At 45.2% G+C, this 225,888-nt stretch overlaps 2 protein-coding genes and 1 long non-coding RNA gene across 5 annotated transcripts; 2 read left to right on the forward strand and 1 right to left on the reverse strand.

Moving 5' to 3' along the window:
- Positions 1–71,098: 71,098 nt before the first annotated feature.
- On the forward strand, positions 71,099–74,527 carry LOC308462731. Its single transcript, XR_013979277.1, has 2 exons — positions 71,099–71,432; positions 72,961–74,527. It is a non-coding gene; the product is annotated as an uncharacterized lncRNA (long non-coding RNA).
- A 13,392-nt stretch (positions 74,528–87,919) lies between these two features.
- CD276 (CD276 molecule) lies at positions 87,920–133,823 on the reverse strand. Of its 2 annotated transcripts, none has more exons than XM_080980522.1 (8): positions 133,610–133,823; positions 117,768–117,892; positions 111,299–111,649; positions 108,863–109,159; positions 97,038–97,178; positions 95,564–95,598; positions 91,738–91,773; positions 87,920–91,103 (listed from the first exon to the last, which is right to left on the reverse strand). In XM_080980522.1, the coding sequence occupies exons 2-7, from the start codon at positions 117,814–117,816 to the stop codon at positions 91,759–91,761; spliced, it is 888 nt and encodes a 295-aa protein (XP_080836648.1). In that variant the 5' UTR covers positions 117,817–117,892; positions 133,610–133,823; the 3' UTR covers positions 87,920–91,103; positions 91,738–91,758. The 2 variants fall into 2 exon arrangements, with proteins under 2 accessions (XP_080836648.1, XP_080836647.1); XM_080980521.1 differs by having other exon boundaries at positions 95,564–95,602; positions 133,610–133,820.
- Positions 133,824–145,574: 11,751 nt separating this feature from the next.
- NPTN (neuroplastin) lies at positions 145,575–191,799 on the forward strand. 2 transcript variants are annotated; one of them, XM_080980500.1, is made up of 9 exons: positions 145,575–145,972; positions 158,604–158,951; positions 167,272–167,443; positions 169,271–169,365; positions 174,051–174,184; positions 175,552–175,825; positions 187,239–187,260; positions 189,573–189,645; positions 190,785–191,799. In XM_080980500.1, exons 1-8 carry the CDS (start codon positions 145,876–145,878, stop codon positions 189,631–189,633), a joined length of 1,203 nt encoding a protein of 400 aa, XP_080836626.1. In that variant the 5' UTR covers positions 145,575–145,875; the 3' UTR covers positions 189,634–189,645; positions 190,785–191,799. The 2 variants fall into 2 exon arrangements, with proteins under 2 accessions (XP_080836626.1, XP_080836627.1); XM_080980501.1 differs by lacking the exon at positions 158,604–158,951 and having other exon boundaries at positions 145,582–145,972.
- The last annotated feature ends 34,089 nt before the right edge of the window (positions 191,800–225,888 follow it).

Below are 225,888 nucleotides of genomic sequence, written 5' to 3' on the forward strand. Positions count from 1 at the left end.
ACCCAGTGCTTTTTTTCTGGGAGGATGCAAGAGTACGCACACCCCTAAACATTTTGTGAATCTTTGTACTTTTGTCCATTTACTGTATTTATTTTTCCCGATTTGAACTATAAAATGGTGGTTTTCTTGAGTACCCCTAAACATTTTTTTAAAAGAAAAAAAGCACTGCGTACATCACCTTGAGCTCCTTGGAGAAAAAGCTGGGATATCAATGTAATAAATAAAGACTGCCTCATTCCCTCCAGAGCTTCTCATGTGTAAAGATCAGTAGGTGGACCTCTGTTGGCGATTCCACTTCCCTCTGAAGTGCAGGGAATAGAGGCCTTTTTCTGAGGCATCCCCCAAATTGTGAAAATCCCTCCCCTCGGAGACGCACCTACAATCTTTGTCATACAGCTTTCACCATGTGCCAAATGTGCAAATCTTTACCCTGGCCTTTGACACCTGATAGATACTGATATAGGTATAGATGAATGTAAATTGAGAAGTTAATGCGCATAAGAAGCTGATATTGTAGACATTGCCCATTCCCAGGGCCGGCTCAAAATGTTTTGTCAGGAGTCAGAAAATGCAACCCCACATGCTGCTGCCTCCTTGTCCTCAGCCCACCCTCCTCCTCCTCCTCCTCCTCCTCCTCCACTACATGCTCACCACCCAACCACCCAGGGTGGCAGGGTAGGAGGCCAGACAAGAGCTGGCAGCAGTTAGTACACAGCAGTTGGCATGCTGCAGAGGAGGAGAAGGAGGAGGCAGTGAGCAGCATGCTTCTTGAAGGCCAGATGTGCCCCCCATCCCTCAGGCAACTGCCTCTCCTTGCCTCATTGGTGGGCCAACCCTGCCCACATTTCACTGAGAATGTGCACATTTTCCTGGTCAATATACGTCATCTCCAAAAGGCTTTGGGGAAATGCGCGTAGCTCAACTTCCTTTTGTACGTTCTCCTGAGATGCACATTCCCCAAGACGCAATGTCTGGAGAATGTCCAAAATGCAGTCAAACCCAGGTCTCTGCCATCACCCTAGCCTGAGTCTAATGATTCCATTGTGCTGATTCTATCTGCCCATCCACTAGGCACTGCACTTAGAAGGCTGGTGTTCCTGTCCAGAGTCCCTCTTCCAGCCCAGGCACTCACCCCATGCAGATCATTCCTATGCATTTGTGCCAGTCCTGTTATGGGACCATTCGTAAGGTTCCTCCTTGGGTGAAGGGCTGACCTCTTCCCCATCACATGGCTTAATGCACACTATGACCATATTTTGGGCAGCACTGAACAATAATCTCAGCATGGGCTGGAGCTTTCAGAAGAACAGTCATGGTCCCTAAAAGGTCAACTGATGGTGATTATGCTGCATTAAGAAAGGATCAGCCTCATAGAGTGCAGAATCGACGAGCGTCACATCACCCCCATGGCATAAACCCAATTATTGTAAGAAGCAAAGCCTTTGTTCCACTAATAAGCATTGAGCACTTTCCATCCCTTGTCCCAGGAGAAAGAAAGGACCATTGTATTTTTTGCAGTGGTTTGTGGTTTCGCCTCAAAAAGAAAATAAACACACAAAAATCTTCAGCCATCCAGTTGGGGGCCAGCTTGCATTTTCCTTCTATTTTTAATCCACAAACTGATTTTATTTTTTTAAAGTGGGTTAAATTTTTTTTGCTATCCCTAACAAATCGGGGAGAAGGGGAGAGAGAGAGGAAATGGAACCATTACAAACAAGAGAGTGAGGGAACACGTGAGAAAACTTCGCTTTTTTATTTAAAAAATAATGAAATAAAATCAAAATACAGCAATGTTTCTTGGCAGGCTTTGGTATGCAGGGATTGATTTGAGGCTGTGGGGAGTGATTCTGGGCTGTTAAACTAATTTTAAAGCACTAGAAGCTTACACAGACTGCTGCATCTCTCTTAATGCTAGAATTCAGGACCTTCCAGTGCAGCTGAATTTTGAAAAATTCGGGGCAGACTAAATAATGTAGCTCCTGCATTGCAGGAGGTTGGACTAGATGACCCGAAGGATATTTTCTAACTCTGCAATTCTATTATTCTACTTCTTCACACAGCACATAACTAAACTGTGGAACTCACTTCAGCAAGACTTAGGTCACAAGCTTGGATAGCTATAAAAGATTAGACAAATGACCAAAGCTATCAATGGAGTCACAAGTGAGCAGAATGCTGTGGGTGCTCAGGCTGACATCTGGTTGGTCACGATGAGAACAGGATACATTCCTAGATGTAGGGATTAGGAAAATTAATTGAGGACAAGGTTATCAATGGCTACTAGCCTTGATGGCTAAATGCCGAATTCCAGTTGTTATCCAGCAACAGCAAGAAAGGCCCATTGCTTTGGTCACTTGCTTGTTGTGAACATAACAGACCAGGGATGAGGAACATTTGGAGGTTCACAGGTTCCCCGTCTCTGTAATAGAGGCAGGATGCAGGAGCTGGTGGTTCTTCAGCTTGATCCATAAGGGTTTCTCTTCAGCCCTTCCATAATGACTCCTGTTTTGTGCTCGAGTGAGTGAGATGGAGAACAAGCATTTGGGTATATTGGCACCTTCCAGCAACAAACTACAGCCCACACTTTAGGCAGTTCCACACACATACAGAACAGGGTTCCTGATTATTCCATGATCGGGCCATTTGCACAATGGAAATTTGTGTTTCAGCTTCTCTTCCATCTCCTCTCTATCACGTGAGCAAATAAAGCTTGGGAGATGCCTTCAAAGCAATGAGATGACCAAGGCCAGGACTACAGAGCCACCCACCATTTTATGCTGGTCTATGACACGGGAGGCGCTGTGTGTTAAACCACAGAGCCTAGGACTTGCCGATCAGAAGGTCGGCGGTTCGAATCCCTGTGACAGGGTGAGCTCCCATTCCTTGGTCCCTGCTCCTGCTAACCTAGCAGTTCGAAAGCATGAAGTGCAAGTAGATAAATAGGTACCGCTCCAGCAGGAAGGTAAACAACGTTTCCGTGCGCTGCTCTGGTTCGCCAGAAGCAGCTTAGTCATGCTGGCCACATGACCAGGAAGCTGTACTCCGGCTCCTTCGGCCAGTAAAGCGAGATGAGCACCGCAACCCCAGAGTCGTCCGTGACTAGACCTAACGGTCAGGGGTCCCTTTACCTTTACTTTATGACTGTAATAAAGATTTGTATTGTATTGAGATCTTGAGACTACAGAGCCACAACCAAGAGCAGTGGCCATACATGTCCTCCTTCATCCTCTCTCCCCTATTATGTTTAGTACAGCAAAATGGGGGTAGACCCACCCACTTTGGACTCTAGCCTTGCCCACTGCTGACTTTGGCCCCACCTAGAGCTGACATGCAGCCATTCATCCTGAGCCCCCCTCGAGTCATCCTAAACTTTGGAGCGGGCAGAAGAGAGAACCCACTCATGTCCTCTCCTCATATAAAGGAGAGAGGCCCTCTCTCATGTCCTCTCTTGTAGACATGAGGGGAGGAGGGATGGTGGTGACAATTAATAATGGCTAACTCATCCTGAGCCGGCCCTACTATTAGACAAAGTGAAGGGGCGGGTCTGAAAACTCCCATTTTTTCTCTTTCTGACATTCCTTTCTCTCTTGTGTGCACATCCATCTTCTTCCCCACCAAACAGGCGATCAGGAGGTGGGGGGGGGGGGGAATCATGAACAGATCAGTCTTCCTACCTGAGCAATCAACTTGAAGACTGTTTTTGAAGATGGGCTCTGTACCCACCACCGAAGTGAGAGGGTGGATGGGGAAAGTTGGAAGGACAAAGGGAACTGATTTGAAAAGCAAGAACAGGAATGTGTGAGAATATGATGGAGAAAAGGGGAGAGCAGCAAAGAGATGAGAAAGACAGTCAGAAGACTGGGCAGGGAGAAGAAGCCAAGGAGTGGAATTAAGGACAAAAAATGAGAGGATGGAGATGAGAAAGAAGGACCAGCTTACCACCTGTAAGAGCTTTTTCACTGATCAATCAGCTGTGGGCATTTCCTGTGCAGAAGCTTTTGCAAATGACAGACATGTTCTGTCAGCAGGAACAATCTCAACTGAGACTGGTGTGAGGAACCTTTTCCTGCCTGAGACTTGCCTTCCCACATGGGCCACATTTTAGTGGGTGGGGCCAGGGGCAAAATTGGCCAGAGCAATGGTTGTAAATTAGACCATTGTACAATAGATCATGAAGCTGAGGCTCCAGTACTTTGGCCACCTCATGAGAAGAGAAGACTCCCTGGAAAAGACCCTGATGTTGGGAAAGGTTGAGGGCACAAGGAGAAGGGGACAACAGAGGATGAGATGGTTGAACAGTGTTCTCGAAGCTACTAACATGAGTTTGACCAAACTGCAGGAGGCAGTGGAAGACAGGAGTGCCTGGCATGCTCTGGTCCATGGGATCATGAAGAGTCGGACACGACTAAACGACTAAACAACAACAATAGAGTGGTCTACACACACACACACACACACACACACACACACACCTATCCTTCATTCAGGCAAGATCTCAAGGAAGATGCAAAGCAGGGTCAGTGAGGACTATGGCCTGGGGAGAAAGGGTATGGCTTCAGAAGAGTCCCACAAGACAGTCGGAGAGGACTACAGCAGAGGACATTTGGATCATAGGTCAGATATTTGATCCCCGTAAGGGACAGCTTCATATTCCTGCATTGCAAGGGATTGAATTAGATGATCCTCAGGGTCCTTCCAAACTCTTAGGTTCTTTGAAATATCTATGAGAGTCCCTACCCCTGCCTGAAATCTACACAAAGGCTCTGTGGATCTCCAAATCTCTGGTCTACATGCAGGGCAGCTGTGGAGTAAGCTGAGCTCTAGTTGCCTTTCTTGTGATGTTTTGCCTCCCATATTCTCTTCGGCATTTCTGTCTCAGAGGGAAGCAGCTCTCTGCAAACTCCCTTTTGTATTTTTACAAAGAAGACTGACGGCTTTTCCTTTATGGTTCCTTTCCAGCCTAGAACATTAATCACTCAGCCGCCCTTTGAACATTTTAAAACTGAATAAATCAGATAGTCTTCATCAAGGTTTGAATTCAAAGCCTTTAATATCAAACTGTATGCACATAAACATACACACACATCTCTTTCTTTTCTGACATTTCCACACTGTAAAAAGAATGAATATGTTCAGAGCACAGGAAAGTAAGGGGGGAAAGCCAAACTATTGCTCTTGTCTATCATTTCCATACTCCAAGCCTGGACCTTCCAGGATCAAATCAGAAGCTTGGGTGGCTTTTGTAATTCCAGGACTGTCCCTGAAAAGTCGCGACCCTTGGAGGGTATGTAATATGCAAGTGAATCCCTTCCACAAAATAGTGACAAGCTATGTTGTGATGCAGCTGGAATGCCTGCAACTGTATATGGCAGGGGCGGGGACCTACAACTCTCTAGATGTTGCTGGACTCCAGCTCACATCAGCCCCAGTTAGCATGGATGATGGTGAGTGACGATGGGAGCTGGAGTCCCCAATGTGAGCCTGTGCCACACTTGGGAAGCTGCACAAAGCACAGAGAAGGGAAGGCGTGCAAGGTGTGCAAACCAAGTGTGCCCTAGATTTCTCTTCACCCTCATTCTGGGCATAGCATTTGGGGATGTTTAGGGAGGCAGGAGAGGATATATTATTTTATGATATCCTTCCTAACATGTGTCAGCAAGTTCTATAACTTAGCAGAGTTGTTAAACAATCCCCCTTTTAAATTACCCAGCAGTTAGCTAGTTGCAGGCTCGTCTGAGCCTCACTATTTAGGATTCCTGGTAAAATCCCTTTTTATATCTCTCCTAAAAGAATAGACATGACCATCTGATTAAAGTTAACATAAAACTAGTTTACTTACAATCATCCAGTTTGCAATAAGATCCTTGAAGGCAGACTTAATTTACAGAACAACATATAACTATGTGAACTATCCCATAAGGGTAATAGTCTCAAATGACTGTGACTCAGCAGTCACTTCTCCTAACTCTTAAAGGTAAAGGGACCCCTGACCATTAGGTCCAGTCGTGGCCGACTCTGGGGTTGCGGCGCTCATCTCGCTTTATTGGCCGAGGGAGCCTGCGTACAGCTTCTGGGTCATGTGGCCAGCATGACTAAGCCGCTTCTGGCAAACCAGAGCAGCGCACGGAAATGGCGTTTACCTTCCCACCAGAGCGGTACCTATTTATCTACTTGCACTTTGACGTGTTTTCAAACTGCTAGGTTGGCAGGAACTGGGACCGAGCAACGGGAGCTCACCCTGTTGCAGGGATTCGAACCGCCAACCTTCTGATCAGCAAGTCCTAGGCTCTGTGGTTTCACCCACAGCGCCACCTGCGTCCCTCTCTCCTAACTCTTAGGAATACAGAAATGGAGAACAAGATGAGCAGAACATGGAGGCCGTGTGCTCCTCTGTCCAAGAACAGGCCACACCCACATTAAGTCACATGCACAGGAAGTCTGTCCCAGCTCGGGAGGAACCAGCAAGTTTTCTCCTGAGTGATACAAAGCATTCCCCAGCATGTGCATTGTAGGAATGTTGTATTTGCCTGCAGTACATTTTTATGTCCCGCATGGTACACTCTCATTTTGTATAGAGTGAAGTCTAGGTCAGTGGAGCATTCAAGTCTGAGGAAGGGAAGAAGAGCAGGCACGAGGCCTTTGCACAAGTTACAATATGAAAACCAAGCCAGAGATTTTTTTTCCCCATATGCGTATTTTCACTTCTTATGGTTGTTAAGTCTTTATCGCTACAAACCGCTTTGGTTTTTCAAGGCATAGTAGAATATAAATATCCCCCCCCCCAAAAAAAATGCTAAAGAAATAAATATGATGAAATGCCCCTGAGCATCTTCGAGCAAACTCAACCGAACCCAAGAAGAGATGGAGAGAAAAAGAGTCCTCTTATTCTCTGCACTTTGAGGAGGTCTGGAAGGAATCAAGTGAAGCAAAGCTGAGTTGACAAGCAGAGTCGGATGAGGAGGGGTTGAGGCTGCAGGTTCTTTCTTGTTTGTTTTTTCCCCCCTTACCCAGACTCCAAACAAACAACATGTCAAATAGCCATCTCTAGGCAGGCAGGCCTGTCAACGAAACAAATTGGTGGAGATAGATTCTTCCTTGCCCAGCACTTAGCCAAGAAGCTTTTGACAGCAGTATCTGACTGATCAAAAACTGTCAATGGAAACACGGAGAGACCTCATAGCTGCTTTCTGCCTGCCTAGAGCAGAAGGGAACAGGATGGGGGACAGGCTGAAAGAGGACTTGTGGAGAGTTGTGTTAATGAGGAGGAAATGTCCCAGTCCATCCCCATCACATCAAATGTTGAACAAAAATTGACCCATTTTGGTTTAAGGAAATCTGCCAGCGATTGCACGGCAAATGACCATTGCATAGGGTTTTTGGATGTGTGTGTGTGCCGTATGTGCTCAATACAAACATTGCCCAGCTATAGGGGTGGAAGGAGAGGATTTCAATTCAGACAGTATTTAAATGCAACCCTACCCAATTCTCTCTGTCTCGAACAATGCGCAAACCAGAACACAGATATCCTTTGAAATCCACGCTTCTCTGAATTTTGAGAGGCAGTTCTCCACCTAAGTCATGTGTACAAAAATGCATATGTTAGGAGGAAGTGTGTAGAACAATGCATGCATTAGTGAAAGTAACATTTAAAAAATGAATCATACTAAGGGGAATTGCTTTGTGTGTTAGGCAAAATTGCATGCAAAAACGAGTATATTAGGAGAATGAATTTTCATAAGGATTTTTAAAATAGGTCATTATGAAAATTCATCAGCTTTTTCGTGCAAATTTCTCCAAATTGTAGCATGCACGTTTGCCTAATATAAGCATTTCAGCAAAGCAATTTCCCCTATTTTTTGTCATTTTGTTTATTTATTTATTTTTATATTTATTACATAAAATGTATACACCGCTTGAGTGTAAAAAAACCATACCTCAAAGCGGTTCACAAAAGACAAAGCAGTTAAACAAAAAAAAAATCACAATCATACTTTTTACAAAAGTTAAAATACTAAAGCAGATTAAAATTGCCTCAATTTTCTAAGCATCTGAGTGTTGTTGTTGTTGTTTAGTCATTTAGTCGTGTCCGACCCTTCGTGACCCCATGGACCACAGCACGCCAGGCACTCCTGTCTTCCACTGCCTCCCGCAGCTTGGTCAAACTCATGTTTGTAGCTTTGAGAACACTGTCCAACCATCTCGTCCTCTGTCGTCCCCTTCTCCTTGTGCTCTCCGTCTTTCCCAACATCAGGGTCTTTTCCAAGGAGTCTTCTCTTCTCATGAGGTGGACAAAGTATTGGAGCCTCAGCTTCAGGATCTGTCCTTCCAGTGAGCACTCAGGGCTGATTTCCTTAAGAATGGAGAGTTTGGATCTTCTTGCAGTCCATGGGACTCTCAAGAGTCTCCTCCAGCGCCAGAATTCAAAAGCATCCATTCTTCGGCTATCAGCCTTCTTTATGGTCCAGCTCTCACTTCCATACATCACTACTGGGAAAACCATAGCTTTAACTATACGGTAGCATCTGAGTAGGCTTGTCTAAACAGGAATGTTTTTAGCAAGCACTCAAAAGTGTACAGTGAAGGCAGTTGCTTGGTCTCAATAGGCAGGGAGTTCCAAAGTGTAGGAGCTGCCATGTTAACATTTGCATTTTATAAAGGCTTTACCACAGAATATATCTGGTAGCCAATGTTAGTCCTACTCAGAGCTGATGCATCAAAAATAACAGACCCAACTTAGATCAATTAATCTCAGTGGGTCTACCATGTATATAGCTTAGTTGAATACAGCCCTAAGCAATTTTTGTGCACATTAATTGGGTGGAGAACCGCATTGCAGAATTCAGAGAAGCGTAGAAGAGGGAGATTTCCCTTTAAATGAAAACTGGATTGAATTACTCTCCTTCCACCCAACCCGAATTCACCACCTGCAAATCATAAGGGCAAATGCTAAATAGCCATTGGCACTCAACACATGAGTTCATTATTAGAGGGACTGACACACTATGGAGTATTAAGGCAAGTAGATAGCAAGTCATTTTCCCCAGTCGGGTCTGAGCAACAGCTATAGACGCTGCCTATACCAAGCTCACAACAGATTGAATTTGCTCCCACTGTTTATAGCGTAATCGCCTGACATGGCTCTGTTGACCCTTTCTGTTCATGAAAGAAAAAGGGCTTGAGGAAAACAGGACATTTTAAGGGAATTTCCAAATACAAAACCAGTTTATCCATTTTATGGAGTGATTAACAAACAGTGATAAAAGAATATGCAGCTTCACTTCAGCCCCAAACTCCCCTCCTTTGATTAGACCCAGACACAGAAAGGTAAGGGGGAAGCAGATGCTTTTGTTTATTGTTCCAAAGAAGAAAGCTTATTTCCTAACATCCACATGAAAACCTAGGGCAGCTGCTACATCCCTGAGACTGCCTGAATTTTATCTTGAAAGCAGAAATAAAACTTTCACAGTGTGCAGGTGCAGCTCTGGAGGAAGTTAGGGCTGGTGGCAAAATTAAATCAAGCCTTTAATCTGATGCTGGGCTGATACACACCTATAAACCTATAACTGTGAGGCATTTGCAGATTTCAGCAAAGTGCTGCTTTGTACTGAGAAAAGTATGAATGGCACAAACCTCCTTATCTGCATCAGTTAAAGAGTTAAACCTGATAATACATAATGGGGTTGGGGGAGAATCCTGCAGTTGACCGTGAAGCTGAAGTAACCATGAGGAACCCTATCAAATTAGGATCTTGCAGTCCAATCACCTCCTAGTGCACTGCCTACAAGAATCTTCTGTTTTGCTAAGTTATGTTTCTTTACTTCCACTCTCTACCTCACAAGGAACTGGGAATTGGGGGGGGGGGGTATTCAATTCCCGTCATGATTTAATGAGAAGCTACCTGGTTCACGCTTCTCAGAACAACGCAAGAATCAAAACCCAGCTATCCTTCAATATTATCTGAATATTGTGGTGCAGTTATTCAACCAAATAATATGTGCAAAAAATGCACATATGGTGTGCATTTAAAATGCATATATTGGTGAAAATGGCATGCACAAAGGCATTATATAAGGGGGGCTGCAAACGAAAATGTGTTTGTCAGGAGACATTCGCACTAAAATGCTGGTGAATTTTCATGAGGATACTTTTTTAAAATATTGCTGTGGAAATGTGGAGAACTGAAATTAAGAGTGGAAAAATGAGAAATCAAGAGAAACCAAAATAGACAGATTCATCTCGCCTAAGATACATTTCTTTACATCCACTCTCTGCCTCACCAAGGGCCAATATTTTCTGATTCAAAATAGGGAGAGGGGCATATTTAGCCCCTGCAAGTCCCTCTATTCAGCCTTTGGGTTCTCTTGAGGCCACCTTTGCCTCTCCCAAGTGATGCTTCTCCCCCCTGACTTCTCCCCCCACTTCTCAAGTGCTTTTGGGAACATGTCATTGAACTGTGAACATGCCTCTTGCATGCCAGGATAGAGAGACAGGTGTATATGTAAAAACTCTGACTTTTGCCTGGCTGGAATGTAACTCACTGTGTAATGATAAGAGTCATGTGCGTTGCTCCGCCCACTTTTGCCACTGGTCCCGCCCCCACTGCTATGTGACCCCCAGAAGCTTTCCCTTGACAATGTGCCACTCAGACTGAAGAAGTGTTCTCCCTCCCTGTTCTGGTCTCCGATATGAAAAAGGTGTGGGAGGGGCATAGCTGTCAACGTTTCCCTTTTTTAAAGGGAAATTCCCTTATTCCGAATAGGATTCCTCGCAAGAAAAGGGAAAAGTTGACAGCTATGGGGAGGGGGGAAGCAAGGAGACAGGTCTTTCCCCTGTGCCTTTTTCTAAACAAGACCCCCTGCCCCATCTATTATTTGCTCTGGAAAAGAAGCTGTTATTTGTGGCCTATTCAGGGAGCAGGCGGTGAATCTGATTAACATCATGGAGAGGTCAATACGGAGCTCAATAGATCCATTTCATTCTCATCCAAATTGATTTACAAGCTCAGAGGGCTGCTGAGGGGATCTTTTTTAAAAACAAAAATCTATTCTCATTGACTACCTTACAGTCAAATGCTATGCATGCTTTACTCCCATCAGGTCCTACAGAATATGATGGTGCTTATTTCTAGGTATGTGTATTTGCTGCTGTTATTGTTATAGTTGTTGTAATATTTGTTTTTCTGGTCCATTAGGTAAAGGTAAAGGACACCTGTTGTTTTTGTCCATCGAGTTTTCTTGACAGAGATACTGGAGTGGCTTGCCGGTTCTTGCTCCAGGTGAATCACGTTTAGTCAAAACTCTCCACTATGACCTGTCCGTCTTGGGTGGCCCTGCACGGCATAGCTCATAGCTTCTCTGAGTTATTCAAGCCCCTTCACCACGACAAGGCAGTGATGGTGCTGGAGGAGACTCTTGAGAGTCCCATGGACTGCCAGAAGATCAAACCTATCCATTCTTAAGGAAATCAGCCCTGAGTGCTCACTGGAAGGACAGATCCTGAAGCTGAGGCTCCAATACTTTGGCCACCTCATGAGAAGAGAAGACTCCCTGGAAAAGACCCTGATGTTGGGAAAGGTTGAGGGCACAAGGAGAAGGGGACGACAGAGGACAAGATGGTTGGACAGTGTTCTCGAAGCAACCAGCATGAGTTTGACCATGGATTCCAATGGATTCTGGAGGACACTGGAAGGTTGTTCTGCTCATAGGAGCCAACTCCCAGGGGCCAAGGGGTCTTTGCCCCCCTCCCCAATAAAATATTTGAGGGGGCCTCGCCTTCCAAGTTGATGGGCATTGCCATTCAAATGGTATCTATGCACCGCATCATGTGATTTATTATGAAGGGCAGGGCTTACACGCACCCTACCTATATTTTATTCAGGTTGGCACCCCTGGTCCTGCTAGTCAGGCTGCTGCTCTGGTTGAAGTCCTAAACACTCTGTGGAATATAGAGATGGCTTAGATGATTGGTATGATTGGTCACACCCAAGGGCTCTCCGTCTCTCAGAATAACTTGGGCAGCTCCCTGGCAAACATCTCAGCTTGGGGCAATGAAGCAAAGAGGGATGATGCCTTGGCTAAAAATGGAGAAAGACTCCTACTGAATCCAACCACAGGTGGATTAAGGGCTACGCAGCTGATTCCGCCACACTGAGTGCTGAGCCAAGGGGACGTTGCAACTATGATGTAGTGAATTGAGCAGAACAGGTGAGAGTGAGGGGGGCTGAATTTTGGCCTCACACAGGGTGCCGCTGAAAGTTGAATAGCCAAAATGTCCTCCCCCCTCCTTCTCCCCCCCCCCCCGGATCTCACCAAGCACACATTAGAGCTCATCACTGATCTTATTCTGCAGCAATGATGGTGACTCTTCTGGGTGCTATGCAGCAAGCAGGGCTATGGAAAGAGAGGGCAGCTCCAAGGCTATTTTTCAGAGCAGTAGCAATTACATCATCTGCCGGAGCACTAGGGTGGCCAATGAGCTCTCGCTCCTCTGGCGAGTGAATTAGGCAGTGACAGGTCTTTCAAGTTTTTCTGTTAGATTCAGGTAGATAGCTGTGTTGGTCTGACACAATTGGAAGAAATTAAAAAATTAAAAGAAATGTCCAGTAGCGCCTTAGAGACCAACTAAGTTTGTTCTGGGTATAAGCTTTTATGTGCATGCACACTTCTTCAGATACACTTCTTCACTACTTCTTCAGTTTTGCTGTTGTTCGTGAGAGATTAGCACAGAGGAAGTCCTTTCGATTACTGTCTGCAGATCCTAAAATTGGCATTGTGGCAAGTGCTGCTGCTCTTTGGCTGTGTGTGCATGTGAGAGCTCTGTAAATATATCATATAGACCGAGCTGGTAAAGCCTGCTTCTTTTTAAATACTGGAGGGCCACAGATTAACCACCCCTGCTGCAGGTAATGATGGAAGCCTCAGGCAGCAATCCCTGGTCTGAGGGATATTCCAACCATGTCCTTGGAAGGGTAGCACAAGTGTGTGTCTACCTTCATCTGTGAAATGTCCTGGAGTGTGCACATGCAACACTCTCACACATGCATGATTCCTCCTGCTACTGGAGACAGCCAGACATATATCGACAACAGAAATTGTTTTCCATACATTTGAGAGGAGCCAACATCCCTCCCTTGGGTTATGTACCCTAGCCTTGTGGGAGCTTCCCTTGCCTTGATCACTCAGGTTAATATTGTTTGTACTGCCTCTGTTTCCTGGATTTATTGCAGAGCATGGGATAAACCTCACGCTGCTGTAAATTTGTTCTTAATAGAAATGTGGGGAAAGGATGCCGGAGGAACTATTATCCTTGCACACTTGTTCATCCCCTGCCCTCTGGGAAGAAGTCAGGCATAAATCAAGGCTCAGAGACTCCCTTTCCAACATCTGTTTGTTCTCTGTTCCTTCCTTGTTCCAAGGTGAATCAGAGGGAGAGGCTGATCCTTGAGGCTGAGCTGTGGGTATTTACATACAGAAGGTAAAAGCCTTGCTCAGATCGTCATTCGCACAGGGATGTGGGGCAAATTCATTTTGTTGGTAGTGCGATGCAAATTTCCCAAATTCTCACTTCCTGGACCAACATGCAAACCAAAACACAACTCTCCACAGAAACTCGCACTTCTCCAAATTGTGTGATGCACTCTGCCAGCCAAAGAATCCATGCAAAAATATGCATATTTGTGAAAATAACAGGCACAAAATGGATTCTGCTACTAGAAAATGGCTCGTAAAAATCCTTTTACTAGGGGAAATGGTGTCCCGAAAAATACATGTGTGGCGTGGGGGTTACAATGCCGGACTCAATCTGGGAACTAAACCCTAACCCTAACCAAACCTAAACCTAACCTCTACCCACCCCAACCCCAAACAACTCTAACCATAACCCTAACCAACCCTAACCCACCCAAACTCTAACCCTAACCCTAATCCCAACCCCAACTTCAGCCCTAACCCTAATCCTAACCCTAACCCTAACCCTAACCCTAACCCAACCCTAACCCTAACCAACCCCAATCAGCCCTAACCCTAACCCCAACCCCAACCCCAACCCAAGATGATGCACAGAGTTATCTTGCTCCTTGTTTAATCCCCACAACAATCTTGTGAGGTAGGTTTGGCCAAGAAGTGGTGTCTGTCCCAAGGTCTCCTGGTGAGCTAAATGGCAAAGTCGGGATTCGAACCCTGGTCTCCCAAGTCCTGGTCTGGCACTCTAACCACTACACCACACTAACTCTACAGTTGTGAATTTCCCCAGCATACATCCACACAATGAAATGTATATAAACATCTCATCATCTGTGCACAAGGGTTGGAACTATTCCCTGCGTGTACATGACCTCTATGTAGGAAAAGCATCATATGTGAAAGAGCCTTTCTGTAAGGACAGAGAGAGTCCAGTCCCCTCCATCCCTTTGATACTGCCCAGCATTCATAGGCCCTAACTACACAAGATCTTTGCAGAGTGGAGCTGGTGTTTTTAAATGTAAATTGTGTTGGAGTTGGGTAGGGATAATTAACAGAAACAGAGGAGCCATGGTGTGAAGAATTCAACCCTGCTGCAGTCTTAAAGAAACCCCCTTTTCTTAAGATACTGCTTGCTTTGGGGTATATCCTGCTTTCCCACTAAGGTGGCCTACACTATTCTCACCTACATGATCTATACTCACAACAACCCTGCGAGGTGGGTCAAGCTGATTGGCTGGGATATGATCCCAGATTTCCCCAGTCCTAGTCCTCCGTTCTGACCATCTCTGCTGCTTTTCTGCCTGGCTGACTTACAGCATCAGCTGCTGTGGCTCAGCACCCTGGCTTCTGCTACAGAAGGAGCCGCAGGCTGCCCTTAAACAGATCCATTAAAGAGGCCTTTGGAACGGACTGTAAAGCACTTATTTATTAACTCACAGCATTGGCAAAAATCATTCAGGGGCTGAGGGACAGAATGCACAAAGGAGCCCCTGAAGCTGCCTGGAGAGAGAGAGCTGCAACCGCCGACTTGAGGACACCTTCCGATTCTCCCGGCTGGTGGGAAATTGAGCCTCACTGAGTTCCCTCTGCTGCCCTTTTCCCATTTAATTACTGTTTGTTCAGCAGCACAGCACAGCCGCAGCCACATCACAATTGTGCCGTGTTTCTTCCTCCATCACCGTATCGATCTCCCAGCGACACAAGGAAGGCGGTTTTATGAAGTTAGGCTCAAAATCTACATGGCTGTGTGATCACCCTGCAAATAATTGAATCTGGCTTCCATCACGTAATCTGTTGCATCTTGCAAAACTCCGAGACTCGCTCGGCTTTTCTTTAAAATTGGAGGAGAGAGAGGGTTTTTAGCTTCTTATATAAACAACTTCCTTAAAAATTAAAAAAGCAATATCCGCTTAAAGGCTCAGAAAACATGTGATTTTTTAAAATTATTATTATCTGGCTTTCGTGTTTATTCAGTCAATCCCACTCTGCCTCCAAGAAGATCAGGGCAGCCTATTTTGTGCTTCCCCCACAAACATCCTATCTACAGAATTGCCCTATGAAGTACCGTATTTTTCGCTCCATAAGACACACTTTTTTCTTCCTAAAAAGTAACGGGAAATGTCTGGGCATCTTATGGAGTGAGTGCATGGTCCCTGGAGCCGAATTGCCCAGGGGCAAAAAGCAGATCATGCTTTTTTTTTTTTTTTTTTTTTTTTTTTGAAAGAGGGAAGTGGGTGTTGAAACAATCTGCTGATCGGGGAGAGAGATAAAGGACGCTAGAGATAAACGAGGTTGCCTGGGAGGGGGCCGCAATGGCGCAAAAACATGGTTACAAAGCACGGATCCACATGGATCCTCAGAATTTTTGCATTGGGTCACCCCAAACTCACCGTCAAATCACATGTCTGTGGCCACAGCATGAACCACAAAAATCATACATCCACTGTTTCGTTCAGAATATTTTTTTTCTTGTTTTCCTCCTCTAAAAACTAGGTGTGTCTTATGGTCAGGTGCATCTTATGGAGCGAAAAATATGGTAGGTTGCAGTGCTCAAAAAAGTCAGGGAACACTGTGGGCCCCAAGCCTCGTCCATGACTCTCCCCTCTCCCTATTTAGCCAAATCTCATAGTCCTCTGGTAGCATTCTAAAGACAGAAACTAAGGGATCCATAACAGAGGAGGTCAGTTCAGAAGCATGCTCTTTTTCAAGCAGCAGAACATAGACTGGTACCTCCACTAATCAGCTGTTGCATGGAGGCATCAGGCATCATGCAAGAAGGAGTGTCAGGTCTCCTATCTTCTCCCAGGAAGACACAGTTGCGTGTCGAGACCCCGCAGCCAGGTTAATGTTATTGGGCAAATTTTGGCCACAACATTATTGATTACAGAATGTGAGCGGTATTGGCTTAGGCATTGAATGGACCCAACTATATCTGACTCCTGCCCGTTGTGCAGGGAGTCCAGTAAGGGTAAGCCACCAGAAGGGGGAGCCCCGTCGATGCAGACCAACTCGAGCTCCCCGTGGTGTTCCTGTCGGGGTCGTGTCATGGCCCTAGCCCCGCCCCAGGCTTCGGACAACATCCACACCCCCGGATTCCTTTAACGGAATACCCTTAAGCTTGGAGGAGCAGGCGATGGCCACACCTCCCCTCCCCCATCATAAGGTCAAACAATGCCTAACCGCAACCCTAACAAAGTTGTGACGATTGCTACGAAGTAGGCAAAACCAAATGGCCTGTGCCAATTTGCCAAGTGGAAAAATTCCTGCCAGGCCCCTCAATGGCGACCAACCAAGGTCCATAGCAAGGCCAATGACTAAAACCTGCAAAGTAGGGAGGGAGGGAGAGTGATTGAGGAAGTAAGCCAAAGAGGAAGCCCTCCAGCTTGCGCCCCTGCTCAAATGGTCCTGGCCATGCCCCATGTGGCCAGGATCCCTCGGGTAACGTGGGACTACGTCCCCCGCCCCCAGAGGAGAGTGGGTGGCCACGCGGTCCACCGCAACTCCTCCCCACGGAGAAGTGGAGTGGATCTGCAAGTCAGGTAGGTCTCAGCTTTCCCACCTGAGGCCTGACTCTCCTTCCTGCCTGGTGCCCCACCCCCTGGGCCACCCAACTCTGGGCAACCCAACCCAACCTGGGTGTAAGTGAAGACCTCAGCCTAAGGCACGCCAGCTGACACAGCCATGGGGGAAGCTGCACCAACTGGCTTGGCCTTGGAAAAAGCCACGTTGACTGGCACAGCCTTGGGAGAAGATGCTGCAGGAGAAGCTGGCACAGCTGGCGTGACCTCTGCCACTGCCAGCACCACAGACATAGCTTCCAGAAGTGCTGTGATGGACAGAGGAAGAAGAGTGGCCACTTGTAGGGCCAAGGTATTGCATTTTATATGTCAGATTCAGACACCTGTGTGGAAGCCATAATAACAACAGCAACCATAATGGTGGGGGCACTAGTTTGCTGCCCCTGATCCTAGGCCTAAATAGCTTCCATCATTTGTATCTTCTCATTCGTGGGCACTTTCACACATGGCAACCCCCAATATAAGGCATCAGAGAAAAATACAATTAAGGCAAAGATGATTTGAGGACAAGCAAGCAAAGAATGTTAAAGTTAGATGAAGCAGGATCTTTAACTCTGACAAGTGGTCCCCAGTTTGGCTTTCTGTCTTGTCCAAAAGATGTGTGGTGGTAATTAAGGTTGCCTTGCTTACGAGCAGCTCTGGATACCCCAGCTGGATTAGTTGGATGCTTGAAATGAATAATTAGGGCTGCCTTGGCTGCTTGGCTTTGTCATACGCATCTGTTCATTCTACAGGGTGCTTTATTTGTACAATTTAAGCAATCCAGACCTGGGCTCACTTGTGGTCATTTGACTTCAATTAGGTGTTTGTGGCGGGGCAGAGGGAATCCAGCAGTTGGCTAAATCCTCTTTTCTGCCTTCTTTCTCTGAGTCTATTATTTGTCTATGGAGCCTTTCTGCAAAGGGCACTTTGACCCTATAGAGAAACGTGGACTGCATATTTAAATCTGTTTCTTAGGAGAAATTTGCACTAAAATGCTGATGGATTTTTATGAGAATATTTTTGAGAAACAAACAAAACTCAGACCACCGGAAAATGTGTAGAACTGCCTTTTAGATTGACAAAATGAGAAACTGGGAGAACCGAAATTGACAGATCCATCCCTCTCTACTTATGGTCTCTGCCCTCAACATTTGTTGGGGAGCCCAGTTTCAGACAGTCCAACTAGGGATGGATGGATCACCCTCCTTTCAGATGAAAAAGAATAAAGTCAAGGGACTAAATAAACAGCATGTATTTCAATAAAATAGATATGAAAAGCTTTAAGAACTTTACAATCATTAAGTCCATTGCCTGTGGCCAACAGACTATATGGTAATAACCAAAGAAATCTTATTTGGCTTTGAGACACTGAAATGCAGACACCAGGTGGTGTTGAATGCTAGTTCAACTTAGAGAAGACCCATTGAAGTTAATGGGCATAACTAACTAAGGTTCATTTGATTTAATTGGGTCTCCTCTGAGTAGAGCAGCCCACTGTGTGTAAATATCACATTGCAATGGGCGGAAATGACCTTGATGTGTTTTAAGTTGCTAATAGACATAGCCCTAGTGTACTCTTCAGTGCCATATAATTAGAAAAGAACATCTCCTTGTGTATTGTCCGACACACACAAATTTATATCATGCATCATTTTCTTTTAAAAACCGCAACAAACCCCAGTAATCTGAGATGCTCCTTTTAAATCTTTCATATCTATTTTCTAGAACTACATGAGATTTATTTAGTACATTGACATTACTTATTATTTTGCATCCGTTGATTGGACAGGGAATATATTCTCTGTGCTTGGTTTTTGACTCAGCCCATATCAGTTTTGCAGAGGTCCCTTCATAAATCTATTCCATCCCATTGCAGCACTAATCTGTGGATTTTGAATGCAGAGCTCATCCCAAAATACATATTTAAATACGTATGTTATTTCAAGGCATGCATTTTGAATGCACACGGTATGTTCTTCGAGCCCATAACTGTATCGCAAAATTCAGAGAAGTGTCAAATCTGGCGGATAATTACATTCCAATCTGCACATTAGTCCAGGAAGGCTGGAGCAAGACAGCACCCACTGGAATCAGCAGAAATATAATTCCTCCAGCATCCCTTGCTCAAACTGCCCCCTATAGGACACTAGAAGGTTCACCCTACTTTCTGATTTGTGTCCATGGGAAGTACTGTTTCCATGCCAAAAACGGGTCACTCTCTTATTAAAATTCTATTAGCATTGCCTTTCCTCAGGGTTCTGGTGCCTTCTCAGAATCCCTAGAAGACACATGTGCCAGTGAGCGGAGCGCATGAACACTAAGGCACCAACCGGCATATGCCTGGCTACCTCACACACTGTTATATATTTTTAACCCATTGCATGGTGAGTTCCCACCTCCCCCCAAGGAAATAAAGACACAGGACACCAGAATTTAAGGTTAATGGGTCAAATTAGGCCACAACATTATTGATTACAGGAATTGATGGGAATTGGTTTAGGCATTGGTCCTATCAGTTAGCCGGCTTCAGCCTGCTTGGTTGAAGACCGTCAAGGGTTAACCATCAGTAGGGTGAGTCCTGCTGATGCACATCAACTAGGACCTCCCCCGGAGTCACTGATTGGGGGCGTGCTGTAGGCCCACACCTCCATAGGCTTAGGACAAGGCGACGCCCCCCGGAATCCTTTCCTGGACTACCCTTCGATTTTAGGGGGGAAGGTGATGGCGCTTCCTCCCCCCCCTTTCCATCTGCATAACAATACCCCTACCAGTGCCTAACCACCACTCGAGCCAAGCTCGCCGCCAATACCCTCAAACCTGTAACCAATCCCTAATCCCTGATGCGGCAAGGAAAAGAGGGCGGACCTCGGCCACGCTGGCCCTAAATAGGGCAGGGCCACGCCCCCCCGTACCAGCCGATTGGCTGGTTGGGGGGAATGAAGTATCCAAGGATTCCCCTACTATAGCAGGGGCTGTGCCCAGCCTCCGCGTGCGTGGGGAGGGGCTTGAAGCCCACAACCCCACCTCCTCTCTAGTTCGGAAGTGGCTTTAACATTGCACTTTTCATCCATTAACATTCACAGACATTTTTAAAAATGGACCTCTGTAATTCAAACACACACTAGAACCATCCCAGTAAAACATTAAGCTATATACATCCATAATTAAAATATGCAATAAAACAAGCCCATTAATGCCTCACAGTAATTAAAACAGGAGGCTTAGATTGAGAGATCAAGGGTCTGCCTGTGTAAACAGGTATGTCTTCAATAGTTGGTAGAATACAGGAGATTCTGGGGGCATTTTCAAGGTCCCATGCTCAGTTTCTATAGACCAGTGTCACAGACTGAGCAGGCTTAGTGCCCCACATGAACAGCACATGCTTCCTAGAGTGAGCACTAGAAATCTTAGCCCCGGCCCTGCCATTTGGCAGAAGGAGGCAGCTGCCTCAGACAGCTAATTTTGGGTGTCCAGAAAGGGATACAGGTTGAGTTTCAAAATGTATTCTTATTGCATTTCCCTCCGTCAGCAGCAGGGGAAACAGGAACCTTTCTGGGAGTTTGTGTGCATGTAAGGGAGTTGTAAGGGAATTGTAAGCAAGTAAGGGATGCGGGTGGCGCTGTGGGTTAAACCACAGAGCCTAGGACTTGCTGATCAGAAGGTCGACGGTTCGAATCCCTACGACGGGGTGAGCTCCCCGTCCCTGCTCCTGCCAACCAAGCAGTTCGTAAGCACGTCAAAGTGCAAGTAGATAAATAGGTACCGCTCCAGTGGGAAGGTAAACGGTGTTTCTGTGTGCTGCTCTGGCTTGTCAGAAGCGACTTAGTCATGCTGGCCACATGACCTGGAAGCTGTACGCCGGCTGCCTTGGCCAGTAAAGCAAGATGAGTGACGCAACCCCAGAGTCAGTCACGACTGGACCTAATGGTACCTTTACCTCTACCTTTAAGGGAGTTGTGTGCATCAGCAGCACTGACTAAACACCAGAAAAAACTTTCTGACAGTAAGAGCTGTGGAATGGTCTCTTTGGGGAGGTTTTTAAGCAGTGGCTGGATGGCCATCTGTCATGGATGCTTTAGCTGAGGTTCCTGCATTGCACGGGGTTGGTCTAAATGGCCTTTGGGGTTCCTCTCAACTCTACAATTCTATGATTCTCCTCCTCCTCGTCTCTCTCCTCCTTCAATATGGTACACTCTAGAGATGTCATGCCCCAAATCTGCTCCATAGATGGAGGCAGGTTTGGCAGAAGGCCACTTGTGAGCTTTATGGTTTGCCTCCGTTTGGATAAAACGTGGTTCTCAGCTGGGTCACAGCACCGGTCTCCAGGCTCCTGTTGTAGTATGACAACCCGCTGAACCATGCAGCCTCTGTCAAAGGCCACTGGTTGGTATTTTCTGTCAGCAAAAAAGAGAAATGAAGCGGAGGTGGGATTGGGGGGAGAGGCCGAGGCACAAATCCAGCAGCCTCCAAATGCACCCCCAGCGCCTTCAGAGAGCTTATCCCAAGTGCACGGGGTCATCTTAAAAGGACGGCATTCTGCATCCCATCAAACTGATGAGGCCCAGAGACAATGTTTAACTCAGCAAAGGGCAAAATAGATTCTTTTGTATTGTGGTTAAATCCAGAACTTCTTATCATCTAAGAGATTTTTTAAAAAATCCCATCATTTAATTATTTTTCTTATTAATTTTTGTTTTTTAAAAAATAATATAAAAAAACCTCATTCATTTCAAAACTGGTGGATTGATGCCCACAGCATAATGTCGGGTATTACTTTTCTTACTGCTGCTGGCTTCCAATTGTGAAAATTAATATTTAAATTGATTTAAGGCTCCCTCCTCCTTTAATCTATTTTCTTCTGCCTTCTAATTTCACTGCTTTCATTTCGGTTTGTGTTCTGTACATTATTTTCTCTCTTTCTCTCCCCCCCCCCCCACTTTTGTATTATTGTTGTTAATAAGGACATCACATTCCTGGCAGTCATTTGCTCAGCTTGAATGGATTCACTTCAAGTTTCGCCGGGGGTGGGGGTGGGCGGGTGGCGGACTGTTCTTTTTAATGATAAATGGAATAAACAGACCAAACTGAGGGAACAACCCAAACCCGTGATCAGCAGATGAGGGATGAGGGGAGTTCAGAAAAGGTGGATCTCAGATGGAACTAACTGAAGTCTCCCATCCCAGCTCAGCCAAGGGCAGAGTAAGTTCCCAAAAGGGGCATTCTGTGGGCAGGGGTGCCAACTTGAGTAAAACATTGGGGACGGGCAGGTAAGCCCTGACCCCCACACCGTATTTTTCGCTCTATAAGACGCACCAGACCACAAGACGCACCTAGTTTTTGGAGGAGGAAAACAAGAAAAAGAATATTCTGAATCTCAGAAGCCAGAACAGCAAGAGGCATAGCTGCGCAGTGAAAGCAGCAATCCCTCTTGCTGTTCTGGCTTCTGGGATAGCTGCATAGCCTGCATTCGCTCACCCATTTCCCCTTACTTTTTAGGAGGGAAAAAGTGAGTCTTATAGAGCAAAAAATACGGTAAGTGATCGCATGACACAGCACACATACTGTATTTGAATGGCATTTCCTATCAACTTTGGGAGCCTTTGGCCCCCTCAAATATTTCATCAGGGGCCTGAAGGAACCTTGGTCCCAGTGCCAGATTTATGTATAAGTTAAACAAGCTATAGCTTAGGTCTCCACTCTCTTGAGGGCCCCCCAAAAATCTAAAGGGAAAAAAAACTGGATGTACATTTCCAAAATATAAGATAAAAAACAAATAAAATATAACCCACATACAGCAACAGTGTTTCGTGTTGTGTAGGTTCCTATGATGTAAGTCATGGGCCTCGCCTGCTAGCCTGCTCCCTAAAATATCACTGGTTTGCTTATTTCTATATATAGGGTGCCTACATTCTGCATGGACTGGTTGAATGGCAACATGTGCAAATGGCTTTGGATACATATTAGGTCCATAAATTACCATATAGCATATATTCAACACAAAGAACAGAGACAATTTGTTGTTGACAAAGGACAGCTGGACATATAAAGGGCTCCATCAAACCTAAATTCAGCCCTCTTGGTCCCTAGGAGTTGTGGTGGTGCAAGGACAAAACTCAATTTTAAAGGCTAGTTTTCCCTCTGCAAGGCTTAGACCAGCCAGCAGCGACCCAATTCCTGAAAGGGGTGAAAGGAAAGGGACTCAAAATGTAGAACATCCTTTTCTGGAAGAGGCGTGGGTAACTTTCTTGGAGAGTGAGGGTGCCTCCCAATGACCTATTTGTTTGCATAAAAGTTTTCATGGAGGTTAGAGTATACCCTAATGTTTAATTAAACATTTGTTCTGATTTGCTTGTGGGGCAGTTATATGACAATGGCCATTCATCCTGAACTCATCCTGGTTTGTTTGCTGAGTGTTTATACGCCGTGTCCCAAATCATTTGTTCACCCCAAACTTTTAATGCATTTCCCTATCATTTTCCAAATCTCACAAAGCCTGGCAATTATTATTTTTTAAGTGATTTTGCTGCACAAGGGTGATGGAGCACTTGGATCCTCTTAAAACGCGCAGACCCAAATTCAGGTGCGTATCCGTTCCACAAAAGACCGATAGTCTGGTAGGGGGAGAGAAAGAGAGAGGAAATGAAACAGAATTAATTTTCCCTGGTTGATTAGGACTAAGCTTAGTAGAGCATTCCATGGCAAAATGGAAAATCTCGTACCAATACTCACATTGGTGGCAGGCTTTAACCTGTTGGTAAAATTTAGGGCTCACTTTTTAATTGATATGATTGTAGGACCAACGGCTGTGACCCTCCTTAAAATGAATGGCAACTCAGTAGGGAATCTTGACCCAACCATTGAAGACCAATGCTACTGATATATATGTTGCTCATGATGGTATTGATTGATTGCATTTATAACCTGCCTTTTTCTCTTAAGGAGCTCAAGGTGGATTGCAGGGTTCCCCTCCTCATTTAATCCACACAACAACCGTGTGAAGTAGGCTAGGCTGAGAGATTGTAACTGGCCCAAGGTCACCCGGTGGCCTTCGTGGCCAAGTGGTGATTCTAACCCTGCTCTCCCAGGTCATAGACCAACACTCTAACCACTACACCACACTATCAGAAGACTGATAACGACCACACTATGAACACAGGGCACACTGCTGGACAAATGAAGGTAGTTTATAGAAAGAGTTTGCAATGATTCCATAGTCCATGTAGCTGGTGGACATTTCAGATGTCTTCATGGCCAGCTGAGGACCTCCTGGAGGTGTTTCTTAGGTCTCCTGGTGTCAAAAAGAAGGTACAAATGGGTCTCTTAACAGCCTAGACATAATTTAGTAATTTGACTATATCCAACCTAGATCTAATGGGCTTAAGTCAAGGCAGAGGTTTTGGTTGAACATCAAGAGGAACTTCTTGATGGTAACAGCAGTTGAACACCATGACCTAGAGGGGTGGTTGGTGGTTGGAGGTCTTCAAGCAGAAACTGGACCACCATCTGTTGGGGGTGCTGTACCTCTGGACAATACACAAGGAGATGTTCTTTTCTAATTATATGGCACTGAAGAGTACACTAGGGCTATGTCTTTTAGCAACTTAAAACACATCAAGGTCATTTCTGCCCATTGCAATGTGATATTTACACACAGTGGGCTGCTCTACTCAGAGGAGACCCAATTAAATCAAATGAACCTTAGTTAGTTATGCCCATTAACTTCAATGGGTCTTCTCTAAGTTGAACTAGCATTCAACACCACCTGGTGTCTGCATTTCAGTGTCTCAAAGCCAAATAAGATTTCTTTGGTTATTACCATATAGTCTGTTGGCCACAGGCAATGGACTTAAGGATTGTAAAGTTCTTAAAGCTTTTCATATCTATTTTATTGAAATACATGCTGTTTATTTAGTCCCTTGACTTTATTCTTTTTCATCTGAAAGGAGGGTGATCCATCCATCCCTAGTTGGAGTGTCTGAAACTGGGCTCCCCAACAAATGTTGAGGGCAGAGACCATAAGTAGAGAGGGATGGATCTGTCAATTTCGGTTCTCCCAGTTTCTCATTTTGTCAGTCTAAAAGGCAGTTCTACACATTTTGCAGTGGTCTGAGTTTTGTTTGTTTCTCAAAAATATTCTCATAAAAATCCATCAGCATTTTAGTGCAAATTTCTCCTAAGAAACAGATTTAAATATGCAGTTTTGGCTAATGTACACATTTCTGAAAGCAAACCCCCCCATATAATGCATTTTTGTATCTTATTTTCACCATTCACATTTTTTACATGCGCACATATTATATGCACACCGGCTGCTTGAAGAACTGCATTGCAAAATTCAGGTAAGCACAAATTTCAAAGATATTGTTTCAGAAAGTACAAATTGGATAGATTTTACTTTAAATGCATACTGAATCGTGTTCCTCCTCCATCCCTAGACATAATTCATTTTTTCATGCAGAAGACCTTTGGTTCAATACTTGGCGCTTCTTCTTTAAATGATCTCATGTTAAGTGAGACCCCTGTATTTGAGACGCCAAAGAACTGCTGTCCGTCAGCAAATGGTCTTGGTAGAAAACAACTTCATTTGCTTCTGCCAGTGGTTCCTTCCTTAACAAATAAATGTAAGGTGAAAACAGTTCCCTTCTGATAAAGAGTTTGAACATTCAGAGTGTAGCAGGCCGGTAGAGCGTTGGGCTTAAGCCAAGGAAGTACATGTTCAAATTCCTACTGTGACTAAAGGGAGATGTGTATATGAATATGTATATGTATTTTGTATATGATAATGGAGAGGTCGGGAACCCTTTTCTGTTTGAGGGCCACATTCCCTCTTGGAGAACCTTCTGAGGGCCACATGCCAATATCCAGGCAAGCAAGAGGCATTATCACCATGGAAGAGCACACTGGTGCACACTTCAGGCAGCAGCAGAGGAAGGCCAGTGAAGGCTGTGTCCTCGGAAATAGTTGTGGCCTAAGGAGGACTCCCAAGAAATGGATCCAGCGGTTTGGAGGGTCCCATTCAGCCCATGGGACTGAGGTTGCTCACCCTTGTAAGGATGCAACACACACACACACACACACCCTTGCAGCTCTTAATGGCTGACAAAGTACTCTTTTCCCCATTTGCACACTAGCCACGGGAATAAATTCCTCTCTACCTTTTTGTCTCTGCCATCCCAGCTTCTTCTCTCTTGCACCCTTTTCTGTTAGTCAGATCCACCCACCGTCTCCTCTTTTCCTTCCCCGAAATGAACAAACATGCACACACCTTTCGCCAAGTACGCAGTTCTCCCTTCTGCACCTGTTCATATTCCTCTCGCATTTTCCCTTCAGGCTTTTCTGATGATTAAAAACCCGAAGCTTTGTGTGGATCAATAGCAGAAAAGCAAAAAGCCAAAGAGAGGGGGGGCAGATACACAAAACATGGCTTACTGAACTGCTGGTGGGAAAGGAGAAACCGTGATGTGGTGAGTGGAATTGGAGGGCGGGAGCGAGAGGTTTGTTCAGTTGTTTTTCTGTTTCAATAGCAAAAGGGAAAACGGGGCAAGTTAGACGTTGAAATTCTGGAGGCAGCTATGAGAAGGGAGGGAGGGCAGGAGGGAGGGAGAGACTGTTTTGTTCTGCATGGTTTGGGATTATGATTCTCAGTGTTAAATGAAGGAGAAAGAGCTTATGAGGCTTCCAAATGCTGTAGGGGAAAGTAAAGTCACTCCAGTACTGGCCCACCCATAGGGCAAAGGGGATAAACGTCCTGGGAGTAGGAGTCTTGAGGGAGAGGGAGCAGCCAATATCACTTCTGCAAGCAGCGAAAGCACGACTGTGGAATGGGCAGAAAGCGGGAGAAAGATGGAAATGGAAATTATAACATGCCGATCGAAGAAGAAGGACCTTTTCTTGATTTTAAGCAAACCAGATAAATGTGCTCACTACTTGTGTGCATACACAGGTTGGAATACAAGTTTCCTTCCACGCTTCTCCCCATTTTGCAATGCTGTTCTCAATGCACATATTTTTTGCAAACCGATGGTGGCGTTTTCGTTTTGTCGCTTTACGATCCAGTGGCATTTAAATTTTGTTAAATAAATAAAATATGGGAAATTGCATATTTTAGGAGAAAATCCGTATTGTTTAAATGAAATTTTTGGGTGCACTTTTTATTTTTTTAAAAAAAAAAATGGCAGGAAATGGCCTTACAGTTGCAAAACGACACAAAATTTGCCAAACTAAATTGACAATGAACAAAAATGGACTAAGCAAAATTAATTTATTGTATCCCACCTTATTGCATTTGTAACCCCCTTTCCTCCAGAGAGGTAATGATAATGAAATGGTTCTTCCCCCTTCAGTGGCGTAGGAAGGAGGTTGGGGGGGGCGCCACGGGTGTCATCACTGAGGGGGGTGACAAAAAAATAACTCCCCCACCCACCTCACGCCCCTTCCTACGCCACGGCAAGAGCACTCTCCCCTCGAGTGATTTCCAGAAACCAGAAGCATTACTGCAGGCAGAGCACAGCCTTTATGCCTAATAGCCTTCAACAGCCCTCTCCTCCAGGAATCTGCCTCTCCGTCTTCCTCGTCTGCTCGCTTTGGCACAGTAAGTCTCCGCGGAGAAAAGCCACTTCCCTCTGCAGGAACTGGGACAGTCCCTGCACTGCCAGCTGGGCAAAGAGCGAGGCGCCCCCTGGAGGCCAGGAGGGGTGGTGGGGATCTTCCTGCCAGGTTTCAGCTGCCTGGAAGGTTTCCAAGGCTTGATCGGGTTGAAATGGGCTGAGGCTGCTTGGGACAGGTTTCCATGAGGGCTGCTTTTCTGGTATTATCAGGGGCAGTGTGGGAGTGAGTTAATACTTTTTGCTGGGTCTGGGTTGCTCTGGGTTTTATGACTGCATGGTGGAAGCCACCTTTGGAGGTTCGTTGCCCTAAAAAGCGGCTTTTGAATCTCTGCAATAAGCCAGAAACTTACCATCCGGCCCCATTTCTTCCCCTCTCAATAATAATAATAATAATAATAATAATAATAATAATAATAATAATTTATTTATACCCCACCCTTCCCGGTTCAAAAACTGGGCTCAGGGCGGCTAACAACAAATTTAAAACACTTTAAACACTTAATTATAAAAGCAGCATAAAATACGGTATAAAAACGTGAATAACAATAAAATTCAAGAATCAAAAATCAATCAGATAATCCCCAGGGCTAGCTGGCTGAATTGGGCCAGCAAGGAGGCCAGGGGAGAATTAGCTGTGGGGTCTCAGAGCGGGTAATCTTCATAAAAGGGGAGGGGGAGGGAAGGGAAAGGAAATAAAAGATCAGGCTGAATTCAAATTAAAGGCCAGGATGAATAGCTCTGTCTTACAGGCCCGATGGAAGGAAGTTAAATCCTGCAGGGCCCTAGTCTCATGGGACAGAGCATTCCACCAGGGCAGAGCGATCACTGAAAAGGCCCTGGCCCTGGTGGAGGATAGTCTGACTTCCTTACAGCCCAGGACCTCTAAACTATGGTTATTCATGGACCTTAAGGTCCTCTGCGGGGCAGACCAGGAGAGGCGGCCCCGTAGATACGAGGGCCATAAGCAGGCTGCATTCCTCTCGCCACCACCAGCATACATCCAGCCGCTGGCTCCTATGGTAGGGAACAATGGGGGAAGGGCTTTGGGAATTGAGGGGGAAGAGTTTGGAGATCCACACTTAGGTGAGCATGAAGGCAGAGGCGTAGCTAGGTCAGGTGGGGGGCACTGGGCGTCACACCGTGGGGCCTGCAGCGTCTCTCCTGAGGCTGCAGAGAGGCTCCACACAGTGCATCCTGCCTTGGCTCGGTCCGCCCCCAGCTGCAGGCCACGCACGCCGCCACAGGAACCCAAGCAGCTAGCTACGCCACTGTCCCCCTTCCCCTTGGGCCCTGTGAGGTAGGTTACGCTAAGAGACAGTGGCTGGCCCAAGATCTCCCAGTGAGCTTCATGGCTGAGTGTGGATTTGAACCCTGGTCTCCTGGGTCATTGTCTGGCACTCTATCCACTGCTCCACACTGCCCTTGAGGAGGGTGTGGAGAATAGTCATTAAGAAGTGTGGCCTGGGAAGGAGGCATGGCCTTGGGAGAGTCCTGAGAGCCAGATAGCGAGCCCTGGAAGGGTGCATTTGACCCCTGGACCTCAGATCCCCCATCCCTGAGTTAGGAGAACTCTCTTTTACCCTTTTTGAGACCTGTCACCCCTAGGAATCAAACTACGTTATGGATTTGCCTCCCAAAGCCCATTGACTGATGATGATGAGAGAGCCGTTCCATGGTGGGTTCATCCTGCCACCGCCAACTAAGACAAAGAGAAAACTGTGGGATGGCATTTCATTTGAAAGCAGCTTTAAAGTAGACCCAAAGAGGTTGAAGCAGGGTGAAGCAGAGGGAACTTGAGGGTGATTCATCCTGACCTACTTTCCCAAGCAGCTCTTCCAGTGCAAGACTTGGAGAGGATTTGTGGGCTGGTATTTTTAGCTAACTCCAGTGTCAGGCTTTGACTTGCTTACTCAAGGATTTATTTATTTTTTTTGCAAGAGGAAAGATAAAATGAGACATGGAGCAAAGATGATTTAGCAAAGCCTAGTGAACCTCTCTCTTCCATTCATGGTCCTCTCATTCCATAAGTGAAGGTCTTTAGCAGTTCCTTGTACTGCCCGGCCAGGTTGTGTGGACACAGTCACTCACGTCCAAAGTTATTGTCTCAGTAGGCCTGGTGGCTCACAAGGACACCTTCCTATCAGCCCCAAGGATGTGGGTTAAAAGTCCAGTAGAAGTACAGGAAACTCCATTATACTAAGTAAGACTATTGCTGTATACACCCTCTAGCAGCAAATACTCAAGGTTACAGACAAGAAACTTTCCCAGCCCTATCAGGAAATACCAACAAATGCACATGGGGATTTCTGCATGTAAAGCATTTGTTCTGCCACTAAGCTGCTATTCTTCCCCGCTGATAGAGATGGTTATCATCATTGCCAGAAGGATAGGGCAACCAGGCTGCCCATTGCTAAAGTGATAGTTTATTATTTATTAATTTTACTGATCACGTTTTCCAAGGTAACTCAAAGTGGCTTACACTATACAGTGGTACCTCAAGTTACAAATGCCTCAGGTTACAAACGCTTCAGGTTATAAATGCTGCTAACCTGGAAGAGTTACCTCGAGTTGAGAACTTTGCCCCAGGATGAGAATGGAAATCATGTGCCGGTGGCGCAGTGGCAGCAAGAGGCCCCATTAGCAAAAGCACACCTCTAGTTAAGAACAGTTTCAGGTCAAGAACGGACCTCCGGAACGAATTAAGTTTGTAAATAGAGGTACCACTGTATAAGCAAACAAGTGAAAATGTTAAAACTAGCATGAAAGAAAAACAAATAAAAATCTAAAAAAGACAATCCTATTTTGAAACATCTCACCCAGGCAAGGAGGCCACAGGTAATGAAGAGCCAAAGGCCTGGCGAGAAACAAACATTTTTGCCTGGTGCCTAAAGATATACAGTGGTACCTCGGGTTACAGACGCTTCAGGTTACAGATGCTTCAGGTTACAGACTCCGCTACTGCAGAAAAGGTCCTTTCTCATGTTGCCACCCTCCAGACCACTCGTGGAGGAGGCACAAAAAGAAGGGCTTCAGATGATAAGTGGAGGGTCCCGATTAGTACTTATAGGGAGAGGCGATCCTTGAGGCATTGTGGTCCTGAGCACTTTGAACCGAGCCCACAAACTAATTGGCAGCCAGTGCAGTTGGGCCAGGATTGGCATCATATGCTCAAACCATCTTGTCCCCGATGAGCAACCTGGCCACCGAATTCTGCATCAGCTGAAGTTTCCAAACCATCTTCAGAGGCAGCCCCACATATAATGTGTTGCAGTAATTTAATCTAGAGGTTACCAGAACGTAGACCATAGTAGTTAGGCTCTCCCTGTCCAGATAGGGGTGCAGCTAGGTCACCAGCCGAAGCTAAGGGAAGGCGCTCCATGCTACTGAAGCCACCTGAGCCTCAAGCAACAGCAAAGGATCCAGGAGTACCCCCAAGCTGTGTACCTGGGAATGTTACCCCCATCAAAAGCAGGCAACCTCCCAGCCAACTGGTCTAGGGAACTGCCCACTAGCAGTGTCTCAGTCTCATCTGGATTGAGATTTAGTTTGTTGGCTGTCATTCAGTCGATTACCAAGTCAAGACAGCGATATCCACTGCCACAGCTGCAGATGTAAAGGAGAAGCAGAGTTGTGTGTCGTCAGCATATTGCTGACAAGGTACTCCAAACCTCCAGATGACTCCACTTGGTGATTTCAAGTAGATGTTAAACGGCATAGGGGATAAAATCGAACCCTGAGGAACCCCACATTGAAGACTCCATGGGGCCAAAGAACACTCCCCAAGCATCACCCTCTGGAAACGACCATTCAAGCAGGACCAGAACCACCTCAAAGTGTCAGGCGGCAGAGGATCCAACCCCCACAGCAGGTTGCCAGGAGCAGATAAGACAAGGAAAAGTGCTTGCCATCTGCTTTTTATTCAATATTTACAGAGAGATGCTTGTGAATGGAGCCTCTTGAAATAATGGCATTGTCCTGAGTGATTTTCCACTCCCACTTCCTCATGAGTCATTGCTATGGGTGCTGAAAAGCCTTTGAGCTCTTTGCTCTCCTACTTTCAATGCTCACCAGGTTCTGGGAGGTGGAGGGCCTGAAATGCTTTCTAAAGAAACTGTGTCCCTCAGCTGTCTCTCCCCTGGTGCTTCCTCTTCCCCCTCCTCCTGTCCCATTATTTCCCTGCTTTCCCCCTCATCTGCCTCTGAGCTGTGATCTCCCTCAAACCCCTGTTGTAATTCTGAACTGTCTTCTTCTTCTTCTCTGGAAGGGTCAGACTGGGGAGGCAGTCTCCACCATTCCTCCTTTGCCCAGTCCCTGACACAAAAGTGGTGCCAGCCTCTCCTAACTCAAACAGCCACTCTAGAAGGATACCATGGTCAATGGTATATTAGAGAACCCTCTTTTAAAAAGTCTTTAGCTACTGACCTGTGTGGAACCTGCTAACCAAGACTCAGCAGGTAACAAACTGCCCACAGTTTCATGCAGAAGGAAAATAAAATTGTCTTCAACACGTGTGCTTGAAAGGAGCAGGAAGAGAAATGCTATACAGTACTGCAATGGTGAAGAACGTCGGGCACAGAGAATGACTGTGGCCTTCCAAGCCTGTCTAGGTGACCCTCCCCTCTTCCCAGGCCATGCCTGGCCCTGTTTCACAATCCTGAAAGTGTTTGCCTGGCTGGAATGGGTCATTGAACTCTGGTCGTATTTGCTGGGTTGCAGATGAAGAGGTGTGTGGGATTGTGTGTGGAATTGTAAAGGTAAAGGGACCCCTGACTATTAGGTCTAGTCACGGACGACTCTGGGGTTGCAGCGCTCATCTCGCTTTACTGGCCGAGGGAGCCGGCATACAACTTCCAGGTCATGTGGCCAGCATGACTAAGCCGCTTCTGGCGAAACCAGAGCAGCGCACAGAAATGCCGTTTACCTTCCCGCCGGAGTGGTACCTATTTATCTACTTGCACTTCATGCTTTAGAACTGCTAGGTTGGCAGGAGCAGGGACTGAGCAATGGGAGCTCACCCCGTCACGGAGATTTGAACCGCCGACCTTCTGATCAGCAAGCCCTAGGCTCTGTGGTTAACCGACAGCACCACCCGCATCCTATGTGGGATTGTACAAAGGTAAAATTCACACCCATTGCTCTGCCTACTTTTGCATCTGCCCCCCCACTGGCATGTGGCCCTCAGAGGGGGTTGTCCCAAAGGGCATAAGATCCTTGAGCTGAAAAATATTTTCCCACGGCAGCTGCCCTGCTTTGTTTCCCTTCGTTTTTCAAATGAACGCTCAGAGAACACACTTCTGAGCTGCCTTTTCCTGCTTGCCTCTTGTTGAGTTTCTTGCAGAGGCTGCCCGCTCATTGGCGAACGAGGTTGTGCTGCAAAAGCACACTCGCAGCCCACCAACCCCCCCATACTGCTGTCTGAAACCAGAATATATAAGTTGACCACCTCTAAGCTAGATGGACAGCCACAATCGCCATCTTTTATTTATTTATCGGTTTGCTTCACTTTTTTATAGCCAACCCTTCTGACCTCCATGATCCTCGAGGCTTACGAAGGGGAAAATAAAACAGCCACGATGAGATCCGAAAATCACAAACCAAGAAACAAGACAAATAGAGGCAGCAATGGAAGCAGAATAATAACTGTGCTTCTCCTCTAAAAGGCCCGGGTAAATATTGATCTGCCAAAGAACTGCAACCAATCTCCCCCTCCCCCATGTTGACAGCTTGGGGCTGCAATCCTAAAGGCACTGACTAGGAAGTAAGTCCTTTTGGACACTGTAAGACTCCCTAATGAGTCAACATGCACTGGATAGCCACAGGATGGCTGTTTGCTACCAGAGACAGGTGAGTCAAAAGTGCCTCCACTTCCCAGGGGACTTTGGCTATTCTAGCTTCCTATCAGTCTATGATTCCCCTACTGAATGTATAGACTCATATATGGGTGTCAAATGAAGCGATTGTGCTTCATGTTCTGTGGGTAGGCTTTTCGGATTCTAGGCTTTCATCCTGAGATGGCTGAAGATCCATTCATGGCTGTCTGCAAATCTGGATCCAGGACCAGTCCTAGCATTTGGCAGATTGATGCGACCACCTCAGGCAGCTCATTTTCTGTGCCTTGAACAGGACAGCAATTTTCTTAGTTGTTTGATTCATTATTCTTGTATTTTTACTCACAAGGATTTGGGAGTGATGGATTTTAGGCTTTTCTGCCACAGGTAGGGATGGGCAAATATAATAATAATAATAATTAATATTTATACCCCGCCCATCTGGCTGGGTTTCCCCAGCCACTCTGGGTGGCTTCCAACAGAATATTAAAATACAATTGTCATTAAACATTAAAAGCTTCCCTAAACAGGGCTGCCTTCAGATGTCTTCTAAAAGTCTGGTAGTTGTTTTTCTCTTTGACATCTGGTGGGAGGGTGTTCCACAGGGTGGGTGCCACTACCGAGAAGGCCCTCTGCCTGGTTCCCTGTAACTTGGCTTCTCGCAGCGAGGGAACCTCCAGAAGGCCCTCGGCGCTGGACCTCAGTGTCTGGGCAGAACGATGGGGGTGGAGACGCTCCTTCAGGTATACTGGACCTGTTGAACTAAAACTGCCTTGGCTGATGCAAGTTGGAGTTCAGTCATCTCTTGAGAGCACCACATGGGTGACGGTGGCCTTTGGCTGTCTCATTGGCATGGGAGAAGCAGATCAGGAGGGAAAGAAGGACACCCCCTGCTCTGTCTCCTGAATCAGACAAATGCCCCCAAGCTGTACCATCGCAAAGGTTGACGCGCCTTCCCCTTTTCCTGGCTCTGATAAATGGCACCCGTCATCGGCATCCAAACTTGCCCTACTATCGAGACAGCCCTGATATTTACACCTCCGCCTTTGGATGAGTCAAGGAAACACAATTGTCAAGGACCTTTCTCATGGGAACAGATCGCTTGTGCAACGGACACCTGCCCCGCCCCGCCAGGCCCTCTCACTGCAGCTGGTGATACAACCTTTATAAATATACTCCTGGTGGTTCCTTCCAATGTCGTTTCTGCTGACCTTTAAAGAACAATCTCGTGAAGTGCATGCAATCCCTACAGGGCCCTTTCAACTGCTTTCGAAAAACCGACCACTAGACAACTGGATAATTCAAATTAGAGTGAGCATTTCGTGCTCTGCACACTCACCCTTTCTGTACTTGGGACCCCTTTTGAGGTCGTAGAATCATAGAATTGGAAGGGACCCTGAGGATCATCTAGTCCAACCCCCCTACAACGCAGGAATATGGAGCTGTCCTGTATGGGAATCGAACTTGCAAGCCTGGCATTCTCAGCACCATGCTCTAACCAGCTGAGCTATCCAGCCCCTGGGGACTTTTTTAAAACCCACATTAATTGCATTCATGAAAATCAGTGCCAAATGCAGCTTGGCCCTGAGACTCCCTTTTCAATAGGAGGATACAGGCCTTCAGGCTACAAAATAATAATGAAAACGCTTCTGAGAATATGTAGAATGCCGTTCTTTCACTACAGTGTACTAATAGCCAGCCAGACACATCTCCATCAGTAATTTTTATTTTGTTTTGTTTTTTAATTAAACTGATTGTTTTTTAATTAAACTGGGAATGGAGGCAGCTGTCATAATACTACACTTCCCACCCCTCTGTGTCTGTATGATGCTACTATCTCAAGGGCATTTTAGGCTGACGGTGCATTTCATGTGAGAGCAGCTGAGCAGTTGAGAGAGGGAGCGGTCAGGGCCTTTTCAGTTGTAACCCCATGCCTGTGGGAGTTTGTTCCAGCTGAAATATGTAGCACCCCATTATTACACGCCTGCATTGCAGGGGTTGGACTAGATGACCGCTGGTGTCCTTTCCAACTCAACAATTCTATGATTGCAGCCAGCCAAGCAAGCTCTAAAGTACTACTTGTTCACAACTGCCTTCTCTTGAATTAGGAACTGCTTGGGCTGTCAGCTGTGTTTTATGATTATTTACTTGATTTTATGCTCCTTCTTGGGCTAAATGCTGTTTGCGATTAGTTTTAATTTTTGAATCTCGTATCTTATCCATTGCGTCTACCGTATTTTTCTGTGTATAAGATGCCCCCATGTATAAGATGACCCATAATTTTTGGGACTCAAAATTAAGAAAATACACTGTGCACTATCTTTGTATAAGAAGACCCCTTATTTTAAACTTCAGAAATTTAGGAAAAAATATAGTCTTGCGCACGGAAAAATACGATATATTGTTTCCAACTAGCATATATTTTTATAGCATATAAAGGTAAAGGGACCCCAACAATTAAGTCCAGTCACGAACAACTCTGGGGTTGCGGCGCTCATCTCTCTTTACTGGCCGAGGGAGCCGGTTTACAGCTTCCGGGTCATGTAGCCAGCATGACTAAGCCCCTTCTGGCGAACCAAAGCAGTGCACAGAAACACTGTTTACCTTCCCGCCGAAGTGGTACCTATTTATCTCCTTGCACTTTGACGTGCTTTCGAACTGCTAGGTTGGCAGGAGCAGGGGCCGAGCAATGGGAGCTCACACCGTTGCGGGGATTCGAACTGCCGACCTTCTGATCAGCAAGCCCAAGAGGCTCAGTGGTTTAACCCACAGCGCCACCCGCATCTCCTTTATAGCCTATAGCAGCATATAAATGTTTTAAATTAATGCATTAAATTGGGTTAAATTTATATCCAGCAAGACAACATCTTGGGGCAGCCCTCCTTGAGACTGCTGTTGTCCTACCTCACAAGGTATTTGTAGAGGCAACATTGGCAAGAATGCCAAAGAATTCTGCAAAGTAAAAACACTTTATGAATAATTGCTGGCGACAATAGATAGGGGATTTAACTTTCAGGGGGTTTTGTTTTGGTTTTTTACAGCTCACTCCCAATTTCACATCTCTTCCCACGATGACACGCCTGTCTAGCTGCACATCTCATCCGGCTAGCCTCTCCTTAGTGTTAATGGAGCTTAGATGCAGGCAGTGAAGTAAGTCTAAACCCTGGAGACTCAAACACATTCTCCCTCATAAGTACAGCCATTCTTCACATTTGTTCATTCTCACAGTTAATGATGCTCTGCGCGACACAAAATTCCAGAGGACAAGATGGGGTGAAGAATCACCCCCAATGTATCGGGCATCAATCTTTAATCCCAAACGTGATTCTCCTTACTTTCCTTCCTGCTCCCCCTTGTCTCAACTTTAAGTCTTGCCATGTCTTTAAGTTCTGAAGCTAAGAAGGAGGTGTTTCTGCCAATTATTGGGAGGAAACAAATCGTTGTGGTCTTTTCATTTATTTAAAATATTTCCACTCCACTTTTCCATCACCTGAGGCATCATACACACGAATGCCAAAATAATACAAGAATAAACTATAAAAGCAGATTTAAAATGCAACAGATTGAGATGAAAATAAAGCCATCAAGAGACAAAAATCAAGTCCAAAGCAAAGGCATTAAAAAGAAGGGGGGGGGGGAGAAAATTTAACATTTGTGGCTTTGTTTGGTAGCCAAAGATTATTTCTTCTAGCCTGCTGGAAAAATATTAAATAGGTATCTGGGCACACAGAGGATGTTTTTCTATTTCCACTGAGCATGCACAACTTTCAGTGAAAAAGAAAAACTTATGGGGGCAGATGGCGTGACTTCCACACATCACGCGCCAGAAATAGAAGACTGTAAGAGTCAATGTGTTGTTGTGGATACAGTGTCAGACTAGGACCTGGGAAACCAGGGTTCAGATATCCATTCAACCATGAAGCTCACAGTCACTGCCTCTCAGCCTAACCTACCTCACAGGGTTATTGTGGGGATCAGATTAGGTGGGGGAGAACAAAGCGTGCCCCCTTGAGCTCCTAGGAGAACAGGTAGGATATAAATGCAATAATAAATATAATGTATAAAAACATTAAAAAACTCTCAAACGTAATGAATCATTGTCAAAAGAATCAGTCTTATCTCAAGAAAATTCATCAATACCTTAGTGCAAATATCTCCTAAAATACATGTTTTTGAAAGTAGCTTTGCTTGACAATATACACATTTTTTGCAAGTGAGTTCCCCTAATATAATACATTTTTATGCACACTTTCCTCTAATCAATGCAGTTTTCATAGACGAACTGCGAACTGCATTGCAAAATTGAGAGAAGGGTGAATTTCAAATGACAGTTTTGTTTTGGTTCTGGTATTGGTGCAAGAAGTGTGGGTTAGGTAGTTTCTCAGCAAAATGCAAACAGAATTTCTTCCCCATCCCTACCACTGAATACCAGCTGCATGGGAGAAACAGGAGCAGAGGGCTATCGCCTCCATGCCCTGCTGTTAGGCTTTCCATTGGCATCTATCTGGTTGGCTACAATGGAAGACAGGATACTAGACTAGCAAGGTCTGATCTGGAAGTGCTCATCTTGTGTTCTTACGTCTCTGTTTGGCTCCTGGCAGAGGGAGCAAAAGGATGCTCATGAATCCCTGCTTAAAATGTTGCCTTAGGTAATGCTGCTAAGGTACACCTGAACTTCCTGTTGGCCTCATCTTTCTGCATTAGAGCTTTAGTGGTCAGCGTGGGTGAGGGAGAGAATCTTAATCTGTGAGCACAAACAGTGATCAGGACAGCTGAGAGATAAGGACATCCTTGTTTATATCTGAGTCTATTTTTGGTTCCAGGGCGTCTTCAAATATGACCTTTCCTTCGAACAATGGTAATCCCTTTTGTATATTAAGTGATGCTATCTAACGCTTCCTTCAACATCTCGAACGAGCCTTTCCATTTTATTAATATGCAAATGCATTTAAAGTTAATGAATCATTGTAAAGGCAGGTGATAAAGCAACTACAAACCGTTAATTAGCTGGACACCTTAATCCATAGGACTTTCTACGTATGGATCTTTGCAAGGTAATTGTTTGTATCAACTTCAGTTCATCCGGTGGAGCAAAAAAACAAATATTAGATCCTAGCCCTGCTGCAGAGCACTTGAGAATTAATTGCACTGGAAAATGCTCCCTTCTCAGCTCATTACCTATATGCTGTCCTGTCAGTCGTGCTTGATGCATTCTCTCCAGGCTGTAAAATGAAATCTTTTAGTGGAGCGCGTGCACTATGAAAATAAGAATTATGAAACATATACTGACCACACAGAAATGCACAGCCCTCCCAAGGGAAGTGTGTGTTTTCTTGTCTGAGTTCCTAAATCTGAGTAAGGGCCAAGGTAAGGGCCGGCCTCAAGAGTCAGCAGGGGTAGGCATCTGCTGAGGGCCCACACTCCAAAAGTGGAGCCTACTGTGGAATTGGTCCTCCTGTTCACCATTGCAACCTGTTGGCTTGTTCACCCACCTCTTCCTGTGGCCAATGCAACACTGGTGGTGAGAAAGAGGAACTGCGGGTGTCGCCGTTTGCTTGCTCATTGGTTCTCTGCCTGGCAAGCAAGCCCATGAGGAGGAAGAGGAGCAGTACTTGGGGATCAGAGCAGTGGGTTTTCTAGGAGAGGGAGACATTGGGAGGGTCTTGCCAAGGAGCTTCCGAAACATGGGACCAGCACTTGCTCGGGCGATGGAATGGTCACTTTTGGGGGGATTGGCAAGTGGGAGGGGGCACTTTTCCCAAATCCCTGTGGTCTAAGTCCAATGCTCAAAGTCAGGGATGGGGAACGTTTTTGTGATGGCCTGGGACTCGGGCTCGGACTCGGAGCCAGAGGAGTCTCAGTCTGCACTGGATCCTTTGCCTCAGGCGGCATCTGAATCTAGTCTGGGGCCTGATTCTGAAAAGCCCCAGTCTGCACAGCTTCCCCTACAACAAGCACCAGCTGGGCCGAGTCAGGGGCCTGAGCCTGCCCTGGCTCCAGATGCAGGGATTACCTTGTTGCCTCCAGCTGGGCAATCACTTACAGCTACTCCACTACTGGTTGGGTCAGGAGAGGCAGAGGTGGCCTCTGGGTCTAGTAACCCACCGACATCTCCCGAGCTGCAGAGACTCAGGTCTGAGAGAAGGGGAGACCCAAGTACTCACAGGAGGAGTGCCCGCCTTCGGGCGAGACAGGGAGGTGAGTCACTGGGGGATCAGGACCGACCGTTACCCCGACAGAGATAAAAGGCTGCTGGACCCCGCCCCAGGTTGCGGGAGTAACATTGCTGTTTGCCAGAACCGCCTGTGATCCTGTGTCTGACCTTGCCTGGTTTCCTGCCTCGTGTCCTGCCTTGGCCCTGTCAGACTGACTCCTCATGGAACCCTTGGATTCGGGAGCAGACCTGGACTGTGGTTCTCGGGTTACCCCGGGCCCAGCAGTTTTTCAACTTGAGGGCCACATGGGGAACCTTCCATGGGCTACATGGCCATAATGCGTAGGGCAACAGATACAAATCTTATCCTTATATGGTAGGCCTCACTCCAGCCATGCCAAAGTCAGGGGCTTCTACATGTGCATCTCTCTAGTCAAGCAAGCAAGAGGCATTATTAAGAAGTAGGTCAGTGTCAGGGACTGGACTGAAGAGGAGGGCTGGCGATTGCCCCCTCCTTCTCCTCTGCTTCCCTCGGAGGAGGGGGAGTGAGGGGATTGGCGCCCCCCTCCAGTAGTTTCAAGAGAAGAGGTTGGCAGGATTAAATTACAGCAGAACTCGGAGTTGCCAAGTCATGAGATGTTAGGAGAAAGAGGGGAAGAACTGCCAGCAGAGGCATCCTTAGAAAGCATAGAAGCACCACCATCCCCGTGTACTCGCTGCTCAGTTAGAATTCAAGAGCAAAGGACTCATCAACATTTGACTCCTGAGCCCCCCCCCCATAGAGTCAAGGGCTGTTGCTGGGGAAAGAAGGGGAGGAGCTCAGAGTGAGCAACGTCCCTATGGACTGGATTCTTTGTCTTGCACCACGATGACTGAATAAAACCATAAATGCGAACTTTCTTGTTTCTTCCTTGATCCTTGATGCTACTGGGGGAGGAGAGAATTCCCCAAGCCTAACGGTCAGGGACACATTGTAAAAAGGAACTGGAGGAGGCTGCGGAGCAGGCCAGAAAGAAGAGGAGGGGTGGTCTGGAGTGAGTCCCAAGGGCCAAGGAGAGAGGGCTGGAGGGAAACATTGGAGGGAAACATTTGGCCCCAGGACCTGAGGTTAGCCATACTTGCTCTAAAGCATGGGTAGGTAAAGTAAGGCCTGGGGGCTGGACCCAGCCCAATCACCTTCTAAATCTGGCCCATGGACAGTCCAGGAATCAGCGTGTTTTTACATGAGTAAATGTGTGCTTTTATTTAAAATGCATCTCTGGGTTATTTGTGGGGCATAGGAATTCATTCATATTTTTTTTCAAAATATAGTCCAGCCCCCCCACAAGGTCTGAGGGACAGTGGACTGGCCCCCTGCTGAAAAAGTTTGCTGACCCCTGCTCTAAAGGCTGCACCACACCAGCTCTCAAAGGTGAGCAAGTGTAATAGCTGTGTTGTTCATAATTGTTGGGTTTTAGTTGGCTTGGATATAGACTAAGGCGACTGAACTTAGCTAGCATACCAGAGTTGGGGGAAACAATGGCAAGCAACCCAGAGTTTGGAGTCCCCCAGAGGGTTGCGTGCAAAGGCCCCCCTCTGGCCTGTTAATGCCTCTGTGGTGGGGGTGCCAATCTCTGCTCATCATCTCCCCCATTTTGAGGCAAAAGGCTCATCCACCTTCCCTCCCTTGAGAATGCGTGAGTTTAATTAGAATTGTAGAATCATAGAGCTGTAGAGTTGGAAAGGACCCCAAGGAATCACAGCTAAAGAATTCCAGACAGACAGCCATCCAACCTCTGTTTAAAAACCTCCAGTGAAGGGGAGGCCACCATCTTCCGAGGGAGTCCTTTCTACTGTCAAACATCTCTTACTGTCTGAAAGTTCTTCTTAATGTTTAGCCAGAACCTCCTGTCTTGCAATTTGAATCCATCTGTTCCGGTCCTACCCTCTGGAGCGGCAGAAAACAAGCTTGCTCCATCTTCTGTGAGACAGATTATTAAATCAGAGAGTTCTAATGTAAGACAAGCTCTCTCTGTTCTTCGCTGCTCTCCCGGCCGCAGCCAAACCTTAAAACTTGCTTTGCATGGAAATGAGGCCTTATTGCCCTGACGTCCATCAATTACCTGCCTGCTCTTTGGATTCCTCTTGGTTTAATTGGGAGGTAAATTACAGTGTACTCCTGACAGCTCTTGCTGAAAGTGAGTTGTGAGCATGTACACACACCCAGAAAGAGGCAGGCAGGTGACGGGCTTAACATTATTCTTCCAGTTCGCTTCATTCTGTAGATCCTTCCCATTTGATCCTGACAAAGAGCTGCTGCCAACTGGCTGGAATGAAATGCTGGCCGGCAGCTGACAGGAGGCTGGCACACATGAGTAGCATGCGCACACTGGTGCTTTAAAGTCCTGAAGCCCAAAGCTATGGTCTAGGTAATTTGGCCACCCCAGAGCTGAAGGAGCCTCTAGATCAGCCTTTCTCAACCTTGGGTCCCCAGATGTTTTTGGCCTACAACTCCCATGATCCCTAGCTAGTAGGACCAGAGGTCAGGGATGATGGGAGTTGTAGTCCAACAACAAGAAAATTCTGCCCGAGGTCTCCTGGCTGGGGCTGATGAGAATTTAAGTTCAACAACATCTGGAGGGTATATCCTTGGTGTAAGGACTGCCCTGAGTAGGAACGAGAGAGCAGGAAAGGGAAACGGGCTCAGGCTCAATGAAAAGCCTCCTTTCCCACACTGGATTCCATCTTTCCCGTTTCTCTGCATGTGGCAAACACCTCCTAAATGCCGACCGCTGTGCAAAACTACACACAGTGATCAGGACGAGACATTAAAAAAGAACCAAGTCGCTTCTTTCTAACTAGATGTTCTTTCACTTCACACGTCCTTTTAAACCCATATTTATAAAATAACAAGGCGGCTGTTCAAAGCATATGTTTGATTGAATTAGGCTACTCATCTGGTGCCTTTGAAAGGCTGGCTGCTGATGAAATATTTATTTCATTTTCCTCATTTCCCCCCTTACAGCTCCCCCAAACTGTCCCCCCTCCCACTCGCCGAGAACTGTTTTCAAAAACTGCCGACGTGGAGCAAAGAGAATGATGCATTTTTAAGGGGGCGGGGGGGATGCTATTATAACCAGAGCTACAGAATCATTTGGGGGCATGAATATTCTTCAAGGCACAGAGCACCTAGAGTCCTTTTAAATATTTCTAACTTTCACTCTCTCTGCTACCCCATGGTGCTACATTAGCAACACGGATATCTCATCAGCAAAAATGTAGCTTCCTCTGGGGGAGAGGAAAGCTGTTGATTGGCGCCTCTCTCTCTCTCTCTCTCTCTCTCTCTCTCTCTCTCTCTCTCTCTAAAGCAAAATTCGAATACATAGTTAAAGGATACCTTTAATAGGACAACCAAAGCTCACAGTGTGATATGTGAACTTCCTGACCACTCAAGACTGTTTCCCAAGTTGATGCTCAAAACATATTTTTTTTAAGTTACACTAGCTTGTCTGCAGGAGTTGCTGAAAGGAGGCATCCCTCCAAGTGCTGTAAGGACTCCACTCCAGATTTATGTGGAGTTTACTCCTCTGCCTTTTCTTCTCCAGAAGATGCAGCACAAGGCAGTGGGTAAGGATTTTTGCTCGGGTTTACTCCCACAGCTTTTCTCAAGAATCAGTAGAGCTGCAAGGCAGCAGAGGTTTAGGATCAGAGTTTTCCTTCTCCTAGACAGAAGCCAGTGTGGTGTAGTGGTTAAGAGCAGTAGACTCGTAATCTGGTGAACCGGGTTTGCGTCTCCGCTCCTCCACATGCAGCTGCTGGGTGACCTTGGGCTAGTCACACTTCTTTGAAATCTCTCAGCCCCACTCACCTCACAGAGTGTTTGTTGTGGGGAAGGAAGGGAAAGGAGAATGTTAGCCGGGTAGTGATAAAGCGGGATATCAAATCCAAACTCCTCTTCTTCTTCCCTTCCCATGTTTCCCTGTACAGCATGTGTAGAAATTGCCTTGGACCCACTATTGGTCTCATCTACAGTGGTGCCTCGCAAGACGAAATTAATTCGTTCCGCGAGTTTTGTCGTCTTGCAATTTTTTTCGTCTTGCGAAGCACGGTGTCGGGAAAGTTTTGGAAAAGCTTCAAAAATCACCAAAGTCTTTAAAAACTTCAAAAAAGGCTACCACACCACGTTCTATGAGTTGCTCCTCGAAGTCAAGTCGCAACTGTATTAACGGTGTTAAGAAAAAGGAAACAAACTTGCAAACGTTTCCGTCTTGCGAAGCAAGCCCATAGGGAAAATCGTCTTGCGAAGCAGCTCAAAAAACAAAAAACCCTTTCGTCTAGCGAGTCTTTTGTCTTGCGAGGCATTCGTCTTGCGAGGTACCACTGTACTCAATCCATCAGATCCTGTCTTCATATGTGGGGGAAGATACATCAGATGCTCCCTTTATTATTTGATGTGTACCAGGGCTCAGCTCCAGTCTACAAAAACAATTTTCAAGTCTGGCTTCGAATAATCTTTGTCTCAAACTAATCGCTGGTTGCTCACTTCAATTTCCTCATCGAGGGATAAAGCATCGCCCGTTGTGGCTCTTGCCTGACAACCCTTTGATAAAATGGTGGTGCAGAGCCTGTGGTCCTCCAGGCTCCATCATCCACAGTCAGCACGGACAGTAGGTGGGGATGATGGGAGCTGTAGTCACGTGACATCCAAAGAGACAGAGGTTTCAGCATCTTTGCCATTAATGGAAAGAGGAAGGGGTGAGGAAATGAGTGCAAGCGACCTTGTCTCCCCGTTGTGATGATATTATTTGCCACTCTCTTGCTCGGCAATAATCAAATCCCCTCGTGATGAAGTGCTCTGCCTCCAGCCATGTAAGTTTATCCACTCCACAATTGTATTACAGTCTCATAAAGCAGAAGGGCAATAATATTACTGCTTAATTAAAAAGCTCATCCTTCAGGCGCAAGTGCCTTGCCTGGGGAGCAGAGGGATGGCGACGCTTCTAGCAAGTCACCGTCCCTGTTTTGTCCCATTTTTAAGAGAGATGTTGGGGGCTCCCTTAAAAAAAGTAGTGGGAGCTACTTGACTTTTCCACAGTTGCCACCCACAGGCTTGATGTTTTCGTTGAGCTATCTACAATGACCCCAAGGTCCCATTCTTGCTCAGGCCAGTTCAGACCCCATGAGCATGTGTGTGAAATTAAGATATTTTTGCCCCAACATGAATCACTTTACACTTGTTTACGTTGGATAGCATTTGCCATTTCACTGCACATGCACTCGGTTTGGAGAGGTCCTTTTGGAGCTCTTCACGATCTATTTCTGTTTTAATTACCCTGAATAATTTAATGCCAAATCTTGGTGGACTCCACCTTCTACATCCCTCTAAACTTGCTCAGAAGTCTTTGGTGAGGTACTTTGTCCAAGTTCACTATGGAACTTGGAAAGTCCAAGTTCACTATGTCAATCCAATCATCTCTATCTACAGTATATGCTTGTTGACACTCTCAAAGAACTCTAATAGGTTTGTGAGACAGAATTTGACCTTGCAGAAGCCACTTCATTAAGGCTTATTCTTCTATATGCTTGGTTATTTTATCTAACAATACTTTCCACCAATTTTCCTGAGACCCAACATAAAGCCAACTGGTCTGTAATTTCCAGGGTTCCCCAATTTAAAAAAATGGTGTTACATTGGTTACTTACCAATCCACAGGGATGGAGGCTGATCTGAGGGACAAGCTACATATTTTTGTTAGAAGGCCAGCAATTTCACATCAGAGTCCTTTGAGAACTCTCAGGTGGACGCCATCTGGACATGGCAGCTTGTCAGTATTTATTTTGCCTCTCAGGCCTAGAACTTAAATCTCTCATCACCATTATCTGCCTCAGTTCTTTAGACTCACCTCCTGCAAAAGTTAGTTCGGACACTGGGATCTGCCCTGTATCTTCCATTGTGTAGACAGCTGCAAAGAACTCATTCAGCTTCTCTGCATTCCCATTATCCTCCATTAGCACTCCTTTGACTCTCTTGTCATCCAAGGTGTCCAACCATCTTCCTAGGCCAGAGGTTTTCAACCTTTTTGAGTCCATGGCTCCCTTGAACAACTACATTCTTTCTGCGGCACCCCTGTGGGGCTCAGGAGCCCAGCTATGTCACCCCCTGCCTGCAGAGCTGGCAGCCTCTCACACTTTTTCAAACACCCTCCTTTGGGAGGTGTTCCCTCAGCCTCCTCTCCTCCCCCCTCTCCTTATTGTATCCAGGGCCACAGCAATAAACAGCTGCACAAGTCTTTGGGAGGCAGAGATGCAAGAGGGCATCAGAGGATGGAGGGAAGGAAAGAGGGGCAGAGGCCAGTATGGCCCGTGGCAACCCCTGGCTACCATTCAAGACACCCCAGGGTGCCACGGCACACTGTTTGAAAACCACTGCCCTAGACTGTTTCCTGCTTTATCTTCTCGTTGATCTTTTGTTCAGCCCACACTTTTTAGTGCATTTCTCCCAGCACAAAAGTCAGGTTTTTTTCAATTTTAAAAAGTGGATTTATTGCAATTAAATCCAGTCTACTTCCACAAACCTAAATTATGCAAGATACTCTTGCGTGCAAAATTCCTCCTGATGAGACCCCAGTGATCTATCATTTTCACTTTCCAGAAGCATCTAGACCAGCCTTTCTCAACCCTGGGTCCCCAGATGTTTTTGGCCTACAACTCCCATGATCCCTAGCTAACAGGACCAGTGGTCAGGGATGATGGGAGTTGTAGTCCAACAACATCTGGGGGCCCAAGGTTGAGAAACGCTGATCTAGACCATTGGTTCCCAACCTTTTTTGGCCATGCCCCACCTAAGTATCTCTAAAATCCTGATTCTTATTATTCAAAAAATGAACTATTCACGTGGAGGAAGCCTAAAAGGCCATTAATTGTTAATAACCCATTCTCAAATTGCCCTCCTTAAAAATCAAATTGCCCCCCTGTGGGGCGTGTACCTCACGTTGGAAACCACGGATCTAGACATATAGTGGAGGCTGGTCCATTAGGGTGAATGGGAAAATGCCATACCCAACCTCAATGATCCCTCAGCCAACCGCCACCTGCCAGTCTTCTTAGAATCAGGCCAATGAGTAGTATTGGATATCAGGTTCCTTCTCCTTAGTGTTCCCCTGATAGAACTCAGCAGGGCGAAGGAAGATTGGGTGGGGGGGACTAGACTTAGTTGGTTCTGCCTGTCCTTGGCTCTGGCTCCCCCCCCCCCCAATTTGGGTTCTCTGCCTTCCACCCCACCAATCTAAATTAAACTCCCTATGCAAATGTTATGTGAATATGTGCCATAGGTCTTCACTCTCAGCCTTTTAAGTACGGTACTTGGCCACGAATGCTTGCTTGCTTTCCTTTCTTTTCCTTTTCCTTTTCCCCTTTAATAGCCCAAGTGTCTCCTAAAACCTTAAACCCGATTGCCTCCGTATTCTCTATGCACAATCTTTGGCAGCCTGGTGTTTGCATTTATCTGATTACCAACCAGCACATTCTGATCTTCTCATCTCATCAGCTACTCCTCTATGAACAAATGAGTTTTAAAATATTGCTCTGTATTAATTCCACCCGATGTAATCCCTGGGTTTAAAATAGTGCCGTAATAAAAGAGGGGAAAGAGAGGAGAAGAGGCATGTAGCAATTTGCCTGAACATGCACAACAGTGTGAATAATTCACAGCACCGATGCATGATTGTTCTTTTGTACCTATTTAGTATGGGAATGCCGAGATCAATTTTTAAACACCCTCCAGCCCTGCTGTTTGTTGGCACTGCCCCCCACATCTTGTGCCAACCTACAAAGGGTCAAATCATTCAGGAGCCCTTTAACCACCTTGATGAAAATGCCAAAGGACTGCGCTAAAATAATAACAGCTTTCACCAGCATTTCCCAATCTGGTGCCCTTGGGGTATTTTGAACTGCAGCTCCCATCAGCCCTGATCGTTCACCATGCTGGCTGGGCCTGATGGAAGTCGGAGTCCAGAAGTCCTGAGAGCACCATGTTATGAAAGGGTTCTTTTTCCAAACTCCAGGCAAGGGGCAGGAAGCAAGGAGCAAGGCATGTGAGTCCCATGAAACTAAGGTCCCATCCACACCTCACATTTGAAGCACCTTTAAAGCACAGGGCTTCCTGGGAACTGTAGCTTGTGAAGGATGTTGGTAACTGTAGCTGTGTAAAGGGTAAACTACAGTTCCCAGGATTGTTTGGGAGAAGCCATGTGACAAGACAGAAGCACTGTTTTTGGGAGACAGGAGGCAGGTGGATGCGGAGGACTCCCTGGTCCTGAATGGGGTAACTGTGCCCCTGAAGAACCAGGTGCGCAGTCTGGGAGTCATTTTGGACTCACAGCTGTCCATGGAGGCACAGGTCAATTCTGTGTCCAGGGCAACTGTTTACCAGCTCCACCTGGTACGCAGGCTGAGACCCTACCTGCCCGCAGACTGTCTTGCCAGAGTGGTGCATGCTCTGCTTATCTCCCACTTGGACTACTGCAATCCGCTCTATGTGGGGCTACCTTTGAAGGTGACCCGGAAACTACAACTAACCCAGAATGTGGCAGCTAGACTGGTGACTGGGAGTGGCCGCCGAGACCACATAACACCGGTCTTGAAAGACCTACATTGCCTCCCAGTACGTTTCTGAGCACAATTCAAAGTGTTGGTGCTGACCTTGAAAGCCCTAAATGGCCTCAGTCCAGTATACCTGAAGGAGCGTCTCCACTCCCATCATTCTACCCAGACACTGAGGTCAGTGCCGAGGGCCTTCTGGCGGTTCCCTCACTGCAAGAAGCCAAGTTACAGGGAACCAGGCAGAGGGCCTTCTCTGTAGTGGTGCCCGCCCTGTGGAACACCCTCCCACCAGATGTCAAAGAGAACAACAACTACCAGACGTTTAGAAGACATCTGAAGGCAGCCCTGTTTAGGGAAGCTTTTAATGTTTGATGCATTACTGTATCATTTTGTTAGAAGCTGCCCAGAGTGGCTGGGGAAGCCCAGCCATATGGGCGGGGTATAAATAAATTATTATTATTATTATTATTATTATTATTATTATTATTATTATTATTGTCAAGGCTGCCTCAAGTCTCAGCTCACAAAAGACCAACGCCTATCTCTTCTTATATACAAAAGTGTTTATTGCAGTTCATTGTTTGCTTCACATCCGAGGCGCGCAGCCCTACGTCTGCTAGGCTTAGACCGCTGAAGTCCCCTCTGAATCCGTCCCTCCCCTGCACCAATTTAAGAGGCTTGCGCTGCTCCACCTCTTTCTCTCTTTCCTTTTCCGCAGGGTCTTTCTGCCCGCTGGGGTTTCGCCCCTCCTGGATTCCTCTGACGCGGAATCAGACTGCTCTTGCCCCCTCCTGCGGGCTTTGGGACCTGGCCCCTCCTCCGGGCTCCCTGTACTTCCGCGCGCCTCTACATTTGAACTTGGCGCGCGCGCCCAACCTCTAACCTTCCTTTTAACAGCTACACTACTCCCTTCACTACTCCCCTCCCCTTCCGGGAGGGTGGCTTGCTCCGACCTCCCTCCTTTCTCTACTGCCGGAGCCGGCTTCCCTGATACACTGGAACCTCCACCCCCTTCGCTGCACTCTGGCGGGGAGGCTGGTCCTGACGCCCAGCTGCCACTTTGGGATCCCCCGCTGGCCCCCTGCTCCTGACACGTTCCCCCTGGGGCTCCCCTGGCCTTGACCACCAGTGCCCCCTTCTGGGAATCCTCTGATTCACTGGAAAGACTCATGGAATCTCTTGAGTCATTGTCATCCTCTTCCTCGCTGTCCTGGGATTCATCCCCATCGCTCTCCATCTCCTGCCTACCCTGTGCCTCTGTCCCTGAACCCCTGACAATTATTATTATTATTATTATTATTAAATGGGTAGTGTGGATGGGACCCTTCCAAACCTAATTGCATAACTGTGAGAAGACCAATTGTGAGAAGGAGACTGACTCTTCACTGGCCTATTTGAAATGGCCTCCTGTCACGGAAGGCCTTGTACCTTCTTAGCAAATGTGCCATCCTAGACATGGAGCCCTTGAAACTCGTGGAAGCACTGATGATGACACAGCCAAGGCATGTGGAAGCATCCATATTACAAGCAAGAGGAAGCATGTCATTCTGTATAAGCTGATTGCTTCCAATGTGCATTAAATGAAATTTTTAACATAGATCATGGTGTGGTGTTTTGGCCAAATTTGGTCCCCTCTGTCGGAGGCTGGCTATAGGTGATGGAGTTGGGGGGCCAACATCATCTAGAGGGACATAGACAGGAGCTATGGTAATGGGGGAGGGCTTGCTGGCTGGAGATTAGGCAGCTCACAGGTGGCTTCGAAATAGCTCAGAAACACACTGGGGTATTCTCCTGATTTTTGTGGCAATAACTCGGCTGATTTCTGAGCCAAGCCAACAGGAGCTGGGGAAGAGCAGCGGGAGCTCTCTCATCTCTTATTAAAACATTCCTGAAGCACATTCCTTTATGCAATTTTGGGAAATTTTATCTTTGAAAAGTACTTTTCCTTACCACCTGCTTAAAAAAACCACACCATATTATTACTGGGGCTGCAAGGTTTAAATTAATGAACTGATGCAATTAGTCAACTAAAGTTTTAATGGCACATTAAAATCCACCCACCCCACCCCTGACGGAGTTGGCAATAGAGAACTTTCCAGATGATCAGCTTCCAGCAGAATAAATGGGTAGGTATTACTCATCAGTAGCACAAGGATGCCTTCCTTCAAGGTAGCACGTAGGCTGTGGGTGTACCTCAGTTCCCCCCCCCACTCCAACCACAGGTTCCAGTTGCTTGGAAAATGCCAGTCTGCCATCACCCAGGACTAGGCAAGAGCAGATCTCTGTTCTGTGGGTTTGATCTGCCCTCCATGTGACTCCTCCTGCATTCCAGTTAAAGCAACTTTCCTAAAATAAATTCCAGAGACTTGGGTCTTTCCAATTTCAGTGGCATCCTACGTGAAGCCAAAATTCAGCGTCCGTCCCCCCCCCTCACCTCTTGCCTTCCATTCTGTGCATGCACTGTGTCATAGTTGTGGTGTCCTGCAGCAGCAGCAGCACCCCCTCTCAGCTCAGCACCCAGCGCAGGAAAACTGGCCACACTGCCCTAATTCTGCCTCTGGCCAAAGCAGGAGCAGTCTGCTGCAGCTCTTCATCATTTGTGTGGCAACATAGCTGCCATGAAATTTTCAGGATGCTTCAAACAGCACCCAGTGCCAAAGCAGGTACATGATTGCAGCATAAAAGGTAAAGGGTAAAGGGACCCCTGACCATTAGGTCCAGTCGCGGACGACTCTGGGGTTGCGGTGTTCATCTCGCTTTACTGACCGAGAGAGCCGGAGTACAGCTTCCAGGTCATGTGGCCAGCATCACTAAGCCGCTTCTGGCAAACCAGAGCAGCGCATGGAAACGCCATTTACCTTCCCACCAGAGCGGTACCTATTTATCTACTTGCACTTTGACATGCTTTCGAACTGCTAGGTCGGCAGGAGCTGGGACCGAGCAACGGGAGCTCACCCCGCCGTGGGGATTCAAACCGCCAACCTGATCGACAAGCCCTAGGCTCTGTGGTTTAACCCACAGTGCTGCATAGTATATCTTTAATTTGAGGTGGGTAAAGATATGTAAGCATACAATTACGGCCGTGGTCACATGCAAGAGTGGCTTGTGTCCATTAGGACAGGTAGGCTGGAAATTAGGGAGGCCAACAGTAAATATAGCCAGAGCCAATGACAGGCAAAGGCACCCCCTGATTGGCCATAAGCATAGGTGCCAACTCGAGGGGGCCAGACTCCCATGGGCCCCCAGATAATCTTCTGGGGGCTCAGCCCCCTCAATATTTTCTCTTTCCCCCCCACACACACCTCCACTGGGAAGGAGGGAGGCCAAGAGGTGAGTTAGTCTGGTGAAGAGCTGTGGGTGTCTGCCCCTCCTACTGCAACAAGCTCCCCTCCCCATTTGTCTCCCAGAACCAGAAGAGGCATGAAAAGGGCAAAGGGAGAGGTTGGCTTCACATAGGCACAGTCTCTGATTACTTGGGGAAAACCCTGGAGAGGAGGGGACTTAGATGGCTGTGGGGAGGCAGGGACTTTCAGTCTCAGCAACTGATGCATGGGGCATAGCTGTCAACCGTCCCTTATTTGGCGGGAAACTCCCTTATCCCAGCGCCGTGTCCCGCTGCTGTCCCTTATTGATGATGTCTCTTAAATTTCCCAGGTTTCAAAGGAAGCAGTTCCTCTCCCTCCCTCCCTGCCGGCCAGGGAGGAGGGAGGCTCCAACTGTGTTGCTTGGCTGCCCGGCCCGCCCTCCTCCGGCCTCCTCTCACCAGCCTCAGCCCCCGGGAGCCCCTCCCGCTGGGACCGAGGAGCCTTGAGAGGAGAGCGAGGATATCCATAGAGAAAGCAGTTCAGAGAGAGGAGGAGGAGGCAAAGGAGGAGGCGCGACAGGTGTTCCAAGGGCTAACCATAGAGGGGGGAAGGGGAGGAAGGACTGCAAGTGCTTCTCCCATAGATTTGTAGTGGTAGACTAGCATAGATGGTCTGATCTGCGGGTTTACTTCGGGCACTATTCCCCCCCCCTTCCTCCTGCCCTGCCTGATGGAACTGAGAGCTGCAGATGGAGCACGAGAGAAAAGATACAGAACTGCCTGGAAGACACAAGAATTGCCTACCCGAGAAGAATGGCAGAGAAAAGTGATAGACTATATGGAACTGGCTGAGATGACCGGCAGAATTCGAGATCAAGAAGAAGGGTCGATGGAAGAAGATTGGAAAAAATTTAAAATATATCTTCAGAAATATTGTAATATAAAAGAATGTTAGAAAAGGTTGGAGAAGAGTATTAGACCGTATTGGCAGACAGAGTATAATGGAATAAGTAAATATGAAGTGTAAAATAAAGATAGAGGAGAATTAAATACTTTCGAATGTTAAAATAAGTAAATGAAAAGAAGGTTAGAAGGATTTGCTGGAGATACGATTCAATTTAGAATACAAAGCAGAGAAGTGAGAGGAAGTCACGGAAATAAGTAAATGGGAAAACGGTTTTAATGGTTTAATTTGATTTTTTGTTACTTTTTTATTGTGATTTTTTGTCTTTTGTATTTTTCTTTGTACTGTGTGTTTTTTTTTTTGTAGGATGTATGTGATTTGTTTTTCTTTTTTTACTTTTTTCTTTTTCTGTAATCTTAAAATTGGAATAAATATTCTTTAAAAAAAAAAAGAAAAGATACAGAACTGCAGCAACATCTTCGTAGCTTGGACTTCGTTTTGTGCGAAAAGTGGTTGCTGCTTGTAGTTATTTAATTGCAGTGTTTCATCAGCTGGTGTCTTGAGCAGCACCTCTGGAAACGAAGGACTAAAAATCGGCGCTGCTCTCCCAAATTATCTGGTCCCTTTTAACTTCGTATTTCAGCTGGTTGACTAAAATCCCTTATTTTGGCTGCTGGTCCCTTATTTTCGAGGCTGCTGGTCCCTTATTTCTAAATCTACAAGTTGACAGCTATGGCATGGGGCAAGACCTACCAGGGATGAGCTGCTGGGCTCATTAGGCCTGACACTGCGCCAAGTCTGTGCAGACCATGTTCTTGCTAATAAAGAGTTAATTCCAACTTGCACGGTGTAATTTACTGTCAGCTCACTTTTGACACTTGGTGGCCTTGGGCTGATTACTGCCTAACCGACTTCACCAGGTTGCTGTGGGGATTAGTGAATAGGGGGAGAACCATGTGCCCCTTGGAGAAATGGTGGGATATAAATGCAATAAATAAACATTGCATTGCTGCTCCTTTCCAAGAGAGAGGAGGAGAACACTGAGGAGCGTGAAGAGTTACTTTACATGCTCAGTTTGAATAGGACTGATGGCAATAAAACTAATTAGGGTAGTGCCAAGCTGACTGTGGCTGCCCTCCACTCCTAATCTATCATTAAGAAGCTCATTTTTCAAAGGAACCCAGTGGGAGGAATAAAACAATATAGTGAGTGTGTGTGTGTGTGGCAGGAGGGCTTGAACAAACACCAACCGTGTTGTGGAATGAAATGTATAAGTTAATAAAGGGGCTACCAGCACCTAGCGGGCATCCCTTATTGATCGGTGGTGCATTGTAGAATACACAGAGCCATTACGCTCCATCCATCAACATGGCCTTCCGGGACCAAGAAACTCTACTAAAGAGAGAAAATACCGACGAATGTGCTTTTGCAGCTCCGATTACGGCCCATAACATTGTCTGGCTTCTTTGAGCAGCTGCAACTCCATCTTCTCTCACACTTTCTACCTGATCAGGGGTGGGGATTCAGTTCAGGAGCCACATTCCTGCCTGAGCAACCTGCTGAGAGGGACATGCCAGTGATGGGCAGAGCCAGAGGTGGGTGGAGCAAGGAATGCAAATTTTACCTTTGTACAGTAGCCATATATATACGCGCACACACACCACTATCCTCCATCCAGATAAGGAAGAGGCATGGTCAGGTCTGCGGTAGTAGCTGGCTTCCTATGTTGGCAGGGCATTGGACTAGATCAGGCATGGCCAAACTCAGCCCTCCAGATGTTTTGTGACTACAATTCCCATCATCCCTGACCACTGGTCCTGTTAGGTAGGGATGATGGGAGTTGTAGTCCCGAAAACATCTGGAGGGCCAAGTTTGGCCATGGCTGGACTAGATGATCCTTGAGGTCCCTTCTGACTCAACAATGTTATTTCCCATGAAACCCCTAAGACAGCCTGTCCCCAGTTGTGGTGGAGGTTGCTGCTCTCTCACCAATGTTGAAGTAAGATCCATATGCCAATCTAGACATGAATAAGAAAAGGTACTCAGGAAGCTGCCTTATTCCATATCACACCACTGGCCCAACCAGCTGGGGATTCTTTACAGTCTACACTGATTGGCAGTGATTTCAAGCAAATGAGCCCTCCCAGCCCAGAGATGTTAGCGATTGAACCTGGGACTTTCTGCATGCTGAGCTATGGCCCTTTCCCAAGTATAATTCCCCACATGTTGTTGTTTAGTCGTTTAGTCATGTCCGACTCTTCGTGACCCCCTGGACCAGAGCACGCCAGGCACTCCTGTCTTCCACTGCCTCCTGCAGTTTGGTCCAACTCATGCTGGTAGCTTCGAGAACTCTGTCCAACCATCTCGTCCTCTGTCGTCCCCTTCTCCTTGTGCCCTCCATCTTTCCCAACATCAGGGTCTTTTCCAGGGAGTCTTCTCTTCTCATGAGGTGGCCAAAGTATTGGAGCCTCAGCTTCAGGATCTGTCCTTCCAGTGAGCACTCAGGGCTGATTTCCTTAAGAATGGATACGTTTGATCTTCTTGCAGTCCATGGGACTCTCAAGAGTCTCCTCCAGCACCATAATTCAAAAGCATCAATTCTTTGGCGATCAGCCTTCTTTATGGTCCAGCTCTCACTTCCATACATCACTACTGGGAAAACCATGGCTTTAACTATACGGACCTTTGTTGGCAAGGTAATGTCTTTGCTTTTTAAGATGCTGTCTAGGTTTGTCATCCCCACATAGTTGGATTCTGTATGTGGGATGGAGGCTGCAAAAGGTCGTGGGCCGACCCAGCCTGGAGAGCCAGCCTCTTTGGGCACATGCCAGCTTAGAATGATTATGGTGCACTGCGGCCCACAACTTGTGGCTGAGCTATTAATGCAACCCTGGGGGGATCCATTTGTTTACCTATCAAAGCTGTTACCTGATGACCATAAGCCAAATGGCATAAGAGGAAGGGCCATGGCTGAGTGGGAGAACATCTGCTTTGAATGCAGAAGGTCCTAGATTCAGTCTCCAGCATTTCCAGGCAGGACTAGGAGAAGTCCCAGGTTGAAATCTTGGACAGCTTCTGCCAGGCAGTGTAGACAATATTGAGGTAGATGGAGCAATTTTCTGACTCTTAATAATAGCTTCCTATATTCCTATGTGCTGAAAATATATTAACAGCATCTGAATTGCTCCTGTGCTGCTGATAAAGGAGATTTCATTTGGCATCTTAGATGACTTGCAGTCAGTGAGTTAACAAAAGCAGAGGGGGGGAGGCCACCCTAGGATCCAGTCAATTAAAAAGAACTTAATAATGGCCTTTGGACTGTATAGAAAATTATCTTCTTTTAATTATTTAATTAGCCTGGGGGATACTTAATGAGCGTTGCAAATGCTCCTTTGTAATGTGCCACTTACAGCAAGCCCAGGACACAGGTGAATGAGCATAATGTACACAAGATTCCGGCTTCATTATTAATGCTTCCAAATATGTTTTGCTGCCAAGCTTGTGCTGCCGCCTAATGATGTGGCTGTTTGACTGTTGGGGTCTGCAAACGGCGAGATGATGAAACGCTGATCGTGGTAAGCAGAGGACAGGAGAAATGGGAAGGTGCAGAGGCAAAAAGATGTTAGTTTTGAGGGTGGCTGTGCCATTTGCTCATTCAAACGTTCATTCATTTATCAAAGTATTTCTACGCTGGCGTATCATAAGATTGCAGGGCAGTCTACAACATCAAAATATAAAACACCAATTTTAAAAAAAGAACCTGACACTAACACAAAAACCTTGCCCAAACACTATGCAATAGAACAAAAGATCATTACTCCCCCACCCCATCTATTCTCCTCTTCAACCTCTCCCCTCTCTTTTCCTCCAACTGCACAATGGTCTCTGACAATGGTTTCTCATGCCAAGTGTAAACGAAGTGTGAAAAAGACTCAATGAATTGTAATTGGAGACACTATATGGACTTTTCCTTGTTTATTTTGTAACACACAAAAATATTTCATAAAAACGAATCTAAAAATAAAAAGACAGATAATCATTAAGGCGAGTGACTCATGAAAAATCAAAATTAAAGAGCGGCAGAGAAAGTTTTCAAAAGATGCCTGAAAGTCAAAAGTGAGGCTGCCTGCCGCATCTCTGCTGGAAGAGTGTTCCACAGCACGGGACCAGCAACTCTAAATGCCCAGCTTCTGGTGAAGCCTGTTGGGCCTTGGTAACACAGGGGACCAATGACAGCACTTCTTCAGATGGTCTCAGTGATCAAGCTGGGATGTAAGGGCTCAGGCAGTCCTTATCAACACCTTGAACCTAGTCTAGTAGCATCATTCAAATGCCTGCATCAGGATGTTGTGCCCCTGTCAAGAGACCTTCCAGGCAACAAAGCTGGCACCTTCCCATGAGACCTCCATTGACTCAATCTGTCCTTCCCCAGCAAGAGTGCCCAGCAGCAAAGGTGGTGTGGTGTAGTGGCTAGTGTTTGGGGCTAGGACCTGGGAACCCAGGGTTCAAATCCCCACTCTGCAGAGGACCTCACTGAGAGATCTTGGGCCAGTCGCTGTCTCCCAGCCTAAACTACCTTGCAAGGATAAAATGGGAAGAGCTAGATTCGAGTGGACCATCTTGAACTCCTAGGAGGCAAGCCGAGGGGTTTATCATCAAGAACATTTCACAGATAAAGTAGGAACGTAACACCCCCATCTTACCAAGGTCTACACCCTAAGCTCCCCATCACAACCTCTCTTTCACGTGGCTGGAATCTGCTTAATGTTAGGGGTGTTGAGATGAACCCTCTCCCTTCTCACTGAATGTATGTTGGACGATTCTGAAATAAAAGGTTCCTGGCCATAACAACAAACATCTCCTTTGCTCAAAAGACAGATGTGTCATCTAACGAAACAAGGTGATCTTGGCAGCTGAAGGACAATTGTGCATTTGACACCCTCTTAGCTGGCAAGCAGGTGTTAACCACAGGAGCACCTGTCATTTGTTTCAAGAACATCTCTTTGGCTGCTCTCACCAAGCACATTTTTTCCCTTCCTCTAATCCAATATAAACCATCTTGTTCCAGACCGTGACTCTCCCCTTCTCCCTTGTTGGCTTGTAAATCAGATGTTCAGCTCCTCCGGATCATTAAATACTCTAATACACTGTGTCTTTTGAGGCCGTGTTTGCTTTAGCACATTGTTTTCTTCTCCAGCATATGCCGGCAATATCCCCTCCTCGCTTCTGCATTGTTCATTGCATTACAAATGTTCAAACTTTCTTGCTTTCCATTTTTTAAGAGCATATATCCTTCCCTTCCCTTCCTTCCTGCCTTCAAATTCTGAGAATGTTACATGTACTACTATCAAGGACCAATACTCATTCCTAATAGAATCCAGTGGGTTCAGGCCAGTCTTTTATTCAAATACAACATTCAAAGTGACAATGTGGTGTAGTGGTTAGAGTCAGTGGTGGCTGGTGCCTAGTGAGACTGGTGGGGCAGAAGGCAGAGAGACCAGCGGTAAGTCATGTCAGTGCCAATGACAGGCACTGTCATTGGACCAATTGTAAGCCAGAAGGAAGGCAGGTTCCGGTGGGGCAGTGCCCCATTTGCCAAAACAGACCAGCCTCTACTGGTTAGAGCACTGGACCATGATCTGGGAGATCAGAGTTGAAATCCTCACTCAGCCATGAAGCTCACTGGGTCATTTTTCTACTCTTAAATTCAACGCTCCACATTTTGAAGCAATTTGTGATTACAGAGATATTGTCAGGGACTGGGCAGAGAAGGAATGATGGAGACCGTCTCCTTATCCTGACCCTTCTAGGGAGGAGGAAGAGGAAAACAGTATAGATTTACAACAGGGGGTTGAGGGAGGTAGCAGCTCAGAGGCAGATGAGGGGAAAAGCTGGGAAATCATGGGAGAGCCAGTGCAACACCCAGCTGACACGTTGTCATTAGAAAGCTTCTCAGACCCTCCATCTCCCAGAACCCGGCAAGCCTTAAAAATAGGAGAGCAAAGAGCTCAAAGACTGAGGGCATGTAGCAACACCCGTAGAAGTGATGAATGAGGAAGTGGGAGAGACGGGGGTGGAAATTCACTCGGGACAACGCCATTATCCAAGAGGCTGGGTTCTATAGCTTCTCTCCGTAAAGACTTGTAATAAATGTAGGGGTTACTCGTGCGCAAGTTGGTGCCACTCCTGGTTAGTTTGCCTTGTTAAACCTTTTCTGTCTGGACAGCCCTACACTTCGTGCCTGCTCAGTCGCTAGCAGAATCCGTCAGTGGGCGTTTCTTAAACCTTTTCCAGCATAAAAGTTGTTTGACTCCAAGTCTCCTCCTACTCTCCCTGCGCGGAAGTCTTCTGCGCAGGGAGGGCGTGGGTAGCGGAGGACCCGTGCTCTCCTCGCTGATCTCCGGCGAGGAGTCCTGGAGCCCCCTCGCCGACTCCCCCATCTGCCCCCCTTTATCCCTGGTGTTACGCTGATTTCCTTCCCCAGCTGGTGAGCCGCCTCTCCCCCTGCTGGTCCCTTCTCCAGCATCGCTTGAGAGCCTCGCCTCCGCCTCTGGCTCCGATGTCAGTTCCCTGACAAGACTGAAATAAAAAAGGACGGTAAGAAACTTTTCTTGTCTTTATACTTTCCTGGGCAACCAGCTGGGAGCCGCTGACAGCATCCTGACATATATATATATATCCTCATGGAGAATCATCAGCATTTTTGTGCAAATTTATCCTAATAAACGCATTCTTATATGTAGTTTTGACTAATGTACACACATTTTGAAGCCTCTCCAGGAAGGAAAGGTGTCGCTGTAAAACAGGGCCTCCAAACTGCATCCCAGCAAGGTGGCCCAGAAGGTCGGGGGTGCTGAATAAATTTGAATGGATTTAGAATGTTAGGTGTGCTCTGGTTCACAGGTGATTGTGTGTGTGTGTGTGTGTGTGTGTGTGTGTGTGTGTATTAAAAAAAAATACTTGCTTTGGTCATAAATCACTTTAGGACTTTCTGGGAAAAACCTAAATCCTAAAACTATGCTGCACGAAACATCCCTCTGACACCTCAGGCCACCTCATGGTAGGGCTAGTTCCAAACAGATGAGCTTGATCTGGGAAAGTACATATCCAAAAGCAGACTACAAGATATAGATTCAGAAACCATTAAAAGCCCCAGAATTCTTGCCATGACTGAGAACATCTTCAGCATCAATACTGTTTGGAGAAATGCTTAAGCAATTAAATTTTCTTGCAAATGCAGCAGGCCTTTCCAGCTTTCCTTTCTTTCTTTAAACAAAGTCCCAAATGACGCTTGAAGGATGATACGCTAATGTACAATATGGTCCCAGAAAGCACACCTGTGGCACATTGAATAAAAAACAGCCTCTTTCTCATTAGACAAATCTCCTGGAATTAAGCCGGATAAAGACTCTTGGACAGAGTTTCTGGCTGATCCAACTCACAAAAGATTTCCTATCTGTTAAATGGAACTGATTTATTCATTATGTGCCGGAAGCCAATTTTTACCGCCTCGGTTTGCAAAAAACAAAAACAAAAAAAAACCTTCAAGCTGAATTTGCAAAGGGCAACATGACATCTGGGGAGAAGGACTCCTTGAGACGAGCAGTACTATTTGGAACGGAATTGATGTATTTAAACAGTTTTTTGAAAAACGACTCATTTAATGGTGGGTGTTCCCAATAGCTGAAGTAGCAAGAAAATAAGCATCTTGGGGAGCCTGGGTCCTCTGTCCCATCCAGGGAAGGCTCCTGTCCCCTTGCTGAAGAGCTAGAAATCAAATCACTTTGGGGTGCCACATCCACCTGACCACAGTGGAGCCTTTCTGATCCCCCACTGCCTTGGCCACGAAGCAGAAATGTTGGAATCTAAATTCTAAGGGATATATCAACTCTCACTAGAAAAAAAATTAAGATTTCACATTTACAGTGCTGCATAAAGGTGTTATTGTTCCAGTACAGTTTGGAGCCAGAATGCGTAAAAGATCATCTCTGTTATCACAGCGTTCTGCAGGAAAGGCCATCCTGTCTGTTTCATCATGTGGGATGTAACATTACAAAAGCTGTCAAATACAACATTTCCTGTTTGCCCAGAGTGGACACACAGGGGAATGTTGCTCCAGCCAGGAGAACTTCTTGTCACACCTGGTCTCGCAGTGGTGTCCAAACTTTTTTCAAAGAGGGTCAGATCTGATGAAGTAAAGGGCCATGAGGGCTGACCAAAGGGCCAACTGAAGTTATTTTTAGGACTGAAGTTGTCAAGCTTTTTTTTAGGATTGAAGTTGTTGAGGGGTTTTTTAGGATTTTACCCCAGGAAATAAACTGCCACAAGGGTCAGATTAAACCAACCGGCGGGCCAGATTATACCCCCAAAACGGACTTTAGACAGGCCTAGCTCTGGAGCCTCCTCCCCCTGTATGTGACCAGATAGATAGATTTAATTTAATTTCTATACCGCTTTATAGTTTTAAGAAGAATCATAAAGCGGTTTACAGCATATGAAATCAATAAAACATAAGACAATCTGAAGAAAGTCAAATACAGAGTATACGGTCAAAGCAACATAACACAAAAATAAAATATTATCTTAAAGATTTCAAAATAAAACATTACAAAGGAGGTCAACTACATAATACATATTTAACGTAGTAGGGCTGGTGAGTGTGGGTCCAGCCCCCTAGGCCAGGTGGAAAGGGCCTTGCAGGGGGCGGCCTTCACGCCCCACAGCCGGGCGATGTTCCTCCGGCCTCATGAGGAGCCTCTTCAGTGGGGCTGGTGAATCTGATAGGCGTGACCCTGTGAGACGCCATTAAAGGGCTGGTCACACACAGGGCCAGGCAGAGGCCTGCCTGGGCCAGGTAGATAATGTGCCCCCCCCTTTTTTTTATCCTGGGGATAACTGAAGTCTTATAAATAAGTAAGTATATAAATAATTTTCACAAAAGTTATGCTGACAAATAATTTTATTTCAAGGCTTGAACCGTATCTGCATATAAAGACAAAATGATTGTGAATATGCTGACTGAGGCCCCCTTTGGAATCGGAGGCCCGGGCCAAGTGTCCCATATGCCCCCCCCCTCTGTCTGGGCCTGGTCACACCACCATCTCTCTCTTGATACTCTTCCTCTTGATGCTTTTTTGCTCTCAGCCAGCAGCGCATGGGCTCATTCCTCACAAGAGGATGAACCCACACTTTGCTCTGTATCTGTACAGTGGTGCCTCGCAAGACGAAATTAATTCGTTCTGCGAGTTTTTTCATCTTGCGAGTTTTTTCGTCTTGCGAAGCACAGTTTCAATTTTTTCAAAAAAATCTTCAAAAACCTCAGAAAAGGCTACCACACCGCGTGCTATGAGTTGCTCCCCGAAATTTGTTATGTGCCAGGTCCAGAAAATGTTAGGGCGGACGCTCTCTCACGCAAACCTGAATATTTGGAAGGGGAGGGGGCACCTGAAGAGAGACATGTCATCCCAGAGGACCGCTGGGTGTGTGGGGCGGCATTGGTGGGGCAAAGAGAACTGGTAGAGGAAACAGAGAATGATGAATACGCCCAGAATAAGCTCAGAGGTCTTAGGGGTGAGGGAGAGGAACCAGGGGGTTTCGAGGAAAGAAATGGAGCTTTGTATTACAAAGGGGCACTGTATATCCCTGAAGGAGACTTAAGGGGGAGGGTACTCAAGCAGTTGCACGACAGCCCCACGGCGGGGCATTTTGGACAACACAAAACCATGTGGTTGGTCACCAGGGAATTTTGGTGGCCTAAGGTGAGGGAAGATGTACGGGAGTATGTAAGAGGGTGCGAGCAATGCCAGCGAGCCAAAGGGGAGAGGCGGGCGCCGGCGGGGCTATTAGAACCCTTAACAACCCCAGAACGACCTTGGGAGGCAGTGTCGATAGATTTTATGACTGATCTGCCGAAGTCCAAGGGGAAAACAGCCATCATGGTGGTGGTAGACCTACTAACAAAGATGTGCCACTTTGTAGCCTGCTCGCATGCAGTCACGGCGGAAGAGACAGCGAAGTTATTTGTAGAACACATTTTTAGGTTGCACGGAGTGCCATTGAGGGTGGTCTCAGACCGAGGAAAACAATTTACTTCCAGGTTCTGGAGGAAGCTCATGAGCTTACTGCAGGTGGAGGTCAACTTTTCGACTGCCCGGCACCCTGAAACCAACGGGCAGGCGGAAAGAGCAAACGGTGTCCTCCAGCAATACCTGAGGTGTTATGTCAATGACAGAGAGAATGACTGGGTAGAAAAGTTGGCGCTGGCGGAATTTGCCTACAACAATGCCGAGAATGTGTCCACAGGGATGAGCCCCTTCTTGGCTAATTATGGGTGTCATCCCAGGGCTTTCCCAGGGGGAGAAGGGGAGAGATGGAGCGTCCCGGCAGCCGAGCATTTTGTAGAAGAAATGGAAGCAATCCATCGTCAGCTCCAACTCAACTTAGAAAGGGCGAAGGAAGAATACAAGAGGCAGGCAGACAAGAACCGAAGGGAAGGTGAAACCATAAGGGTGGGAGATAGGGTGTGGCTGTCAACCCAAGGGTTGCCATTCAAAGGAGGTTGTAAGAAATTAAGACCCAGGAGATTGGGTCCCTTTGAGGTCATTCAACAGGTCAACCCAGTGGCTTTCAGGCTCCGGTTACCCAACCACATGAAACTGCACCCAGTATTTCACAGGTCGTTACTGTCACCGTATGAGGGGGGACGAGAAGGGATGGCCACTCGGGGACCGGTCATAGAAGAAAGGGAATGCAGCAGCCATGTGGCAGAAATCCTCGACGCCAGGTGGAAGGGGGATCAGGTGGAGTATTTGGTAGCGTGGGAAGGAGAACCGGAGTCAGAAAACACTTGGGTAATGGCAGAAGATATCAATGACGAGGTATTGATAGAAACGTTCCATCAAAGGTTCCCAAGGAAACCTCAGCCTGTGGAGAGGTTCCGGAGGGAATACTTTGGGACCACCGATGAGGAGGAGGAGTTGGGAGGATTCCCGGACTCGGAAGGGGAAGGGGAGATGGTGTGCTGGTCCCGGGGGGGGAAGGTACTAATACCGTAGCCGAAGTTCAGTCCAGAGTCACTAGCAGGGTAGACAATCACTAGATGAGACGCGAGGTCCGAAACAGGGAGCCGGGCGGGGGAGCAGGAACGCTGGTAGGGCAGCAGCAGGAAGCCAGGCGGGTAACAGGAACACTGGTAGAGCAGAAGCAGGGAGCCAGGCAGGGAACAGGAACACTGGTGGGTCAGCAGCGGGCAGCTGGGCGAGGAACAGGAACACCGGAGAGTCAGGAGCAGGAAGCCGGGCGTGGAACAGGCACACTGGGAGTGCAGATCTAGGTCTGGGTAAAGCAGGTACTCCACAACGACGTTGCTCCCGCAACCTGGGACCGGGCTGCCTGACCTTTATCTTCTTCTAAGGCCGGGGGCGGTCCCGGCCCCCAGGAGCCCCGCCCCTCCTGGCCCCAAGGCGAGCACTCCTCCTGGGAGAGACCAGTTCCCTTCGCCTCTCTGCCCTAAGCCTCTGCAGTTCAGGAGAGGCCGAAGGGTTACTGGGCCCCGGGGGAGGCTCACCTGTAGCCACTGAGTCCTCCAGCACCTCTGGGGCCAGAATGGTCTCACCTGGTGCCTGCCCCTGAGGATCTGGCACAGGTGCAGGCTCCTCAGCATCTAGGCCTTGCCCCAGTTCAGCCGGCCCTGGAGGCGGGGACTCCTGTGCCGGCTGGGATTCCTCCGGTTCACTCTCAGACTCGGAATCCCAGGCCATCACAGATGGACTCTGAGGAGGAGGAGTACTTCGAGACCAGGAACCGCAACAGGTGGAGAGAAGTGTTCGAGACATTGGAAGATGAAGGAAGTTCATTCCGGGGTTTTGCCTCCTCACCGCCCGTAGAGGAGGGGGCGGGAGGGGGTGAAGGGGGCCCTGGAGGGGAGGTGGATGTCAGGGAACTGCCATCGGAAGGAAGGGAGGTGAAAGGGCTCACACAGGTTGGGAGAGACTCAGCAGCTGAAGACGGAACCAGTAGGGGGAGAGGAGGTGAGCTGAGGGAAAGTGAGCTGGAGGGATGGCTCAGAGACACTTCCAGCGAAAACAGTGGGGAGGTTTCAGGACCTCCTGTAGGGACACCCACTCCTCGCCGGAAACTGTCACGCAGAGAGTCCAGAAGACGTGTTTCCGTTAAGGAGCTTTTATGTTGGAAGCGATTCCGAAAGCAACCACTGTCGGAATCTGCCAGCGACTGACGGAGCCATGTTTAAGGGGCTCCGTTACAGACAGAGGTTTGCAAACTTGACCAAACTCTGAGGGACTTGGATTTTACACACAAGCAGCTCATCGTCCCATCACAAAGCCCATAGGGAAATTCGTCTCGCGAAGCAACTCAAAAAACGAAAAACTCTTTCGTCTTGCGAGTTTCTCGTCTTGAGAGGCATTCGTCTTGCGAGGTACCACTGTAACTACAAGCTAAAGCCTGCCTTCAGGACCACACTGTGGACTGAATGTGAGTAAAGCTTATCATTATCCTGGTATGCCCCACAGAGGAACCTACGGTCTGCAAATAAAAACATCCTGAAGGTCCCAGGCCACAGAGAGGTTAGGCTGGCCTCAACTAGAGCCAGGGCTTTCTCGCCTGCTGCTCCAATCTGGTGGAACGCTCTGTCACAAGAGACTAGGGCACTGCGGGACCTGACATCTTTCCGCAGGGCCTACAAGACAGAGTTGTTCCACCAGGCCTTTGGTTAGGGCGCAGCCTGACCCCCTCCTCTGGCAACCGGCACAGAATTTTGCTTAACGGTTGCCATCAATTTGATTTTAATTAATTTTTATTATGAAATGTTTTTAACATGTTGGATTATTTGATTGTTTGATTATTTGATTGTTGTTAGCCGCCCTGAGCCCGGCTTCGGCTGGGGAGGGAGGGATATAAATAAAATTTATTATTATTATTATTATTATTATTATTATTATTATTATTATTATTAAAAGAAGATTACTGTGTCGTTATTCTTTTAAAAAGGAACAAAGGGGGATTTACCAGGAACAAATCCCATCTGGGCAAACCAGAATGGGTTGCTTAACTCAAGTGATTCTGAGGAATCCAATCAACTAGCTTCCTTCTATGTACATGGGAATGTGCTCTGCTACAAGCTCACTAGCGTGAGGAAGGATAATATTAATCAATATATCCTCTCCTATTGTCCTCAACATTCCCACACATCATCCCATCAGGAGATCCATTGTGCACTGGGGCTGCATTCAGACAACACTTTGTTCCATTTCCCCAATGTTTCCTTACGTGATCATCTCCCCTAAGCACATGTGTCATGGCACTTTCCCCTAAATTAAGTGTTGCACAAGCCCTATCGTGACGAAAACCACCAGGTTAAAAACTGCAGCCCTACCATGTAAAAAACATTGTCAGCCACCATAGCCCTGTCTTACTGTACGTCAGACAGGCTCCTTCTCCCTTGCCTTTCTGACATCCGCTAGAGAATTTCCTCTTGTTGAAAAATAAGCCTTCTAAAAATGTTATCCCATTCGGTATCTGCCTAGGATTTGAATGGATTTTTATGCATGTGTTGTTGCTGCTGTAAACTGATTTTTGAAAATCAGGTGTTTATATTGTATTTGTATATGGAACTGTTTTATGTATCAGTTGTATCCTATGCTAGTGTTGCTAAGAGTAGACCCATTGAAATTAATGAACCTTCAATGGGTAAGTAAGACTACCATTGGATACAATCCCAAGTTATTATATTGTCAGCTGCTTTGGGATGTCTTGTGGGAAGTAATTCCTAAAGGAAATAATAATAATAATTATTATTATCCTCCTCACCACAAGCCTACCAACTCTTCACGGCTATTTGTGGGTGGTGCCACACTGAGAGACGGTGTGGTGTAGTGGTTAGAGTGTTGGCCTAGGACCTGGGAGACCAGGGTTCATAATCTCCACTTGGCTACTGAAGCTCATTGGGTGACATTGGGTAGTCACTGCCTAACAGCCTAATCATAATAATAATTTTATTATTTATATCCCACCCGTCTGGCTGGGTTTTCCCAGCCACTCTGTGTGCTTCCAGCATATATAAAAACATAATAGGATGTCAGACATTAAAAATTTCCCAATACAGGTGGCTGCCTTCAGATGCCTAACATTCCTCTTGAGCTCTTTGGAAGAAAAGGTGGACTATGAATACGATAAATAAAATATAAATAAATAGCTCCACATTCAATCTGCAGCATATTTTAAAGAATATTTATTCATTTGTTTGTTTATTGCACAATCCTTTCTGAAGTTCTCATTTGTGCACTGGCTAATAGGGTGGGGGGAACACACCCCGAAATCTGCATAATCGCTCTAGAGTTTTAGATGTTCTCCAGTGGAATGATACCTCATTAAGATTCTTGTTGGTGCCTTGTTGCATTTTTATTAAGGACTTTGATATTTCAGCACTTAAGCACTCTAATATTTTTATGGCTACTCCACAGGAAGTATTGATTTGCTGCTTGGTAACCTTGGCTGGCTTTGTGATGTGCCTGGGCAAGCAGATCAACAAATGGGGCAAAGGAATGAGTGCCTCTGCAGAATCATCAAATTGCAGAGTTGGAAGGGACCACGAGGGTCATCTAGTCCAACTCCCAGCACGTGGGTGGTGTGCACGGGAGATAATGAACTTGAGCTTCTTACCGGGGGCAAGGGAATCTCCAGATCTACCATTTAAGGTTTGCCCACATGTCTGATTTCTAAAACAGAAATATGCTATGGTTACACGAGTCCTAATTCTCCAAGTGCATAAATTTCAGGTGGGCAGTGGTCGCCTGGCTTGGTTTCCTATGGAATGAGGTTACTGGAGCTTTCTGACATTTTACAAAAGTTGTATTTATTTACAAACAGTCACAGGAACATCAAAAGCCGCCTCAAACTGAGTCTGACTCTGATCCGTCAAGCTCAGTATTGTCTACATTAACTGGGGACATTCCCATTCCTGCCTGGAGATGCCTGGAAGTGAACCTTATTCCTGCCCCTGAGCCACAATCCCTTTTTAGTGGCAGACCTTGGAGTCTCAAATTTCAGTGGTCCCCTTGCAACACATACTTTTGGTACCACTCCACCTCTTGTGATCCATTCTAAATCACAGTTGCAAAGCCCCAAGTGGCACCACCAAGGCTTCGCACCCAGTGCAACAGAACTGGCTGTGCTTCCCTAAATGTGCCTCTGACAGCAGGCAGCCCCAAACTCTTACCAGCTCCAGCTACGCTTTCTGATCCTCAGCCTGCACCACTCTCAAACTACAGGCTGCTTGTGTTTTTGCCAAGGACATGCTGGACACATTTGTCTGCTGGGAGGATGGCAAAGCCTTGGTTCCCAAAGAGTTCCCTCCATCCAGAACAGGAGCGGAGAACCTCAGGCCAGACACAGCCCCCCAGGCCTCCCTCTCTCTGGACCTCAGAACTCTTCCCAGGCCACAGCCCCTTTCCTCAGAACCACACCACTCACTGGCCCTCCTTCTCCCCCAGCTGTTTCTCCCTGGTGGTTGGAAAGTGTCCACCAGGGATGCATCTCACTTGTCTGGACAGGGCATAGTCAGACCCTCCAACATTTCTCCAATCAAAATAAGGTAAAGGTAAAGGTAAAGGGACCCCCGACCATTAGGTCCAGTCGTGGCCAACTCTGGGGTTGTGGCACTCATCTCGCTTTAGTGGCCGAGGGAGCCGGCGTACAGCTTCCGGGTCATGTGGCCAGCATGACTAAGCCGCTTCTGGCGAACCAGAGCAGCGCACGGAAACACCGTTTACCTTCCCGCTGGAGCGGTACCTATTTATCTACTTGCACTTTGACGTGCTTTCGAACTGCTAGGTTGGCAGGAGCTGGGACCGAGCAATGGGAGCTCACCCCGTCGCGGGGATTCAAACCGCCGACCTTCTGATCGGCAAGTCCTAGGCTCTGTGGTTTAACCCACAGTGCCACCCATATCCCTCAATCAAAATAGGGACATCCAAAAGAAAAGTGGGACATTTTAGGATCAAATCAGAAACCAGGATGGCTTCTGTAAATCAGGGACTGTCCGTAGAAAATAGGGACACTTGGAGGGTCTGGATAGACAGGGCTTTGTGAGTGTGGGTGAAAACTAGCCTAATGTACAAAGGTCAAATTTACATTCATTAATCATTTGCCTCAGTCACTGCTATCTAATGGTTTGTGGTCTCCAAAAGGTTGCCCAGAATGGAGTCAGGTGGAGAGGCCCAGAGTTTCACTATTCCTGGTGTAGTGGATCATGAAGTCAGAAGACCCTTCACTCTGCCATTTCTTGAAACCCCATTTGCTTTCCAACACAGAACCAGGTTGCAGCTTCTCTGTTCCCTTCTCTTCAGCTCAAAATCAGATCTGGGTGTGAGCATTCACTGTATGTAGGCTGAGAATTCAGAGAAAGCACCACCTTATTTACTCATTCTTCCTCATCACAGGGGTGGATTTAGGCCTGTGCAAGAGATGTGCAGGAACTGGGCGCTGAGCTGAGGGGGCACCTTCTCAAAGCCCGGTAAACAAGGTGCTAAAAGCAGGTAAACTCAAGTTCCAGAGGGCACAAAACACTACAACTTGATTTTTGTGGGCGTCATTGTGTTTAAACACAAACTACAGTGTTGTGTTTAAAAGTCTGGTTTTGTACATTTTTCAGATGAAGCCAAATTTCTTCCCCCATGAATTGGGATGCAGGGTGCCAATTAACAGTTCACCTCAGGTGCCAAAATGTCTTGGGCTGGCCATGTTCCAAAGTGTTACTAATTGCGATTATGAAGGCAAAGTATTGCAACCATGGCTAGTAGCCATTGTTTGCGTTCTCCTTCATTGTCTGATCCTCCTTTAAAACCATCCAAGTTGTTAATATACGTACTGTGGTGTCCAGACCGGACTAGGATCCAGGTGTCCAGGGTTCAAGGCCTCCCTGGCTATGAAGCTCCCTGGGTGACATTGGACCAGGTTTTGGGCTCTCAGCCTAGCCTACCTCACAGGGTTATTGTGAGGATAATTTGGAGAAACGAATTGCATCTTGTATACCACTTTGAGTTTCTCAGAGAAAAGATGGAGTTTTCATGTAATAAAGCACCAAAAGAGGCCTCTAGGTGCACAAACATGTTTTAAAAAGATGCCTAGAGGTGGCAAATGTGGGTGAGCACACAGACAAAGAGAAAAGGTGGTTCCATAATACAATGAAACCCCCACAAAAAATAAATAAATTAAGAAGATTCAGCCCACTGGAACTTAAAATACACCGTGACCAAATGATGGACCACTAGCTAGCCAACATCTGGGCAAACAGGTGAGTTTTAAGGAGGTTCCAGAAACTGGACCACAGTCCTGGCCTGCCTTATTTTCTCAATTATCCAGAGGGATGCAAAGCTGGGAGGACTTGGGGAAACTCTTAAGGGGAGCCTAGATCCAGCTGCCTGAGCCTTCTGCTTGGGGGTAAATGCAGGGCTGGGCCAGACGCTTGGCAGCTTCCTGAAGTTGCCCAGTGGTGCCATGGGCCTGGCAGAGAGAGCGTTCCTGGAGCCCGGAGCCCATTGGCTCCAGTCCTTGGCCAGGCTCTGACCTCACAACCAGCTGTGGAATCCTGGGGAATGTTTTGTTTCCTAGGAGGCCAGGTGAGTTGTTTAAAAGGATCCCTGGGTCAGTTGAAAGCCAGTTGGATCAGTTAGCAGCCCATAAAGGAGCGATCCTTCTTTTGTGGTCTTGAAAGCCTTTTGTGGTCTTTCTGGCTCTGAAGATCTTTTTCATAATGTGTTGCTGGTGGCGTAGAAGGTAAAGTCATGGGAAAGGGGGGAGGCATCCTGAAGATTTGTGCCCCCACCACATGCCTAGTTTTTAAAGATGCTCCTTGGTTATTTGACCTTTCTAACTCCCATGCTGTGTTACATGAGCCAGCAATTTTCCCAGGGAGTTTTCTGATGAATTTTCTGAGTTTCCTTTTTTGTCACCATCCAAATTGCAATAGAATTGCAACAGTTGGAGTCCTGTAGCAACATCTGGAGGGAACTAGGTTTGGGGAGGCTTGATGGAGAAAACATCAGAGTAATTTAGCATCGTAACACTGGGTGACTGGCCAGGGGTTTATCCTGGCTCTGATCAGGAGTAGCCAGAATCAGCCACTCGCTGTCCAATGTGGAAAGTGGAGCAGAGGACCTTGTTAGTCATCTGCAGGAGAGCAGCCCTGGGGATCAGCTCTGCACTCTTTGCAAAATAAGAAGTAACTGGGAGCGCCTTTTGTCTGTTTAAAAAGTTGTAGTGACTTGGCACAGAGTTAGTTACGTGTGGTTTTTAAAATTTTATTTATAAATTTTCATTTATATTACAACAGTAGTTCAACTATAATTCTAACATTTCGAACCTCGACTTCCTTCTTTCTGTGGTTCCTTATATTTATTTTCACATTTTCTGCATACTCCAAATTATCTTAACTCATTCTTTTAATCATCTATTCTCATATAAATTTTTGAAACTGTAGGTTTTTGCAATAATCCCGCCAATGTCTTAATCTGTTTACAGTTCATTTGTAAATATTCAATAACCCATTTCCATTCCATTATAAAATGTTTAGTGTCTTATTCTTCTTATTCTTTAGTTTCTTATTCTTCCGGTAAGCTTTGCCATTTCTGTATAATCCATTAGTTTTGCCTGGGGAAGGGGGCCCAGTTGACGGGAGGGGTTGGTGGGTGGTGGGTGTCCTCCCTGAGGTTTCCCTGCCTGGGTATTTGGGGCTGGAGAACAGGGCCAGAGTGGGCATCAGTTGGGATGGTTTGGTCCACAGAGGACAGTTGGCTTGTGCCATCTCAGCCACCCAGGGAGCTCATGGGCACTAAAGGAGGCAAGACTAGGAAGCGTCCTGGGCAGCAGCTGCCTGTTTGCAAAGAGCCTGGTGGCATCTCAAAGGCTGACCCTTTTAACATGGAGGTTCCCTGTCTCTCAGCAGAGGTGCAGCAGCCAGACAAGCAAACCATCAAGGACCTCATGTCCCGGATCTCAAAGAACCTCGAGAGGCTGAAGGTGAGGAGCCTGGGTGCGAGAGGGTGTCCTAGCAGGCCAGAGAAATAAGGGTGGGGGCAGCCCCTTGGTATGCCAGACCTATTTCCTCCTCTGAACACTTTCCAACATCTGCACATGGCTATGAGAGGCAGGGCAATGAGTTGAATCTTGTGTCTAAATCCAGAGCCTGAGAGGATGCATTGGGGGGAGCTTTTTATGTGTGTGTGTTGGAGGGGGAGGATCAAAGCCAAAAGGATGAGTGACAGTAGGCATGGAGGGGCAGGGTCTCCAGCCTTGCCAATCCCTTAGCCCCTCTTTGTTCACACAGACTGAGAAAACTAAAGAGGTTTTCACTTTGAGCTCCATTGCCACACCCCTCAAACACCCTTGTCATGCACCCCACTATTTCTCAGTGCTCACCTGCATTGCAGGACCACCCCCTGTGCTCACCTGGAGTCACGGGCAAGGGAGAGGGGGCTAGTCCAAACCTGAGGGGGCCACGTATGCCTCTGGAGCAAGAAGCAGCTGAAAGACCCAGTGGTGGAGGAGAGAACCAGAGGAGGGGTCTTTGAGAGACCCCACAATCCCCCTATACTGACACCACACTCCACTTGAGGGTCTTTGCCTGGTTGGACCCCATACCTGGGATAAGAGGCTATCTGGGGAGGAGGGGTTGGGTGACTTTTGACCTGACAGGACTGTAGCCAACAGGGCAAAGGTGGGAGCCGCATCCATGGCTGCCTCATCTTTGGGCCCTGGCCCCTTCCACAGTCAGCAAGTGCTCCCTAGGAAGTTTCCCATGGGGCCATGGGGCCCTCATGCTGGAAGAGAGCCCGTTCTGGGAAGCTCCACAGCAGTAGCATAGGAAGAGGGCGGGGAGGCACCCTGGGCAGCACTGGGGCTGCAGGGCACCCTCCAGGAGTCGGGCCCAGAACTGCCTGAAAACGCAGCACAGGGTTCACCGCGAGATGCAGGTGGTGCACAGCCTGGGCAGGCAGCATCCACCCACCGCTTCCCTCCCAGCCTCAGTTGCTACCCAGCGGTGCCTGAAGAAGCAGTTCTGGACGCAACTGGCATGTGCCACCCAGCAGGGTGCCCCAGCCACTGCATCCCTCCCAGCCGCGAGTGGGCCCAGCGCTGCTGGGAAAAGTATCACAGGGCACACCACCAGGAGGGCACCCGGAAGGGACATCCAGCAGGGATGTGACTGGCATGCATGGGCCTGCATGTTTCCCTCCCCAGTCCTGAGCGCCTTCCCAGTGGCACACCCCACAATGCTTTTTCCAGCAGCTCTGGGCTGACATACACCAGTTGCGTCCCTCCCAGGAGGGAGGCATTCACTTGTGCTGTGTGCCCCACCCACTTGGGATGCTCCACCCCCATGGGGTGTGTGCACGCATGTGCACTCCCCACCCGCCCTTGGCACCAGCAGGGGTTGCTATGCCAGTGCTCCTCCGCTGGGTGATGTGAACGGACACCCCCCCTTGCGGCGGCTGCCCTCCTTCTCAGAGGCCCCTAACCCCTCCCCTCTGAGCTCCCCTTTTTACAGGAGATCTTGAGATCAGCAACTGATGAATATTCTTCCGAGTCTGACGTGGCTCTTCGGCAAAGCTCAAGCGCTCTGGTCTGAAGATGTGGCATTCAGAAGTTGACTATGATAGTTTGTTTCCAGCCCCTTTAATCCCCATTTGCCTGGAGTTCAAGTAGGCATCTAAATACGCAACCGCCAGTGGAATATGAGAGCCCGCTGGTTCTGGCTGCTGGGAATATAGATGACCTTGAAATCAAAGAACTGGGACCATCGGATCTGGCGCTGATTCAGCTTCTTGGCTGACTGGAGATGTTCTAGGTTCCGAAGGTCTGTCCGAACTTCAACTGGATAACTGGCCCCCTCTAACAAATGATGTCACATCTCAAAGGCCACTTCAACAGCCAATAGTTCCTTGTCTCAAATGCCATAATTCTGCTCTGCCGGTTGAAGTTTTCGGGAGCAGTACCCACAGGGGTAGAACGTTGAAGGCTGTGGGTCGGCCTGCAGTAGCAGCGCCCCTACCGCAGCATCCAAGGCATCACTTTCCACCACAAACAGCAGTGCCAGGTCTGGTTGCCGAAGGATAGGCTGAGAAGCAAACACAGCCTTCAAGGCGTCTAATGCCTTCTGAGCTGCACCGTCCCAGACAAACACAGCCTTTTTCCAAAGGAGGGTGGTAGAGGTACTGTCACCTGAGCGAAGTGCAGGGTGAACGAAGAATAGTAGTTCGCATATCCCAGCAGGCGCTGCACCTCCTTGGGGTTATGGGGAGGCTGCCAGGACAAAATAGTCTCCACCTTGCCAGGGTCCATGGCAATGCCATCGGCCGAAATGCGATTGCCCAGGAAGTCGACGGTGGGCTTGCCAAACTTGCACTCAGAGAGCTTGGTGAACAGGCAGTGCTCTTGTAATCTCTGCAGCATGGTGCGTACATGCTGCTCACAGTCAGTGGCCGAAGAGGTTTTGCAGGTCCGCTGTGCACTCTGTGTGGGCTAGTTCATTTAGAACCGGGTCTGAAAGCCCTTCTTGAAACTGGTCCACTAGAGCTGCCTGATTCCAGGCCAAGTCCTGTGCCAGCAGCTGAAATTCACTGGCATACTTCCCCACCAACCGATTCCCCTGTTTCAGCTCCCTGATCAGGCGGTTGGCAGTCTGGGTCCTCACAGGGACTGTGTACATGGCTTGGAGCTGTTGGCTGAAGGTGTCAAAATCGGCTAGCAGTGGACTCTCTTGTTACAGCAAGACCCCATCTTTGACGGTCATGTGGCTGCCATACGTCCCCAGCCTCCACAGTAGAGACACAAGTCCTATATGTTCGCATAGTCCTATATTTATGGGTAGATAACCTTCTTTAGGTATTTTGTTATAAAAACATTTTATTTGAACATTTATAGTGTTTTTATTCATAAAAGAGAGTTTATAGGCCTTAATTAATAACATTATTACATGGGGGTGGGTTTATTTTTTGTTCTTGCTGTTCTCATGTATTTTGTGCTTTTATGTTGCATTTTTATGTCATCAACGCCCTGTGATCTGTGGATTAAGGGCAGTATATACCTTTAATAAATACATTTAATAATAACAACTTCCACAAGGTGTGTGTCTCTGCTTTGCCCCCTGCTGTTTGATGGCTGAGGTGTGGACAAGCCCTTTTGCACAGCCCAGCCTGCTACTTACACTGTTTTTCCTATAGAGGCTGCTGTTTCCTAAGGGGATTTAAATTTCAAAGGGCAACTGCCATTTTTCTGTAGCGCTTTCTTTCGGGGTATGGGGCTGTGTTTGTACTTCTATATACTTGTAAGTATGCACTTATCCCCCTGCATTATATTCATGACAAGAGGATGACACAGCCCTCCACAAAGGGTTAATGCATGCCTGTCTTTAATCCTTCTATGGCTTGGATTGCTGTAAACAGCTTCCAAGAATGAATGTGTGTGAGAGAGACAAAGCAGTACAGAAATAATTTCATGAATGAATGGAGTGGCTCTCTCTTTTTCTCTCCCTTTCACCCCAGAGTGTGCCTGGAAGACCCTGAGGCCAGGCAGCTCCTTCCGACTCCCTCCCCTTCCCAGGTCCCCCCGCCATGAGAGAAGGGGGCAGCTTCCCCCAGGAGCACCCCCCCCAACAGAAGGAGCAGCACTCGTGTCACCCCAAATAGAAAGGGCAGCCTCCAAACCCTCCTCACACCAAGAGAAGGAGCAGCCTGCTTCCCAATTCCTCCAACCCAAGATAGGGGGCAGCCCCCACCCTCCCAAACCCCCCTTGTCCCAAGAGTGGCGCAGCAGCAGCCCAGCAGGTCTGTGAGCACTTAGAAAAGGATGCTGTGATTCCTAAGACCCAGAATGGGTTTCTCAAAGGCAAGTCATGCCAGACAAATCTCATTTCTTTTGTTGTACAAGCTTGGTGGATCAGGGGAATGCTGTGGACATAGTATATCTTGATTTCAGGGCCTTGAGCATGGATTATTCCTTCACATTAAGTTCAGACAGATGAAGTTTTCCTCACCATTTATATACATGATGGAAAAAGCTTCATTAGTTCCAAATTTTCATACACCAAAAGCAGGGCTTCTAGAAAAAAGAGCCCGCCCCCCCCCCAACTCACATTCTCTTGTTGACGCAAAAGAATTGCAATCTCTCCAGGACATTTAATCCATTTTACTTTTGGAAGCACAACATTTTTAAAATAAAAATGTGCTTGGACTCGTCACATCGCCTTCTCTACAAAAAGCAGCCACAGGAGCCCCAACCCAAATCAGGGCTGAGGTGCAGCAGGAGATGGATTGAACTCTTTCTGCTCTGTGCTGCTCTCCCAATTTAGATCATAGCTGCCTTTGGGTAAATGGAAATATGTGGCCAGTTTGTGTTTCTGAATCATGTGCTTAAAGTCACATCTCATTTGACACATGTGCATCCTCAAACAGATGTATCGTGCTGAAGACCATAATTATAACCTTTTAACAGGTTATAACCAGTCTCGGGAAGAACGCTTTCCTGACCATGGCTGACAAGTCCCCCTGCAACGCAGGAATCTTTTTGCCTCTCTGAAATGTAGCCTAGTGTACAAAGGTAAGAGACACACGCATTGCTCTGCCCACTTCTGCCTCTGGCCCCATGCACCACTGGGATGTGGCCCCTGAAAGGTTCCCCTTGTGGCCCTCAAGATGAACAAGGTTCTCTACCCCTAAATTATACATGATCCCACAACATCCATAATTGGGGACATTTTGAGGGGAGGGGAGTCATGTTGGTGGGAATATGCAAAAGGTTTTGGAAATGAATTCAAGTTAGCAAAGCTTGCCCAAGAGCTTTTCTTTCCCTGTCTGAATTTCCCTCAGTTCTAGTTGGAATTCTCTTATCCAACTGATGGACTGATTCTGCCACCTGCCTGTCAGCAGGCCCTGCTTGCTGTGCAGGAGAGGCCCAGACAGAGCCTTGATGCTCTTGCACAAATGGCCTCATCCAGATTTGCAATGGTGAGCATTCAAAATGAACCACCCCGTGCAAATTTACTGTTGAATTTCAAGTCCTCCAACAGGCAAGAATGCAGTAGCCCCACCCTAAAAGTATCAAACATCCAATTACGAAAAAATTGTAATGAACAGTGCCCCATAATCTTTTTACCTGCTCAAACTGAAATCTCGCACTCCTTAGTTAAGAAAATGGCATGCAGTGGCACCACAGAGGGGGGTAGTGGGAGGGAGGGGAATGGATGGAGTACGCATGCGCATGCCTAAACGGCCTCGGCCCAATATACCTGAAGGAGCGTCTCCACCCCCATCGTTCTGCCCGGACACTGAGGTCCAGCGCCGAGGGCCTTCTGTCGGTTCCCTCACTGTGAGAAGCAAAGCTACAGGGAACCAGGCAGAGGGTCTTCTTGGTAGTGGCGCCCGCCCTGTGGAACACCCACCCACCAGATGTCAAAGAGATAAACAACTACCTGACATTTAGAAGACATCTGAAGGCAGCCTTGTTCAGGGAAGTTTTTAATGTTTGATGTATTACAGTATTTTAATATTTTTTTGGAAGCAGCCCAGAGTGGCTGGGGAAGCCCAGCCAGATGGGCGGGGTATAAATAATAAATTATTATTATATTATTATCTGCGTCTGCAATGGAAGTTTGCAGCTAAGTCGCAAGATACCAGGGCCCTGCGGGATCTGACATCTTTCCGCAGGGCCTGCAAGATGGGAGCTGTTCTGCCAGGTCTTTGGTCCGGGCCTAGTCTGAACCCCTCCTTTCTTTCTATGCGACCCTGTATGTAAGTGGCCTCCTTGACTCTATCGGCCCATATGGGACCAGCACGGGTAGCCGGGCCTGGTGAACATTTAATATTACTTACCCCTACGGGTGTGATTCGTGGACTCCCGCTTAATTTTATTCTGATTTTAAATGTGATTTTGAATTATATCTTAACCAATTGTTTGATTTTGTGCTTTTATTTTTTTTTTTTCAAATGATATTTATTAAGATTTTCAAAAATACAGAAAGTAAGAATTAAAATACATTCAAAGCCTTATTTTCATACATCCACTTTCCGGGACTCCCCCCTTCCCCCACCCCTACCATATTCCTCTTTCATATTGTTGGCTCCACAAGCTCTCAATTCTAATTGAAACTTAATTTGTTTAGACCATTATCCGAATTTAAAATTTATACACTCTTCATCAATACCCTTAATAAAAGACAAAAATTCTCTCCCAGGGCCCACCCCATTTTCATTCCACAATTTCCCTTTTTTTAATAATAAGGACACCCCACACAATAGAAATATCAGAAATAAGAAATAAAAAGTATAATAGATAAAAAAGAGCCAGTTCAAAAAAAAAAAAAGAAGTTAACAAGCCTTTGGATTTTAGTTCTCCCCCCCCTGTCCCCGGTTTAATTTCCCCCTGACCACCAAACCATGTTATCCGCCTGGAATTCTTAAAGTCCATAAATCACCTATTTCCCCCAACTCCTTGCTGGCTTTTTCTTTTTATAATTATTTTTTTTTTTAAAAAAACACTTAACTTCAGATCTTTAATAAAACTCCCCCCATTGTTCTTTCCAAATTGTAGTCCAATTTCCTCTTGTTCCGCTGCTAAAACGTTCTAATTCAGAAGCTTAGTAACTCTGCAGGGATTATTGTTATTCAGGAACAAAAACTTGCGTTCAGTCCCTTCCTTTCTTCAATAGAAAATTCTATTGTCTCCTTTAGCTAAACACCCTGTAGACAAAATATTATTTCCGTTTTGCAGCTTTCCCAGAAGATAACCAGTCCTGTAAAATTCCAATGGTATTTTTCCACTTACGACCATCTTTGTAATGTCCCGAAACTCCTCTAGGGGGATTGTTGTAACTTTGTTTTCTCTAGTCCAAAAGTCCGATTGTTATCCATGTTTTCGCCATTTTGTATCCAAGTTTTAACAAGTTATAGCAAATTGTAACAAATTTAACCAGCAAGGTTCTCATAATAAAATCCTCTCTGCTTTCCGACTTTGACAGCTACTTTGACAGCTGTCAAAATCTCCGACTCTTTTCACCAGGCTCTCTCTTCAATCACCCCGGTTCCCAGGGGGGGGGGTTACGTTTCTTCTCCCTCAATTCTTCCTCCAGCACAGTTCTTATAGTTCCCCATCGTGGAATTTTTAGTTTTTATCAGCAGTACAAATCTTTTTGGACCTTGGTTGCCCCGTCCTTGTTTTGGAAGGTTTACAGTAGGGGGGGGGACTGACTTCCTTTTTGGATCCCCCCCCGCTCGCGTCCAATTCGAAAAAAAAATTCTTTTTTTTCCCTCCTTTTGAACCCGGTTTCCAAATTACTCACGGGTTGTTGTTAAGAAGTCCGAATTTTCAATGGAAGAAGTCAGCGCTCTCCGCCGGATGGCATGCGGCTGCGCTCGGCAGGGATAGCAGAGGACTCAAAGCACCACGCTTCTCCCCGGCACCCGATCCGTAGCCTTTAAAAAGGCTCCTTCACGAGTCGGGAGGGCGCTAACGGTGCCAGCCGAGTCTCCATGTCCACGGCCCTCGTGGCCGTGGTTTTTAAGGGTCCCCGCATCGCCGGTGCGGTAGGACCCAGCCCCTGCCGAGCAGACTCCCTCCGGAGCTCGGAGGGAGTCCGCCATTCGGCGATGGCGCCAACCCGGAAGTCTCGATTTTGTGCTTTTAATGTATCATATATTTGGTGTTAGATGCCCTGAGCCCACGGTATTGGCCAGGGAGGGTGGGATATAAATAAAAATTATTATTATTATTAAGACTGCACTGGTTGTTGAAATTTTGCACCCCTAACAATTCTGCGCCTGGGGCACAGATGCCCCTGGTGGTATGCGGATCGTGGATATTTTGTGTTGAAACTGCATCACCATCCATGGTTACTACCTGACATTTAGAAGACATCTGAAGGCAGCCTTGTTCAGGGAAGTTTTTAATGTGTGATATTTTAATGTATTTTTAATCTTTGTTGGAAGCCGCCCAGAGTGGCTGGGGAAACCCAGCAAGATGGGCAGGGTACAAATAATAAATTATTATTATTATTATTATTATTATTATTATTATTATTACAGTGGTACCTCGCAAGACGAATGCCTCGCAAGACAAAAAACTCGCTAGACGAAAGGGTTTTTTGTTTTTTGAGCTGCTTCGCAAGACGATTTTCCCTATGGGCTTGCTTCGCAAGACGGAAACGTCTTGCAAGTTTGTTTCCCTTTTCTTAACACCGTTAATACAGTTGCGACTTGACTTCGAGGAGCAACTCATAGAACGTGGTGTGGTAGCCTTTTTTTGAGGTTTTAAAGACTTTGGTGATTTTTGAAGCTTTTCCAAAACTTTCCCGACACCGTGCTTCGCAAGACGGAAAAAATCGCAAGACGACAAAATAATAATAATAATAATAATAATAATAATAATAATAATAATAATAATTGTCAGGGCTGCCTCAAGTCTCAGCTCACAAAAGACCAACGCCTTTCTTTTCTTATATACAAAAGTGTTTATTGCAGTTCATTGTTTGCTTCAGATCCGAGGCGCGCAGCCCTACGTCTGCTAGGCTTAGACTGCTGAAGTCCCTTCTGAATCTGTCCCTGCCCTGCACCAGTTTAAGAGGCTTGCGCTGCTCCACCTCTTTCTCTCTTTCCTTTTCCGCAGGGTCTTTCTGCCCGCTGGGGTTTCGCCCCTCCTGGATTCCTCCGACGCGGAATCAGACTGCTCTTGCCCCCTCCTGCGGGCTTTGGGACCTGGCCCCTCCTCCGGGCTCCCTGTACTTCCGCGCGCCTCTACATTTGAACTTGGCGCGCGCCCCCAACCTCTAACTTTCCTTTTGACAGCTACGCTACTCCCTTCACTACTCCCCTCCCCTTCCGGGAGGGTGGCTTGCTCCGACCTCCCTCCTTTCTCTACTGCCGGAGCCGCCTCCCCTGATACACTGGAACCTCCACCCCCTTCGCTGCACTCTGGCGGGGAGGCTGGTCCTGACGCCCAGCTCCCACTTTGGGATCCCCCGCTGGCCCCCTGCTCCTGACAAGTCCCCCCTGGGGCTCCCCTGGCCTTGACCACCGGCGCCCCCTTCTGGGAATCCTCTGATTCGCTGGAAAGACTCATGGAATCTCTAGAGTCATTGTCATCCTCTTCCTCGCTGTCCTGGGATTCATCCCCATCGCTCTCCATCTCCTGCCTACCCTGTGCCTCTGTCCCTGAACCCCTGACATCCATCCCCCCTTGAAGCCCCCCTTCCCCCCTCCCGCTGCTCGGGCGCAGGTTCCGGGAGCTCCGTTGTAGCGGGGGTAGACGCTGGATACAGTTCATCGACGTCGATCTCCTCTGCTTCCAGTTCAGTGTATGCGTGCTCGAAACCGGGGTCCTCCCCCAACACATCCAAACCCTTCCCTCCCCCTGTTACTTCAGGCGATGCTGCTTGCCAAGGCCCCCTTCGCCACCCCACTTCTGGTTGATCGTCCCACCAATAAGAGCGGTCCGTGTCCACCCCCGAGCACGATCCCCTTGGAGGGCTCGATTCCGGCGTGGTCTCCTCTGCGGAGGAGAACCCCCGGAAGGTGCTGCCTGAAAGTGTGGGCGTAAAAAGCCAGTCGTCAAAATACTCCTCTGGCATGGGCCTGTGTGGGAAGAGTGCATGGAACTCGTCTTTAAGAAGAGGTTCCTCCAGAGCATAATCTGGCACCCAACTGTTGGCGCTGGCCGGGGTACCTTCCCTGGCAAGGAGGTATTCCACTCCCTCCTCCCCCCATCTCGAGTCCAGAATTTCCGTGACCTCGTTGAGTGTCGGGGTCCTCGGTGACTCCCCCCCCCGGTGACTCTCTACGTGGGTCTGGTGCCGTCCCTGGCTCCTGAAATCTGTGTGGGGCCTTGTAGGGTGTAAGCACCGACCTATGAAAGACCGGGTGCATTCGGGAACCTTCTGGGAGGGTCAACCGAAAAGCTACGGGATTGATCCTGCCCTCAACTTGGTATGACCCTAACTGTTTGTGTCCTAGCTTCTTCTTAGCTAACGACTTGGCCGGCACCGCCTGGGCTGCTAACCATACCCAGTCCCCCACCTGGATGTCCTCTCCTGCCCTCCTGTGCCTGTCTGCCTGCACTTTGTAGGCGTGTTTAGCTAGTTCCAAGTGCCGTCGTAGCTCCTCGTGGACCTCCTGCAATTCTGCTGCTAAATGCTCAGCTCCCTGCGACTCCCCCTGCGTCGTTGTCTCCAACGCCGGGAAGGTTCTGGGATGTCGCCCATTGTTGGCGAAGAACGGTGTCACCCCCGTTGATGCGTGCTTCGTGTTGTTGTAGGCAAACTCGGCCATCGGCAAGTAGTCCACCCAAGTTGCAGGCTTTTGATTGGCGTAACATCGCAGGTACTGCTGCATGATGGCGTTGACCCTCTCCGCTTGGCCGTTGGTTTGCGGGTGTCTCGCCGACGCTAAGTTGATCTTGACATTCAGGATGCCCAGGAGCTTCTGCCAAAAACTGGAAATGAATTGGCGACCCCGGTCGGACAGGATGGACCGCGGTAAGCCGTGCACCCGGAACACGTGGTCTATGAACAGCTTGGCGGTCTGTTCCGCTGTTGCCACCTTCGCGCAAGGAATGAAGTGCGCCATCTTGGTGAACAGGTCTACAACCACAAGCACCGCCGTCTTGCCCCGCGAACTGGGCAGATCAGTAACAAAGTCCAGCGCCACCCGTTCCCACGGCTGTAGTGGCGTCTCCAGTGGTTCCAGCAATCCCGCTGGCTTCTTGTGCACTGGCTTGGACCTCTGACAAATGTCACACCTGGCGACGTAATCCGCGACCTCTCCCCGCATCTGGGGCCACCAAAAGTCTCTGGCTACTAAGTCCGCCGTCTTTTCTTTGCCGAAGTGACCCGCGCTGGGTGCGTCGTGTAACTGCTGTAAAACCTTCGCGCGGAGATCGTCTCCGGGCACGTAGAGAGCACCTTTGCGGGTCAGCAGACCGTCGCGTATCTGGAATTCGCCGTCCTTTGCTGTCCCTCTTCGCACCTCCTCCATCTTGGATTGTGCGAAAGGATCCGTCTGTAGCGCGCGTCGTACCGCGTCCAGGTCCACGGCGGCGGAAGCGCACGCCCACACTTGCGGTGCGAAAATGTGCCTGGCTGCCACTGGTGCCGCTTCCTCGAGATACTGCGGTTTCCTGGAGAGCGCATCCGCTATGACGTTGTTGTCTCCCGGGATATACTCTATCCGGAAATCGAAATCCGCAAAGAATTCCGCCCATCTCATGTGCCTCTGGCTCTGGAGCTTCGCTGTGCGCCAATACTCTAGGTTCTTGTGGTCCGTGCGGACCTGCACGGTGTGCTTGGCTCCGATAAGGAAGTGCCGCCACGCCTTGAAAGCCGCGTGGATGGCCAACAACTCCCTGTCCCAGATGGTGTAGTTCTGTTCCGACTTGCTGAGCTTCCGGGAATAGAAAGCGCAGGGCCTCCAGTTCCCTTGCAGATCTTCCTGCAAGAGGACGGCCCCCACTGCTCTGTCAGATGCGTCATTCTCAACCCTCATGGGCCTGCCGGGATTCACGTGTAGCAGCTGGTCTTCGGACGCGAAGAGACTCTTAAGTCTCCTGAAGGACTGCTCCGCCTGGTCCGTCCAGGTGAACTTTTTCTTCTTGGAACTGAGGGTGTCCGTGATAGCTGCCGTCTCTTTCATGAAACCCCTGATGAACTTGCGGTAAAAGTTGGCGAAACCGACGAACCTCTGGACCTCCTTCCGATTGCGCGGACTATTCCAGTCCAACACCGCGCGGACTTTGGCGCTGTCCATGGCTAGTCCCTTGTCGGACAGCCGGTAGCCCAGGAAATCCACCTCCGTCACGTCGAACTGGCACTTCTCCAGTTTGGCGTAGAGCCTGTGCTCCCGTAGCCTCTGCAGGACCTCCTTTACGTCTCTCTCGTGAGTCTCCTGCGATTCTGAGAAGATCAGAATGTCGTCGAGGAAGCATACGCACTTCTTGTAGAGGAGTCCTGCTAGCACGTGGTGCATGAATGCTTGGAAACAGTGGGAGCCATTTTGGAGACCAAACGGCATAACTCTGTATTCATAGGTGCCCAGCGGCGTGAACATGGCCGTCTTCCACTCGTCACCTTCCCTCATGCGTATTAGATTGTATGCTCCGCGTAGATCCAACTTGGTGAAGATCCTCCCCTTCCTCACCGTCGCGAGCAGGTCGTCAATCTTGGGCATGGGGAAGGCCTTGGGCTTTGTCATCGAGGTGATGGCCCTATAGTCCACAATGAGCCTTTTTTGGGGCGTGTCCTTCTTCTTCACGAAAAACACAGGACTGCCCCCCACGGCCTTAGATTCTCGGATGAATCCCCGCTTCAAATTGTGATCTATGAACTCCCGGAGTTCCTGCATTTCATCTTCAGACATGGAATACAGCTTCGCAGTCGGCAGCGTTGCCCGTGGTAAGAGGTCAATTGCACAGTCGTAGGGCCGGTGGGGTGGTAATTGGTCAGCTTCCTTTTCACAGAAGACCTCCAAAAACCCCTTGTACTTGTGGGGCACTGCCTGCACCATGCCTAGATGCAACTGCTGCCCTTCCTCCTGGCCCTCCTCCTCCTGGCCTGTCTGGATGCAATGTTGTGCGCAGTAGGACGAACCAAAGGTGAGCTGCCGCTGGTACCACGCTAATGATGGGCTGTGTCTATCCAGCCAACTCATGCCTAACACTATAGGCGTGTCTGACAGTTGGGTGACATTGAAACTAATGACCTCGCGATGATTCCCAATTTTCAGCAGCATGGGTGGCGTCTGTTGTACCACTTGCCCACCCAGCAACTTTCTGCCATCTACCGTGACGACGTTCAGAGGCAGCGTGGCTGGTAGTAGCGCTATGTGATGCTGCTTGATGAACTGCATCCCCACGAAGTCTGCGTTGCTCCCTGAGTCAATCGTAATGGGGACTTCCAGGGTGAGTCCATTAGGTAGCTGGAGAGTAGCAGTGAGCTGCACCACTGGCTTGGGTGGTAAGGGGTCTGTAGGCTGCAAAAGCGCTGGGGACTGCTTCACTGACTTGCCTGGTGGAGCCCCAGCATCTCTGCTTCCAACCAGGCATTCTCGTTTCCCTGAAACTGTTCTCCTTGGAACTCTTCCCCTGTTACTGTTGCTAAGGCTGCAGTGTGCTTCTGGAGCCTCTGGGGACACTCTTTAGCCATGTGTTGTGGACTGTCACAGATGTAACACTTCCTGGTCCCTCTAGGAGGCTTCGCCTTGACTGCTCCGGACGCTGAGGCTCCGGCAGCTGACTGAGCCTTTGCACGACCCAGCTCCATTGGCTCCTCCCCTCCCTTCAGCATAGGCGAGGGATTTGTACGTCCCAGGTCCCTGGGAAGAAGAAAAGGAGGCGCTCTAGCTGGTGGGCGGACGTGACGCCCCTCCTCACTGTGCCAAGGGCGTTCTTCGTGGCGCACCCCTATCGTGAGTGCCTTCTGGACGACGTCTGCTAGGGTTTGAGGTCTGTCTCCCCTAGCCAGCTCATCTTTTACTGAGCCATGAAGCCCCTCCCAGAACAAGTCTCTCACTGCCAGGGAGTCCTTTTCCCAGCCCAGCACATTCAGCAATGCAAAAAAGCGAGAATGGTACTGACGCACTGTAGCCTTGCCCTGCCGCAATCCATGCATCTCCTGGCGCGCCACATCAACGTCAACGGTAGATTGGAAGCAAGCGTCCATGGCTTTGATAAATTCGTCAGAGTCCCTGCGGGCAAGACCATCTTCGCGCCACAAATTGCGTAACCAGGTTCTAGCTTCCCCATGCAAATGGGACACAATAAAGCCTACTTTCTCCTCCTCATTTCTGAAGTCTTTTCGAAGCAAATGCAGCGCGTATAGGACGTCTGCTCTGAAATTGGGATAATGCTTCAGGTTCCCATCGAAGTGGGCTACTAAATTGCCCCCCCTCCTTCCGAGAGCGATTCCCTCTGATCTGGACCCTGGGAACCCCTGTTTGCACGCCTGATCCCACCTGGCTTGCAGATCCTGGCATCGCGCTTCTGCTTCGGCAACTGTCTTCTGAGAGACCTGTACTGCAACGGAGAGTTCAGCGACTGCGTTTTGCAGGGTCGTTATCTGCTCCTCAGTAGTCATGTCTGCCAAACTTCGTGAGCTTTGCAAAAAAAAAATTTTGCAGTTTTTTTTGAGAAGGGACTTACTGTCAGGGCTGCCTCAAGTCTCAGCTCACAAAAGACCAACGCCTTTCTTTTCTTATATACAAAAGTGTTTATTGCAGTTCATTGTTTGCTTCAGATCCGAGGCGCGCAGCCCTACGTCTGCTAGGCTTAGACCGCTGAAGTCCCTTCTGAATCTGTCCCTGCCCTGCACCAGTTTAAGAGGCTTGCGCTGCTCCACCTCTTTCTCTCTTTCCTTTTCCGCAGGGTCTTTCTGCCCGCTGGGGTTTCGCCCCTCCTGGATTCCTCCGACGTGGAATCAGACTGCTCTTGCCCCCTCCTGCGGGCTTTGGGACCTGGCCCCTCCTCCGGGCTCCCTGTACTTCCGCGCGCCTCTACATTTGAACTTGGCGCGCGCCCCCAACCTCTAACTTTCCTTTTGACAGCTACGCTACTCCCTTCACTACTCCCCTCCCCTTCCGGGAGGGTGGCTTGCTCCGACCTCCCTCCTTTCTCTACTGCCGGAGCCGCCTCCCCTGATACACTGGAACCTCCACCCCCTTCGCTGCACTCTGGCGGGGAGGCTGGTCCTGACGCCCAGCTCCCACTTTGGGATCCCCCGCTGGCCCCCTGCTCCTGACAAGTCCCCCCTGGGGCTCCCCTGGCCTTGACCACCGGCGCCCCCTTCTGGGAATCCTCTGATTCACTGGAAAGACTCATGGAATCTCTAGAGTCATTGTCATCCTCTTCCTCGCTGTCCTGGGATTCATCCCCATCGCTCTCCATCTCCTGCCTACCCTGTGCCTCTGTCCCTGAACCCCTGACAATAATTTATTATTTATACCCCGCCCGCCCATCTGGCTGGGCTTCCCCGGCCACTCTGGGCGGCTTCCAAAAGAATATTAAAATACTATAATACATCAAACATTAAAAGCTTCCCGAAACAGGGCTGCCTTCAGATGTCTTCTAAAAGCCTGGTAGTTGTTGTTCTCTTTGACATCTGGTGGGACAAAACTCACGGAACGAATTAATTTCGTCTTGCGAGGCACCACTGTATTATTCCTGTTATGAGATCACTTGCTGAAATGACAACAGCCTCCTCTCAGGAATGGGGGCCTACTGTACCTGCCTCTGATGGTAAGGATCAGACCTGCCTTCGGATCATGCACTCCTTGAGGCCAAGAAGATAGGCAAGAACCCCACAGAAATATTTGGACAGGAAAATAATTGACACCCCCCCCAACCTTTTCATATACAGCGGTACCTCGAGTTACGTACTTAATTCGTTCCAGAAGTCCGTTCTTAACCTGAAACCGTTCTTAACCTGAGGTCCCACTTTAGCTAATGGGGCCTCCTGCTGCTGCCGCGGCGCCACCACACGATTTCTGTTCTCATCCTGATTTAAAGTTCTTAACCCGAAGTACCACTTCCGGGTTAGCGGAGTCTGTAACCTGAAGCGTTTGCAACCTGAGGTGTTTGTAACCTGAGGTACCACTCTTCCGTTAAGAGTTTGGGTGTAATCCTTGACGCCTCCCTTTCCATGGAGGCGCAGGTTACAGCAACAGCCAAGGCGACATTTTTCCACCTTTGCTGCATCAAGCAGCTGGTCCCTTACCTTTCCCGCCCCGACCTGGCCACAGTGATCCATGCGACGGTCACCTCCAGGCTTGACTACTGTAATTCGCTCTATGCGGGGCTGCCCTTGAAGCTGTCCCAGAAACTCCAGCGGGTGCAGAATGCTGCAGCGAGGCTCCTCCCGGGGTCTCTGCCATGGCAGCATATTCACCCAGTGCTTTTCCAGCTGCACTGGCTCCCGGTGGAGTACAGGGTCAGATTTAAGGTGCTGCTTTTGACCTTTAAAGCCCTTCACGGCCTAGGACCCTCGTACCTACGGGACCACCTCTCCCGGTATGCCCCACGGAGAGCCTCAAGGTCCATAAATAGCAACACCCTAGTGGTCCCAGGCCCTAAGGAAGTTAGATTGGCTTCAACCAGAGCCAGGGCCTTTTCAACTCTGGCTCCAGTCTGGTCGAACGCTCTGCCTCATGAGACCAGGACCCTGCAGGATCTGATTTCTTTCTGCAGGGCCTGTAAGACAGAGTTGTTCTGCCTGGCCTTTGGCTTGGGAGTCAATTTGATTCCCTCCCCCTCTTTCTTTTTTCGTTTCGCCTCCTGTGATGCGGCTGCATTTTAATGTTTGAATGTTGTATTTTAATCTTGTTTTTAAGTTGTATTCATTCAACTTGTTTTTATTATTGGTTGTTAGCCGCCCTGAGCCCGGCCTTGGCTGGGGAGGGTGGGGTATAAATAATTGTTGTTGTTGTTGTTGTTGTTGTTGTCGTCGTCTCACACCTCTACCATGCACAAAGGAAACATTCGCCCAAAAGAACCAAATGTTTATTAGATCTCTCCAAAGGCACTAAGGACTCCAAATTCTAACATTTTAAATAGCTAATTAATTTAAAAAGTTCAAATGTACTTTTTTTTATTAAAAAAAAACCACAGCAAGTTTCTAAGCCCTTTTGAGTGTGAGAGAGGAAAATCCCCAGAAAATATTAGACTTAGAAAGCAAGAAGTGTGAGAATGAGGCATCTAGCGGTCCACAGTTCAACAGAGACTGCCTCAGCCCTTATCCCAAACTTTCTAATACCTACTCTACTTCTGAAGTGTTCAGTGTCTGCCAGCTGTACTCCCCAACTTCTTTGGTCAGCGGTAAGCAACACCGTGCTTTCTAGGTGTTGCCATGCTACAACTCCCATCAATCTTGAGCGCACTGGCTGAGGCCAATGGGAACTGTAGTTCCAAACACTTGGAAAGCACCATGGCGGCTACCCTGGCTTTGGGGGTTGGGATAAAAAGGGAGAATGCAACCCTGCCCTCCCCAATAAACCAGATCTCTGCAGATTTGCAAATAACATGCTAAATAATGTAGACTATGTTGGGTAGAAATCTAATCAGAAATGCAATAAAGCCAAGTTTACTCTTTGGTTCAGCTTATGGGGTAGAGGGAGCCATCTGACCAGCAGATTCCCCTTCGCTAGTACCATGACTAGCCATCCATTTTCAGTCCAGTATTTTTATATATTAAAAAACACCAAAGAGACAGAACTGAATGCTCTCTCAGAAAAAAAACAACGAAATTTAACTCCAGTGAACCAGGTGGTTAACTGGGAGGAAAGCAAGCAAAAGGCAAAATAAGGCTACCCTGGTGCATACAAAACACCATACCCTGTTGTGTTGCAATGCTCAAACCAAAAGCAGAATCTTAAAACATGGCTCCAAAGTCTTCCATTGTCAACAGTGAATGGAAATTCTCTCTCTCCCAACAGAGGAAGAAGAAGCAGCCCAATTGCTGGGCCAAAGCAGTTGCTCTGCCATATAGTTTTCCCTTTGTTTGCATCTAATATTAAGAGATTCCTGCAAATTCCACTCACCCCCACAGTTGTGGATTTGCTCCCAGACATGGCAAACAGCAGCTGGAGATTGCAGTGGGCTCTAAAATCATATGAGCACCTTGTGGAACCTCACAATATGCCGTTTTGCCCCAGGCACAGGAAACATCAACAGAACAGAAATGCGCTCAATTCTGAAACATTCCCATTCCACAGAATAAAGGCTTTGGGTTTGAGCTGGGAGGTGTAAAGGGGAGAAGATTTCTGAAATGTTATGCAGACTTGGCTGAGAGTAAGCCCCATTCAGCAAGTGGGGCCGCCGTTTGAGTAAAGGCACTGCCAGCGCCACATTCCTATTTCAGCTCAGGAAAGAGGTTCTCCATTTTGCCTGTGATTGTCTTCCAGCTGTGGAAGGAAGGCTGAGAGGGAGAAGAGACCGACATCTGAAGGCGAGCTTCACAAAGATAATACTAGAAACTCGAGGCCATCATTCAGCTAATATTGGAAAATTCAGGACAGGCAAATGGAGGGACTTCGACACAGCACATTATGGAGCTCGTTCCCACGAAATGGAGGGATGGCCACCAACCTGAAAGGCTTTAAAAGACAATTGGATAAATTCATGGAGAAGCCTCTCAAGGGCTACTGGCTGTGATAGCTATGCTTCTACCTGCAGTGCCACAAGGACTTAGTCTCTGAGAAACAACTGCTGAGACTCACATGTGGGGAGAGTGCTGTGGCTGCCCTGCTCCCCACAGGCCTTTGGTTGGCCCTGAGGTGGACCTATGGCTTCATCCAGTAGGACTTAGTGCTGAATCTTATCCCCTTCTTCCAAGAGACCTCAAAGAGCAATTCACCTCACATGGTTTTTCTTTTCAAAAAAGATAATGCCTTCTTGTGCATCTCTTAGTTATGCTCAGTTAGGAAAATAGGAGGCTCTCCCACATTGAGTCAATTACTGATCCACCTGGCCAGCACTGCTGATTCCAAATGGGATCCAAATCTCTAGGATCTACCACAGAGATCTTCCCTAGCAGTGCTTCCTGACAACACTCTTCTAGGTGGAGCCATCAAGGATTGTGACTGACTTTCTGTTTGCCAAGCATGTGTACATTACACCGCTGAGTGAAGGGCCCTTCCTGCTTCTTGGCAGCTATTGCCATTAGGTTAAAAAGCAGAGTTAGGGAACGTCAGGTTTGGGTGCTGAATGTGGCCCTGCGGTCATTTTTATTTGGCCCCCAGGACTCTACACATTACACCCCTAGTGTCCCTGCTTCGCATCTAACTGGTGTGTTTTCGCCTGGCTGAAATGTGCCCTGGAACTCTGACTGTGCCTCTTCCTTCTCTCGATGAACGCCAGAGAGGTGCACGTGAAGCTAGCCTACAAAGTTAAATTTTACATTCATTGCCCTTCCCACTTTTGCTCCCAGCCCTATCCAGCAGGGCCATGTGGGCTCTGAAAGAATGGAATGCCCCTCAGGTTGAAAGGGGCTCCCTGCCCCTGTTATAAAGTCAATGGTCATTTCCCAGCCTCCAGCAAACATAAGAGAGAACCCAACACAACTCCAGCCATGCTAATCTAAAATTGGACAGGTGGCATGCCTACAAGCAAATCCAACTGAAAACTGACCCTCAAAACAGCTTTGAGTGCCATGATCTCCTCTGTTTGAGTGGCAAGTTGATCTGTAAGTTCTCCCCTTTTCTTTACAGTACATGTGGTTTGTCCAAATTACTCTCATTCAAGCAGGAAGTCATTCCCTTTCCCTTTGTATCAGTTGACAGGATCATTGGTGGTTGAACTCTTGGAGCGTCCCAGTAAGACTATGGAATGGGAACTCGGAGCATCCCAGTCCTGGGAGGTTGGCGGTGGGAGGATGTCATCAGTAAGCGACGATTTGCTTCTAATGGGAAGAAGAGAGTCTCACGGGGACAGAGAGAGTTCAGGGTTGTATCTTTGTGGAGAAGGTGGGGGAGAAGGCAATTGGTCACGGCCAAAATCAGCAAACTGCAGCAGGCGCCAGGTGAAAGGTCTCTGTGCATGCTGCGTCTGTCACATTTTCGGCAGTCCATTGATGGAGGAGCAGGATCACAGCTTGCTATGTGACCCTTGTGGTAGCACAACTGCATTTCCCTTCCAATTCTGGTCAGTCAATTTCTTCCCCAATGTCTGGAAAGAAAAGGGAGGGAGGAAATGAAACCACGTGGAAAATGGGTAAGTGACCAAACTGAAAAAAGAGGGGAGATGTGTGCATTTTCTCCTGCAGGCCCATTACAAGGTGAAGCAGTTACGGGGCCATGTTCAGAAGCCCATCGCTGATGTGTCATGTAGTTGATAAGGGAGATGAGAGAGAGATCAGGGGAGGAATGAGGGAAGGGGGAAGGTTCTACCCAACTTTACTGCTGTATTTGCAGGTTTCAGACAGCCCCCCCCCCCCAATATCACACACAAAGTCGGTTCTGCAACAGGGCTCCATCGTGTGGGCACTTCCTTTCTTTTTACCCAAAATACGTTCTCACTCTGAGTTGGCTTTGCAATGACAACTGAAGCCAATTCAGACAGAGGGCAATGCCTCCTGCCCTCACTCTGGCATCAAGTGGGGCAGAGAGGGCAATCACCACCACCATCAAGAGGAGGCAAAGAAAGAGGTCAAAGATCTGGGGGTTATTAGCTCTGCCAAGGTGCGCGTATCGTGCTTGACCTGTGGAAGTGACAATCTGCACATTGACTGCAACGTGCTGCTTTTCACTTCAAAGCAGCTCAACACATGGGTAGCAACCACTGAGGGGAAACTTTCCTTTACCTTCTTTGTTTTCCGTGTTCTTCAGAGGCTGCAAAGCTGTCGGGGGAAAGAGAAAGAGAGAGCACAGCACATGAGATTATTAGGCCCTAGGGCGTAACGCTGAGCAAATGTACTGAACAGACTAGCATGAATCGTGGAGAATATGACTTTCTGTCTACAACTCTTGCGGAGCCCAAACGTGTGTGTCTTACCCCACTCCGGAGAGACAGCAGACTCCCTCCCTCCCCAGACCCAACTCAGAAAGGCTGCTTTAGAGCTGGAAACGGTTCAGAAAAGTGCAGGATAGAGCGGCACAAAACTATCTGTGGGGTGGAGAAAGTGGAAAGGGGTCTCCTGACACCACGCAGGCCAGGGCAGCCTTCCACTAGACTGCACCAGTTTGGTCTCCATGGCGTTGGAAGACGCAGATAATAATATAATAATAATTTATTATTTATACCCCGCCCATCTGGCTGGGCTTCCCCAGCCACTCTGGGCGGCTTCCAAAAAAAATATTAAAATACAGTAATGCATCAAACATTAAAAGCTTCCCTAAACAGGGCTGCCTTCAGATGTCATCTAAAAGTCTGGTAGTTGTTGTTCTCTTTGACATCTGGTGGGAGGGCATTCCACAGGGAGGGTGCCACTACCGAGAAGGCCCTCTGCCTGGTTCCCTGTAGCTTGGCTTCTCGCAGTGAGGAAACCGCCAGAAGGCCCTTGGTGCTGGACCTCAGTGTCCGGGTAGAACGATGGGGGTGGAGACGCTCCTTCAGATATACTGGACCGAGGCCATTCAGGGCTTTAAAGGTCAGCACCAACACTTTGAATTGTGCTCAGAAACGTACTGACATCATGCGACATCTCACACACACATCACATACACGGGAGACATCACATACACACCCGCCCCCCAATCTTGGGGGCAACGCAGTGCCTGTGATTCGAGGTAATGAATTGCATGGTGCACAGGAGTAGAACAAGAAGCTAAGGTTTCAAAATGGAATCCGGTAGGAATATAGAAAGCTGCCTCCCACTGGGGCAGACTATTTGCCCCTTTGGACCACTGCTTCCTGCTCTGGCTGGCAGCAGCTCCCAGTTAGAGGTCTTTCCCTCCACCTGCTACCTGAAGATCCTTCTAACCAGAGAAATTGACAGAGCTATGGACCCTCAATTTGCATCCTTGTGCTCCGCTGCCTAATGTGGATGTGAAGCACAACAGGACTACTTCTCAAAAGGAGGGGGACAAATCTGCAAACCTCACTGCCTGCTTCCCTCCCCTTCCCCCCCCCCCCCGAATACCGCAGTCACACAGGTAGACGACGATGCCTGAAGCCTCCGCACTCTCAAGGAAAGATTAGAAACCAGGCAATCTATGTGCAATGTGTCTATTGCTGTGCTCAGAAGCAGATAAAGGGAATCACCAGGCTTATAATTAATCCATTTGATTACAGCCGAGTGCAGCTATCACACTTTATTAAAATGATAATCCAGTTTATCAGAGGCCTGTGTGGCTGAGAGCTTGCTGCAGCACATCAGGGAATTCTCTGCTCCAAGTCAGTATCGGTGGGTGGGAGGGACATAAGAAACTGACTTGGACAGAGTCAGACCCCTGCTCCATCTAGATCGGTATTGGCTGGCAGAAGCTCTCCAGGGTTCAGACACAGTTCCCCCCACTCACACTTATTTATTGTGCATTTATAGCACAATCTCCTTACAAAAAAGCAAAAACAAAAAACAAAAAAACTTTGGCTTACTAAAAAAAGCTCCACAACTTTGGGTAGATCACTGCCAGTCTTTTTACGGCAATGGTTAGATCACTGCCATGTTTTTTTTATACTGTGAGTAGATCCCAGTCTATTGGGAGTTGGACGTCCCTGATTTACAGGATTTCTAAGTTTTCCTTAACAAGGGTGGGCTACAATCATATAAAGAGACGCTATTAAAATCTGTTAAATTTACGTCAGAAGAATAGTGTGCATCCTAATACAGGTCCCATCTGCACCACACACTTGAAGCAGGATCATAACACTCTAAACAGTCCTGGCTCCCCCCACAAAAACTCCTGGGAACTGTAGTTTGCAAAAGGTGTTGAGAGTTGTTACGAAACCCCTATTCCCAGAGCTACAGTTCTCGGAAATTCCCCGGGAACAGGGGTTGATGGTTACACCATTCTGGGAGTTGTAGTTCGGTGGGGGAGGAATAGGGGTGTACTGACAATACCCTTAACAAGCCGATTCCCATGGTTCTTCAGGAGAAGCCACAGCTCTTTAAAGTGGCACGATATTGCTTTAAATGCATTGTGCAGATGAGGTCGTATATATCTCAGCAGTCAAAGGCAAAATAAAGAGGTGTACTTGGAGATGCTGGGGATTGAACCTGGGACCTCCTGCATGCAAAGCCTGAGCTCTACCACTGAGCTACAGCCCTTCCTCGTGGCACCCAAGTTAGGCATGCAACCATGGTGGTGATGCTCTCAAAGCACTCCGTGTTGGAAGAAAGCTGTACATGTCGTGCCATTCTGGCCACATATGCAACAGCACCCCTAGCCCAAACACTGAAGATAGAAGGAAAAATATAGCGCTGCTCCAGCTTCAAATTCAACAGAACCCCTAGCCTGAACAGCAGGAATAATATTGACCCAATCTAGTGCTCTGCTACTACTGTGGTCCCTTGGTTCTCAAACTTAATCCGTTCCGGAACTCCATTCCAAAACCAAAGCGTTCCAAAACCAAGGCAGCTTTCCCATAGAAAGTAATGCGAAATGGATTGATTCGTTCCAGACTTTTCAAAACAATGCCTAAAACAGCAATTTAACGTGAATTTTACTATCTAACGAGATCATTGATCCATAAAATGAAAGCAATAAACCATGCACTGCAGCCACACAATCAATCAATCAGTAGCTGAACTGGTTTCCACAGAGTCACAAAAACAAAACAAAAAAGCCGCAAAAACAAAAACGCAACATAAATAGCAAAAACAAACAGACCTCAGCGTAGCTCTCAAAACGGAAGTGTGGCACTCAAATCAGAATCGTAACACTCAAATCATCAGCGTAACACTCAAAACGGAAGTGTGGCACTCAAAACAGAGCACATTCGGCTTCTGAAAAATGTTCGCAAACAGGAACACTTAGAATCATAGAGTTGGAAGAGACCACAAGGGCCATCGAGTCCAACCCCCTGCCAAGCAGGAAACACCATCAGAGCACTCCTGACATATGGTTGTCAAGCCTCTGCTTAAAGACCTCCAAAGAAGGAGACTCCACCACACTCCTTGGCAGCAAATTCCACTGTCAAACAGCTCTTACTGTCAGGAAGTTCTTCCTAATGTTTAGGTGGAATCTTCTTTCTTGTAGTTTGGATCCATTGCTCCGTGTCCGCTTCTCTGGAGCAGCAGAAAACAACCTTTCTCCCTCCTCTATGTGACATCCTTTTATATATTTGAACATGGCTATCATATCACCCCTTAACCTCCTCTTCTCCAGGCTAAACATGTCCAGCTCCCTTAGCCGTTCCTCATAAGGCATCGTTTCCAGGCCTTTGACCATTTTGGTTGCCCTCCTCTGGACACGTTCCAGTTTGTCAGTGTCCTTACTTCCGGGTTTGCAGTGTTTGGGTTCCAAGTTGTTTGAGTACCAAGGCGTTTGAGAGCCAGGATACCACTGTATTATTTTTTAGACTTTTCAGCCCAGAACATACAATCAGAAACAGGCTGCTCCCCCCCCCCCCATGCACAGTTTCACGTTGGCCAGGATGAGTAAATTGGCAAGCTACAGTTGTTAGCACATGACCCACCCCAGAGTTCTTGCTCTGGGGCTGCCAGAAAGATACAAAATCTGACTAACCTGTCTTGGATCCTTCTCCTTCATCCTGTTCCTCTCTTGCTGGAAAAAAAAAGTGCAAAAAGGAAGGTTAAAAAATAAAAACCAAACACTGCCATCCAGTGGTTAAATATCCCCATTATCAGGCCAGGTGGAGCTGTGTAGTACTGGACTCACTGATACTATTAAGATTCAGATCAAGGATGGAGAACATATGGTATTCCTGTTGTTGTGGGACTCCAACTCCCATCAGCCCCTGCCAATGGTCAGGGTAATGGCAGGGCTTTTTTTCCAGCCAGAACTTCAGGTGGGCATCATTGCCATTATAAGAGAATAAGGGAAGCATTCATTGTGAGTTCCGGCACCTCTTTTCCCCCAGAAAAATAGCACTGCAGTTGTAGTCTAGTAACACCAGGCAGGAGAAAGCTGGTCCACACTACAGAAACATTGAGGGGTTGTTTTTTAACAAGCAAACAAGCCACTTTTAGCAACGAGAAATAACAGAGATGGGTACAACTCAGAAACTAACACCAAGAAGCTAACACAACAGAGCCTTTCCAAACTCCCTTCTCGCTGTACTAAAAACTTGCTTTAAATTGCCACTTTCATCCCCTGCTCGCTCTTATTAAACATCTGCCACTTTTAAAAATCACCATTTCCCCCTCTCGGTGTCCTTCCATCCCTGCTTTACTCAAACCTCTGCTCTTGTTTAAACCATCCTCTTTTTCTCTCCTTTCAGCATCTTTCCCAACTTGCTGTACTCAGAACATCTGCATCTTCCATTCCTCAGCTGTCTCATGTGCAGGAGATAAAGGATGTGGCAACCTCAAATACCCCATAGTACTTTACTCAAACTTCTCCCGTTGTTTTAAACCACAATTTCAGTGTCTCTTCCTTCTTCTTTTTTTCTGTCTTTTTCAGTAAGGTAAAGGTAAAGGGGCCCCTGACCATTAGGTCCAGTCGTGGCCAACTCTGGGGTTGCGGCGCTCATCTCGCTTTACTGGCCGAGGGAGCCGGCGTACAGCTTCCGGGTCATGTGGCAAGCATGACTAAGCCTCTTCTGGCGAACCAGAGCAGCGCACAGAAATGCCATTTACCTTCCCGCCGGAGTGGTACCTATTTATCTACTTGCACTTTGACATGCTTTTGAACTGCTAGGTTGGCAGGAGCAGGGACTGAGCAACGGGAGCTCACCCCGTCTTGGGGATTCGAACCGCCGACCTTCTGATCGGCAAGTCCTAGGCTCTGTGGTTTAATCCACAGCGCCAACCACATCCCTCTTTTTCAGTAGGATTATTATTATTATTATTATTATTATTATTATTATTATTGATTTTCTTGGTGTCTCTTCCTTCTTGGTCCCATGCCACGCTGTCACTTTTGCTCCCCTCCCCTGCCCTGTCTTCATGCAAACCCAGGTTTCTGACGCAGCGCTACAAACCCTCCAATGGGGACTTGCACAAAGACATTCTTTCACTTTGATTATATTTATGTATACCAGCTCTCTCTCTCTCTTCTTTGCAGCTCTGGCGAATTTTCTTCTGGCACACATACGCCAGGGCAACCAGGAGGATGACAAGGCAGATGGCCAATCCTACTGTCACCCAGAGAGCCACAGCAGGAAACAGGAGGTGTTGACCTGGAAAGGAGAAAACAGGGAGAAGATGGTAAAGTCTCTGTCAATGCCATTGATGGGAATCAAAGGAGGGAAATGTCTCTGAAGGGAAACAGATAAATCCACTGGGTTACCACAAGGTCATATGCACACATACCAGATCTCACTTTAGACAAGGAGATCCTAACAGGCATCCCATTCAAGATGTATGGAAATATTCCTGCAAAATTTGTGCAAAATGTTCTGCTTTGCTTCTATCCATCCATCTATCTACTGTATCTATCTATCTATCTATCTATCTATCTATCTATCTATCATCTACCTATAATTTTTATTAAATTTTCTGTTTTACAATTTAGAATATTCATTTAAACAACTTTAAAATATCACTGACTTCCCTTCTTCTCTTTATGTTATTTTGCATAACATAAATCCCTGCATATTTTATATAAACTATACAATTCAGTTTTCCATTACTGCATCCATCAAAACATATTTACACTGTTGAATTTATCTTAATGCTGCCAACGTTTTCTAGTGTACACAACTTTCCCCCATATATTCAATAAACATTTTCCAATCTTCTTTAAACGAAGGTTCTTCTTGTTGTCTTATTCTATAAGTTAGATCTGCAAGTTGTGCATATTCCAACAGTTTAAGCTGCCATTCTTCTTTAGTTGGGACCTTGCTCGTTTTCCATTTTGGGGCTAACGAAACACGGACCACAGTAGTGGCATACACAAATAACCTTTTTTGACACCTGGGAATTTCCATCTGAATTATCCCCAACGAAAAGAGATCTGTTGTTGTTTTGAAAAGTGCTTTTTATACTTTTTTTTTCAATTCATTGTAAATTATTTCCCAATACTGTTTTACCCTTTTACTGGTCCACCACATATGAAAGAACATTCCCTCTACCTCATTGCATCTCCAGCACTTATCTGATTCAGTCTTAAACATCTTAGCAAGCCTAAAAGGTAAAGGTAAAGGTAAAGAGACCCCTGACCATTCGGTCCAGTCGTGACCAACTCTGGGGTTGCGACGCTCATCTCGCTTTATTGGTCGGGGGAGCCGGGGTACAGCTTCTGGGTCATGTGGCAAGCATGACCAAGCCACTTCTAGCGAACCAGAGCAGCGCACGGAAACGCCGTTTACCTTCCCGCCAGAGCGGTACCTATTTATCTACTTGCACTTTGACGTGCTTTCGAACTGCTAGGTTGGCAGGAGCAGGGACCGAGAAACGGGAGCTCACCCTGTTGCGGGGATTCGAACCGCCAATCTTCTGATCTGCAAGTCCTAGGCTCTGTGGTTTAACCCACAGCGCCACCCGTGTCCCCCTTAGCAAGCCTACTCTGAGTTAAATACCACCTGTAAATCATTTTCAAGTAGTTCTCCTTCAAGGAATAACATGCTGTAAACGTCCGATCGCTCTTCCAGAGTTTTTACCAGTTATTAAAATCTATATTAACTGCTTTGCTACTTTCAAAGGGAAGTTCCAGTATGTAGCTGATAGATTTGGGCTCCATCGGAGCTGGGGGTAGCTTCCTCACAAAAGTCCTGCCAATTTCTCCACAGCTCTCCAGTATCACCATCAAACCCACGTGCGCACTCAGTTGCATGCTAAATAGGCAGCAGGACAAGAACGGCTGCTTCCTTAATTATAGCTTTTAAGAAAATGTACTTGACAATGTTCTGCACTGGCCTACAAGGTAATGATCACCACCAATCCGCTTCACCAGAAGCTGTGGGCTCCTTTGTGGGCAACCTAGCCAGATGGGCAGCATATAAATAAATTATTGTCATTCTGTTGGGATTTCCCCCTGTTTTCTGCCACCCTCATTTTTAAACACAGCCATTGCCTGAGAAGCCCACAATTCCTGCCAGATATTTCAACTGAGCAAGATGAAACTACCGTACTTTTCTGTCTATAAGACACCGCCATGTATAAGACACCCCCTATTTGTGGGGACTCAAATTTAATAAAATGAGGGGAGAGGGCACAGAGTTGTTTAGCTTTTTTGCAGAGTATTGCCCAGGGTTGTTGAGCTTTTTTTAGGGGGGACTGCTGAAAATCGCTCACCTGCACGCATCAATAAGTCCGCCTCCTGTCTGTCCCATCGCCGGCAGAAGCTGCCAATTGCCCCCCCCCAATTGCAGGAGTGCCAGCCAATCAACACCACCCATTAATGTAGCAATCAATAATACGCACAACAGCCGTTGACCGCCTTGGCAGCAACCAATCAAACGTCCAACCTATGCACTACCCATGTATAGGACGACCCCCATTTTTTAGCATGCTTTTTAAAGAAAAAAACATAGTCTTATACACTGAAAAGTACGGTATATTGAAACTAACTGAGCAAGACTATCGAGATCACTGTCCTGCGTGATAATTCTGGTGTCACTCTGGTGTAGGTCAGGGCAGAAAGCGTTTGGAGGATTGGGGGAGGAGGATATTGCAGCCCCCCTCCTTGTGATCTATTTTTCTCACTTTGCCAATTCATCCCCAGGTAGTGGGGTGGCAGGCGCTGTCTAGCCTGCAATCACCCCACATTTAACAATGATTTTGGCATCAGGCCCTGGGACCGGAGAAACATCCTTGCCCCAGAATTGGCTAAACTGACATACAAACTGTGAGATAAGGACAACTGTCACTTTAAAGAAGAATGGGAACTTTTTACAAAGTACAGTGGTACCTCGGGTTACATACACTTCAGGTTACAGACGCTTCAGGTTACAGACTCTGCTAACCAGAAATAGTACCTCAGGTTAAGAACTTTGCTTCAGGATGAGAACAGAAATCGCACGGCGGCGGCGTGGCAGCAGCAGGAGGCCCCATTAGCTAAAGTGGTGCTTCAGGTTAAGAACAGTTTCAGGCTAAGAACGGACCTCTGGAACAAATTAAGTACGTAACCCATCGCTTCTCGGCCTTTTGGCTAAGATCAAGTGTAGTACAAATTAAGTACGTAACCCAAGGTACCACTGTATTTTAAAAGACAACAAGATGAATTGGACTCCTTGGTAGGTTTTGAATAAACATACACAAACTTACTGATTGATAACATGGTAGATACATAATATAAGGATCGATATAATTTTATAATATTTAGAGAACAACATGTGATGAGAAATCAGAGAGAGGAGCTGAGGGAAGTCTCAGGGGGGAGGGAGGGCTTGATGGGGAGTGGGGGGAAAGGGGGGGAAATAATGAGTATTATATGTTTTGATATATTCTTATGTTGAAATTGTTCATAAAAACTTTTTTTAAAAAATAGAAACATCCTTGCCCAACCATCAAATTTCACCCTGGGCCAGTGACTCTCTCTCCCATCCTAGCCCACCTTACAGGGTTGTTGAGAGGGGTGGCTGGGAAAGAACTATAACCGTCACCTTGAGGTTCTTGGAAGAAAGGTGGGGGAAGAATCATAGAATCGTAGAGTTGGAGGGAACCCCAAGGTTCATCTAGTCCAGCCCCCTGGAATGCAGGAATCTCAGCTAAAGCATCCATGACAAATGGCCATCCAACCTCTGCTTCAAAACCTCCAAGGAAGCAGAGTCCACAATCTCCCGAAGACCATTCCACTCTTGAATAGCTCTTACTGCCAGAAATTTCTTCCTGGTACTTAGCCAGAATCTCCTTTCTTGTAACTTAAAGCCACTGGTTTGAGTCCTACCCTCCAGAGCAGGAGAAATCAAGCAAATTCAAATGGTACAAATGGAATAGATAAGCTTTGCACACAGATGGCGATGTCCAGAATTTTGATGAATAATAATAATAATAATTTATTATTTATACCCCGCCCATCTAGCTGGGTTTCCCCAGCCACTCTGGGTGGCTTCCAACACAATATTAAAATACAGTAATGCATCAAACATTAAAAGCTTCCCTAAACAAAGCTGCCTTCAGATGTCATCTAAAAGTCTGGTAGCTGTTGTTCTCTTTGACATCTGATGGGAGGGCATTCCACAGGGCAGGCACCACTACCGAGAAGGCCCTCTGCCTGGTTCCCTGTAACTTGGCTTCTCACAGTGAGGGAACCGCCATAAGGCCCTCGGCACTGGACCTCAGTGTTCGGGGAGAACGATGGGGGTGAAGACGCTCCTTCAGATATACTGGACTGAGGCCATTTAGGACTTTAAAGGTCAACACCAACACTTTGAACTGTGCTCAGAAATATACTGGGAGCCAATGTAGGTCTTTCAAGACCGGTGCTATGTGGTCTCGGTGGCTGCTCCCAGTCACCAGTCTAGCTGCCACATTCTGGATTAGTTGTAGTTTCTGGGTCACCTTCAAAGGTAGCCCCGCGCAGAGCACATTGCAGCAGTCCAAGCAGGAGATAACCAGAGCATGCACCACTCTGGTGAGACAGACAGCGGGCAGGTAGGGTCTCAGCCTGCGTACCAGATGGAGCTGGTAGACAGCCGCCCTGGACACAGAATTGACCTGTGCCTCCATGGACAGCTGTGAGTCCAAAATGACTCCCAGGCTGCACACCTGGTCCTTCAGGGGCACAGTTACCCCATTCAGGACCAGGGAGTCCTCCGCACCTGCCCACCTTCTTAAGATTCATTAAAGGGCTACTGGGTGGAAGAAGCAGAATCAGCTGGAGAATAAGGGGACACTCCCTGCAAAACTGGAGTCAGCCGTGTACTTTGCACGTTCAGGAGCCAAAATCCCCCGCCCGATAAGAGCTGATGGAATGACAACGGTTCGCTCAGATTGCGGGAGTCAGGGGCCAAATGATGCGGGCGGGTGCTTCCAATTGCTGCCTTTCTACAGGGTCAGCGGATACGCCAGGGAAGGCAAGGAAACAGCAGGTTGAAATTACCCCGTAAAACACTTCATTAACCTTTAAATAATTATGCTAATAAATTCAAATAGATGCTGATTGTCACACTTTGCTGGGGAAGGGAGTCTCGGCTAAAGGCACTTTAAAACAGGACCAGTCTCTGCAAAGACAGCAATTCCATAGAATCATAGAGTTGGAAGAGACCACAAGGGCCATCGAGTCCAACCCCCTGCCAAGCAGGAAACACCATCAGAGCACTCCTGATATATGGTTGTCAAGCCTCTGCTTAAAGACCTCCAAAGAAGGAGACTCCACCACACTCCTTGGCAGCAAATTCCACTGTCGAACAGCTCTTACTGTCAGGAAGTTCTTCCTAATGTTTAGGTGGAATCTTCTTTCTTGTAGTTTGGATCCATTGCTCCGTGTCCGCTTCTCTGGAGCAGCAGAAAACAACCTTTCTCCCTCCTCTATGTGACATCCTTTTATATATTTGAACATGTCTATCATATCACCCCTTAACCTCCTCTTCTCCAGGCTAAACATGCCCAGCTCCCTTAGCCGTTCCTCATAAGGCATCGTTTCCAGGCCTTTGACCATTTTGGTTGCCATGTACGCCAAGGAAAGGCCAAGGGAAGAAGGATTGGAACTGTGCAAACTCATATGCACAATTATTTCCACCCAGTGCAGCCGTCCCGTTTGAGGCCCTCCAGACTCTCCCCAGGCTACACCGCTCACCAGCCCTGTTTTGCATCCTCCTGGAATGCTTTTGCCTGGCTGGAACAAGTCCTGGTACTCTGATATTGCCTCTTGCTTGTCAGGATGGGGAGAGAGAGGGCAGTGCACAAGTAGAAGCCAGCTTGTTTTAGAGATGTTGAACTTAGATGCATGACTCTGCCCACTTTTGCCTCTCACACCACTGGCACGCTCCAAAGGGAACGTTGCTTTTAAAGGTAAAGGGACCCCTGACCATTAGGTCCAGTCATGGCCAACTCTGGGGTTGCGGCGCTCATCTTGCTTTAATGGCCAAGGGAGCCGGCGTACAGCTTCCGGGTCATGTGGCCAGCATGACTAAGCCGCTTCTGGCGAACCAGAGCAGCACACGGAAACGCTGTTTACCTTCTCGCCGGAGCGGTACCTATTTATCTACTTGCACTTTGACGTGCTTTCAAACTGCTAGGTTGGCAGGAGCAGGGACCGAGCAACGGGAGCTCACCCCGTCTTGGGGATTCGAACCGCCGACCTTCTGATCGGCAAGTCCTAGGCTCTGTGGTTTAACCCACCATGCCACGTGGCCTTTAGGCTTACAAAAAAAAATGGTTTGCCACCTCTCTCCTATTCAAAAGTACAGATTAGCCCTACCCACTGGCGTCCACAAATAAGGGGTGGGTGCTAGGGGCAAGGCTAGTGAGCACATGAGGCTTGTGAGTTCAGGGCATGGCTACTCATTGGTCTTGCACCAAATATTGGTCTTGCAGCAAGGTATAGCTTTCAAATAGGGCTGGAGATTTCTGGTGTCCATTGATAGATATAAGGACAAAATATAATCCGTCCAGCTCATGTGCACATATATTGTTCTGAGAGTATCCTGATGTTTTGTGTGTTTGCCAAGGTATCTTTGGCACTTTTGTAAAATAAAATTAAAGGCAAAAAAGAAGAAGGAAATGCCTTTAAATATGTGCAGAGTGCCCTTCCTTTTTCACCAGCAGCCCCTACGGCAGGCCATGGCTCAGATACCGGGGTGTTCAGCCCCACCATCTCCTGGTTCAGATATTTAGAAGGCAGCTAAACTAAAAACCACAGTAAAACTCAATTTTTAAAAAACACAGAGAGATTAAACAAATCTGTGATGCTGCTAAGTTTACGTAAAACGTATTCCCATTGCAGAATTGGAGTTTTCAGCTTGCAGAATGTGAGAGGTACAGAATTTCATAGAGTTCCAGGACAAATGCAAACACACACATACACACACACACACACACACAATTGCACCTTTGTGATACAGGGCTACCATAAGCATCTCTTTAACAGCCGTGGCCGCCATACTGTTTAGGCTGCACCCAAGAAAAGGTGTTTTGCCAGGTGTCGCAAGGCCCAGCCATTCTCCATCGCCATTCAAGTGGCGCCATGCATTTAGCCAAAAGGTTTATGTTCCTTGAGGGACCCTCCTTCACAAGCCAGCAATTGCTGTGCCAAGGATAATTAAACACTAATTAATGTTACCTGCAAGTGAACAAGGTTACAAAGAGCTTCAGGGTGTCTATAAAAGTTGAGATGGCGTGACAACAACTGGAAGCCACAAGGAAGAACCAGGGGGAAGTCATGTGAACAGAATTTCACAGGGAGATCAAACTTCTATCAAAGATGTAAGGCTGCAATCCTATATATACCTACCAAGGAGTAAATCCCACCGATCCACGTTTTCTATTGCAAAAACTGCAATCCTAAACATATTTACCTGGAAAACTGTAAGACCTGCTTCCCCAGCCAGACCCTCCAGATGTTTTTGACTCCAACTCCCATGTATGGCCAACAGTCAAGGATGGTGGGAGTTGTCAAAAGTTGGGGGAAGGCTGTTCTAAGCAAACATAGGCAGGACTTAACTGCCATATTGATCCTAACCTGAAACCCAAGAAGGTTTAGCACAGGGCAATATTATAAAGGAGACCCTTTTTAAAAGAGAAGACAAGCACAGGCATGCTTGGCCTCTGGAAAGTTTTATAAGGGGTAGACAACATCTGTCTAAAATCCAAGATGCTATACTAAGCAGTCGGCTGCGATCTGAGCCAAGGAAAGGTCTCCCACCAGAGGTTGTGGAATCTCTTTCCTTTGAAGTTTTAAAGCAGAGGTTGGATGGTGATCTGTCATGGATGCTTCAGCTGAAATTCCTGTATTGTAGGGGGTTGGACTAGATGACCCTCAGGATCCCTTCCAACACTACAATTCTATGATTCTATCACTAATAGAAGGCAGGCTCCCCCAAGCTGGCGCCATCTGGATATTGTTGGATTTCAACTCCCATCAGCCCCAACCGGCATGGACAACAGTCAGGGATGATGAGGTTGTAGCTCAGTTAACATATGGAAGGCACTAGGTTAGGGAATAGAGAGAGCATCAATGAACAGAGTGCTCAGCATAGGCAAAAGAGACAGGCCCCTGTCTCTCAGAACTTACAAGTTATATTTGTCAAGAGGGGGGAAGAACAGAGCGAGTCTCAGCAGCGACTGCAGCTAGATTCAGGAATCATCCTCAAGCTGGTGCATAGTTCCTCCATATGCTGTGCTAATAGAGCCAGAGGGGAAAGCCTCTCTTTTGGAAGTTCTGAACTCCTGAGATAATTCCATGCAGCCAACAACATGGAACAGGTTTGCTGGCTTCTAATCCATTTCAGGATCATGATACCTCAAGGACCACCTCTCCCCATATGAACCGACTAGGACCCTACGATCGCCATCTGAGGATCGTCTTCATTTGCCTCCTCCATGAGAGGTCCAGAGGGTGGCAACATGAAAATAGGCCTTTTCTGCAGTGGCTCCCCGTCTGTGGCATGCTCTCTCCAGGGAGGCTCGCCTGGCACCGTCATTATATATATTTAGGCACCAGGCAAAAACTATCCTTTATAACCAGGCTTTGGCCTTTAACTATCTGTGGGCTTTTTGAAGTGGACAGGGTCTGCTTAAAGTATTTCATTCTCACCTTGGTTTTAATGTATTTATGTGGCAGTTGAGGGGGGGGGGTTGTCTTGGTTGGTTGGAAGTCACTTTGGGTTGCCCTGGGCAAGATAAAGCAACTAGCAAATTCAATTGATGATGATGATGATGCCCAATTCAAAGTCCTGGCCATCTGTCCTTCTAACAGCAATCGCCAGCAGTGAGTTCCAACAAGGCTGTAGTCAAAACAAGACTGATAATTTGTAAACAAAGAAATCTTTTATATACCGGTATATAAAACCAAGACTGATAAGAAATAGTCTGGTGGAAGTGGTGGTGGTTTATCAGCATCCTTGAAGCAATTCAAAGGTTGGCAGAACCACAAAAAGAGGGTGGGGACAAGGGTTAAGGATAGGGCCTTCTCAGTGGTCATGCTCAGTTTCTGAAACTTTGCTCCTTCCCACCAGCTCTCAAAGCAGGACCAGCTCTATCATTAGACAAAGTGAGGCAGCTGCCTCAGGCCCAGTATTCTGGCTGGACTAATGGAAATGAGCAGTGTGCATGCACATTAGTTTCTTGTCCACCAGTGGTGAGAAATCCATGGTCCCCCAGATGGTTAGGGCTGGGCGATATCTGGTTTTCAGCATCGATATATCAGCAGCTAAACACCGAGATATGCTAATATGTTGCGATGTCTGCGATGTATCTTGGCTGCTTCTTCCACCCCAACATAGGGGAGGAAGAAGCAGCCAAGATACATTGCCAAGCCCTACTGAGCAAGCCCTCCCTGGCTCGCACCTCTGCCTGCCTGCCTGCCTGCGCCTTTGCTGTCTGCAGGCAATTTGAGCTTGGAATACATCACGGCTCCCCGGCCACCACAATGCACTGCCAGCTCAAAATGTCTGAAATTTGTATCATGACATGAACACCATACCAGTTTCAGACAATTTACCAACATATAACCCATATCTACAGATAGATTCCAACTTCTGTCAGCCCCAGCCAGCAAAGCCAAGGGCCTCATCCCTGAGAAGAATAGAAAGTCGAACAACCGATGACCCCACTCCTTCCATATGCACCCGGATGACAGTGTTTGGTCCAGAACTACAAGATACCCTGCGTTCAACCCTTTCTCCTCTCCACTTTCTCCCACCTTCAAACCATCCCTTTCACTGCAAAAGTTCTAGGAGCCTCCCTCCCCACTAAGGCCGGCTGGAATAAACAGCACCGAAAACTCTTACACAGAATTAAGACATTAACGGCCAGAGAAGCAGCCCTGCCGAAGGAGCGTCCTGTACAATAAACAGCGCTTAATAAAGTGTCCCTGCTACCGTTATTTATGAGTTGTTTCAGCATCTCCCTCTCCCGTGCTCGTATTCCTGGAACTTGTCACCGGGCAGCAGCAGCAGCATCCCAGAGCCCTGCAAGAGCCATCAAACATCCGCTCCCGAGTGCCTGCCAACAGCCAGCCAGGATATTTTGAGCACCGAGTTAACCACAGCCCAAATAATGCAGATCAACGAGGGCTTGGATCAGGCAACAGGGCAGGGACCTGTTCAGAAATTCTGTCTTGGATCATGGGAGGGAACACAAAAGACACCCCCCCCCCAAAAAAAAAAAATCCCTCCTGTGCCCGGGTGCAAGGAAGTCAGGGAGAGAGGTCACCTCTTCAGCTTTCAAATCAAAGGCAGGGTGAAAGTTGGGGTGGGGAAACCTTTTCAGTCCAGGGGCCACACTCTCTTCTAGATAACTTTCCAGGGGCCACGGTTAGAATTCCTGCTCCACGATTGCAGTCATGGGATTTTTGTCTATCACATGACGGTATATGTTTTGACTCCACAGAGTGGGAAGTGACGGAGACAGGCTGTTTGTGTTACTGTGTTCCGTGAAGTGGGACTATTGTCCTTTGTTCTTTTTCTCTTTGCTGTCTGATGCTAGAAAGAGAGGGAGCCATGTTGCAGTTCTCCGCGTGTGTTTATATGTAAATAAAGTAGATTAGCCCAAATGCTTAGTTGCTGAGGTCTGTCACGCATGATGCGCAAACTCTACGGATCCCTAAGTGTGGCATCGGTCGCTGTGATGTTCGGACTGAACAAAGCTTTTGAAGCTCCCGAACGATCGACCAGGAGGGAGAGAACATGCCAGTGTCAGGCATGTGTCTCTACCAGGGTCCTACTCGAGTGTAGGCTGAGCTCCTGACAGCCACAAGCAGGTGGTGGATAGGGGCAGAGACAGAACTATGCACAGCACTTGCTATAAATTTTATGTTTGCAGATTTGGCCAGTTTCTTTACAAGCACCTGTCTATCCAAACAGGGCGTGAGACTAGATGGGCCACTAGCCAACCAAACATTAGGAAGAACTTTCTGACAATAAGAGCTGTCCAACAGTGGTACTGACCACCTCAGAAGCTGGTGGGCTGTCTTTCATTGAAGGTTTTGAAGCTCATTCATTGAGGTTTCTAAAGAAGTCCCAACGAAAGAAATATGGGTTTTCAAGTGAAAAATAATAGACTCTGCAGGGATGGCAAAGCTGACGGCAAAAATAAGAGATCAAAAAGATGAGAACTTTGCTGGAGGTTCTTTTCTGACTATGTGAGAAAAAAGCTATACTCAAATGTAATCACAAGCAGGATTTGAATAACAGGAAGGAGAACAAATAAATGACTGTGACATAAGTTATAATACAATAAATGGCAGCTGTGGCAGCAGATAAAGGAAAACAAGAGGAACATCACGGATCTAAGGATGGGAAGTCAAAATGTAAAAATAATAATATTATATTGAAAGTGAATTGAAGAAGATCGGAAAACGTTTATTGAATATATGGGAAATAATTGTGTACAGCTGAAAACGCTGGCAGCATTAAGATAAATTCAACAGTGTAAATAAGTTTTGATGGATATAATAATGGAATACTGAATGGTATAGTTTCTGTAAAATATGCAGGGTTTATGATATGTAAAATGAACCATGGAAAGAGAAGAAGGGAAGTCATGGATATCTTAAGAATGTAAACTGAGTATTTTGAATTGTAAAAGAGAAAATTTAATTTTATATACAGGGATTCCTGAGCTGCGATTCCTGCATTGCAGAGGCCTGGCAAGAGGCAAACCTTCCAACTCTAGAATTCTAGGTTCTTTGCTTCCCTTTCCCCACCTGGTCTTGATCCTATGCCTTTCCTGAGCAACAGCCAGACCTTTCTCACACAGAGCCCCCCAGTGGCATGCCAGCCCCCAGCCATCCTCCCCTTCCTGCTCCCACCCAGCTGACCTGTGATGGTGACAGAGGCGTGGGTCTCCTGTCGCAGCAAAGGGTTCCTCACTAAGCAGCTGTAGGTGCTGTTGGGCTCCAGCACCACCCGCAGGATGCTCCGCACGTCAAAGAGGCCCTCCTCGTTGGCCACCTGGGAGGTGGTGATGTTCTCTGTTATGTTGTTGCCACGGCCATCTTGCCACAGCACCGTCGCCTCAGGGTAGCCAGAAAAGGTGTGGCATATCACTGTGACCAGGTCTCCTGGCTTCAGGTTCTTGTTGGGCTCCAGGTTCAAGTTGGGCTTGGAGTAGAAAGCTGGAAGATGAGGAGGAGGTGGAATGCTGTTCAGCCCGCAAATTTAATAAGTACATCCCTTATCATATATCAACAAAGGTAACATTAAAAAAAAACTCACATTGCAGTCATACCTTGGGTTGAATGTGCTTTAGGTTGAGTGCTTTCGGATTGCACTCCGCTCGTGCATGCGCAGACGCTCAAAAATGACGTCATGCGCATGCGCAGAAACGGCAAAATGCGACCCGTGCACGCGTGTCTTACGTTCTATTCAGGATGTGAACGGGGCTCCGGAACAGATCCCGTTCGCATCCCGAGGTACCACTGTATTCGAAATGCATTATATTGCTTGCAAAAAAATGCATATATTAGCAAAGAAATTTCACTGGAATGCTAAGGAATCTTTGTGATCTTTTTTCTGTTTAAAGAATTGCAAATTGATGAAGAAATGTAAGGGAGTAAATGCAAGATGAGGGAGGTGGACCGGGACTCAGCCTTTAGCAATGGTTCTCAAAGTGCGTGATGTACCTGTCAGGATGCTGTCAGCGGCTCCCAACTGGTTGCCCAGGAAAGTATAAAGACAAGGAAAAGTTTCTTACCGTCCTTTTTTATTTCAATCTTTACGGAGAGAGGCTATAGAACCCAACCTCTTGGATAATGGCGTTGTCCCGAGTGAATCTCCACCCGTCTCTCCCACTTCCTCATTCATCACTTCTATAGGTGTTGCTACGTTCCCTCTGTCTTTGAGCTCTTTGCTCTCCTACTTTTAAGGCTCGTCAGCTTCTGGGAGGTGGAGGGTATGGAATGCTTTCTAATGACAACATGTGAGCTGGGTTTTGTTCTGGCTCTCCCATGATTTCCCAGCTTTTCCCCTCATCTGCCTCTGAGCTGCTACCTCCCTCAACCCCCTGTTGTCAATTTATACTGTCTTCTTCTTCCTGCTCCCTAGAAGGGTCAGGATGAGGTGGTGGTCTCCACCATTCCTCCTCTGCCCAGTCCAGGACAATAAACATTTAAACATTTCAGTGTGGTATAGCATAATAATAATAATAATAATAATAATAATAATAATAATTTATTATTTATACCCCGCCCAACCTTAAAAACTTCCCTAAACAGGGCTGCATTCAGTTGTCTTCTAAAAGTCAGATAGTTGCTTATTTCCTTGACATCTGATGGGAGGGCGTTCCACAGGGCGGGAGCCACCACCAAGAAGGCCCATGATTATCGGAATGTGAATGTATGGTTATCGGAATGTGAATTTGACCTGGCAGGGCCCCCTGAGATACAGACTGGCAGGCCTGTGGATATCAACGGACAGACTGTGGGAAGGTTCTTTACGGAGGTGTGGAAATGGCGTCTGTCCTTTATGTGATATGGCTCTTAGAGAGTGTAAAATCTACTCAGGATATGTTTGTTTTCAACCGGCTTGTGAAGATTATCGGAGATCACAAAGAAAGGAATATATGATAACAACAAGAAGATGAGGAAAATAACAAAAAGACTATCTGGACAGAACTGGACAGAACTGTGTAATTAAAGCAGCAGCAAGAGTGATGTTTGGATCCCTTTCGGAGCTCGAAGTATGGGTACCCCCAACAAAATTTTAAAAATTTGGCTATAATTTGGAACTAATGTAATTTGGAACTAATGTGATTTGGAATTAATGTGATTTGATTGGCCTGTAAATAAAAATTATTAAAAAAAAAAAAAAGAAGGCCCTCTGCCTGGTTCTCTGTAACCTCACTTCTCACAGTGAGGGAACCGCCAGAAGGCCCTCGTAGGAGGTCCTCAGTGTCCGGGCAGAACGATGGGGGTGGAGACACTCCTTCAGGTATACTGGGCATAGTACAGTATAGTATCAAAATAATATTATTTTTTATTTGCAGAATATGTAGCTGTATGGTTTTATACTTTCTACATGTCCCGTGATCATATTATAAAGTAGTTGTGTTCTGTGTTACAAATTGAGCATTGCTAGAGGCTGTTTCTGCTTGTTTTACAAGCATTTCTTATCGACAGAAATGTTGTTGCGTCATGAGCAAATTTTTATTCTCAAAGGGTGTCCCCGGGGGGAAGGCTTGAGAACCGCTGGCCTAGGGACTCCCTGAGGGAGGGTGTCCGATGGCCCCTGGGGAGCCCTGCTGCCCTCCCTCTCACCTGCCACCTGCAGCGTGACGGCAGCGCTGCTGTAGCCCTGGACTTTGACGAAGCACGTGAAGCTTCCCTCATCCGCAATCCGGACGCGGCGCAGCAGCAGAGAGACGTTGCCCCTGGGCAGCTGGTCGTAGAAGAGAGCCGTGCGGTTGGTGTAGCTCCTCCCTTGGTTGGCCAGTTGGTCCTGGCCTCCCGCAAAGCTGTGCACCAACCGCTTGGTGTCCGTCAGCTGCCAGATGAGGCTGAGCTCGTCCAGGCTGAAGTTGGCGTCCGGGGAGAAGGAGCAGCACAAAGTCGCGTCGTGGCCAAAGAGGGTGACCACAGGATCGTCGGGGACCACGATTTCAACAGCTCCTGGTTGCGAGGAGGCAAGCGGGGAGAGAAGGCAAACAGCAGTGAGATTTCGTCAGCAAAAGGAAAGGTCACAAAAACACCAAGCCTTAGAACAAGCGTCGTGCTCTCGCTCACGGCCTCGTCTCTTGGCTGAATTGCCTGTATTGGCTACGTCCTGGTTTGTGCAAACCACAGTATGCTGTTGGATGCCAACCACAGCTTGCACTCACTCCGCAAGCCAAAGTTGTACCTGAAGAAGCGTCTCTACCCCCATCATTCAGCCTGGACACTGAGGCCCAGCGCCGAGGGCCTTCTGGCAGTTCCCTCCCTGCAAGAAGTGACGTTACAGGGAACCAGGCTGAGGGCCTCTTGGTGGTGGTGCCCGCCCTGTGGAATGCCCTCCCATCAGATGTCAAGGAAATAAACAACTATCCTACTTTTAAAAGACATCTGAATGCAGCCCTGTTTAGGGAAGTTTTTAAGGTTTGATGTTTTACTGTGTTTTTAATATTCTGTTGGGAGCCACCCAGATGGGTGGGGTATAAATAAATAAATTATTATTATTATTATTACAGTGGTGCCCCGCAAGACAAATGCCTCGCAAGACGGAAAACTCGCTAGACGAAAGAGTTTTCCGTTTTGGAGGTGCTTCGCAAAACAAATCTCCTATGGGCTTGCTTCGCAAGACGAAAATGTCTTGCGAGTTCCTGCGGGTTTCTTTCCCTTCCCCCCCTTTTTCTAAGCCGCTAAACTGCTTATCCGCTTATCCGCTAATCTGATAAGCCGCTAAAAGCCGCTAATAGCGCTAATCCGCTAATCCGTCAATGAGCTTGCTTCGCAAGACGAAAAAACCGCTAGACGAAGAGACTCACAGAACGGATTCTTTGCGTCTTGCGAGGCACCACTGTATTATTATTATCCTCACTTGGCAGGGTGAGGGGCAAAGGAGAGCAAAGGAGCCCAATCGTGCTCCTTCTGGGGTGGTTTGTCCTCCTTTGGTCCCCCACCCTGCACTCAGCTCTTGCCTGTGGCTTCCAGAAGCTGTCAGCATGCGACAGCGGCCACACGCAGGAAACGGCTTCGACTGGATGGCAAAATCAGCTAAGGGTGGCCAATGGGTCTCCAGCCCTTGGTGAGATAGGGACTTCTTCTGAATGCGAAGACAGGCTCTAGTGCAGGCACCCCCAAACTCAGCCCTGCAGATGTTTTGGGACTACAACTCCCATCATCCCTAGCTAACAGTACCAGTGGTCAGGGATGATGGGAATTGTAGTCCCAAAACATCTGGAGGGCTAAGTTTGGGGGTGCCTGCTCTAGTGGATTAAGCGGACAAGATCAATAGTGGGTCCAACGGTCAAGAAGGCAGTTTCTGCACATGCTGCAGGGGCAAGTGAGGGGCTGATGAGGCTCATGAACCTGGAAAGGTAGTCCATCTACGAGAAGGAAAACTCTGGTCCTAAACCTCCGCTGCTTTGTGAGATATATTCAGGAGAAGAAAAGGGTAAGGATTAAGACTTACACAAATCCATAGTGGAGTCTCTAAAACAGTTGGATGGTGCCTCGTACGCCTCCTTCCGGCAACTTCTGCAGCCAAACTGGTGCCAGATACATTGCTCTGCATTCCTTTGGACCACACCAGTAAGCCCAAGAGGGGGGTCTTATCATCTGGGCTTCCCAAACCTGCTTGCATTGATAATGAGCAAACAGTACGACCCTTTCAGCTCCAGAACACAGCACTGGGACCAAAAGGAGCCAGGAGCCATGGCGGAGCACTGCTGCCCCCTGCTGTCCAGCAGGAGGTGTTGCAACTTTTTCCTGATTATTATTTTTTTAAACGAATCAGCATGGGGACTAGACAGACAATAGCATTAAAAGAGAGGATGTATCTGCCCTCTCTTTTCTGTACCAGATGGAGAGGAAGCCTGAATAAAGGACAGTGTCAGACAACAACTAAGGAAGAGATATGCTGGGTCAGATGGAAGGCCTGTCCAAGTGCACCATCCCATTTCCCACAGGGGGCAAACAGAGTCCTCTAGGAATCCCACCTTGTCCTCTATGCACACTCACACAGAGAAACTGGTGTTCAGTGGTACACTGCCTTTGAACACGGAGTCTCTATTCAGCCATCGCGGTTAAAAGCCATACAGTGACTTAGAATCCTAGAATTGCAGACTTGAAAGAGACCCTGAGGGTCATCCAGTCCAACCCCCTGCAATGTAGGAACATGCAGCTGTCCCGTATGGGGATCGAACCTGCAATCTTGGCGTTATCAGCACCATGTTCTAACCAACGGAGCTATCCTCTGGGAATTCATGTAATCGTGCCATCTAAGTAAAAGCACTGCAGCAGAGGCTAGGAACCTTTTTCAGGACAAAGGATGCATTTCTTTCTGGGCAACCTTTTGGGGGCCACATGCTGGGAGTGGGCAGGGCCGGAGGTGAAAGTGGGTGGAGCAAAGGATGTATACTTTACCTGTCAACCAGGATTGCCTAGACAATGGGTGATGGTTTTAATTGGACCTTAAATTATAACTTCTACAACAAAAAACAATTTGTAGAATTATTGGACTCCACTAGGTTTGTATAGAAAAACAGCATTTTATTGGAGCTGTAATAAGAATGCTTTTTAAAAACAGGTTTTTACAATGTCCTGCACTTACTAAGTCTTGGGAGAATGTAGTGGATTATATAAATATGACTGTGCGAAAAAGCTAATATTTTCAGAGGATATTCTTATTTTGAACTATATACCCTCTATATGGGATTTGACAACTGGACAACGTAAATGGATTCTCTGTGCCCTTACTACGGCCAAAAGACCGATATTGCTGCATTGGAGAGGGAAATGCACCTTGTGATAATTAATTCCATAGTTTAATCATGCACTGCGTGACCCAAAGCAGAGGCATGTTCTCCAGCAAAACTGGTAAGTTCAGAAGCAACTGCCTATGTAAAGGTAAAGGGACCCCTGACCGTTAGGGCCAGTCGTGACCAACTCTGGGGTTACGGTGCTCATCTCGCTTTATTGGCTGAGGGAGCCGGCGTACAGCTTCCGGGCCATGTGGCCAGCATGACTAAGCCGCTTCTGGCAAACCAGAGCAGCGCACGGAAACGCCGTTTACCTTCCCACCAGAGCGGTACCTATTTATCTATTTGCACTTTTGTGCTTTCGAACTGCTAGGTTGGCAGGAGCTGGGACCGAACAACGGGAGCTCACCCCATCGCGGGGATTCGAACCGCCAACCTTCTGATCGGCAAGCCCTAGGCTCTGTGGTTTAACCCACAGCGCCACCCGCATCCCTTAACTGCCTATGTAAATACATCCAAATACAGAAATATTTCTCTAAGAAACCATGATTGATTAATCTGAAATTACAGGGAACCCTTTCAGGTTGCCTGGTGAGCAGGATTGCGAGGAAGGAAGCACAGGCGTCTGACTAACCATAGTGCTTATTACTAAACAGGCTTGTTATTGTTTCTAAGCAATTCCGAGTTTGACTTCCCCCAGTCGCCTTATTATGTAGAGGGAAGAAAGGGAGACTGGAAGTTCCTCCATTCGCACACTAGATGTCACCCTTGCTCTGATTTTATGAATCCAGTCGCTGCAAAAGGAGCCTGAGCAGTGCATTGTCTATCAAGACGCTGAGCATCATGAAAGAAAATGATGGGGAACAGTTCTCTATCTGAGGACTGAACCTCATTGCAGAGTACGGCTACTCCCGTGTGTGTGTATCCCGGACAGATCCCAAATTTACATAAAAACCCAGTCATACAGCTAACTGAATATCAGAAGCTGCCTTCTGCTGACTCAGACCATTGGTCCACCTGGTTCAGTGCTGCCTGCACGGACTGGCAGCATCTCTCCAGGGTTGTAGGAAGGCCGTCTCCCCCAGCCCTATCTGGAGATCTCCAGGGATTGGACTAGAGGCCTTCTGCATACAAAGCAGATGATCTACCCCTGAGCGTCAGGGCTGGATCATCAGCAGGTCAGAAGGGAGACTCGGAGACTCGAAGTGAAGCCAGATTTTTAATAATAATAATAATAATAATAATAATAATAATAATAATAATAAAATTTATTTATACCCCGCCCTCCCCAGCGCAGGGCGGCTAACAACCAATAATAAAAACAAGTTGATTAAAATACAACTTAAAAAACAAGATTAAAATACAACATTAAAACATTAAGATGCAGCCTCTTCACAGGAGGAGAAAGGAAAAAAGAAAGAGGGGGAGGGAATCTAATTGTTTCCAAGCTAAAGGCCAGGCGGAACAACTCTGTCTTACAGGCCCTGCAGAAAGAAATCAGATCCCGCAGGGCCCTGGTCTCATGAGACAGAGCGTTCCACCAGGACGGAGCCAGTGCTGAAAAGGCCCTGGCTCTGGTTGAGGCTAATCTAATTTCCTTTGGGCCCGGGACCTCTAGGGTGTTGCTATTTATGGACCTTGAGGCTCTCCGTGGGGCATACCGGGAGAGGCGGTCCCGTAGGTACGAGGGTCCTAGGCTGTGAAGAGCTTTAAAGGTCAAAACCAGCGTACAAGCAGAGAGCATGCAGGGGACGTTGCCAAGTCTAGCTCTCGGCCCCTCCTGCTTCCGCCTAAATCTCTGCCTCCAGATGTCTCCCAAGGCAGCGTAAACTCCAGAAAGGAGGGCTCCCCCTTTGGCTTTCTGCTCAGCTACATGCAAAACCCTGTGTAATATTCCTTTGCAACCTGGAAATGGAGGAGAGTGAGGGATGGGCTGTTGCTGAGTGGTTAGAGCAGGGGTCCCCAAACTAAGGCCCATGGGCTGGATAAGGCCCGAGGGACTTGTTTATCTGGCCCGCGGCAAACCCCGCCTCCCGCTCTTACCGGCGCTGCGCTGCGCAGCTGCCCACTTCTGGGTCCGAGGAGCACCGGAAATAGCTTGTGCGCATGCGCAAGCGTTATTTGCGCATGGTCAAATGTTCTTTCCAGTGCACATCTGAATTGGAGGGGGCCCATGCACATGCGCACAAGCTATTTCCAGTGCTCCTCCGACCCGGAAGTGCCCGCCCTCCGGCCCGCCGAGCGATCGGCGCAGGAGACACCGGCCTGAGGTGCGGTAAGTTAGCTGACCCCTGGGGCAGAGCATCTCCTCTGCGTGCAGAAGGCTGCAACCCACGCTTAGTACCTTTGCCTGGAGTTCCTCAGCCCTGAGTTAATGTATGAAGCTATTTTGCACTGAATCGGGCTCATGAGCCACCCTAACCCAGTACAGTGGTACCTCGGTTCTCAAACTTAATCCGTTCCAGAAGTCTGTTCCAGAACCAAAGCGTTCCAAAACCAAGGCACACTTTCCCACAGAAAGCAATTCAAAATGGATTAATCCGTTCCAGACTTTTAAAAACAACCCCTAAAACAGCAATTTAACATGAATTTTACTATCTAATGAGACCATTGATCCATAAAATGAGAGCAATAATCAGTGTACTGCACTATAAAATAAATAAGAGAGTATTGTTGATGATAATAATAAAAAAAAAATTCTTACCTGCACTGATGATGGTCATTGTTTGAATGGGGGGCTTTTATCCATTTCCACAGTCACACAATCAATCAATCAATCAATCAGTAGGTGAAGTGGGTTCCGCACAGTCACAAAAACAAATTAACCGAAAAAGCCTCAAAAACAAAAAGCAAAATAAATAGCAAAAACAAACGTGCCAAACTTAATCTGTTCTGGAAGTCTGCTTGACTTTCGAAATGTTTGAAAACCAAGGTGATTGGTGCAGGCGCCCCAGAAACAATAGCCGACAGCCACATCAGACGTTCGGCTTCCGAAAAACGTTTGAAAACTGGAACACTTATTTCCAGGTTTTCAGCGTTTGAGAACCAAGGTACCACTGTATTGTTTACTCTGACTGGCAGCCATTGTCCAGGGTCTCAGATGGGAGACTCTCTCATCACTGGCCACCTGTGAACCAGCGGACAAACCTAAGACTAAAGAGAGCAGGGCATGGTCAGGAAACCTCAATTTCCCCTCTCTTCCAGCCTGCAAAATCCTGCAAATATTTTGAAATACGTGTAAAGGTCTGGGTCTCACTCCTGAAAATCAGAGTCCCCCGAATCCAGGAGAGAATCTTGCAGAGGCACAAACCACAAGCATCTCTACCCCTTACCAGCCAGTGCTGACAGCAGAAGACCAGCGATCCACAAGTGGAAGCACATCTTTCTTGCAATGTTTGCTCCCTTCGGGACGGAGCGCTGGGATGCAATTTTAGGGAGAGCAAATCTTCACACCTTCCTAGGAGGAAAAAAAGGACCCAAAAAAATCAGCCATGAACTCCTCAAAAGACGATTCCATCTCTGGATTAGTCGGCTCCTTTTGATAACCCTCAGGGACTTCTAGAGAAGATGGGGCAAAGCACACCTGGGCAACCTGTCGCTCTGTGATGCAGCTGGACTCCAGCTCCCCAGAGTCCAAGCCAGCAGGTCCAATGGTCAAGGATGAGAGGAGTTGTAGTCCAACAGCATATGGAGGGTCACAGCTTCACCACTCCTGAAATGATCACACATCCTGCCTCTGCTTATCCCTCTGCAGTCCCAATGACCCTTTCGGATTTTAGAAATTTAGAAATTAGAAATTGGAATCTCTTTGGGGCAGGGAGCTTCTCTCTGTAAAGCAGGGCTGGGAAGCCGGTGGGCCTCCAGATAATGTCAGGATCTAACTCTCATCAGCTACAGCCAGCAGGGCCAATGGTCAGGGGGGGTGGAAGACGTGGTCTTGCAGCATCTCCAGCCCCACTGATGTTGCCAAGTCAGCATCACTATACAAAACAAGGACTCTGAAACCAAACAAAGTCTCTCTCTGCAAGACCCGTTGGCTGTGTCGGAGATTGCCAAAAGACCAGTAAGGCACACATTATTACTACTAATGGAATTTCTATCCTGCTTAATGCCAAAATAGGCTTTGAAATGGTTTACGGAGTATACCAATGATAGAATCATAGAACTGCAGGGTTGCAAGTGTCAGTGTTTGTAAAAAGCAAAAGGGTTCTGACCTCCCTTTTGCCTGGTCCTCGGACCCTTGTCGGCATAAAAGAGTCCACCAGAAGAGTATCCCTGCAGAGTACTTTCTGCTTTTATTCTTAAAAGTCTTTCTGCAAAAGCGACTGACCAACTGTACACACATCACCACTATCAGCTTTCACCAACCAACCAACCCAACCCAACATTTCTCACTCTATATATACAACCCGGTGCAGGCCGCTGACTCATGCTGACCCAGCTTTTTTAAGCATTAAAGAAACAGCGGCCATTTCAGCCGTGACAGGAAGAGACCCCAAGGGTCATCTAGCCCAACCCACTGCAAAGCAGGAATCACAACTAAGGAGGCCCTGATAGATGGCCAACAAACCTTCGGAAAGAGAGGCCACCACCTTCTGATATGGTGTCCTAAGACCCCTAGATCTAAATAAAATACATTTTCCCCTCCCCTGCACTATAAGCCTGCCTGCTTTTTGAAAACAGACTACTTTCCTTGGTGTGCCTGTTTTCTTCATTCCATTTCAGAATTTGTAAGCATGCGTGCTATTTCCTGAATTTCCGAGATAAATGGAAAGAATGATTCATTCTCTAGACCATGTTCCCACTTACATCTTGTATTTGCATTATGTTGTTAAGTTATATGGAATTGTTTACAACAGGCATGGCCAAAGCCCGTTATGGGGGCCTAATGAGGACCCCGTGACAGTATATGTCCTGTAAAATTGTAAGAAAAAGCTCAGCAACTTTGGGGTTAAATCCTTTAAAAAGGGCTCAACAACTTCTGGGTAAAATTGTAAAACTTTGGTTGGCCCTCACACATGTTCACGTCATCAAATCTGGCCCTCTTTGAAAAAAGTTTGGGCACCCCTGGTTTACAATGCTTGAGAAATCAACTCCATCATTTTTTGGGGGGGTAGTAACTGTTAACTAACTTGGGCTTTTTAAAGCCCCAAAGTCGTTCCCTCCCCCCCCCCCCGTTCTACTAAAATAGTGCTTTAAATACCTGGCCATTATTTGGCAGACCTTGATGGGTCTAATACAGTGGTACCTCGGGTTACAGACGCTTCAGGTTACAGACTCCGCTAACCCAGAAATAGTACCTCAGGTTAAGAACGTTGCTTCAGGATGAGAACAGAAATCGTGTGGCGGCAGCAGGAGGCCCCATTAGCTAAAGTGGTACCTTGGGTTAATAATAATAATAATAATAATAATAATAATAATAATAATAAATTATTTATACCCTGCCCTTCCTGGTTCAGAAAACCGGGCTCAGAGCGGCTAACAACAAATTTAAAACACTTAATTGTGATACAACAAAAAACAGCATAAAATACAGTATAAAAGTGTGAATAACAATAAATTCAAAGTTCTAAAATCAATTTAGGAGGAAATCCATCCATAGTTTCAGGTTAAGAACGGACCTCCAGAACGAATTAAGTTCTTAACCCGAGGTACCACTGTACCCAGTTGTCACTACAAATACTTTTTGAAAACAGTTGCAGGCATCCTATTCCTGGGGGCTCTGGAGACAGAAAAGTATGGAAGGAGCTACCAGCTCAGGAAGCAGCTGCACGTGGGCTGCTCTTCCTCCCATTTGCTGTGGAGGTTTTTTCAAGGGGGGGGGGCGGAGAGGATATTGTGGCTGCGGAGGAAGCATCCAAACAGTGAGGAGATTCATTTGTCTCACAATAAGTTGTGTGCCAGGCTTCCGCTTGCTGAAACTCAGCTGGGAATGTTCCCCCAGTTCTGTGCAATTCGCAAAGGATGCTCAATGTGCCTGACCAAAGGGACTGTTTTAATGTGCATTTTATTATCGGTTTATTTGTTGCATTTATAGCCCACCTTTTTTCCTCCAAGGTGCTCAAGGTGTCATACCTGGGTCGGTGGAAGAAGATTGGAAGAAATTTAAAGACTATTTACAGAAATATTGCAAAATTAATGAATGTTAGAATGATGTTGGATTGAAGTTAAGTGGTTTCTAGCTGTAATGGTAAAAGAATATGGAAAAACTGGATTTTCAATAGGTCAAAACTTAATGCTATAATATATTAAGATTAAAGATTAGGATAAAATAAGGAGGGAAAGGAATTGCTGAACTAATAAATTGAACTGGAATACAAAAAAGGGAGGCATGAGGAGGTCCGGGAAACAAGTAAATGAAAGATAAGTGATGAAAAGATGGAATTGTTTTTAATTGTTTTGTTTTTTTTTGTATTTTGTATTTTTCTTTTCTCTATTTTTCTTTTTCTTATCAATGTAACCTTTTTTTGAAACTTTAATAAATATCATTTAAAAAAAACAAAAAAAAACCAAGGTGTCATACCTGGTCCCCCCCCCCTTCCTCATGACAAACCTGTGAGGTAGGTTAGGCTGAGAGGCAATGACTAGCCCAAGGACACCCAGTCAGCTTCAAAAGTGAGTGGGGATATGAACCCTGGTCTCCGAGGTCCTAGTCTGACACTTTAATAACCATTATGTCACACTAGAAAGCAATGACAAACCTAGACAGCATCTTAAAAAGCAGAGACATCACCTTGCCAACAAAAGTCCATATAGTTAAAGCTATGGTTTTCCCAGTAGTGATGTATGGAAGTGAGAGCTGGACCATCAAGAAGGCTGATCGCCGAAGAATTGATGCTTTTGAATTATGGTGCTGGAGGAGACTCTTGAGAGTCCCATGGACTGCAAGAAGATCAGACCTATCCATTCTTAAGGAAATCAGCCCTGAGTGCTCACTGGAAGGACAAATCCTGAAGCTGAGGCTCCAATAATTTGGCCACCTCATCAGAAGAGAAGACTCCCTGGAAAAGACCCTGATGTTGGGAAAGATGGAGGGCACAAGGAGAAGGGGGCGACAGAGGATGAGATGGTTGGACAGTGTTCTCGAAGCTACCAGCATGAGTTTGACTAAACTGCGGGAGGCAGTGGAAGAAAGGAGTGCCTGGCGTGCTCTGGTCCATGGGGTCACGAAGAGTCGGACACGACTAAATGACTAAACAACAACAATATCGCACTAGTTCTATGGATGTTTACGGTGCAATGCTTTTTTGTATTGACTGAAACCAGAACAACATTTTTGGCAATGCGTTCATCTTAATTGCTGCAATTCTTCCTAATAATTATAAATTCATTCTACCCCATATCTCTAGATTCCTTTTTATTTCGTTCCAAATCTTTTCATAATTGTCTTTGAAAATATTAATATCCTCGGTTGTAAGCCAAATTCCTAGATATTTAACTTTCTTATGAATCTCTATTTCTATGGTCTGATATTGTTCTGTTTTGTCTGGTTCTGGTAAATTTTTAACTAACAGCTTGGTCTTATTTTTATTTAATTTAAAGCTTGCAATTTGCCCAAACGTTGTAATGCTTTTTTGTAAAACGCTAATCAAATTTGTGGGTGGCACCAAACTGGGAGAGGATTCAAGACCACCTTAACAGAATGGAGAACTGAGGCCCAAACTAACAAAATGAATTTCAGTCGGGACAAAGGTTATACTTACAAAGGAAAAATCAGATGCACAAATATAGGACGAGGAAATCCTGGCTTGACAGTAAGGTAAAGGTAAAAGGACCCCTGACCATTAGGTCCAGTCGTGGCCGACTCTGGGGTTGCGGCACTCATCTTGCTTTATTGGCCGAGGGAGCCGACGTACAGCTTCCTGGTCATGTGGCCAGCATTACTAAGTCGCTTCTGGCGAACCAGAGCAGTGCACGGAAACACCGTATACCTTCCCGCCGGAGTGGTACCTATTTATCTACTTGCACTTTGACGTGCTTTCGAACTGCTAGATTGGCAGGAGCAGGGACCGAGCAACGGGAGCTCACCCTGTTGCGGGGATTCAAACCACCGACCTTCTGATCGGCAAGTCCTAGGCTCTGTGGTTTAACCCACAGCGCCACCCGTGTCCCTTGGCTTGACAGTAGTGCATGTGAAAAGGTTCTAGGGGTCTAATCAACAGAAGTCTAGTATCCAGATAAGGGAATTACATAGTACCCATCTATCCCATCTTGGTCAGACCACACCTGGAGTCCTGTGTCCAGTTCTGGGTGCCACAATCCAAGAAGGTTATTAACAAGCCGGAACATTTACATTTGGAGGATGGCCAGGATTATCAAGGGTCTGGAAACCAAGCCTTATGAGAAATTGGTTGAGGAAGTTGGGTATGTTTACCCTGGAAAAAAGAAGACCAAGAGGAGATCTGATAGCCAAATATCTAAAAGGCTGTCATGTGGAAAAGCAGGCTTGTTTTCTCCTGCTCTGGAGGCCAGGACCTGAATCTATGGACTCAAATTACAAAAAGGAGATTCTGACTAAACACCAGGAACAACTTTCTGACAGTAAGAGCTGTTTGAGAGTGGAACGGTCTCCCTTGGGAGGTTGTGGACTCTCCTTCCTTGGGGTTTATAAACTGAGATTGTATGGCTATCTGTCAAGGACTCTTTAGTTGTGATTTCTGTTGGGGTCATTCCAACTCTACAATTCTGTGATTCTGTGGCTAAACCACAGACCAGTTCGTGGGCCTGCAGCCACACAAATGCTACCATCATACAGGATGACAGTTTCTTTTTTTCTGTAATGTCTCAGGGCACTCCCATGGTGGTTCACAGAACAAAATCAAAATATAAAACCACAAAATATATAATCAATATAAAAGCAACAACCCCTCCCAAAAAAGCCCCACATTTTAAAAGGGCATAGGATGTCTATCAAATTTAGCTGCTTTAGCCCTGAGCCACAACAAACAGAATAAAAATCAGAAACAGAATACATACCGTAACAGAAACCTTAAAACATTTTTTTTTTCTTTTTAGATGTATTTCCAATACAGAAAATCCCAAGTTTATTCTCTGGGTTGATCCAGATGGCAAATCAAGAGTATGGCTTTCATTAAACATCTATGCCAGAAATTGTGGGAGCTGTTGTCTCAATTAGCATACTTGTTGTCATTCAACCAATAAATCATTAATTTACTTGCTAATACAAACCAGTAATCAGGGCTGTGCAAACATGCACATTAACAGGACATAAAAAAGAAGAAGTAATGTGTTAGGTTGTGGGTGAACATATCAGACGACACAGCGATTCTTCAAACAGCTCTTATTTATTCACAGGCCAGGACAGAACTGAACTGAAGGGCTCAGTCAGCCTGCTTATATAGAGCTCCAGTACCACGTTACTGTAACAACTTTCTAAAACTATCCAATCACTGAACGTCGCTTTCGATCCTTCATTTGCATAACTATCTACAGTATCCCCCTGCTGGCCCAGGGTGAGAACTTCAGTACATAACATAATGCATCAGACAAAATTTTTCATCTTAAGCAGACCCAGATGTATGCAAGTTTAAATTACAATGTATATTCTGGTATCTTCCCCTCAAGAAATGTAGATGGTATTATGTTAAAACCTAAGAAAGGTGGTCAGTGTTGCTTTCAGCCCAAGAGCCCATATTGCTACCTTTCACACAGTCAACTGGAAACAGAATTAACACAGCAGATCCTCATAACACTTAATATAGCTACAATCTCCATGACTGCTCACCTCCATGCCAAGATCCGCCATGATGTTGACTTTGAGGCAAATTCCATTCAAAGGTCTCCTACACCATTAATTATAAGCTTCCTCCTTGAGATTATTCTGCCATGAAAGATCTTCTGCACTATTAATTAGAAACTTCCTCCATGAGTTTATTCTGTCACTAACTGTGTCCTCTTCAGAGCAGCAATGGTATTACCGATTAATTGCCTCTTAATTGGGCAGTTCCTATTCCCCTTGGAAGGGGGACTTTAATTACTGATTTTCTCTGATTTGTCTCTAAACATTTCTCTCTGTGTGTGTTTTCAATAAAAAGGAAAGCGGAGCAAATGCAAATGAAACAGGCCATTAAAGCCTCCACCCCAGAGAACAGGAAATGACTTATTAAGAGACTTATTCACATAAGAAATGTGAAATATAAACGTGCTAAATAACCAAGAGTGACCAAACAGATTCAATTCCCAAAGTGGTTTAACAACCAGTCTCTCTTCACAAGCAACTCTGGAATTATAGCTCTGTGAGGAGGGTCTCCTAACCACTCTCAGCACCTTTAACAAACTACAGCTCCCAGGATTCTTTGGGGAAAGCCATGGTTCTGTAATGTATGTTTCCAGGCACAGTGCAAAGTGTTGGTGCTGATGTTTAAAGCCCTCAACAGCCTCAGCCCTGTATACATTGAAGGAGCGTCTCCACACCCATCATTCAGCCCAGACACTGAGGTCCAGCACCGAGGGCCTTCTGGCAGTTCCTTCACTGTGAGGTTACAGGGAACCAGGCAGAGGACCTTCTCGGTAGTGGCACCCACCCTGTGGAATGTCCTCCCATCAGATGACAAGGACATAAGTAACTATACAACCTTTAGAAGACATCTGAAAGCAGCCCTGTGCAGTGGTATCTTGGTTCTCAAACTCAATCCATTCTGGAAGTCCTTTCGACTTCCAAAATGTTCGAAAACCAAGGCACGACTTCAGATTGGCTGATTGGCCCCGGAAAAAATGTTGACAGCCAAAACAGACATTTGGCTTCTGAAAAACGTTTGCAAACCGGAACACTTACTTCCAGGTTTGCGGCGTTCAGGAGCCGATTTGTTTGTCAACTAAGCCGTTTGGGACCAAGGTTCCACTGTATAGGGAAGCTTTTAACATTTGATGTTTTGTTTTGTTCCTTTATGTTTTGTGGAAAGCCGCCCAGAGTGGCTGGGGTAGCCCAGTCAGATGAGCAGGGTATATATAAAAAGAATGATGGTTGAGGAGTTTAGTTAATTTGGGGGCAGTGTGTATGCAAAACCCTCAGCGGGTAGGTCAAAAATTTGGTCTAGGTGTCCCCTTACTGCTTCAAACATGCCTAGGAAGATCCCTTAGACCAGGGGTCAGCAAACATTTTCAGCAGGGGGCCGGTCCACTGTCCCTCAGACCTTGTCGGGGGCCGGACAATATTTTTGGGGGATGAATGAATGAATTATTATGTGCCACAAATAACCCAGAATTGCATTTTAAATAAAAGCACACATTCTACTTATGTAAAAACATGCTGATTCATGGACTGTCTGCAGGCCAGATAGAGAAGGCGATTGGGCTGGATCCGGCCCCTGGGCCTTAGTTTGCCTAGCCACGCCTTAGACATTCTACAAAACACAGACAGCTATCAAAGACTTGCCTAATTCTAGCCACTGCCCTTTCCCCACAGATTCCTGGCACTCTAATTATCATTCTCATTGTGGCGTGTGTATTTATTTTTATATAAACCCTGGAACTTTCTATTTATAAAAGCTTGTCTGTGTTTGTATTTTAAGCCATATGATGATGCAGCCTCTTCCTCCACGTGCTCTCCTGGTTTTGCCTTTCCTCGCCAACACACCACTGTAATTGTCAAGTCTGAAATGCTTGAGGGTTCCTGGATGAAGTCATCTCCATGCCCCCAACACACTAGACATGTAGCTCTACCGACAACACAACCAGAAGGCTAAGGAAAGGGCAGCAAGCTCTCCTAAAAAGGTAAAGGTAAAGGGACCCCTGACCATTAGGTCCAGTCGTGACCGACTCTGGGGTTGCGGTGCTCATCTCGCTTTATTGGCCAAGGGAGCCGGCGTACAGCTTCCAGGTCATGTGGCCAGCATGACTAAGCCGCTTCTGGCGAACCAGAGCAGCGCACGGAAACACCGTTAACCTTCCTGCCTATTTATCTACTTGCACTTTGACACGCTTTCGAACTGCTAGGTTGGCAGGAGCAGGGACTGAGCAACGGAAGCTCACCCTGTTGTGGGGATTCGAACCGCCGACCTTCTGATCGGCAAGCCCTAGGCTCTGTGGTTTAACCCACAGTGCAACTCGTGTCCCAAGCTCTCCTAGAACTGGTCATAAAGCAGAGGGGTGTGAGGAATTCAATTCAACTATATAAAATTGTAAGACAGCATATTACCTAACTCCAAGAACTGGTCTTCAGTTTTTTGGTTTTTTTAAAGGAGGAAGAAGTTATTGGTGGAGGCTTCTACTGAAAGCTACAAGGAGAGATCGAATTTGTGCGTGTGTGCTTCAGATCCTCCAGGGAAACAAATAGGGATGCAACCTATTGGAAAAGTCACGTATCAATTTTGCCTTGAAAATGTGAGAAAATGACAGGGCACAGAAGCAGCTGAAGGAAAAGGCAATTGCTGGGCTCTTCAGGGGCATTAGCCCAAGGACCCGAATGATACCTACGCTGGTTGTGAGTTTGTTACTTGTTTAGTCGTGTCCTACTCTTCGTGACCCCATGGACCAGAGCACGCCAGGCACTTCTGTCTTCCACTGCCTCCCACAGTTTGGTCAAACTCATGCTGATAGCTTCGAGAACACTGTCCAACCATCTCATCCTCTGTCATCCCCTTCTCCTTGTGCCCTCCATCTTTCCCAACATCAGGGTCTTTTCCAGGGAGTCTTCTCTTCTCATGAGGTGGCCAAAGTACTGGAGCCTCAGCTTCACAATCTGTCCTTCCAGTGAGCACTCAGAGCCGATTTCCTTAAGAATGGAGAGGTTTGATCTTCTTGCAGTCCATGGGACTCTCAAGAGTCTCCTCCAGCACCATAATTCAAAAGCACCAATTCTTGTGAGTTTGTTACTGGGCTTTGCTAAATTGAATAGGGCCCTAAATTGAGATTGGCTGGACTCCGGTTCCCATCTATCCCAGGCAGCATGGCCAATGGTCTGAGATGATGGCAGCAGTAGCTCAACAACATCTGGAGAGACACAAGTTCCCCACCTCTAAAGAAGAAGTGATCTCTTTGAAGCTATCCTCCCAAGTGTCCCTTCTCAAAAAGAGGGAGGACGCCCTACCAAGCCAGCTATATTTTTGTCATTGCCCACCCAGCTGTGTTCCACTCAGCTGAGGAAGTGCCTTCAAACTTCCTTCACTCCTTCCCTTCATGCAGGTGGCAGAAGTTCTGTTTCTTTCAGCAGACAGGGAGATTGACATGAGAAAGAAACGAGGCAGGAAGCCGCAGCAGCACTACTGAAATCAAAGGGAAGTCCACTGTGCTGCAACAATCCTGTTGCAGATACAGATCTTCTTGGGAGTAGCAGAAGATGGGTTTTGCATGCAAAAGGTTCCAGGATCAATGCCTCACATCTCCAGCCACAGATGGGGAGAACTCTATAGAGCCTGAAACTCAATACAGCCACTGGTGGGAATACATTTGTAGCATGGGAGCTGTGTTGCCTTCTGGGTAAACTTCCAGGGTTCAATGGTAGGCATGGCCATAGGCAAAAGTGCATGGAGCAACAGATTAAACCTCTGTACAGTTCTACACACACCTCTGTCCTTCATCCAGACAAGCAAAGAGGCATCTGTCATGGATGCTTTAGCTGAGGGGTTTGACTAGATGACCTTAGGGAGTCCCTTAGGGAGTCCCTTATTCTATTATCAGCAGGGTGGATAAAAATCAATGGTTTTTTTTATTTAAATCGGATTTTTAAAATAAAATGCTTTTAGAGGAAAAAATCTTTTTAAACATAGTTTTCTATTTAAGAATAGTCCAAAGGCTATTCATCAGGAAATAAGTTTTTCATGTGTGCTGAAACTCAGTCTAAGTTGGTTTTTAAGGAAATTGTTATTCAGGAAATGATTACCGTATTTTTCGCCCTATAGGACGCACTTTTTCCCCTCCAAAAATGAAGGGGAAATCTGTGTGCGTCCTATGGGGCGAATACAGGCTTTCGCTGAAGCTTGGAGAGTGAGAGGGGTCGGTGCGCACCGACCCCTCTCACTCTCCAGGCTTCAGGAAGCTATCAGCAAGCCTGGGGAGCCCTGCGGGAACTCCCGCAGGGCTCCCCACACTGCGGATAGCAGCCTGCCGCCCGGCGCGCAGGACACCCTGAAGCAGAGCGCCCCCGCGCGCCGGGCAGATATTCATCAGCCTGGGGAGCCCTGCGGGAGTTCCCGCAGGGCTCCCTAGGCTGCAGATAGCAGCCTGCTGCACGGAGCGCGGGGCGCGCTGAAGCAGAGCACCCCGTGCTTTGGGCAGACATCGGCCAGCCCCACAAGCTCGGGGGACAGCAGGGAGGTGCAGCGCCGCCATCCCGCTGTTCCCCAACCTGGTTTTGGGGGGGAAATAAAGGGGGGGGAATTTCCTTTATTTCCTCCCCAAAAAACTAGGTGCGTCCTATGGGACGGAGCGTCCTATGGGACGAAAAATACGGTATTTTTCTCCTTACAATAAAGTACAACAGAAAAGTTGTCCAAATATAAACAGTTAACTTCTTAAACCTCACAATAATTTCATAATTATCTATGTATTTCTAATAGTATAACCAAATCAGTAATTTTTTATATAACTGGGGGGGGGGGGGAACTACTTTGAAAATTTATTATTCCAAAAATGAAACCTTCATATGGTTGTAAATATTAAGATTGTACCAACAGGAATGTCTTTCTGTAAAAAAAATTAAAATAAATTTTAAAAAATGATTTAGATCAAGTCTTACTGACTAGTGATTTAAATCATTATTTAAACAGTGATTTAAATCAAATCCACCCTGATTATCAGAGTTCATGGATACATTCCAGCCAGGCCATCCACAGACAGAGAACCTCTTGGGGTGCAAAATTTCTCAAGGTGAAATGTGTATCCTAGGAAGAAGGGGTGTGGCCCTAATCAGAGGTCCAGATAGAGAAGATTGCGGGGGGGGGTGAATTTGGCCTAATGTTCTTAAGCCCTGGTGTGGAGTAGATGGGCCAGAGGTCTGACTTCGTATAAGGCATTTTATGAAAGCGGGAGGGGAGACTGTTTCTAGAGCATCCACAATTTAATGTTGACTTGCCCTGAGCATCAGTCATCCTGGAACACCACGACTCTGGCTGAAAGCCCAGGGCCACAATTAAAACTTCCCAGCACTCTTGCAACCATCTACATCTTCCAGGCAACACTACACTCTCGAGGCCCGATTCTCTAAAACACTAAAGCAATATGATGCTTCTATCAGTAATTGAATGGGGGGAGGGTGTTCATCACTGTAACCAGGTGAAGAGCTGGTTGGTCTTCTCTGTAGGCTGGACTGGGGGGGTCGCAAACCGGCTCTTGTGGTTCCCAACAGTACAGCCTCTTGCATTAACCAGCAACAGAGCACTTAAATCCATTGGGCAGCATCTAAAACATCTCCCAAAGTGGTACCCAGTTCTTCAGATCTGTTGTCTGCAGCATTGTCAACATCACACTCATCAATACTTGCTAGCCCACGGTTCCCCCTTCAGGTACCTTCAGATGTTTCCAATTGCAAATCCCATCATCCTCGACCAGTGATCTTGTTGGCTGGGTCTGATGGAAGTCCAACAATACTTGGGAGGTACCAGAATGCGGAAGAATGAGCTAGCCACTATGCAACACTGACTCTGTTTCAGATGTGGGAAGCATATTTATTCCTCTTCGACAGCGTTTCACGTCCATCTTTGGATAGACATCTCTTCAAATTCTCTCCAGCATTCTCTGTTGTTTGCTTGATGCAAACAAGTGGGGCCCGCCCTGTGGAACACCCTCCCATCAGATGTCAAGAAAATAAACAACTATCTGACTTTTAGAAGACATCCTAAGGCAGCCCTGCTTAGCGAAGATTTTAATGTCTGATGTTTTATTGTGCTTTTAATTCTGTTGGGAGCCACCCAGAGTGACTGGGGAAACCCAGCCAAGTGGGCAGGGTATAAATAATAAATTATTATTAATTAATTTATTTATTTATTATTATTATTATTATTATTATTATTATTATTATTATTAATCCACCCATTGCACAGGTGGTCACCCCCTTGGCCTTTTAAAATTGTAGGGTCTCCAAACTAGCATTTAATCCTAATGTGCTTAATTTGTTATCCTATATATGCCATGCCCTGTATTGGTTAGCAACATCTTCTCCATGTTTTGGCCAAAGCAAGTCTTTCACAACACCTGGACTTTCTTCTTGGAGTTGAGGAAACGGATTTAACCTAGGACTGCATGTGAAGCGGGTGCTCAAATACTGAGCTCAAAGTCCTTCCCTACACCTAAAATGGTGGCTGCCATTCGGCATGGCCATAGCAAGAAGAAAAAATAGGAAGCTCACTCAACCAAGTAGGCTAGGGGGCCAATTCCATTGGGGCTTCTCTTCGTCCTGAACTGTTCCATCCAAGCTGGCTTTTTATAAGAACTGCCACGTAATAATTGCCACTGGAGTTTGTTCATCTTCCTCTTCCCTCCCCATCCCCTTTTTCTTTTGTGTTGCATCTTTTAGACTGCTAACATATGGGCAAAAAAAGCTTGTATGTTACTGATCTTCTGCAAGCCACTCTGGGAGCCTTTTCAGCTGAAGAGTGGGGTGAAAATGCTCTATATACGCAAAAATCAATAACTTGAAATCAGCAGAAATTACTGAGACACAATTATGTATAGGGCTGCAGCTTTAATTTGCATGCTTTGTTGGGGTTGCAAAAATAAGTGCACACAGTTTAGGGGCGTGTGTGGCTGTTGGGATTAATGTCAAAAAGGTTTTAAAGCGGCTGTTTCCAAACTGTGGTCCATAGCATTTCTGTGGATTTGTGATTAATATTCATGCTGATTTTTAATTGTATTCTTATTGCTTCTTTTGTTTCCTATACAGTGGTACCTCGGGTTAAGTACTCAATTCGTTCTGGAGGTCCGTTCTTAACCTGAAACTGTTTTTAACCTGAAGCACCACTTTAACTAATGGGGCCTCCCCCTGCTGCGTGATTTCTGTTCTCATCCTGAAGCAAAGTTCTTAACCTGAGGTACTATTTCTGGGTTAGCCAGAGTCTGTAACCTGAAGTGTCTGTAACCTGAAGCGTATGTAACCCGAGGTACCACTGTACTGTATTTTTATTGTACTGTGATCCAAATTCTCTGGAATTCAAAATAAAAGAAGCAAACTTAATACAATTTTTAAAAATCCCACACCATCTAGCAGAGCACATTACAATTGCTGCTACAACAGGCAGAAAAACCGTTTAGCAATTTTCAAGCGGCAACTGGAAAAATAAAAGCTTGGGAACGACTGATGAGCAGTTGTTTAGTCATCCCCAAGAAGTGATGACATACTTGTTTCAGATCCTCAAACTGGGGATGGGGAAGAACTTGGCAAATGCCATACAGCAGGCACGTCCAACTTTCAAGAGACTGCGATCTACTCCCACTATAAAAAAAACTGGCAGTGATCTACCCATTGGATTGACAAGAGTTGTTGAGCTTTTTTGGGGAGAAGCTTCATCAAAGTTGTTGAGCGATCGACCGGGATCAACCAGGGACATCCCATGATCGACCAGTAGATCACGATTGACCGGTTGGACATCCCTGCCATACAGAAACAAATAATGCCAGTTTCAAAAGTCCTAAGAGCGACAGCAATGCTTCCCAAACTTGAGGTAATTACGTACGTCTTTTGAAAGTTTAGTCTTACCTGTATACGCCTTCTCAAGCAAAGATAATTTGGGGGTAGTTTTAATGACACTATTTTATCTAGACTAGGGCAAATACCCTGTACCATTTAAAACCCTTTTGCATACACTTGGGGGCATCCGTACCACAATTTAGGAAACACTTGGACTACATGATTGCAGGGTCCCCACCCCACCAAAAAGAAAAATGTTCAGGTTGCACAATTGGAGCTCTTGCACAACAAACCATCTTCCATATATATATATATATATATATTCAGACCTTCTGTGATAAGGGAAGTGACGAGATGGGGGGATGCTCTGGGAAGCATGAGATTACTATTGCATGATAGAATGTCATCTAACTTCCCCATCAGTCAGCAAACCTCGTCCGGAAGGACTCATAGTTCAAACACAAAACCACAAATCCATATTTCGACCAACACTGCCACCATTTCTTTTCAGTCAATCCCTGTGTGCCACAGGTCCATTTTATTTTGTTAAAAAATAATTGATCAGAGCAGCAATGCTGGCAAAGAGATAGATCTTTCTTGATCTAAAGCACCACTCACCCACAAGGGAACAATACAGCTACTTTACTCAGAAGTAGACCCACCTGCATCCTACAGAGTTAACTTAAGAAGGCATAGGAGTGCCCTCTGTATTGGCCATTCTCTCCCCCCTCTTCCAATTCAATCTTTATTGGTTTATAAACAATACAACCAATCACATTGAAACCCATAAAGCACTACAAACAAACCACTATGTATTGACCAATCTCAACTGTTGGCCAGAAGATACAAAAAAGTTGAGGCGGAACAGTCCTGTATCGTTATCAACACAGAAGAAGCAAAATATTTAAGGACATTGACAGATCCTGTCTCAGAGTTCTCCTTTTTTAAAGAGGTATCCTAAGCAGCTGGCAAATGGCATATATAACATAATCTGGCTGGCATCCCATCTAAGACCTGCCTAAAGTAGACCTCTTGAAATCAAGGAACCTAACTTTGCCAGGTTCCTTCACTTCAATGAGTATGCTCTGGGTATGGGTAACATTGTACCCCCCCCCTCTCTCTGAGCCAATTCCTTGCGGCCGAAGTTCCTTTGCCCCCCCCCCATAAAATATTTGAGTGGGGTCTCCCCCAAGTTAATGGACACTGCCATTCCAATGGGAGTGTGCGCCTTGTAATCGATTACAATATGTGGGGCAGGGCTTCTCTTCTCTCCCCCTCCCCAATATTTTATTCGAGTTGGCACCCCTGTGGGTCACACTGGAGAGAGAGAGAGAAAGAAAGAGAGAGAGAGAGAATCTTTGAAAGCATTTTAAAAAGGCAACTCAGTGCAAGAGAGCGCGCGCGCGTCCAAGTGAGGACGCCCAGAAAAAACGAAAAGTTTTGCAGGAATCCAAGATCCTTTTGGCAACGTTTTTGGAGGAAGGGAAGAGGGGCCGAAAGAAGGAAAGAAAGGCGGATTGTCTGCCTCTTTTCGCCTGGGTGTCGCTCCCTCTCTCTCCCCCCATTCAGCCCAACAGCCAAGCAGGCACTTACTCGGCCAGAGTCCGTCCTTCCCGGGAGCGACTCCGCTTTCGGACAAAGGCGCGCCGTTTCTCCGGCTCGCCCTCCGTTCTGCTGCGCCCTAGGCGCAGGGCGGGTCTCGCCGCCGGCCCGGGACCGTCTTCCTACCCGGCCCGCCCCAGCACCCGTCGCCCCCAGCTCCCTCCGGCGGGCAGAGGTCGGTGCGCGGCTCCCGGGCGGGGGAAGGAGGAGGAGGCCGCGGGAGCGAGCCTGGGCAGGGAGAGGCGGGGAGAGGAGCGCGAGCCCCCCCTGGCTTCCGGGTTGATTCGGGGCCGGAGCGCCATGTGGCTGCCGCCGTGCGAATGGAATCGGGGAATCCCATTATGGGAAGGGGTTCCGGGGGGTCATCTAGTCCAACCGGCTGCAAGGCTGGAAGATGCCACGGAGTGTCCAGTGCCAGATTTACGTGTAAGCTAAACAAGCTATAGCTTAGGGCCCCACTCTCTTGGCAAACCCCCAAAAAAATTTAAAGGGGGAAAAAACTGGATGTGCATTTCCAAAATGTAAGATTAAAATAAAATAAAATAAAATAAAACCTACATACAGCAACAGTGTTTTGTGTTGTAGGCTCCTACGATGTCAGTCATGGGCCCCGCCTGCTCCCTAAAATATCACTGGTTTGCTCATTTCAATATATAGAGTGCCTACATTCTGCATGTGCAAATGGCTTTAGATACCTATTAGGTCCGTAAATTACCATATAGCATATATTCAACACAAAAAACAGCGACAATTTGTTGTTGACAAAGGACAGCTGGACATATAAAGGGCCCCATTACCTTCAGGAGCTTAGGGCCTCATCACACCTAAATCTGGCCCTGGTGGTGCCCCGTGATAGGACAACTGGAATGATGTCTTCTTCTTTTTTGTATATAATTTTTATTAAGTTTTCTGTTTTACAATTTAAAATGCTGTGCTCATTTTTACATTCTTAAAATACCCATGACTTCCCCTCTTCTCTTTCCATGGTTCATTTTACATATCATAAATCCCTGCATATTTTACAGAAACTCTACCATTCAGCGTTCCATTATTTACATCCATCAAAACTTATTTACACTGTTGAATTTATCTTAATGCTGCCAGCGTTTTCAGCTGCACACAGTTAATTCCCATATATTCAGTAAACATTTTCCAATCTTCTCTAATCATATGTTCTCCTTGTTCTCTTATTCTGTATGTTAAGTCTGCAAGCTGCGCATATTCTGTCAACTTAAGTTGCCATTCTTCTTTGGCTCGGACCTGGCTCGTTTTCCATTTTGAGCTAACAAAACATGGGACACAGTAGTGGCGTACATAAATAACCTTTTTTGACACCTTCGGATTTCAGTCTGAATTATCCCCGACAGAAAGGACTCTGGTTTTTTAGGGAAAGTACTTTTAAACATTTTTTCCAATTCATTATGGATCATTTCCCAATACTCCTTTACCCTTTTACAAGTCCACCACATATGAAAGAACATTCCCTCAACCACATGGAGTTTTGTCTTCCACATGGAACTCCCAGCCCAATAGCTGTGTACATTCGTCTGCCATTGGCTATTTCTTGTTAAATGTGCATTTATTGATTTGCGCTTCCTCTTTGATAGTTCGCAATTGATTCGATTGTGCATTTCATGATTCGACAGTTTGTAATTTATGGTATGAGTGCATTCCTTCTGAAAGGAAAATGAGCGTATATGCCCTGATAAGGAAAAATCCTGGGGTGCAAATTTCCTCCGCTGCCCAGCTTGTCGGGGTGCCACCACTGCGGGTGTCTCCGGTCAGCAAAAGAAGGTGTCTCCAGCCAAGTCAAAGAAGCAAAACAGCGGTCAGTAGACCTGATCTTTATTTGTTGCAACAGAGTTCAAACACACAGAGTAGGAACCCCGATCATGGGGTTGCATGAACTTTTAAGACTTCTCCCCATTTCCCATAATACATTTTCCAACAGCATCATCAATACATCACAAATATGTCACAAAGTAGGAGTGTTTGGCATGTAGAAACATGAGACCATCACCCACCCCTGTCAATTAGCCCAGGTCCCAACACCTTTTAAGTACCCTCTTCCCCAAAGAACGATAAATGTGTTTACACATGCCCCCTAGCTGCAAGGCTTTCAGGATTCAATCCACCATCCTGTCCCAGATTTCTGTCTCGGTTATGTGCTTTCTGCCTCCTATTGTGAGGCTAAGGTTGCACTTTATGGAAGGGCAAGGAGTATGTGACCTTATGCCTAAGGGATTATGGAGGCAGGGGGAGCCCTGGATTCCCCTTTTCCAGAGGAGTCATTAGCCATTGGAACCAAGGAAATCAGCCAAGCCGTTGAATTTTGGTGATTATTTGTGAAGTTTCCACAGTTTTCTGTATTGGATTCTCAGAGGAAACAGTATGATACATGGTATCCACTCAATGCTACAAGGTTAAACATGTTTGCCCTGAAGAAAATGCATGTGATTTTGCTGGAATTCAAAATGGTGCCAAAAAAATCAGGCAAAGTTACACCATAGTGATGCTTGAGTCTGCCATCTTAATTCAAAATGGTGGCTGGTGTCCAAATGATGACAAAGCCTGCCACACCCACATTGGGAACCCTTCAGAGGAGGCTGAACCTATCAGGAGCAAATGTACAAACCATTTCTCAAAATGTATAGTACACAATAAACCACTGTTTCTCAAGCTCACGAACCAGCAATATGGAGAGAATGGCAAGGGTCTGCATTGCAGAGCTGTTGTAATTCATGATCTGTCAAAATTGGCCCTTCCCTGATTTGCAATAGAAAGACAATCACAGTGGACTATATTTGTGGCATTGCTGTAGTGATTCTGGGAGCAGAACTGAATATGCTGCACAATTTAATAAAATAAAATAAAATAATTATTTTGCGATGATCTGATTTTGAAACACCCTATTCATGCCTTTGATTATATTCTTTTTCCGATTGGGAAGAGAGGACAGGGAGGCTGCTGAAAAATCTGTCTCCTAGGAACAGCTGCAGAAAGTAACCAGGAAGCCTGGTCTGCAGACAAAGAAGCTGCTATTGTCTCCTGCTGATGAGTGAGTAAGGAAGGCCTTTTTCTGAAATGATCTCACAAGGATTCCTCCCTGCAGAGGCTCCCATTGGCTGAACTGTGGTTCCCCTCTTTGCCAGTTGACCTATGCAGAATCAAAATAGGCCCCTTTATCGCCATCTACTGCACAGATAGCTCTTTGCTTTACTGAAATCTGTGGTTTGCTATTCAGACACAGCATTTCTCAAAGCTCACCAAAAAGGCCAGTCTACTGTAATGCTGGGGTGGGAAAGGGCTCCAGGCAGAAGCTCCCAGATTGTGGCTCCCCATTTGTGGAATTCTCTCCCCAGTGAGGTCCACTTGGCACCATCACTGACATCTTTTCAGTGCTAGGTTTGTTTGCTTTTTAGTAGATTACAGAGATGTGATATTGTTTTTAACATTAGTGACCATGTGATGATTTTAGCTTATGAATTTTATTGTTTAATGTTTTTATTTGTACATTGGGGTACTTTTATAGCTCTGTTTAGTGTACATAATGTCTTAATAATATAAATGTTTTAAGTCTTTTTTATCAATTCAGTATATTTTCTTTTAATTGTCAAATAATTCTGTGTACATTGCAGCAGCCTTTGGCTATGTGCAATAAAACTGACAGAGACTGAGACTGAGATTACAGAGATGGGGGTTTGTTGCTAGTTGTGCAGCCAAAGCATTTTCTTTGGAGACCTTTTTGTGTCATAAGCGACTAACATGTTGTAATAATATCAATTAATAATAATAATAATAATAATAAATTAAAAGTCTGCCATTTGCTCAAGGACTTGACCCCGTTATCTCTAAACCTACCAATCTGCACAGCAACCCTTCCTTCCACACCATGTCCTATGCATTTGTTTGCACCATCAACAAGAACTGCCATATTGACCTAATTACACAGGGCTTTCTGTGCATCACTTTCCAAATGCTCAATATTACTCAGTGTGTTTCGCCTTTTCCTCTAGCCCTTTTCAGTTTTACGGCCCATGCTGCTCTCAATGAGCCACTGACCCGCTGTTAAGCATCGTCTCCATAATTTCCCCCGCAAGAGATGTTAAAAGCAATGGGGCCTCTATGAGTCAGAAGGGGAGCAGACTTTCCCAGCCATCCCTGTTGGGGCGATTCTATTGCGTGCCTCCAGCCCATTGGCAAGTCTCCCGACCACCAAGAAGTGTTATATAAACCAAGGGAAATGCTTTAGGAATCCAGTGGGCAAATTTTGCAGCTTTCCAATTCCCATGCAGTAAAGTCTATAGTAGGCTCCCATCGCATGGGCTCCAAATCAGGCCTAGCATCTTTGAATAGCTGCTAGAACCCCAGGAGGGTCACTTGTGCAAAAAGGAAGACAAAAGAAGATGCACATTTCTATAAAAAAAGGCATGTGCTTATTTTTATACATAGATGCAAGTTTAGGAACAATGGCCCACATCGAATGCAGTGCTAAGTATCTGTCCCATCAGTACAATAATTTTTGCTTGTGCAATGGGACTTTCCTGCACTCTCTGCCTCCCTTCATGACCCGTCAACGATCCAGAGTAGATCTGGATCGGCGGTTTGAATCCCCACGACGGGGTGAGCTCCCGTTGCTCAGCCCCAGCTCCTGCCAACCTAGCAGTTTGAAAGCACATCAAAGTGCAAGTAGATAAATAGGTACTGCTCTGGCGGGAAGGTAAACGGCGTTTCCATGCGTTGCTCTGGTTCGCCAGAAGCGGCTTAGTCATGCTGGCCACATGACCAGGAAGCTGTACGCCGGCTCCCTCGGCCAATAAAGCAAGATGAGCGCTGCAACCCCAGAGTCAGCCATGACTGGACATAATGGTCAGGGGTCCCTTTACCTTTACCTGTGAAGGAACACGTGTGCTTGTATATCAGGAATCTGGGTCTGGGAGAGTGGTGGGAAAACAACACAGATGAACTAAAGTGAACAAACAGCCCATGTTCCATTTCCACAACTGAATTTATAAACTTATTGACATTAAAAGAGCAGAAGAGGGAAAGCATGGAGGAAATGGCTCCTCAACACCAAGCCATTCATGGCAGCCATATAACTATAGTTGCTGCTAGGTCCTTAAAAAAAAACTGCCTGTGGCTAAGACTATGAATTAAATTCATGAGGAAGAAATGAGCTCCTTTTGAAGCATCTTGGATCTGAGTCATTTGCTGCTGACTGATTTCTGAGCGGAGGAGCAGGGAATGGAGGAAGCCCTGCAGACATGTTGAAGCTCATTTGTAAGCAGACCACATGATGCCCTGATTCAGCAGTAGCCACAGCCAGCCCAGAATCTCAGCTGGGTGGAGATGTTGAAGAGGCTGGAGGAGGCAGTGCCTTGTTCTTGCGTGCCTCCTGTCTAATTTCAGATCCTATAAGGAGCAATTTATTCAGATCCCATAAGGATACGGACAGTAAATCTCTTCTCCATCCTTTCGGTACGCAAATTAAACCATGGTGTGTCTCAGAATTATGTGGTGAACTGTACCACTGATCTGCAGGAATTAAAACACTGAATACAATCATGATTTAGTAGGGTGGGGGCAGAAATATGAACGTCTGGGACAGAATCACAGTTTAGAAGTGGTGTGGGATGAAAAGTTTGGAAATACAGTGGTGCCTCGGGTTAAGTACTTAATTCGTTCTGGAGGTCTGTTCTTAACCTGAAACTGTTCTTAACCTGAAGCACCACTTTAGCTAATGGGGCCTCCTGCTGCCGCTGCTGCATGATTTCTGTTCTCATCCTGAAGCAAAGTTCTTAACCCGAGGTACTATTTCTGGGTTAGCGGAGTATGTAACCTGAAGCGTATGTAACCTGAAGCGTATGTAACCCAAGGTACCACTGTATTAATCTATAAGAGTTGAATTTGGGAAGGTAGAATATGGGAAATTTGCATGTGCATGGATCACACCTTTGTGGTACTTTGGAAACTGTAATAAATCTAGTGAAGCCTTGAAATCCCCAAGAGTTTGCTACCCAGAACTTTAAAGGAAAAGGGCATAGGACAAATCTTTTTTATGTTATGGGGGGGGGGAAAACTGCTCCTTTTTCCTTATGGGGTATCCAAGAGCCCATATAGAGTCCTTTTGTAGGTTCTCTATCGGTAGGAGAAAATACAGTAACAGAGACCAACCAGAGAATATTGAGAAGCAAAGCAGCTAGTCAGCCTGATCTTTATTAAAGCTGTTGCAACAGGGTGCTACCCCCCACAGGAGGGGGGGGAGGGACCCAGGACAAAGGTGTGCAAGCCCTTATAGAGACTTTGAAATTGCCCATCCTGTAGCTCAAGACCACCCCCCAGATACATCATACCTACATCACAGAAGGGGTGTAGCCGAAGACCACCCCCTAATACATCAGAAGAGGGGCAGACTACAACAGAAATCTGAGTGCCTTGTTTTTTTCCTGTCTACTAGGTTATTTGATTGGATTACCTGGGCATCCTGGCCACTCTTTTGTTATGATAACTACTCAACTCCTGAATCCAGGTCACAGGTTCACCGTATTCTTATCATAAATGTGCCCCTGAGACAGAATTTGTGAGCAAAGAGACAATGGGGAGGCTCCCCATTTCCTTCTATCTTGCAGAGAAATATTTGAGGTCAATTTGGAAGAGAGAAAATGGTTTCAGGACTTTTCTGTGGGTTTCAGACGTGTGGTTTACATATTTGTATGTGTTTGCTTGCTCCATTGATGAACATCTATTACAGTGGTACCTCGGGTCACATACGCTTCAGGTTACAGACTCCGCTAACCCAGAAATATTACCTCGGGTTAAGAATTTTGCTTCAGGATGAGAACAGAAATTGTGCTCTGGCGGCACGGCGGCAGCAGGAGGCCCCATTAGCTAAAGTGGTCTTCAGGTTAAGAACAGTTTCAGGTTAAGAACGGACCTCCAGAACAAATTAAGTTCTTAACCCAAGGTACCACTGTGTGTATATATATATATATATATATATATATATATATATATATATGACCTTAAAATTCTTATAACATTTTGGTTTAAGTCTGTAGGTCATGACAGCAGATATTATGGGGGAAGTCTGGATTTAGTGGAAGAAGAGTTTGAATTTGATATCCCGCTTTATCACTCCTCTTCAGGAGTCTCAAAGCGGCTAACATTCTCCTTTCCCTTCCTCCCCCACAACAAACACTCTGTGAGGTGAGTGGGGCTGAGAGACTTCAGAGAAGGGTGACTGGCCCAAGGTCACCCAGCAGCTGCATGTGGAGGAGCGGAGACACGAACCCGGTTCCCCAGATTACAAGTCTATCGCTCTTAAACACTACACCACACTGGCTCTGGTCCATCCACACTGGCTCTGGTCCACCACACTGGTCCATCCACACTGGCTCTGGTCCACCACACTGGTCCATCTGTGGAGCAACAGATGGACTGACGTCAGAGACCACCTGGGAGCAAGACCTTTTGAAGGACCCTGGGAACATTACACCAGCTTTAAGTGGTCAGCCACTGAATGGGTGCTGGAGGATACAACTTAGAATCTCAGGGTGGTATTCGATGTTAGTCCTACTCAGAGCAGACCCATTGACTAACTAAGCCACAAGTATAACTTAGTTGGCTGCAACCCACAGTACTGACCAGTTGGCAACAGCCGCCTCTCAAAAAGGATGCTGCGGCTTGATTGTATTTATTTCACTGTAATTAAAAACGTTTAGCAAAAGTATTGGCGTTTCTGGTTGGCTGGTTCCATCACAGATCGATGTACAGTTAGGACGCAGGGAAAGGCAATCAACTGTGTGGTTCAGAAGCTGCTCAGTGACATAGATAGGCCCATGAGCCGCAATTGCTGCACTGCCTACCCCTTCTGCTGCCTGTGTGAGAGGCCCCTCTTCCTGGTTGTGAATTGCATTACCCCTTAACATATTCATGGTGAATACTTGCAACTGCCCCCCCCCCCAAAAAAGCACTGGCTATATGCATAATTGAGGTGTAATACTTCCATTTGGAATGGTTTTCCTTCCCCAGGGGAATGAGTCTCCAGATATGGCCCCATTTTATCTTCTCACATATCCCATTCCTGCTGTTTGAAAAAAATATTATTTTACCCATATGTCCTTCTCACAAGTTCAGTCCTATCCTATCATGTATTCAAGTAAGTCTCTATGCACCACCTAGTGCTGTATCCTGAAAGTGTCAAAAGTGAGCCTGTGAGGTGCAATTCTGTTTGCACTAATGTATTTTGCCCCACTCTGTGAAATGAATTCCGATCCCTCTGAAGCCCACCCAGCAAAGGCCACCAGCTGGACAATATACCTACTATAATAGGTCTCTGTCACCTAAAAACAAAGAAAGCCGAAAGTGTTAGGTTTTCTTCAGTGAACCTATTATTGTGCTTGTGTGCAAACTGAACTGCTCCATAAATCAATTAAACTAAAACACAAGTATAATTAATTAACTAAAATCGCAATCCAGACCATGCTTACTTAGAAATAAGACCCACTGGTGTCAATCGGACTGCATTAAACTGCAGTCTAAGAGTGGTATCCAAGTAAATTTTGCTCAGACCCACTGAAATTTAGAGATCTGATCTATTAATTTCAAGCAGGGAGGCACCTGGCTATGTTACAGTATTTGTGAGCTCTTCTCCATAGGCTCATTTGTGCTGAACTGTCTGCAGGTCTGCTCCTACAAAACAGATGGAGATCTTTTCAGGCAATCTCCTAGCAGGAGCTTTCTTTCAGTGCTGGTAAACATCTAGAAATGAGAGCAATTCCTGTTCAGCAGCCAACAGCAGGAAGATGCAGAAGTGGCTGTGAAGAATTGTACATCCACGTTCTTACAAGATACATTGTGAAGTGTCCAAATATATTTTCCCTGCCTGGAACATGAATGAGAAACACCGACGGGTGTTTATTGTTTGGTTGTTGTTTTTCCCTACATGGTTTCTGCAGACATTTGGAGAACTGGTGAGGATTAACTGAGAAGAGAAAAAATCTTAAGAAAAGCAAGGAATCTAGAGGCAGACCATTCAGGAAAACCATCCTCAGTCTAAGTAATTTGGGCCATCTCAGAACCTTCACAAAACATCCGTTGCTGGTTATAGGCACAGGTGGGTAGCATGTTTCAGGGAACAGATTCTGGGGAAACGACGAGGGTCAGCAAATGGTAAGAAATTGATATTTTCTTATTTGTAACTCCCTGCGTTTCGACATCTGCCAGGAGCCTTCACTGTACTCTTTGTGGTACCTGCTTAACACATTTTTGTTCAGGCAAGCCTTTCAAGGCACATGGAAGTTATACGTTATTTCTCTATACAAGAGTTGATTTTAATAATCTTCTAAATAGTTTTAATACCTGCTATTATTTTTTTTAACTGCTCACTGTTTTTAACCATTTCCTCAACCCTTTCAGAGCTATAATTCACTTTTAACCAAAACATGCATTTTTTTACAGGACCCATTTCTTAATCTTTTACCATGTATGTGCATGGAGGTAAATCTCCCACTGCAGCCCAGCTTGGATCAGGCTGTGACCCACAAGCTGGTCCTGACCCACCCATTGAAGGCCAGTCTTCTAGGGGGGCTTCCAAACTACTGTGGTTTTTTTTTTTTTTTTTGTGGAATTCAGTCGCATTCCCGCAAATTGTGCAAGACCCCTCAAACAAATCAGGTTGAATGAGTGTGCTGTTTCTGAGAAGAAATTGAAGTGGACAAGCTGCAGTCTAGAGATTTAGAGACACAGAACTTAAACTGGGCTCTTTAAGCATCCTAGGGTGGCAGCTGGGTTTGTGTTGAGATTTTAAGATTCACAGATCCCTTTTTTTTGCAATTAACCAAAATTTCACAAAATAATGAGCAAGCTTAATATTTGGATTTTTTTTTTTTTTTTGCCTCATCTACCAAAATGTTGCGCCATTTCTGACTACAATTCCCAGCCAGGGGCAGGGGGCAAGAATCTTATTTTTAGAGAACTTTATTTAGTATGGATGCAGTCATTGAACTGCAGCAGAGGTTGATGGGAACCCTCACAGGCCATCGGGTCTAACCTTCAGCAGCAAAGCAGAACCTACTGTATGCAACCTATCCTCATTCTGTTGACTGGAGAGTCTGCTGATCCAGTTTGAGCTGTTCAACCAGTTTAAAATATACCACCCTGCCCCTAAGGATCATGTTTGCAGCATGAGACATTGCTTGATGTGGAAATTCTACTGGATATCCAGGTGATTTAGACTGTTTTCCAGCAGCTTTTGTTGGTGCTCCAGTTGCATCCTATCCTACAGACACCAGACCAAACCTCTCTGGTCATCCATGTCCCAAGTGCGTCGACTCTAGACCATGGGTAGGCAAACTAAGGCCCAGGGGCCGGATCTGGTCCAATCGCCTTCTAAATCCGGCCCACAGACGGTCCAGGAATCAGCATGTTTTTATATGAGTAGAATGTGTCCTTTCATTTAAAATACATCTCTGGGTTATTTGTGGGGCCTGCCTGGTGTTTTTACATGAGTAGAATGTGTGCTTTTATTTAAAAGGCATCTCTGGGTTATTTGTGGGGCATAGGAATTGTTCATTTTTCCCCCTTCAAAATATAGTCTGGCCCCTCACAAGGTCTGAGGGACAGTGGACCGGCCCCCTGCTGAAAAAGTTTGCTGACCCCTGGTCTAGACGGGATTACTGCATCACGCTTTATTTGAGGCCACTTTTGGAAAATGCTTTAACAGTCTAGGTTTCCCCAAGATGCTTATTTACTATGTACAGTTTACTTATTCTGTAGTAGGAATCATTCAGTCCTATGAGTCTCCACCCAGCCTACCTTTCCCCCTTGAATTCAAGAGTCCTGTAGGACCAGACCAAGAACCAACACTGAGCGTAGTCTCCACAATTGCACACACACTTATTTGATGCACAATGATATTTATTTATTTAGCAAAGCTGTCTTGAACAAGTCCTCGCCTGCAGCTTGATGCGGCCAAGCTCAGGCACAGGGTTCCTGCTCACCCCAGTCAGGACCAGTCCTACCATTAGGCGGAGTGTGGCAATGGCTCGGATGTTGGCGATGACAAGGAGCCAGCAAGATGTTGGAAGACTGTGCCCCCTAAGCTACCCGGTTGCTCTCAGGTGCAAAATGCTGTCTGGTTGAAAGAACAATGTGAAGAAAGAGCCAATTGCCAATTCAGGCAGCTTCTATGCATGAAATTGGGGGGTGGGTGGGGGGAAAGAGTCAGAATCTTACCCTTTGCCTCAAGTCTCTGTCAGATGCAGCTCCGCCCCACAAATCCAGAAGCCGATTCGGTTTGTTGGAGCCCAGATCTCCCCCCAACCGACCCCTCTCCTCAATAATTATAAGCCATTTAAAACACACAGACGTCTGCTTACAGGGCGGCCCACCGCAAAGCGCAGGGCAGGGCAGCACCTCCGCCGCCACCCAGCGCCTTAATTTCCCAGTCGTGTATGCAAATACACTCACATGATCTCACGCCAATTTGCCACGGGCCAGATCTTCCTGAGCATCTGTGCAGAGCCCCGGATGAGGTCCGCGGGCGTTTCTGCGGCTGGCCAGTTCCTCATTTATTCCTATTGCAGAGTTTTTCCTCCCACTAATTCCTCTGGAAAAAAAAAATATATATATAAAATATATATATGGGGGTTGGGGTGTTTTCAGAGGAATTAGTGGGAGGAAAATATATAGGAAAATATATTAATGGGAGGAAAATATATAGTTTTCAGAGGAATATAGTGGGAGGAAATATATATATATATATATTTAAAGGCGGGAGGCGGGCGGAGGTTGCAGCCGCCGCCTCTGCACTTGCTCCAGAACCGGTTCCCTTCGCCTCGTCACGTGCTCCCCTGGGAAAAAGCGGCGGGAGGCGGAGCTTCCGCGCCCTCGCCCCGCCCACACGCTTCCCTCAAGCCCTGCAGATTCCACCCTTCCTCCTCCTCCTCGCGCGAGAAGTGGGGGCCCAAGTCTCGCGAGGCTCCGGCGCTGCGGTAGAAGGAGCTGCTCGGCTGCGCTGAGGCGAAAAGGGAGGGAAAAAGGCGGGCGAAGGCGACGGGAAGGACGGCGGAGAAGGAACCTCGCCCGGCGGCGGCGGCGGCGGAGACCGAGCGAGCGGCTGCTGCTGCCTGAGCGCCCCCTCCCCCCACCCCCGCTCTCGCGCTCCTTCATTCCTCCTCCTCCTCCTCTCATTCTCTCTCTTTCTTCCCTCCCGCCCTTCCTTGCCCTCCTTCTCCTCAGCCGGCTTGCGGACCGGGATGCTGCTGCGGGGCTCCGGGCCGCTCCCCGCGGCTCTCTCCCTCCTCCTGGCCGCGGCGGGGAGCCTCTTTCCGACGCCGGCCGGCGCGCAGAACGGTGAGAGAGGGCGGCCGGGGCCTGTGAGGGGAGGGCGGGGGGGGCGGCGGGAAGCGAACCCGAGAGCGAAACCCGCCTGAGGCGGTGATTGACAGGCGGGGGGGAGGGGGCGCCTTGGTCCCGCGGCGGGGGATGCCGCAAGGGGTGGGAGGTTGTCGCGCGGTGGGCGGGGCGTTTCAGGTGTGTGTGGGGAGGAGCCTAGGGAGGGGAGGAACCTAGGGGGGAGGGGAGGAGCACCTCCCTGCGGGAGCTGGGTTCAAATGCTGGCTCAGCCCAGTAGATTAACTTGGCAGTGACCTTGGGCCGGGCGGCCTCCCATTCATCACTCATTCTGGTGGTTAGCTTGGAGGGGGGGACGGGAGGGCCGGCAAGCCTGGGTAGGGGGTAGACTGGGCAGTGGGGTGGGTGTGGAAGAGAAGGAGGGGGGTGAGCCTGAGATGACCAAAGGGACGTGGTTTCAAATTCTGCTGCAGGAAGGGACCCCCACCAGGTGACCTTGGATCAGACAAGCTCTATTGTTATATTTATTAATGCTGTTTACAATGGATTATTATTATTATTATTATTATTATTTAAAAATACCGACTGCTAACTGTTGGGGGGGATACATTATGGAAGGTGACATACAAATGCTTTAAATTAAATATATGTATATAAAGAGCAGTTTTGTTCTATCTTGCAGAGTTATTTGTAAGAATAATAAGGTAATTGCCTGAAGTGCATTAAGCGTGTTCAAGGACTGCTGATAATCAGTGTGGCAGAGTGGTTTGAATGTTGGCCTGTGACTACGCAGACCCTAGTTCAAATTTCCACCTTGCCGTATAGCTTCCTGACTGACCTTTAGCTGGACTGTGTCTCTCATCTGCAATATAAGGATAATAACTTAGAGGGCTGATGTGAGGATTAAAGGGGGGAGGCAGGGCAGTGTGTCCTGACCTAAGTTCATTGGAGCAGAGGGAAGGGGAAGAATAAAAATGATATAAATGAAAATGGCAGCTGAGAGAATATGAATTGTAGAAAGCTGTGAAGAGGGAAGCCTTGGGGTGGGTCAGGGAAGAGAGTGGAAGAAGAAAACCAAGGATCCAAAACACGTAGTCATGAGCTACTCCAGATGGCCAATGAAACTTGCTGTTTCACAGTCTGGTGAACATGATAAGGTAGGGATTGAGGGAACTTGCAATAGGTTTTTGGCAGAGTATGTCAATACATGCTTAATGAGTGAGCACTTCATGACTCTCATACAGCCTTTTGTTTTCTCTCATCATGAGCTTTTCTTTTTGATAATTTGTCATAGTACCTAACGTATCAAGTTAGAAACAGAGGGCTGTTAAAATCCTTAGATAGATCTAATTCTAAACCAAAAGGAGTCTGTAGGTGCAAGCTTTAGGTAGCCATTCCTTCCTCCCTTTCATAGCCTCTTGGGGTGTGCCACTTTGAACAGTGTGTGCGGTTCTCCTGGTACATCTCTATCCACCTACTGCATCTTTGGTTTTCTTTAAATGATTTATAATGCAATTGCTTTTTAGTTTCTTAGCAACTAAAGCGTTCTTTTGATAGGTCTGTGATGGAAACCCTGGATTTTTTTCTTTCTAAAGAGTGCTGTAAGAAATCTAGCATTGTATATGTCTCCTCCTTGACATTGATTTGCACCAAGTGCATAATGATTATTAGTGAAGCCAATAGAGCACAGGTTGATTAAAGGCAAGTTTAGCATACCTGAGAAGGCTGAGCGTGAACATGTATTTAGACATAAAATCCAGTATCCTCTTTGCTCAGTAGGTGTGTACTTGTGGGGCAGTATTACATGATAAAAACAGATGTAAGTTAAATGGCATTGTAAACTGTTTTATTGGTGTAGAAGCATAGGTTTTTTCCCTAGCTTGAAAAATATATTTGAGTGGACAGTATCTTCTAATGTTGCACAATGGCTTTTTGGGTAGCCTTTTAAAGAAGTCAAATGACCCTGTGTATAAATATTTTTTGTCTTGCTATGTACAGCAGTTCGGTTACTGTGTTTCTCCTGTAATTTGGGCTCTTGGGTTTTAGCTTAGGTGAGTACTTAATTTCTGAACCTTGACTCAGACAATCTTGTTGAGAAAAAAATGGCTAGCAAAAGGAAGTACCGTGTTTTTCGCCCCATAGGATGCACCGCCCTATAGGACGCACCTAGTTGTTTTTTTTGGGGGGGGGGGAAATAAAGAAAAAAAATCATTTCCCCCCCTGGCACGGGGGAAGCCCGAGCTTCCCCAGCCCCCAGAAGAGCCTGCTATCCGCAAGCCTAGGGAGCCGCGCCGGTCTACCCAGGCTTGCGGACAGCTGTGCGAAGCCCGGGCGCGCTGAGGCTTCCTAATGCAGGCAGCTCTGCGCAACCCTCTGGAGGCCGGCGCGGCTTGGCGCCGGGCTCCGGAGGGTCACGCAAAGCTGCGCGGACCCCGGGAGGGCAGGCAGCTCTGCGCGACCCTCCAGAGGCCGGCGCGGCTTGGCGCCGGGCTCCGGAGCAATGCGCAGAGCTGCGTGGACCCCGGGAGGGCAGGCAACTCTGCGCGACCCTCCGGAGCCCGGCGCGGCTTGGCGCCGGGCTCCGGAGGGTTGTGTAGAGCTTCCTGAAGCCTGTATTCGCCCCATAGGACGCACCCACATTCCCCCTTCATTTTTGGAGGGGGAAAAGTGCATCCTATAGGGCGAAAAATACGGTAAAAATGGAAGATAAGCAATGCCTGAAAATCTGGACTAGGTTAGTGCAACCCCTTTTAAGGTAGAAGAGAATTGTAGGGTTGGAGACATGGATTTGGAAATAAGTGTAGAAATGTCTCAGAAAATTAGTGGGAACTCGTTCCTTATATAACTTCACAGTTGTGTAATTTGGCTATATTCTACTTCTGTCAGACATGCCTGACAATAAAGATCTGGAGATTTTTATGCTAGCTGTTGTCTGAAGTGTTCATCTTTTATGCTGTCTCTTTTGTTTAGGTGAAATGAGGTGAACAGTCTCTTCACATTTGAGTTAAATGATGAATGTGTCTGTAGGCTTTGAATAAAGTGATGGCATTTGACTTTGTTAGGATAAAATAGACTCGACCTCTGCAAACATTCGCTTTGTTATAGTGAGCAGATGTCTGCAGGAGAGGCAATATATTACTTCATGGAAGGGGAATCAGGCTGAAGAAGCCCTGTGCCTGCATTCAAATGGCTGTAGCTGGACTTGAAAACCCCCTGTTGGCATGCACAGTTCATAAACCACAAGTTTTGTATTTTTTGTGCTTGGAAGAGAAGAGAAGGGTTTCAAATTCTTTATTGCAGTGATTAGGATGGTTATTAAAAGTAAGAACACACTCAGTTCCAAGAGTGGCTGTTCTGAAAGTTAACTTTCAGTCTTCAAAAAACATCCAACTGCTGAATAAGTCCTTGCCTTAATTAATATAAAGCTGCCTGCCATTGTGAGCCTCTTAGTACTGCATACATTGGCACCTGTGATGTGTAGATTGAATGAATGTGGGGTGCCCTCCCCTTTCATTTTATTTAAAGCAGGCTTCCTCAACCTCAACCCTCCAGATGTTTTGAGACTACAATTCCCATCATCCCTGACCACTGGTTCTGTTAGCTAGGGATGTTGTAGGCATGGGGTTGTAGGCCAAAAACATCTGGAGGGCTGAGGAAGCCTGATTTAAAGTGTGTTTCCCTGGTTTTTAAGACAAAAACTTTCCTGGAGTGAATTATAAAAATCAGTGGTAAGTTAGTCCCTGCCCTCAGGCTTTTTCCTTCAGTGGGTTGGGTTTTTCCTATATAACTGATGGCTATTTAGATTGTAGCTGGAAACTGCCCGAAGAACCTTGTTGACAGTAAAGCCACCATAATTTTCTCATGTACACACCCCTGTGAAAGTAGAATTGGAAGGCAGTAAAGACTTAGAGTGAACAGTAAAGCAAAATTATTCATTTGGATCTTTCAGCTTGTGTTCTTGTGAGCCATGTACAGCAAAGATAAAATCCCCACTGAAAACCCACAATATGGTACAGGCAACCAAGTTGTAGGACAAATTGTAAACTTTAGAATACCCTTATCAGTTGGACTTAAATAACAGAACCAAGCACCAATTTGAACAGAAAATATTAGCTCTGTTTGCTTTCCCAATATTTTAAAAATGTCTACTTTAGGTATACTCTCCATTCTTCTTTGGGACAAGTCTTTGATGTAGACATGGTTTAGTTCGCATTTGCTAGTAGTTACTTTTAGGAAGGAAAAAGAAGCTACTATGGGCTGAGGGTGGCTCTGAGAGTGGAAGAGTGTAGGCTTTCCCCCCGTGCCTTGCAATCTGTGATACCACAACAGTTTGCAGAAGAGGGGCTGCTGATACCGCACTGCACTCAAGTGTTTTTGATACAGGCAACCCCGAGTTTACATGGGTCTTGTGTTCTGGGCCATCACATGCTTTTGTGAAATCACCTGTAATTGAAAACAAAACTCTGTAAAAGCCTGCAAACAACCTGCTTCTATGTTCTGTCCTTTTAGTGGCATCTTTTAGGACATTTCCGGGTCACTGCTGGGTTCAGCACTCTGCATGTTCGCACAATCACACACACATTGGTCGTGCCTAAAACGGGGGCCTGTACCACCTGGCTAGTACTGCAGTTTCTAATACAGTGGTGGTTAGATGACACTGGGTTCTAGTAGACATGCTCCGGCTCTTATAAAGCCTTGGACTTAGTCCTTTTACCTCACTGAGTGTCTTGTCACTGAGCTACTCTGCCCATAGCTATTTTCTTGTGGAACATTTGGTTTGCCCCTAGACTGTCAACGCTGATGGGGCAAGAGGCAATGATCTGGATGCCTCCTTGCTGAGGCAACCTTCCCATATGCTTTTGCAGTATCTGTATACATTTTCCTGTCAGTATCTCTGAATTGAAATGGACTATTAGACCCTCTCTTTGTGCATTAGTATTTTAGTTAACGGTCACTATCAGATGCTGCTGTTTGTTTTTCGTTTTCCTATTATTAACAGTAACTGGAAGATTACAATGCTCATATTTTTGCCTTTGGTTGTTGTCATATTGAAATGAACTTAATTATTGTCTTTTGTTTCTAGCTGGAAAATAACCAATTGAATCATTAAAAAAAAAAAAAAACCAATCCTGTGCACACAACTTTTTATAACTCCTAAATCTGGTGATTTTTTGCCTATGCAGATATTATAATTACAGCATCGTATTTCTTTCCCCTAATTTGTCTGGATGACATGGGTGTGCTCTAGCCCCTATGCAGTTTAATCTTTATTTAAATAATCTCTAATAAAACTCTGCTTGAGAACACCACTGGTCTGCTCAGAAATCTCTTTGTTACTACAGTACATGCCAGTGATACTGTATTATTCTCACTGGCTTGGACTTGACTCATTACTGAATTCTTCAAGTCAGAACATTTGATAATCAGCTAAGTAAACTGATTAGAGGTTTTGATGATTAAGCAGTATATAAATTCTGTTAAATAAAACAAAAGAACTATAAAATGAAAGATTAATAAATAAAACAAAGAACTATAAGAATTATAAATGGCCCCCGGTTTTCAACCCACTCTATCCTGGTCACCTCAGATTCAAAATACTATATTGGGGTACTGCGCATTCTATCAGCACTGTTTTAAGTTCTACTGTTCAAAATGAGATCAGAATATATCTTTGGTTTTGAAGGTGTACAAAGTCAAAGTAGACAGCAAAATTATGTACAGAGTTCAGCTTTGGATACTGGAGATGAATTCAGATACCACTTCTAACTAATGTATCTAAGCAGCATACAGTGAAATCAATACAGTATATGCAGTGCAAATAGGTTAAGATAAAGATCCCACTTACAATATATATAAATGTATTAACACCAGAAACAATGTGTGAAAAGATAAAAGTACAACTGTTGTTAAACCTTAATCAGAAAAGGCTTGTGTAAAAGGTTACTAATAGCAGAAGTCATTTGTGGCTTATATGCATAGGGTGTTCCATAAAGGGAACTAGCCAGAAAAGGCCCTGTGCCTCTTTCCTGTCAACTGCTGCATTTGGTGTACCCAACAAAGATTCTCCAGCTGAATGTAGTGAATGGGCAGGGATGTGGGGGGAGAGGCAGTCTTTCCAATAACCACCTGTGACCAGTGTTAGAAACTGGGATAGAAAAGCTATTTGTCACATGGCTCCTGGAACCTAGGTTATAGGACCAAAAACTGAATGGCTAGTGGTCACACCCCTCCCCATGCTGCAGCACTTTCTGTTCATTTTTTCATGGAGAATTTATTTGGTTCTTTTTGCTGTTTGTGGTATTTGGAGGGTTGTAACTAGCCATAGCAAAACAGGTCACACAGAGAGCACAGTGGGACAAAAATTTAGGCACGTATAGGACAGTAACACCCAATGAAATTCATGGTTGAGTGGGGATTTGAATACTGGTCTCCCAGGTCCTGGTCTTACAGACACACTAACCACACTGGCTTTCATTGGGAAGAACCTTTCTCTTTCGGTTTGCAAAGTCACCGCTTCTGTGATAGGTGGAGCTGCCTGTGAAGGACATTGTCTCATTCTATCCATTCATGCCCATGTAACATGATTATTTTCAAAGTTCTAAACTTGAAGCATGCATTTGTTCTTTGGAAGCAATATTGTGGATGTGGGTGGCGCTGTGGTCTAAACCACAGAGCCTCTTGGGCTTGTCGATCAGAAGGTTGGTGGTTCAAATCCGCGCAACAGGGTGAGCTCCCATTGCCCTTTCCCAGCCTCTGCCAACCTAGCAGTTCAAAAGCATACTAGTGCAAGTAGATAAATAGGTACGACTGTGGTGGGAAGGTAAATGGCATTTCCATGTGCTCTGGCTTCCGTCATGGTGTTCTGTTGGGCCAGAAGCGGTTTAGTCATGCTGGCCACATGACCTGGAAAGCTGTCTGCGGACAAACATTGACTCCCTCGGGCTGAAACGAGATGAGTGCCGCACCCCATAGTTGCCTTTGACTGGACTTAGTTGTCCAGGGGTCCTTTTATTGTAACCTCCCAATATGAATCACTAGAACACTTTTGCAAGCTTTTTTGAAAGTTTGAGATCATGTTTCAAAAATTAAAATATGCCATTAATAAGGCATTTATTTATTTAAAACATTTCTTTCCAGCTTCTCATCACCCTACAACCCTACAGCCGGTTTTGTTAAAATAAAATTCTTAACACATAATGCAAAGCAGGTAGGTCAGTTAGCTCAGTTATGCTGATTTAATTTTTTAAATTAAAAGATTCAGAATTATTGTCAGCATTTTTAAAAGCTCTGAGAATAACTGGAAGTAAAGAATTTTCCATAGTTCCTTTTAACCCCCCCCCCCAATGAGTTGGATATCACTCTCTACTATTTGATTGAGTGGTTGACAATATTTCAGAATGGTTGCGCATCACAGGATACACAGGAGGGTACCTGGGGTCCATGTAAGAAAACTAATACCGCTCTGTGGTGCCAATGTAGTTGCTTCCAAACAGACTGTGCTAAAAACCACAATAGTTTGGCAGTGATTGTTGGAAGTGATAAACCTGAACTAGTAAGCATGATTTGCATTAACTACGTTTCGGCATGATTGAATTGACAAACTATAGTTATGGTTATTGCTGTGACTCTAGATGCTTTGTTTGGAAGCTCAAATGTTACTTGCGTTATGGAAGCTGCTCTCAGTCTCTTGCAAAGTGGCATGAAAATGTTGGAAACAAATTGTGCATTGATTCTCAGCTATGGCTAGTGTGAACTGTGGCTTGCCATGGAATGAGCCACGGTGATAGGCTATCCAGAAAGCTGGGCAAAATGCTAATAAAGGCAACATGTGTATAAAATGATCACAACAGACTGGTGAAGAGTAAGAACTAAATTTGCAAAAAGTGAAGGCTCAGTGGAATATAACTGATCTATAAATATCTTTTAGGTAACAGCACAAATTAAGGAAGGGAATTACTTTGTCTCAGAAGTTGGTAGGATTGGAAAGGAGCAGGATTGAAAGAAAAGCAAAATATGATTTAAGATGAACACCAAAGTTCAGTTCTCTACTTCTCCAATACTGAAACCCAAAAGTTGGATCTCTTAAAAAAGAGAAGGAAAGGGGAGGGGAGCTACTATGAAGGGTGTGACCCAAAGGCCAAAATCAAATCAACTCTAAAGAAGAAATAATGCAGCTTCTGTCTGCAGGAAAGGAGGGAAGGCGCCAAGAGTCACACAATACGGAAATTAGACCCATTACAATTGCTTACACTTTGATGGAGGAGTCTCACTTGTCATAAATACAAGATAATAGTACTGGAATACAAAGCCCTACATGGCTTGAGACCCAGGTGTTTAAAAGAGTACTTTCCCCAATACCAGCCAACTCAGACCTACACTGGGCTTCTTTGGGAGGAAGGAAGGATATAAATGGAGACATAGCCATCATCATCATTTTTAATTCCTCAAAGGAAAAAAAGAGGCACAGGGTAAGGTGAGCACTGCTGGGTCTGACCTAGAGTTCCATCCAGCTTTTCTTCTCCCTACCACCACACAGAGCACCTTCTGCTTTTGCCAGGTTTAGCTTATCTCCAGGTAGGGCTGAGAAAGACCCATGCTTGAGACCCTGGAGACAGTATTGTCTGTCAGTGAAAGCAATACTGAGTTTTGATAGGGACCTGTAGCCTGACTCAGTTTAAGGTAACTTCTTTTGTTCAGAACTAGTGCAAGTCTCTCATGCTGTTTCTGGCCAAAGACCTATGTTTTGCATAGAGGGGGCATGTGTACTGCTGAGTTGGGGCTATTGCCTCAGGTGATTTGATTTGCAAGGGCCGGAACCTATGAAGTCTTAGCATTCTTTTTGAACTCTTCCTATGTCTTTAACAGCCGTCATGACTTAATTTTGTAAGTGTGTAGCAGTAGGTTAGGGCTTTGTTTTCAGATTTCAAAATGATGCTTCAGCTTGGCAGTGTTTCTACCACATTCAATGGGAGGATGTTCTTGCTGCCAAACTGTGAGCATTGCTTCCTGCCACGTGCTGGGCTTTCCTCAATCTCTATCCCGATGCTGACTGGGCTGCTTAATTGTCACTTACAGTGCTGACATTAAAAACATTACTGAATGCTCTTGGAGAAGTTCAGTTTAGCCTTCTGTGCTTCACTAGAATTAAAATGTGAAAAAGGAATAAAAGCAGTCTATGTAGACAAGAATGAAAATGAACCCAGATTCCCCCAACCATTTAGAGGCATATTTGTTGTTATTTTTAATTATTTGAACCGATTGCCTTGAGTGTTAACAGCTTCCAACAACCTGTAAGTCCATATGACAACTTTCTGCTAGCCCTTTAGTTCACAGCACCCCATCCCACACAATTCAGAAGAGCCTTCTCCCTTATGCTCTGTAGAGGCTTTTACAGGTGGCTTCAGTGGGCAAGAGAAGATGGGAAACTTTCCTTCTGTGAACTTGCTTAAGTTAACTAACTTTTAAGATCCAAGCTTATTGATGCTAGAATGTTGCTGTTTCATTTCTGTGTGCTGGCATAGAAATATCATTTTGGAGACTGATATTTACTCTTTCTTCTCATTGGTCAGGCATGGCTTGACAGAGTCCTGGAGATTGTGGTATTAATGCATGCATATAAACTGTTTTTAAACAATACTCACTTCTGATTAAAGGAGTTGCACTTCAGCCATATAAGTTGCATAAGTATTTATGAAATGTATTAGAAGTAGTTGAACTGGTTCCTAAATCATATGCAAATGTTAGTACTTGAGCTGGAACCCAAGAGATGAAAAATACATTTGTGTTTATATTTAGGCTATGTATATTTTAGCAGCTTCTTCAGAACTGAATGGAAATGGCTCAGCATGATAGGAAAGCAGCACAGGCATGTATTATGTTTCTGCAGCATTAATGTTATCCAGAAAAGCTCTCAGTAAGATGATACCTTTTTGTCACATTATAAATTTATTAAGAAGACATAATGTGACCCAGTTCATGACTAGCTAGGTAGAAATTGAGAACTGAACCACATTATGTTTTAATGTTGGGATTTATATTCACATTGGAGGACCTTTCATCCTTTTCTTCTGCTTATAAATACAAATTTTAAACAAATTACTCAAACTTCTGCTGAATTTATTAAAACCCCAGCATAATGTTTAATTTTTAATAAGTCAGAATGCCAGCCATGGTTCTTGCATGAATGTGTATGTTTGGCAAGTGACTAAATTGTACAATACTGCAGTGTTCCTTTCCATTAGAAGATAAACAAATCTAAACTTCTATCAAGAAAAATACAGAGGTTGATGTCTTTAAAGTGATCCAGACTTACTTAACAAGGAGTTTTTGACGTACTGTCTCGAGTTACCATGGAGTGCGCCTCTGGAGGTGAAGTCAAACCGCTGTGTTAGCAGAGCCAAAGTGATCACCCCAAGTGGCAAGCCTGGGCAATATGTACGGAGGTCCTGGGCTGCCCAGATGACAAGACCTCTCTCTCTCACTCTCACCGATGTAGTCCAGAGGAAAGCAAAGTAATACGTTTGGTGCCAGCTTGGCTACAGGAGTTGCAAAGAGTAGGTTTCCTAATATATGCCTATATTTTAAAGTCTGGAGACTGGGGGAAACAATCTGAAATACCCAGTCCATAGGCTTGGTATTCTAATATCAAACAGAGTAAGACTATGGGAAACTGAACATATAACTGTTGCTACATAATAGTGTGTGTCTGTGGTTTTGTTGGAAGGATAGCTGCTGGAATGTGGATGTCTCATTTTTGGTACTCTTCAAAGAGAACTAGGCAAGCGCTAAGTTTCAAAGCTGCTGGGAACAAGCCGATTCAAAGAGGGAGGAGATGGGTAGCATCTCAGTTCACAATATACCTTCAGGCTGCAGGTTGGGTGTTGAGGCACAGGCTCATGGCACAAATAGGCATGTGCTAATTTGTAAGTATAGATGCTATTATAGGCTGATTTTCAGGGAGAAATCCACCCCGTGAATAACATTTTTTCATGAGTTTAAAAAAGAAAAGTAAGAGGAAGGAGATAAATGGCCCAGTGCAAAAAAACCTGAGCCCCTGGGGCCATCCACTGACAACACCCCTGCTTCTAGGGAATCAAAAATGTTGCAGAATTAGAGGGCTCCTCTTACTTGTTGAAATGTGCTGGACAATAGTGACTTGCCCAAGGTTAGCCAGTGAGTTTCATGTTTAAGTAGACTTACGAATTGTTAATACTTGTTGTGGTGTCATATCCAGTAAAAAAAAAATTGTGAATAGTATCTCACTGGTTCTCTAGTTTTGCATGTTTTCTGGTATTAGCTATTGTTTTGTAGAATGATAGCATTTTCTCTGTCTTTAAAGACAACTTTATTATACTGCAGGAAGTTGGCAACAAACAATGTTCAGGCTAGCATGGATGTGCAGGAAAATGGAAGCAGGTCACAGGGTGCCAGAGGGCAGATAGATATTTGACCCACCCCAGCACATTCCTTTGTAAAAATGGCCATCTGACAAAACCAACTCTTAAAAGGGCTATGTAGTTCCTGCACAAACATATGTATAACAGTTCTCTTGAACTTACTTGACAATCCAGTTTATGAGCCTGTTTGAATAAAAGGAGTGTAACGTGATATTTGGATTTTATTTTATGGATTTTTTTTTTGGTCAAAACAACTTTACATCGTATATGTGAGGAATAATGAGGGCTTCAGGTTTTTCCCATGTGCGTAGCACTGAGTGGAGTTGACCCTGGTTGTAACTGTTAGTAACTGGTTCTTTAGGACTTGATAACTGATACAGAGCTCTAATAAGTCTCTTTACATAGTTTGTGTGATCAGCAGTCTTCCCTGTGTATGGAGAATACCTTTTAAATCTGTTCTACTTTTACCAAAATTGTTTAAAGGAAACTGAATAATGACCAAGACTTTCAGAGAGCTTGTCTAATATATACAATTACATAGAGTTCATAAATTAAAAACATTGTAGCATGACAACTTGTGTAATCTTTTTTAGATAGGTTCTGTGGAACAATAGCTTTTAAATAAATGTAATATTATATTATATTCTTTGTACTGGTAGGATTGCAACTTAGAATATCTGGCTGTTGGCCATTGCAGGAAATTTAGGTCACTTTATATCTCTGAATTCCTGATACATCATGTTGAGGTCAAAGCAGAGTCATAGCAGAGCATTTCTTATGATGGACAGCTTTTCCTAATACCTGCGTTTAAACCCGAAAGTTGTAATAAGAGAATGTATTTGTGTTCAACAAAATCAATTGTTATTGAAGTATTATTTTATATGCCCCGCTAGCCATTTGTTAGGCATTTTAGAAAGTAAAGAGAAAATGTGTGCATTTTCCAGATGCAATATTTTATTCCAATCCAGTTTACTCTCATAGACAGTAAAATTGTTAAAACCTGATGGCTCATCTGCCGAGAGATTAGCTTTTTGCAAGGTTGCAAACAAAATAAAAGCTTTCTGCAAGCTGTAAGCTCTGTCTCTTTTCTTCTAAAAGTCATGTAATAGCTGCTATTGCAGATGAGCATGTCTTTCTTTGTTTTTCTTTTCTTTTCTGCAATTCATTTGCTTTATTCTTTATAAGATCTGTTTTCTGCTGGTCTGTCACTACATTTCTGCTGCCCCTCCCTCTAGCTGGGTTTGTCAAGTCGCCCATGTCAGAAACTAAACTCACGGGGGACGCCTTTGAGCTGTACTGTGACGTGGTTGGGAATCCCACTCCAGAGATCCAGTGGTGGTATGCTGAAGTCAACCGGGCAGAATCTTTCAAACAGCTATGGGATGGTGCTCGAAAGCGCCGTGTCACCATTAACACTGCCTACGGGGTGAATGGCGTGAGCGTGCTGAGAATTACTCGCCTTATCTTGGAAGACTCTGGGACTTATGAGTGCAGGGCGAGCAACGATCCCAGAAGGAATGACTTGAGGCAAAATCCTGCCATAACGTGGATACGAGCCCAGGCTACCATAAGCGTCCTTCAGAGTGAGTTCAGCACCCTACAGTGGTAGTACTGTAGTATCTAGAGGCAGTCAAGTGACCCTTACCCCTCCTGTGACCCTGGTATAACCCACCCATTGTCTTTGTCACATTTTTTGGTTTTGAACCCAAAACTATTCCTCTGGTTGTAGTGCTTTACTGTGTTTGCCACCTTCTTACTGTGTCTCCTCCTTCCTAGGATCAAAGGACTGGGGAGAATCTCTGGAACTGTCTTCTAGTTCCTCTGTGAAAACAAGCCCAGTATTGGATTGTTTGTTACCTCCCTTTTACTTTCTATATTAGGCTTCCTGCTATCCTAATGCTGGCTTCTTCATTGAGTGCCTTTCTACTTTGTGTTGTTCCCTGATCTAACCATTTCTAACCATTTTTTTTCTTTTGTTGGGATCTCGTGGAATGCCTTTCTTTTTCACATGATTTTGAGTTCATAGACTTCTGTATAAATCCTTCCCATTTGAATTCTGTTATATGTGAAAGCCTGGATTTTCCCTTCAAGTCACAGCACTTTACTTTTATAAATAGCATATATGTATATGCCCAGACCTCTCAAAAGTTGGTCCTTTGATTACTGATGCAGATGCTTTTGCCCCAGGATATAAAAGTGAGTCATTACTTATCATGTAGAAGTGGTAGCCAAGAATCTCCCCTTTCTCATGCTTGTAGCATCCATTAAGCATCTTTACATGGAAAGCTGAATGATAGTGGGCCTGGTCTTATTATATGCCATGTGAGCTAGGTCCTTAATGGCTCCACTGTACAAATGACAGGTAAATCAATTAGACAATGCTATAAAGTAAGCAGGAATAGAACTGACACATACACATTTCATTTGCAGTGTTAAGCTACCATTGAGCTGTCCATCTTGTAACAAATTATATATTTTGATAGAAATTTATGCTGAATTTTTACTCAGTCAGATTGTTTTAAAATATTATTTACCTCCCTCTAAGAATTGCTCCTGTGTCCCAAGGCATCACATCCTGGGCTTCCATTTTGGTTTTCTATTGCAGCTTAGATGACACATACTCATGAGACTCTACACTTGGAGGGAGTGCCCACAATAACATAAAACACTTTATGCTTCCATTTATTATTAAACTGTATTCTGATCTCACCCAGTTTTTTTGGAAAGCAGTCTTGAGAACCCGGTGTCCCCAAGCTGTGACATTTTGATCATTGGTTTAAGAGCATGCATCCTATTCCTGGCAGTGGTAGATAAACCAGAAGTAGAGGATCAAATACTGGATCGATTGTATTTATTGATATTATTAATAAGAATTTTAAGAGAATGTTAAAGCAGGAAGAATCAAGTGTCTGTCACTGCTGAACTGAATGATAACTTGTGATAAACACAACATTTTGGCTATAGTAAAATGTTGATGGATAACTTGAAGAAAAGAAAGTCCTCTCACTGTTGCAGGATTTAAAATGGGCATCTTCTTGTTCAACTTGGTTTCATTTAATGTATTTGGCTGATTGTATCTGAAGGCCACCACTCCCTTTAAATTACCGGTAATATTGGCAGTATTTCCAGATTCCCTTCCATGAATGGCTCCTTTCCCCATTGGGAATGAGTGAGCTGCGGCAGAGAAAATAACATGCCCAAGCCAGCCTGTAAGTACAAGGATGAGCTGGGATTCACAGTGAAGAACTGTCAAATATGTATTTTGTGTACATTTTCAGCTATGAATATTTTCACGAGCCAATGTTAGAAAAAAGGCCATTCTGCTTTCAGTCTTCTTCTGTAAAACAGGCAATTATTGTAGTGAATATGTGAGAGAGCGGAGCCAGTTAGAGAATGGAATTTGGTCTCCGAAATAACCAAGATGAAATATTGGTAAGGTTATTATTAGAACTTTTTCATATTATCTTTCCCATAGATCCCATTTCTCATTTGTCTTGTTCATCAGAAGAGTTACACCACTATTCTGCTATGTCTCCCACAGCAGCTCATGCTAAGCTGACAACCAAATTAAAATTATAAAAGTCTACACCAACCAACCACAGTCTTCAGTTCAGACCTGCTTGCTGTCCAAGGTTCTTGGAAGGATACTCAGTTTGTTTCAGGGTCTGATTCTGCTTTGTTCCCCACCCTCCAGTTCACTATTGGGAAATTAGAAAATGGCTATATCTTTTGAGAGAAATGGGTGGCGTTTTAGCCTATTCACTTGCCCCTCCATTCTGGATAAAGCTTTTCAAATGCAGGCAAATAGGTCCAAGGCCTTTTTGTATTAGGCAGTTGTGAAATTGGACCTTTTTTAAACAAGAAATATTGTAACTTTATTTTGTGTAGGAGTTGGGTGACATTTGCAAGCAAGGTTGCCAGGGCATAAATCCTGGCAAAGTTCAGAAGAGCAGCTGCAGTGGTTGCCCTACAAGCGTAGCTATCGCAATTTTTTGGTGCGTAAAAAAGAAGGAATTCTTTAATTTCCCCTAGTGTTTTATGGAAAGTTGGTCTAAAAATTGCAGACCCAAAAGGTGCTCCTGGGTCAAAACAAACAAACAAACAAAACATTCAAATTGCAGTTGAATAGTTTCAGGGACTTTTGTGCTAGGCAGCTTTCAAAAATTGATTTTGAGGAGGAAGAATCTAAAAGGATGAGCTATCCGGGAAAAGTCATTCACTTTGATTACAAGCCAAACTTGTTGGTTACAAAGGAGCTTAACTCCCTTACATTCTGATGGCTTGGGGAAAATTATTGTTTTGTTTGTTATTATGTTACGTATTTTTGTGGTTTTGTACTGTGAGCTGCCCTGTGATCCTCAGATTAAGGGTGGTATATAAATTTAATAAATAATAGGTTTTGGTTTTGCAATGCTGCTTCTCCCCCCAAATGTTCTCACATTTTCCTTATACATGATAAACCTGGAGACATACTTTTGGTTTCAGTAGATCCTCACCTGCAGCAAAAGTGGATGTCTGGATTGCTGAGGCACCATGAAGCTTGTCAGAATTCATTTCTCTGACTTGAATGCTCTAGCACCAATCCTGCTTCACCTCAGACAAACCTCAACTCCATTCACAGTACCCCAGCTTATGATTCATCAAAATCTAATGACCCCAAACAAGCTCCTCCAGTTTACCTTAGAGAGCATACAGGGTTTGTGGTGCAACATTTTTGCTGCCGTTTCTTCCACCTGAAAATTTTGAGCCTTTGTTTTTCTTAATTTATAGTCCTTAGCACAACCTATTTGCAAACGTCATTCCATAATGTTTGTTATTGGTAAAGTATAGCTTCAAGTTTCCTATCTTAACACAAAAATAGAACAGTTCTAGAAAAATAAAGTCACACAAAAAATAAAAAAATTGTAGAAATAATTACTTCATTTAATATTGCAATTTGTCTGGAAAGAGCATATGAGTGAGTAATGTAACATCTGGGTTTGTGTGTACATATCTGTTGCATAGACATGTATTTGGGGGGGAAATGTGTATGTGTTTCGAGAACATAGTAGCAGGGAACATGGATGGGAGGAAGTGAAGTATGCCAAAGAATCTCAAAGGCAAATGGGTAAAAGAAGAATCTGGCATGGCAGAAGGTGTCATGCTTGTGTGAAATTTGTATGTTGATGAGTGTGCAGTTATGGCCTTCTTCTTTTCTAGGCACTTCTTCCTTTAGCTCACCAGCACTTCTTTCATTTCTCCTCATATAGCCCATACCATTGGAAAATAACTAGCCTTAGTTGCTGTGGTCCCTCTGTCTGAGGAATAGAGTTTTGGGTAAAACTGGTAGTCCAGGCCAGAAATTACACTTCTATACAGTGCAGTCATGGCCTTTTACAATAGTGTCTTGTCAGTAACATACCGAACCTTCTTCAAAGAAATGTACATTTTAGGGTCAACAGTGAGTAATACCACAGTAAAAGAAATGGTTGGAGCTACAAGCCTAGCAAGGGAACAAATGTGGGTACAGAGTTCTATGATTTAAGTGTAAGAAAATACTGTGTTAAATATAGGGTGGAAGGAAGAGGTGTTGGTCAAAGAAGTGGAAGTCCATATAGGGTGAAGCAATAGGGTCACCATTAGTTACAAATAGGTGCTAGATAATGTGTAGTGGCTAACATAGTCAGGCAGGCAGCTTGGTTGACAAGGAACTGATAAAGCCAAAGCTTCAGTTGCCATCCCCAGCATACCTACTTAACAGTGCTGCTTTGCCAAGACAGTGATGAGCAAGACAATATTGTAGTTCTCTGTAATAGAGTTGATGTAGGTGGATGCTAGCCATTTTAGGCCCTACAAAGACAGTAATAAACACACAGGAGAGGACTGTTTTGTTCAGAGTAGACCCATTGAAATTAATTAGCATGACTAAGTTAGATCCATTAATTCTTGTAGGTCTATTCTGAGTAAAACTTAGTCAAATATCATGCTCCATCTGTTTTGCCATTGTCCAGTTTCTCTGTTATGGATTACTTGGGTTTCTGAAATGCAGTTTTCAGTGTTGTGTATAACTTTCATATAAACTCAAAGCACAAAGTTTAATACTGTACGTCAGGAAGATATGCTTTGTGTTCACTTGTAACTTTGAGACTTATGCTTTATAGAGCACTTGAAGGGTGTCCCAGTTATGTGAAACTGATAGTGGATGTGGAAACATGTAAAGCTATCTAAGGTAACAGCTCTTGCAATTAAAAAAAAAAAGACATTAAAAGAAAGCAACCAGCATATTGCGTTGGATTACAGAATCTTCCTACATGAAATGGGAAATGGCTCTATGTGTCAACATACAAGTCATGAGTAAAGCTAATAATGTAGATGGTAAACAATTTGATTAGGATATTTTGACTTACAGTACTGGCTTCATGTTTTGAGCTCAGATTTATAAATATGCTTCTTTCCAATTATGGTAATTAGAATGTTCCAAAATACAGATAACAACCTTGTGACAAAACAATGCTATAAAATCCTTCTGCAGTTTAAGCTGGATAATTCCAAGAGACAAACTAGTAACTATGCGATTTGATATCTCCCAAAGTCTTGTGCATCTTCTCCTGCCCCCTTCCTTCTGCTTTGGTTTCCACGTTTTCCTGCTTAACAGTCACTCGAACATTGTTCATACATTTACAACTTTTCCTAATAGAGATCGGGTGTGTCCTTTGCAAGTATTGACAGTGCACCATTTTTTACATGCAGTAATAACTGGCTCACCAAGTATCTTTGATCTAGAACTGCTATTCATTTTATTTTTTCTTATTACTTCAACTATATGAGTGAGTTTGGTTGATCACGGGTTTGTGGGTAGCAAGAATGTGTAACCTTTTAACGTCAAGGTAACAGCACCTGAAGAATGGAGCTGGGAGGACATTTAGTTGCTGATGTTCAGCTCTCAACTTCAGTTGAGTTTTAGATTTCTGGTGTTCAGGTTGCAGTAGGAAAAGTGTAACAAATAAGTTGCAATTTGGGAGAATGCAATATAGCTCTATCTCTTGGACTTAGAGGAATCCTGGGAAATACCTGCTGATAGATCTGACTGCTGCCCTTTGACAATCACATGTTGCCAAATGAAAGGAAGAGGAAAATATTTCCTAATAAAAGTATGTCTCCTAAATATCAGTCTTAAAATAAATTATGAACTATAAACCAGATTAAAACTCACTTTCACCTTTTATAGAGTTCTTGTTCTCCTCTTTAATCAAGTCTGCATAATAGCACCTTTCATAGCACCAAGGGAAGGGCTTCAAGAGGATCCTGCACTAGAAACCCTGTAGTTGTTTGGGCCATAATTGTACCTAGATCAGTTCCTACATGTGATCCTAAATTGGAAATACAAAAACTTTATTTTAAAAATCTAACTTATTCTGACATTTACTATTTTTCTTAAGGGAAAGGCAGGCAGGCAGCTGGGTAGGAAAAGAAATGAAACATTTAAAACAGTGCAGTTTCTCACTGTAGACTGGCAAAAATGACAGGTTTTGTTAATGGAGGCATAAAATGCAAACAACTATTGAAATAATTTTTCTTCCTTTGAATTAATACGTTGCTTTCAGAGTGTTTACGCAGATGAACCTTATAAATCTTCTCTGATGTGATTTCGGACCATATTAAAGCTGGACACAAGTTTTGTAGAACCTTTCAGAATAAACATTCATTGCTGCCTATTAGCACTTCATACGTAATAAAAGTAAAAACAGTGCTATTTTTCTAGGAAAAAGAGGTTCCGGAACTCACCCTGTTCTCTTATAATGCCAATGGTGCCCACCTGAGAGGTGCCAGAACAAAATTCTGTTGAGTTCCGGCTGAAGAAAAAAACCTGAATAAAAACATTGGGAGACCTGATTATGGATCTCCTATGCCTTGTATAAATTAGCCCCAAGAGCCCTGAAGGGCTCAAAAATACAACATTTAAAAAAATCTACACACTGCTTAACTGCCATGGCTAGATTTATTCTGGAAATGTCTCAATAGAATGTCTGTTTTTAACTTAAAAGTATAACGAAGAGGGATCAGAAAAACTCCCATTCTTTTTTCCTTTGAATGTTGAAATGAAAACTGTTATTGGGAACTGAACTTAATGCACTTCAGTTCTATGGTATATAAAACTTAGAGTCCCCATAAACCAAGGCTGTGTTTGTAACGACACTTTACTATATATAAATTGTGGTTCACATATCCTATGTTGTAATTTCATGTTGAATATGTGATGCATAAGTATGCAAGCACCAGTTTTAGTTGCACACTACAAAATACATTGTGGATGAACCCATAATTGCAAATTTAAAAAGGTAAAGGAACAATGTTGGAGGGATCCAAAGTGATATCATAATATTTGAGGTTAAGGTACTGGAGCAAATGGATTGTTCCATGCCTGTTTGGTTGAACTAGTTGCTGCTTGTTCCAGAGTTACCTCTTTAGTCCTAGATAATGTGTGGGGTTGTTTGCATGTGCATATGCATGCAAACATTATAATTTTCCTCTATTTCTATCATAATCTGCCACGTATTTTAAAAACAAAACACCAGTGTGTGCCTGTGGTTTAAAGTGGTGCATTGATCTCTCTTAGATTGTATTATGATACCATAATACAATCTTGGTATTTTTAAGTTATGTAAGTATTATATGCAATCTAAGTGTCTGATAATGACATGATTTTCTTTGTTAGCTTCTTGGAAGTTTGGCATTGGCAACTCAGTTTGGAAAACTCTATACAGGGTTTTAGCAGAGACACAGCTTATTGTGCTTTACTGATATCTTTAATAGGATATTTACCTGTTTCAGCAACAGCATTTTATCTATAATGGTGTATATGAGAGCATCCAAAATATCAGTAGTATCCAACTATTGCGTCCCATCAGCACAATGATTTATGCTTGTACAACTCAACTTTCAAATCCTCTCTTCCCACTGTGCACAACCCAATTATGATCCAGAACATGGGTAGGCAAACTAAGGCCCTGGGGCCGGATCTGGCCCAATCGCCTTCTAAATCCGGCCTGCGGACGGTCCGGAAATCAGCGTGTTTTTACATGAGTGGAATGTGTTCTTTTATTGAAAATGCATCTCTGGCTTACTTCTGGGGCCTGCCTGGTGTTTTTACATGAGTAGAATGTGTGCTTTTATTTAAAATGCATCTCTGGGTTATTTGTGGGGCGTAGGAATTTGTTCATTCCCCCCCCTCCAAAATATAGTCCGGCCCCCCCACAAGGTCTGAGGGACGGTGGACCAGCCCCCTGCTGAAAATGTTTGCTGACCCCTGATCCAGAGGGTTGAGGAAACCCCCAGAACAGATTTATGGGGCATGTAGGATGAGGGCAGTTCCATTGCGCAAGTGTAAATCCTTGGGCTAATGAAACAAGTTACTTAGCGCTATATTGGATACAACTCTGTATTTTATTTTATTTTAGTGGAATAGGCTGATTGTTGCTTGCATAAATGAGGATGAAGGTATTTCAAACTGATGTTATATGTACATGTCAAAACTTCACAACGGTGAATTGGCTATTACTTGGATGGAGCTTATTTTGCTTGCGTAGCTGTTAACTATGCCTCTTCCATTGTTGAGTCTGATAAGGCGTAAATGTTACTAACCTTAACCTTACGTGTGATTATATTAAATATGAGAAACTCCAGAATGTATTTCATTCTTTTCTTTTTTCCCTTTTCATATAGGGGGACTGGTCCTTGTTGCCTTTCTCTGCTGCTCAGCTGTTCGCTGTATGACTTTCTTGATGTCTCTTAAGCTAGTGAAGCTGTGTTCCATGTGTAGTTCTCTTCCCTCTCCCAGTTCCTCTGCCATTTAGTTGTGATGTGTAGGGCATTTTAGTGTGCAGAAACTGATTACTCTTCTTTTTAATGTACCTTCTTTTTTAGAGCCCAGGATCAATGCCAGTAATGATACAATCATCATTCCACAATCTACACCTCCCATCACACTACAGTGCAACCTCACAACATTTCCCAGCCCTCTCACTGACAGCTATTGGGTGAAAAATGGTGTAGAGATTTCGGATACTAGAGAGAACACAGACACTACCCAGTACAGGTAAGCCTTGAAGTGGCTTTGGTATTGTCCCTAAAAAATGAATGAAGCTACAGTATAGCTAAACTTTTTCCAGTGAAACTTGACATGTGTGGCTAATAAATTTTAGGTGACATTTAAGACTCATTACTGTGGATTCATGTTGAGCATTATGTCATCAGGAGTAATGTTCAAAATAATACAGTTTCTGCTGGTCAGAAGTTGTGTTTTCTTTGTTGTAAATATTCTTTTTTGTATAATTTATCTCATCTTCCTTTAATAATAAGAGTAAACTCTGCAACATAATCACTTGCAAACCTCCTCAGTTTGTAGTATGTGTAAGAGTCATATAGAATTTGAGTTTCCTTGGTCCAGTTCTTTTAAATTGTAGCATGTGAGAAGTCCAATCTAAGCAATACTATATGCTAGGATTGCATATTTCTGTTCTATGCTCCAGATCAGGCAGTTGGGTTGTTCTGTGTTCCAACGGTGGATCAAATTTAGAGCTAGCAGTTGCTGCCCAGTTTTTTGTGGCTTATTTCAAGGTTTGATCCATGCTTAGGGCATAGTACTGACAGAACCTTGGGTACCTTTAGCTCCTGCTAGAGAACTTCTAAGGGTGTACTCCAGTTTATGGTGACTTAAAGGGGTATCAGCCTTGCTTAGAAATAGTAGCTACTTCCTTGCTACTAGCATCCTCAACATGGCAGTGACTTCACACAAGAGTATTGTCTGGTCTTCTTGATCATTGGGGTAACGTATAGTATTTGTCAATGTTTAAAATTCAAGTATATGGATCTGTGCCTTGTGTTGCAATATATATTAAAATTGGGTAATTTTGCCCGACTCACTACACTAATTTTGAGTTTAAGAATAGAAGCTGGAATACAACTTGGTTAGCACTGTTGGTCACTTTAGAAATATTCATATTCTAGTCCTTAACTTCAGAGCAGGGCAAACAGTCTTTATAACTGATGTGTGCTTAATAACTACAGTATATCGCTGGGGGGGGGGGTGGCGTTTAGTGGATGTGAAATTGATTTAAAACATGGTGATCTGGAGTGAGATTGTGGTGTGAGGAGATTATTATGCGGGGCTGCTGTTTGAAAAGCTCTTCAGAAGTTGCCAAAGCACCCAAGTGTGCTCAGGGCCCACAGGATACTGGCTGACTGGAAAAGGAAATTGAAAACCACCTGGGAGTGGGATGGTGTGTCATGCAGGAGAGTAGGACTGACTGAAACAGTGAACAGGAGCACTTATGCAACATTTTGTTAAAATTCCCAGTTGTCTTCTAACTGTTAATATCTACAGAGGAGCCCCTGCTTTAAAATTCAACCAAAACAGGGGGTTCTGCTTTCCACATAGCAGAACTTTTTCAGTTGTGGCATTGTATCTTTGGGAGACAAATGGTTTGTCAACAAGGATCTATAAAAGCACTTACCAGATTGCTAGTGATTCCCATAACTCATAATCTAGTGAGGTTGCTCTGCAGAAAGGTAGGGCAAGTGATTTAAAATCACTCTTAACCATCTTGAACACTAGAAAGGTTTTATTTAATTTCCAACCAAAGCATCTCCCAGTAAGCTACCTTAAACCAACAAACAAATGCACAAAATTAGACAAGATCCCGCTTTAAATATGTGTGATGCATAATTATTTGGCTCCTGCATTTTCTTGTGTAGAAGAAAACTTAAACTATATGCAACATAATCATTTTGGAGTGGTTTAGAGTCACTTTTTTCGTTCACAGAATGAAACATAGATGATTGAGCTATTGCTTCTCAGCAACCAGAGTTGATTTGTTGCCAATTGTGAGCTAACTATCTGGATCCACATTTCTTTTCTTTTCAGAATTCCAAAGCCCAGAGCAGATGATTCAGGGGAATATTTGTGTGTGTTCGTATTTGCGGGTTCCCCTGTAGCAAATGCCACTATAGAAGTGAAAGGTATGCCTTTATTTTTATTTTCTGCTTCCTTTTTAAAAAAGCTTAATTTCTACTAATTGTTTTTTTGTATCACTATTTTTACTTTATTTAGTTCTTGCAATCTTGCAGTTGCATCTTACTGCATGCGTGGTCATCTTCCACACATGTCTCAATAAATTTGGATCATCTGTTGAATTGTTTAGTCAAATTGCCCACAGAAAACTTTGTATTCTTAGAATAGTGTGTACATTGGTATTGTTTCCTTGCTGTACTCTTTTACCCTGCTTAATGGGCTGCCCACTAACAATTTTCCTTGCTGCTAAGAATCCGTCTCTCCAAGCTTCAGCTCTCTTCAGAATTCCTGTCTCTCCTTGTAGAAAATGGCATATCTCTCCTTAGGTTCAGAATAGAGTTTTGGGTGGGGCCAGTTCAGGAGCGAATGTGACAGACTCTCCTGTAAAGATCTTATTGTGCATGTTCATTGGGTCTAGAAGAGGGTGTCATACAGTATTTCAGAAGTCCAATACTCTGTGAATCCCAGGCTCCCCCTTCTCTGCCCCACAACATTTCAAAGGAGCTCAAACTACTTTCTCTTTTAAGAGAGGGAGAAAGTAATTCTACAGCACTGTGAAAAGCTTGGCATAGCAGTCATCACTACCTTGATGCTTAAATGGTGATCATTTAGAGCTGTAAAGAGCGATAGGACACAGGACATTAAATCTAGTCTCTAACTTTGAATCGTAAATGTTACACATAGCAAGTTGAAAAATAGTTAAGTACACTGTTTCCTATAGATTTTGTATTTTGTCCACATGACTGCTTAATCATTACCAAGTGTAAATTAATAACTCAACTTTTTCAATTGCTTGGCACAGTGTTCCCATCTGGCCCCAGGGACTGAAGTTCCCCATCTCTGCTTCAGCACAGTGCCATTTACTTTCTTAATTTTCTCTCTACCATCTTTAGGTTCCTGTCCCCCCTAAAGTTTAATGGTTTGTTGCATCATCCAGCACCTTCTTTCTTTCCCTTTCTTGGGCTCATCAGCTGATTTTCATGCTTCTAACAGTCCTACTTTCCAGGGTTTTGTGCAGAGACTTTTTTTTCACCTGTTGCCACCTGGACTACTTTCTTGTACTAACTATAATTTCTACACTCATTAGACTTGGTTCTCTAGCAAAGGTTTTGCCTTATCTTCAATTTGCTGTCCTTTCTTGTTGAATGATCATGCTTTGCTGAATTGTTATAAAATGCAAGTTCTTTTTTTCTCTCTCTGCTGCTTCTGTTTAACTCCTGTTGATATTTTGTGACAAGAACTTGTCCGTGATCTTTGATGCTTCTTTGCCTTTTTCGCTACAAATTCAGGTTCTTCAACTAATCAGCTTTCTGAAAATATTTCATTGCTTTTCAAAGGATAGCTAGAACTCTGTTCACTTACTATATCTAAACCCGATTATTATAAAATACTTTCTGAGGATCTCTTTACTTAATTGAAAATTATTGTTGTCCAGACTGCAACCTTCCATATTTTCAACTTTCAATGTGACCATGTCTCTTCCCTTTGGTCCTTTCATTTCAAACTTTAGATTCTTCAAATGTGTGTGTTTATTTGTCTCCTCCTGCCTCTATTTGTAACCCTTCTGAATGCATGGGTCTTCTTGGAAAAAAATATGAGGATTTTCCACTACTCTAAAACAATGAAGATGAGATTTAGCATGTTTACAAGTGCAATAAAATGTCTGTGTGAGTTCTCCTGTTCAATATGCATGCCACTCAGCCATGCTTTTTTTCAAGATACTTGAATCCATTCCATTTCCCCCCAGGTTTTCTGACTATTAATAACAATTTATCCGAACACCCCAGTTTGTTAGACAATATGTCCTGGATTTCATCCTGTTTCATACTTCATCAGAACAAAAATTTCTCACAGATGTCAGCTTTAGATCTCTGAACTTGGAACCACCCATTCATAGGGCGTGTCTTTTTAGGATTCAGTCACAATTTATTAGTCCTTCATTTTTCATGTCCTCCCACTGGCAACCTGTAACCCTCTGGGTATTGCTGGTCTACAACACCCATCATTCTGCCCACTGGACAAGCAGCAATATATTTTTGTGGACTATATTTTTGCGGGTATTCAATGACTATATTTTTGTGGTTATGCAGTGAGCTTTTTTAAAAAACACAACATTGCAAATCTTCATGATTCTGCATTTTTTGTATGCAGTAAAGAATGAATGGGCCCTTGAATAACTTCCATTGTATTTGATATATGTGTCAGAGACCTGGGATTGGACTCCGGCTGGATTAACAGATCAGGCCCTAGCAGTCGCCTAGAAGGACACGTGTGACAAAATTAGCTGCCTTGAAAGCGAATGGGTTTTAGAGGTGGTAACTGAAGCATACCAAGCCATCTGCTAATGAAGGTTCATCTCAGGCAGTTCATTGATCTCACATAATCTCTCAAAAGTATTACTCTACAACAGGTCTTAGGAGTTAAAGAAATGGCCAAGTGAGTGGCAGTGGACCTGCTTAGGCAGGAACAAGTGTGCTGGTGTGGGGTCTTCAGGAGTGAAGAAGTTCTTTGCTTCACATGAAAGTTCACCTTTTCAAGTGTCAAAATTGTGCTGTTTTAAACAAATACATTACTGAGTAGAATGTTATAAAAATATAATTTGTGTGTGTCCCCTTCTTTCTTACATTCAACATTTACTCTTCACTCTGTTGTAGGTCAGACATTCAGTTGTTTTGGAATTACTCATTAAACATGAGTCATAGATGTGCAGATGCTTCTGGAGACAACTTACAGACTTGTTTAGAAAAGAAGCAATATACATTTATAAGTGTCCAGTTAGTTTTCCTGGTGTGAAAAGTTTCCTTGTATACAAAATGTACAAAAGATATATTGAATAATTATTTCTTATGCACTAGAAATTGGCTTTTATATACTCTTCATATCCCTAAATGTGCAGGTCTATTACTCAGTGGTGTTTCTTAAGAAAAAGGAAAGAGATAAAAAAGGCTACAAAGGCCACTTTCACACACCATTGTAAGGCAGGCTTTACTGAATGAAGAGTGTGCTGGTGCATGTAACTTTTTCATTCCTTCATGCAAGTGGGTAAAATAAACCAGTAAGCAGCAGTTAAGGTGGACTTCCCATGATGTACAAACCCTGCATCCAGTTTGTTGCTCCAGATAAGCCAGAATTTTTTTCCGACTTCACCACTTGCTTTATTGGCTTGATCGTGGCTTGTTTGGGAACAACAGACCAGGATGCCAGGTTTGTCATGGGAAGGCAAACATATTGTGGCTTCCTGGTTTATTTTACCCAGTCTTGCCAAAAAAGGAATGAAATGTGAGTGAATGGGCAGTGTGCACTAGCAAGCTGCATGTTAACAGTAAGCCAGGATTCCTGGTATGCTGTGATGTGTATTTGATATATGTGTCGGAGACCAGGGCTTGGACTCTGGCTGGATTAACAGATCAGGCCTTAGCAGGCCCCATTAGATAAACCTCAGCATATTTAGAGGAGAGATATCTGGGAATTCCCCATATGGAACGCAAATGCATTTATGGATGCAATCAGGTCAAGGATATAATGCATTACCTGCTGGTTTGTGCCTTATATACAACGCCCAGAGAAAGTTTTTCATCATCTATTCTTAACTGTTTCTCAGGCGGATCCCCCCAGGAAGTGACAGTTGAAATCTTAGCTGATAAAGATCTTTAGATTACACACCTGGTAGCCAAATTTGCTCTGGCAGCTAAGAATCTCCATTCTAGATAGCTTAATGATTCCTAATTTTATAACCCTATGCTGTAAATTTTTACGCTGTAAACTTTTACACGTCCTGTTGTGTAATTTCAGAGGAAAGTGTTATTCTTATCCCCTGCTGTACATTGTAAAGGCTTTTAGCTATTCACAATAAATTGCTTGATTTAAAAATAGATAAAGCTAACATAATTCAGGATGTCTTATGAGTCACACCTGAGAATTAATTCAGTATATTAAATAATGATGGTAGTGTTTATACATTATACATGTATAAACATCTCTAGTTATTTTCATATGCCTTTGTTACATCTTACAGGTGTTTGCCATGTTTTAAAAGAATAACATCAATAACATCTTATTGGTTATATAAATGCTTTCTCTATTCAGCTGCCATCGTTAATGATTATTAATAATTAAAATAAGCTTTTAAAAAATCTTGATTCAGTAATACAAAAGAGAATATTTATACAGTTGATTATCTTAAACCAGTATTCAGGGTCTTACAAATTTAATAAGCTTTCCTTAAAACTTATCCAACAAGTGTTTCTTTTGCTCTTCTGCACTTTAGTTGATGTCGTCAAAGAGGCAACTAATTAGAGATCATATTACAAACTAGAGACATTTAGTTCTCACCATCCATGAACTATGGATCTTCTTTGCATCTCTCTTGGCTTTTAAGTTCATAGGACCCAGTTCGTTTTTGACTTAGAAGGAACCACTGCTAAATAAATACAACAGTTTCTAATGGGAGAAATCTGCAAGAGCTGGTGACATGGAAAACTTAATGTAAAATATGAACCTACCACAAGATAATGACAATCTATAATTAAAGCTTTTACCATAATCAAAGCTTTTGACTCTATCTTGAACCTACTATTAAAACATATTTTTTTAAGAGCACTGTATTCTTTTTGTGTACGTGTGTATGTATTAGCTGCTCCTGATATTACCGGGCACAAACGAAGTGAGAACAAGAATGAAGGACAGGAAGCACTGATGTATTGCAAGTCTGTAGGCTTCCCATACCCTGAATGGACATGGTATAAGAAGAATAATGGCTTTTCTGAGGTGAGTATAAGATGTGATGCTGCTAGGCAAGCCTGAGCTGCTGGCTGACATTTCAGTTAGGAGATAAAACACATTACGATGAGTTAGATAATACCAGTAGTATCATTTCCAGTGGACAGCAAATCTTGAAGGACTCAAACACAGATCTTTCTCAGCATTACCACTGGTCTCCTTTTAGCTGGAGATGTTGGGGATCAAACCTGGGATTTGCTACATGCAAAGCATCTTGTTATACTGGTCCCTGAATCAAAGTCTGAATGTGTTGCTTTTAAATCTAGGTAATTTTTTTCAGATCTCACTTCTACTAATTATTATGAGAGTTAGCCTCTCTGATATGTAGGGTTTTTTTAATGCTACGTCTCAAATTAGGCATTGCAAGTATGGTCTTCTTTATCTTACTCTGCCTGATCTAAACCCTGCTTGATCAACATACTGTCCATGCCTGGAATTTTATTTTATTGTGATACAAATTCTATTTTTCATCGCAAAGCTGCAAAAAGGTAGGGAAAAGCCAGTTAATGGGCATTCTGGTTTGGTTCTGTTGAATGCTGCTCGAGTGGGCATCTTTGAGAATGAGAGGGCTGATTAGGTGGCTAGGAAGAATTTGGGACACAGGGACACAGATCTTGTGCTGCCATTGTCCTCCTTGAAAGTTAAAAGCTGGTTTCAAGAGACTATTAGGTAAATGGCACAGACAGTGGGTGTTTGATCTGCAGGTAGGAGGATATTTTCCTTTTGTCCATCATTTGAGGATTTCTGAATTTTTAAACTGAGACAGTGGCAGAGACAATTTAATCTGTACAGATTTCTGGTGGGGCATAGCGCTTTTCAGAGTGCCTTGTATCGGGCTAGGAGGATTGTGACTGGATATTGTGAGTTTTATGGAGTGGAAGAAACGGTTGCTCATATTTCATGGGATTGTTTGAGGTATGTGAAAGACAGTGGGCCTCTCCCTTCATAGGATTTGTGGTTTGGACATTACAGATTTGTCTGTGGGGGCTCCCCTTTGAGACGAGACTCTGGGGTTTTGTGTTGGAGAGTTTACAGCAGTGCATGAATGATACAAGTCTCAGAGGTTGTGACTGAAATGTGATTGCACTGTTGCCAGCAGGTGGTGGTAATAGGGCCTAACCTTGGCATTGCTGTACATTTAAACACTCAGAAGAAAGCCAGTCAAATCCTTGAATTGTTACTGTAAGAAGCCTGTCATACTGCACTCCTTCCCATATGACTGGTGTTAAGCTTGCATGGCAGAGAACACAAAGAATGATTTAAAAAATGTGTGTGTGTAGTAAATGAGCCAGTTATCTACAACACTTGCTAACAATTATTATTTTGGCCTTTGTTCTTTTACTGCTTTTCATTAGCCCATCAAAAACGTTACTGGCCGCTTCTTCATTACCAATAAAGAGAACTACACTGAACTGGTCATAGTGAACCTGCAGATCGATGAGGATCCTGGCGTGTATGAATGCAATGCAACCAACTCGATTGGCTGGAAGGCTGAAGAAACCATCCTGCGTGTTCGCAGTCACTTGGCTCCTCTGTGGCCCTTCTTGGGGATTCTGGCGGAGATTATAATTCTTGTTGTTATCATTGTGGTTTATGAGAAGAGGAAGCGGCCAGATGAGGTCCCTGACGGTAAGAGTGTTTTCTCAACTAACTGTATTTCCTAGGGGAGCCAGCCCCCTCCTCTTTGCTTCAGGGAGACTTCCTTTCAAAATGTGGGAACCTCATAAATCAGTAGTTCAGAAACCCACAGTGCTGCAGGCTACATAATAAACTTTGCCTCTCTTCTGCCTCATAATGGGTTAAGTATAGGGCCATAATTTCAACTTCATAAAATGTGGTTTGCAGAACAAGGAGTCTGCTTGGTTATGTGTGTCTTTGTAGTCGAGATAACTTGAAATTGTATTCAGCAGAGATCATTTTGGAAGCATTGCTTAGCTGAGCTGCTGGGCAGTACTAAAAAATGAGGGAGGGCTCATATTACATGGAATGGTTTTTGTTGCCTCTTGAAATAATCCTAGGGGAATTAATGGCTTTAAAGGTAACATTAGAAGTTACTTAGTTGATTTTGCTCAAATGCAGCTTGCTTTCCTCAGTTCAACGTTGTGGTGTCTTGCAGAACAGCATTTTGGATACTTCTAACAAAACAGATGTTTAATCAAATATGCTCACAAGGCTACCTTTTGCATGTGTAGTGTAAAGACTGGTTACCTAAAAGCACCTGCAACTCTTTGTAGTGAGAGAACTGTTGTTCATTCACACTTTATTTTTGTTTATTCTTAAAACACCCAGATTTGTAATTATGTTTTTATATATATAAACATCAAGCCAAGAACATAGAATTGAATCCCCAAAATCAGCTTTTTTCATATTGTAAGCCACCTTAAAAAGGTATAACCTTAAAGGAAAGGCACCCTAGAAATATTTTGTAACAAAATTAAACAAAAATTAACCAAATATTATTATGGAAGCACACCTAGTTGTGGACACACCAGCTGGAGGGTCTTGTGTAAAATAACTTTTCGTTGCCTCATCAGGGGTGAGTGATATTGGGTATCATGTGGGCAGTATAATGCTTTTAAATAGGTACTGGAAATATATAGGGGTAAATGCTGCCTATAAAATGTAATAATTCAGGCCTGCTTAGGGTGTATAAGACACGTTAAAAAGCATTATTACTATCATAGACATAACTAGTGCTTCAGCCTAAGATCTCATAATGGATTCCGTCCTATAGTCCTGTTTTTGCACAGCTAACTTGTCAAAATATTCACCTATTTAAGATGAACATGTCTGGTGCTCAAAGGGAAGCTTCTTGGGTAAGTTTGTAGCAAAAAAGGTCAACAGTTTTGAGTAAAGCCCTGCAATGTAAATTTTGCTTCTCCCAGCTGTAAAAATGTCTGTGTGGCCACACAGGAAGACTGACCCTGACATGTTCGCTCAAGTGGACTGCATGTTCTGAGACTGGAGGAAACTAGCCCCAGATGTATACAAGCAACTTTAAGCAGGCCCAAAGATATTACCTTTCTTTTCCTTTTGCTCTGCTTCTTCAAAGTGCAACTAGCAGTGGTATTACTAGGCATGTGTGTCTATAGTTATGTAGAGCTAACACTGCAGGATGGCTATAGAACAGCTCTGAGAAGATTGCTTGTGTGTGTGTGTGTGTGTGTGTGTGGGCATACTAACGTGGAAAAGTGTGTCTTTGTGCAAGTCCTTCCCACTTGGCCAAAGGCTAGGAGCAGGAGAAAGCTGTGTTATTTTGATTGCCGCTTCCTCTGCAGATGGCTTCTCTGTAGGGAAGTGTTTGATTAATGCTAAAGCTTTTTACCACCTCTTAACAAGACCCAAGCAGGTCTAGAGCCAGATTGGTTGGCTGCAGCTTGCAGTCTGGCATGAAAATAGTTGTGCATGGCCTTATTTGGAAGATGCTGGTTACTGTTTGGTCAGATTATAAGCATTTGCCAACACTGTGCTAGGTTCATTTTAATGCACTCTTAGAAAAATGCATGTGACTGGAATTAAGTGTGTGAAAACAGGGGTTTCCCTGTTGTGTTCTCAGCTATTTGAGAACTCGGGGAAAGCGGGTAAGGGGGGCTGTTGCCTGATATGGATGGCATCCTGTTGCTGTTGGCCAAATAGCTCACAGTTGGAATCCTTATTTTGACATAGCAATATTTCCTAGCTATGGAATTGATGCTTCCTTCTAAGCTTAATAGAAGTTCTGAAACATCAAGGCTGCATGCTTTGAAGAAATCCCAGTATCTGCATTACCCCTTTCATTAACGGGAGTAGGTTTCATGTTGTGTACCTGTCAGGAGTTGGCTGCCTTTTCCTTTTGGCTTCATAAATATTTTTGTTTGTTTGTTCAACTGTTGCTGTGAGGAAAGCCATCCAAATTTAGAGTGGTTCACGAGGGGAATAAAAGAGAAGCTAGCTTTCCTTAAGCCAAGTTAGCAATCCCAATAATTGATAATGTCAGTAAAACAAAAGGAGAGCTTGAATCATTATCCTTGTGGATAGTCTGCTGATGTGCCTGATAGGTAACCTGAGTTATCCATTGCATTCCTCACCGGTGGTTAAGTTAACTGAATGGATCAAGTGCATATGCCATTTCAATTGGTTTGTGGATTACAGCCTAACTAGGCCAGTTCTAATACAACCTCTGATTTCATTCATTTGTAACAGGTGATGTGAATAGTTTATAATATTGTCTCTTCCCACAGGTGATGTATATTTGTTTTTCACTTTTAGGGCTGATTTCTGCATAATATTCTAGGTCCATCCTCATGTCCAAATGTCCTTGAAATTTGTTGTACAGGAATGTCAGTATCAGCTCCCTTGGATGATAATCAGAAAGTAAAGAAAGAATATACTTTCTGATGAATGTAGCAAAGTGAAACATATATTGGCAAAGCTTTTTCCATATTACAAATACTCTTGCATATGAGTATAGGTTCTTGCTTATGAACTTTGAAGGATCATAGTTCAGTGGTAGAGCATCTATTTTGCATGCAGAAGGTCCCAGGTACATTCTTGGGCACCTCTAGTTAGGGCTGGGTGAGAACCATGTCTGATAACCTAGAAAGTTGATGCCAGTCAGTGTAGAGAATACTGAGGTAGATGGACCAATTGTCTGACTCAGTATAAGGTTGCTTCCACCAAGAACATTACCATTACTGCCAGAGTTACATAGCCTATGGATACTTCCATTTTACCTGCAATATCTTGTTTGCACATCAACATAATCACATGAAGGGAGGTTTCTTGAAATACAATTAAACCAATACCAACATGCACTATGTTTGCACTAAAGGTAAAGGTACCCCTGCCCGTATGGGCCAGTCGTGTCCGACTCTGGGGTTGCGCGCCCATCTCGCTTAAGAGGCCGGGGGCCAGCGCTGTCCAAAGACACTTCCGGGTTACGTGGCCAGCGTGACGAAGCTGCTCTGGCGAGCCTGCACCAGCGCAGCACACGGAAACGCTGTTTACCTTCCCGCTATAAAGCGGTACCTATTTATCTACTTGCACTTAGGGGTGCTTTCGAACTGCTAGGTGGGTAGGAGCTGGGACCGAACGACGGGAGCTCACCCCGCCGTGGGGATTCGAACCGCCGACCATACGATCGGCAAGTCCTAGGCGCTGAGGTTTTACCCACAGCGCCACCCGCGTCCCATGTTTGCACTAGCTACGTATTACTAATTTCTGAAAAAAACTTAAGGGTGTATGTTGTTTGTATCCTTTCACACTCCAGACATAAATTGGTGATCATTCTCTTTGCTTCTCCCTCAGCAAAAGAATAATGTTTCATTGCTACTTGACTGAATTGCGCTATGTTCATGCTGACTTTGACTTTCAGTTACTGCTTCAGAAGAAGGCCTTTGCTTGGTGATTGACTCCTGCTAGAGATTTCAGAAGCATTTTTCCCCCCTCTCAAAATAATAAAGTTTCAACCATAAAATTTCATTTTTCAGAGCTAACTGGCCTGTGCAAAGATGGCCAAAATCATCTATTTGCAATGGGAGAAGAGAACCCTTGGGTTGATGTCTTGTAGTTAACCTGTTAGCCTGACCAGTCTATCATCAGCTCTCCATGCACATCTTACATACTACTGTAAAGAGTGACATAATCCAGAGCAACAAAGTTAGAACAGCCAGTTTTCTAATGAAAGAGTACTCAAAAGGTTTCTTCCCTCTGCCTTTTTCTTATATTGATGCCTTATGGCTTCTAATAAGAAGTTACATACCTTGTGTCAGAAATGTTCTTCCACTCATTATAACACTGTTTTAAATGGTTTTGTGAATCAGGCCAGGATCAGTATATTCCTTTTACCCCTCCAGTGACAGTTCACCTGAGGTATGCTAGCTTCAGATTCAATTGAGAGATGCTACCGCCTGAGTGATGCTGCTGCAATTGGTGTCCTTGAATGCCTGACTGGTGCATGAACCTTTTGTATGCATAAAATAGGGAGGGGGGAAGACTATGTATGCCACCTGGAGCTCGCTGAAGAAGGTGGGATATATATGCCACAAACAAAACAAATGTTTCCTGTGTTTAAGGGTAAGCAGTTTCTGTTTACCGCACCCTTATTTTTTTACGTTTCCCCCCCATAGACACTGGTGTATATTATGCTCTGTGAAAATTGGTATCCTGGCAGATTAGTAAATGAAGCACTTGGCCTTCTGCTATGCTTGTTGAAGTCCCCCCCCCCACCCCCAGTAGTGAATGAGCATTGTACTTCCTTGCAAGTACAATGTTCCACAGTGACAAATTCATTCTCGGCTTCTTCTCTTGTTCTGTGCTCTACTGATGATGCATCATTGAATTTACTGCTTTGGGGGCAGGATTTGAGAAAGAAATCTGCCAATCCAGCCTTGATAAGCACAGCTAAGGACCCCCACATCTGTGCTGCTTGCCTGCAGCTCCAACATGAAGAACCTGCAGCTTGTTCTCTGTGATATGCTGGTCACAGAGGCAGCAAGATGCTTGTCATTTGGAAATTCAGTGTTACTAAGTGACTGAAACATACAACTGCCTCTCATAATATGATCCTCCTCAGCTTCCTACATGACTGAAGATCATTATTACATGACTGGCACCTTTTTTACTGGCTGCTTTTCTTTCCATTCAGGATGGGGGGGGCAGGTCAAAGGGGTTTTAAGCGGTGCTAAAATGTGTAATTACATTGCCCAGGATTTGATCATGCTCCATGCACTCACACATGAGCATGGAAACGAGCCAGGAAGCCACATTTAATCATAGCTTCTTGATAAATCCAAACTATGAAACTATGACTTGCAGACAAACCAGGATATAAAGCCATGCTCTAAAGTGGGCTTATGAATCCTGACTTGCTTCAAAACTATTAAGCATAGTTCCCAGTTTGGACATACTGAGAAGCTCTGTTTTTAACTGCAGCTTCCAGTTTATTTCCCCACATCTGCCAAGGGGTGCATGGAACTTGTGCCTATCCTGTCTCATTAAGATAGGATTTTATTGTCCAAACATGGCCATTGTCTGAATGTAGCCTTTGTTGCTTACATGGTGGCATGTGGCATTTTCCTCTTATGGTGATTCCCCCCTCCCCAAGAACACAGTAATAATTGCTCGATCATAGTGAGTTGTGCAACATGCCAATATGATTATTTTAATGGAAGGAATGCTGTTTATTGGATTAGTTTATAGGCATACACTCCCATTTTTTAAAGTATGTGTTTTGGGGGGGTAAGTAAAAAAATAAAGACTCCTTATTTTTATCCAGATATACATGACAAACATATGGTTTCTACTTTGGAATCCTTTTTGCTTCATATATTTTAGTTTATTAAGCTGTGGTAACTGCTTTTATTATTATTTTTCCTTATTTGTGAACTTACACCTAATTACACCTAATTTCATGTGTGTGCTTCTGCGCTGGGTGTGCAATAGTCTCATTCCACTGTCCTACTTACATTCTGATATTCAATTTTTTTTGCCTTGATCCTAGTTTATAAATAGTAACATTAAGATAACTTCTAATTGTCTTCTCTCCCCCCCCCCCCTTCTTCCTATCCTTCACTTCTGTGCACATCTAATCTCCCTAGCAAAAGGTAGCTATACTTCATGAATGAAAGTATAGGAACTAATTTTGCTTGCAGCCTAGGAGTTCTAGTACACTATCAGTCCCAAAAGCCTGGCTTTGTTAATTGCCTTCCCTAACTTGTTAGTTCTGGTAGGTGCTATTTCACATCTATTTAGACTGACTGTGGCCAGACGTTGCCACTTCTAGAGATTTGCCCCTCCATTCTCTTTCAGATGGTTTGCACTGGTTGGTATGTGGATATCTTCTTCAACAGAATGCCATTTATGTATCAGTATATTTCAATATACTGATAAAAAAATGACTCAAAAGCTGTTGTAAAATGTTTCTCAAAAGCCCTTTAATGGCATCTCTCAACAGTTCCATTTTATGTTAAAACTTTCAGCTGTGTTAAGTCTTAGAGTACTTACCGTAGGAAGCTCTCAAGCTTCCTCCATTTTATTTCCAGTGTTGTTGCTGAGGGGTGTGATTCTTGGAATCAAACAGGAAAATGAGTTGAAAGCATTTCTGCTCTTCAGTGTAGAAGGTAGAGTTTGATGTTAATCTGGAGCAGTTAATCTGGTCCCAGTATATGTTAGAATGCTGTGGAACGGGGGAGGGGGAGATAATCTCAATTAAAAAGTCTATGGACTATCCTTCTGTAGCTTCTCTTTTTGAAAAAATCTGATATGGAATTTGTACAGCTGATACATTTGAATTTGAGCAGCCGATACATGCATAGGATCATTGCATTTTAAAATTTGGACATTTGTCATGTTCTAATTTTTATGTGAAACATACTTTTGTGGGGGGAAAGTGCAACCCACAAATGTGTAATGTGATTGAATCCTATGCATGTTTCAGTCACTGTTCATGCTAGAACTTTGCAACTGGGGAAATAGTCCAAAAGTCAAAATATATTTTGGATGCCAGACATTTTCTTTGACCCCTGAAATGTTAACCAATAATATGGCTAATCGAAGCAAACATTTCAAATTCATATCTTAATGGTTTCCAGGGTACTTCTTTACAGCTGCCACCCACCCTCTCTCTCCCCCTACCCCAAGCACCTGCCTGTTCCTTGCTCAGAATTTGGTTCAGCATAGCATCCACAAAATTAGGGCTTTCATTTTAGCTTAACGTACTCTGTCTTTTCATCAATATTCCCCCCTCTATATAACATCTCAGTTGGCAACTACTTTACTGATTACCATGCAGGGAGTGAGGTTAAAGTCCCCCGTCCCCATTCCTGGTGGATCTGCTGCTTCACAGTAAATCCAGACTGCACTATGTGAAAATGGGGGCACAGACAGGAGCACAACTGCAGAAGGAATGAACTTCTGCTGGTGTTCTCAACACGGCCCCCCTTCCTATTAAGGGGGATGGTGGTTAATGCATATACAGGCCTGTGTATGCCATTAAGAAGTGAGTGATTCCTTTTGTTCATTTTCTCCTGCTTCTATCACTTTTCTCCTCTTTTACCCACCCACCCGCCAGCTATTTGAAGACATGAGGGAGCAGTTTTAGCCCTTGGATTGCTGTTTGTTACAAGCCTGCAGGCGAGGGCTGTCTTGTTTTAAATGATAGTATGAAAGCCACTTTGGGAGCCTTTTAAGCTTAAGAGCAGGGTACAAAAGCTGTAAATATATATACCGTATTTTTCGCTCTATAACACGCACCCGACCATAACCCGCACATAGTTTTTAGAGGAGGAAAACAAGAAAAAAAATATTCTAAACGAAACAGTGGATGTATGATTTTTGTGGTTCATGCTGTGGCCACAGACATGTGATCTGACGGTGTGTTTGGGGTAGCCCAATGCAAAAATCCTGAGGATCCATGTGGATCCGTGCTTTGTAACCACGTTTTAAGTGGGGAGGGAAGGGAAAGCACTCAAGGGACAAGGAACACGCATGGGGTGGGTGGAGAAGGATGCTGTTAATAATGCAGAAGAGGGGTATAAGAGGAGAAGGCTCCTCTCCTCTCCCGCTTTGCTCCTTTAAAGCAAGCAGGCTCTCTGTCCCTCTCCTCTCCCCCCCCCCCCACTCAGCGGCTCTTCTCCCGCTTTGCTGTTTCAAAGTGAGCCACGGAGGAGGGAAGGAAGGGGAACCATGGATCCTCTGCTCACGACTGCAGCAGATTCCCCCGCCATCCGTAGGCATTCGCTCCATAACACGCACAGACATTTCTCCTTACTTTCTAGGAGGAAAAAAGTGAGTGTTATGGTGCAAAAAATATGGTGTATGTATGTGTATGTGTGTATATATATATATATATATATATATATATATATATATATAATCAGCAATTGCTGCATATCTAGCTCCTCCAGTGGGGAGAGTCAATGAGTAGTGCTGTTCCATCACACAACCACAAGACAATGCATTGTGTGCTCTGGCTTCTTGGCGTGGATTCTCACTTTTACATTTTGTATTGTTTCTCTGGTACAGATGCTGGTGAACAAAATAGAGGCACTTCGTTTTATCCATTACTTTGATCTTTATACTTTTTTCTTGCTCTTCAACTATAATTTTCCCAAAGCAGCTACAAACATCTTTTTTAAAAATCTGAATTTACAGGTTTGCAAGGGGTGTGTAGGTGTATCTGTAAGATTCTATAGATAAAGTTGGTGTATGTTTCTTTTTAGAAATATTCTTAAGTGGCAGCTAGGAAGTCATTGGGGCCTTCAGAGGATTTTAAGGGACTTTAAAGGGGGGGGACATACCTTTGTTCTTCAAACTAGTTCAGAGTTGCTGTATTTATGTTTAGATACACAAAAGTGTAAAATGAGAAGTCAGAATTTCAGACTGGTAGGAACGCTGTTCAGTGCCTTCTCCACCACTAAGCTACACAATGCATGCTTTTAATTTTTGAAATATGACCCTTAAGAACTGCTGAGCATATAATATCTCTCTCAAATGCACATGTATCCTAGGCCTGCAGTTGGTTTTTATAGTTTACAAATCTAATGAAGAAGTTGGCAGAGTACCTTCCGTGATGGAAGCATATTTATCAGCGGCCAAAAAATGGGCAAGGTACATTACTCTGGACCTGCACCCATCAGATTGGAATACAGAGGCACATCTTGTCTTGTGTGACCACCAGCTCAACTACTAGCAAATTAGATTATTACTAGATCATGCTGTTTGAGTTGTATTGTTATTTGTCAGTTACTATGACTTCTTTTTTTCCCCCCTTCAATTGCATCATTCCTTTAAAAATGGTGGTAAGTGAGAGATCTGCATGCTTTGGAGTTTGTTTAATCTCCGCTTCAGTCTATACAATGCACAGTTCATAATGTTAACACTTTTCTTAGTTTTACTCATTCACGTTCACAACTAATTTGGGTTTAAGTTTGCTGTTGAATTTCATTTTCTAATTTGTACCATTTTTCTGTAGTTCTGTTCCTCCCTTTTATTGGTCGACTTCTCTAGGATTCGGTCCTTTTGTCTGTCACGTATTGTACCGTGCTGGGGCCGATTTTGTAATGCTCAAGCGGCTGACCCACAAGCTAGTGGTGTATTAAGGTTTTCACTTGACAACCATGCTTTACTGGACACAGAGGGAGGTGGTGGAAGTCCTGCCAGTCCAATAGGATTGTCGCATGTGAACAGTGCAGGCCACGCTCCAGCACCTAATGCATAAGTGCCAGAGCACTCACCTGACTTTCTTTTGTTAAAGTGCAAAACCTTTTGGTTAAACTTATTCAATAAAACCTCTGCTTTCAAGCTGTCTTTTACCACCCAGAATGCTTGAGGATCAATGTTTCAGGTGGTACAAATTAGAGCTTGCAGATTGATTAAGAGAAGGACAGGAGCCTGCATTTTTTTCAGAACTGCATAGGGGAAAGAACTTCAAGCATCTTTTTTGTAGGCTGTCGTGACCAAAGCAAGGATTTGAGTAGAATGACTGCTTTAATGTGGTACTACTAACCCTGCTCATTTCTTTTTTAAAAAAGCAAAAACCTAAGAACTCTCACCAAGGTGTCACAGATTCTAGTAAATGGCTCTTAAATCTACTGTTTATAATGTAGAGTCTATAGCCTAGGTTGCCTCTGAAATCTTTTGGGAATTGAAAGGTGTTCATTTTGAGGGGAGACTTAGTTTTGCTGTAATGTGCTTTATGTTTCAATACCTGATGTGTCTCTGTATATCCCCACTGTATATACAGCACATTGATGTCTGGTTGTCCTTACTAGTCCTAGTTCTTTCTGTACCTTGTTCTGATAGTTTACTGTTAGTAACAGACTTTTGTGGACACTAGTGTGTTGCTAGTGTGTTATTTTGGCTGTCAAGCTGTTGGTTTGTGGTTAGCTCTCTTTATTTTGAATGTTTTATTTATTTATTTTTGTTCTGATAACTGTGCTGGCGGTGGCTTTGCCTATCCGTTGCCTCGAAGGTACAGGTGGAGTAATGTTCAGCTTTGATCAACATTACTCCTAGTGTGTGCTCATGCGGTTGCCAACACTGTTAAGACTGTAGTTTCCATAACTGCTTTGTGTGCCCTAAGACCCCTTGTGGAATCCTGCTGAGTTTAAAAAATAATAATAAAGATTTTAGAGAAAGTTTTTTTTAGCTTGGAAAAATGATGAAATGCAGAAAACATGGTCATCCGTAGAAGTTCTACAGAAGTTTTTGCACAAGTTTATGGATTGGGATTTTCCTTGTTCAAAAAATGCCTTTTTGTTGTTTAATGTACTGCATCATTTTAAAGCATCAATGAAATGTTCAGTTGATCATAAAGAAGCCTATGTGAAAAGCCACACGTTGACTTTTTTCTATTTTCTAAAAAATATACCTTAAAAATGGGACAACTTTCTGGCTCTCCCATCTCGCAAGCTGAAGTCTCTGTGAACTGTAATACTAGTATAACCTTTATGCTGTTTCGCCAGAAACTTTTCCCCCCCATATTTATACATGGAATCACAGACGTTTGCTGCTATCAGAAGGACTGCCTTTTTAGTATCAGTCAAAATTGCCTTTTCCACTTTCTGGAACTTAATTTTATTAAGAGATCAGGCAAAAGTGTGTGAAAGATGGTCTAGGGTGGTATATGATTTCCTGTGTTTTGTCCATCAACACTTAAGAGGCGGGGGAAAGCCTTTATTTTTAGAAACAAAACAGCAGGATTTTACAACTGAAATGTTGGTTTGTCTTCTCATCTATCTTGTTAAGATTGAACCACTGGAACTTGGGGACAAGATGAATATGACCACATTGCAACAATCTGTCCACTACAGTTGCAGTTTTTCATGATGAGCATTAAAAGTGTTAACTGAAATCATTTTGAACAACATACTTGTCATCTAAACTCAAAGCCAGAAAAAATAACTTCATGAATCTTTGCAATACAAATGGAATGGCCTTTAAATAAATGCTGTATGTAGATAATACTGTTTGCAGCCCAGTAAAGGTTTACTATGGATTCTTAACTAGACTCTTCTTTCCTTCTCTCTTTCCTTCACTGGATCATAATGAATTCCTGCTGCAGATGATGAACCAGCTGGGCCAATGTAAGTATTTCATAACTGACTGCTTATTTTTCATATGGGAGGCAATGACTTTTAGACTTTTCCACCTTCCAGGGAACCCATCCTATGATCACCTGTCTACCGTGGTTCCAAGGCACTGCATCACTGTGGAACTACCTTTTAAGGTGTTACAAAAGCTTCAGTTACACAGAGATACATCTTCCAGAACCTTCTAGAATTGGGGCAGCCCAGTCAGATGAGTGGGGTACAAATAATTAAATGTTGATTATTAAAATTATTTTTGATTGGCATGCCTTGTTTCGACCATATCATGCCAGCCTCGAAAGAGCTTCACTGGCTCCACAGGCTCACTTTCAAGCTCAGTTAAAAATTGGCAGTGCTGAATTTTTGAGCCATAAGCATCTGGGGCCCAGGGACCTGATGAAACCTCTGCTCTTGTATCAAACTGCCTGCATTCCAAGATCTCTGCTAAATTGTCCCAGTCAGAGGTGAAACAGATGTCAACAAGGAAGTCTTTTTTCAACTGTGGAAATGCCATCCCCAAGGAGGCCCAGTTTTATTGCTCAGGTGCTAGGGAATTTTTTTTGTTTTTGTTTACCTAAGCACTTGAAAACTCCTGTTAGTGATGTGTTTTGGTATTGTTTTAATAGCTTTATATGTTGTTTTTGTTCAGTTGGTTTATTTCACAGTATGTATTCTTATGTAATTATGAATTACTTTCATTTAGGTAATGCAGAGTAGGGTATAAATATTTTAAATAAATAAAAAATTTAATCAACAGCATTCGCATGGGTCTTTGAGAGCTTTGGGCAAGTGTTTTAGACCTTGCCACTGCCTTGTGTGAGCTGAACTTGCATTTTGCACTCCATGGCTTCACATTGCAAAGGACGACTGGTAATGATGAACAAGCTATCTTCCAACGAAGTTTCTCTGGCACAATTGTACCTCCCATTCAGAAACCCCTGAATTGTCCAAGGAACGCAGGGAGCTCAAAACCCAGTTTGAAAAATTACTGCGTTAGGCCTTAGAATAAATCATAGGACTGCCAGTGGCCTAAATTGATGCTGAATTCAGCGAGTAAAGAAGAACTGATCTTTGGAGAGTTGGCATTGCTGCTTATTTAATACACCTTTACTAAACCTTTCAGGACACACTGCCCTCACAAGGCTCCTTACATAATGTTTTCAAAACATCAAAACACAACCCTATAAAATACAATATCAGAGTTAAAAACAGAAATAGTTCAAAATTTCCCAGCACAATAACTTAATCACAGAACAATATAAAAATAGAATATGCAGTTCAAAGTTAAGAGCGTGCAACAGTTAAAACTTTTCCAGTATGCAAATGCTAGGATTGGATTTCTGAGTTTGGGCTTATTTCAGTGTGGCTTTTGCTGTTTTACGTGTTGTTGGTCTTGTCTTGTTCAACTAACGCTAATACTTTGTTTTTATCTTTAACTGGCTGTTTTATAGAGAAGTGAGGAAGAAGGTTTATAAAAAAAGGATACAGCAATTTCACCATTATAGAATACAGCAAATTCCTTTTAACTATTGATAGCTTTCAAAGGGTGATCCACTAAGATAGCATCTATTGATAGCTACAGTACTAGGCATAATCTCCAGATTCATAGGTAGTTTGCACAGGGTGGGCTGTTGTCTTCAAAGTTTGGGTTTCCCGAAGGAATCTGAATGGCCACTGGAAAAGCAATATGCTCAACTAAGTCTGATCCAGCAGGGCAGTTCTTAATGTTCTTTAATTTGCAAAGAGCAAAGCCTGCTTAGAAAATAACTTCTCTATTCCAGTGCAACATGTTCCTTACAAATCCCATAATAATTTAACAGACTTGTTTATTAAGTTACTGTGGAAAGATTAGCATAATAGATGGATTATGCGGTCAACACAATAGAATTGCTGGTGTTGAGCAATCCTGTGTTAAAGTATAAAAGTGACAAGCCCCTTTCCAGGTGGCCTAACAGTTGACATAGCCGGGAGGAATCCAAAGGTGACGCCATCAATAAATAGTGTTGACATATAAGGTTGGGCCAATTTTTAAAGGCTGAGAAGCAAGGAAATGCAAATTGAACCAGTTATTGCCCTTAATCACCCAGAAACTGATGTGCTGTCTGAAAAGTCTAAATTGTTCATTCAGCTGCCTGACTGCTATAAAGGGACTTGTTACGGAACCTGATTACTTTTCTATCCATATTACTTTTGTACAAATGCTGTTTTTCTTTTGTGCTGTTTTCATTCCATTCAGTATCTTAAAAAGGTTTATTCATGCTGACTTTATTTTTTACAAGTTTAATTCCATGCCTTTTTTTCTTCCCTAGGAAAACCAACTCCACAAACAACCATAAAGACAAAAATCTACGCCAGAGAAACACAAATTAAAATAATGCTAATGTAAGCCTGTCTCTGAAATCTGAGTTCTGTCGAGAATATATAAAAATTTGTATTGTGACTTTTTTAAACCCTAGGTAAAGAAATGAAGGACAAACTTAACTAGACAAGAGAGGGAACCCGATCTATTGCAGCATTAGGTCTCAATACACTTGTTGAAATCAGTGCGCAAAGGCACCAGTAACTGCACAGGACAGACTCTAAAATGGTTTAGAAGTTGGGAAGAACTAGTAAAGTTGCTTTGGAAACAATTTTCTGAAAGGGGGTTGTACTTCCCCTGCGAGTACATAGACCAGGGAGTACTTTTTGACCTAGCTTTGCTCTTTGATGCCAGGTGTTGGCTATGGCCAGGAGTGGTTTTTGCAAAGCTTCAACAGGTGAGCCAGCTGTTCCTAGATAAAACAAATATGGACAGTTATACGTGCCCTGGTCACACCCAAATTGGTTCACAGTAATGTGCTTTATGTGAGCCTTCCTCTGAAAAGCATTTGGAAATGTGAGCTACAAAATGTGGCTGCCACACTTGTCTCCAGAATGCAGTTTTGTTTCATCTGCTCTGGCTTCTAGTTTGTCACCAGGCTTAATTCAAGTGTTGGCTCTTGCCTGCAAAGCCCTAAATGGTTTGGGACCACAGTATCTGAAGTACCACCTCCTTCCACATGAGCCTATAGAACTCTTTACGCTTCAGGCATGCTCTTGAGACCTTTTTATTCTGTTGAGCTTTCAGTGTGGTTGAATGTTTTTATCGTCCTGCTCTAATTGTGTGATACTTCTTCATTATTATTATTATTTATTTTACATGGCACATAAGGTACAATTTGAGAAAACAATTATTACAACAGCGAACAAATAGAATTAAACTTTTGTCATGCATGTGATACTGTGTTTTTGTAATACTATTTAGCAATTAACATGTTAGCAATTCTGCAAACAGTTTGGAATTTTTATCTGGTGCTTTCTGAACATATTTTTTACTACATAACTCTCCTTTCTGGTAGTTTAGGTGATTAGATAACATATGGAAAAGAACCATTAAAAACAGATATAAATGCAGTTTGCTTGGCTTTAGATGTTTTCTACTGTGCTTTTTTGGACGACATATTTGTGATGTAGTTAACCACTGAACTGTTCTCATTTTTCAGAGCTTTAAGAATGAGAGACTGAAGGGAATATCACTGGCTAAATTGGATAATTGAAATGGTTGGTTTCACACTCCAGTCCCATCTCTGATGTTTTTTTCTTTTCAAGTGAGCAACAATGACTGTCTAAAGCATGCCTTATTTAGCCTCTCCAGTAAGGATGACCTAGCCAACACATTTAATAATGCTTCAGTATAGAGGGTGTAAACAATTTTTGGCTTGATGTGTTGTGACTGTTGCTTTCTTTTCTTTGAGACTATTAAGTATTACAAGTAAAAAAGTCCAATCATGCATGCAGCATTTTTTACTTAATGTAGCTGTTAAGACTAGCAAAGCTCAAAGATGCACTGCTGCCATCTAGTGATAACTTTTGTAAAAGTACAGCAAAACCTAAAATATATACAGTATATATTTATATTTTTGGGAGGGGAAACCAAATTACAGTAAATGTTTGATTTTTAAGATTCTGAATTCATTCCTTATATTCGATGTCTGAGAGATAAGTGAATTATGTCCAGTACTTAAGAGAAGTTACATAAATTATTCTAAGGGCTTAATCTATAATGACAGGCTTGGTTATATTATCAAAGACTGCAAGAACTGGAATAGTTTGATTGGTGGTGATGAGCTGCAGTAAAAATCTTTAGTTTATAAATATTATGATTACTTTTTAAATGATTTTTTTTGTTAAATCATGTAAATTTCTCATCCTTTTGCACTGATGTGTTCACATTCTTCTTGTACATTCAATTCAGGCAGAATTTTATAATTTACTTTGCTTAAATGCTAATGTTAGAGCATGGTGATACTCTATGCAACTGGTTTGTTTCCGTTTGACATTAAGTTTTCATGTTGATTTAAAGATTGATTGTAGAGTCACAGACATAACAGGGTTCTTAGATTGTGGCATACCTGTAGATGCATGAACTTGTGATGTGTGTACTTGTTGAAGTGCAATGATGTGTATAAAAAAGTGGATTCACCTGTTTTTAAAAATAAAACACTGATAAAAGCCTGACTTTGAGGATGTTTTTCTGTTATCCATCATAACATACACATATATGAGTGTTTGCAATATTTCCGGTAGTAATTTTAAGCATGAAAACAAAAAGCAGCTTTTTTACCAGACCTCTATCCAGACATTCAGTTGAATTGCCTGAATTGCTCTTTTCTCTTTCCCCACATCTTCACGTTCAGCCTTGAGATAGGATGGCGGAGAGATTGTGACCAGCCCAAGGTCAACCAATGAACTTTGTAGCTGAGTGGGGATTCGAACTTGGTCTTACTATAAGCACTACTGTTCATATGACTATCATTGCCCAGAAGCTGCCTGTGATCTTGTTGCAGTTCTTGTCTTCCTGCACCCGTATTTTTTTGTTATCTCAAGCTGCTAGGCAAAGACCACAACTGAGAAATTGCTGTCAACAATATCTAATGCATCAGTACTGTTTGTCATGTGGGCATAATAATAATTTATACATACATACCAAATCCATCTGACCGGGTAAAATGTTAAACATTTAAAACTTCTCCATACAGGACTGTCTTTAGATGTTTTATAAAGGTTGTATAGTTACTTGGTTGTATACGGTAATACCTCGGCAAACGTCTGCCTTGTCTAGCATCCGCTTCAGCGAATGTCCGCAGCAAACCTCAAAGTACTGGAACGGGTTACTTCCGGGTTTGCCGCTCACGCATGTGCAGAAGCGCAAACTGCTCCGTGTGCAGATGCGGCGCTTTCCCCTGCGTCCTTTTCGGCTAGCGGCTGGGGCTCCGGAATGGATCCTGGTTGCAAAACAAGGTATGACTGTAGGTTGTTTTTTCCTTGAAATCCAATGGGAGTGCATCCCACAGGGCGGGCACCACTACCGAGAAGGCCCTTTGCCTGATTCCCTGTTATCTCACTTTGCCCAGTGGGTGAACTGCCAGAAGGCCCTCGGAGCTGGACCTCAGTGTCTGGGCTGAACAATGGGGGTGGAGACCCTCCTTCATGTATATGGGGCTGAAGCTGTTTAGGACTTAAACACTTTGAACTGTGGTTTTGTGCCAGCAGCATTGGAGCCACAAGAGGGCCAATGAAAAATGAAAGGCATGTTTGCATCCTTGGATGAACCCTGACCTATGGAGAAATACAGAACATTTTAAAAGGGGCCAGAAAGAAAAAACATAGCCCAGTGAAAACTGAACTTACTGGTGGCCTCCAGGAGACATGAACTGTTAAGTGCCAGCTGGAAATGACTGATGGAAAAGTAGGGAGGGATAAATTTAGCAGCTTTAAACCCCTTGCATCTTTTATTCTGGTGGACTTACAAGGCTGGTGGAAACCTCAACTGGAGCACTCCTTTTAGAGGCCAGGACACATGACAACATATTGCGGGTCTCACTTAAGTATATTTCTCTATTTAAACCCCTATAACCCTCTGGACAGTGTCTTTGGAACTGCTGCATGACATTTGCAAAACGGTAGTTCTAAAATATGTCATCTTTCCCTTTCCCTTAAAATTCAATATAAACTGAGTGAATGTTAACCGATTGGTTTTTATCAATCTTTTCTCTAAAGCCTGTAATCCCACTGATTATCTCTCATGTTTCTTTGACAAGGATAATTCTTTCGCGGGGGCGGGGGCGGGCAGTAGGTTTGGAAAGTGGGTGACGGGAAGCAAAAGACGAAGAGAGCAAAAAATCAGCAAGATCACTTAGCTTTTCCCCCTTCAAGTTCCAGGGCTGAAGAATTCTAAGTTCCGCATGCCCTTCAATTTGTACTTGCTCAAGGGTTGCTCGATTTCAGGTGTGGAGGGACCTTGTGGGGAGGGAGAGTCTGAAGGGAGATTATCAGGGTGGGAGGGAGAAAAAGCAAGTGGGAGGAAGAACTAGACAAGACAGAGCAATGTAAGGACCTGGGGAGAAATTTTCTGGGGCAAGTGATCTGCACCTGGGCTGGGAGGAAGAGGGTGTGTTCAGATGACACACAGACAGACATAAAACGTGACAAGGAGAGAAACAGGCTGCTCTTTTCATTTATCCCTTAAGGCAAATGGGTCTGGATGCATTTTGGTCAGCCATAAACCTCCCCTGGGTTTGAGGAGAGGAGAGACCTGTTTCCCCTGTTTGAAGCTGACAATACTGGGCTTAGTCCTGCTGGCCACATGACCCGGAAAGACCTTGGCCTGAAGCAAGATGAGTGCCACACCCAATAATCTCCTTTGACTGGACTTTACCATCCAGGGACCCTTTAACTTTTTTACCTCTGACTCTAATGACAATCATGAAACCCTCTTCCTCTCCACTCTTAGCCCTTTTTGAAGTTCAAGGCATAAGAACATTTATTTGAAAGGTTGGACAGGCAACTCTGCAGGGAAACTGTAGTCCCTTTCTGATGTTGTCTGATCCCCAGTCCCAGCCCACATGGCCAATGGTCAGGGATGATGGGAGATGGATTTTAGCAACATCCAGAGGACCACAGACCCACCATCCAGACTCACTGTGCCCAGAATTGATACCATTTTCTTTTTCTGGAACAGCATCATCTGTGCTTTCTGAAGCTTTGCAAGGAGAAGAGATGAAAACGTGCGGCTTTCTCAATTGCTGCATTTCTAAGCCAGGAAATGCTGCAGTACCTGTTGCAATTCTGCCTGTCAAGCAGCTTGAAAGGCTGGAGATTTCATATACAAGGAGCTTATTGACAAGTAAACAAGGCTGCCATTGGAGGGAAGCGGGCTGCTCCTGTGCTTTAGAGAGCAGTACCTTCACCCAGTCTATCCAGCCTGGCACAGCATCAGGGATGTGTGGATTGCTCTGTAACAATAATAAAGGTAAAGGTATCCCTGACCGTTAGGTCCAGTCGCGGAGGACTCTGGGGTTGCACGCTCATCTCACTCTATAGGCCAAGGGAGCCGGCATTTGTCCACAGACAGCTTCCGGGTCATGTGGCCAGCATGACTAAGCCGCTTCTGGCGAACCAGAGCAGCGCATGGAAACACCGTTTACCTTCCCGCTGGAGCGGTACCTATTTACTTGCACTTTGACATGCTTTCAAACTGCTAGGTGGGCAGGAGCTGGGACCGAAGAACAGGAGCTCACCCCGTCGCGGGAATTCGAACCGCCAACCTTCTGATCGGCAAGCCCTAGGCTCTGTGGTTTAGACCACAGCGCTTAATGGATAAATGGAGAATTTGTCAGGAATAGGGATGGATGAATCTATCAGTTTGAGTTTCTCTCCATTACCCATTTCCCCATACTTCCACATAAGTTTTCATTTTTTAATGGAAAAAAAATCCTCACCAGCATTTTAGTGAATTTCTCCCTAATAGACACATTTTTGTATGCAATTTTGCCTAATATAAACAATTTTGCAAAACAATGTCCCATAACTTAATGCACTTTGTATTGTATGTTCACTAATATATGTTTTATTGCACACTTTACCCTTGTGCATTCATTTTTATACACGTTATTTGGTTGGTGAACTGCATTGCAAAATTCAGAGAAATGGGCATTTTGAGGCTGGTTGTGTTTCAATCTGTGTATTGTTTTGGGGTTCAGATTTAATGCAAGAGGAATTATTTGCCATGTGATGGATGTTGCTTTCACAACAGTACAAATCACTGCACTATGACAGCTAAAGGTGGACTTAGAGGATTGGGCTGCTCCTCAGCCCCTTAAATATCTGCCCCCCACCCCCCACATTTAATGTGATAAAGGGAGGAATGTTCTTTGGTATTTCTCTTGTACCAAGCTAGTGAATTACCGCTTTTAAAGAAAAAACACCTGCATGCTGCTGAACATTTGTGGATAAATTATTGCCTTATAAAAAAACAAATCCTGACCTCAGACGCCAAATATAGAAAGCTACACGTACCAAAACGGCAGCATTTCGTTTGTCTCCTCGGATTTATGTCTCCATAGGCAAAACTAGCCCTTGGTGACAGATGTCATCCTTGCTAAATTTTCTGCTATTCCAGCCAAATTGTTTGCCCTGTATTGAATTTGTTTGGCTGATATAGTAGTCAACTCTGCAGCTTTCATTTTGCAGCGGAAAGAGGTCCTTATGTTGCGGTGATCTCACGTTGGGAACAATTGACAATTTGCACCAAGCTTCCCCCACCTGCCTTCCTCCAGATGATGCTGGACTCCAACGGTCAGGGATGATAGCAGCTGCAGTCAAGGGCAGCCACTAGCAGTGCCTCACTCTTAATCTGGATTGAGCTTCAGTTTGTTGGCTCTCATCCAGTCCATTACCGAGGCAAGACACTGGTCCAGCACTTCCACTGCCTCACCTGCAGATGCAAAGGAGAAGTAGATCAGTGTGTTGTCGTCATATTCCTGACAGTGTACTCCAAACCTCCAGATCACCCCAACCAGCGGATTCATGTAGATGTTAAAGAGCATAGTGGATAAAATTGAACCCTGAGGAACCCTCATATTGAAGGCTCCACGGGGCCAATGAGCACTCCCCAAGCATCACCTAGAAACAACCATCCAAGTAGGACTGGAACAACTGGAAAGCAATGCCACCCATCTCTAGCTCTGACAGCTGCTCAAGAAGGATACCATGGTTGATGGTGTCAAAAGTCACTGATACGTCAAGGAGAACTAAGAGGAGCACATTTCCCCTGTCTCCCTTCTGACAGAGGTCATCATGCAGGGCAACCAAAGCAGTTTCTGTGCCAAACCCACGACTGAAATGGATCTAAGTTTCCTCCAATAGCACCCGGTCCAGGCCTGCAACCACCCACTCAGGAACCTTGCCCAAGAAGGGGAGGGTTTCTTCAGGAGTGGTCTTATTGTCTCCTTCAAGCAGGCAGGGGCCAACCCCTTTCAGGAGGAGGCATGAATCACTTGCCTAGCCCAGCCAACTGCCCTCTCCCTGCTAGTTTTTATGAGCCAAGAGGGGCAAGGTTCCAGAGCACAGCTGGTTGCCCTGACCAATTCAAGCACCATGTCCAAATCCCCAAGCCTTACTACAGGGGTTGGCAAGGTTTACCTCACCTGGGCCAGTTCACTCCCGCAGAGATCGCTCCATGGGCCGGATCACATCTGTGCAGACACGATTTTCGGCATCTGCACAGATGCGATTTCCGGCACCGTGGAAGCGAGTCCCCGCTCCGCGCTGCACCGGTTTAGAGCAGAACGTGGAGACTCGCCAAGCAGGCGGCTCGGTTCGGGGTTGGCTCGGGGTCCATTTAAACGACCCCCGTGGGCCGCTTGGGGCCCATGGGTGACAGGTTGCCAGGCCCTGTCTTACTAGCTGAAACTCATCCAATGCAACAGGACTAGACAGTGCTATGGACACCCCTTGAAATTCATCTGCTGTAACAGTGGAGTCAAGATCCCAGTGCATCCAAGCAATATGATCCTCAAAACGCTTTGCAAACAAGTCACAGTGAGCTACTGTCGGTTCTGCCACCTCCTTCAGGCCAGACTGCAAGAGGACCCACAGTGCCTGGAAAAGCTCTGCTGGATGGCACAATGATTGATGCATTTTCCTGGAGGTTAATTTATTAGGGCAAAGGGGGCACCGCCCCACCTGTCTGCCTTCTTACTTACAGCCTGCCAGCTTCCTTCTCTTTAGTCTCAGTGTTCCCCTTAACTCAGCAGGCAGGAGGAGGATGGGGACAAAACTAGAATGAGTTGGTTCTGCCTATGGTTGGCTCTGGCTGCACCTTCTGGTTGGGGTCTCTTCCCTTCTCCCACTAATCTACCTGCCACCACTGACTCTGAGCAGGACTGACATTGGATACAACCCTTTCTGCTAGTTCGCTGCCAAACAATCTGTCTCCCTGCCTGATCTGACTGAGCTGGTCTCAGAGGCAGTGTTGAGGACTCCCAGACTGCTGGTTCTAGTGGCCTTCAACATCCATGCCAAGGCGGATGGTTCAGGACTTCATGACTGCCGCGATGACCATGGGGCTGTCACAAATGTCACTGGCCCAGCACATGTGGCAGGCCACACTCTGGCCCTTGTTTTCTCATCTGGGCAGTAAGAGGGTGATGTATGTTGGATTCAATTCACGCAGCACTGATTCTATTCTGCTACAATTCATCTTCTGCCGAAAATGATCGCTGTCCACTGTGGTGCAATGAGGTCACATACATACTTATGTAAACTGCAAAAATTATGTTGTCATTATTTTATTCTACCCCATTCATTTCAATGCAAAGGAAATGAAATGCAAATTGGGGGCAGGACACGTAATCAAATATATATTGCCTGTATACTGAAAGCAGCGACAACAACTGAATATCAATTGTATTCACTGGGTTGATTTCCATTCTGGACACAGGAAAAATAAGTGACCACCAGCTATTTCCACTCCTTAACAGACAGTCAGCATCTTCCTCCTCCTCTTCCTCCTCCTCTGGCTTACCCTGAATTTACTGCTGTCTCCTTCTCATGAGGCCTGCTACCCTTTTGGCTGCAGAAGCAATGGCACTCAAGAGAATTGAATCAGAATTAGAATATAGGATGATGTATGTAGGACATAAATGGAAGAGTTACATTACATCACTTATGGCTAGGTGGATTTTTTTAAGGCAAATTCTTCTGGCTCTCAATCTTGGGCAAATGAGTCCTTGAACAGATGAGATCAGTCCAGTGATGATAAATGGGGGGGGGGGGGAAACCCCTTGTAAAACTTAAACCTTTCATTTTCCACTTGTCGTGAGTTGGATCTGAAGGGCAAACGACTGTGTTAAAAATAAGCTGGCAAAATGTGCATGACACGTATACATGCTAATAAAAAGAGCAGGTTATTAATCAGGCTGTGCAATTGCTCAATTTTCTGTAGCCTTTTCAGTAATGAAAGTGTGGGAAATGCTGCAAGGGTCCTCCTTGCAGGCTTTACTTGGAAATCTCTGGTTGGCCACTGTGAGAGCCTTGGGCCTGATCGTACTTGTTCATATCCAAGGAATGGCTCCGACAGACAATACAATAATCTTTATTGTCATTGTCCCATACAGAACAACGAAATTGAAAAAATCTACATCTGACATTCAAAAACCCACAAGCCTGCTATCCCAGCTTTCCCAGCCTGGTCAGCCCCTAAAAACTCTGATACCCCATAATTAAATACAATATACCAACATAAAGACTACCTTACACTGCGTTTAAAATCAAAATCGCATTTGGATAGAAACTGTTTCTCAGGCAGCTAGTCCTAGTCTTTATAACCCTGTACCTTCTTCCAGAAGGCAGAAGCTGAAAGAGATCATTTCCAGGGTGTGCACTATCCTGCACTATCTCTGCAGCTTTCTTATGGCACCTGGAAGCATAGATTTGATCCAAGGTGGGAAGAGTGCACCCAATTATTCTCTCTGCAGTCTTTACAACCCTGGACAGCACTGTTTTTTCCCTGACCGTGCAGCTCCCAAACCACAAACACAGACCATAAGTTAATACACTCTCAACAGTACAATGGTAAAATGCCATCAACAGGTCCTTTGAGAGATTATTTTTCCGGAGGATTCTCAGAAAATATAACCTCTGCTGTGCTCTCTTCATCAGGTCTTTGCTGTTTTCTCCCCAAGTTAGGTCATCTCTCAACTCCATTCCCAGAAATCGAAACACTGAGACCTGTTCCACCGAGACAGATGAGGCAAGGAGTTCTGGGTGGCCAGCTCTGTGTGCAGCTCCAGCCAGGGCAAGTTGAGAACGTTGCTTCAGCAGTTGGCAGCCCTAGACTGAACCTGAAGCAGGGCTACAGCTTGGTCTGAGTTCTTAACGCCAGTAAAAGAAGCCTTGCTTGGGTCAGCAGCCAGGAACTCCTGAGGCACATAGGAGATGCTAGCTCTGTTGTAGCTTCTGGACTGGAGTCCTCAGAGCGCAGCAGTGCAACCTCCTCAGACTAGAAAGGTGTTGGCAGAATGATTTCTTCATGTGCTGGAACTTCTGAGGGTGTGGGGGACTCCCCGGGCAATTCCCCTCTTACTCTCTGATTAGACCTGCAAGTCAACAGAGGCTAGTCCATTAGGGAGAACTGCCCCAACAACCTCAACCTGCCTTCCCTCTGCGACCTTCTTATATACAACTGCTCCTAGCTGTTAGCTCCCTCCACCTTAGTGTCTGTGCTGCCTCTGTAGAAGAAGAAGAAGAGTTTGGATTTGATATCCCACTTTATCACTACCCTAAGGAGTCTGAAAGTGGCTAACAACCTCCTTTCCCTTCCTCCTCCACAACAAACACTCTGTGAGGTGAGTGAGGCTGAGAGACTTCAGAGAAGTGTGACTAGCCCAAGGTCACCCAGCAGCTGCATGTGGAGGCGCGGGGAAGCAAACCCAGTTCACCAGATTACGAGTCCACTGCTCTTAACCACTACACCACACTGTAGAACTCAGCAGGGTGGAGAATGGGGACAAAACTAGGACTAGTTGTGTCTGTCTGTTGCTAGCACTTACCACTGGCCTCCCTGCATTTGGCCCTGCCGGTGCCAGTGGGTACCAGCCATCACTACTCCAAGTCCACAATCCTTGCAGAGGGAAAGTCAGAGCCCAAGACCATTATGACAACAACAACATTCACTCTCCAGATAAGGAAGGCTCTTTTTGTTCATTTGTGACTACCCTACGAGGTGACTTTGCGTGAAATGCAGCCTTGTCCTGGTGCTAATAAACAAATGATGCTGGAGACAGAAAACAAGAGTGGGCAGGAGCCAACTTGTCTACCCCAATTTGTTTGTTAATAGGCCCTGGGTACTGGTTTTTTGGCTTTGTTTTGCTTGACGCCCATTATTCTTTTGACAACTTTAATAACAACTCCATGCTCTTTGCTAATGAGATTGCAAGGTTGTCTCGCATTTGCAAGTCTCCCTATCTTCTTCTGAAATGAGGCAGTACAAGTAGAGCTGTCAATTAAAGAGGCAAACCCCAAATCCATAATTGGCGAGAGAGAGAGAGAGAGAGAGAGAGAGAGAGAGAGAGAGAGAGAATACTGGATGTGTATAAAAGAAAAGTACAATCCATCAGAGAATAGGAAACTGCCTTATATTGAGCTGGACCATTGGTTCTCCTAGCACAGTCGTGTCTACACCGTCAACAGCTCCAGTACCCACCAGGCCTGCTGACATCACCTTCCATACAGCTAATCAGCCACAGCATGGCAAGAGTTGGAGAAAAAATGAAGCCTCCATCAAACAGAAATAGGGACAGCAAATCAATTTTTATAGAAGTAAATTCTGCAAAACCATTGCAAAGGCTTGAGTGAAAAAAAGGCGAGACTGCACTATTTATAGCTTATTATTCTCCTTCTTCACCTTTGCTATTTCTCTTTTCATAAAAGTGGATGGTTTCCTCCCTTCCTCCCCTCTTTGATGTTGTTTTCCCAATGGGCTGCCTCAGCAGATACTGAAAATCTCGATTTTTCTTACCTGCAATAGCCAGTTCCAATTCCCCTTTGCATATTGACTGACCTATTTAAGAAGCAGGTGAGTTCTCCCTCTGAGGGCTTCTGCTGCAGAAACAAAATACAGGCAAATAGAGTGCAAGACCAGCTCTTAAAACATCCAGCCACTGTAAAAACCCCACTGATTTCAACAGAAGAAATATCTTCAGCTCTCCCATTGAAAAGCACTGGACTTTTGATGGATCGTACCCAGGAATGGGCAAATCTGTCTATTTCAGCTTGTCATTTTTCCAAACCTAAATTCAGTTCTCCTCCCAATTTAGCCAATAGTTTATGATGGTAAAACAACATCTCCTAAAAATACATCAGCATTTTAGCATTTCTCCTAATTGACATATGCTTGCATGCAATTTTGCCTAATAGACACGTTTTTAAAGCTGTTCTCCAGAATAAAATGCATTTTTATTTGTTATTTTCATAGAAGTTTGCGTTTGTATTCACATTTTACCCTACTATAGGCATTTTTGCACCCGTAAGTTGGCCCAAAAACTGCATTGCAAAATTCAGAGAACTGCAAATTTTGAAAACTGTTTGTGGTTAGGTTTGTGTACTGTTTTGGAAAGCACTAATTGCCAGTTTTGATATCACATTTCTGTCCATTTATTCTTTGGCATAGAGATTGGCCTCAGCTCCAGGCCTGCAGGAGCTGACTTGCCTCTTGCTTCCCTAAACCAGTTAGCCTTGATATCTGCATTTGGAAACAGTGGTTTTGGATATGAATTGCCTCTAGTTTAGAAACCACATGATTTCTAGTTTAGGTTCAGCGCTATCCAGTGCTTTTTTTCTGGGGGGGTGCAGGGGTACACATGTTAGAATTCCTGCTCCATGATTGCAGTCATGGGATTGTTGTCTATCACATGATGGTATATATTTTGACTTCCACAGAGTGGGAAGTGACGGAGACAGGATGTTTGTGTTACTGTGTTCCATGAAGTGGGACTATTGTCCTTTGTTCTTTTTCTCTTTGCTGTCTGATGCTAGAGAGAGGGAGCCATGTTGCAGTGCTCCGTGTGTGTTTATATGTAAATAAAGCAGATTAGCCTAAATGCTGAGTTGCTGAGGTCTGTTACGCAAGCTGCGAAGACTCTGTGGATCCCTAAGTGTGCCGATGTCTGTTGGCATCGGTTACTGTGATGTGCGGGCAGAAGAAAGCTTATGAAGCTCCCAAACGTTCGACCAGGAGGGAGGGAACATGCCAGTCAGGCATGTGTCTCTACCAGGGTCCTACTCGAGAGTAGGCTGAGCTCCTGACAACGCATACCCCTAAACATTTTGTTTGGCCTCATTGAGGGGCAGTATTTCAATATGTGTAGGAAAATGAGAGTACCCCTAAACATTTTTTTAAAGAAAAAAAAAGCACTGACGCAATCACTCGTGGACTAAATTGAGAAAAACTACATTTGCCACACTATACATGGCCATTTGATTGCCAATGCCAGAATGTCTTGGTTATCAACAACAGTTCTGTGAATGACTACTCTTAATTATGTTATAATCATCACTGTCTCTGTACTTTCTGCATTTCCTTTCCCTATGACTTTGCTCTTGACAACGCTTCCACCACCAAACCACGTGTATATATTACAGAGCTGTAACTCATCATATATGACAGAGCTATAATGTGCCTGATGATTATTAGCTTGTGGGACTACGACTGCAGGAGTGTTGTGGAAACCCCAGACAGCTGAAATATGAGAAGCCCCGGCAGCACTGGCACTCTTGAAGATACACCTGTACAAGAGAGCTTTCCCCTGAACGTGTGATCTAATTGTTTTAATTGCTTTTTCAACTGAACCAGTGTGGTATAGTGGTTAGAGTGTTGGACTAGGACCTGGGAGATCAGGGTTTGAATCCCCACTCAGCCATGAAGCTCACTGGGTGATGCTGGGTTTCTCACTGCCTCTCAGCCCAACCTACCTCACAGGGTTATTGTGAGGACGAGATGGGCAGGAGGAGACCTACATAACCACCTTTAGGAATCAATGAATGAATACAACAATAAACTGTTTTGTTATGCTCTTCTACCTGTCTGCTTTATTGCAATAATACAGTGGTACCTCGGGTTAAGCCAGGGACGCGGGTGGCGCTGTGGGTAAAACCTCAGTGCCTAGGACTTGCCGATCGTATGGTCGGCGGTTCGAATCCCCGCGGCGGGGTGAGCTCCCATCTTTCGGTCCTAGCTCCTGCCCACCTAGCAGTTCGAAAGCACCCCTAAGTGCAAGCAGATAAATAGGTACCGCTTTATAGTGGGAAGGTAAACGGCGTTTCCGTGTGCTGCGCTGGTGCTGGCTTGCCAGAGCAGCTTCGTCACGCTGGCCACGTGACCCGGAAGTGTCTGCGGACAGCGCTGGCTCCCAGCCTCTAGAGTGAGATGAGCGCACAACCCTAGAGTAGGACACGACTGGCCCGTACGGGCAGGGGTACCTTTACCTTTACCTACCTCAGGTTAAGAACTTAATTCGTTCTGGAGGTCTGTTCTTAACCTGAAACTGTTCTTAACCTGAAGCACCACTTTAGCTAATGGGGCCTCCTGCTGCCGCCGCACCTCCGTAATGCGATTTTTGTTCTCATCCTGAAGCAAAGTTCTTAACCTGAGGTACTATTTCTGGGTTAGCGGAGTCTGTAACCTGAAACGCATGTAACCTGAAGTGTATGTAACCCAAGGTACCACTGTAATAAAAAAGATGGGTGTTTTAATGCTTTGGTGGGATTGTTTCATTGAGTGTTTTAATTATGGAGGGATTTTTTAAATCAAATTCATAATATCCAAACTACTTAGAAGCCATTCCAGCACATAAGCGGTATATTAATTAATTTAGTTAATTAAGAAGAGCAGCAACAGTTGAGGAAGTTTCTGCCGTAATAAAGGCGTTCCTCTTTTAAGAGGCTGCAAGACTCTCTGTCATTCTATCTGGCCAGCAGCTAAAGAACTGGTAAAGAAAGCTGATGGAAGTGTCAAGAGCAGCTGACCTTCCAACTCCTATTCCGACAGGCACACCGATTTGCAGGCCTGATGCTCTGGTCCCCCGGGAGATTAGCTGGGACATCTTTAGAAGCCGAGAGACTGAGAAGATAATATCAGGAGATCAGTTTCAGCTCAAGCCCTGGGATTCTGCTCTAGCAGAAGTAATAAAATGCCTTTCCATTCTTCCACTTATCTCTTGGGCTCTTTCTTTTGTCCGCTGTTCTCTGCTTTGTTTTACCTCTCTCCTTTCTGGTGGCTGCACTCTGAAGCTTCCCTACCTCTCTGAACAATGCCTTGCGAGGGAGCCATTCACAACACCGGGTCAATAGTCCAGGGACCGGAAGGGATTTGGCGAGGCGCCATAGCAGGAGAGAAGCACCAATAATCCCCCCATTCTAAAAAAACTGCATTATCGGAGTAGTTCTTCCTTGGCTAGTTACATAACGCCTGCCAAACAGTGACACGGAAGAGCAGCAGAAGCTGAGCTTAAGGTAGCAATCCTTTGGCGCTCCTGTCTGGGAACAACTCCTGTGGAGCAGAGCAGGACTTACTCCTAAGGAAGCATGCATGAGGAAGGTGCTAGATGAAAATGGCAGGGCCCCTGTTATAAGGGGGAAAAATGTTCCTTTTCCCTTATGGGGTACCCAAGAACCCATAGAGAATCCTTATGTTGGTTCTCTATCTGTAGAAGAAAATAACAGAGGTCAACCAGAGAATATTGAGAATCAAAGCAGCTAGCAAGTCTGATCTTTATTAAAGCTGTTGCAACAGGGTGCTCCCCCCCAACAGGAGGGAGAAGGAACCCATGGTGTGCAAGCCCTTATATAGACTTTGAAATTGCCACCCTGGTTGGCGCTGTGGTCTAAACCACAGAGCCTAGGGCTTGCCGATCAGAAGGTCGGTGGTTTGAATCCCCGCGACAGGGTGAGCTCCCATTGCTCAGTCCCTGCTCCTGCCAACCTAGAAGTTCGAAAGCACGTCAAAGTGCAAATAGATAAATAGGTACCGCTCCAGTGGGAAGGTAAACAGCATTTCAATGCGCTGCTCTGGTTCGCCACAAGCGGCTTAGTCATGCTGGCCACATGAACCGGAAGCTGTACACCGGCTCCCTCGGCCAGTAAAGCGAGATGAGCGCCACAATCCCAGAGTCGTCTGCGACTGGACTTAACAGTCAGGGGTCCTTTTACCTTTACCTAGCTCAAGACCACCCCCCAATACATCATACATAAATCACAGAATCCTGTCTGGCAGAAAACCTGTTAATGGGTTTACCTGAACAGGCTGGCCATTCTTTTGTGATGATAAATACTTAATTCCTGAGTCCAGGTCACAGGCTTACCCTATTCATACACAAATGTGCCCTTAAGGCAGGATTTGTGAGCACAGACAATGTGGAGGCTTTTCCCATTTCCATCCAAACTGCAGAAGAATATTTAAGGTCACTGAAATAGTCAAAATGCTTTAGGACAGTTTTAATGTACTGTTTTAGACATGTGGTTTATAGATTTATGTATGTGTTTGCCTGGTACATTTATGAACATTTATTTTATATCTTAGGCCTTATAATTCTCATAACACCAGATACACAGCAGCAACAGCAGATACACAGCAGCAACAGCAGATACACAGCAGCAACAGCAGATACACAGCAGCAACAGCAAAAGGCTGCCAACAGCTCAAGAGCAGCATACAAAGGAGGATGCAGAAGGCAGCAAAGAACAGCATTCCTCAAATCAGCGTTTGAAATTAACCTGGCACTAGGTGCATTTTGTCCCCGACTATTGACCTAGTGAAAAGGGATGCAGGTGTCACTGTGGGTTAAACCACAGAGCCTAGGACTTGCTGATCAGAAGGTCGGCGGTTTGAATCCCTGCGATGGGGTGAGCTCCCGTTGCTCGATCCCTGCTCCTGCCAACCTAGCAGTTCAAAAGCATGTCAAAGTGCAAGTAGATAAATAGGTACCGCTCCGGCGGGAAGGTAAACGGCATTTCCGTGCACTGCTCTGGTTCTCCAGAAGTGGCTTAGTCATGCTGGCCACATGACCCAGAAGCTGTACGCCGGCTCCCTCAGCCACTAAAGCGAGATGAGCGCCGCAACCCCAGAGTCAGTCACGACTGGACCTAATGGTCAGGGTTCCCTTTACCTTATTGACCTAGTGATGTGCTTGAATCCTGCCTGTGGCCTCTGTGAGAACAGAATGATTGATGAGATGGGCCATTGGCTGGACCCAGCAGGCTCTTCTTACGTTCTTAGAAGCTATAGGTTGTGTCTGAGAATTGTTACTGTTCGACGGCTGGGGCCCCAAAGAAGAGGCATCCTTGAAGGGGGAAACAGTTTACTGAGCACTCACGTGGAGTGCAAGGAGCACGGACCACACTGAAATTTGTGAAAGCAAACCATTATAGCTTCACAAAACCTGGAACGGTTCAAAGCATCCAACCATTAGCATTCTAGAGCATACATGACATTTTATGGCACATCGCATACATCACCCCAACTCCTGGGACAGGTGCATTGTGACAAGGCAGTCTTCAGCAGCCTCTCAGCTTGATCAACACGTTGACAACTGTCCATTGTCCTCAATTTTGTCATTTTTTGCAAGATACCCAAGCACTGGCTTTTGCAACAAGCTCATCCTGTATTTTGCACAGCCAGCTCATCCTGTAGCACAAACCACTAACTTCCCTAGTCCTTTTCTCCCTACTTACCAACACGCTGCAAAACAAAGTCAAAGGGCAATTCTCAATAAAAGGGATTTCCCTCTTGATATTAATATGCATTTTCCCTTCAGTTGCAGCCAATGATGTTTTACTCAGAGTAGACCCATTGAAATTAATGGACATAAGTTAGTCATGTTCGGTGATTGCAATGGGTTTACTGAGTGAATTGGATGCAACTTTTTTTTTTCAGTTAAGAAATGCTTGCCACAGGAAGCAGCACAAAACAGATCTGTCAGATCCCAGTTCTAGTTCTGGTAGTCCCTGACAATTATCTAGAAGAGGAAGAAGGTCCAATCCACTGCCACTGATTAGAGGCAAAGGAGAAAGACAGAACCTTTTGCATTTATTGCAGCCTTGTAGACAAAGATGCCAGAGGCAAACCCCAGGCGCAGAACTTGTGACTGAATGACACTTCACTCCCACGAAGAGAGCAGCTGTTCCCATCGCAGGAGCAAACATAAGCTCTTTCCACTAATGATTTAGCAACAATTGCTCCTTCGTGCCATGTAAGAGTTGCAAGCTTTGCCAGAAAAGGTGACACACAAGCAGATTCTCCTGTGCCTCACAAAACCCGAGGCTTTCCCTGGATGCTTTGGAGCAGAAGCTACAGCCCGGGCAGCAAAGCGGTAGAGCTTTAGGCTACCTGAAGGAGTGTGCTGGGCTAAGACTGCACACGGATGGAGGAGAAATCTGTCTGGTCTGCATTTTAGACTCATGCACCAGTCTCAGGCTTATACGCAGATTGGTTTCTTCAAAATTTTCAGCGCGGTTTCAGTTGTGTGTGTGAGTACACAGAAATGTATGCATTTACAGAAAAGAATGGAAATCTGGATTCTCCATACATTTCTTTTTAAAATCTGCAGAAAAAGTGGGTGGGACAGACCTGTGATAGAGCTCGTGCAAAACTATCATGGTGTCAGGTGGCTCTCAGCAACTCCCGGCCAGTTGCAAGGAACGTACAAAGACAAGGGAATCTTTCTTACTGTCCTCTTTTTATTCAGTGTTTACAGAGAGGCTATAGAATAGGGTTACTAGATGTCCCCGTTTCCCAGGGACAGTCCCCAGATTTGTGAATAAGTCCCCAGACAGATTCCATTCCCAGAATGTCCCTGGATTTCATCTAATGTCCCTGGGAAACTTAACAGCGGCAGTCTCAGCAGCCCAAAGCAGTTGGCTCTAGCTGGCTTCAGGAGCTGCTTGGAAGTCCCCATCTGATGGTGGTGCAGGGGCTCTAAGACGCAGCTTCCGGGCTGCCTCCACCTTCCCTGACCCCAGCAACTAAACTGTGAAGGGAGGCTTCATGCTGCCTATCGGAGCAGCCTCCTAACTCCTACTTGCATGCAAGCAGGAGTGGCGCGGGGGTCTCTCAACTGTGAAGGGAGACTTCACACTGTATCAGAGCTTGCGTGCAAGCAGGAGGGGGCAGGGATCTCTCAGATAGGCAACGGGAAGCCTCCCTTCCCAGCTGAGGGATCCCCGCCCACTCCTGCTTACACGCAAGTAGGAGTTGGGATGGGGCTGCTCCGAAAGGCAGTGTGAAACCTCCCTTCCCTCTGCCACCACCATTGCTGCAGCATCAACATCCCGAACGTGTAATATGTATGTATATATGCATGTATTTACTTACTTATTTAAAGCGTCCCCAGATTCATTGAAAAAAATCTGGAAACCTTACTATAGAACCCAGCCTCTTGGGTAATGGCGTTGTCCCGAGTGAATATCCACTCCCCATCTCTCCCACTTCCTCATTCATCTCCTCTATGGGTGCTGCTACATGCCCTCTGTCTTTGAGCTCTTTGCTCTCCTACTTTCAAGGCTCCCCGGGTTCTAGGAGATGGAGGGTCTGGGATGCTTTCTAAAGACACTGTTGTCCCCCTGATGCTTCCTCCTCCTCCTCCTCCTCCTATCCCATTATTTCCCAACTTTCCCCCTCATCTGAGCTGTGACCTTCCTCAAACCCCTGCTGTAAATCTAAACTGTATTCCTCTCCCTCCTCCCTGGAAGGTCAGGCTGGGGAGGGGGTCTCCACCATTCCTCCTTGCCCAGTCCCTGAAACATGGAGTGGAAACAGCTTGATTGGTCCAACCCACTAAGGAAGGTGGAGGGAACCATCATCTTCTGCGGCCACGAGCCTAGAAAGGGGGACTGAAGATTTCCATATGGCTTCCAACCATAGCTGTCAACGTTTCCCTCCCTTATTCCGAATAGGATTCCTCACAAGAAAAGGGAAAAGTTGACAGCTATGCTTCCAACACATATAAAAACATAATAAAACATCAAACATTAATTGTAACAACCTGATCCAATACAAAAGGTCACGATAACTTGTTCCATTCAGTCTTTTCTGCAATCACACATATTTAATAAAACCTCTCTGCCCCACTTTTCCATAGGTCAGTGCCTGAGTGCATGCTTAGCATCTGGACGGCCCTAAGTTCAATCCTCACCATCTCTGGATTTGAAAGGGACAGACTCCAGTCTGGAAACCCAGGACAGTTGCTTCCAGTCAGTGCAGATGAAACAAAGCGAGGTGGATTAATGGGCTGACTTTGTCTATGGCAAGGGTGGGGAATGAGTGGTCCTCCTGAGACCCTTGGACTATGGTAAAAGGTAAAGGACCCCAGGATGGTTAAGTCCAGTCAAAGGCAACTATGGGGCTGTGGCGCTCATCTCGCTTCAGGCCGAGGGAGCCGTCATTTGCCCACATACAGTTTTCCAGATCATGTGGCCAGCAGGACTAAACAGCATCAGGCCCATTTGCCTTGGGATAAATGAAAAGAGCAACCTATGTTTCTCTCTTTATGTTTTATGTCTGTCTGTCTGTCTGCAATACGGACACCATGATAGAAACCAGAGGGCACAGAAACAACGTTTACCTTCCTGCCACAGCAGTACCTATTTATCTACTTGCACTGGCATGCTTTCGAACTACTAGCTTGGCAGGAGCTGGGACAGAGCAACAGGAGCTCACTCCGTCGCAGGGATTCGAACTGCCGACCTTCTGATCGGCAAGCCCAAGAGGCTCAGTGGTTTAGACCACAGTGCCACCTGCATCCCTATGAATCCCATCATCCCTGACTGTGGGCCATGCTGGCTGGGGCTGATGGGAGTTGGAATCCAACAACATTGGAAGGGTCACAGCTTCCCCTTCCCTGCCATAAGGAAGCTTCACAACATCACATCACAATATTTAACAGTAAAACTACAATAATGGAGCAGTCGCCACCAGTGCCAGCTTTGAAACACAGGAGTGGTTCCACTGGCTGGGTTTTGCTGATTCAATATGATACAATTTTTAATTTTTATTTAATGATGATGTTAAAAGAATAGTTAAAAGAATTATGCTGTAATCGGCAGAGTGCTTCTGTGTCACAATGGTCACATTTGATCTGAGGACATGTTTGGTTCTTAGCAATAACATAGGATATGGAAAAGACATGGGATGGGGAATGTGTGGTCCTGCAGATGCTGTTGGACCACAACTTCCATCAGCCTCAGTCAGTATGGCCAGTGGTCAGGGATGGTGAGAGTTGGAGTCCAGCAACCCCTGGACTTCAACATTTCTCTGATGAAAATAGGGACACCCCGCTTCTTCTTCTTCTTCTTCTTCTTCTTCTTCTTCTTCTTCTTCTTCTTCTTCTTCTTCCTCTTCCTCTTCCTCTTCCTCTTCCTCTTCCTCTTCCTCTTCCCTACCCATCTGACTGGGTTGCCCAGCCACTCTGAGCAGCTTCCAATAGACTGTACATAAAAACATAATAAAACATTTTTTAAAAAAACACTTCCCTAAACAGGGCTGCCTTCAGATGTCTTCTAAATTTTGTACAGTTACTTATCTCCTTGGCTCAGGGGGTCACATAACTCCATCCCCTCCAACATCTCTCCAATGAAAATAGGGACGTCCTAAGGAAAAGCAGGGTGTTCCAGGATCAAATCAGAAACCAGGATGGCTTCTGTAAATCTGGGACTGTCCCTGGAAAATAGGGATACTTGGAGGGTCTGTTGGCTTCCAGTCCAATCTGCTTCTATCCTGATGAAAGCAAGAGTTTATACAGGCTGCAGCTACAGCTGCCTTGACATATATTTGCCCAGCTTCTGCTTAACACAGCTCACCAGTTCTCAAGGATTCCACTGCCAAATAGCTCTTGCCATTGAGAGTCTTCTTCTCTTACTTACTGCTTAGTTAAAACCTGCTTCCTTGCCATGCCCACCCATTGGTCCCAGTCCTGAGCTGGGCAGAGAGCAAGTGTGCTCTATCTTCTCTGTGCCAGCCAGCCCTTCAGATGCTTGAACACAGCGAGGATGTCACAGCCCAACTAGTGCTGCCGTTTAATGAATGACATCCGGTATGAATCACACACTTGAAGACAGGATGGCACCGTTTTTATGAATGAAGCTGAACGGGAGGCAGTTTCCTTCCACTGCTGATATGACAGCCATTGTAGCAATTACGCTGACATCTCTTTCTACCCACGGTGCTTTCGGAGAGCCAGCAGGAAGCTGAAGCTACTTTGACATTGGCAACTATATTTTCGTTCTGCATGGAAATGAGAATTCCATTAAAGAGTTTTCCTCAGAGATCAGACGGATGCATCTTTGCACGTGACAGAGAGCGCCCATCACTTCCTAACTGGTGCTTTTAAGTCTGTAATAGAACAGAGGACTGCCTGTACACAAAATGCTGCTTAATAATTTTCCTCTTACGGTTTCACTCTGAGGTAAATCATACCCCCCTCATCCAAGCTTCTGGGGGAACAGGGAAGATAGCACCTGTAACTATGTCTATGCTCTCTTTTGGAGCTACTAGTTGAGTGGTGGAGCAAGAGAGACTGTTGGGAATAAAGCAACAGCAATAATAATAATAATAATAATAATAATAATAATAATAATAATAGCAACAACATCAAACATTAAAAACTTCCCTAAACAGGGCTGCCTTCAGATGTCTTCTAAAAGTCAGATAGTTGCTTATTTCCTTGACATCTGATGGGAGGGCGTTCCACAGGGCGGGAGCCACTACCGAGAAGGCCCTCTGCCTAGTTCCCTGTAACTTGGCTTCTCGCAGTGAGGGAACCGCCAGAAGGCTCTTGGAGCTGGACCTCAGTATCCTGGCAGAACGATGGGGGTGGAGACACTCCTTCAGATATACTGGGCCGAGGCCGTTGAGGGCTTTAAAGGTCAACACCAACACTTTGAATTGTGCTCAGAAATGTACTGGGAAAGATTTTGTCTTTATTAAAGATCTTGGGTTACAAAAGTACATCCATCGTCTCTGCTTTCGGATCATAAAGTCCTTCCTACAGATCAGTTATATTTGATGTGAGACATTGATGCTGTATACAAAATAAGGAGAAGAGAGATGGGGGGAGAGAACCAGGGAGAGAGAGAAGGGTGGTTGTAAACTTTTGTTCTCTTACATAGTTTATGTGCAAGGTTTTTGCATCCGTGTCATGTGGGGTCTGGTAGGAAGCTTCTCTTTTTATTCATTTGTTAGTTTTCATTGGCGGTGAGAGAGGTTGCGGGGGACAGGGCCTGGTTGGTCGCCTTCAGTTGACTGCAGTGAGTTTTGTTTGCATGTGTGAGGGTGTTGGTTGTTGGGGCAAGTTAGCCACATCAATTTGCATGCTGCCAGTGGGTTCTTGTTGTTGTCTTGCATACCCTCCAACATTTCTCCAATCAAAACAGGAATGTACCATTACATAATGGTAATTTTACCATTTATACCCCACACATCTTACTGGGTTGCCCCAGCCACTCTGGGCGGCTTCCAACAAAATAAAAAATCATAATAAAGCATAAACGTTACAAAAAAACACACTTCCCTATACAGTGGTACCTCGGGTTAAGAACTTAATTCGTTCTGGAGGTCAGTTCTTAACCTGAAACTGTTCTTAGCTAATGGGGCCTCCTGCTGCTGCCGTGCCGTTGAAGCACAATTTCTGTTCTCATCCTGAAGCAAAGTTCTTAACCCGAGGTACTATTTCTGGGTTAGCGGAGTCTGTAACCTGAAGCGTCTGTAACCTGAAGCGTATGTAACCCGAGGTACCACTGTACAGGGCTGCCTTCAGACGGCTCAGGGGTTGGATAACTCCATACCCTCCAACATTTCTCCAATGAAAATAGGGACATTCCTAAGGAAAAGTGGGACATTCTGGGATCAAATCAGAAACTGGCTTTTCTAAATCATGGATGTTTCTGGAAAATAGGGATACTTGGAGGGTCTGGTCTTATTGATCTCTGCGTGTGATAAAGGGGAGACACACTGGGTGAAGGAGTCCTCTTCCATTTGTCCCTGTGTTAGCTTCAGTTTGTTGGTTAGCTTTTCTACTAAGGCTATTTCCCATACAGTTTGATACCAGCAGTCCATGTTCACTGCTGACAGGTCCCTCCAGTGTATAGCTTTGATGCTCCGGGCTGCTGAGAGTCGGTGGCTTATGAGCCGATTCCTTCTAGAGTAACCACTTGCTGTCGTGCGCACAGTGTGCTTCCTCCATCTTCCCCAGTCTTTCTTTCTTTGTATGCCCTAGTTTTAGGGCTCTTTTGTTTAACCCCATGACGGCTTGATGGCTTGCGCTGAGAATGTGGAAAGCCTCTCAGTGCTGGCCCTATAATTTGGAAAAGTAGAGCAGTGGCTTAAGTCATCTGATTTCGGGCCTCACGAAAGGGCAGCAAATTAATTGCTTTTTTAAATGCGTTTTTGTTTCATTGTATTTTTACTGTCAGAAGAGACACTTGTGGCATTTTCTTCCTTTGGTGCCTAAATAGCTTGAACAGCCTAGAATGCTATTTTCATTCACTCATTCATTCATTCATTCCTTTATTTATTTCCATGCAGTAATTGCTTCCTTTTATTTTGAAGTGATTTAACAACAACAGCATCAACAAGCAAAACAGGAAAAAGGAATCCATGTATAAAATAGTTTAAAAACCAATGCAGATACAGACTGGAATAAAAATCTGCACTGGAAAGGCACGATGAAAGAGGAAGGTCTTCAATAGGTGCTGGAGAAAAACCTGTCTGATATGTAATGGGAGGATATTCCAAAAGGTAGGAGCTGCCACAATGAACCTCTGAATCGCTCCCAGAGGGTGATGCTTGGGGGGGGTGCTTTTCAGCCCCATAGAGCAGGGGTCAGCAAACTTTTTCAGCAGGGGGCCAGTCCACTGTCCCTCAGACGTTGTGGGGGGCCAGACTATATTTTTGGGGGGGGAAATGAACGAATTCCTACGCCCCACAAATAACCCAGAGATGCATTTTAAATAAAAGCACACATTCTACGCATGTAAAAACACCAGGCAGGCCCCACAAATAACCCAGAGGTGCATTTTAAATAAAAGGACACATTCTACTCATGTAAAAACATGCTGATTCCCAGACTGTCCACGGGCCGGATTGAGAAGGCGATTGGGCTGGATCTGGCCCCCGGGCCTTAGTTTGCCTACCCATGCCGTAGAGCCTTCCATGTGGAGTTTTCAGTGCTCAGTTTTATACCCTATGCTATTTAACATCTAAACACAACTGTTGAGTGGGGTCATCTGGAGTTTTAGAGTACATTGTCAGCAATATGCTGATGACACACAACTCTACTTCTTTACATCTGCAGGTGAGGCAATAGATGTGCTGGACTCTTGTCTCCCTTCAGTAATGGACTGGATGAGAGCCAGCATATTGGAGCCTGATCCAGATAAGACTGAAACAGTGCTAGTGGGCTGTTTGAAAAGACTTACCTATGAATACAAAAGAAAATTATAAAAAATGCATGAAACTCTCTGCAAGTGGCTTGATCTTTTGCAGAAAGCTGCGTTTTCCAAAAATGCTGAATTTCCCCAAAATTCAGAGGAGAGCTGGAAAGAAAGTGAGGAAAGGCACATCAACCTTAAGCAAAAAATGCATGGAGCTAGCAGCAATGAAAAACGAGATTTATTTTCTTCTGAATCCGTAACAAGGAAGAAGCCCCCCAGGCAATTGCATGGCGGGCCCCAAAAGACTGGTATTTTTGTGCTTGGGTGTTTTCTAAAACATGTAATTGATGCAGTAATAGTGCATTAGTGGCAGATTTGGGCTAGATCATACATGCATAATTCCACTTTATTAGTTGTTCTGTGATGCTTCCCCAGTGGCCTTGCATTATTGCTGTCTGGAGGGGCAGTTCTGCACTGGAATATCTGTGGTATAAAAAAGTTACAGGATTTCATCAGGAAGCCACGAGACACACACTGGTTGGAAATGGAGCCGCATCTCTGCCCCATAATTTTGGCAGGCAGAAACACAACAACAACAACAATAATAATAATTTATTATTTATACCCTGCCCATCTGGCTGGGTTTCCCCAGCCACTCTGGGTGGCTTCCAACAAAATATTAAAATACAGTAATGCATCAAACATTAAAAGCTTCCCCAGACAGGGCTGCCTTCAGATGTCTTCTAAAAGTCTGGTAGTTGTTGTTCTCTTTGACATCTGGTGGGAGGGCGTTCCACAGGGCCGGTGCCACTACCGAAAAGGCCCTCTGCCTTGTTCCCTGTAATATTGAAAGAGGGATCTTGCAAAACTGCCCTGATACCATCCATGAGCACAAATTATCACGAACCTGTAATAACAAGGATGTCTGGGAGGCCTGTTGACCCTCATGGTATTATTATTATTTTTTCATTTTAAAAAAATTGTGGGCAGACCATTTTTCTGCAGTCTTAACTAGGTTTTGCTTTAATTTGCAGGAAGAATTTCTTTGACGTCTTTGTAATGGTTCCCTGTCGGATATGGCGGAGTTAAGCACAGAGAGAATCCTACGGAATAACCCACTTGTGTCAACACAGTCAGTATTAATCAGATCTTTTGTTCCTTGCCAGGGGAGGGGTGCCGTAACCCTCCTCCCTGAGGTTCATATGCTGTTGACAACTGGGTGTAGTTTGTGTCTCTAAATCGGCTCACATTTCCTTGACAAAGAGGAGGGAGAGGGGGACCCAGAGCGTGAAAGGCTGGAGCTGGCGACTTCATCCTTGGAAATGGATACACTTGAATGCGAGAAGAACTGCTATTTTTAGGACTGTGAATAACGGACTGTTCCTTTCTTATGATTGCAGTGGACAGAATTCTGGACTTGGGAAGGGGAGAAATTTGACTAGCTTTGCATTTAAAGGCAAGCCTACCTAAACTCCACCACTTGAAACAATATGCAAACTGAAACAGACATCCTCCAAAATTCACACTTCTTTGGATCTTGTAGCGCATTTCTCCAGCCAAGTAATGTGTACAAAAATGTATATAGTAAGGTACTGTATTTTTTGCTCTATAAGACTCACTTTTTCCCTCCTAAAAAGTAAGGGAAAATATATGTGTGTCTTATGGAGCGAATGCAGGCTGCGCAGCTATCCCAGAAGCCAGAACAGCAAGAGGGATCGCTGTTTTCGCTGCGCAGCAATCCCTTTTACTGTTCTGGCATCTGAGATAAATAAAAAATCATAATAAAGCATAAACGTTACAAAAAACACACTTCCCTATACAGTGGTACCTCGGGTTAAGAACTTAATTCGTTCCAGAGGTCCGTACTTAACCTGAAACTGTTCTTATCCTGAAGCACCACTTTAGCTAATGGGGTCTCCTCCTGCTGCTGCGCCGCCGGAGAACAATTTCTGCTCTCATCCTGAAGCAAAGATCTTAAAGCAATATTTCTGGGTTAGCGGAGTCTGTAACCTGTATGTAACCTGAAGCGTATGTAACCCAAGGTTCCACTGTATTTCCCCCCCCTTGTTTTCCTCCTCCAAAAACTAGGTATGTCTTATGGTCTGGTGCATCTTATAGAGCGAAAAATATGGTATATTAGTGAAAATAACATGCAAAATGCATTGTATTCAGGGATATTGCTGTGCCAAAATGTGTCTGTTAAGCAAAATTGCATAAAGAAATTTGTTAGGAGAAATGCGCACGAAATTAATGATGGGCTGTTGTCATTTTTTAAAAAAAGAAAGAATTGCAAACTGATACAGAAATGTGGAGAACACAACTTAAGATTGGAAAAATGAGAAACAGAGAAAAACAGAAATGGACCAATTTGCCCGTCCCTATTCTGGGCACAGAGTTAGAGGAGACACCAGCAGGTTAGAGAGTAGGGTGGTAACTAAGAGACAAAGCTGTGAATCAGGAAGTCCATAGCTGAACTCTTGCTTGTGCCATGGTCTTGTGAAATAGCATGAGATGGGGACAGAAGGATAACAAGTGCAGACTTACCTTACAACCAAGGTGGGGAACCTGGGGACCTCCAGCTGTTGTCCAGCTCCAATTCTTGCAAGCCCCAGCCAGGATGGCCAGTGATCAGGAATAATAAAAACACCCGGAAAGCCAAAGGTTCCCCTCCCTGCTTGAATACCCTCTGTATTTGTGTTGGGTTTACTCCTTAGGCTTTTCTTCTCCCAAACATATCCTACAGGCAGTGGAGGTTTAGGGTCAGAGATTTCCTTCTCCTTGATGGGCCACCTTCCTAGGCTGATGAACCTCATCTGCCCCTCACTTTTTCCCGAGCACATACAGAAACTGCCTTCTTGACCATTGGACCCACTGTTATTAGTAGTAGTAGTAGTAATTATAATTTATACCCTGCTCATCTTGCTGGGTTTTCCCAGCCACTCTGGGCAGCTCCCAACCAAATATTAAAAACATGATAAAACCTCAAACATTAAAAACTTCCCTAAACAGGGTTGCCTTCAGATGTCTTCTAAAAGTCAGATAGTTGCTTATTTCCTTGACATCTGATGGGAGGGCGTTCCACAGGATGGGAGCCACTACTGAGAAGGCCCTCTGCCTTGTTCTCTGTAACTTTGCTTCTCACAGTGAGGGAACTGCCAGAAGGCCCTCGGAGCTGGACCTCAGTGTCTGGGTAAAACGATGGGGGTGGAGAAGCTCCTTCAGGTATACTGGGCTAAGACTGTTTAGGGCTTTAAAGGTCAGCACCAACATTTTGAATTGTGCTCGGAAATGTGCTGGGAGCCATGTAGGTCTTTCAGGACCAGTGTTTATGGTCTCGGCGGCCACTCCCAGTCACTAGTCTAGCTGCCACATCCTGGATTAGTTGTAGGTATCCAAACATAGAGCACATTGCAGTAGTCCAAGTGGGAGATAACCAGAGCATGCACCACTCTGTCGAGACAGTCCACGGGCAGGTAGGTTCTCAGCCTGCATACCTGAAGGAGCTGGTAGACAGCTGCCCTGGACACAGAATTGACATGCGCCTCCATGGACAGCTGAGAGTCCAAAATGACTCCCAGGCTGCGCACCTGGTAAGATGTATACAGTCATACCTCAGGTTACAGCCACTTCAGGTTGTGTTTTTTTGGGTTACGGATCGCCGAAACCCAGAAATACCGGAATGGGTTACTTCTGGGTTTCAGCAGTCGCACATGCACAGAAGCGCTAAATTGCACTTTGCGCATGTGCAGAAGCACTGAATCGCAACCCGCACATGTGCAGACGCACAGATGCGGGTTGCGAACGTGCATCCTGCATGGATCACGTTCACAACCCGAGCGTTCACTCTACTGCTGTAGAGAAGCAATATTTGTTTGCTGTATTTGAAAATCTTATTTTTTAAAAGACTGGACATAGTCTAGCCTCTGTGTAAGAAGCTTTGTGCTTCCAAAGGTGAACTCTTCAAACAGAGAACTCTCCTCCGGCAGCCCTTTGAGTAGAGGATTGTCCCCAGTAAAGTAGGGCACACGGCCACCCTTCTCCCAGCTGGTGTTTTCACCTCCCCATATAAACATTTTGCAAAACTCATTATACTTATATCACTCCCAGAATGACTTTAACTTTCTCCATTAAAGCAAATGGCACAAATCTGGGCTGGGGAGGGAGAAATGCAATTATCAACTTGGCTGGGAAGGAGCTTTTCAGGGCTGGGCTGGTGGTGGGCTATGCCTATGCTTCTTTCTCCCAAGCTAAAAAGATGAATTTTACTTTTGTGGCTTGGTCTATTCAGAGAACAAAGCATCAAAGTGCTGCAGCGGAGATGGATGTTTCATTGTCGGGAAGAAAGTTCCTTGTGGTGCCTGAGGCCTGCTTTCCTCTATCTTTTTTCCCCTGGAAGTAATTGTGTGCTTTTGTGTGTGTGTGGTTCTCCTCCAAATCTGTTTTCGATCTTTCCCCACCCTGGACTGCTGGAGCATGCAAATATTTAGCAGGTAATAAATGACTGCATTGTCTGAGGTTGGCAACAAAAGCTGAGAAGAGCGAGATCACCAGAGAGGATAGCTTTGTGTGGGATTCCCTGCAAATCAAGGCCAGCATTGCCAGGCAACGGGTTGAAAGATGAGGAGAGACCTGGGGACCTGGGAGGAAAATCATTTGGTGGGGAGGATTTTTTCCCCAGCTCTTTTGCACACAATTGTTAAGAACGCAGGAAGCTGCCTTATGCGGAGTCAGATTATTGTCCACACTGAGTGGCAGCACTTTTCTGGGATTTCAGACAAGTGTCCCTACTGGGTCTACCTGGAGGGGCTGGGATTGAGCCTGGGACCTTCTGCATGCAAAACTGATCATAGAATCCTAGAACCGTAGAGGTGGAAGGGACCCCAAAGGTCATCTAGTACTGTAGCACCCTGCTTGTGGTTAACGCTTAGCTGGAATGAAATATTCAACGCAGCAATAGAGAAATTAAAATAATAATTTATTTGTCAGACAAATAAACGAGAGACACAGTGGTATATGGTTACCAAAGCTCTGCCCCTCCAGCCCTGATGGCCAGCACTTATATTTCCTCAGCCCAGCCCCCTTGCTCCTCCTTTGGCTGCCTCTGTCCAATCAGCCTGGTTGAAATTCCTATTGGCTGTTTGCTAGAACCAATCATAAAAGATACACCCATTTTCTATTACCTTTTATGGGAGACAAAGAGCTATATTTCCTTCTATCCATAAATGGCAGACAAGTAGCCATATATCTTACATTTGCCTCGACCAGGCACCTTAATTACCAGATCACCTTTTGCCCTATTGCCCTATTACCCTATTGCCCTATTCACTCCAAAACAGATGGCTAATGGTTTTAATTTTTATCTTAAACAGAGATCTTGGGTTCACCTTCTCACACACCATCAATGAAATAAGAATCTAACATAAGAATCTAACATTTCTTACTTTCTAGATCCTTTGCATAATTACATTTAGCCAATAAATTTCATACATTAACACATATAGGTTTTTAGAAGGAAAGGAACTTAGTAAAAAACAGTTTCCAAAAGCAACCCCTTTCAAGCCAGCTGCTGTTCCCATTAGCTCTTGCCCTTTAACCTTATGAAAATATGGCTCAAGTCTAATGGTAGGCACCTAGTATTATTTTCTGTTAAACAATAAATCTCACTATTTACCAACTCTTAATTGTGTTTTTGCAGCTTGATTGTATTCTGTAATTTGTATGGTCAATATGACCTTTTACTCCCAGCCTGTAATTTCCTTTTACAACCCTGAGGCACTGCTATAGATCAGAGGGGCCCTGTTTAGGAAGATAAACATCTGCCAAAGTACTTAGCCAGCTGGTTTATGCCTGGCATAAAACATACAAACATTTGCAAATATATTTTTTAAGCTCATTTTAAAATGCAGGCCTTGATCTGATGCCTCATTCCCCCCTTTCAAGCTCAAGGACCTTCATCCCGAGTGTCCTTGATAGCTTGACCTTCATCATATTCCTGAGGTAAAGCTCTGTATAGGGCCATGATATGAGGTAAAGTTTCATTTGAAATCATCTTGCTAATTGTACTTCTAAAACATGAAATGATACATGGCACCATACATAAAACCATTACTACTACCGTCAAGAAAAACAAGCAAGACAATAGTATCCCTTTGAGTCCCGCAACATTGGGTAACCAATTGGTGAGCCATCCCATATCCCATCCTTCCCATATTTGTACTGGGACATGTGCTATACTCTCCATCTTTGTGGCCAACACACGGATTGCCACACCATTATCAGAAATGTTAAAGCAACAGGCATTCCCTGTCAAGTTCAAGACTCCACATGGGCCTCCCTGCCTGGCAAGTACATAATCCATTCCCATTTTCAGCTGCAAAATGGTGGCTCTACTTTCATCCAACTGTTGTGCAATAAGTCTCAAACTCTGGGCCGTTGCATTGGTTACAAGTTCCACTACTGCTTGCAATCGAATTATTCTGTTTAGATTATAAATAGGATCCCGTGCCCCTTGTATGAGCTCATCAGGATTCCAGGAGGCAGGATCATAATAGGCTATAATGCGCTCTGGTGGCCAATCATCAGTATCGCTCCAACTTTGGCTACTTCCTCCTGCTATATGAGAAATATCAGCGTTTCTTCATGTACGCTTGGCCGAACTAGTGGGCATAATCCACATTGGTGGTAATACCCATCCCAGGAAACAAGTACAGCCACTCTGGGCAGCTTCCAACAAAATATTAAAATACAGTAATGCATCAAACATTAAAAGCTTCCCTAAACAGGGCTGCCTTCAGATGTCTTCTAAAAGTCTGGTAGTTGTTGTTCTATTTGACATCTGATGGGAGGGCGTTCCACAGGGTGGGAGCCACTACTGAGAAGGCCTTCTGCCTGGTTCCCTGTAGCTTTGTTTCTCACAGTGAGGGAACCGCCAGAAGGCCCTCGGCGCTGGACCTCAGTGTCCAGGCAGAACGATGGGGGTGGAGACGCTCCTTCAGGTATACTGGACTGAGGCCATTTGAGACTTTAAAGGTCAGCACCAACACTTTGAATTGTGCTTGGAAACGTACTGGCCCTAATTAGGTCAGAGAGGCCATTTACCCCAAACCATGCCCACCTGCACCGCACCTGACATAATATCGTATGTCAGGTGGGGAACAGGTGAAAGTGTGGCTGCAAAGGACCGTTTGGGAACTTAAAATGTAGCTCCACCCCACTGGGATGGCAGCAATAAGGCGTTCCCCATCAATGGCATCCTAGCGCAGTTTTATGACCAAGAAACCAAAATAGTTACATTAAAAAAATAAAGTAAAATGGTATTTACAAGAAAAACTATTGGACTTTACAGATTCCTCCTCCTCTTCCTAGAAATGTGAATGGGGTTCATCCCTACTTCTGAGGAAGCCTTTCATAACATAATTTCATTGCTGCCTTAACAGATTAACAAAAACTTTCTCTCTGAAAAAGCCCTTGATTAACTACATTGCTTCCCATTAACATGTTTCTTTGAGGCACCAAAGGGATTTGTTGAAATGGCTACAACTGCCTTACTCCGTTTCATCTCCAGCCTTAGGCCTTGTTTGTTCAGATGATTGCTGCGTTGGTCCCAACGAATGCAAGAGAGAAAACAGAGATGTGGCTGCTTTTACTGGGGTAATTTTCTCACAGAGAAAGTGGGCTTGCTGAGCCTGCTCCAAGGCTGTAGCCAGAGTGGAGTGTATAGGTGCACCAATTCATATTGGCCACTGGTTGCCCACTATTATTATCATTTATTGTTTAGAGTGCTTTATCAACACGCAGAAGAAGAGGAACAGGCCTTTAAGAAGCTCACAAATCTATATGTGTGTGTAGTTAAATGAATAATTTCATTTTGATACCAAGCCTTCTCCGTGGTGGCTCCATACTTGTGGAACTCCCTCCCAGGGGATAAACATCTGTGTTGGGAGTAAAGCAACAATGCTTGCAATAAGTTACCCTGCACCTAGGGCGATAGACAGAAAGGCAATCTCCCCTTCCTGATTCCTTCTTGAGTAACTTTCTGTAGGATCTTCTCTTTCAGGCTTGTTTCTTTCCGAAGTCAGCTAGTGTTAAAAAAGGTAAAGGTAAAGGACCCCTGACAGTTAAGTCCAGTCGCAAACGACTCTGGGGTTGCGGCGCTCATCTCGCTTTACTGGCCGAGGGAGGTGACATTTGTCTGCAGACAGTTTTTCCGGGCCATGTGGCCAGCATGACTAAGCCACTTCTGGCGAAACCAGAGAAGCGCATGGAAATGCCGTCTACCTTCCCGCCGGAGCGGTACCTATTTATCTACTTGCACTTTGACGTGCTTTCGAACTGCTAGGTTGGCAGGAGCTGGGACCGAGCAATGGGAGCTCACCCAGTCGCGGGGATTCGAACCACCGACCTTCTGATCGGCAAGCCCTAGGCTCAGTGGTTTAGACCACAGTGCCACCTGCGTCCCAGCTTGGTCTAGTAGACCCAATTTTAGTTGCACCACTATAACTGATCAATTTCTTTGTTGTACATATTTCAACAATCCCAATTTTTGAAAGTCAGTAGCCCGGACATTGTAAAGGTATGGTGATCTGTAGTGGAACAACCCCACTGAAGAAGATAACAAGGGTTGCCCAGACCTCAGTACTGGTTGCCAAGGGGCCCCCAGGACAGTTCATGTTTCAGGGCCCCCAAAATACACGTCCACCACTCGGCCTTGCCTGCCCCAGCATGTGGGGCCCTGGAAAGCTGACCATGAGAGAACCCTTGGGCGGATTATATGGGATGACTTCAGGTGCAGTTGTTGCCACTGTCAAAGCTTCCCTCCTGCACAAAAATGCCTTGAGGGTTCAGCAGTCCAGTCTTTCCTGAATATGGAGACTCTAATGGGAAGAAAACAGCATCTGTGGGGTTTCGCTGTGGATGTCCAGGCCTTTGATTATCAGCTGACTGCCCAGTCGCCTCCTGATTTTGATCATCGGATTCCAAGCTTTGATACACCAGGACATCTAGAGAATTGTCCTTAAAAAAATAAAAAAAAATAAATGGAAGTATTTGCTTCTCCCAAATCACATTCAGTACTCAAAAGCTAGGCTCAGTGTGCCTGCCAATGCCTCCAGTTTTTGGACGTCTTCTGCTTGATAATGCAAAGTTGGGAAGTCCTTGTTCCACTCACAAGAGGGCACTCCTAGGCAGGGACAGGCTGTGCCATCCTTTTTGTAGGCCCACCCAATGAAGCCACGAGACTTGCAGAAAGTATCACTCTTTCCACTTCACCTGTTTGTATAAAACTTGTGTGATAAACTATCCCAAGGTTTCCCTGGGCTTTTCCTTGGGGTTGCCACTTTTTGAAAAATGGAACAGCTTTTGTGTTTTTAAGAGCCTGAAACATGGATTTCCCCCCTCTGCTTTATATCCATGTCAGAAAATAGTTTAGAATTGCATGTCGAGCTGCTGCTAAAGGCACAAGGGGACCACTCTATAGCATTTATTAATTTATCGTGTTTTATCATGTTTTTAATATTTTTTGGGAGCTGCCCAGAGTGGCTAGGGAAACCCAGCCAGATGGGTGGGGTATAAATTATTATGATTATGATTATTACAAGAGCCACCAAGAGGAATTTCAATACAGAGTGAAAACTTAAAAGAAAAAGTGCATTTAAAGAACCCAGAGCAAGGCCAGTGCTGCAATCCTACAAACACTCGCTTGGAAGTAAGCCCCACTGAACTAAGTGTAACTTGTTTCAGAGTAGATATAATAGGATTGCCTGGTCTTCGGCTGGGGCATCAGGGTCACAGCCTGCTCCAAGGTGAATTACAATCACAGTGCTACCATCTTAGAAATATATCGCAAAAAAAGGAGAAGGTTTGGGTAACCAAATGTGTGCTCTGCTTGAAGATGGATTCCTGGTCTGAAAAGGTTGAAAACTGCAGCATAAACCATTTAAATCAGCTGTGGGGTGCAAAGTTCAAACAACCAAAAAGCCTGGGGCAAATAGAGATGGTCTGATACTTTGCCAAAAGGGATGGGAAATCAACTGAGCTCCCCAGGAAAAGACATCCCTTGGATTGAACTTGATATATACAAGTTGTTCAGTTGTTGCCGTTCTGACAAGTCAAGGTTCATCTTCAAGTCTTGTGTAAGGAGTCAACTTTATCACTAAGGTTTGAGGGTGAAACCGCTACATCACTCTGAATGAATAGATAAACAAATAGCAAATCTCAGCTCTGGCTTCACTTGTGGGCTAAGAACACTGAAAGGCAGCTGCAGCCATCCTGGCCCATCTAATTCCATGTTTCCGTACTTTCTTCCTAGGAGGTTGATTGGCTCCTCAGCCCCACAAAGGAAGGCGAGACACCCATGGATAATCCAGCCTTGCTTGTAACAATGCTACTTGTAATTCTTTCTGTCCGTTTTGTAATATTGTAAGATGCCTCCCGTGCTCCTCTGCTGGATGGGGAAGGTGGGCTCAAAGCCTTGTAACAAAAATTATGTTGCTTTTAAATCTAAATAACTACATGTGTTTTCAAGGTTTGGGGTTCTTTTGCTCCCTTTTTTTTTCCTTTCAAAAAAGAAAGACTTGCAAAAAGAAAGAAAAAGAAAGAAAGAAAGAAAGAAAGAAAGAAAGAAAGAAAGAAAGAAAGAAAGACGTGCATTCTCATAAGATTTTTCTACCTTACCAAGGATGCAGACCTGAACCTTTTAAGACATAATCCTTTTAGGCATCTTTAAAAAAAAAAAAAAAAAAAAAATTATACAGAAAGCCAGGCTTTTGATTACCAGATTCTTTCCATCTTTCCAGACTCTGATGCCGCAATGTTCCCCTTTGTTATGTACCCATAAAGCAGTGCCTCGCATTATCCACTAAGGGGCTGTAATTTAAGCAAAGAGGACTTCATTATAGCCAAAATGAAGGAAGGTCATTTTCTCTCCCTTTCTGGCTCACATTTGGTTTTTCTCCCTGCTTATCACTCTTGCCAGTTGCATGAGAGCAGGTGAGAGGAAACTTTAGTCCTCCTGATGTTGCCAAACTCCAGGTCCCTTCAGTACCAGCAAGCATGGCCAATGGCCAGGGACTCTGGGAACTGTTGTTCAGTAATGTTTGGAAGGCCAAAGGATCCTTTACAGCAGCATTCTCCAACCATAGCTGTCAACTTACAGATTTGAAAATAAGGGACCAGCAGCCTCGAAAATAAGGGATCGGCAGCCAAAATAAGGGATTTTAGTCAACCAGCTGAAATACGAAGTTAAAAGGGACCAGATAATTTGGGAGAGCAGCTCCGGTTTTTAGCCCTTCGTTTCCAGAGGCTGCTGCTCAAGACACCAGCCGATGAAACACTGCAATTAAATAACTA

This window comes from Podarcis pityusensis (assembly GCF_964106645.2).
Source record: "Podarcis pityusensis genome assembly, chromosome: 14".
NCBI lineage: Eukaryota > Metazoa > Chordata > Lepidosauria > Squamata > Lacertidae > Podarcis > Podarcis pityusensis.

Bases quoted from the DNA above. Each gene is read 5' to 3' on its own strand.
- CD276 (XM_080980521.1), bottom strand. From the start codon at position 117,816: ATGTGCTTCCACTTGTGGATCGCTGGTCTTCTGCTGTCAGCACTGGCT. The intron at 97,179-108,862 runs GTCAGCTGGGTG...TCTCCTTTCCAG, and splicing joins CGCCTCTGTCACCATCACAG to GTCAACACCTCCTGTTTCCT. The intron at 91,104-91,737 runs GTAAAGGAAAGT...TTTTCTTTCCAG, and splicing joins GAACACGGAAAACAAAGAAG to ACATTGGGGAAGAAATTGAC.
- NPTN (XM_080980500.1), top strand. From the start codon at position 145,876: ATGCTGCTGCGGGGCTCCGGGCCGCTCCCCGCGGCTCTCTCCCTCCTC. The intron at 145,973-158,603 runs GTGAGAGAGGGC...CCCTCCCTCTAG, and splicing joins GCCGGCCGGCGCGCAGAACG to CTGGGTTTGTCAAGTCGCCC. The intron at 187,261-189,572 runs GTAAGTATTTCA...TTTCTTCCCTAG, and splicing joins GATGAACCAGCTGGGCCAAT to GAAAACCAACTCCACAAACA.